Here is a 288,358-nt window from a genome sequence, read left to right as displayed (position 1 = left end):
GAGTGATGAGCAATATAGGGTAGTGCTGAACTAGTCAGCACTAGCCTTATGTTTTGTTTTTATCATTTAAGATTTTGATTGTCTTAATAGAAACATGGTAGTGAGTTGGGATATGGGAACTGCTATGTTTATTTTTGGCTATACAGCTTATTCTCTTTAAAAATACTTTGAGTTACTGAGCCCGAGAATGGTTTAACCCCACTGGCTACATACTTGTTGCAGGTATGCGATTCATAAACTACTGAAGCCATAAGATAGGCATGATAGCCAAGCAACTGGCATCATTAATAAGGGATCGAAGAAGGCACCCTCCATATTTTGTGTAACAGTTTTCCTTTAAATGTTGAAGAGGCACCAAGCTCAGCAACAGAGTGAGCAAGTCAGGAAGCTGTGGTATAGTGACCTCTGCTGGTGCATAGGAGTGTTGCTAATGTTCTCACTTCAGTATTGCGGTCTGATGACTTTGTGTTTACATGTAGCTGATGACTTTGTGTTTACATGTAGCTGATGACTTTGTATTTACATGCAGCTGATGACTTTGTGTTTACATGTAGCTGATGACTTTGTGTTTACATGCAGCTGATGACTTTGTATTTACATGTAGCTGATGACTTTGTGTTTACATGCAGCAGCCGGATGGGAAGATAATGGAAGACAAACATGGGGAGTTCTGGCTGGAATTTCATACTGGATCCCTCTTTACTGTGACGAAGTATGAAGGATTTGAAGACAAACACTACTTGTGCCTGCACACCAGCAGCCTGAGCCTCTATCACCAGGGTATGCCTGCCCTTCCTTTACTATAGGCCTATACTGGGGTCCACCTACCACCCCTATCACCAGGGTATGCCTGCCCTTCCTTTACTATAGGCCTATACTCTGGTCCACCTACCACCTCTATCACCAGGGTATGCCTGCCCTTCCTTTACTATAGGCCTATACTGGGGTCCACCTACCACCCTGTCACCAGGGTATGCCTGCCCTTCCTTTACTGGTGCCCACCTACCACCCCTATCACCAGGGTATGCCTGCCCTTCCTTTTACTATAGGCCTATACTGGGGTCCACCTACCACCCCTGTCACCAGGGTATGCCTGCCCTTCTTTTACTATAGGCCTATACTGGGGTCCACCTACAACTTCTATCACCAGGGTATGCCTGCCCTTCCTTTACTATAGGCCTATACTGGGGTCCACCTACCACCTCTATCACCAGGGTATGCCTGCCCTTCCTTTACTATAGGCCTATCCTGGGGTCCAGAAGTCTAGGTGATGACTGCTTTTTGTGAGTTGCTGAACTATGCTGTTTGTAATCAGGGCCGCCTTCAGAAATTTCTGGGCTCTGTACTGGGAAAACCTACTGGGCCCCCCTCGTGCCAAATTACAATCGGCAGAAAACCACTCTTTAAATGCCTGAACCCACGTGCGCTCTTGTGTCCGCTTTTCATCATTCACCTGTAAGGCCTGGGGCACGCAAGAGAACTTTTTGGAACTATTTTGGAGTTTTCAGAATCACTAGCAAAAAAAGCTTTGCTAATGCCAGGCTACAGTGTTGAGCCCACTAGAGAGATTGCGCAGGACATGCAGCATTTTGTGAGCGTTTGTACACACACACACACACACACATATATATATATAAAATCGGGTGTGTGTGTATGTGTGTATGTGTGTGTATACAGTGTGTGTGTGTGTGTGTGTGTGTGTATGTGTGTATGTGCCACGATCACTCAAACGCCTTGACCGATTTGAACGAAACTCGGTACACAGATCCCTTACTACCTGGAATTGTATGTTCTGGGGGTCTCGCGTCCCCCCTGCACATGTGGGCGGAGCTACAAACGGCAAATCAGATTCTGCCCATTCCTGTCAATGGAAAAAATGTAAAAGGCTGCCATTCTCACAGTAATCAAGCCAGAGTCCCCACACTTGGCACAGTTGGTCACTTGGTGACTGAGGTTACAAATCCAGGAAAAGTGGGCGGAGCATAAAACAGCCAATCACATTTCAGCCATTCATTTTCAATGGGAAAATGTAAACTGCAGCCATTCTTACACTTTTAATGGCAGGGTTCTCAAACTTGCCACACTTGGTCACTGGGTGAATGAGATTAAGATTCAGGAAAGTGGGTGGAGCCTACAACAGTCAATCAAAAGTCACCTATTGATTTTTAAAGGGGAATATTGAAACTGCTGTTATTCTTACACTGTTAATGGCAGAGTGTAACGATTGGTGTCAGCACACAGAGTGTATCTGATTATTGGTGATCTGCAGTATTACCAATAATACAGATGTTATACCTGATTATATGGTGATCTGCAGAATCACCAATAATACAAGTATAGCTTGACACAAGACACCTAATATAATGTGAGTGTTTGGTGCATCAGTAAGAAAGGTTATCTCCCGAGGAGCGGGAGATACAGACACTACTGGAGCCAAGGATTCCCTGAAGAGCAGGGGATTGGACTGCGCTGCAGCCAGTGGACACCTGGGGTGCAGGTGACCTCTGACTGTGTAGACCCCAACCTCCTTAACCTGCTGAGCGGTCTGGACGAGCTCAGCTCGTCCAGTACCGCCGGAGCCTGCCGCTCAGGCCCTGCTGGGCTGATTTGGCTCAAATAAAAAGCAGCACACGCAGCCGGCACTTTGCCAGCCGCGTGTGCTACCTGATCGCCGCTGCAGCGCGGCGAACCGCCGCATGCAGCGGCGAAAGATGGTCCCCCCAGCCGCCTGAGCCCAGCGTAGCCGGAACAAAAAGTTCCGGCCAGCGCTAAGGGCTGGATCGGAGGCGGCTGACGTCAGGACGTCGGCTGACGTCCATGACGTCACTCCGCTCGTCGCCATGGCGACGAGGTAAGCGAAACACGGAAGGCCGCTCATTGCGAGCGGCCTTCCGTGTTACTTCTGGCTGCCGGAGGCGATCAGAAGAACGCATCCGGAGCGCCCTCTAGTGGGCTTTCATGCAGCCAACTTTCAGTTGGCTGCATGAAATAGTTTTTTTTAATTAAAAAAAAACCCTCCCGCAGCCTCCCTGGCGATCTTAATAGAACACCAGGGAGGTTAAGAGGAGGAGATGGATAATGTACTGCAGCCAGGAGTTCCCTGATGGATCGGGAATCAGACTGTACTGCAGCCAAGGATTCCCTGATGGGCTGGGAATGAGACTGTATTACAGCCAGTGGACTTGCAAAGGTAAAGTCCCCTGACTGCACTGTAAGAAGGACTTCCTGAAGAGCAGGAAGTCTTACAGCTAATGGACACCTATAGAGTTGGTGTCTCAAGGATGACAGAGTGACTGTTCACCCAAGGGACGGGTGACAGCCAGAAGGGTCATACAAGCCAGGTCGGCAACACACGAGCAGATAAGGTACAGAGACAGAAGGCTAATTCAGTGTCATTGTACAGGCAAGGTTGGCAACGGGTAGTCAGATATGCGAGTTACCGAATCAGAAAGCAGGAGAGAGGTCAGCAAAGCTAGAGATCATAACAAGTATCAATATAGCACAATCCTAGTCTGAGGTGTGAGGTCCTTAGTCTCGACACCCGGGAACTAGTCTGAAGTATAACACAGTAATATCCTAGACTTAGGTGTGAGGTCCTTGGTCTCAACACCCAGGAACTAGTCTGAAGTATAGCACAGTAATATCCTAGACTTAGGTGTGAGGTCCTTGGTCTCAACACCCGGGAACTAGTCTGAAGTATAGCACAGTAATATCCTAGACTTAGATGTGAGGTCCTTGGTCTCAACACCCGGGAACTAGTCTGAAGTATAGCACAGTAATATCCTAGACTTAGGTGTGAGGTCCTTGGTCTCAACACCCGGGAACTAGTCTGAAGTATAACACAGTAATATCCTAGACTTAGGTGTGAGGTCCTTGGTCTCAACACCCGGGAACTAGTCTGAAGTATAGCACAGTAATATCCTAGACTTAGGTGTGAGGTCCTTGGTCTCAACACCCGGGAACTAGTCTGAAGTATAGCACAGTAATATCCTAGACTTAGGTGTGAGGTCCTTGGTCTCAACACCCGGGAACTAGTCTGAAGTATAACACAGTAATATCCTAGACTTAGGTGTGAGGTCCTTGGTCTCAACACCCGGGAACTAGTCTGAAGTATAACACAGTAATATCCTAGACTTAGGTGTGAGGTCCTTGGTCTCAACACCCGGGAACTAGTCTGAAGTATAGCACAGTAATATCCTAGACTTAGGTGTGAAGTCCTTGGTCTCAACACCCGGGAACTAGTCTGAAGTATAACACAGTAATATCCTAGACTTAGGTGTGAGGTCCTTGGTCTCAACACCCGGGAACTAGTCTGAAGTATAACACAGTAATATCCTAGACTTAGGTGTGAGGTCCTTGGTCTCAACACCCGGGAACTAGTCTGAAGTATAACACAGTAATATCCTAGACTTAGGTGTGAGGTCCTTGGTCTCAACACCCGGGAACTAGTCTGAAGTATAACACAGTAATATCCTAGAGCAGAATCTGGCTAAGTGTGAATTCCCAGTTCCAACTGGTTCTAACACACTGTAGGATCTGACTGAGGTCTGAGTGCTCACACGTAAGTATTCGCAACGGCAGACAACCAGCAACTGACAAGCAAGTTCTATATATACTTACAGCGCTCCGCAGTGCCGCCCCAGCCACTCAGCCAATCAGGAGTCCAGCTGGGATCAGCTGATCGTACTGATCAGCTGATTCCCCTTCTGCTGGCATAAAGGTCCTGTCGCCTGGCGCGCGCGCGTGCGTAGCTCGTCATCTGTGTGCACTAGAAGGACCAGGCAAACCAGAGACATGTTGCTGCGCGGAAACAGCCGCCGGCTTGAACGCGGAGACAGCCGCCCTGCCGCTTGTCCGCGCGGCGGCATCTCCGCTATTCATTACACAGAGGCTTCAAACTTGCTACAGTCGTTCTTTGGGTGACTGGGGTCCAAATTCACTAAAGGGGCGGAGCCACAAACAGACAATCTGATTTCCTTGGTGGATAAACTGCTTCTATTCACACATTTTTGATGCCAGGAACCTGAAAGCTCACAAACTTGGTCATTGAGTGACTGTGTGTCCAGGTTACAAAAAGTGGGCGGAGCCAAAAACAAATTTCACTGGGAAAATATAAACTGCAGCCATTCTTACATTGGTAATGGTAGGGCTCTCAAACTTTGCACAGTTGGTTGTTGGGTGACTGGGATTAATATTCAGGAAATAAGTGGAGCCTACAACAGCCAATCAAAATTATCAAAATTCACCTGTTGATTTTTATGGCGAATATTTAATTTGTTGCCATTCTTACACTGTTAATAGCAGATGCCTCAAACCTGCTACAGATAGTCACAGGGTAACTGGGGTTCAAATTCAGAAAGGGGCGGAGCCACAAACAACCAATCAAATTTGCTTAATTTCAATGGGAATATACAAAGTATTGATACCAAGGACCCCAAAGCTGATAAACTTGATAATTGAGTGACTGTATGTCAAGGTTAGAAAAAGTGGGCGGCGCCAACAACTTCATTTTTTTTTTTTACATGGGAAAATATAAACTGCAACCATTCTTACACTGTTAATGGCAGGGTTCCCAAACTTTGCCCAAATGGTCACTGGGTGACTGAGATTAATATTCAGGGTAGTGGGTGGAGCCTAGAATAGCCAATCCAAATTCACCTGTCATCTGTGCAGTGTGTGTGTCATCTGGGCCGCTACATGCCCCTTTCTGATTGGCTGCTCTGAGTTGTAGTGGTCCTGTCTGATTGGCTGCTCTGAGTTGTAGTGGTCCTGTCTGATTGGCTGCTCTGAGTTGTGGCTTCACTTTCTGATTGGCTGCTCTGAGTTGTGGCTGTCCTTTCTGATTGGCTGCTCTGAGTTGTGGCTTCCCTTTCTGATTGGCTGCTCTGAGTTGTGGCTTCCCTTTCTGATTGGCTGCTCTGAGTTGTGGCTTCCCTTTCTGATTGGCTGCTCTGAGTTGTGGCTTCCCTTTCTGATTGGCTCCTCTGAGTTGTGTGGTCCTCTCTGATTGGCTGCTCTGAGTTGTGTGGTCCTCTCTGATTGGCTGCTCTGAGGTGTGGCCTTCCTTTCTGATTGGCTGCTCTGAGTTGTGGCTGTCCTTTCTGATTGGCTGCTCTGAGGTGTGGCCTTCCTTTCTGATTGGCTGCTCTGAGTTGTGGCTTCCCTTTCTGATTGGCTGCTCTGAGGTGTGGCCTTCCTTTCTGATTGGCTGCTCTGAGTTGTGGCTTCCCTTTCTGATTGGCTGCTCTGAGTTGTGGCACATTGCTCATTGTCTTGGTATATAAACCCTGCTCTCGCTCTGTCTCTGTGCAGGGTGTGTGCAGCTACATGCAGGGGCTTCTACATGCCTCTTCCTGATTGGTTGTTATCAGCTGTGGCATATTTCTCTTTGTAACGCCTGCTCTCTCTCTCACACTCTCTGTGCAGGAATGCTGGACGGTGGTTCCTCTTCTAACCTCGGACTCCCCAGCCTGCCTCGGCCTCACTGGTTAGAGGCCACCATCTACCCTTCTGGAGAGGACGGAGCCAATCACCGGGCTGCCAGCAATGGGGTGGGAGTGGACAGTGTCAGCATGCTGACCATGGCTGTAAAGATTCAGTCTGATAAATGTGACGGCAACACAAAGGTGAGTGCATTGTTCCCCGTTTCCCATAGGAGCGGCGTCCGCAGGCAGATCTGTCACTGGGAGTGGGGGCGGGGTATGATATGCTAATTACTGCAGCTCCAAAACTGACCAAACAAATACCAGCAGCTGCTGCAGCTGATTGGTCAGTGTCCAAGCTGCATAAATTATCAGCATCTCATTGGCTGTCCCTAAAGAAGCGTGTTAAAGAGGAACTCTAGTGAAAATAGCGTAATGCATAAACTTGCTTACTCTTACAATATCCATTTATAAGTGATTTAGTCAGTGTTTGCCCTTTGTGAAATACATTCTGAAACTTATCTCAGGGGGAATTCATCTCCCAGCGCAGGAAGATTGCCTGGCAGTCGCACCATTACTTGATTTCCCCCGCAATTCAGTAAGGGTCCTTTTACACTTAGAGACACTAAAGCGAGAAAAAAAAAATATATGATATAATGATTTGTATGTGTAGTACAGCTAAGAAATAAAACATTAGGAGCAGAGACATAAGTCTAATATTGTTTCCAGTACAGGAAGAGTTAAGAAACTCCAGTGGTTATCTATGCAAAAGAGCCATTGAGCTCCACAACTTTCAAAGTCGCAGAGAGCTCTGTCTTCTGAAGCTTATTAGCTCAACTGTCAGTCATTGTATCTTCTTTTTCTCTCCAGAGGATAGTTCAAAAGTTCACTGGCCTGCTCTGTAAAAACATTTTGAATGCTGAGCAGGGTGTAAACTGCAAATACTAGAGACTGATACAATGTTATAAAAAACACTGTATATTATCCATACTACACAACCAAGTCATTATATTATATTATATTTTTTCACTTCAGTGTCTCTAATGCATTAGTGAGCGTTAGTACCTGTTTGTACTCATTCTTTCCATAGCAGTGCATTGTGAAAAAGCTTTCAGTTACAACACGTATAGTGGGAACTGTGCCATAGGAAAACATGGACATTACTTTGAAAATCAGTTTTCTTTCAGTTTTAACTGAGAGCAACTGATTAAGTGCAAAAGGACCCAAAGTCCCCTCGCTCATTCCTTAGTAATATAAGTTGTGTCCTCAGTAAAGCGCCCCAGGTACTGTGTCACCACCATATAACTTTATCACCATAACTGTGCTTTGTAGAAGTGTTTTATACGGTTAAACTTTTTTTGAATTTCAGGAATTCCTCGTTGCAGTGGGACTCAGAGGGGCCACCTTACAGCACCGAGTTCTCCCATCAGAGCACACTTGGCATGAGCAGGTACGCAGCTCTTCTGCTAACAGGCGATTTCATTTAGCAGTGTTTATTATTAATACAGACCTAGAGGATGTTTATTGTCCGACAGGAATTCCCTGATAGAGATATTTAGCACCCTCTGTTTATGCTGGAATGGTTTCCCAGGATGCATCTCTGTCAGCAGCTTCCTGTAGGCATAATCATGTGACCACACCCCAAGGCTCCAGTTTGCCTGTGTATACGTTATTTACATTCGAAACAAAATAAGTTACGTTTGCAGCGTAGTATGTTTTCTGCTCCAGACAGTGCTGGGCATTCATTCGTGGAAAACGACTCTTCCGCTGGGCTTTTAAAGGATATTATCATGGGGGAATTAATCAAGACAAGTGCACAAAATAGTGGAACAGTTTGGCACCAGTTTTCTTTGCACTGGGTTTGAGAAGTCAGATCAATGGGGGACATTTATCAAGAGTGTCTGAGACAAAATATTAGTCGTTTTTTAGAAATCCGTGCAGGACTGTCTCAGTCAGACATCTTAAGAAATCACTACATAAATAGTGCAGATTCCTTCTTAAACTGCTAGGAATAGGCGGAGTTAGGAAGGTCTCTCAGGCAGTGCAGTGTGTGAGGGGAATTGCTGTTGCTGAGGTAACCAATACATCTGCTGTCAGCAGGCTCTGAGTGAGGGGGAGGAGCCCTTCACAAATCATGCCTAGCCTGCACTGCTGCACTATCTGGAGAATTGCTATGAAGCACTTCTTAATCTGCAGCAGTTTACGGATGGATTTGCACTTTTCTTAACTGTAGTGCAGCTCTAGAAATCCACGCTAAACTGCTGCTATTATGTAGGATTTGAGAAGTTTCTATCATACAGAACAGTTCCTCTGCTAGTTAGTAATGCTTTGATAAATCTGGCCCAGTGTGTTCTGTGCACATCCTTTGCAGGAAATTCAGAATAGCAGCTGTTTTGGAGAGCGATGTCTGATGATGTAAACATTTCTAAGTATAAAAAGGGAACCCGAAGTGAGAGGTATATGGAGGCTGACATGTTTGTTTCCTTTTAAGCAATACCAGTTGCCTGGCAGCCCTGCTGATCCTCTGCCTCTAATACTTTTAGCCAAAGACCCTGAACAAGCAGGTGTGTGATTCAGACACTTCTGCAGCCAAAGAGATCAGCAGTACAGCCAAGAAACTGGTATTGTTTAACAGCAAATACCGTCTTTCCCCGAAAATAAGACCGTGTCTTGTATTAATGGGGATGTCTTATATTTCTATTAGGAAGTGTCTCTCAGCAGAACATTTCCTGTTCCTTTGTACTGTGATGTTCATGGATTTGCAAGTATGCTACTGTACTGACCAGACACCTGCCCTGTCTCCCCTGCACACAGCTGATAACCTTGCTGTGTCCTGGGATGACAGGTTCAGTGCCCGACTGGCACTGCACCACTGTGTCCCCACTTACTGCCTGCCTCTTCCTCCTCTTTACCTTCCGCTAGGGCTTATTTTCGGGGTAGGGCTTATATTTCAAGCAGTCTAAAAATTCCAGCTAGGGCTTATTTTCAGGGTAGGTCTTATTTTCAGGGAAAGAGGGTAAATATGGATACTTCCGTAAGTCTCACACCTCGTGTTTTTATCAATGTTATTATTTCAGCCTTTTCCCCCGCTTATAAATCTGGAAAGTATCGCTTTCTTTTTTGTTTTTTACCCGTCTCATGTACTGTATGTTTCCAAGTGTTCTCGATATTCTCCTGCTCAGGAATCCCTCAGTACATCAGCCCCTAAGGCCTCCTTCACACAAGCAGCTGGTCATGTGACCGGAACGCAGCGCACAATCGCACGTTATCTGCGTTGTGCTGCTGATCCCGTTCAGTACCGTGAATGGGTTGGGGTTGCATTTTGCTGACGATGCGTGCAGCAGTGCGTTATCGTATCACACTGCCGCGCAGCACTTAAAGTGTGCACATCGGACAGCGCAGTCTATGCAGCATTTTGTTGCGCGTCGCACACCTGCTATTTTGTTTGTTTCTACATGGGGCGGCTGTTGACAATTTCAAACATATATTCAAATACAAACGAGCGTGACATCATAAAAAAACGAGCGTGGAAATACATGTACGATTAGAGCACACAAGTGTGAACCTACCTTAAAGGCCTTTTCACACGCAGCCTAACGCTACAGCAATGAAAGTCTATGGGCCATTTCATACTATGTGCGGTGCTCCGGAAGTCCCGAATGTAGCGCGAGTGCGCACCTACGTTAACGGGTGACTTGGGCGACGGACCGGATGCCATGTAAGTCTATGGCGTCAAGTGTATTTTAAATCAACTGGCGCAAGTATTTGCATTGCACATAAGCATATTTTAGCAATATCCTTCCGCACTACAAAACGCTTGTGTACTCGCCCACTGTGACTGGTGACTGGGCCTCAGGCTGCAATCTGTGTACTCGCCCAGCATGACTGGTGACTGGCCCTCAGGCTGCAATCTGTGTACTCGCCCAGCGTGACTGGTGACTGGGCCTCAGGCTGCAATCTGTGTACTCGCCCAGCGTGACTGGTGACTGGACCTCAGGCTGCAATCTGTGTACTCGCCCAGCGTGACTGGTGACTGGCCCTCAGGCTGTCATCTGTGTACTCGCCCAGCGTGACTGGTGACTGGCCCTCAGGCTGTCATCTGTGTACTCGCCCACTGTGACTGGGGACTGGGCCTCAGGCTGCAATCTGTGTACTCGCCCAGCGTGACTGGTGACTGGACCTCAGGCTGCAATCTGTGTACTCGCCCAGCGTGACTGGTGACTGGGCCTCAGGCTGCAATCTGTGTACTCGCCCAGCGTGACTGGTGACTGGGCCTCAGGCTGCAATCTGTGTACTCGCCCACTGTGACTGGTGACTGGGCCTCAGGCTGCAATCTGTGTACTCGCCCAGCATGACTGGTGACTGGCCCTCAGGCTGCAATCTGTGTACTCGCCCAGCGTGACTGGTGACTGGGCCTCAGGCTGCAATCTGTGTACTCGCCCAGCGTGACTGGTGACTGGCCCTCAGGCTGTCATCTGTGTACTCGCCCACTGTGACTGGGGACTGGGCCTCAGGCTGCAATCTGTGTACTCGCCCAGCGTGACTGGTGACTGGACCTCAGGCTGCAATCTGTGTACTCGCCCAGCGTGACTGGTGACTGGACCTCAGGCTGCAATCTGTGTTCTCGCCCAGCGTGACTGGTGACTGGGCCTCAGGCTGCAATCTGTGTACTCGCCCACTGTGACTGGTGACTGGGCCTCAGGCTGCAATCTGTGTACTCGCCCAGCATGACTGGTGACTGGCCCTCAGGCTGCAATCTGTGTACTCGCCCAGCGTGACTGGTGACTGGGCCTCAGGCTGCAATCTGTGTACTCGCCCAGCGTGACTGGTGACTGGACCTCAGGCTGCAATCTGTGTACTCGCCCAGCGTGACTGGTGACTGGCCCTCAGGCTGTCATCTGTGTACTCGCCCAGCGTGACTGGTGACTGGCCCTCAGGCTGTCATCTGTGTACTCGCCCACTGTGACTGGGGACTGGGCCTCAGGCTGCAATCTGTGTACTCGCCCAGCGTGACTGGTGACTGGACCTCAGGCTGCAATCTGTGTACTCGCCCAGCGTGACTGGTGACTGGGCCTCAGGCTGCAATCTGTGTACTCGCCCAGCGTGACTGGTGACTGGGCCTCAGGCTGCAATCTGTGTACTCGCCCAGCGTGACTGGTGACTGGACCTCAGGCTGCAATCTGTGTACTCGCCCAGCGTGACTGGGGACTGGACCTCAGGCTGCAATCTGTGTACTCGCCCACTGTGACTGGTGACTGGGCCTCAGGCTGCAATCTGTGTACTCGCCCACTGTGACTGGTGACTGGCCCTCAGGCTGTCATCTGTGTACTCGCCCAGGGTGACTGGTGACTGGACCTCAGGCTGCAATCTGTGTACTCGCCCACTGTGACTGGTGACTGGGCCTCAGGCTGCAATCTGTGTACTCGCCCAGCGTGACTGGTGACTGGGCCTCAGGCTGCAATCTGTGTACTCGCCCACTGTGACTGGGGACTGGGCCTCAGGCTGCAATCTGTGTACTCGCCCAGCGTGACTGGTGACTGGGCCTCAGGCTGCAATCTGTGTACTCGCCCACTGTGACTGGTGACTGGGCCTCAGGCTGCAATCTGTGTACTCGCCCAGCGTGACTGGTGACTGGGCCTCAGGCTGCAATCTGTGTACTCGCCCACTGTGACTGGTGACTGGCCCTCAGGCTGTCATCTGTGTACTCGCCCAGCGTGACTGGTGACTGGGCCTCAGGCTGCAATCTGTGTACTCGCCCAGCGTGACTGGTGACTGGGCCTCAGGCTGCAATCTGTGTACTCGCCCACTGTGACTGGTGACTGGGCCTCAGGCTGCAATCTGTGTACTCGCCCAGCGTGACTGGTGACTGGGCCTCAGGCTGCAATCTGTGTACTCGCCCAGCGTGACTGGTGACTGGCCCTCAGGCTGCAATCTGTGTACTCGCCCAGCGTGACTGGTGACTGGGCCTCAGGCTGCAATCTGTGTACTCGCCCAGCGTGACTGGTGACTGGGCCTCAGGCTGCAATCTGTGTACTCGCCCACTGTGACTGGGCCTCAGGCTGCAATCTGTGTACTCGCCCAGCGTGACTGGTGACTGGACCTCAGGCTGCAATCTGTGTACTCGCCCAGCGTGACTGGTGACTGGCCCTCAGGCTGCAATCTGTGTACTCGCCCAGCGTGACTGGTGACTGGACCTCAGGCTGCAATCTGTGTACTCGCCCAGCGTGACTGGGGACTGGACCTCAGGCTGCAATCTGTGTACTCGCCCACTGTGACTGGTGACTGGGCCTCAGGCTGCAATCTGTGTACTCGCCCACTGTGACTGGTGACTGGCCCTCAGGCTGTCATCTGTGTACTCGCCCAGGGTGACTGGTGACTGGACCTCAGGCTTCAATCTGTGTACTCGCCCACTGTGACTGGTGACTGGGCCTCAGGCTGCAATCTGTGTACTCGCCCAGCGTGACTGGTGACTGGGCCTCAGGCTGCAATCTGTGTACTCGCCCACTGTGACTGGGGACTGGGCCTCAGGCTGCAATCTGTGTACTCGCCCAGCGTGACTGGTGACTGGGCCTCAGGCTGCAATCTGTGTACTCGCCCACTGTGACTGGTGACTGGGCCTCAGGCTGCAATCTGTGTACTCGCCCAGCGTGACTGGTGACTGGGCCTCAGGCTGCAATCTGTGTACTCGCCCACTGTGACTGGTGACTGGCCCTCAGGCTGTCATCTGTGTACTCGCCCAGCGTGACTGGTGACTGGGCCTCAAGCTGCAATCTGTGTACTCGCCCAGCGTGACTGGTGACTGGGCCTCAGGCTGCAATCTGTGTACTCGCCCACTGTGACTGGTGACTGGGCCTCAGGCTGCAATCTGTGTACTCGCCCAGCGTGACTGGTGACTGGGCCTCAGGCTGCAATCTGTGTACTCGCCCAGCGTGACTGGTGACTGGCCCTCAGGCTGCAATCTGTGTACTCGCCCAGCGTGACTGGTGACTGGGCCTCAGGCTGCAATCTGTGTACTCGCCCAGCGCGACTGGTGACTGGGCCTCAGGCTGCAATCTGTGTACTCGCCCACTGTGACTGGGCCTCAGGCTGCAATCTGTGTACTCGCCCACTGTGACTGGGCCTCAGGCTGCAATCTGTGTACTCGCCCAGCGTGACTGGTGACTGGACCTCAGGCTGCAATCTGTGTTCTCGCCCAGCGTGACTGGTGACTGGGCCTCAGGCTGCAATCTGTGTACTCGCCCACTGTGACTGGTGACTGGGCCTCAGGCTGCAATCTGTGTACTCGCCCAGCGTGACTGGTGACTGGCCCTCAGGCTGTCATCTGTGTACTCACCCAGCGTGACTGGTGACTGGACCTCAGGCTGCAATCTGTGTACTCGCCCAGCGTGACTGGTGACTGGACCTCAGGCTGCAATCTGTGTACTCGCCCAGCGTGACTGGTGACTGGCCCTCAGGCTGCAATCTGTGTACTCGCCCAGCGTGACTGGTGACTGGGCCTCAGGCTGCAATCTGTGTACTCGCCCAGCGTGACTGGTGACTGGGCCTCAGGCTGCCATCTGTGTACTCGCCCAGCGTGACTGGTGACTGGACCTCAGGCTGCAATCTGTGTACTCGCCCAGCGTGACTGGGCCTCAGGCTGCAATCTGTGTACTCGCCCAGCGTGACTGGTGACTGGACCTCAGGCTGCAATCTGTGTACTCGCCCAGCGTGACTGGTGACTGGGCCTCAGGCTGCAATCTGTGTACTCGCCCACTGTGACTGGTGACTGGGCCTCAGGCTGCAATCTGTGTACTCGCCCAGCGTGACTGGTGACTGGCCCTCAGGCTGTCATCTGTGTACTCGCCCAGCGTGACTGGTGACTGGGCCTCAGGCTGCAATCTGTGTACTCGCCCAGCGTGACTGGTGACTGGACCTCAGGCTGCAATCTGTGTACTCGCCCAGCGTGACTGGTGACTGGACCTCAGGCTGCAATCTGTGTACTCGCCCAGCGTGACTGGTGACTGGGCCTCAGGCTTCCATCTGTGTACTCGCCCACTGTGACTGGGGACTAGGCCTCAGGCTGCAATCTGTGTACTCGCCCAGCGTGACTGGTGACTGGACCTCAGGCTGCAATCTGTGTACTCGCCCAGCGTGACTGGTGACTGGGCCTCAGGCTGCAATCTGTGTACTCGCCCAGCGTGACTGGTGACTGGACCTCAGGCTGCAATCTGTGTACTCGCCCAGCGTGACTGGTGACTGGGCCTCAGGCTGCAATCTGTGTACTCGCCCAGCGTGACTGGTGACTGGGCCTCAGGCTGCAATCTGTGTACTCGCCCAGCGTGACTGGTGACTGGACCTCAGGCTGCAATCTGTGTACTCGCCCAGCGTGACTGGTGACTGGGCCTCAGGCTGCAATCTGTGTACTCGCCCAGCGTGACTGGTGACTGGGCCTCAGGCTGCAATCTGTGTACTCGCCCAGCGTGACTGGTGACTGGCCCTCAGGCTGCAATCTGTGTACTCGCCCAGCGTGACTGGTGACTGGCCCTCAGGCTGCAATTTGTGTACTCGCCCAGCGTGACTGGTGACTGGGCCTCAGGCTGCAATCTGTGTACTCGCCCAGCGTGACTGGTGACTGGGCCTCAGGCTGCAATCTGTGTACTCGCCCACTGTGACTGGGCCTCAGGCTGCAATCTGTGTACTCGCCCAGCGTGACTGGTGACTGGACCTCAGGCTGCAATCTGTGTACTCGCCCAGCGTGACTGGTGACTGGGCCTCAGGCTGCAATCTGTGTACTCGCCCACTGTGACTGGTGACTGGGCCTCAGGCTGCAATCTGTGTACTCGCCCAGCGTGACTGGTGACTGGCCCTCAGGCTGTCATCTGTGTACTCGCCCAGCGTGACTGGTGACTGGACCTCAGGCTGCAATCTGTGTACTCGCCCAGCGTGACTGGTGACTGGACCTCAGGCTGCAATCTGTGTACTCGCCCAGCGTGACTGGTGACTGGCCCTCAGGCTGCAATCTGTGTACTCGCCCAGCGTGACTGGTGACTGGGCCTCAGGCTGCCATCTGTGTACTCGCCCAGCGTGACTGGTGACTGGACCTCAGGCTGCAATCTGTGTACTCGCCCAGCGTGACTGGGCCTCAGGCTGCAATCTGTGTACTCGCCCAGCGTGACTGGTGACTGGGCCTCAGGCTGCAATCTGTGTACTCGCCCAGGGTGACTGGTGACTGGACCTCAGGCTGCAATCTTTGTACTCGCCCAGCGTGACTGGCCCTCAGGCTGCAATCTGTGTACTCGCCCAGCGTGACTGGTGACTGGCCCTCAGGCTGCACTCTGTGTACTCGCCCAGCGTGACTGGTGACTGGGCCTCAGGCTGCAATCTGTGTACTCGCCCAGCGTGACTGGTGACTGGGCCTCAGGCTGCAATCTGTGTACTCGCCCACTGTGACTGGACCTCAGGCTGCAATCTGTGTACTCGCCCAGCGTGACTGGTGACTGGGCCTCAGGCTGCAATCTGTGTACTCGCCCACTGTGACTGGTGACTGGGCCTCAGGCTGCAATCTGTGTACTCGCCCAGCGTGACTGGTGACTGGCCCTCAGGCTGTCATCTGTGTACTCGCCCAGCGTGACTGGTGACTGGACCTCAGGCTGCAATCTGTGTACTCGCCCAGCGTGACTGGTGACTGGCCCTCAGGCTGCAATCTGTGTACTCGCCCAGCGTGACTGGTGACTGGGCCTCAGGCTGCCATCTGTGTAGTCGCCCAGCGTGACTGGTGACTGGACCTCAGGCTGCAATCTGTGTACTCGCCCAGCGTGACTGGTGACTGGGCCTCAGGCTGCAATCTGTGTACTCGCCCACTGTGACTGGTGACTGGGCCTCAGGCTGCAATCTGTGTACTCGCCCAGCGTGACTGGTGACTGGCCCTCAGGCTGTCATCTGTGTACTCGCCCAGCGTGACTGGTGACTGGACCTCAGGCTGCAATCTGTGTACTCGCTCAGCGTGACTGGTGACTGGACCTCAGGCTGCAATCTGTGTACTCGCCCAGCGTGACTGGTGACTGGCCCTCAGGCTGCAATCTGTGTACTCGCCCAGCGTGACTGGTGACTGGGCCTCAGGCTGCCATCTGTGTACTCGCCCACTGTGACTGGGGACTGGGCCTCAGGCTGCAATCTGTGTACTCGCCCACTGTGACTGGTGACTGGACCTCAGGCTGCAATCTGTGTACTCGCCCAGCGTGACTGGTGACTGGGCCTCAGGCTGCAATCTGTGTACTCGCCCAGCGTGACTGGTGACTGGACCTCAGGCTGCAATCTGTGTACTCGCCCAGCGTGACTGGTGACTGGGCCTCAGGCTGCAATCTGTGTACTCGCCCAGCGTGACTGGTGACTGGACCTCAGGCTGCAATCTGTGTACTCGCCCAGCGTGACTGGTGACTGGGCCTCAGGCTGCAATCTGTGTACTCGCCCAGCGTGACTGGTGACTGGACCTCAGGCTGCAATCTGTGTGCTCGCCCAGCGTGACTGGTGACTGGCCCTCAGGCTGCAATCTGTGTACTCGCCCAGCGTGACTGGTGACTGGACCTCAGGCTGCAATCTGTGTACTCGCCCAGCGTGACTGGGGACTGGACCTCAGGCTGCAATCTGTGTACTCGCCCACTGTGACTGGTGACTGGCCCTCAGGCTGTCATCTGTGTACTCGCCCAGCATGACTGGTGACTGGGCCTCAGGCTGCAATCTGTGTACTCGCCCAGCGTGACTGGTGACTGGACCTCAGGCTGCAATCTGTGTACTCGCCCAGCGTGACTGGTGACTGGGCCTCAGGCTGCAATCTGTGTACTCGCCCAGCGTGACTGGTGACTGGGCCTCAGGCTGCAATCTGTGTACTCGCCCAGCGTGACTGGTGACTGGACCTCAGGCTGCAATCTGTGTACTCGCCCAGCGTGACTGGTGACTGGGCCTCAGGCTGCAATCTGTGTACTCGCCCAGCGTGACTGGTGACTGGACCTCAGGCTGCAATCTGTGTGCTCGCCCAGCGTGACTGGTGACTGGCCCTCAGGCTGCAATCTGTGTACTCGCCCAGCGTGACTGGTGACTGGACCTCAGGCTGCAATCTGTGTACTCGCCCACTGTGACTGGTGACTGGCCCTCAGGCTGTCATCTGTGTACTCGCCCAGGGTGACTGGTGACTGGACCTCAGGCTGCAATCTGTGTACTCGCCCACTGTGACTGGTGACTGGGCCTCAGGCTGCAATCTGTGTACTCGCCCACTGTGACTGGTGACTGGCCCTCAGGCTGTCATCTGTGTACTCGCCCAGGGTGACTGGTGACTGGACCTCAGGCTGCAATCTGTGTACTCGCCCACTGTGACTGGTGACTGGGCCTCAGGCTGCAATCTGTGTACTCGCCCAGCGTGACTGGTGACTGGGCCTCAGGCTGCAATCTGTGTACTCGCCCACTGTGACTGGGGACTGGGCCTCAGGCTGCAATCTGTGTACTCGCCCAGCGTGACTGGTGACTGGGCCTCAGGCTGCAATCTGTGTACTCGCCCACTGTGACTGGTGACTGGGCCTCAGGCTGCAATCTGTGTACTCGCCCAGCGTGACTGGTGACTGGGCCTCAGGCTGCAATCTGTGTACTCGCCCACTGTGACTGGTGACTGGCCCTCAGGCTGTCATCTGTGTACTCGCCCAGCGTGACTGGTGACTGGGCCTCAGGCTGCAATCTGTGTACTCGCCCAGCGTGACTGGTGACTGGGCCTCAGGCTGCAATCTGTGTACTCGCCCAGCGTGACTGGTGACTGGGCCTCAGGCTGCAATCTGTGTACTCGCCCAGCGTGACTGGTGACTGGGCCTCAGGCTGCAATCTGTGTACTCGCCCACTGTGACTGGTGACTGGCCCTCAGGCTGTCATCTGTGTACTCGCCCAGCGTGACTGGTGACTGGACCTCAGGCTGCAATCTGTGTACTCGCCCAGCGTGACTGGTGACTGGGCCTCAGGCTGCAATCTGTGTACTCGCCCACTGTGACTGGTGACTGGACCTCAGGCTGCAATCTGTGTACTCGCCCACTGTGACTGGTGACTGGCCCTCAGGCTGTCATCTGTCTCTTCCTGACTTTTATCTTTCTCCTGAATAGCATTTTCCTGTTGACATTCCTACATTATTATTATTATTATTATTATTATTATTATTATTATTATTAATAATGTGTTTCCCCTTCCTATCCTGTAGATATTGCAGTTCCTGAACATCAGTGATGAGCCAGTGTTAGGCTACAGCCCTCCGGCCTCCACCACCACGTTCCACGTCCACCTGTGGAGCTGTGCCCTAGATTACAGGTAGGAGCGGCTGCCCTTTTGTGTCTTTTCTCACCCTCCTTCTGTTCTGTATTGTGTCAGGATTGTTATATGTGACTCCCAATACAGCATACAGACAACATCCGCTGCAAACTGTCCAGAAGCAATGAGATCTGTCAGATCTGTACTGCCTGCTGAACAGCCTGAGACACACTGCAGAGCCAGCCTGGCGGTATGGACGAGCTCAGCTCGTCCATCACCGCCGGAGGCTGCCGCTCAGGCCCTGCTGGGCCGATTTTCTTCAAATAAAGAGCAGCACACGCAGCCGGCACTTTGCCAGCCGCGTGTGCTGCCTGATCGAAAGAGGGTCCCCCCAGCCGCCTGAGCCCAGCGTAGCCGGAACAAAAAGTTCCGGCCAGCGCTAAGGGCTGGATCGGAGGCGGCTGACGTCAGGACGTCGGCTGACGTCCATGACGTCACTCCGCTCGTCGCTATGGCGACGATCTAAGCAAAACAAGGAAGGCCGCTCATTGCGGCCTTCCTTGTTTATTCTGGGCGCCGGAGGCGATCGGAAGAACGCCTCCGGAGCGCCCTCTAGTGGGCTTTCATGCAGCCAACTTTCAGTTGGCTGCATGAAATAGTTTTTTTTTTATTAAAAAAAAACCCTCCCGCAGCCTCCCTGGCGATCTTATCAGAACGCCAGGGTGGTTAATTCACTAAAGAAATGTTCGGTAAAACATACAGGGTCAGTAAAATAATGCATTTGGGGTTTTGGACTTTTTTTTTCCAAATCCACTCATTCATACCTAAAACCTGGATGACAATTTACTAAGAGTTATGCCTCATGCAGTATTTCATTCTGTATTTGCTGCATTTATTGCAGTGCAGGGAAATGGATGAAAGATGTGATGCAGGCAGCATTGACTGAAAAGTAAAGAGCAAGTCCAGGCTGCATAAAATTATCCTACAATTTGTATTCGCTCAAAACCATTAGTGTCTTATTCATTATTTTGAATTACTGCATCATAATATTGTGAAATTAGGGAAATCTATTTGTATTAAGGATTTTTATTTTCCTGAATAGCGTGATTAGTTTTCTCTTTTCTCTGCTGTATTTCCCCCCTTTATAACCTCCATTGTTAGTGACAGCTGCAGGCTGGAGGCACCGAAGAGCTCACATTTTGTGAATTTACATTTATTGAGGTATTTACTGCACAAGTTGGTCATTTATCTCACTTGACGGTAATTTTTTTTCTATGCGGGAACAGCCTTGGTGAATTGACATACACTATTGTCCTTCACATCAGTAGCGCAGAATGGCCGTGTGATCAGAACGCAACACGCAGGATCGCACGCTATATGTGCTGCTGATCCCATTCACGGCAGATCGGGTTAGCACTGCGCTTGGCCAAAAAAATGCACACAGCAGGGCGATAACGCATCTCCCTGCTGCGCAGCGCATATGATGGGAACAGCAGAAGGGCTGTCTGTGCACGGCTACCGTTCTTATGTCACACACTATACCTGCAGCCGAAATGTGCATGGAAGCGAGTATGTTATGAATGAGGCCTAAGGCTGAATGTGGTAACACTTAGTGAATTGAAGCTTCTAGGTAAATTACAACATGTAAGCAGTATGCTGGTTGCTAAGAGAACTAGAATCTGTTCTACAGTAACTCTGTCTACTTACCCTGTATTGTTATTGGATATGATATACATGTCTCCTATTGATATGATATATGTGTCTCTTATTGCACAGACCTCTCTTCCTGCCGATAAGGGCTCTGCTGACAGTGGAGACGTTCAGCATTTCCTGCAGTGCTGCGCTAGACAAGTCTTCATCTAGTTTACGGTAATCCCGACCAGCCTGCTTTTCCACTGCTTCGCCAGTAGGTGGCGCCATTATCACATATATCAGACAGCCAATGTTTGTATCACCTTGTGTGTCTGTTGTGTCATTATACAGGATTATATTGGATGAAGCTGCGCTGCATTTATCGGACAAGTGTAATGCGGTATCCGTCAATCTACACCGCGGTAAGAAGAATTTCTACAAGCTCTGCCTTCCTTCCCCTCTGCATGACATAAATGGAGGATATCTGCAGTTACAATATTCTTTAGAGAAATATCTGGTGGAGGATTCACCTGATCAATAATAGGAATAGATTACTGATTTTGCAAGGTGGTATTTCAAGGCAGGGGCAGAGTTATCAGGACAGCCTGTCATCAGTGTTTTACCGCAGCTGAACTCTGGTCCCCTACTGGTCGTGTCCTTACCTCTCCCTCTAGATTGTAAGCCTTTGGGCAGGGTCCTCTTCCTTGTGTTTCCTACCTGATCACGCACCTCCATTACTGTGCACCCATCCTATGCATCTGAGTGAACTTAACTTGCCTAATCTCCATGTCTGTCATATTGCTGTATGTCACCCCTAAATATTGTCTGTAACCTTAAAGGGAACCTGTACTGAGTAAAATTATTTAAAATAAACACATGAGGTAACTTCAAATGAACATTACATAGTTACCTTGCCATCAGTTCCTCTCAGAAGCTCACCATTTTCTTCTGACAATGATCCCTTCCAGTTCTGACAACATTTTGTCAGAACTGAAATATATCAGTTGCTGTCAGTTATATATCAGTTGCTGTCAGTTACAGCTGAGAGGAGAACTGATGTGTCCATGTTTCCCTATGGCTCAAGTGGGCGATATTACAGTTTAACAGTGTGCTGACCAGGAAGCTGTTATGGGGTAATGGCCATTTTCAAAATGGAGGACGGAGAATTCCATGGATCACAGTGGACAAACGGGACACAGGAAAGGAGAAAGAGATTGAGGAGTAGACTACACAGGAGGTAAGTATGACTTGTGTATGCTTATTTTGACTTTTAATTTTCAGTACAGGTTTTCTTTAATGTCCAGCGCTGCGTAATATGTTGGCGCTTTATAAATACAACAAATAAATAAGCTAACATCTGGAAATATGCCTGAAGAAGGGGACTAGATCCCAAAAAGCTTGCATCATTTAACTTTATCAGTTAGCCATTAAAAGGTATTACTTTTACAAGACTTAGTTTTTTTATGTCCACTGATCCTGACAACTGAATGAGCAGAGCTTAATGAAGAGAGAGTCCCGGGAGGTCCAGGGGCCGAGAACATGTAAAGAGAACAAGCAGGAACCAATAGTGCACCAAACAGTTTACTATTCAGAGTAAAGGGGTACTCCCACTGTTTGACTTGCCATTATGTTGCAACCACCATATGTGCATCCTGGAGACTCTGAGAATCTCCTACCCAATCACTACAGCCGCTTGACACTTTGTTTGGCCTGAAGAAGAATTGGGCGTTACCTGCGAAACGCGTAGTCCTATCCTTTGTTTGGAGCAATCAACTTATCAGTCCTATAAGTTCAGTTGATTCATGAGGAGTGGCAGGCCCCCTGTTGCCCCTCCTTTTAAACAGTTTCAAGGCATTTTATTTCCTATTGGGTAACTAAACCCCCCCCCCCCCCCCCCCCAAGTTTGTGCAGCTCCTGAAATGTGGCTCCAGGATGCTGTGTAATCTCAGTGCCTTATTTATTGCGCTGTTTACCGAACACAAGCCATAGGTGCTACTAGGCTTCATTTACTTTTGTAGATTTTGCTGCTCTTGCCTCTTTCCCCTGCTACTTCTCTGCCAACTATAAAGGGTTTTGTTTGTTTCTGTTTGTGTTTTTCTTTTTACCTGTAGTAACACATTCATAGGTTTACTGCTCGTGTGTACAATGTATTGAGTATTGGGTTCTCTGATCTGTTGATCTCATATGCATTATCTGCCCTTTCCAGATTACGTCCGCGTCCTGGATGTGGGCCTGCTAGAGCTGACCATACTGGCTGTGAAGCATGGAGAGGAGGTGAGATTATAAGACAGATATTATAACTCTGTTTATTTTCACTTTTTTGCAAAAAATTTTCTCACAAAACTATTGTATTTATGAAAATAATGCTGATGACTTTCCTGGAGTCCCATTTTCATATTTTTAATTTAAGAGCTAAAGAATTGAAAGCCTAAACATACGGGCGTCTACTCCCACTTCGGGTGTATTCAGCTCCCATACGGAGTAATGATGACTTGTTGGAGTGCTTTCCTCTTCCCTGCTGTCAGGAGTGTCAGAGCCACATACAAGTCTCTCGTGGCCTCTTATTGGGGGTCAGGGAGAAATGCCCACAGTGCACCTCTGCTCAAGGATCAGGGATTGCGAGAGGAAACACTTGCATAAAAAAATGAGAACACTGGCTAATTGTATGTAGGACACACCCATACATGCTTGTTAATCTCATCATGCCACACAGGGACGTAGCTACGGGAGCAGCCGCTGTGACTACACTTTTGTGCCTAATATGAGCCTCCAGGCCATGAGGGTCACCAGGGAAGGCAGAGGAAAGAGTGTAACATTTGAGGGCCCACAAAAGTTTTTCCTGGGGGGGCCCCCATCATTCGTAGTTATGCCACTAATGCTATATGTCACTTCAGAAACTCTTAAATGTGAACCAATCGGAGTCCTCCTTAGGGAGGGACGATTCCCGTTGGTCTATCTATTGCCACCAATGGTAGCCTGATGCGTCTGCTGGGGCCTCGGGATCATTATAGCGGTGTTTCCAGCATGCAGGGACCTGAATGGATGGCGGCAGGTGAGTATCTTGCAAAGCACAGCCTAGTAAGAGTGGACGCCGTCCCTTCTCATAGGCTAGCAGTGATCCAACTGGAGTCTGGTCCATCCTATTACTTTCTATGATCGGTTTGCTTCTGGTCCATTCCGCCATGCTTAGCAGAAGGGTTTTTATTGCAGTGTGAAAGGAGTCTTGACTGTAGTAAGGTTGACACGCCCGGTGTGGTGGGAGGACACATGGGAGGTTAGATAGTCCACGGTTTTCTGTTCTCTTTTTAATTTTTTTACTTTTAATCCTCACATAAGAGACGTAACTTTCTGTTTTTTTACAAAGTTGTATCCTACTTTTGTCTTTTCTATCTGTATTTCAGTCCAAGCCGCGCTTCGAGATGTACTGCTCCAGCGACGTCATCCACATCCGGACGTGTTCAGACTCCTGCGCTGCGCTGATGAACCTCATCCAGTACATCGCCAACTATGGAGACCTGCACCCTCCATCCCGGGCACAGACCTCTCCCGGGCCCAACAAGGCCAAAAAGGTAGCAAAGGGCGAATCGGGCAAAAACGGCGCTGGAAATGTAGGCTCAGCTGGCGCCGCCATAGGTCGTTATGGGAATTACAGCTATAGCGCCCATCAGTCAGTAATTTGTGCGACGTCAAAAGATGCCCAAATTAGGATAAAAACTGCGTAATTCAGCTGCTAGCGATAGCTGGAAGCTGAATTATGTAATTCACCAGAGGGACCTGGAGGGGGAATAGTAATTAAAGCCACATGAAATTTTGCAGGAGCGGGGTGAGCCATTTTTCAGGTTTGCCCTGCACCCAAATTTCCCAGCACCTTAATTACATGTATGCAGCAAAGGCAGAAACACTTTTGAGGTCAATGATGACCTGTCATGTCAGCAAAGCTGCGCACCTCCACTAGGAGAGCCTCTGGCTGCCACTCTGAGGACACTTCTCTAGATCAATGTTCAATCATGCAGTGCTGGTCACCAGAAAGCGGAACTGAAGTCAGTTTATTTACGGTACATTTCCTATCAGAGCACAGGTAATACGTACATCCAAAAAGGGCTCCGGGGATAACAGCTAGTAGAATATCGATAAATTACCAATATTCTACTATTGGGCTCTAGCTAATTCAGATATTTTATGATCATCTAACCTGACCCTCTTCTCTCTAAAACCTTCCCTCTATTGATGCCTAAACCTAACCTCCCCCCTCCCCCCGTGCTGCCCTGTCTTCCGCTGGTTTTTCTTACTTTTCCCATTGTCCTCCATTCAGAATTGAGCGGCGAACCGATAGGGTAGGAGATGGGACGTGTTGGAAATTATCACCTAAATGGCTCAGAATCGAGCCGTGAATTCCCAGCATCAGGGCAGAAGCAGCGCACTTATCTCAAACACTGATCTCTAGCACTGGGAGGCAGGTTAATAAGGGTACTAGTAACTGTTTCTTTAATTTCCTGGCTTATCAATCACACGAGTCTTCCAGCTGGCGAGAGAGCTTTACTGCACCTAGTGACAAATATAAAACATGCGTTATCCCTTCCCAGCGATGCTCCGTGAGTTTTCTTTTTAAATCTGTCTCCCTTGTAAATCCGTGCAGGAATCCTATTGTAAATGCATTTGTTGTGTTGCAGCCTGAACCATGTGCAGCCTCCAGCTCTCGAGGCCCCCTGCTGGCCGAGGCAGAACAGCAGATCCTGCGAGATCTAATGAGTGATGCCATGGAGGATATGGACATCAACCGGGATGCCAAACCAGTAAAACCCCAACTCAATGGTATGTCTGTAACATGTATTCTCTATATAAGGGGTATCGTAAAGTTCTTGTTATCACCCGGAAGTTATTATGGCATATTGATAGAGTAATAGACCGTATAATAGGACTCTCCAGTTTACAGCAGCTCCCAGTGGTGACAACTCCAGCACAGAGCCAAGAATGCAGAAAACAGAATCCCCAGAGCTTGCAATCCAAGAAGTCAACCACTGCTGGGAAAACCTGCAGCCACCCGGTGCTGGAGATAGCAACAGACCAGCCACCATCACTACGGCAACCAAAACACAGACCAGCAACCATCACCATGGCAACCCAAACACAGGATCAGTATCTTTGTCAAGATCCAAACAAACTTTTATTGTCACATTGGTGGAGTAAAATGATGTTCTCACAGTACGGGGCTCTGACGAGGACCCAGCTGCCATAAAACACGTTCCCCAGAAAACAGACTGTGCATACGATTTGCTGACACGTGTTTTATTGCATACTTTTGTTACGCTTGATATTACAGCAGCTGGGTCCTTGTCGTAGCTGCCACTCTGAGTATTGTGTCATTGTACTCAACCTGTGTCACTATAAACGTTTGTTTGGATCTTGCAAAAGATTGCCGTGGTGATGGTTGCCGGTCTGTTGCCATCTCCAGCATTGGTTGGCTACAGGTTTTCCAGCAGTGGTTGACTTATTGGATTGCAAGCTATGGTATTTTGATGACTGTTTGTCATTGTCCTCATTGGTCGCCAAGTGCATGATGTTGAGAAAATCAGCTCTTTGTGTCCTCTAGTCACTTCTGGCATAAAAAGTGTGAGATGGAAAAGATTAAAGCGGGAGTGTCACCATAAAAATCAAATTTCAACAGCAACTGGTCTGAGTGTATTAAGTGATAAAGATGCTAATCCTGCATTCAAAACTTGCAAAACTTTTCCTGCTGTTATGGTTTGTAGTTATCACATACTTTAGGAGCACTGGCCCTAGTGCCAAACAGTTGAATGCTGGGAGGTCTTTTTATCTATAATATATTCCTCCGCTTCCATTTATTTCTCTGCCTAGCTTTCTTATCAGAAACACCCTCTGATCACTTGTGTTTACAAGCAAGGCTGAGGTGACTCAGCGATTGGAGGATAAGACAGTGCAGTTCCTAGTATACATCTCAGTGGTAGTGTCTGCAGACTCTGGGAGGAGGGCAGCTAATGACTACACAATGAGCAAGAGAAGGGAGGGGGGAAAGCAAGAGTCAGGGAGGATATGATGTCAGCATTAGCTTGGCAAGATGGCCACTGCCTAGAATTGGATTTTCTGCTTTTCCTGTATAAAATTCACAGGAATCATTACGTGGATAGCACAATACATCTGTTATGTACGGTAAGTAGAAGTAGTATTTATCTACTTATATATGTGGTTTTTATTTCTAGGTTAGCATGGGTGTCGCTTGTTCTTTAAGGATGGATCTTTAATATTCAAATTAATTGCTGACAACACATTTCATGGGTCTCTGCCCGCTTAGTCAGATCAATAAAACAGCTAAAATCAAGCCTACAATTACTAAGCTAACAATTAGGATGTAACATTGTGCATTGTACATATTCAACAAAAAACACAGTCCTAAGATGAATCTCCTTTTCCATATAATATAACCTAGAGGAAGAAGCATAGAAATAGTGTACACTGAGTTGTTGGTAAGGGGGGGAGGAATGTCCTCATAATCATCAGGATTGCAAATTGCTGAGGCCAAAGAAAGTGCATATTTAAAAGTGCATCCAGTGCATGATATGCGTTTAAAAGAAGTGTATAATGTAAAGATGGGCATAAAGTGTATACAGAGCATAGACCGTGTGACTGAAACATGCATAATATAGTATAAAGTGCTTACAGCGCATGGTATGCATATGTAAATACAGTGCGTGCCGTGCATCGTATGCATATTGATCAGTGCATAATATAAAGTGCCAGAGACCTCAGCAACTGATATTGATATTGTTTAAAGGGAACCAGAGACGAAGCACCCTTGTGTATTTTACCATATATATCAGTAAGAACATTAGAGAAAACACTTACCCTGCTCTCTGTTTCATCCTCACTGCTAAAAGTGTCTGTTATCAGCTGTGATAAGAATCCCGGACTGAGCATTCAGTCTGGCTTTGCAGGGAATAATTATAGCTGAGTCATTATAGCAGAGCCACAAGGGGGCAGGCTTGGGCTTGAAAAGACACCAGAGAAGACAGACTCAGCTATAATCTTTCCGTAGCAAAGCCAGACTGAGTGCTCAGTGGGGGATTCTTATCAGAGGTGATAACAGTCAGATTAAACAGAGAACAATGAAACAAAGAGCAGATTAGGTGTTTACTGTCATGTTCCCACTGATTTATAAGGTAAAATACAAGAGGGTGCTTCATCTCTGGTTCTCTTTAAAAGGAAACATGGCAGCCTCCACGTCCCTCTCCCTTCAGGTTCCTGTAAATAAATGCTCTGTGATTGTTTGGTAACATAGCTTGTCTTTCTCCTGGAAGGCATTGCAGAAGGCCGGTTTGAATCCCAGGATGCTCCTTGCTCTGACCTCTTCCTGTTTCCTGATGAAAGCGGCGCAGCCTCGGAAGAGTCCAGCCCCACCTTCATGATGGCCGCGCCCCATCTCATGAGTGACGCCATTCTGGACGGTCCGCTGGAAAGCGATGACTTCTGTATTCTGTACGCGCCAAAAGCCCCGGCATCGGTAAGAGTCTGATTCTGTTCTTTATAATGCTGCTGTTACATACTGTACACTTTGTCTGTAAGCTTCTTACACTGGGGTCAGTCAATGTTATTTATTTGTAAGTTTTCACATTTAGGAATTATTTGCATTAATGTCGGCAGCACACTACATAGCACTCTGTACAATACACAAGAGGCAGATTACAAATTAGCATAAATAAAAGTACAAACCAAGCCATAGGAAAGCAAATAGACCGGCCCAACTCAGCTTAGCGGCCCCCCATCCCCCCCGGTGCACTTTTGAATGATTCTTCATTTAGCTATAAGGTTTGCACATTAAAGTAAACCTGTAGGGATAAAAACAGCCCCTGTAGGGTACTTGCCTCAGGGCAGCACAGTGGTGTAGTGATTAGCGCTCTCGCCTTGCAGCGCTGGGTCCCCGGTTCGAATCCCAGCCAGGGTCCTATCTGCAAGGCGTTTGTATATTCTCCCCGTGTCTGCATGGGTTTCTTTCGGGCACTCCGGTTTCCTCCCACATCCCAAAAACATACTGATAAGTTAATTGGCTTCCCCCTAAAAATTGGCCCTAGATTACGATACATACACTACACAATACATACATAGACATAGGACTATGGGAGGGACTAGATTGTGAGCTCCTCTGAGGACAGTCAGTGACCAGACAATATATATACTCTGTACAGCGCTGTGGAAGCTGTCAGCGCTATATACATGTTTAAATAAATATATAATAATAAGTGAAGCCTCTGGATCCTGATGAGGCTTCCCACGTCCTCCTAAATATGCCCGATCCAGTGATGGGTAAAAACAACAATCCTAGTCGCCACTCTGCTCACGCGCACTAACAGATTCCCATTGGAAGCTACTAGTTAATTTTCTGCTGTATCCCGAGCTGGAATACACTAGTGTACATGACAAGACAAGACAAATAACATTTATATTGCGCTTTTCTCCTTGCGGACTCAAAGCGCCAGAGCAGAGCAGCAGCCACTAGGGTGCGCTCTATTGGCAGTAGCAGCATTAGGGAGACTTGCCAAAGGTCTCCTACTGAATTAGTGCTGGCTTACTGAACAGGCAGAGCCGAGATTCGAACCCTGGTCTCCTGTGTCAGAGGCAGAGCCCTTAACCATTACACCATCAGCCAACCATCACGCCGACAAGCAGCTGACAAGGAGATCCTTGGGGGGCCCCAGGGCTGGATCCCCTCTATTGTAGAGGATGGGGAAGACTCTTTAGGATCCAGAGGATTGTCCTACCTGAGGTAAGTACCTCCTAGGGGCACTTCTTCATTACAGATTTACCTTAAGCTTTGCCCAAATTTAGCCAGCTGCGTTATGAACGTTTGAGGACACATTGTTTCTTAAATAACTAAAAGGAATGTCTGGATTTTTAACCGATACTGCACCCGCTGTATTGTGTATCTATGCCCCTGCGGACTTTACTACAGCACCAAGGGTGTAGGTGCACTCATCAGGCTGTTTGCAGTGGTGTGTACAGGCGCAAGCCCGCAACCCTCCCCCCCCCCCCCCTCCCCCGTGGCAGGGTACTTATCAGTGTATGGAAGCATATGTTCCCAAAGCCAATCAAAGTGCTTACAGTCAATGAGTGCTGGCATCAGTGAGATGTCTGTGGTCATTCACAAAGTGAAAGTAAAAACATTGGTTTACACTACTTCCTGTGTTCTGTTGAGTACACAGGATAGTGTGGGGCCATCTAGTTGCCAAAAAGTAAAAATACACCTCTATTTATATATAAAATAAAAAAAAATCCCCCATTAATTTAACTCCTTATTTCCCCTGCCCCTATAATTACAGAAATAAAACACTTGTAAAAGAAAAAAAATAAAAGATGGCATTAAAAAAAAAAATAATCCATAAATCGTTATCATAGGGGCTCAGCTTTTTTATAATATGTATGTCATTAGGATATATCAATATTATTTTTGCAAATTAGGGCTTGTAATTATTGATAAAGTATAAAGAAACGTACAACAGAAAATACACCTTTATTTCCAAAGAAAATATTGTCGCCATACATTGTACTGGGGACATAATTTGAATGTTGTACTAACAGGGACAAATGGGCACATAAAGCGTGTGGGTTTTGCACATGAAACATGTGGGTTTTATCTAAAATAGTACATGTTGTTTTAGAACTATAATGGCTGAAATCAGGATTTTTATTTTATTTTATAATGCATATAAAATAAAATCATTTTTAGCAAAAAGTACCACCCAAAGACAGCGTAATTTGTGCCAAAAAAAAAAAAACTATATATAGATCATTTTGGTGTGATAAGTAGCCATACAGTTATTGGCAAATAAATGGGAGGAGCGTGATGTGTGAAAATTACTCTGGTTTTTAAGGGGAAATAACCTGTGGTGCTGAACTGGTTAATCATGTGTTTTTAACCTAATATTATTCTATGTTATCTGGTGTATTTTATTTGATTCTTCAGAATAAGGATGAGGAGCCAGTGGTGAGGAAGCTGGTGGAAGACGCCATCCTGATTAAAGAGGATTACTTCAGCTCTCCGGACAGGAAGGCGGACACCAGCAGGGCTTCGGTGCATTTCCCGGTGCCGGTCATCCGCTATGTGGTGAAGGAGGTGTCGCTGGTCTGGCACCTGTACGGGGGAAAGGACTTTGGTTATTCATCTACCTCCCCTGCTAAGCATTTCATGTGAGCATCTCTTGGGGGTTTATATTATTGGACCACCCAAAACCTGCAGCTACATTCCTGATATCTATCCTGTATAACCTGGCCCTAGCAGTGCCGAGCTGCTCACACTCACAGGTTCCGAGCTGCTCACACTCACAGGTTCCGAGCTGCTCACACTCACAGGTTCCGAGCTGCTCACACTCACAGGTTCCGAGCTGCTCACACTCACAGGTTCACCCATCTTATACTAAATCTGTCATTTAGAAAAGAGGCAAAAGTTAGATACTAGCCTTGTCAGAGGGATGCCTCTGGCTTCGCCCACACCCTCCTCAAGACCTCTGATCCATCGATGGGACACTCTCCGCACTGTGCAGGAAGCAGATTGGCACCATACTACTCCACAGACACGAGGGGTCCTGCACAGGACAGTCGTCCTCGCTCATGGACAGGAGCCCTTGTCAAAAAGTTCAAGGGGTCAGTGGGTGGTCCCAGCGCTGGATCCGTGTCGGCAAGGGGGGCGGGATAACCTATGGATAATCCCTCTTCTCTGGTAAGTACTTTTTTTTTTTCCCCTTCAGGTACCGGTATTTATTTATTTTTTTAGATTGTGAAATTGCTTTTGCCCCCAAATTGCAATGCACAAGTCCTGTGGGCGTGTCTTCATCTAGAGCAGGTCAGAGGAATGACCCTCCAGGTTTTTACACCATACGCTGAAAAACTGATGTGTGTTAACTGATCACTTGTTCCATAGTAGAGCATTGTGAAAAAGCTTCAGTTTTGCAAAGTTCAGTGTGAAAGGAGCCATAGGGAAACATGGACATTTCCTGCACATCAGTTGTCCTGTCCGTTATAACAGAAAGTAATGGACATACCTGACTATGATCGTATACTTCACCTCCTGTGATCCACTTACACACAAGGTATAATAATGCAGCAGCACTGGGAGTGGGAATTCTAGTGCATGAGAAAAGGTGAGTATAGGAGGAGGAGAGAGAAGGCTGGCCTCCTGCAATATCTCCTCGTGTGCCACACCCTCACACATCTCCTACATACGACTGATTGACACTAGCCCTAGTAGAACCAAGACTTTATTATGTAGAGGACAGAATACTTTGTGTGGTTTCTGTGAAAGACTACATACAGTATTACCGCAGTGATTTGTCATTTATGGAAATGCTGTACTGTGTTCCAGAAGTCCGCACAGCTCCCCTTCGAGTACACCCACCAGGAGGGCCGGCAGCCTGGTCCGAGGAGGCCGCGGGAGGAATCAGGACTTGTTAATGGAGATCCAGCTGACCAAGGTAACCCACTGAACAGTAATATCTGAAGGAAGATCTCATTATGCCTAATAAATATTTTTCATGCTGTCTTCTTGACCATTATCGGATGATGATCACACTCAATGTATGGCCAGTGCTTTATTGTTTTTTTGTGAAATGCTGTTCATGTCTGTCACTTGCTTTGCCAATCAAAAATATTGAACTGACATTGACAACTGGCACATGTTTTAAATGTTTTTTTTCTTTTTGGTTGCAATGTGATTTCATGATCTGTCTTCTAAATTCCATATGTCTTGCCTTAAAGTGGTCTGAAACTCTGACGTAACATTCAATAAAAATGTTTTTTTCTACTTTGTATTACTCATACAGTTATCAGATTTGCTTTTGTGCATAAGTAATATTGGCTGTTTACAAATTACACGTTTCCAAAGTGTAGGTTTTCCTACCCTGAAAGCTGCCATTGCATTTTATTATTTTTTATTATATCTGTTTTTTTTTATTATATATTAAAATCTTCTAATGGGTTATTCTGAACACTGTGTGTGCCTGTAGCAGAGACAGTTTCTCAGAGAGTGTTTGTTTACCTTCCAGTGTTGATACATTTGTGTTTAACAAGTAAAAAATATACTGTTATCTCCAGTTTGGATGCAAAAAGATACTGGTGTCTCCAGTCTGGATGCAAAAAGATACTGTTATCTCCAGTTTGGATGTGGATTTGAAGTTGAAGCAGGAGAAAGTGCTTTATTTAACCATTTCAGTGATGTTCTGCTAAAAAAAATTCTGGGATAGTAGCTTTCAAGCTGTGAGGAATCTTTTAGAGCAAAGTAGAAATGCTGGCTTTCAGACCACCTTAAAGTATGTTTAGAAAGGCCTTGACGTCCTTTGTCTCAGGCCTTCATTTCCCCCACTCTCCTCTTGGTCACTCTGGTTGGTATGGGAGATCGCTGATTGCTGCCCTGTTCTACAATATGGTGGTATATAATCTGTGTTGCTTACAACGGTCTCCTATTATCTCTCTATGGCTGGATAGTGTGCTGGTTAAGGCCTCTGCCTCTGACACAGGAGACCTGGGTTCATATCTCAACTGTTCCTGTTCAGTAAGCCAGCACCTATTCAGTGAGGAGACCTTAGGCAACACTCACTGCCTACAGAGCACCTCCTAGTGGCTGCAGCACTCTCCTAACACTGCTACTGCTTATAGAGCGCCCCCTAGTGACTGCAGCTCTGGCCTAACACTGCTACTGCCTATAGAGCACCCCCTAGTGGCTGCAGCTCTGGCCTAACACTACTACTACCTATAGAGCGCCCCCTAGTGGCTGCTGCTCTGGCCTAACACTGCTACTGCCTATAGAGCACCCCCTAGTGGCTGCAGCTCCGGCCTAACACTGCTACTGCCTATAGAGCGCCCCCTAGTGACTGCAGCTCCGGCCTAACACTGCTACTGCCTATAGAGCACCCCCTAGTGGCTGCAGCTCCGGCCTAACACTGCTACTGCCTATAGAGCACCCCCTAGTGGCTGCAGCTCTGGCCTAACACTGCTACTGCCTATAGAGCTCCCTCTAGTGGCTGCAGCACTGGCCTAACACTGCTACTGCCTATAGAGCACCCCCTAGTGGCTGCAGCCTCGGCCTAACACTGCTACTGCCTATAGAGCACCCCCTAGTGGCTGCAGCTCCGGCCTAACACTGCTACTGGCTATAGAGCGCCCCCTAGTGGCTGCAGCTCTGGCCTAACACTGCTCCTGCCTATAGAGCACCCCCTAGTGGCTGCAGCTCCGGCCTAACACTGCTACTGGCTATAGAGCGCCCCCTAGTGGCTGCAGCTCTGGCCTAACACTGCTACTGCCTATAGAGCTCCCCCTAGTGGCTGAGCTCTGGCCTAACACTGCTACTACCTATAGAGCGCCCCTAGTGACTGCAGCTCTGGCCTTACACTGCTACTGCCTATAGAGCGCCTCCTAGTGGCTGCAGCTCTGGCCTTACACTGCTACTGCCTATAGAGCGCCCCCTAGTGGCTGCAGCTCCGGCCTAACACTGCTACTGGCTATAGAGCGCTCCCTAGTGGCTGCAGCTCCGGCCTAACACTACTACTGCCTATAGAGTGCCCCCTAGTGGCTGCAGCTCTGGCCTTACACTGCTACTGCCTATAGAGCGCCCCCTAGTGGCTGCAGCTCCGGCCTAACACTGCTACTGCCTATAGAGCACCCCCTAGTGGCTGCAGCTCCGGCCTAACACTGCTACTGGCTATAGAGCGCCCCCTAGTGGCTGCAGCTCCAGCACTTTGAGTCCACCAGGAGAATAGCGTGATATAAAAGTTATTTGACTTGTACTGTGCCTTGTCTGTACGCAGGTGAAGTTCCAGCATGAAGTGTACCCTGAGGCTGAGCCGGTCTTTGCGCTGCCACTGACGGAACAGCCGGTGTCACGCCAGGTCTTCATTGTCCAGGATTTAGAGATCAGAGACCGTCTGGCTTCATCTCAGATGAATAAATTCCTCCATCTCTACAGCAGCAAAGAGATGCCAAGAAAAGCTCATTCCAACATGGTAAGCCCGCCTCTTACACTCCGTGACTCCAGCGTACCGTGACCTTCTCGGGTGAGCGATGTGAAGTCCGTCATTTCCTTCTAAGCAATGCAGCGCTCTACTTCTCATCTACAAAATATGTCATCAGGCCAAGAGCAGCCAAACCTTCTCCTACAGCAGCAGCATGTATGGAGAATCCAAGAGCTGAGACAGGAAGTAGGGCCCTGAGTTCCTGTGCTGAGGGGCGTGTCCTCATGAAAGCTGCTGCAGGGGGTGGGGCATTATCACTACTGCTCAGCTCAGGAAGCGGCATAGTTTGTGTGTGACCGCAGCTTCTGCTATGAGGCCGATATGTGGAAATGTGTTTGGTTGTTACATAAAGTAAAAGTATTATTACTTCTGCAGCTGCTGGCAGTGCTTTGTGTCTGGCCTGCACATTGTGCAATGCTTCCTGTCACTTCCTCTGTTTGCAGAGTGCTGACCTTCACACCATGTGATGTTAACCCTTCACTTGCTGCTTCTTATTCCCAATGTACAAATCTGTGCTCTTCTCAGCAGAGATGGTCGGTGAGATGCAGATCATTCCGGCTTGCATGTAAACGTCATGCAAATTGTATGCTAAGAAGTAGGGCAAGCAGAATCCCTTCCTTCTGCAGCTCTGTACACAAGTACTCTGAAACGAACAACGGGTTGGCCAATGATTGTTTAAAAATAAAATGCAATTACAGTAAAAGACCGATTATCGACCAAGTACACCGATCCGTCCTGGTGGATCAGTTTGGACGGTAATCACTGTTAATTGTTTGTACCGCACAATGGCAAACTGTCGATCCATTCAAAATACTCACATGAAACTCACAGGAAATTTTGCATTTCCTGGTCTTATTTTTGCGCTTCCGCTAACGATCAGATCGGTAGTCCGTAATTATGCCATCACTGAATTCAAATGTGCGCTGACCTCATTTGCTCATCACTAACTGTCGGGGATTGCTTGCTTTCCGACTATTGTGGTTGCATGTTTATACGGAGCTTAAAGGACAACTGAAGTGAGCGGGATATGGAGGCTGCCATATTTATTTCCTGTTAAACAATACCAGTTGCCTGGCTGTCCTGCTGATCTCTTAGGTTACAGTAGTGTCTGAATCACACACCTGAAACAAGCATGCAGCTAATCTTGTCAGTTCTGACAGTAATGTCAGAAACACTGCAGGGCCAGTTTAAGGGGTCCCAGGGGAAACTTAAGCTGCCCCCCCCCCCCCCCCCCCCCCCCCATGGTCTCCCCACACTGCTCCCTGGGCCCCTGCACATGTAGCTGCAGATGAATCCCTCTCCCGCCCCAGGACTGCTCCATACATGCTGCGCTGTGTTGGTATGTGCGGGTGGGGGGAGTGGCTTGCAGGGGGGAAGCATAAACAATAGGATCGCCTGTCCCTAATCTGCTGGGCGGGTCACTGACAGGTTGGGGTTTAGGGGCCACTGTACACACACCTGACTATTAGTGTTGAGCCGAAATGTGCGTAATGTGGTGTTTCCGGGCGTGAATTTTACCGCTACGTCACAAATTCATAATCACTTGATTGCCATACAAACAGCAATTCGGAATTCCGTAAGCAAAATTTCCATCACATAAATTTTGCGTTTCGCGCAAATTCGTGTTTAACAGGAAATTTCGTAATTTAATGTTTTAATGTATTTTAATTACGAAAAAAATATATGTAATTTCGTTTTATAATAGTAATTATGCAAATTTAAGTAATGACTAAACTCAGGAAAGTCACTCATTGCAATTAATGATAATGGCCCCTGCACGTACTGTCGCTTTAAATGTATCAGGAGGCTCTCTGCAGCCATGGCAGGTGCTCTTTGCCAAGGTGCATGCAGCGGTCATGCTGAGGCACTTGGTTTTGGGCCTTGCAATATCTGATAATGCAAAGGTCCCTGGCTGCACGCGCTGTCACTCTAAATGTATCAGGGGGCTCTGGACACAACTTCGAGAACGGACAAATTTCTGAGCGAAACACGAAATTTCCGATTTAGTTTCCATTACAAAAATGATCGTAATTACGAAATTCTACATAAATGCGGAATTTTCCGTAATTTCACAAAATTACAAATTTTCGATTAAGGCCATAATCGTAATTTCGCAAATTACGTGAAATTTTGCGTAATCGTAATTAGGGCATAACGATCATCGCTACCGGCTGAGGCCGTCCTTCTCGTCCCCCTCAGCTGATTTTAGTCAGGCCCTGTGTAGGAATGAAGCCGCAGTGGCCAGCGGGGTCAGCAGAACAATGTACACAGTCAGAGCTTCCTTATTCTTCTGTGGATATTACTAGTACTGCTATTTATTTTATTTTTTCAGCTGACAATTAAAGCCTTACATGTCCGCCCCGAATCGGCCCAATCACCACAAGAATGTTGTCTTCGAGTGACCCTCATGCCGCTGCGCCTCAACATTGACCAGGTGAGATCAAATCCTGCTGATTAAAATGAGTTAGGGTAGTACCGGTTATTGCCAGCAGAGGGCAGCAGCATTGCCGTATCATTGCTAAATATACAGCACTTATCCCCAGAATGTGAGCGGAGCAGGGAAGGGAAATATTTATTTGAGCGGAACTGAAATAACCTAAAAAAAAATAAGAGATACGCTTACCTGGGGCTTCTGCCAGCCCTCTGCAGCCGAACTGTGCCCTCGCCGTCTCTGAACGATCCTCCGTTTCTTCACCGCCATCAACATCCACTGCGCCCTGGCCACGCGCATCCTTGTACGTGTTCCCATGGCCAGGAGGTCCTGCGCAGGCCCAGTACGAGAAAATCGAAGCGCGAGGCGTGGGCTGCATAGGTGCAGTGCACTTCAACTGCGTAAAGTGAACTGCGGCGGGGGAACAGAGGATCGTATGGTAACTTCATGGGCACCGGGAGGCTGCAGGGGGCTGGCAGAAGCACCAAATAAGTAAAACTCTTATTTTTATTTTATTTTTATTTTTTTTTAGGTTATTTCAGTACTGCTTTAAAGAAAATCTGTAACAAAATAAGTTCCCCTGGGGGTACTCACCTCGCGTGGGGGAAGCCTCCGGATCCTATTGCGGCTTCCCCGATCCTCCTCGGTCCCACGGCAGCGGAGAAAATCCTCCCGGAGCGGCGGCGATTTAAATATTTACCTTCCCGGCTCCAGCGCAGGCGCAGTATCGGCTCTCCGCTCGGAGATAGGCGGAAATAGCAGATCGCTGTCGGGCTGCTCTACTGTGCATGCGCAAGTCTCCTGCAAATCTCCTGCGCAGTAGAGCGGACCCGACAGAGATCAGCTATTTTTGCCTATCTCCGTGGGAAAAGCTACAACAGCGCCCCCCGCTGGAGCCAAAAAAAGGTAAATCTTGCAGAGCCTGACAAATTGTTGGCTGTGCGTTCCGGGGGCTGCAGCGAGACCGCCGTGGGACATAGGAGGAGGGGGGAAGCCTCGATAGGGTCCAGAGGCTTCCCACTACTGAGGTGAGTACCCCCCAGGGGAACTTTTTTGTTACAGAATCTCTATAAGGTGGTATTATACTCCAGAAAACTAATATTTTAGTAACTAGAACATTTGACATCAGTCCCACATATTCTCTCTGTGTACAAACCTTTATTTTCACTGCAGGGAGCAGGAGATGCAAGCCTTATCTGTAGCCATTGGCAAATGCCATCAATGCTGGTGAATAGGAAGAGCCAAGATCTGAACCCAGGTCTCCTGTTTCAGAGCCCTTTACCAGTACACCACCAGCCACTAATGTCTCTCTCCATCTCGCCTCTCTTGCAGGATGCCTTGTTCTTCTTGAAGGATTTTTTCACAAGCCTTTCTGCAGAAGTGGAGATATTGGTGACACCAGATCCTGAAGGTAATTATTTCCTAGAGGAATTAGTGATCCTGATGGGAGTGTTCAGGCTGGCCATAGCATAAACCATCATTACACGGCTGGGAGAATGTTTCTTGCTTGCCCCGTCCAGTAGCAGCTCGTCAGTCTGCCCTGTCTGATTGTTCACTCTATGATGGAGCTTGTGCTGGGAGAAGAACATCTCCATGTCTATATAAGCTGGGCGCTGGGTAAAATGTGTATAGATTCAGAATACAGCGATCTGAGAACTGGTTACACGCTGAATTTAACTGAAAATAGGACAAAGGCAAGATATGAAAAGCTGAAAACTCAAATCTTGTTTTATGATAATGAAATATGCATTTTTGAATTTGGGGCTGGCAACATGTTTGAAAAAATGGGCCAATGCTCCAAAACATCTGGTGGATAATATCTTTAAAATAATTGTAATCGGGTTAGTAACCGATTGGGATTCTATTTGTATTCCCTGTTAAGCAGTATGTGGGCAAATAGTTTGAGTATTTCATCAAATACAGTACAAAAGATTCAGAGAATCTGGAGAAATTCTCTGTGTGCGAGGGACAAGGCTGAACGCCAGTATTGGATGGCTGGGATGAAATATTTGGATGGGTTGTAAGATCTTCCTTTTTTGATGTAGAAGGATTGACACTATAGTGAAAAAGACGGATGATGGGAATACATGTTGTGGTGGCAGTGCTTAAAACGGACGCTGGGTGGCGCCACTAGTAGTAAAATATTGGTAATTTATCTATTATATGTTACAATGCAGTACCCGGCACCCATTTTCAATTGAACCCTCCCTTCTAAGTGCCAAAATTGAAACCAATACCCCCCACCACCACACACACCACCACTTAATGTCTAACATCCCCACCCCCAAATGCTAAAACTGAACCTCCTAACCACAGTGCCGAATCGACCACAATTTATAGCCGATTGGCTATGATCGGCTACAACCATTGACTCCTATGTGGTAACGTCTGGCTAATACCCGTCTTGTACCCCAATACACCATTTGGGCACTTGATTACTGTTTTTTAGCTGATCCCCGCACCCAGATGACCTGATCCGGGATTCCCTTACCTCTTGGTAAAGAGAAAGATGGGGGAGGTACTAAAGGACACCCGAGGTGAAAATAAACTAATGAAATAAACAATTGTATCTATCTTCCTTCTCCTAAAAATGACTTTTTAACATATTCCACAGTTTTATTTTATGTTTAAATTTACTTTTTAAGTTTTAACTATTTTATTGTTTTTGCTCAATGACACATTCATTGAAGTATGCCAGAGCTAAAATCGATGAAATATTAACCCTTTTTATATCTCTTTCCTGCTCTCAGAAGCCATTTTCTGCTAGGAAAGTGTTTTATAGTTGGAATTTCTTATCAGTGAGGGTCACACTGTAGTCACTTCCTGTCTGAGTCAGGACTGAGTCAGCCACTTACGTACCTGATATTTAACTCTTTCAGGCAGAGAATGAAAAAAAGGAACACAGCCTAGTTATTTGTGTGCTTGGCACTGTACATACACATGTCTATCTCATCATGTCACATGTCACCTCGGGTATCCTTTAAAGAGTATAAAAAATAATAGTTATGTTGGCGAATGTATCACCGCTGTCTCTTGCCTGTGTGTTTTCAGTGAGGAGGACGCCGGGGTCAGACGTCACATGCACTTTGCCAAAACATCTGAACGCTAAAGTTCGTATCCCGGTGATTTCGGTTGGCCAGAACCAGCCAGTGAAAAATGGCGAAGTGAATTTAATGGAATTCAGCGATGACCTGGACATAGCAATGGAGGACGCAGCTTTCAGCGACCAGCCTGTGTTTTTCCGGTATGTTTCTCTAGAGGGCGACAAGAATGAAAGCAGATTTCACTCCATGACTTTGAGGTTTTTTGTGATAACAGAGGGATACAGGGTGGTGCATGTAAAACCAGACCCAGCAGATGGGAAACATTAATCTTTTTCAATCATGTAGCTAGCCTAGCGCTAACTACATGATGCCCCCCTCCCTTCCGCATCCTTCCCACCCCTCCAAACGCCGCCGGCGCTGTAAGCAATAAGGAAATCCCGTTCTGAAACGGGATTTCCTTTAGGGCTTCCCCCGTCGCCATGGCGACGCACATCGTGACGTCGGCGACGTCGTGACGTCACAGGGAGACCCGATCCACCCCTCAGCGCTGCCTGGCACTGATTGGCCAGGCAGCGCACGGGGTCTCGCCTGGGGGGGCCCTGCATCGCGGCGGGCGGATCGGCGGCGGGCGGCGGCGATCAGGTGAGACACGCAGCAAGCAAAGTGCTTGCTGCGTGTTTAAAAAAAAATTATTCAAATCGGCCCAGCGGGGCCTGAGCGGCGACCTCTGGCGGTAATGGACATATTAAGTCGTCCATACCGCTAAGGAGGTTAAGCATATGGCAGCAAATACCAGAGACACAGACTGCAATAAAGGCGGACATGACACAGAGCAGGCAGGTAAATAGAGGACAGGCCTGGCCGGCATCTGCTTATATACACTGTAGTCATGGCTGCTGGGGCCGGTTTTACATGCGCCACACTGCTAAATAAGCTGCTGAGGGCCGATTCCACTTTGCTCGCAGTGGTTTTCTTTGCCTTGCGGAAGTGCTTTCACTGCATGCTCTGCTTTAAAGGATACCAGATGTCCAAATACCCCGAATATGCAGTGGGTAGGGGAGTAAGAGCGAATACTTACTTGTCTTCTGGATATACTGCGCCGCACATGTGCAGTATGTCCTTTCTGCTCCCCGGTGCTGCTACATCATTCTGCGTGACCACGGGAAGCAGAAAGGACATACTGCGCATGCTCTACACAGTATGTCCGGATTACAAGCCTGGAGAGTCGTCTGACTTGCAAGAAGACCAGGAAGGATTACAGAAGGGCGGCTGACTGAGCGGAACAGGAGGAGAGGTAAGTATTCGCTCTTACTCCCCTACCCACTGCATATTCGGGGGGTGGGGGGTTGGACATCTGGTATCCTTTAAATGAAACGGTGTAGTTGACCTTTAAAGTAATCTGATCTACATGCTTGTTGGGTGGTTTATGGCTAATGCATTAGAAGCAGAGCGTCAGCAGGGCTGCCAGGCAACAGGTATTGTTTTAAAAGAAAATAAATATGGCAGCCTCCATTACTTCAGGTTACCTTTAAAGTATTAGAGGTGCAGCGGCCAGGCAACTGGCATTGTTTATTAGAGAATGAAGATGGCAGCCTCCATATTCCCGTCACTTCAAATACCCTTTAAGGGCCTATTTCCACTAGCCGCAAATTGTGGCTGTTTGCAGCAAATGATTACAGAAGCGGAATTGCAGCCCATTGAAATCGACAGGCTGCATCCGAATCATGTGCTGTCCCCAAAATAGAGCAAGCTTCAGTTTTCTGGAGACCGCATGTAAATCCCTAGAGCTGTGCTATCGGCTATCGGGATCCGGCGGGGACTTCACAAAAGCATGCGCCTTATCCTGTCACTCTTCAGTCAGTGAGCATGCTTGTTCAGGGGCTATGGCTAATGCTGGGTACACACGTTGAGATTTCCCGCTCGATTCGCTGGATCGAACGAATCGATTCGATCATTTCAAACATGCTCGATTGGATTTTGATCGTTTTTTTATGTTAAGTATGCAAAATCAATGGCAGGAATGATCGAAATCCGATCGATGTTTGAAATAATCGAATTGAACCACAAATCGAGCGGGAAATCTCAACGTGTGTACCCAGCATAACGGTATTGAAGACAGGACAGCCAGGCAATCTGCAAGGGTTTTTCCCTTTATGCACCAGAGCAATTTTCACCTGTCAGCGCTCTTCCCATTCATTCGCCAATAACGTTATCACTACTTATCACACTGAAATGATATCTTGGTTTTTTTTTTCTCCACCAATTAGGCTTTCTTTGGGTGGTTCATTATGCTAAGAATTCTTTTATTTTAACTGCATTTTAAAGGGAATAAAAAGAAAAAAAAGGGAAAAAAATCATTATTTCTCAGTTTTTCCCCATTATAGTTTTAAATTAATACATTCTACTATAATTAAGACCTACACATTTTATTTGTCCCGATTATTGCGACGTTTAAAATATTTCCCTAGTACAATGTATGGCGCCAATATTTTATTTGGACATTAAGGTGTATTGTTTTCAGTTTTGCGTCCATCATTCATTATAATCCTATAATTTAAAAAAAATAATAATAATATAATCTCTTGACATACAATATTAAAAATGTTCAGTCCCAAAGGTAACTATTTACGTATTATTTTTTTACATTGACTATGGGAGAGTGTGGTGGGTAAGGGGTTAATTTTAAATGTATGTGTGGGTCTTTTTATTAAAAAAAAAAAAAAAAAAAAAAAAAAAAATGTAGGTGTAATTTTACCATTTGGCCACAAGATGTCTTCGCTGATTACAGTCCTGTATGTACTATTAGTACACTAACATGATGTAATGCGTGGGTGTGTTAATTTCGTTATTACAATGATCACAGGCATCTCATTGATGTCGGCGAACATTGACACGGGGACTTCGATCAATAAATAGGAACTGCGCTCCCATTCACTGATCTCCTCACTATCGATCATCATCAAGAACGTGCGCAGGAGTGAGCGGGGAGTGCACAGTCGCAACAGACGAGTATCTACGTCCCTGGGAGCTGTAGTGGTGTTTTGCAGGGACATAGATCCTCATCCCAGGGGAGGGTAAGTGCTTTAAAGGAAATAAATGTCAGCCTCCATATCTCTCTCACAGTGCTTTAATCTGTTGTTTTATTCTCATCCGGTGCTGTTGCAGCTAGTAATAGTAGAGGTAACTCTATTCCACAAGCATGTCTAGTAGTCCCCTCTGTGCCCTGACAACCTAAAGCAAGTCATTAGCTCTAGATCTACTCTCTCCAGTGCTCTGTGCCATTAAAAGACAACTGAAGTGAGAGGGATACGGAGGCTGCCATATTTATTTCCTTTAAAGAGTTAAGGGGCCCATACACTCAGCCGATTTTCTGACCGATCGATCCCGATTGATTGTTTGCAAATCGGTTGGCTAATCGACCGATCGATGGCCGATTTCGATCGATTTCGATGGATTTCTGTCGAACTGGCAAGGTGGAAAATTTAGGTCGATCTGATGAGATTGCTTATCAGTTTGCATTGGCCTTAATGGAAATCTGATGGCAAAAAAATGCCATCAGATCGAATTTCAATAGATTTCAAACTGAAATCTATTGGAATTCTATCCTGGTAAAAAATGTTCTAAAAACGCATCAGATAGATCATCAGATGCATTTCTTATCTATCTGCTGCCAATCTGACGAGTGTATGGGCACCTTAACTGTCAGGCTGCAGAAGCTAATTTAAACCTCTATTCTCCTGTGTTAAACAGTTTAGAAGGAAGCCAAAAAGGCAATACTGTAGTTAAAAATCTCTTACATTTGATGTGTGCTTATCAGCAAAGCTGTTAGACCCAAGCTCTTAAGAGGCCGAGAGCCGCATACCATACAGCAAAGCATTCTGGGGCCCTCCCCTTGGCTGCTAATGAGAAGTTACAGGATCAAGTTTCAGCAGCTTGTAACTCAGTCCAGCGCACAGCACTGATAAATCTCCCTGCAGAGTACACTGCAGGAGTCCGCTATTGTTCCTAGCCACATGGCTAATTAATATTCACTGCACACTAGTGTTATTCAGTATGAGCTTTTCTGTGGTCAGGAAGCAGGCAGGACATGACGACACATTTGGCTTCATAGGAGACAGACAAACATGAAACCTGCCATGAGCTGTCAGGAGCATCAATCTCTGCATATACTATATACAAATTCTGTGAAATCCAAACGTGGACAGTGAAATGCATATGTAATGTAAGTACAGCCAGTATTTAGCTACTGATATGTGTTTTTTTTTCTCTGAGACCTTATACCTAACAGCTCCTCTTTAAAAAATACCAGTTGCCTGGCAGCCCTGCTGGTCTATTAGGATGCAGTAGTGTCTGAATAACACCAGAAACAAGCCTGCAGCTAGTCTTGTCAGATCTGACAATAATGTCAGAAACACCTGATCTGCTGCATGCTTGTTCAGGGTCTATAGCTAAAAGTATTAGAGGCAGAGGATCAGCAGGATAGCCAAGTAACTGGTATTGCGTAAAAGAAAATAAATATGGCAGCCTCCACATAACTCTTGCTTCAGTTGTCCTTTAAGGTCTTGTAGTGAGGGTGTCCTGCTGCAGGAGGTTACCTTGTCTCCTACATCTCTATTAGGGTCTTGTACTGAGGGTGTCCTGCTGCAGGAGGTTACATTGTCTCCTACATCTCTATTAGGGCCTTGTACTGAGGGCGTCCTGCTGCAGGAGGTTACCTTGTCTCATACATCTCTATTAGGGCCTTGTACTGAGGGCGTCCTACTGCAGGGGGTTACCTTGTCTCCTACATCTCTATTAGGGTCTTGTACTGAGGGTGTCCTGCTACAGGAGGTTACCTTGTCTCCTACATCTCTATTAGGGCCTTGTACTGAGGGCGTCCTGCTGCAGGAGGTTACCTTGTCTCATACATCTCTATTAGGGCCTTGTACTGAGGGTGTCCTACTGCAGGGGGTTACCTTGTCTCCTACATCTCTATTAGGGTCTTGTACTGAGGGTGTCCTGCTACAGGAGGTTACCTTGTCTCCTACATCTCTATTAGGGTCTTGTACTGAGGGTGTCCTGCTGCAGGCGGTTACCTTGTCTCCTACATCTCTATTAGGGCCTTGTACTGAGGGTGTCCTGCTGCAGGGAGGTTACCTTGTCTCCTACATCTCTATTAGGGCCTTGTACTGAGGGCGTCCTACTGCAGGGGGTTACCTTGTCTCCTACATCTCTATTAGGGTCTTGTACTGAGGGTGTCCTGCTGCAGGAGGTTACCTTGTCTCCTACATCTCTATTAGGGTCTTGTACTGAGGGTGTCCTGCTGCAGGAGGTTACCTTGTCTCATACATCTCTATTAGGGTCTTGTACTGAGGGCGTCCTGCTGCAGGAGGTTACCTTGTCTCCTACATCTCTATTAGGGTCTTGTACTGAGGGTGTCCTGCTGCAGGGAGGTTACCTTGTCTCATACATCTCTTAGGGTCTTGTACTGAGGGCGTCCTACTGCAGGGGGTTACCTTGTCTCCTACATCTCTATTAGGGTCTTGTACTGAGGGTGTCCTGCTGCAGGGGGTTACCTTGTCTCATACATCTCTATTAGGGTCTTGTACTGAGGGCGTCCTGCTGCAGGAGGTTACCTTGTCTCCTACATCTCTATTAGGGTCTTGTACTGAGGGTGTCCTGCTGCAGGGGGTTACCTTGTCTCCTACATCTCTATTAGGTTCTTGTACTGAGGGGGTCCTGCTGCAGGGGGTTACCTTGTCTCCTACATCTCTATTAGGGCCTTGTACTGAGGGCATTAAGCTGCAGGAGGTTGCCTTGTCTCATACATCTCTATTAGGGTCTTGTACTGAGGGTGTCCTGCTGCAGGAGGTTGCCTTGTCTCCTACATCTCTATTAGGGCCTTGTACTGAGGGTGTCCTGCTGCAGGAGGTTACCTTGTCTCCTACATCTCTATTAGGGTCTTGTACTGAGGGCGTCCTGCTGCAGGGGTTACCTTGTCTCCTACATCTCTATTAGGGTCTTGTACTGAGGGCATCCTGCTGCAGGGGGGTTACCTTGTCTCCTACAACTCTATTAGGGTCTTGTACTGAGGGTGTCCTGCTACAGGAGGTTACCTTGTCTCCTACATCTCTATTAGGGCCTTGTACTGAGGGTGTCCTGCTGCAGGAGGTTACCTTGTCTCCTACATCTCTATTAGGGTCTTGTACTGAGGGCATTAAGCTGCAGGGAGGTTACCTTGTCTCATATATCTCTATTAGGGCCTTGTACTGAGGGCATCCTGCTGCAGGAGGTTACCTTGTCTCCTACATCTCTATTAGGGTCTTGTACTGAGGGTGTCCTGCTGCAGGAGGTTGCCTTGTCTCCTACATCTCTATTAGGGCCTTGTACTGAGGGTGTCCTGCTACAGGAGGTTACCTTGTCTCCTACATCTCTATTAGGGTCTTGTACTGAGGGTGTCCTGCTACAGTAGGCTACCTTGTCTCCTACATTTCTATTAGGGTCTTGTACTGAGGGTGTCCTGCTGCAGGAGGTTACCTTGTCTCCTACATCTCTATTAGGGCCTTGTACTGAGGGTGTCCTGCTGCAGGGGGTTACCTTGTCTCCTACATCTCTATTAGGGTCTTGTACTGAGGGTGTCCTGCTGCAGGAGGTTACCTTGTCTCCTACATCTCTATTAGGGCCTTGTACTGAGGGTGTCCTGCTGTAGGAGGTTACCTTGTCTCCTACATCTCTATTAGGGTCTTGTACTGAGGGTGTCCTGCTGCAGGAGGTTACCTTGTCTCCTACATCTCTATTAGGGCCTTGTACTGAGGGTGTCCTGCTGCAGGGGGTTACCTTGTCTCCTACATCTCTATTAGGGTCTTGTACTGAGGGTGTCCTGCTGCAGGAGGTTACCTTGTCTCCTACATCTCTATTAGGGCCTTGTACTGAGGGTATCCTGCTGCAGGAGGTTACCTTGTCTCCTACATCTCTATTAGGGTCTTGTACTGAGGGCATCCTGCTGCAGGGGGGTTACCTTGTCTCCTACATCTCTATTAGGGCCTTGTACTGAGGGTGTCCTGCTGCAGGAGGTTACCTTGTCTCCTACATCTCTATTAGGGTCTTGTACTGAGGGTGTCCTGCTGCAGGAGGGTACCTTGTCTCATACATCTCTATTAGGGCCTTGTACTGAGAGTGTCCTGCTGCAGGGGGTTACCTTGTCTCCTACATCTCTATTAGGGCCTTGTACTGAGGGTATCCTGCTGCAGGAGGTTACCTTGTCTCCTACATCTCTATTAGGGCCTTGTACTGAGGGCATCCTGCTGCAGGAGGTTACCTTGTCTCCTACATCTCTATTAGGGTCTTGTACTGAGGGCATCCTGCTACAGGAGGTTACCTTGTCTCCTACATCTCTATTAGGGTCTTGTACTGAGGGTGTCCTGCTGCATGGGGTTACCTTGTCTCCTACATCTCTATTAGGGTCTTGTACTGAGGGTGTCCTGCTGCAGGGGGTTACCTTGTCTCCTACATCTCTATTAGGGCCTTGTACTGAGGGTGTCCTGCTGCAGGAGGCTACCTTGTCTCCTACATTTCTATTAGGGTCTTGTACTGAGGGCGTCCTGCTGCAGGAGGTTACCTTGTCTCCTACATCTCTATTAGGGTCTTGTACTGAGGGCGTCCTGCTGCAGGAGGTTACCTTGTCTCATACATCTCTATTAGGGTCTTGTACTGAGGGCGTCCTGCTGCAGGGGGTTACCTTGTCTCCTACATCTCTATTAGGGTCTTGTACTGAGGGTGTCCTGCTGCAGGGGGTTACCTTGTCTCATACATCTCTATTAGGGTCTTGTACTGAGGGTGTCCTGCTGCAGGTGGTTACCTTGTCTCCTACATCTCTATTAGGGCCTTGTACTGAGGGTGTCCTGCTGCAGGAGGTTACCTTGTCTCCTACATCTCTATTAGGGTCTTGTACTGAGGGCGTCCTGCTGCAGGAGGTTACCTTGTCTCCTACATCTCTATTAGGGTCTTGTACTGAGGGTGTCCTGCTGCAGGAGGTTACCTTGTCTCCTACATCTCTATTAGGGCCTTGTACTGAGGGTGTCCTGCTACAGGAGGTTACCTTGTCTCCTACATCTCTATTAGGGCCTTGTACTGAGGGTGTCCTGCTGCAGGAGGTTACCTTGTCTCCTACATCTCTATTAGGGTCTTGTACTGAGGGCGTCCTGCTGCAGGAGGTTACCTTGTCTCCTACATCTCTATTAGGGCCTTGTACTGAGGGTGTCCTGCTGCAGGAGGTTACCTTGTCTCCTACATCTCTATTAGGGTCTTGTACTGAGGGCATTAAGCTGCAGGGAGGTTACCTTGTCTCCTACATCTCTATTAGGGCCTTGTTCTGAGGGTGTCCTGCTACAGAAGGTTACCTTGTCTCCTACATCTCTATTAGGGTCTTGTACTGAGGGTGTCCTGCTGCAGGAGGTTACCTTGTCTCCTACATCTCTATTAGGGTCTTGTACTGAGGGTGTCCTGCTGCAGGGGGTTACCTTGTCTCCTACATCTCTATTAGGGCCTTGTACTGAGGGTGTCCTGCTACAGGAGGTTACCTTGTCTCCTACATCTCTATTAGGGTCTTGTACTGAGGGCATTAAGCTGCAGGAGGTTGCCTTGTCTCCTACATCTCTATTAGGGCCTTGTACTGAGGGTGTCCTGCTGCAGGGGGTTACCTTGTCTCCTACATCTCTATTAGGGTCTTGTACTGAGGGTGTCCTGCTGCAGGAGGTTACCTTGTCTCATACATCTCTATTAGGGTCTTGTACTGAGGGCGTCCTGCTGCAGGAGGTTACCTTGTCTCCTACATCTCTATTAGGGTCTTGTACTGAGGGTGTCCTGCTGCAGGGGTTACCTTGTCTCCTACATCTCTATTAGGGTCTTGTACTGAGGGCGTCCTGCTGCAGGAGGTTACCTTGTCCCCTACATCTCTATTAGGGCCTTGTACTGAGGGCATCCTGCTACAGGGGGTTACCTTGTCTCATACATCTCTATTAGGGCCTTGCACTGAGGGCATCCTGCTGCAGGAGGTTACCTTGTCTCCTACATCTCTATTAGGGTCTTGTACTGAGGGTGTCCTGCTACAGGAGGTTACCTTGTCTCCTACATCTCTATTAGGGCCTTGTACTGAGGGCATCCTGCTACAGGGGGTTACCTTGTCTCCTACATCTCTATTAGGGTCTTGTACTGAGGGCGTCCTGCTGCAGGAGGTTACCTTGTCTCCTACATCTCTATTAGGGCCTTGTACTGAGGGTGTCCTACTGCAGGAGGTTACCTTGTCTCATACATCTCTATTAGGGACTTGTACTGAGGGTGTCCTGCTGCAGGAGGTTACCTTGTCTCCTACATCTCTATTAGGGCCTTGTACTGAGGGCGTCCTGCTGCAGGGGGTTACCTTGTCTCATACATCTCTATTAGGGTCTTGTACTGAGGGCGTCCTGCTGCAGGAGGTTACCTTGTCTCCTACATCTCTATTAGGGTCTTGTACTGAGGGCATCCTGCTGCAGGGGGTTACCTTGTCTCATACATCTCTATTAGGGCCTTGTACTGAGGGCATCCTGCTGCAGGAGGTTACCTTGTCTCATACATCTCTATTAGGGTCTTGTACTGAGGGCGTCCTGCTGCAGGAGGTTACCTTGTCTCATACATCTCTATTAGGGCCTTGTACTGAGGGTGTCCTGCTGCAGGAGGTTACCTTGTCTCCTACATCTCTATTAGGGTCTTGTACTGAGGGTGTCCTGCTACAGGAGGCTACCTTGTCTCCTACATCTCTATTAGGGCCTTGTACTGAGGGTGTCCTGCTGCAGGGGGGTTACCTTGTCTCCTACATCTCTATTAGGGTCTTGTACTGAGGGCATCCTGCTGCAGGGGGTTACCTTGTCTCCTACAACTCTATTAGGGTCTTGTACTGAGGGCGTCCTGCTGCAGGGGGTTACCTTGTCTCCTACATCTCTATTAGGGCCTTGTACTGAGGGTGTCCTGCTGCAGGAGGTTACATTGTCTCCTACATCTCTATTAGGGTCTTGTACTGAGGGTGCCCTGCTGCAGGGAGGTTACCTTGTCTCATACATCTCTATTAGGGCCTTGTACTGAGGGTTTCCTGCTGCAGGAGGTTACCTTGTCTCCTACATCTCTATTAGGGTCTTGTACTGAGGGCATTAAGCTGCAGGGAGGTTACCTTGTCTCATACATCTCTATTAGGGCCTTGTACTGAAGGCATCCTGCTGCAGGAGGTTACCTTGTCTCCTACATCTCTATTAGGGCCTTGTACTGAGGGTGTCCTGCTGCAGGAGGTTGCCTTGTCTCCTACATCTCTATTAGGGCCTTGTACTGAGGGTGTCCTGCTGCAGGAGGCTACCTTGTCTCCTACATTTCTATTAGGGTCTTGTACTGAGGGCGTCCTGCTGCAGGAGGTTACCTTGTCTCCTACATCTCTATTAGGGCCTTGTACTGAGGGTGTCCTGCTGCAGGAGGTTACCTTGTCTCCTACATCTCTATTAGGGTCTTGTACTGAGGGCGTCCTGCTGCAGGAGGTTACCTTGTCTCCTACATCTCTATTAGGGTCTTGTACTGAGGGCATTAAGCTGCAGGGAGGTTACCTTGTCTCATACATCTCTATTAGGGTCTTGTACTGAGGGTGTCCTACTGCAGGAGGTTACCTTGTCTCATACATCTCTATTAGGGTCTTGTACTGAGGGTGTCCTGCTGCAGGAGGTTACCTTGTCTCCTACATCTCTATTAGGGCCTTGTACTGAGGGTGTCCTGCTGCAGGAGGTTACCTTGTCTCCTACATCTCTATTAGGGTCTTGTACTGAGGGTGTCCTGCTGCAGGGGGTTACCTTGTCTCCTACATCTCTATTAGGGCCTTGTACTGAGGGTGTCCTGCTGCAGGAGGTTACATTGTCTCCTACATCTCTATTAGGGCCTTGTACTGAGGGTGTCCTGCTGCAGGAGGTTACCTTGTCTCCTACATCTCTATTAGGGCCTTGTACTGAGGGTGTCCTGCTGCAGGGGGTTACCTTGTCTCCTACATCTCTATTAGGGCCTTGTACTGAGGGTGTCCTGCTGCAGGAGGTTACATTGTCTCCTACATCTCTATTAGGGTCTTGTACTGAGGGTGCCCTGCTGCAGGGAGGTTACCTTGTCTCATACATCTCTATTAGGGCCTTGTACTGAGGGTTTCCTGCTGCAGGAGGTTACCTTGTCTCCTACATCTCTATTAGGGTCTTGTACTGAGGGCATTAAGCTGCAGGGAGGTTACCTTGTCTCATACATCTCTATTAGGGCCTTGTACTGAAGGCATCCTGCTGCAGGAGGTTACCTTGTCTCCTACATCTCTATTAGGGCCTTGTACTGAGGGTGTCCTGCTGCAGGAGGTTGCCTTGTCTCCTACATCTCTATTAGGGCCTTGTACTGAGGGTGTCCTGCTGCAGGAGGCTACCTTGTCTCCTACATTTCTATTAGGGTCTTGTACTGAGGGCGTCCTGCTGCAGGAGGTTACCTTGTCTCCTACATCTCTATTAGGGCCTTGTACTGAGGGTGTCCTGCTGCAGGAGGTTACCTTGTCTCCTACATCTCTATTAGGGTCTTGTACTGAGGGCGTCCTGCTGCAGGAGGTTACCTTGTCTCCTACATCTCTATTAGGGTCTTGTACTGAGGGCATTAAGCTGCAGGGAGGTTACCTTGTCTCATACATCTCTATTAGGGTCTTGTACTGAGGGTGTCCTACTGCAGGAGGTTACCTTGTCTCATACATCTCTATTAGGGTCTTGTACTGAGGGTGTCCTGCTGCAGGAGGTTACCTTGTCTCCTACATCTCTATTAGGGCCTTGTACTGAGGGTGTCCTGCTGCAGGAGGTTACCTTGTCTCCTACATCTCTATTAGGGTCTTGTACTGAGGGTGTCCTGCTGCAGGAGGTTACTTTGTCTCCTACATCTCTATTAGGGTCTTGTACTGAGGGTGTCCTGCTGCAGGGGGTTACCTTGTCTCCTACATCTCTATTAGGGTCTTGTACTGAGGGTGTCCTGCTGCAGGGGGTTACCTTGTCTCCTACATCTCTATTAGGGTCTTGTACTGAGGGTGTCCTGCTGCAGGGGGTTACCTTGTCTCCTACATCTCTATTAGGGCCTTGTACTGAGGGTGTCCTGCTGCAGGAGGTTACATTGTCTCCTACATCTCTATTAGGGCCTTGTACTGAGGGTGTCCTGCTGCAGGAGGTTACCTTGTCTCCTACATCTCTATTAGGGCCTTGTACTGAGGGTGCTCAGCTGCAGGAGGTTACCTTGTCTCCTACATCTCTATTAGGGCCTTGTACTGAGGGCGTCCTGCTGCAGGGGGTTACCTTGTCTCCTACATCTCTATTAGGGTCTTGTACTGAGGGTGTCCTGCTGCAGGAGGTTACCTTGTCTCCTACATCTCTATTAGGGTCTTGTACTGAGGGCGTCCTGCTGCAGGAGGTTACCTTGTCTCCTACATCTCTATTAGGGCCTTGTACTGAGGGCGTCCTGCTGCAGGAGGTTACCTTGTCTCATACATCTCTATTAGGGCCTTGTACTGAGGGTGTCCTGCTGCAGGGGGTTACCTTGTCTCCTACATCTCTATTAGGGCCTTGTACTGAGGGTGTCCTGCTGCAGGGGGTTACCTTGTCTCCTACATCTCTATTAGGGTCTTGTACTGAGGGTGTTCTGCTGCAGGGGGTTACCTTGTCTCCTACATCTCTATTAGGGCCTTGTACTGAGGGCGTCCTGCTGCAGGAGGTTACCTTGTCTCATACATCTCTATTAGGGCCTTGTACTGAGGGTGTCCTGCTGCAGGGGGTTACCTTGTCTCCTACATCTCTATTAGGGCCTTGTACTGAGGGTGTCCTGCTGCAGGAGGTTACCTTGTCTCCTACATCTCTATTAGGGTCTTGTACTGAGGGCATTCTGCTGCAGGAGGTTACCTTGTCTCATACATCTCTATTAGGGTCTTGTACTCAGGGCGTCCTGCTGCAGGAGGTTACCTTGTCTCCTACATCTCTATTAGGGTCTTGTACTGAGGGTGTCCTACTGCAGGAGGTTACCTTGTCTCCTACATCTCTATTAGGGTCTTGTACTGAGGGTGTCCTACTGCAGGAGGTTACCTTGTCTCATACATCTCTATTAGGGTCTTGTACTGAGGGTGTCCTACTGCAGGAGTTTACCTTGTCTCCTACATCTCTATTAGGGTCTTGTACTGAGGGTGTCCTGCTGCAGGAGGTTGCCTTGTCTCCTACATCTCTATTAGGGTCTTGTACTGAGGGTGTCCTGCTGCAGGGGGTTACCTTGTCTCCTACATCTCTATTAGGGCCTTGTACTGAGGGCGTCCTGCTACAGGAGGTTACCTTGTCTCCTACATCTCTATTAGGGCCTTGTACTGAGGGCATCCTGCTGCAGGGGGTTTTACTCAGGGGGTGCTCAGCTGCAGGAGGTTACCTTGTTCTTATCTCTACGCTGGTTGTTTTCTCATCACTGTTGTCATTCCTTGTTTGCGCAGAGAGTTCCGCTTCACGTCTGAAGTCCCGATAAGACTGGATTACCATGGAAAGCACGTCTCGATGGACCAGGTATGGGAGATATTCACTGTCAATGTTACCTGTACAAGTCAAGTAAGGAAAAGACAACATGATACTTTTATTTGCACAAATGATAATTTTTATAGGATTAGCTCTTGGTCGCGCCACTCCTTTCATCAGATCAAATGGGAATCTGTACTTTATTACATTGATAATAAATGGTGTTGAAGGCCCCTTCCCCTATTTTAGCAAAAATCAGTAACCCTTCGCACTCTCACATGCAAATATTCAAACAAATGCATTCACAGATTCACTCATCCAGGCACAACTGTTATCCCTACAGCTAAGCCAAAAGCCGGGGTCTTAGTTCACAGAAGAATGCATTCTTATGCTTAGTCACCTATACTGCGCAGAAGTACCCAGGTAAACATAGGTGTCCTAACTCTAGCCCTGTAACATGCATAGTGCAACTCTGGCCCTGTAACATGCATAGTGCAGACATGCAAACATTCATTGCATCCTACCTATCTAGGGATTAGGAGCACACATCCTGACGTCCTCTCCTGGGACAGACAGTGCATCTTACCAATCGCACAAGGGAGCTAACGTTATGTGTCCATGTGCACCATGCACATACACCAGCATAAGCTGTGTGCATGCTGACAAACACATACAGGGGAGGAGGGAGTGCACTGAATTAGACCCTAGCCACAGGGGTCAGTAACAAGAAAAAAATACATATATCCAGGCACATCACATCTAGTTAGGACATTAAATAAGTTAAGGAAAGGGAGGTGCTGAAGGGGGTGTGGCTAGAAAACAGCAAAAATCTATTAACCCCTCGCACTCACGCATGCAAATGTTCAAACAAATGCATTCACAGATTCACTCATCCAGGCACCACTGTTATCCCTACAGCTAAGTTAAAAGCCGGGGTTTCAGTTCACAGAAGAATGCATTCTTATGCTTAGTCACCTATACTGCGCAAAAGTACCCAGGTAAACATAGGTGTGCTAACTCTAGCCCTGTAACATGCATAGTGCAGACATGCAAACACATTAGTTGCATCAAACCTATCAATGGATTAGGAGCACACATCCTGACGTCCTCTCCTGGGACAGACAGTGCATCCCTTTCCTTAATAATTTATTTAATGTCCTAACTAGAGGCGATGTGCCTGGATATATGTGTGATTCTCCCCTATTTTAGGGTGGCTGCTCCCAATAGGCATACTGGGGTTACAGTTAGACACAATTAGACATAGTGGGCTTCTTGTAAACCAGTATTCTTCTTTATCCAATGTGCACCCTTCTGAAAACAGTGTCCCTTCTGTGTAGACTGACCACAGGGCCTTAATGGGCAGAGTTACCCTCCTATGTCGGAGTTTTGTTTACACAGGAGCAGCTCTTCACCCTAAAATCTTTGCACTCCTAAAGGGGCCCATACACCTAACGATTTTCCCGCCGATATACACCCGTTTCGATCACAGTGATCGAAACGGCTGTGAAATCGCCGAGCACACTGCTGACAGAATCGATCGTTCCCGTCGATTCCCATCTACCCATCCGTGCGGAAGATTTTTCTCGGTCCTCGGTGGGTCGGGAGTGCGTCGATAGCGGCGTTCGAATGCCCGGCGACCGACGCAATACAGCGGGTATACATTACCTGTTCCAGCCGGCGCGACTCCCCGCTGTCACCGCTGTCTTCTTCTCCGCTCCGCACCAGACCGTTCCTGCAGCTACACAGAACTTCCTGTCCCGGCCCCTGGACAGGAAGTTCAGTAGCTGCAGGAACGGTCTGGAGTGGAGCAGAGAAGACAGCGGGGACTCGCGCCAGCCGGATCAGGTAATGTATGCGGGGGGGGGGGGGTGGCTGCAGCGATTCACAATCTGTTTGCAGTAAAGGTGGCCATACGATCCCTCTCTGATCAGATTCGATCAGAGAGGGAACTATCTGTTGGTCGAATCTGATGGCAAATCGACCAGTGTATGGCCACCTTTAGTGTACACTGAATAACTAGTGTGGAGTAAAATCAAACTAAAAAATGTTTAAAAAGGGTGGTAATGGTGCACTTATTTCCCCAGAAGACTAAACACCCAGTTTTATCGGTAAAATTCAATTTATTCCAAGCTCCAACTGCAACACATTTCATGGGTCTAAGCCCGCTTCCTCAGGCCATGAAAAGAGCACTAGGAGGATCAAAACAAATCCACTAAACCAATATTCATGTAAAACATTATAAACCCTTATCAGATAAAGATTACACAGCATAAAATAGCAATGAACAATCCCGATGATCACCGTAACCATATAATAGCAAACACAGAGATGGCCGTAGTGATCTTATTCCTTCCACGATATGGTGGTAGGTAACTTCCCGCCTGCTGATACAGTGCTTGCCTATGTGGTAACCCACCTTTGTGAGTACCTGTCTTGTAATCACTCACGTTTATTCCTTGCCATAACCTACCGCACTATTGTGGGCTACCGATTTTTCTCAGTGTGTTTTGCAAACATTCTTAGTGTACACAACTGTCCCCACCATTGTTTCCCAACATTATCAGAGTGTGTGCCCCTTTATTAATGATTGTGTTGGCTAAATACCCCCTGTTGCTGGTAACTCCAGCTCGGGTACCCCTTGGTGCACATAGATTTGTGTTAGGAGTACTCCATAATTGTGTATAAATGCTTTCCAAACATTACTTGAGGCTTTTAATGAAATATAAATGATTATTAATGTGTCTTAAGGGCTGGGGCCAACTAGAGAGCTTTGAGGAATGTGTGTTGATTGCTGGTGATCGTTATGACAGAGGAACCCTATGAGGCTGGAGCCTGGCCATGCTGTGCCCATATACTATTATTATTATTGTATTTACATCGTATACACATCACACGTCGCTCCGTATAGTCCAGTCCCCGCTCACTACTTTGTGTTTGTTTCTCTAGGGCACATTTACTGGAATACTGATTGGCCTGGCCCAGCTGAACAACTCTGAGCTGAAGCTGAAGAGGCTGTGCTACCGTCACGGGTAATATATGGCACCTGGCATTCCCTGGCCTGTATGGGACACTGTAACCTGGATGACTGCAATCATTAGCTACATGAACGAAAGGCAAATTAGAAAGAAAGCATTCAGGCCGGGTTGACATATGGCTTGTGAAAAGTAGCGTTTTTTGGCATGTGTGTTGCGTTTTTTTTTGTGCACTTTTACTGCGTTTTTTGTCTGTTTGTGTTTGCAATTTTAATGCGTTTTGCATGCAATTCTATGCGTTTGCGGTTCACTAAATAAAAACGCATATGCGTTTTTCTATTGCGTTTTATGCAAATCACTAGGAAGGCAACAGGAAATGACAATTCATCACTAAACAATTTTTTAAGCAAAAATGCATATAAAAAGGCATGGAAAACGCATACCATTGCATTCCCGTTGACTTTTATTATGTGTATATTGGCAGCCATCCTGCATTGTATGTAACAGAACCAGCGTTTTGCGAAACGCATACTGTAAAACACGTTTTTTCCTGCAGCCCATAGACTTTCATTAGCGGCACAATCGCAGCGTTTCCCGCTATGCTAGCGTTTCTGCTAAGTGAGCACCCAGCATCAGACTTCGCATGCCTCAGGTGTACATCCCGGCCAGGACACTCTCTGCACAGAGTTTGTATGTTCTCTGTGTGTGGGCGGGATTCTTCCCGTAGTACCTGCGCCCTGTGGGTGGGGCTTCACCTTTGAGAACGATACCGTGCTGTTGGCTAAGGCTGCTTTCACACATGACCAAATTCATCTGCATTTGGCGCTTTCATGAATTCGCATTTGCCGCACATCTAGTGCAGGTCATTGGCATTCACATTTCGCTTGCTTGATTGAATTTCCAAATCTTCAGAAAAAAGATGGCTGACGTATTTTTTTTCTGCAACGGGCATGCAAATCTCATACAACGCAAGTCAATGGAAATGCAAGTGTTTGCATCCCAAACTTAAAAATGTGCATGTGAATGTAAAGTTAATTACAATTTCATGTAAATAAACTTCATTGGTATGCATGGAGAAATTGGAATGTGAAAATTCACATAAAAATGCAATCAAAATAAGATCACAATAAATCAGATGACAAAAAAATGCAAAATCGCAAATGACTAATAACGACCTCCTCAGCCGACAATCAGGTGTGTGCATGGCACCCGGCGCCCAACCCACCAGCGATCCACTCTACGGAACTACTCAACTCCAGCGACGCCCATCCCATTGTTTTGTGCTGCCCCCCTGCCTGCCGCATGACGTCACACATGCTCAGCTTGTCATCGTTAACCTCTCTCACACACGCCCCCTCCCACCCCACCCCGCATAGCAACACAGCCATGCAGTTCTTGATCCTGGACTGGTGACATCAGTTGGCAATGTGCACAAGCCTTTAGATGTATAGAGTCGGAGTTTACACAAGCCTGACATATTACTGCAGACACTGACACCGTACACCCCAGATTCAATGATCGAGCTCATTCTAGCTGCTGGGCTTACATTTTAAATGAGTCCAAAATCAAAGAGGGCAAATTTTGAAAGCAAGCAATATGCATAGTTTAAATGGACATAAATATGTCAGCCGCCATATGTCTTTCACTTTCAGGTTCCTTTTAAGATTTCTCCTGTTTGTCATTTCCTCTTAGTGGAGTTGAGGTCTTACATTTGCTCACATCTACTTCCTGTGAGCTACAAAATCCAACTGGTCATGAAGACACGTGGTATTTTACATTAATGCAAGGATTCTGGGAAACGTAGTCCAGCATTTGTTCCTCCTACCTTGTGTTACATGGTGACCTAATTGACCCGCCCAGCAGCTGAATCCAAAGAGAGAAGGAAACGAGCTGTAGTGGATTGTCAGGCACATGTGGCAGGTACAGCATATTTTCTGGCCCGCACTTTGCTCCTATTCGCTGTTTATATTCTATTTGGCATCCTGATTGGTATTACAGTGTGCCTTGTTCAGTCTCAGGTTTAGCTGGTCTTATGGAAAGTGATGATAAATAATAATGATGTGCAGAGTGCTGTGAGGCATGGAAGCCGGGAGCCTGTTTACCTCTTGTAGAATATACTCTGGCTTATGTTACTTATTTCTATATTAATGACCAGACACCTGAAGTCCTTTCAAAGGGTTATATACACGGGGTTTATTTACATATATACAAGTTACAGCATATAAAATATATGATTACATAATTGCTGGCTCAGTGTACAGTACTACTAGGAGCATTATTAGTATAACCTTACAATCCATACACACCGCATTCGCTAGCTGTGCCCTGAATCCATTATCATCTCACGTCTATCAGCGTAGCAGGAGAGAGAGAGAGCTCTAGCAAAAGTTCCCTTGATATCTCCTCTGAAGACCCCTCCTCCATGGCTTAGATCACTAGTTGGGGTTAAGAGATAGACGTCATCAAATAGGAAAAGAGAGACTACCGGGCACCTTCCGTCCAAATCTGTTTATTGCAGTGCATTCAAGAACAGGTAGCTTGTCGAAGATACATGCATCATTCAACTCATCCGGTGGTGGTGTGATGAAGGTGGGGGGGTGCCGGGCACCAGATGGGGCTTGCGACGGCCGTTTAGATTCTCACAAGACGCTTGGTCACGCTGCACTCCAAGGAGCAGCGTGAGACGCGAAACTGCCGTCGCAAGCCCCATCTGGTGCCCGGCACCCCCCACCTCCATCACACCACCACCGGATGAGTTGAATGATGCATGTATCTTCGACAAGCTACCTGTTCTTGAATGCACTGCAATAAACAGATTTGGATGGAAGATGCCCGGTATTCTCTCTTTTCCTATTTGATGACAACTACTTTACAGTCTTTCTTCATTCAAGACCGTTGTGCACATGTCCCAGCAGGCTATCCAGGAAGCGCCGGTAAACTGGTGAGAGTTGTTTCTTCCTATCACTCACACTGCTCCATTATCAAACCATAGGGAGTGCCACTCAGACTTTACTTTTTCTGGTTCAAAGTAAGAGATAGACGCCAGGACAGCCCTGGGGCAAACCCAGGCAAGCAGGTTTTTTGTGAGCTTGGAGTCCTCTGCTGAATCCTCCATTGCTGCTCCTCGGGGGCTGGGCATTGATGTCATTCCTACACAGCTATTGTGTGGATGTAAACAGTCATTTACAGTATGAAATACAGGCCGTTGTTTACCGCCCAAGGCTTATCAAAAGATTCCCTGTGTATAGCATACAAAGTTCAATCCATGTAGGCACCTCTGAAATAACTTTAAACTCCAACACCTCGTACCAGTTCACATTGCTCCCAGGAATGAGGATGGCTCAACAATGTGTTTCTCTTTCCTCGCAGATTGTTGGGTGTGGATAAACTTTTCTCTTACGCCATTAATGAATGGCTGGCGGACATTAAGAAGAACCAGCTGCCGGGGATTCTGGGAGGAGTGGGGCCCATGCATTCTCTGGTCCAGCTAGGTGAGTGGTTTATATGTGGATCATAGTGAGGAATTCTCAGTGGTTTGGAAATTAGTGGTTTTGTGATGAAATTTGCATAAAGCAACCACAGAAAGGTGCTATTTTAAAAAAAAAAAAAATCTAAGGGCCCGTTTCCACTGGAGCGGAAACGGCTCCGAATCCGCAGTTTCCCCGCAAGCAAATCGCACGGGGAAACTCTGGCATAGGAAACTATGGTGCCGCCAGCCAAATCTCTTACCATACCGACTCGGCCGACACTGGCCACAGATTTCGCACAGGAGGCTGCGAATCCCATAACCGTGCATGGCACGGCTTCTGGGATTCGCCTGCGATCCCGCATACCCGGAAGTGCCGCCGCGCGTCTCACTGACTCATGCGGCAACAAGTGGAAACGGGCCCTCTGACTACATGAGTTTATTGGGTGGAAAAAGGATGGGTGTGTTAGCCTGTGTGTGGTTTAAAGGGAACCAGAGACGAAGCACCCTTGTGTATTTTACCATATATATCAGTAAGAACATTACAGAAAACACTTACGATGCTCTCTGTTTCATCCTCGCTGCTAAAAGTGTCTGTTATCAGCTGTGATAAGAATCCCAGACTGAGCATTCAGTCTGATTTGCAAGGAATAATTATAGCTGAGTCATTATAGCAGAGCCACAAGGGGGCAGGCTTGGGCTTGAAAAGACACCAGAGAAGACAGACTCAGCTATAATCATTCAATAGCAAAGCTAGACTGAGTGCTCAGTCGGGGATTCTTATCAGAGGTGATAACAGTCAGATTAAACAGAGAACAATGAAACAAAGAGCAGATTAGGTGTTTACTGTCATGTCCCCACTGATTTATAAGGTAAAATACAAGAGGGTGCTTCGTCTCTGGTTCTCTTTAACATTTCAGCCCTTGGGTTGTTTTCACCTTATGCACAAGGAATTTTCACATTTCAGCGCTCCTCCCTTTCATTCCCCAATAACGTTATCACTACTTATCACAACAAAATGATCTATACCTAATTTGTTTTTTCGCCACCAATAAGGCTTTCTTTGGGTGGTACATTATGCTAAGTTTTTGTTTTTTTCTAAATGCATTTTAATGGGAATAATAAGAAAAAATGGAAAAAAAAATCATTATTTCTCAGTTTTTAGCAATTATAGTTTTAAAATGAAACATTTTATTTGCCCATTTATCCCGGTTATTGCAACATTTAAATTATATCCCTAGTAAAATGTATGGTGACAATATTTTTTTTTTGTAAATAAAGGAAATAAATAAATAATTTGGAAATACATTTTTTTTCAGGTTTACATCCATCACTAATCACAAGCTTATAATTTAATAATATACCCTCTTGACATACATTTTAAAAAAAAATTATTCCCTAATATTTGTTTATTTGTTTGGTTTAATTTTACTATTTGGCCACAAGATGTCCTCGCGCATTATTTTCTATTGCTTACAATAAGTACACAAACAGGAAGCAATGCGTGGCTGTGTTACTTCGGAAGTGAGGCAGGCATCTCATTGATGTCGGCGATCATGGGGACTTAGAGGGTAGAATAATTCATTAATCTATTATCGGCAGCGGGAACGAGCGAACTGGAGGGAGCACGGCGGCACCATCTGAGAATGATCACTGTTTTTGAACAAAAACAGTGATCATTCCCATTGTACAAGAACAGATTGGCTCAGGGGACTTCTGTCCCCTGCCACTAATCCCCCCTGCCTCCGGGACCATTGCGATGGTGCAGGCGGAAGCCTGTGATCGCGATAGTCCCGGAACCCTGCAAAGTGCTCTGACGTGAATCTTGCGTCCCTGCGGCTGTAGCCGCAGCATCCGCGGATGTGAGACTCCCGTCTGTGCAGCTAAAGTAGTTAAAGGATACATGTGACATGAGATAATTATCTGTGTGCTTGGCACTGTACATACACGTCTATGTGGTGTTCATTTTTTTCTTTCTCAGCCTGAAAAAGTTAAACATCAGGTATGCAAGTGACAGTTTCTGTCCGGGTCAGAACTGGGTCAGACTATAGCATAACCCTCACTGATAAGTAATTACGGCCATAAAACACTTTTCTAACAGAAAATGGCTTCTGTGAGCAGGAAAAAGATAAAAAGGGCTATTAATTCATAGATTATAGCTCTGGCATACTTCAATGAACTTGTCATTGAGCAAAGACCATGAAACAGTAAAAACTTGATAAAATATATTATAGGAGGAGGAAGATAGATAAAAAATGTTATCTCATCAGTTTTTCACCTCGGATGTCCTTTAACTGTTCATTGTTACTACCTTTTCTTATCCCCACTAAATTCCAAAATGACCCAAATATGGGCTGCAGTGTTTTGCCTCCAGGTCAGAGAGAGCTGTGCATGAAAAGAAAAAAGCGGTCTGCTGTTTGTGATCAGTGCTGCTGTAACCTAGTCACTTCCTCTTTTGTTAGCAAACAATGGTCTGCTTGTTAATTGCTGCCTTTATCATATCATCTCTCCTCTTTCAGTTCAAGGTCTTAAGGATTTGGTGTGGCTGCCAATTGAGCAATACTGCAAAGATGGACGTATAGTACGGGGCTTCCAGAAAGGAGCTGCTTCCTTCGGTACCTCCACAGCAATGGCTGCCTTGGAACTCACCAATCGAGTTGTCCAAACTATTCAGGTATTCCCATCCCCACACTGCTATGTACTGTTGTGTTTCCAGCCTCACATAAGCATGTAAGCCTTTCACACTGAGTGGTATATTATTGAGAAAATGTACTATGCTATGTTTCGTAGTTCAGCCGTGTAACTGCTAAGCTGATATCTTGCATTGTGTTACCATACCTCACGACTTCTCTTCCATCTCTCGCTGTGTTGGCCAGGCTGCGGCAGAGACCGCCTATGACATGGTGTCTCCTGGGCCAAGCCCCATAGAGCTGAAGAGGGCTAAAAGATTTTCTCATCACCGATTGGTTCATCAGCCTGTCGATCTCAGAGAAGGCGTGGCCAAAGCCTACACTGTGGTTAAAGAGGTAAGGCAACTAGAGATGGTCTACCAGCATGTCACCTGAGTTATAGCAGGACTTGGTGAAGGTTAGTTATTCAGATATTGGGCGATTGCAACCACATGCAGCTCCCACAGTATTCTTTTGTTTAAGTCCCCTGGATAGCTTGGATTCTTATTAAACTCCTCCCTCCTTCCCTGCCCCTCCCTCTAGCCTCATAAGTTGTGGTTTACTGTCAGGTTACCACTGCTTTTAGTTGTAGGTTAGATGTAAATTGAGTCTGCAGCCTTCTCACATGTGTTTTCTGTTCCCTCAGGGAATAACGGACACCGCCCAAACAATCTACGAGACGGCAGCGCGGGAACACGAGAACAGAGGGGTAACGGGAGCCGTAGGAGGCGTTCTCCGACAAATCCCACCTGCCGTGGTTAAACCTCTCATCGTGGCGACTGAGGCTACCTCAAACGTCCTGGGCGGAATGCGCAACCAAATCCGTCCTGACGTGCGGGAGGAGGAGTCACAGAAATGGCGGTTAGAGGAAGGTTAATGCTTCTAGCGCATGGTGGGAGAGAACTGATCACTGCAGGATGGCATCCGCGGACCTTGGAGACATTGGGTTGGGTATCTTTTTTTTGTTTGTTTTGTTTTCTGGAATTCTTTTTTTTTTTTTTTATTTCTTGGCAAACTTGACTCAGGAATGGGCGATAATCTGGTTGAATGGAAGCCCGACCACACCTGTTTTTCTGCAGTCTCATTATTTATGGATTAATGAAATGCACGATGGAGATGAATGGGCGGAGTGTTACTTTATGAATCGTCTCAGCAGCTCAGTGTCTGTCTCATCCATCCTCCATCTTTTACGCCTGACCCCGGCGGCAAACCCTGAACTTAACAGCGGCTAATTCTGTAACCCGACCTACAGATAAGAACGCTATTCTCTCAATAGATCCCTAAGTAACTGCGGAATACTAAAACCTTTGCTTTGCACTTGGATAAGAACTTCAAGTCCATCCGTTCCTTATCGCAGCCATGTGGCAGAATCAGTCAGCCGCACCTCTGGCTCCGGATACAGAGTCTTGTGTTACATTAGTCTGTACATTTGTCAACTGTTTATAGTGTTAATAAAACTATTTGTGTTATGGTGGAAAAATAAATTCTGGGGGAATGTGTCATTTCAGAATGGTATTACTTTTAATGTAAAGTCATGCATCTTGGTCAATATAGAATAAATGGGATACAGTTGGGGACATCAAACTTGGAGAAGGACTTAGGAGTACTCATCGACAACAAGTTAAATAATCGTACTCAATGCCAAGCCGCTGCAGCTAAAGCTAATAAAATTTTGAGATGCATTAAAAGGGAAATAAAAACTCGAGATGCTAGCATAATATTGCCCCTGTTTAACTCTCTAGTAAGGCCACATCTGGAATATGGAATTCAGTTCTGGGCACCACATTACAAAAAAGATATTGCAGTTTTGGAGCAGGTGCAGAGACGAGCTACAAAATTGATACGTGGGATGGAAGGTCTCGCTTACCAAGAAAGGTTAGATAAACTGGGTTTATTTAGTCTAGAGAAAAGACGCCTTAGAGGGGATCTAATTAACATGTATAAATACATCAGAGGGCAATATAATAGCTTGGCGGATGAGCTTTTTGTCCCTAGGCCTTCTCAAAGGACTAGAGGACGTTATCTGCGAATGGAGGAAAAACGTTTTAGCCATTTATTTAGGAAAGGGTTCTTTACAGTAAGAGTGGTTAAGATGTGGAATGCATTGCCACAGGAAGTCGTTATGGCAAATTTATTATCTGCGATTAGGGGGGCTTAGATGCTTTCCTTGCGTTGAAAGACATCCATGGCTATAATTACTACGCAATTTCCGGTGGTGGTGTTCCAGGGATTTTATCTGATTGCCATCTGGAGTTTGGAATTTTTTCCCTTTTATTGGTCCAAGCCTTCGAAGGTTTTCACCTATCTCTGGATCCACTAAAATTTGTGAGGGTTCAGGCTGGTGTCACTCAATGTTTATAAAGTACATATCAAAGTGCTTGATGTGGCTGGAGCAATTGATGCGTGTAACGCCAGTCTTGCACATGTGGCCGTCTTCAAGAGGTTTGACAAAAAACCTGTTTCAATGGCTGTAATGACACTGGCGTGGTGCTGAGCTGTACGCATGAAACGCCAGAATAAGAAAAGAAGTGTGATCTCATTGAGTTTGACCAGAAGAAAGGGGAGCTATGATTGTCCTGCTCAGGGACTGAGATTATAAAGGGGAAAGCAGGTGCTGAGGGGAGTGGTCAATTTACATACAAACAATCATTAACCCTCTGTGCTTATGACACAGCAAGCCGAAACACCAGCAGCAATAAACACAACTTGGTTACAAATCGTATTAGGTTACAGAAATGGAGGATATTCCCTTCCAAAAAGGATTGCATTCCACAGCATTCTGAAGTAGACCCTTTTACCAGCACTGAGGTTTCCTCTGTAGAAAGGGTCCCTACTCTACCTATACCAGTCAGAGCATGAAAGGTTTGCTTGCTTACTGACTGGCATAGGTAGAGTAGGGACCCTTTCACCAGCACTGAGGTTTCCTCTGTAGAAAGGGTCCCTACTCTACCTATACCAGTCAGAGCATGAAATGTTTGCTTGCTTGCTGACTGGCATAGGTAGAGTATGGACCCTTTCACCAGCACTGAGGTTTCCTCTGTAGAAAGGGTCCCTTCTTTACCTATACCAGTCAGAGCATGAAATGTTTGCTTGCTTGCTGACTGGCATAGGTAGAGTAGGGACCCTTTCACCAGCACTGAGGTTTCCTCTGTAGAAAGGGTCCCTACTCTACCTATACCAGTCAGAGCATGAAAGGTTTGCTTGCTTGCTGACTGGCATAGGTATAGTATGGACCCTTTCACCAGCACTGAGGTTTCATCTGTAGAAAGGGTCCCTACTCTTCCTATACCAGTCAGAGCATGAAAGGTTTGCTTGCTTACTGACTGGCATAGGTAGAGTAGGGACCCTTTCACCAGCACTGAGGTTTCCGCTGTAGAAAGGGTCCCTACTCTTCCTATACCAGTCAGAGCATGAAAGGTTTGCTTGCTTGCTGACTGGCATAGGTAGAGTAGGGACCCTTTCACCAGCACTGAGGTTTCCTCTGTAGAAAGGGTCCCTACTCTTCCTATACCAGTCAGAGCAGGAAAGGTTTGCTTGCTTGCTGACTGGCATAGGTAGAGTAGGGACCCTTTCACCAGCACTGAGGTTTCCTCTGTAGAAAGGGTCCCTACTCTACCTATACCAGTCAGAGCATGAAAGGTTTGCTTGCTTGCTGACTGGCATAGGTATAGTATGGACCCTTTCACCAGCACTGAGGTTTCCTCTGTAGAAAGGGTCCCTACTCTACCTATACCAGTCAGAGCATGAAAGGTTTGCTTGCTTGCTGACTGGCATAGGTAGAGTATGGACCCTTTCACCAGGACTGAGGTTTCCTCTGTAGAAAGGGTCCCTACTCTTCCTATACCAGTCAGAGCATGAAAGGTTTGCTTGCTTGCTGACTGGCATAGGTAGAGTAGGGACCCTTTCACCAGCACTGAGGTTTCCTCTGTAGAAAGGGTCCCTACTCTACCTATACCAGTCAGAGCATGAAAGGTTTGCTTGCTTGCTGACTGGCATAGGTATAGTATGGACCCTTTCACCAGCACTGAGGTTTCCTCTGTAGAAAGGGTCCCTTCTTTGCCTATACCAGTCAGAGCATGAAATGTTTGCTTGCTTGCTGACTGGCATAGGTACAGTATGGACCCTTTCACCAGCACTGAGGTTTCCTCTGTAGAAAGGGTCCCTTCTTTACCTATACCAGTCAGAGCATGAAAGGTTTGCTTGCTTGCTGACTGCTATAAGATAGAGTATGGACCCTTTCTACAGAGGAAACCTAAACATGCACTGCAGCAGCTGGGTCACTCAAAAACCCTTCCAGGACCTCAAACTGCAGCAGCTAAGGAGCACATGAGGGGACATGCAGGGCTACTGGGGGACACAGCCGGGCAGCAGTGGCATTACTGAGCACATCGTGCTGGTTCATGTGACTGAATGGACAGGTTTTTGCCTGCTTACTTTGATAAATGGGTACCTTGTTGCCCCGAAATGTTGGATTAAGCAGCTAAAAGTAAACTGTTTAATACTGCTGCTGTGCTTAGATCTAAATGTATTGAAGGGGCAGCGGGCAGCTCTGATTCGTGCACGACGCTTCAAAGATACTATTTAAGTCGTCGCATCCATGGCTCCGTAGCCCCTGATGAGTTACTATGGTAACGAAACGCGTTGGGCGGAGCTACGGAGCGGCGCTGCGCGTGTGACGTCACCGGACGCTGAGACTGTCTGATACACGCTTCTCCACTTACGAGCGGCGGTTTAGCGGGGGTGTGAGCCGGAGCAGCGTTCTCAGCGTGGCAGGTCACTTCAGAGCTACACGCTTTCCCTTTGCTATTACCACCTGCAAGTGTTTTATGGACTGTGTCCACATCTTTTATGTGATTTTAATTTTTAATAAACGCGGGAATACAACCCTTTACACTTTTACGCTATGTGAGGCGTTTCTTTTTGGAGGTGACATCTTTGAATAACAAGTGCCCAGCTGTGGTTGCCTGAGGTGGCTGGGGGGGTGGCCTATACCCTCATCGTGCTGACGGGCCCGTTTGGCCAGAATATCCGGTGAGTCTCTTCATATAGGGGGGATTTTTGTCTGAGCACACATCCCCTTGCATGCTGTATGGAATATATGCTGTTGCTTGCTGCATTGAAGGGACTGGACTGTGTTGAGCGCTGAACCCATTTATTTACAAACTTCTTCTCTGGCTTTACACAACAAGCAGGGATCGCTCCACCTGATTAACTTTACTGTCATCTTTTTAATTTATTATTTTTGTATTGCAACTGTACTTGTCCTGTGAACCCGATATATATATATATATATATATATATATATATATATTTGTCTAAAAGTAAACCTTCTTGCATGACTTTGGAGGTGCAGACTCTGCTTTGTACAACAAGTAAAGGCGACTCCTGCAGACACACAGTGCGGAGAATGAGGAAGGGGTTCCCAAAGAAGAATATTAAAAACTCCTAATAACTTAAAGAAGCCAGAAAAGTTTATAATCTCTGATTTATCTCAACCTTTACATTAATAAGTGTTCTCCTCCCCAAAAATTTTTCCTGCTGCGTGGCAGGATAAAGTAGCAGGAGGGGGCGTGACGGGGGAATAAAGGCCCGGCGCAACTCTGCTTCCAGCATTGGAAGAGAATGAGGAGGCGAGCCGATGACAGACGGGTGGTTACCAAAATTAGCTGAGTGGAGCTCCAGGCTAAAAAGCCTGTGGAGAACACTGCACTGCTAGTGAATGTGTAAGGAGTCTGGGGAAGACCCCTTTACAGGTGTTTGGATGGGGCGCTTATCTGACTATTTTGTTATCAGATCAAATGACAGCACCATTACTCCTTACCCATCGAGTGCCCCTCCACGCCATGCCAGGCGGTGTTCAGATTGCTGAGGGAGGTACTGTGGGCTCCTGTGGCATTTCTGTAAAATAGACACGGCATGGACTGCAATGTTACGTGCACGGGACAGCCGTTTGGACAGGGAGAGGATGGGGCCAGGAGGCTGGGCGGGTGTGTGCATGCTGGCATGTGGCGCCAGTGACAGACCTACAGCCTGTTTCTAAACTGGCGTAGGTCTACTAGTGTATATATACTAAACTTTCTCTCCCTTAGCCTGGACCCCATTGTCAATGTCTGCACATTTGTGGAATCCCATGTACAAATGTAAACAGGAGTTACAAGTAGATAGTCTCAGTACTGCACTTGGGGAGGGGAGGTGACTAGTGATGAGAAGATACACTCACAGTGGGAGGTGCGGGGTCCGGAAAGGTCTGAGTGAGTGACAGCATTGTCTGTATGCTTTGTGGTGCTACTATTGAATGACCTTCAAAATTTATATTATACCACCAAGCACCCCCTTCAGAACTTGCAGCTCTGGTCAAGTGTCTAAGTGCCTTCATGTGCTTCACTTTGCTTTATGATGGGGCCCAGAATCCCTCGGGCCCCATACGCTTCTCTCCCCTGTGATGCCCTACCGGCGGCCCTGGCTGACGGGCATAGAGTGCTGGTGACTAGAGTTCAGGGGGACCCCCATGCTTTGATTCTCTCTCTGCTTGTTACCAGGCGCTTTGGCAGGGGAAACTTGCATATGATTTGTTGTTTTTCTTTGGAGCTGAGCACACTCATCATTATGAAAAGATTGAGATCTGTGGTTACTGAGTCAGAAGGGTCAGGCAGGTCCATCGAACAACACATGATGTGCCGATTCTGATCTCACCAGCTCACATCGGTAAATTTCTCATTCACGTAATGAACCAAGCCTGAATGCGGGTTATTAATGCACTGCTCATAGCAGCCGTACGGAACATTCGTTGCATCGGATCCCCATCGTGTCATTATTACCTCCTTATATGGGGCAATATGGGTCATTACCTCCTTATATGGGGCAATATGGGTCATTACCTCCTTATATGGGGCAATATGGGTCATTACCTCCTTATATGGGGCAATATGGGTCATTACCTCCTTATATGGGCAATTGATGGCATCTACCAAACACAGGTCACAAGAGGAGCAAGACTTGGCTCTTCCTCATTGTTATCCATGTTATTTGGCAGGGTATCTTAAACACTTAACATCTTATCTGATCCACTTGTTTGTACTTCTGCAACAGTATCTCCCTAATTGGTCTTTGTATATTTATATGCATCTCTGTCATCAAACATTTTATATAACCGCTTAAAGCAGATTAGTATCGCTGCATTCTCTCTCTTACTCTTGTTTTCTCTGTCCAGTCCCTGTACTGTTGTACTGTATTACTCTATTCTGTCCTGTCCTGCCCTACCCTACTGTACTGGGTATTCTATGCCATCCTGACCTGATCTCTACTGTATTATTCTAGTCTGTCCCGCCCTGACCTATCTTCTGCTGTATTATTTTGTTTTCTCCTACCCTGCTCTATCCTCTACTTTACTATTCTATTTCATTCTGTCCTGTTCTATCCCCTCCTGTTCTGTCCCATTACCTCCTGTCCTCATCTTTCCTGTTTTCTCATATCCTCTCTTTTCCTTTCCTTCCTGTCCCACCTCTCCTGTCCTCACCTCTCCTGACCTCGCCTCTCCTTCCTGTCCTCTCATCTCCTGACCTAGCCTCTCCTTCTTGTCCTCTCATCTCCTGACCTTGCATCTCCTTCATGTTTCCTCCTCTCACCTCCTGACCTCGCCTCTCCTTCCTGTCCCCGCCTCTCATCTACTGTCCTCACCTCTCCTTCCTGTCCCCCGCCACTCCTCTCCTTCCTGTCCCCGCCTCTCCTGCCCTCACCTTCCTGTCCCCGCTTCTCCTCTCCTGACCTCGCCTCTCATTCCTGTCCTCACCTCTCCTATCCTCTCATCTCCTGTCCTCGCCTTTCCTTCCTGTCCCCACCTCTCATCTCCTGACTTTGCCTCTTCTTCCTGTCCCCTCCTCTCCTGTCCTCAACTCTCCTTCCTGTCCCTGCCTTTCCTATCCTCTCATCTCCTGTCCTTGCCTCCCCTTCCTGTCCCTTCCTCTCATCTCCTGTCCTTGTCTCTCCTTGTCCCCACCTCTTATCTCCTGACCTCACCTCTCCTTCCAGTCCCCGACTCTCCTCTCCTTCACCTGGTCACCATTATACAAACTTGTACACATGCTACAGTTTATTTATTTATTGTATTTATAAAGCGCCAACATATTACGCAGTTAGGCTCAGTTTCCACTTTTTGTAAGCTCCGCTCAGCGCAGGAAGTGAATCCTATTGTTAAAAAAAGAACCTGCTTCCACTCCTTAAAAGAAACAGATGTTTGCCCCATTGCATCCCGATCTGCTCCATTTTTTTGGATGAAGCGGATGCATTGCCATAGCCCTCAGTGCATGCCGGTGTGACGTGAAAAAGCCAGAACTGTCCTCTCTGCTCTGTGCCAAACGTATACGATACAGGTGGGAACTGAGTCTAAGGACTCGTTTACATCATACACTCTTCCGTGCACATTTGTAAGCGCGTATGGCCGTCTATGCAAGGATGGCATAGACGGCCCTTCTGCTGTTCACATCAAAGGCGCTATGCAGCAATACGATGCTCTATGATGCTCTTGCGTACCGCGGCATGCATTCTATCTGCAAGCGCAGAACTTACCCATCACTATCAATGGATGGGATCAGCAGTGCAGTGGGTAGCGGCGCAGATGGCATGCGATCGTACGCATTGCGTTCTGATTGCACAGCCATCTGCGCTGCATAAATGTGAACAAGGCCGTACTATGCAGTAAAACTGTTTACATTTGTTAATGCTGTTACTTTTTACTTACAAAAATAGAGATCTGTGATTTTGCCAAGACTGCCCAGACTTCCGAACATTTGCTTACAACAGCGTATTCTGTAAAACCATATCTCTGTACAGTGATGTAACATTGCATGCGGCAAATTCCCAGAACCCACCGTATCCAAAATAGTTATTTTGTGTGACCGCAGCTTCTGCTATGAGGCGAGATGTGGAAATGTTTGTTTATCCGGTTGTTACATAAAATAAAGCATTACTTCTGCAGCTGCTGGGGGTGCTCTGTGTCTGCCCTGCACATTGTGCAATGCTTCCTGAGACCTAAAAACAAATTATTTATTCACCACCTTGTATTACAATCAGATTAAAGCTGGATTCACACTGTGCGAATGTGTGCGAGTGTGAACTGCAATGGAGGCTGGAAAGTGAACCCGTCCTGAGGTGAGAGGGATATGGAAGCTGCCATATTTATTTCATTTTAAGCAATACAAGTTGCCTGGCAGTCCTGCTGATCCTCTGCCTCTATTACTTTTAGCCATATCCCCTGAACAAGCATGCAGCAGATCAGGTGTTTCTGACATTATTGTCAGATCTGACAAGACTAGCTGCATGCTTGTTTCTGGTGTTATTCAGATACTACTGCACCCAAATAGACCAGCAGGGCTGCCAGGCAACTAGTATTGCTTAACTGGAAATAAATATGGCAGCCTCCATATCACTCTCACCTCTGGCTCACTCTAACCACTTCAGGACCAAACAATTTTTCACATATCAGCACTGCACCCATTCATTCACCAATCACCAATAACTTTATTGCTACTAATCACAACTAAAATGATCTATATATTGTTTTGTTTTTTTCAGAACAAAATAGGCTTTTAGTGTGTGATAATTTTGTTTAGTAATTACCTTATTTTCAATGCATTTTAAAGGGAAAAAAACGAAAAACACACAATATTGTGTTTGGAAATAAAGGTGTCTTTTTTCTGCTTTTCGTTTTTCCCTCTCTCATTGTACACTATTGATGATTATAAGACCTTATTCGCAAAAATAATAGTAATCTACCCTCATGGCATACATATTTAAAAAGCCAAGTTCCTAAGGTAACAATATATGTTGTTTCTTTCGTATTCTGTAACTTTGTTTTCATTTTAAAAGTCTTTTATTTCGGTACAGAATATGCAAAAATGTAATTGCCTTTGATTCAGTTTGTGACTAAAAAGAATACACGAGACATGGGCCTCAACCCTAAAACTCTCTAAACTCTATTCTACTATTCTATTCACGGTTGAAATGTTACCACGTATGTCTCTTGTAGTTTTCCTAAAACTTTCTCAGATTTTATCATCATTTAGAAAATGACATTTTTTTATGTTGGATTGAGTTTGTCCGTACCTATTTTTTATGTGATGCGTGTCCAAGCTTTAAGAACCACCAAAATGTATTCTACAACTCGTCCCGGATAAAATGATATCACATGGGCCTCATTTAGTAACAAACTGGTGGTGCACTCTCCACAAATACACTGGATGTTTATAAACGTCCAGTTGTCATTAAGTGGTTAATACAAAGCTTGCATACAGTGAGTTAGGACTGCACAATACAGTGAACAGGCCAATAGAATTATATGGGCAACGAGTTGACATGCAGAATTATTCTGCAACGCAACAAACGTGGTGTCAAAGAGCCCTTAACCTCCCTAGCGTTCTGGACGAGCTCAGCTCGTCCAGAGATGCCGGAGGTCACCACTTTGGCCCTGGTGGGCCGATTTTAATAATTCTTTTTAAAACATGCAGCTAGCACTTTGCTAGCTGCGTGTAACTTCTGATCGCCGCCGCTACCCGCTGCGTAGTAGGGCCCCCCCAGACTCCGTGCACAGCCTGGCCAATCAGTGCCAGGCAGCGCTGAGGGGCGGATCGGGACTCCCTATGACGTCACTCCGTTAGTCACCATGGTGACGAGGGAAGCCATGAAGGAAATACCGTTCAGAATGGGATTTTCTGACGGGTATATGCGCCGGCGGCGATCGGAGGGGTGGGAGGGACGCCGCAGGGAGGGGGGCATCATGTAGCTAGCGCTAGGCTAGCTATCTGCTAAATAAATAAAAAAAATACAAAAAAACCTCAGAACGCCAGAGAGGTTAAAGGGTAAAATTACTTAAAGTAAGCACAGAGGTACAGTATGTTCATACTGGAGCAAAATACCTCTGTGCGTTGTCCATTCCTCTCTGTGCTTCCCTCAGCTAGCTTTGCCTTGGCCCAGTCCAGTCCCTGACACAGCAGTTATACAGTGGTCTGATACGGTGCCCCACACTGCCAGATAATGGCCTCAATTCACTAAGCAGTGTAGACTAGTCTACTGATGGTTTTTAGTCTACTCATGGTTTGGTCAGTTGCATCAAAGGGGAATTCACTATTGCCAAATGTTTTAGACCTGTCTTTAGACCTGGTCTAAACTATTTGGTAATTAGGTGGGTAAAGCAGGGGCAATGATCAAAAGATGCAATTCACAAACAAGTAGCTATGAGTCTGACTGACATCCTTCTCCTCTATTGAGCTCTCCTCTGCATACAATACAACTCCTGCATAATTAATTCAAAAGGTTCCATCCTCACATCTAAAATACCTTACAGAATTACTTTACCGACCAGCAGGGGCGCCTCTAGCCTTCTTGTCACTCCAGGCAAGAAATCCTGTGGCGCCCCCCCCCCCCCCCCATAAAAATAAAACAAAAATCATATACATTATAGAACACTTCACACATGATATAAGCCATCAGAGAAGGATAACTATGAAACGGGGCCCTGGGCAAGATAACACTTTGCCCTCCACTGATGGTCACCTGGCTCATTTAGTTAGATTTGGTGGGGGCTAGCAACCACCAGGCCCCTAAACTCTCTCTAGACCCTAGGCAGCTGCCTAAGTTTACCTTGTGGATGATCAGCATTGTATGCCATACAGCACATGCTGCCAGTATGCACCTCAAATAAATACAACACCCACACTACAAGTTCCAATGTCAGTCACATTGCAAGATTGGATTATCAAGCAAGACATTCTTCCTTTCAGAATAATTTTTCACAAACATTATGAGATATGCAGATATGTTACCACCTGTGAGGGTAGGACTGGAGTGGGTATATCATGACATTGAAGGGCTGATATGGTAAGGTGGTTTAAGGCACAGTGCACAGCGAGCGGTTTTAGCAGCGATCTGCCAACCGCATCTGTCTGTGAAAACGCTTGGCTAATGTATTTCAATGGGATGATGCACACCAGCGGTTTGAGGTTTTTAGCAAACTGCAAACGTGCCTCCTGCTGCACATTCTGCAGTTTGCAGAAGCGATTCTGCCTCAATGTAAAGTATAGGAAAAATGCTAACCGCTCTGAAAAAACGCTAGATCAGAGCAGTTTTCCAGGCGTTTTTGCTACAGAAGCTGTTCAGTAACAGCTTTTACTGTAACAAGATTTGTAATCTGCTTCACATAAACGCTCAGCATGTTTAGAAAATGTCTCTAAACATGCCTAGAATCGCTCTGAAATCTGCTCCAAAAACTGCTAGCGTTTTGAGGATCTGCTAGCGGTTTTGGTGTGCACTGGGCCTAATGGTTTGATTCATAATCCATTCTGGAGATAAGCACAGTGTGTTTGTAGTGTAAGTGATACAAGAGAAGAGAAGTAGAATGGAGGGAGGAAGGGTAGTAGAGGGTCAGAATTGATGACATGGATGAGCAGATATCTATGAGTAGAATAGAGGCTCAGTGGGTAGCACTACTGCATTTTAGTGCTGAGTCCTAGGCTTGAACCTTGGCCAGGGCAAAATCTGCATGGAGTTTCTGTCTTCAGACACTTCAGACATTTCCTGCATCCTAAAAAACATACTAATAAGTCAACTGGTTTACCCCAAAACAATCCTATATTGAAAATATTAGACTATAACTGTGGTAGGGATTAGATTGTGAGCTCCTCTGAGGACAGTCAGTGACATGACTCTGTAAAGTGCTGCAGGAGATGTCAGTGCTATATAAATACATAATAATAATATGGTAGGACATTATTCTATAACTACGGTAGGGTTAGATTGTGAGCTACTCTGAGGACAGTCAGTGACATGACTATGTACTCTGTAATGTGCTGCAGAAGATGTCAATGCTATATAAATACATAATAATAATATGGTAGGACATTAGACTATGACTATGGTAGGATTAGATTGTGAGCTCCTCTGAGGACAGTCAGTGACATGACTATGTACTCTGTAATGTGCTGCAGAAGATGTCAATGCTATATAAATACATAATAATAATATGGTAGGACATTAGACTATGACTATGGTAGGATTAGATTGTGAGCTCCTCTGAGGACAGTCAGTGACATGACTATGTACTCTGTAATGTGCTGCAGGAGATGTCAGTGCTATATAAATACATAATAATAATATGGTAGGACATTATTCTATAACTACGGTAGGGTTAGATTGTGAGCTACTCTGAGGACAGTCAGTGACATGACTATGTATTCTGTAAAGTACTGCAGGAGATGTCAGTGCTATATAAATACATAATAATAATATTGGAGGACATTAGTCTATGACTATGGTAGGATTAGAGTGTGAGCTCCTCTGAGGACAGTCAGTGACATGACTATGTACTCTGTAATGTGCTGCAGAAGATGTCAATGCTATATAAATACATAATAATAATATGGTAGGACATTAGACTATGACTGTGGTAGGATTAGACTGTGAGCTCCTCTGAGGACAGTCAGTGACATGACTATGTACTCTGTAAAGTGCTGCAGAAGATGTCAGTGCCATATGAATACATAACAATAATATGGTAGGACATTACAGTTTGACTATAGTAGGGATTAAATTGTAAGCTCCAGTGAGCAGTCAGTGCAGGGCCGGGCCGAGGCAGAGGCTGAAGAGGCTCCAGCCTCAGGGCGCAGTGTAGGAGGGGGCGCACAATTCATTCAGCTGTCATTCCCAATTGTGTTTGAAGCACAAATAAATAAGAAAAGGACATACATAGCAGTGACTGCAAGCCAGATAACTAGAGATTAAGGTGTTGGGGAGGTTGGGGGCCCTGGGGCACCTATTAGTCTAATAGCAATCAGTGTGTGACGGCTGGGGTGGGAGGGATGGAGGGGCGCACTTTGCAGTCTCAGCCTTGGGTGCTGAAGGACCTTGTCCTGGCTCTGAGTCAGTGACATGACTATGTACTCTGTAAAGTGCTGAAGATGTCAGTGCTACATAAATACACAATAATAGTTCCAAATGCTACTGGCTCCTCTGAAGAGTGCTCAGACTAGTGTACATAGTTGTGCACATTGTTCCCCAAGTAGCAGTTGTTTGGTCAGAGAGACAGTGGGAGAGGGAGCATGAGCAGAGGGTGAGGGCGAGCAAAGTTAAGCTCCACACTCACCACAGTGACTGCAACAACACAGGAAGATGGATCCAGCGAGGTGTCCCCTCATGACAAGCGTCCAGCGATTCATCTTCCTGCCAGCGGGTATGCGAGATGTCACGTGACATTACAGGACGGGCGCGAACGAGAAGTCAAGCGACCGCAGTACTTTACGGGGTGTCGTCAAGGATCTTAAAGATCCGGTCCTCAGTGACGGTCACTTTTCACCACACAACGCTAAGGGATGTCACGACATCGTGTAAATGACTACTTGTCGCTCAAAAAAAAAAAATGAATGGACATCGGGAAAATCGTTGGAAAAATCGTGAGGTGGGTACATAGCATTAGAGAGAGGGCAAACAGACAGCATTAATGGAAATACATTATTATGCCATCTTCAATTATAAGTAGTGATGGATGTAATTACACACATTGCTTACATGTCCATTATCATTGTTTGAGCTTTAGATGCTGCCCTCCTATTCACTCTCTCACAATGAAAGACAAAACCTGCAACCCCCACTGTGTCCATTACACACTTCAAACACTGTCCTTGGGAACTCAGGGAGAAGTGCAGGCTGTGTGTGTCCCAGTCAGAGGGAGAGAGCATCAGATGATCCTACCGCTCCATAGCTAGTCATGGCTGGCGATCCTCCTGACATCTAGACATGCAGGACATTCTAGCAGAGCACACAGGCTGTCTGCAGAGTTTACTGTTTGTTTGTTTGTCTTGCTCGCTCTGCAGACTCAGTAACATTTGGGGGTAGGGCGCTGTCACCTCTGTACACTGAATAGTGAGGGACTGTCTCCAATCTTTCTATGAATCCTTATTAGATGCATTCCTAAAAACACTTGTGAGAGTAGAACAGAGTAACCAGGCAGCTCAGGGTGACCCAAACTACTAGGAATGTATAGGGGGATAAAAGGAACCAAAAAGCCCTCCTACTAAAAAAGCAAAGCTAGGTGTAATTGCTTTCTTAAAACAGAGAGTAGAAAACTTTCTCTACATACCCTTAAACAGCAGTCAGTCACTCAGGCTCAGAAAGGTGGGGGCAGAGAACAGTTATAAACCAGACACCTTCTTCTTAGGGAGTATCTATAAATCTGAACTCTGAATGATTCTTTATCCCTGACTTAGCAGAAGGCTATTTGTGAAAAGAGCAGAGTAACCAAGCAGCGCAGGGTGACCCAAGCTTCTAGGAATGTATAGGGAGATAAAAGTTACCAAAATGCCCTCCTACTAAAAAAGCAAAGCTTGGTGTAATTTGCCTTCTTAAAACAGAAGGAAATCTTTATCTCTCCAGTCCCTTACAACAGTCTTTCAGGACAGGAATTTTTATTTCCCCTTGGACTGACAGTAATTTATTGCGTCTTCCCCATCAAAGGTAGGTTAGGGCGCCCCTGCCGACCAGAAATCAGCTGGTCTAATCTCTGTCAGAGAAAGTGGGTGTGGTTACTCCTTTCTTGCCTTTGTGAATTGTGTCATTACTGAATGTTAGACCAGGTCTAAAACATTACACCAACCATCAGTAGACAAAAAAACCATCTGTAGACCATGCTAAACTGCTTAGTGAACTCAGGCCAACGTTTCTGGTGGGCTGTGAGGGGAGGGGGTGTGAAGATGCAAATGAAGCAATGTTTGAACCTCACTGGATCTCACCGGCTGTGCTACTGCCTGTTCCCTCCCTCTTTGAGAGGCAGCAGGGGCTGATATTGGCCTATTAGGGTCAGGATTTTGCAGCCTACCTACATTTCAAGAAGAAAAACAACTCCTGAAGTTGGTGAGATAAACATGTTGGGGTGGAAGAGGCCTCCAGTGTCATCCATCCCTAGACAGAGATGAGGGCTTTCAGCACCGCTGCTCGTCAACATGCACTGTTGTTTTACCTTCGCTGGCTATTTCAGAGAAAACCCACAACTTCAGCCAGTTCAGGGTGAAGAGAGGGGTGAACAGAGGCGCCAACAGGGTAAAAATATAGAAAAAGTGTAAAACATGGAGGTGGCCTCTTACCATCTCCAACGGACACGACAAAGAGCACCTGTTAACGTATAACAAAAAGTTTGTATTCCTACACTCCACAATTATTTGCTTCAACTTCAGCCAAACACTTAATATGAATATTTCCCGCTGATAATAAAAGCCTGAAGCCTGGCACATACATCCAAATTTGATTGGCCAATTTGACCACGCCCATATAGTATAGAGAGCTTACCTACGCGATCTGTCCATATTAGCTCAAAATCTGTTGCCTTTCCCACAGCATGGAGACGGTAACATTGGACAGTGATTGGCCAATTGAATGTGTGTATGCAACCTTACATGTGTGCCCACAATCACCTAATGAATGATGTCTTCTAACCAGGTGAGATCAAATCCAGGAGAATAAAATTAATCAGAGCAGGACCATCCACTAGGCAACCTAGGCAGGTGCCTAGGGCCTAGTAAGTGTCAAAGGCGCCCACCAGCTACCATCTCTGGTGTTTCTCCACTTCACCTTCCCGAAAAAGTCCAAATTTACTACCTTGCCCAGGCCGCATAACATGAATCCATCTCTAAAATGAATTCCTGTAGTACTCTGGTATTGCCAGTAGAGGGCAGCAGCGCTGCAGTATTATTTCGTTCTACTAAATACAGCATCTATATTCAGCACTTGCAGTCAGGATGTGTGTAGGAGAATTGTTTATGGACTTACACTGTATGGATGATTTGTTTACTGAACTGGATTACCCGGATCCTGGAAGATCCCCCATCCTCCTCCTCCTCCCCCCATATTCACTCAGTGACCACAAACTGTATAACTGATAAATCAGTTCTGTGAGCCCCTCAAATAAATCAGACAGTAAACAGGACATGAGTGACCTTCCTAGAGATGAGCCGAAATTTTCGAAATTTCGAACTGCTTTTATTACGAATGCGAAATTTAACATTACGACCCAAATTCGTAATTAATTTTCAAATCGTAATTTAGAATTTCGTAATCGAAATTTCACTCCCGTAATGACGAATTTCGTGTCTCCAACCGAAATTTTACTTTTTCAGGTTTGTAAGGGTTTCTATCCCTCTAGATGACTAAAATGAATAGCCCAGCCAGCCAGCCAGCCAGCCTCCTCCTCCTCCTCCTCCTCTCTCTCTCTCTCTCTCTCTCCCCAGAGATTTCTAGTATTTCAAAACCATACTCACATTCATGACATGTCCAGGGATCAAACCCAGGCCAACCACATGGAAGACAGCTATGCTCACCACCATACCACCAAACACACACTAAATAAACTGCTAACCTAAATCTTACTTGTAGACAGTCATATGAGACACATGCTGGGTGCAGGGCTTTGTGATTGGACCATGCGATAGAGTGAGGTGCAAAAATGAAATCATGCCTAGCAGAGGATGGTTTCACAGTGCTAAATGCTAGGCTGGCTGTGGTGCAATTGGTTAGTGCGTCTGGCTGGTAACAGCAAGGTTACAGGTTCGATTCCATCCAGGCATGTCTTTTCCTTTTGCGTTCAACAGTTGTCCAAACAGAGCCAACAGAGCCCCAGATAGCCATGTAGAGTTAGGTCACAGCTAGCCTGGCTGTGGTGCAATTGGTTAGTGTGTCTGGCTGGTAACAGCAAGGTTACAGGTTCGATTCCATCCAGGCATGTCTTTTCCTTTTGAGTTCAACAGTTGTCCAAACACCGAGCACAAAGTTTTGCATGCGTAAAGTTTTACGCACGCAAAATACCCCATGGGGTTCAATGGCGCAGCGCGCGCACGCAAAAGGAAAAGACATGCCTGGATGGAATCAAACCTGTAACCTTGCTGTTACCAGCCAGACACACTAACCAATTGCACCACAGCCAGGCTAGCTGTGACCTAACTCTACATGGCTATCTGGGGCTCTGTTGGCTCTGTTTGGACAACTGTTGAACGCAAAAGGAAAAGACATGCCTGGATGGAATCGAACCTGTAACCTTGCTGTTACCAGCCAGACACACTAACCAATTGCACCACAGCCAGCCTAGCATTTAGCACTGTGAAACCATCCTCTGCTAGGCATGATTTCATTTTTGCACCTCACTCTATCGCATGGTCCAATCACAAAGCCCTGCACCCAGCATGTGTCTCATATGACTGTCTACAAGTAAGATTTAGGTTAGCAGTCTATTTAGTGTGTGTTTGGTGGTATGGTGGTGAGCATAGCTGTCTTCCATGTGGTTGGCCTGGGTTTGATCCCTGGACATGTCATGAATGTGAGTATGGTTTTGAAATACTAGAAATCTCTGGAGAGAGAGAGAGGGAGAGAGGGAGGGGAGGAGGAGGATATTCATTTTAGGCATCTAGAGGGATAGAAACCTTTGCAAACTTTAAAATACTAAATTTCGTAATTACGAAAATTTGCGTAATTTGCGAAAATTACGAAATTTCGATTACTGCTAAAATCGTAATTGTAGTAATTTCGCGAAATTTCGGAAATTCGTAATTAGGTCATTACGCTCATCTCTAGACCTTCCGCCTTCCATTCAGCTGTGACAGTTGTAAGCAGTGGTGATGTCATTTCCTGTATACCTACCATAAGTAATCTAGCAGGTGGGCAGGTGGGCAGGTGGTGGTTGTATTACAAACGTGCTGCAGTGTTTGCAGGCATTGACTCCGCGTTCTCATGCAAGTTACAGACATTCAATAGTGGCGCTGAGTCACACTCTACCATATGCTAGGTACACACCATACAATTTTCTGGCAGATTTACCTGCCAGATCGATTATTTCCAACATGTCCGATCTGAATTTCGATTGTTTCGACCGTTCACTTTGCGGAAATCGTTCAGAAAATTGATTGGAAAATTGATTGAAATTGGGATTGGACATGTTGGAGATAATCGATCTGGCAGGTGAATCTGTCAGAAAATTGTATGGTGTGTACGTAGCATTAGGCCAGTTCAGCTGCTGACCTCTGGCCAAGTTATGCTTCCTACCAGATAACCTGAAACACACCGCCTCTAGGTATGAATATTATATATTACCCCCCAGTCCCCCCCCCCCCCCCCCCCGCCCTCCCCCTTTAGATTGTAAGCGTGTTTGTTTCTTGCTTTGTACAGCCCCGCGCAATATGCTGTGCTTTATAAATCAATAATAATAATAGTGGGATGCAATGTTTATCTCATTTGAGGAGAAAAGCATTAAACACAGCATAAAACGAATGGGGAAAAAAACACATCCGTTTTCAAGATACTGGAAGGGTTAATACTTCAAACTTCCGCTTCACTTAAAGAGACACTGAAGTGGAAAAAAATGATGATATAACGATTTGTATGTGTAGTACAGCTAAGAAATAAAACATTAGGAGCAGAGAAACAAGTCTAATATTGTTTCCAGTACAGGAAGAGTTAAGAAACTCCAGTTGTTATTTATGCAAAAGAGCCATTGAGCTCCATGAATTTCAAAGTGGCAGAGAGCTCTGTCTTCTGAAGCTTGTTATCTCAACTGTCAGTCATTGTATTTTCTTTTTCTCTGCAGAGGACAGTTCAATAATTCACTAGCCTGCTCTGTGAATGCTGAGTAGTGTGTAAACTGCAAATATGACTGAATGCTGCAATGTTATAAAACACACTATATAACTGAAAATAAAAATATGAGAACATTTTCTTTGCTACTAATGTTCTAGTTATCTGTACTACACAACCAATTCATTATATCATCATTTTTCTCTTCGCTTCAGTGTCTCTTCAAAAGCTAATTATCAGATTGACTTGAGCTAAACTAATGCTAGGTACACACGATACAATTTTCTGACACATCTGCTGTCAGACTGATAATTTTCCAACATGTCCAATCTGATTTACAATTGATTTTTCAAATGATTTTTGAAAAGTGAACAGAAAATCAATAGAAAAATCGATAGAAAATCAGATCGGACATGGAGGAAATCATCGATCTGACAGTAAATCTGTCAGAAAATTGCATCGTGTGTACCTAGCATAAGCTGTGTAAATGCTGCAGAGGAGCTTCTGATTTCACCAGGGGGAGGCAGATAACTTTCTAGTTTGTTTGCTCAGCAATTACTTAATTACAAGACAATCTGACAATTTGTTCTGTTACCTGCAATGTTATCAGTTAGCTTTAAGGTACATACACACGTCGGATTTTCACAAACGACCCGACGTTTGGGAACGTCCGGTCATTTGGACGTCAAATCGGGCATGTGTACAGTCCGTTGTTCAGCTGATAAGACTGGACTTGACTAAACAAAAATGTACCCTATTGGAAAGGTAGAATAAAATTTAACTTTTAATAGAGTTACATTAAAACATTAACATATTTTCCTATTTGCTAGCTAATAGGTAAACTGTGAACGCAGCGGACTGGAGGAAACAAAGTTTTGGGTCACATGACCATCCTCCTAGTTCACGCTAATAAATACTGTGAACCCTACACCAAAAACTCGAGTTTGAGTTTTTGGTGTAGGGTTCACAGTATTTATTAGCGTGAACTAGGAGGATGGTCATGTGACCCAAAACTTTGTTTCCTCCAGTCCGCTGCGTTCACAGTTTACCTATTAGCTAGCAAATAGGAAAATATGTTAATTTTTTAATGTAACTCTATTAAAAGTTAAATTTTATTCTACCTTTCCAATAGGGTACATTTTTGTTTAGTAAATCTAAATCAGGTGTGTTCTCTTTTGTATCAAAGACTGGACTTGAGTCGGATCGGTCAAATCGTTCTTATCAGCTGAACGACAGACCGTACACACGATTGTCGTCCAAACGACAGGACGTTCCCAAACAATGGGTCTTTTCAAAAATACGACATGTGTACGAGCCTTTAGGGATGTGTAACTATACCTTCTAATGGCATAATAGTGTATCTATTGGACTTCCCTTCAGTACCAGGGGCATACACATACTGCGGTTTTCACAGCGACGCAGCATTAAAAAAAATCATAGATAATTACCTTAGGGGCTCAGCTTTTTTAATATGTATGTTATTAGTATATATCTCTATTACTTTTGCAAATGAAGGCTTGTAATTATTGATCTAGAAACGCAAATGGGAACAAAAATACACCTTTATTTCATAATAAAATATTGTCGCGATACATTGTACTAGGGACACATGGTCAAATAAAACATGTTATTTATCTCTCTACATTTTATTTTAAAACTATAATGCCTGAAAACAGAGAAATAAAGTTTTTTTTTTTCATTGTTTTTTATTATTCCCTTTAAAATGCAAAGAAAATGAAATATTTCTTAGCAAAAAGTACCACCCAAAGAAAGCCTAATTTGTGGCAAAAAAACAAAAACAAACAAAAACGATGTATAGATCATTTTGGTGTCATAGGTGGCGATAAAGTTATTGGCAATTGAATGGGAGGAGCGTGATGTGTGCAAAAATGGGAAACGTGTGGTGGGGAAGTGGTTCATGTTTTAGAGCAAGCATTTAATTTAGAGTTTTGTACCACTTCAATGAAGCATTTGAGAACCACAACTGGCTGAGCATCTGTATAACCGCCAGTCCAGCCAGTGATTTGAGCGCTTTTATTGAAATATATGAGATGGATCAGTCGTTGTTCAGCTACTGATGTCCAGGGAACTGCGCTACAGAATGACGCAGAGCCTCCTGTCTGAGCTGCCATAATCTGAGAGCTGGCTGCTGCGTTTGGTGAATCAGCGCAAAAGTATGTTTCTTTGTTGTGTAACTACTAAGGAAATATCAGCTTTTCCTTTCAACATCTGTTCCCAACTAAATACAGCTAGTGTGAAATCAGACACTGGATTTGTTTGGTTCTGTGGATACAAAACATGCAGCCAAAGCAACAAATACACCCCCCCCCCTCTGCCGCTGCTGCCTACAAGCCTGTCATCATTAGGCTCATCCATGTTCAGCAGCACCCCCATTCCATGTGCAGCCCCCTCCCATTCCATGTGCAGCCCCCTCCCATTACATGTGCAGCCCTCTCTTCCATGTATAACATCTATGTACAGCAGCCCCCTTCCATTCCATGTGTATCATCCATGTTCAGCAGCACCCCCATTCCATGTGCAGCCCCCTCCTCCATGTATAACATCTATGTACAGCAGCCCCTCCCATTCCATGTGCAGCCCCCTCCTCCATGTGTAACATCCATGTTCAGCAGCACCCCCATTCCATGTGCAGCCCCCTCCTCCATGTATAACATCTATGTACAGCAGCCCCTCCCATTCCATGTGCAGCCCCCTCTACCATGTGTAACAGCCATGTACAGCAGCCCCTCCCATTCCATGTGCAGCCCCATCCTCCATGTATAACATCTATGTACAGCAGCCCCTCCCATTCCATGTGCAGCCCCCTCTACCATGTGTAACAGCCATGTACAGCAGCCCCTCCCATTCCATGTGCATTACCCATGTACAGCAGCCCCTCCCATTCCATGTGCAGCCCCCTCTACCATGTGTAACAGCCATGTACAGCAGCCCCTCCCATTCCATGTGCAGCCCCTCCTCCATGTGTAACATCCATGTTCAGCAGCCCCTCCCATTCCATGTGCAGCCCCCTCTACCATGTGTAACAGCCATGTACAGCAGCCCCTCCCATTCCATGTGCAGCCCCCTCCTCCATGTGTAACAGCCATGTACAGCAGCCCCTCCCATTCCATGTGCAGCCCCCTCTACCATGTGTAACAGCCATGTACAGCAGCCCCTCCCATTCCATGTGCAGCCCCCTCCTCCATGTGTAACATCCATGTTCAGCAGCCCCTCCCATTCCATGTGCAGCCCCCTCCTCCATGTATAACATCTATGTACAGCAGCCCCTCCCATTCCATGTGCAGCCCCCTCTACCATGTGTAACAGCCATGTTCAGCAGCACCCCCCATTCCATGTACAGCAGCCCCCCCTTCCATGTGTAACAGCCATGTAAAGCAGCCCCCTCTTCCATGTGTAACATCCATGTACAGCAGCCCCCTCCCATTCTATGTACAGCTTCATTGGACAACGGCTTCGCTCTTCCATATGTTGCACCACCTCTGCAGCTTCCTCTTTAATGTCCTGCCAGCAGCCGCCCTAGGCCTGGGCCCCTGTGGCATTTCCAGAACTCTTGCCCTGACTGCACCCCTGCAGATGTACACAGGACTGCTGGTAGACATGAGCAAAGGTTTGTGTCCAAAACAATGAATGGTGGCAACGTGACCTTCTTCATTATAATTTCCCACTGGAGTTCAGTTTCAATTACATAATTACGCAGTGGTACAGGTAGGTACTTCTATGGCTAGAAGGAGCGAGCAGTGAGGCTTGTGTAATGGTGCTGCTCTTTAAGGATCCACCTCAGTGGCCGTGAAATCCAGGATAAACACAAGAAATAGAACGCATGCAGGGAACCAGTGGTAGGAAAGGCAGGTGGGCCTGGAGTAATCTCACCTTAGAAAGTTGCTGCCAATCCTGTACAGGACCAGGGGACCAGGCTTGGCAGTGTCCAGATTCTCCTCCGTAGGAAGGCAGGGCTGGAATCCATGATTGTATCTTTGCAGGTCTCTGCCTGGACTGTGTGCAAGTTCTGCACTATGCGGCCGCACCACAGACTATGGCAGGTCTCTGCCTGGACTGTGTGCAAGTTCTGCACGATGCGGCCGCACCACAGGCTATGGCAGGTCTCTGCCTGGACTGTGTGCAAGTTCTGCACGATGCGGTCGCACCACAGGCTATGACAGGTCTCTGCCTGGACTGTGTGTAAGTTCTGCACGATGCGGCCGCACCACAGGCTATGGCAGGTCTCTGCCTGGACTGTGTGCAAGTTCTGCACGATGCGGCCGCACCACAGACTATGGCAGGTCTCTGCCTAGACTGTGTGCAAGTTCTGCACGATGCGGCCGCACCACAGGCTATGGCAGGTCTCTGCCTGGACTGTGTGCAAGTTCTGCACGATGTGGCCGCACCACAGGCTATGGCAGGTCTCTGCCTGGACTGTGCAAGTTCTGCACTATGCGGCCGCACCACAGGCTATGACAGGTCTCTGACTGGACTGTCTGCAAGTTCTGCATGATGCAGCCGCACCACAGGCTATGGCAGGTCTCTGCCTGGACTGTGTGCAAGTTCTGCACGATGCAGCCGCACCACAGGCTATGGCAGGTCTCTGCCTGGACTGTGTGCAAGTTCTGCACGATGGGGTCGCACCACAGGCTATGGCAGGTCTCTGCCTGGACTGTGTGCAAGTTCTGCACGATGCGGCCGCACCACAGGCTATGGCAGGTCTCTGCCTGGGCTGTGTGCAAGTTCTGCACTATGCGGCCGCACCACAGGCTATGGCAGGTCTCTGCCTGGACTGTGTGCAAGTTCTGCACTATGCGGCCACACCACAGGCTATGGCAGGTCTCTGCCTGGACTGTGTGCAAGTTCTGCACTATGCGGCCGCACCACAGGCTATGGCAGGTCTCTGCCTGGACTGTGTGCAAGTTCTGCACTATGCGGCCACACCACAGGCTATGGCAGGTCTCTGCCTGGACTGTGTGCAAGTTCTGCACTATGCGGCCACACCACAGGCTATGGCAGGTCTCTGCCTGGACTGTGCGCAAGTTCTGCACGATGCGGCCGCACCACAGGCTATGGCAGGTCTCTGCCTGGACTGTGTGCAAGTTCTGCACGATGCAGCCGCACCACAGGCTATGGCAGGTCTCTGCCTGGACTGTGTGCAAGTTCTGCACGATGCAGCCGCACCACAGGCTATGGCAGGTCTCTGCCTGGACTGTGTGCAAGTTCTGCACTATGCAGCCACACCACAGGCTATGGCAGGTCTCTGCCTGGACTGTGTGCAAGTTCCGCACGATGCGGCCGCACCACAGGCTATGGCAGGTCTCTGCCTGGACTGTGTGCAAGTTCTGCACTATGCAGCCACACCACAGGCTATGGCAGGTCTCTGCCTGGACTGTGTGCAAGTTCTGCACGATGCGGCCGCACCACAGGCTATGGTAGGTCTCTGCCTGGACTGTGTGCAAGTTCTGCACGATGTGGCCGCACCACAGGCTATGGCAGGTCTCTGCCTGGACTGTGTGCAAGTTCTGCACGATGTGGCCGCACCACAGGCTATGGCAGGTCTCTGCCTGGACTGTGTGCAAGTTCTGCACGATGCGGCCGCACCACAGGCTATGGCAGGTCTCTGCCTGGACTGTGTGCAAGTTCTGCACGATGCGGCCGCATCACAGGCTATGGCAGGTCTCTGCCTGGACTGTGTGCAAGTTCTGCACGATGCGGCCGCACCGCAGGCTATGGCAGGTCTCTGCCTGGACTGTGTGCAAGTTCTGCACTATGCGGCCGCACCACAGGCTATGGCAGGTCTCTGCCTGTACTGTGTGCAAGTTCTGCACGATGCGGCCGCACCGCAGGCTATGGCAGGTCTCTGCCTGGACTGTGTGCAAGTTCTGCACGATGCGGCCGCACCACAGGCTATGGCAGGTCTCTGCCTGGACTGTGTGCAAGTTCTGCACTATGCGGCCGCACAACAGACTATGGCAGGTCTCTGCCTGGACTGTGTGTAAGTTCTGCACGATGCGGCCGCAGCACAGGCTATGGCAGGTCTCTGCCTGGACTGTGTGCAAGTTCTGCACGATGCGGCCGCACCACAGGCTATGGCAGGTCTCTGCCTGGACTGTGTGCAAGTTCTGCACTATGCGGCCGCACCACAGGCTATGGCAGGTCTCTGCCTGGACTGTGTGTAAGTTTCGCACTATGCAGCCACACCACAGGCTATGGCAGGTCTCTGCCTGGACTGTGTGCAAGTTCTGCACGATGCAGTCGCACCACAGGCTATGGCAGGTCTCTGCCTGTACTGTGTGCAAGTTCTGCACGATGCGGCCGCACCGCAGGCTATGACAGGTCTCTGCCTGGACTGTGTGCAAGTTCTGCACGATGCAGCCGCACCACAGGCTATGGCAGGTCTCTGCCTGGACTGTGTGCAAGTTCTGCACTATGCGGCCGCACAACAGACTATGGCAGGTCTCTGCCTGGACTGTGTGTAAGTTCTGCACGATGCGGCCGCAGCACAGGCTATGGCAGGTCTCTGCCTGGACTGTGTGCAAGTTCTGCACGATGCGGTCGCACCACAGGCTATGGCAGGTCTCTGCCTGGACTGTGTGCAAGTTCTGCACGATGCAGCCGCACCACAGGCTATGGCAGGTCTCTGCCTGGACTGTGTGCAAGTTCTGCACAATGCAGCCGCACCACAGGCTATGGCAGGTCTCTGCCTGGACTGTGTGCAAGTTCTGCACTATGCGGTCGCACCACAGGCTATGGCAGGTCTCTGCCTGGACTGTGTGCAAGTTCTGCACGATGCGGCCGCACCACAGGCTATGGCAGGTCTCTGCCTAGACTGTGTGCAAGTTCTGCACGATGCAGCCGCACCACAGGCTATGGCAGGTCTCTGCCTGGACTGTGTGCAAGTTCTGCACAATGCAGCCGCACCACAGGCTATGGCAGGTCTCTGCCTGGACTGTGTGCAAGTTCTGCACTATGCGGTCGCACCACAGGCTATGGCAGGTCTCTGCCTGGACTGTGTGCAAGTTCTGCACGATGCGGCCGCACCACAGGCTATGACAGGTCTCTGCCTGGACTGTGTGCAAGTTCTGCACAATGCAGCCGCACCACAGGCTATGGCAGGTCTCTGCCTGGACTGTGTGCAAGTTCTGCACAATGCAGCCGCACCACAGGCTATGGCAGGTCTCTGCCTGGACTGTGTGCAAGTTCTGCACAATGCAGCCGCACCACAGGCTATGGCAGGTCTCTGCCTGGACTGTGTGCAAGTTCTGCACAATGCAGCCGCACCACAGGCTATGGCAGGTCTCTGCCTGGACTGTGTGCAAGTTCTGCACAATGCAGCCGCACCACAGGCTATGGCAGGTCTCTGCTCTGCCTGGACTGTATGCAAGTTCTGCACGATGCGGCCGCACCACAGGCTATAGCAGGTCTCTGCCTGGACTGTGTGCAAGTTCTGCACGATGCGGCCGCACCACAGGCTATAGCAGGTCTCTGCCTGGACTGTGTGCAAGTTCTGCACGATGCGGCCGCACCACAGGCTATAGCAGGTCTCTGCCTGGACTGTGTGCAAGTTCTGCACAATGCAGCCGCACCACAGGCTATGGCAGGTCTCTGCTCTGCCTGGACTGTATGCAAGTTCTGCACGATGCGGCCGCACCACAGGCTATAGCAGGTCTCTGCCTGGACTGTGTGCAAGTTCTGCACGATGCGGCCGCACCACAGGCTATAGCAGGTCTCTGCCTGGACTGTGTGCAAGTTCTGCACGATGCGGCCACTCCTCAGGCTATGGCAGGTCTCTGCCTGGACTGTGTGCAAGTTCTGCACGATGTGGCCGCACCACAGGCTATGGCAGGTCTCTGCCTGGACTGTGTGCAAGTTCTGCACGATGCGGCCGCACCACAGGCTATAGCAGGTCTCTGCCTGGACTGTGTGCAAGTTCTGCACGATGCGGCCGCACCACAGGCTATGGCAGGTCTCTGCCTGGACTGTGCAAGTTCTGCACGATGCGGCCACACCACAGGCTATGGCAGGTCTCTGCCTGGACTGTGTGCAAGTTCTGCACGATGCGGCCGCACCACAGGCTATGGCAGGTCTCTGCCTGGACTGTGTGCAAGTTCTGCACGATGCAGTCGCACCACAGGCTATGGCAGGTCTCTGCCTGTACTGTGTGCAAGTTCTGCACGATGCGGCCGCACCGCAGGCTATGACAGGTCTCTGCCTGGACTGTGTGCAAGTTCTGCACGATGCGGCCGCACCACAGGCTATGGCAGGTCTCTGCCTGGACTGTGTGCAAGTTCTGCACTATGCGGCCGCACAACAGACTATGGCAGGTCTCTGCCTGGACTGTGTGTAAGTTCTGCACGATGCGGCCGCAGCACAGGCTATGGCAGGTCTCTGCCTGGACTGTGTGCAAGTTCTGCACGATGCGGTCGCACCACAGGCTATGGCAGGTCTCTGCCTGGACTGTGTGCAAGTTCTGCACTATGCGGCCGCACCACAGGCTATGGCAGGTCTCTGCCTGGACTGTGTGTAAGTTTCGCACTATGCAGCCACACCACAGGCTATGGCAGGTCTCTGCCTGGACTGTGTGCAGGTTCTGCACGATGCGGTCACACCACAGGCTATGGCAGGTTGCACTAGTGGAAAGTGTTATGCAGAAATGAGGACGTCCAAAACTCCCTGTTGCTCTGTGTGACTCAGGGCCGAGCCTGGGCGGGTGCTGCGGGTGCAAGGCACCCAGGCGCCTGCCTCTGAGAGGCGCCGCCCGGCCGCCGCTCTCCCCCTGTGGCCGCCGCTCGCTCGCTCCCTCCCTCCCTCTAGCCGCCGGCGCCGCGTCAGACCTCGATCAGGCGGGCGGGCGCTAGGACCTAGCACGCCGCACTGATATGCGGAAGTGACATCACTTCCGCATATAGAGCGGGTGCGCCTGGCGCCTTCTTACTGGTCGGGTCGCCCGCTGATTGAGGTCTGAAGCTGCTGCAAGGTGAGGAGGGAGCGGCGGCGGCAGAGGCAGCAGCGGCGGGAGGGGAGGATTGGGTGCGCTCCTGTCACTACCTAAACGGGGACCCTATACCCCCTGGCTACCTATCCTGGGCACATATTACCCCCTGGCTACCTATCCTGGGCACATATTACCCTCTGGCTACCTATCCTGGGCACATATTACCCCCTGGCTACCTATCCTGGGCACATATTACCCCCTGGCTACCTATCCTGGGCACATATTACCCCCTGGCTACCTATCCTGGGCACATATTACCCCCTGGCTACCTATCCTGGGCACATATTACCCCCTGGCTACCTATCCTGGGCACATATTACCCTCTGGCTACCTATCCTGGGCACATATTACCCCCTGGCTACCTATCCTGGGCACATATTACCCCCTGGCTACCTATCCTGGGTACATATTACCCCCTGGCTACCTATCCTGGGCACATATTACCCCCTGGCTACCTATCCTGGGCACATATTACCCCCTGGCTACCTATCCTGGGCACATATTACCCTCTGGCTACCTATCCTGGGCACATATTACCCCCTGGCTACCTATCCTGGGCACATATTACCCCCTGGCTACCTATCCTGGGCACATATTACCCCCTGGCTACCTATCCTGGGCACATATTACCCTCTGGCTACCTATCCTGGGCACATATTACCCCCTGGCTACCTATCCTGGGCACATATTACCCTCTGGCTACCTATCCTGGGCACATATTACCCCCTGGCTACCTATCCTGGGCACATATTACCCCCTGGCTACCTATCCTGGGCACATAATACCCCCTGGCTACCTATCCTGGGCACATATTACCCCCTGGCTACCTATCCTGGGCACATAATACCCCCTGGCTACCTATCCTGGGCACATAATACCCCCTGGCTACCTATCCTGGGCACATATACCCCCTGGCTACCTATCCTGGGCACATATACCCCCTGGCTACCTATCCTGGGCACATATACCCCCTGGCTACCTATCCTGGGCACATATACCCCCTGGCTACCTATCCTGGGCACATATACCCCCTGGCTACCTATCCTGGGCACATATACCCCCTGGCTACCTATCCTGGGCACATATACCCCCTGGCTACCTATCCTGGGCACATATACCCCCTGGCTACCTATCCTGGGCACATATACCCCCTGGCTACCTATCCTGGGCACATATACCCCCTGGCTACCTATCCTGGGCACATATACCCCCTGGCTACCTATCCTGGGCACATATACCCCCTGGCTACCTATCCTGGGCACATATTACCCCCTGGCTACCTATCCTGGGCACATATTACCCTCTGGCTACCTATCCTGGGCACATATTACCCCCTGGCTACCTATCCTGGGCACATATTACCCCCTGGCTACCTATCCTGGGCACATATTACCCCCTGGCTACCTATCCTGGGCACATATTACCCCCTGGCTACCTATCCTGGGCACATATTACCCCCTGGCTACCTATCCTGGGCACATATTACCCCCTGGCTACCTATCCTGGGCACATATTACCCCCTGGCTACCTATCCTGGGCACATATTACCCTCTGGCTACCTATCCTGGGCACATATTACCCCCTGGCTACCTATCCTGGGCACATATTACCCCCTGGCTACCTATCCTGGGCACATATTACCCCCTGGCTACCTATCCTGGGCACATATTACCCCCTGGCTACCTATCCTGGGCACATATTACCCCCTGGCTACCTATCCTGGGCACATATTACCCCCTGGCTACCTATCCTGGGCACATATTACCCTCTGGCTACCTATCCTGGGCACATATTACCCCCTGGCTACCTATCCTGGGCACATATTACCCCCTGGCTACCTATCCTGGGCACATAATACCCCCTGGCTACCTATCCTGGGCACATATTACCCCCTGGCTACCTATCCTGGGCACATAATACCCCCTGGCTACCTATCCTGGGCACATAATACCCCCTGGCTACCTATCCTGGGCACATATACCCCCTGGCTACCTATCCTGGGCACATATACCCCCTGGCTACCTATCCTGGGCACATATACCCCCTGGCTACCTATCCTGGGCACATATACCCCCTGGCTACCTATCCTGGGCACATATACCCCCTGGCTACCTATCCTGGGCACATATACCCCCTGGCTACCTATCCTGGGCACATATACCCCCTGGCTACCTATCCTGGGCACATATTACCCCCTGGCTACCTATCCTGGGCACATATTACCCTCTGGCTACCTATCCTGGGCACATATTACCCCCTGGCTACCTATCCTGGGCACATATTACCCCCTGGCTACCTATCCTGGGCACATATTACCCCCTGGCTACCTATCCTGGGCACATATTACCCCCTGGCTACCTATCCTGGGCACATATTACCCCCTGGCTACCTATCCTGGGCACATATTACCCCCTGGCTACCTATCCTGGGCACATATTACCCCCTGGCTACCTATCCTGGGCACATATTACCCCCTGGCTACCTATCCTGGGCACATATTACCCTCTGGCTACCTATCCTGGGCACATATTACCCCCTGGCTACCTATCCTGGGCACATATTACCCCCTGGCTACCTATCCTGGGTACATATTACCCCCTGGCTACCTATCCTGGGCACATATTACCCTCTGGCTACCTATCCTGGGCACATATTACCCCCTGGCTACCTATCCTGGGCACATATTACCCTCTGGCTACCTATCCTGGGCACATATTACCCCCTGGCTACCTATCCTGGGCACATATTACCCCCTGGCTACCTATCCTGGGCACATATTACCCCCTGGCTACCTATCCTGGGCACATATTACCCCCTGGCTACCTATCCTGGGCACATATTACCCCCTGGCTACCTATCCTGGGCACATATTACCCCCTGGCTACCTATCCTGGGCACATATTACCCCCTGGCTACCTATCCTGGGCACATATTACCCCCTGGCTACCTATCCTGGGCACATAATACCCCCTGGCTACCTATCCTGGGCACATATTACCCCCTGGCTACCTATCCTGGGCACATAATACCCCCTGGCTACCTATCCTGGGCACATATACCCCCTGGCTACCTATCCTGGGCACATATACCCCCTGGCTACCTATCCTGGGCACATATACCCCCTGGCTACCTATCCTGGGCACATATACCCCCTGGCTACCTATCCTGGGCACATATACCCCCTGGCTACCTATCCTGGGCACATATACCCCCTGGCTACCTATCCTGGGCACATATACCCCCTGGCTACCTATCCTGGGCACATATACCCCCTGGCTACCTATCCTGGGCACATATACCCCCTGGCTACCTATCCTGGGCACATATACCCCCTGGCTACCTATCCTGGGCACATATACCCCCTGGCTACCTATCCTGGGCACATATACCCCCTGGCTACCTATCCTGGGCACATATTACCCTCTGGCTACCTATCCTGGGCACATATTACCCCCTGGCTACCTATCCTGGGCACATATTACCCCCTGGCTACCTATCCTGGGCACATATTACCCCCTGGCTACCTATCCTGGGCACATATTACCCCCTGGCTACCTATCCTGGGCACATATTACCCCCTGGCTACCTATCCTGGGCACATATTACCCCCTGGCTACCTATCCTGGGCACATATTACCCCCTGGCTACCTATCCTGGGCACATATTACCCTCTGGCTACCTATCCTGGGCACATATTACCCCCTGGCTACCTATCCTGGGCACATATTACCCCCTGGCTACCTATCCTGGGCACATATTACCCCCTGGCTACCTATCCTGGGCACATATTACCCCCTGGCTACCTATCCTGGGTACATATTACCCCCTGGCTACCTATCCTGGGCACATATTACCCCCTGGCTACCTATCCTGGGCACATATTACCCCCTGGCTACCTATCCTGGGCACATATTACCCTCTGGCTACCTATCCTGGGCACATATTACCCCCTGGCTACCTATCCTGGGCACATATTACCCCCTGGCTACCTATCCTGGGCACATAATACCCCCTGGCTACCTATCCTGGGCACATATTACCCCCTGGCTACCTATCCTGGGCACATATTACCCCCTGGCTACCTATCCTGGGCACATAATACCCCCTGGCTACCTATCCTGGGCACATAATACCCCCTGGCTACCTATCCTGGGCACATAATACCCCCTGGCTACCTATCCTGGGCACATAATACCCCCTGGCTACCTATCCTGGGCACATAATACCCCCTGGCTACCTATCCTGGGCACATAATACCCCCTGGCTACCTATCCTGGGCACATAATACCCCCTGGCTACCTATCCTGGGCACATATACCCCCTGGCTACCTATCCTGGGCACATATACCCCCTGGCTACCTATCCTGGGCACATATACCCCCTGGCTACCTATCCTGGGCACATATACCCCCTGGCTACCTATCCTGGGCACATATACCCCCTGGCTACCTATCCTGGGCACATAATACCCCCTGGCTACCTATCCTGGGCACATATTACCCCCTGGCTACCTATCCTGGGCACATATTACCCCCTGGCTACCTATCCTGGGCACATATTACCCCCTGGCTACCTATCCTGGGCACATATTACCCCCTGGCTACCTATCCTGGGCACATAATACCCCCTGGCTACCTATCCTGGGCACATAATACCCCCTGGCTACCTATCCTGGGCACATAATACCCCCTGGCTACCTATCCTGGGCACATAATACCCCCTGGCTACCTATCCTGGGCACATAATACCCCCTGGCTACCTATCCTGGGCACATAATACCCCCTGGCTACCTATCCTGGGCACATATACCCCCTGGCTACCTATCCTGGGCACATATACCCCCTGGCTACCTATCCTGGGCACATATACCCCCTGGCTACCTATCCTGGGCACATATACCCCCTGGCTACCTATCCTGGGCACATATACCCCCTGGCTACCTATCCTGGGCACATATACCCCCTGGCTACCTATCCTGGGCACATATACCCCCTGGCTACCTATCCTGGGCACATATTACCCCCTGGCTACCTATCCTGGGCACATATTACCCCCTGGCTACCTATCCTGGGCACATATTACCCCCTGGCTACCTATCCTGGGCACATATTACCCCCTGGCTACCTATCCTGGGCACATATTACCCCCTGGCTACCTATCCTGGGCACATAATACCCCCTGGCTACCTATCCTGGGCACATAATACCCCCTGGCTACCTATCCTGGGCACATAATACCCCCTGGCTACCTATCCTGGGCACATAATACCCCCTGGCTACCTATCCTGGGCACATAATACCCCCTGGCTACCTATCCTGGGCACATAATACCCCCTGGCTACCTATCCTGGGCACATAATACCCCCTGGCTACCTATCCTGGGCACATAATACCCCCTGGCTACCTATCCTGGGCACATAATACCCCCTGGCTACCTATCCTGGGCACATAATACCCCCTGGCTACCTATCCTGGGCACATAATACCCCCTGGCTACCTATCCTGGGCACATATACCCCCTGGCTACCTATCCTGGGCACATATACCCCCTGGCTACCTATCCTGGGCACATATACCCCCTGGCTACCTATCCTGGGCACATATACCCCCTGGCTACCTATCCTGGGCACATATACCCCCTGGCTACCTATCCTGGGCACATATTACCCCCTGGCTACCTATCCTGGGCACATATTACCCCCTGGCTACCTATCCTGGGCACATATTACCCCCTGGCTACCTATCCTGGGCACATATTACCCCCTGGCTACCTATCCTGGGCACATATTACCCCCTGGCTACCTATCCTGGGCACATATTACCCCCTGGCTACATATCCTGGGGACACTGGCTGTTTGTCATTATGTGCATTTGCTGGTGAAAAGCAGTCTCTTGTTATGTGCATTTGCTGGTGAAAAGCAGTCTCTTGTTATGTGCATTTGCTGGTGAAAAGCAGTCTCTTGTTATGTGCATTTGCTGGTGAAAAGCAGTCTCTTGTTATGTGCATTTCCTGGTGAAAAGCAGTCTCTTGTTATGTGCATTTGCTGGTGAAAAGCAGTCTCTTGTTATGTGCATTTGCTGGTGAAAAACAGTCTCTTGTTATGTGCATTTGCTGGTGAAAAGCAGTCTCTTGTTATGTGCATTTGCTGGTGAAAAGCAGTCTCTTGTTATGTGCATTTGCTGGTGAAAAGCAGTCTCTCGTTATGTGCATTTGCTGGTGAAAAGCAGTCTCTCGTTATGTGCATTTACATGGGGAAAAGCAGTCTCTCGTTATGTGCATTTACATGGGGAAAAGCTGTCTCTCGTTATGTGCATTTACATGGGGAAAAGCTGTCTCTTATGTGCATTTAGTGGGGAATTTTTGTCAGTAAAAATAATCTTTTGTCAGTAAATTTTTAGGTATTTGTCAGTAAAAAATAACGTGAAAGGTTGGCAACACTGGCAGGCTGTGTGGCGCAACGGGAAAGATACAGGCAGCCCACCTTGGGCTTGGCAGGGGGGAGGAGCCGATGTCAGCGAGCGAGAGTAGGGTGGCCGCAGGCAGCCATAAATACGCAGTGTGTGACTGCGTCGCACTCGCAGAGCCTCTCAGCCTGAGTCAGTCCAGAGACTAGCAGACTGTCACTCGCAGGAAGCCAAAGCCAGCCAGGAGCAAGCCCATGGAAGAGGGGTAGGAATGGGGTATCACATGCATGCGTAAAGAGGTGGAAGGTGTGGGTGTGATTAGGAAGGACATGGGTGTGGTTATGTGGTTGGGCGTGGTTAATTTAACCACTCCCATAGGCGCCAGAGAAAATCTTGCACCCAGGTGCCAGGCACCCCAGGCTCACCCCTGGTGTGACTGTATAATCAGCTTGCAGGCAATTGGGAGTAGTGATTAACACTTGTCAATGTAGTGCATGTAAGAAAGGCTATGCCGACTGCCGTGTGGTATAACAAGGTTTATTTGCTACGCACGTTTCAGGAGGCAAGTCCTCCTTTCATCAGGCAAAAGTTACAAAATTTGCCTTTGAGATTATTTGGGTTTTTGGCTACGGTGACCATACGTCCCGCTTTACCCGGGACGCGTCCCGCCTTCGGGGGGCGCTGTCCCAGGCTGCATGAGGTCCCGGGAAACGTCCCGCTTTTAGCAGCGGGACGTCCCGGCCTCGGGACTCTGACCACCGTACAATGAACTAGCCGCAGCGTCTCCTAGACGCTGCGCTAGTTCATTCCCCGCAGCCCCGCTCCAGCCTGCATTGTCCTCCACCGGCAGGCACAGGCAGAGCAGGGCTACGGGAAGATGGCGTCCGGAGGCGGAGCCCTGTACTGGAGACTATTTGTGTCTCCAGTACAGGGCTCCGCCTCCGGACGCCATCTTGCCGTAGCCCTGCTCTGCCTGTGAGAGGCTGAGCGGGAGATTGAAGATCGTCCAGGCCAGGGGGAGCTGCACACACCAGAGGCACCAGAGGCCGGCTGCGTGAGGGGACGTCTTCTGCCAGGTGAGTAAATGCCTTTTCTTGCAGGTGAAGTGTTTGCCCACATTGTGTACATTTTGTACTAACATGTTTGCCCGCATTGCATTTATCTTGTACTGACATGTGTGCCCGCAGTGCGTTTATCTTATACTGACATGTTTGCCCGCAGTGCGTTTATCTTGTGCTGACATGTATGCCCGCAGTGCGTTTATCATGTACTGACATGTTTGCCCGCAGAGCGTTTATCTTGTACTGACATGTGTGCCCGCAGTGCGTTTATCTTATACTGACATGTTTGCCCGCAGAGCGTTTATCTTGTACTGACATGTGTGCCCGCAGTGCGTTTATCTTATACTGACATGTTTGCCCGCAGTGCGTTTATCTTGTACTGACATGTTTGCCCGCAGAGCGTTTATCTTGTACTGACATGTGTGCCCGCAGTGCGTTTATCTTATACTGACATGTTTGCCCGCAGTGCGTTTATCTTGTACTGACATGTTTGCCCGCAGTGCGTTTATCATGTACTGACATGTTTGCCCGCCGTGCGTTCATTTTGTATTGACATGTTTGCCCGCAGTGTGTTTATCTTGTACTGACATGTATGCCCGCAGTGCGTTTATCTTGTACTGACATGTTTGCCCAAATTGTGTTCATTTTGTACTGACATGTTTGCCCGCAGTGCGTTTATCTTGTACTGACATGTTTGCCCGCAGTACGTTTATCTTGTACTGACATGTTTGCCCGCAGTGCGTTTATCGTGTACTGACATGTTTGCCCGCAGTGCGTTTATCTTGTACTGACATGTTTGCCCGCAGAGCGTTTATCTTGTACTGACATGTGTGCCCGCAGTGCGTTTATCTTATACTGACATGTTTGCCCGCAGTGCGTTTATCTTGTACTGACATGTTTGCCCGCAGTGCGTTTATCATGTACTGACATGTTTGCCCGCCGTGCGTTCATTTTGTATTGACATGTTTGCCCGCAGTGTGTTTATCTTGTACTGACATGTATGCCCGCAGTGCGTTTATCTTGTACTGACATGTTTGCCCAAATTGTGTTCATTTTGTACTGACATGTTTGCCCGCAGTGCGTTTATCTTGTACTGACATGTTTGCCCGCAGTACGTTTATCTTGTACTGACATGTTTGCCCGCAGTGCGTTTATCTTGTACTGACATGTTTGCCCACAGTGCGTTTATCTTGTACTGACATGTTTGCCCACAGTGCGTTTATCTTGTACTGACATGTTTGCCCGCAGTGCGTTTATCTTGTACTGACATGTTTGCCCGCAGTGCGTTTATCTTGTACTGACATGTTTGCCCGCAGTGCGTTTATCTTGTACTGACATGTTTGCCCGCAGTACGTTTATCTTGTACTGACATGTTTGCCCGCAGTGCGTTTATCTTGTACTGACATGTTTGCCCGCAGTACGTTTATCTTGTACTGACATGTTTGCCCGCAGTGCGTTTATCTTGTACTGACATGTTTGCCCGCAGTGCGTTTATCTTGTACTGATATGTTTGCTTGCCCGCAGTGCGTTTATTTTGTACTGACATGTTTGCCCGCAGTGCGTTTATCTTGTACTGACATGTTTGCCCGCAGTGCGTTTATCTTGTACTGACATGTTTGCACGCAGTGTGTTTATCTTGTACTGACATGTTTGCCCGCAGTGCGTTTATCTTGTACTGATATGTTTGCTTGCCCGCAGTGCGTTTATTTTGTACTGACATGTTTGCCCGCAGTGCGTTTATCTTGTACTGACATGTTTGCCCGCAGTGCGTTTATCTTGTACTGACATGTTTGCCCGCAGTGCGTTTATTTTGTACTGACATGTTGCCCGCAGTGCGTTTATCTTGTACTGACATGTTTGCCCGCAGTGCGTTCATTTTGTATTGACATGTTTGCCCGCAGTGTGTTTATCTTGTACTGACATGTATGCCCGCAGTGCGTTTATCTTGTACTGACATGTTTGCCCAAATTGTGTTCATTTTGTACTGACATGTTTGCCCGCAGTGCGTTTATCTTGTACTGACATGTTTGCCCGCAGTACGTTTATCTTGTACTGACATGTTTGCCCGCAGTGCGTTTATCTTGTACTGACATGTTTGCCCGCAGTGCGTTTATCTTGTACTGACATGTTTGCCCGCAGTGCGTTTATCTTGTACTGACATGTTTGCCCGCAGTGCGTTTATCTTGTACTGACATGTTTGCCCGCAGTGCGTTTATCTTGTACTGACATGTTTGCCCGCAGTGCGTTTATCTTGTACTGATATGTTTGCCCGCAGTACGTTTATCTTGTACTGACATGTTTGCCCGCAGTGCGTTTATTTTGTACTGACATGTTTGCCCGCAGTGCGTTTATCTTGTACTGACATGTTTGCCCGCAGTGCGTTTATCTTGTACTGACATGTTTGCCCGCAGTGCGTTTATTTTGTACTGACATGTTGCCCGCAGTGCGTTTATTTTGTGCTGAAATGTTGCCTCCATTGCGTTTATTTTGTACTGACATGTTTGCCCGCAATGCGTTTATTTTGTGCTGACATGTTTGCCCCCATTGCGTTTATTTTGGTCTGACATGTTTGCCCGCAATGCGTTTATTTTGTGCTGACATGTTTGCCCCCATTGCGTTTATTTTGTGCTGACATGTTTGCCCACATTGCGTTTATTTTATGCTGAAATGTTGCCCGCATTGCGTTTATTTTGTGCTGAAATGTTGCCCGCAATGCGTTTATTTTGTGCTGACATGTTGCCCATTGCGTTTATTTTGTGGTGTCTGGGGTAACTGTTGCTGCATTTATTATTTAATGGTCATAGTTGGCTGTGTTTGCTGCTTTGGGGTTATAGCATACTATTAAATAGCATCACACAGTTTCTGCACACCTATGATGTGAATCCACGTTTGACCACATCACGGCGTAAACACTGCTTTCTTATACCTCGCTGTTGCATCATTACGTTAGCTCCGCCCATAGAATGTATTCAGACACCACATTTTTCGGCGAGCACGCCGCACACTGTTTTTCGCCCCCCCCCCCCCCCCCATTCCCCCCGTCCCAGGATGAGCCTAAAAAATCTGGTCACTCTAGTTTTGGCACTCCTGAGTCCTGCACAGGATGAGGGGAGAGCTCCAGCCGGGTGTTAGTCCTGCACAGGAGGAGGGGAGAGCTCCAGCCGGGTGTTAGTCCTGCACAGGAGGAGGGGAGAGCTCCAGCCGGGTGTTAGTCCTGCACAGGAGGAGGGGAGAGCTCCAGCCGGGTGTTAGTCCTGCACAGGAGGAGGGGAGAGCTCCAGCCGGGTGTTAGTCCTGCACAGGAGGAGGGGAGAGCTCCAGCCGGGTGTTAGTCCTGCACAGGAGGAGGGGAGAGCTCCAGCTGGGTGTTAGTCCTGCACAGGAGGAGGGGAGAGCTCCAGGCGGGTGTTAGTCCTGCACAGGAGGAGGGGAGAGCTCCAGCCGGGTGTTAGTCCTGCACAGGAGGAGGGGAGAGCTCCAGCCGGGTGTTAGTCCTGCACAGGAGGAGGGGAGAGCTCCAGCCGGGTGTTAGTCCTGCACAGGAGGAGGGGAGAGCTCCAGCCGGGTGTTAGTCCTGCACAGGAGGAGGGGAGAGCTCCAGCCGGGTGTTAGTCCTGCACAGGAGGAGGGGAGAGCTCCAGCCGGGTGTTATTTTTATAACTTCAGAAATAGAGACGTTTACATTTCAGGTGCTTGTTTCTCTTTCACCATCTGGAAAGGAGGTTTTTATCTAAGCAAGTTGTGTCTCTAGAGCCTGACTTCTCGGGCAGAGAGCGAATGTTATGTAGGAATGTTTGACTCCTCCGTAAATAAACAGATATATTTCTAGCAGGTACGTGACTGATCTGCACTATTCCACTTTTCCCAAGCTTAAAAATGGCTCATTAACAAGAACTGGACATGAGGTCTTACACCACCACCAGGGCGGAGAATCACTCACAACTGCCACAGAACTAAATGCCAAACACAAGAATGCTCATTCCAAGACTGCACTCCGCAAAGAACCTGTCAGCCAATAAAAAGTGCAAACACTTGCACCTGTGTGTCTGCAGTACTAACCAGAGCTGAGACAGGCGACCATAGACAGGAGAGAGCGCGCAGTCACACGCAATAGTAGATTATGTGACCAGCAGGGGGCACTGCATGAGGACATCCCTTTCCAAGCCCCACCCTCCCTACCAACTGATGAGCAACTGCTTCTCTTGTGTAGCCGCTGTATTTATATTACATACTAGCCGAAGACCCGGCGCTGCCCGGATATATATTTGGCTGATGGCTCCGCACACTTTTTCTAACCTTGACGCACAATTACTCAATAACCAAGTATGTGAGCTTTGGGTTCCTCTGCATCAACTATTTACATTTTGCCACAGAAATGAAACAAATCTGATTGGCTGTTTGTGGCTCCGCCCCCTTTCTGAGTTTGAACCCCAGTCACCCAATGACCAACTGTACCAGGTTGAGGCCTTTGTCAATTTAAAATAGGAGGTACTTGTAAGAAACAAAAACAAAGGAAGACCAGGAGCCCAGTCTGGGGTATAATCATTGGGTCACCAGAAGGAATGTGCAGATAAAGGTAATATACTCAAAAAGCTGGGGGGCCCCGGAAGCAACCGCCCATCAAGTATGGGGGGAGGTGCCGTCTCCACTCGGCCTTGTCCCTGGCAAATAGGGTGGTCGCAGCTTGAAAGAAAAAGCTAACACACTTGGAGGCCTTCCAGGAATATTAGCCCCTAGATGGGGGTAATTAGGAACTGAATATAAGCTGGAGGCGTTTGGAGAATCAAAAAGTGGAGTATATGCCAACAATAGGTAATCCATGGCTCCCAACTGTCCCTCTGTCCCTCTTTCCTCCTCATTTGTCCCTCTTTCAGGACGCTGTCCCTCTTTCTATGTAAATATATATATATATATATATATATATATATTTCTATTTCTCTAATAAAAAATGTGTTTGATTGACTCTAAACTTTATTTCCATGCTTTAAATTGATATATTACTAATTTTAAAATGTTAATATGAAGGAAAATGAAGCAGGATAGAAAGGACCAGTGTGGTTTGAATTATAGATCAACATATTTTTCTTATGAAATCTTTATGGTATGCGTGACTAGGGGTGTGACGGGGGCGTGATCAGGGGTGTGGCAGGGGCGTGGCTTAAGTGTCCCTCTTTCTCATCTCAAAAAGTTAGCAGGTATTGGTAATCCAAGGTAGAAATGGTACCAAATCCCTGACCTTAGAGAAGTAATGATTACAGTATGTACACTTGACTGATAATGTAATCACTTCCTCAACTTCAGCATCTGATTTATAGTGTACTAGAGATGGTACAGACTGATTATTTATGCTTTCTCCAGGCCCATGAGGTGTATGGGGTCCTTCACTGCCCTCCCCGGCCGCTCCGTTCTCCTATGGCAGACGCCACTATATCTGTCAATTGTGGCCAGTCATCCTCTTCTGCGCATGCGCTGTACAGCCAAGTGTGCACCCCCATCGCAGAACTCTCCTGCATGCGGCAGCTCGACGGAGGGGGGGAGGTGCATGCTTGACCAGCTGTGAGGACACAGAAAAGAACGTCTGTCCCCGATACCACCAGCTACCCCGGGAGAATGGATCAGCTGACTCGCAGCTGATCATGTGACTCTCCTCAGAGCTTCCGCAGTCAGCAGGTCTTCCTGACAACAGAGTTTGCTCTTATGTTGGATCCACACCATACAATTTTTCCGCCGATTTACCTGCCCCATCTAATATTTCAAGCATGTCCGATTCTGAAGATCGATCGATTTTATGAGCGATTTTATGAGTGATTTCCGATCGTTTCTATGGAAATCGGTCATAAAATCGATCGATCCTTAGATCGGACATGCTGGAAATATTAGATCGGCCAAGTAAATCGGCTGAAAAATTGTATGGTGTGAATCCAGCATTAGATTTAAACCAGGTACACACGTACAATTTTGATTGGCCAACAGAAGGGTGGTAGGAAGTAGAAAGAAGTGGAAACAGCGGGCAGAGAAAAGGGGAAAGTTGATTAAACTATTCAGGAAGGTAAGAAAGTTAATGAAAACCTTTTTTCTCTCAAATTTCATTTTGTAAAACACGAATCCTCAAGATTTTTGTATAGGAATCAAAAACAGTTAATAAGCCACTGATCCTACCTAATAAAAACCCCTGTGTCTCTGCGTCCCATGTCCGTGTGTGTCCCTGCGTCTGCTGCAGGGACAGCCGTTGTTGGGATGGGAGCAGGACAGCCAGGGGGCGTGATGAGCAGGTGCATGCATGCGCGGCGAAGGGGCACGTGCGCTGACAGGTAGCGGCGGTGGCGGACCTAGAGCCCGTTATTAAACTGGCTAAGGTCCCTAGTGGTTAATAAGGTACTAATGGTTTTGAGCTGTTATACACAGGCTTGCTCAAATCCGGGAGATAGCCGGATAGTTGCTATCCGGATATCTCCCAGTAAAGCTGTGCGGGGGGGGGGGGGGGGTTCAAGCTTACCTGTCTGACATCTTCTTAGGTATGTCCCTCGCCGCCTCCCATGATGCGGTCCAAGCGGCGGTCACGTGACTACAAACACTTCCTCCTTCCGGGTTGAAGGAGGAAGTGTTTGTAATCACGAGACGTGCGTGAATACCTAAGAAGACGTCAGACAGGTAAGCTTGACCCCCCCCCCGGGCTATCTCCCGGATCGGATTTGAGCAATCCTGGTTATACATTTTATGTGAATTTTATGCAGCTTGGACTTGGCTCTTTGTGAGTACTATAAAGAATGCTGTCACATCTGGCAACCATTTCCCTGCACTGCAATAATCAAATACTGAATTAAATAATGATTCCTTAAAGTGAGCCCGAGGTGAAAATAAACCGATGAGATAAACAATTATATTTATCCTCCTACTCCTAAAAATTACCTTTTTTTAGATACCCTATGGTTTTATTTTGTATTTAAACATTTACAAAGTAGATTGAATGTTTTGTTGCCTCTGCTCAGTGGCAGCCTATTAAGTGTCCCAGAGTTAAAAAAAAAAGGTCAATAGTTCATGTATTTTATCTCTCTCTCTGCTCTCAGAAGTTGTGTTCTGCCAGGAAAACTTTTATGGCTGTAATTTGCTTATCAGTGATGATTACTATATTCCCGATAAGGTACCGACAAGACAGAAGCTGTCACTTCCATGCCTGAAAATTACCTCTTTCAGGCAGAAAAAAAAACAAGTAAAACAGCCTGGTTATTATTAGGTTCAGTACTGTACCCTCACACGTTATCTCATCATGTCGTCTCGGGTACACTTTAATATACAGAATCAAATACCGCATGAGGTGGGAATCTTTGTGAATTGTCATGAAGTGGTTTGAAAATGTACCGAACTACTACTGCATGCAGGGGGCGTAACACTAGGGGCTGCAGCTCCTGAACCCGTGGGGGGCACTCAGGGCCATTTTGGGGGGCAGGAGGGGTTGCAACATGACAGGAAAGAATGGCCGCACATCGGCAGGGAGGGGGGACTGTCCCCTCCCTCACCTCAGGCTCTCTCCTTAGCGCGCTCCCCTCCTGCAATTACAGCAGACGGCGGCATACCTCCATGCGCCGGAGTTTCCGATCTCTAAGTGTCTGATGCTACTTCCTGTTTAAACAGGAAGTAGCATGAAGCACTTAGAGATGGACCTCTGCGGTGGATGGAGGTATGTGTCCTGCCGCCGCCCGCTGCCACTGATAGATGCAGGAGGGGAGCGCGCTGAGGAGAGAGCCTGAGGTGAGGCCACACTTTCCCCTCATGCTACGACCCCTCCTGCCCCCCAAAATGGCCCTCAGCGGGCCGGGGGGGGGGGCAGTGATTTTTTTTTTTGCATGAGTGACAATCTCAGAGAATACTCAAAAAAAAAAAATGACTGCATGAACTAATTTACCGCACATGAGATTTCTACCAAACAGTTCACAGTAAATTGAGCCCTGTTAACCCATATGGGTGCACATATTAGCAGGATGGAAATTGATTACATTTTTTCTCCCCAAACTGGGTGAAACCTGGACGCATTGCAACTTCCCCTGCAGTCCTAGTGGGATTCTTATCCATATATGGTAGTTTTACAAGAAGCCAAAACACTTGTGTTGTCTGTACAGCATTTATGTATAAGGAAGGACAAACTATGGCAGCTTCTATATACAAACATAATTATAAATAAGCAGGATGCATACAAATAAAATATGACTAAGCATGCATGTATAATGACAAAGCGTCGTAGCCTCTATATACAAACATTATAAATACCGTACGCAAGATCTATACAAATAACACATTAGCAATGATATGTACATTTATCTGAGACGGGCCCTTATTCACTTCACCGTTTTCTCCTAAGTGATATATTAACGCCTCACAATAAAATGACTTTAATGCCACCAGCAAGTAAGAAAATACTCAGAATACTTTTGACAGTACCTTTTCACCCATTTTTTGGTACTTTTTAAATTGCAAAGTGCTGAAAAGTTAATGTAAAGAGAAGATAGATCTGTATCTCCTTGGAGAAAACTTTGGGAGAAAAAATGAATTGAATAAAGGTCTTATGCTGGGAATACACAGCTCGATTCTGAGCCATTTAGATGGCTCGATAGATAATTTCCAACACGTCCGATCTCCCGCCCGATCGTTTCGCCGCTCGATTCCGCATTAAGGACAATGCAAAAAGATAAGAAAAACAAGTGGAAGATAGGAGAATCGCCTGCGGAATCGAGCGGGGAATCGATCGAGTGGTAGAATCGAGCGGCAAAATCGAGCGTGTATGCCCAGCATTAGACTATAATGCTGAAATGGATATATTCTAAAATAAAGTGACTTGTGTGTACTCAATAAAAGCAGATCTTGTGAAAGGTGGATTATGTACCTAGGTAGCCAACCAATCTACCTTTTCTCCGGCATTTGCCTGTCTTACCAAAAAGAACCTGAGGAACTATTTATAAAAAACCTGAAACCAATGAGGAGCTGATGCAATGAGCAGAATAGTCTTGAAAACAGGTCAAATTTTTCTCCAGTTTCCATAAAGGAATCTGAGAACGTGGACATCATTTTAAAGCACCATCTGTGAGAAGTTCCAGAAGGTGGAATTATTGATGATGTAACAGAAGTCTTTATGATGTTACGCCTCAGTTGTACTTCTGCAAATCCTCAAAAACTTCATTGTCAAGGTATCTCCTTGTCTCACCAAATATGGCAACTTTCAGTGAGACGTCTGGTACATGCAAACAAGCGAGGAAAGATCTGTATCCCATATCTACACACAAGTAAATAAAACTCAAAATAAATAATGGCAGCTTTTTCCAAAACACGCCAGGCCTATATTTTCCAAAGGTTTCTTGCGCCTGGCTTTGGTTCAGTCTATTCTATATAGCACAAGGACATTTTATTGCTTAAAAATGAAATGTTGATTTGCCATGGAAATTGAAGTCCGTGCGGTGACTCCAGAGTAGTTTATTGGTAAGGAGGCTCTCCGTGGTGGCCTGAACTTGGCCAGAATCTGCCAGAAGACTTCTTTGGCTTTCTTTCGGAAGTGATTGCCAACAATCACGTAGAGCAGTGGGTTGATGAAGCTGTTACTGTAGGCAATGTAGGTAGACAACTGGTTTCCGATCTCAATGGTATTGGCCTGGGAACATTTAGTGAAAATGCCAAAAGCATCCAGCGTATCCAAGAAGGTAAATACATGGAAGGGAAGCCAGCAGATTATGAACACCAGTAGAACAGAAAAGACCAACCACGTGGCCTTTTTTTCATTGTTGATTTCTTTAAACTGCTGCATGGTGTTGTTCCTCAGGACTTTGATAATCTGGTAGGTGCAGAACACAATTACAACAGCTGGGATTAAGAAGCCAAAAATATTCATGACAAAATTTGTAGCAATAACCCAGTCATGGTTTGGATACTCTATGACACAAAGAGTGGTGTTATACTCTGGGATAAATTTCACTGTCCGGAATATGACCTTGGGCAAACTGGCCACTATAGCAACAATCCAGATGATGGCACAGTTGATCTTGGCACAACCAGTTCTTCTCATTCGGCCGAAGGACATGGTCTTCACTAAAGCTAAGTAGCGGTCAATGCTGACCATCATGAGGAAGTAGATAGAGCTGTAGAGGTTGAGTTGGATAAGAGAATTGAGGGTGACACAGAGGAAGGAGCCGAACGGCCAGTAAAACTTGTTAGCGATACAAATAGCCCAGAAAGGAAGTCCCATGACAAGGATGAGATCCGCGGTTGCCATGTTGCTCAGGTAGATCTCGGCCACCGTGCAGTGGTTTCTATGGAGCAAAAAGACCAAGATGACGAAAACATTTTCTATGAAGCCCAAGACAAAGATGAACCACATGTAGGCTGGTTGGTAAGCAAAGATCCAGTCAAGGCTATCGGGTATCACACAGGCCTCATGTCCAGTCGAATTGGAAGAGGGATCCAGGGTTGGGATTGTCACATTGTTCATGATGATTTCCGTAGGATCCTGAGGAAATACGTAAAAATGAAAATTAATGCCAGTTAATTCTATGGATCCATCTATCATTCATCCAATGTTCTCTATACAATCTGTATAGTAAATAACCCTAGCAGGCTCATTGATAGGCCACCATCTTCCTGTTCTGCAAGTTTGGTAGCTTCACCTACCTTTCTGCAGTAACTTCCTGTTCCTCAGTGTCCATTGCCTTACTAGAGGTGTGATGGGAGTACCAGGGTAGTGTTTCCATGGCAGTAAAACAAAACCATTACTACCATGCTAAAGTGCCTGTGATAATTATATGAATTAGGGTAGGTCATACAAGTCAAACTCTGGCCCACAGTGCCATCACGTTTGGCCCACAAGTGACTTCTCCACTTTGCATTATATTTGGCCTGCGAGTATCTGAGCGCTTTGTCTATATGGCTAAGCGCTGAAACTACGAAGCCACACAGTGATGAGAGAGGGGCCACTAGACACCAGGGAACTGAATAAGGGAGGGAGGGAAGACCACTAGACACCAGGCAACTGTTTGGGGCAGAAAAGGAGGCCTCTAGACACCAGGGAACTGAATGGGGAGGGGTGGGTGGGCATTAGACATCAGGGAACTGTAAGGGGAGAGAGGAGGACCACTAGACACCAGGGAACTGTATAGGGGAGGTAGGGGGCAGCCAGACAACAGGGAACTGTATAGGGGAGGAAAGGGGGGCCACTAGACACCAGTAAACTGTATAGAGGAGGGAGGGGGACTACTAGTCCCCAGGGAATAGTATGGGAGAGGGAGAGGGGCACTGGACACCAGTGAAGGGGAAATAAGACACCAGGGAACTGTATAGGGGAAGGACAAAGGCCACGAGACACCAAGGAACTGTGTAGGGGAGGGAGTTGGCCACTAGACATAGAGGTTGGCCTGTAACTTGGTCCTCGTTTTCAATTTTGGCCCACTGTTGTGTATGATACCCCTGGGCCAGGTTCACACTACCGTAGACACCAAATTGAGTAAGGTAAATGGTTTGGAGTGGCACACCTTTCCATTGGTTAGGTGTATAACTAGGGTGCTAAGAAACACCCAACAGAACAAGCAAAGTCCAGAGTCGGTTGGCACACCATATTTTTTAGAACTGAAGTAATGTATTCTTCAATGCATGTGTCAACACAAAGAATTGACAATGTTTTTTATTGGCCACGGAGGGTCCCCTTCATCAGAAAAGTTTTTTATGTCTGCACTTTTCTGAAGAAGGGGACCCACTGTGGCCCCAAAACAATTGTCAATTCTTTGTGAAGAATAAATTGCTGAAGTTCTAAAAGATCGTTGTGCTAACCGACTCTGGACTTTGTTAGACACCAGATTGGACCAGTTTCACAACATAACACAATCAGTATTTATTGTGCTGATACTAGTCCTGAAGCAGGACTACACTGAGGGCTTGATTCACAAAAGAGTGCTAACTGTTAGCACGCCCGTTTTCGCGCGAATTTTCGCATTGCGCGCGATCACGAATTTTCGCGCGAATCGATATCGTTTTCGCGCGCAAACTTGAATTTTTGTGCAAAATCGATATCGTTTTCGCGCGAAAATTCACGTTTCCGCGCGAAAACGATATTGATTCGCGCGAAAATTCGCGATCGCGCGCAATGCGAAAATTCGCACGAAAACGCCCGTGCTAACAGTTAGCACGCTTTTGTGAATCAAGCCCTGAGTCTGTTGATGCAACACAATTAAGAAATCTAAAATAATGGTTGCAAAATTCATATTAATGTATAGATATGAACAAATGGGATTTTATTCTTAATCAACAAAGCTAGAGTACCATTTTTGACTTTATAATTCTGTCCACAGTTTACATTTTGAGCAGCAGGGCTGGGCGGGGTCACAGAACTACACTTCCCATGATCCTTTGCAGTGACTGTTGGCTGCTAATACCCAGCTCACAACACTGAATTCTGATAACTGTTCTCTAGGTTTGCTGGCCCTCAAAAGGACAACAGAAGGAACGGTCAGAATAACACACTCCTCTTTTTTTTTTTCTAACACACTCCAGGATTTTTTTCTACAGGAAAGTAAAACAAAAATATCTTTATTACACTTACATATATATGTGTATCTTTTTCACAACTTGTTGTAAAAAAGGCTAAATTTCGGCAAAGGCCATATAAGCCTCAAGCTACGGCAGCTGCTGGTTTTATACTTTTTCCACCTGTAGACCAACTTTCTTCTGGCTGTCCTTCCATGTGCATCAGCCCCTCCCATTCCAAGTGCAGCTCTCTTTTCCATATGCAGTCATCTTTTTTTCCATGTCCAGCCCTCCCATTAGACTGCCGCCTCCCCAAGCCAGGGCCTATATGGCCTTCCCAGAAATCCGAACCCACCCCAAGGGGACTGCTCTGAACATCAAAGAGGGCGTTGCTGTGTACGGAAGAGGGTGCGGCAAATGAGGAGAAGAAGGATTGCTGCCAGCGAATGAAGCTGTACATGAAACATGGGGACTGCTGTATACAGAAGGGGGGCTGCATGTGGCAGAGGGGGACTACTGTATACAGAAGGGAGGCTGCATGTGGCAGAGGGGGATGCTGTATACAGAAGGGAGGCTGCATGTGGCAGAGGGGGATGCTGTATACAGAAGGGAGGCTGCATGTGGCAGAGGGGGATGCTATATACAGAAGGGGGGCTGCATGTAGCAGAGGGGGGCTGCTATATACAGAAGGGGGGCTGCATGTAGCAGAGGGGGACTGCTATATACAGAAGGGGGGCTGCATATGGCAGATGGGGACTGCTATATACAGAAGGGGGACTGCTATATACAGAAGGGGGGCTGCATGTGGCAGAGGGGGGTATAAATCTATGTTTGATGCCTCCGTGTCTTACACTGGCGTCACACATGATTTATAGATGTCGGCAAATATCAGCAGTGTTCCGAGAGGGTAACATTTCACAATGACGACATCCACTTTCCCAATGCTGCTTTTCTTTTCTCAAGTAATGCTAAATTACAAACATTTTTTTTAACTTTTTGCTCCATAAAACCACAGAGTTTTATGTGCTGTTTATGTAAAAAAGAGACTGACAGGAGCCAGACTATGTGGAATGTGGTTGGTATAATTGTGTTTTTTATGGTAATATTTATGCATAAATAATGCAGAATAGTTTTAGCCCAAAATCACAGCACAAATATCGCCTTTCACACCAAGGATTAATCACATCTTCTGATAATCCTCTGTTTCCCATGACAGCAATGCGCGCTGTTTGACGGACTCTGATGATGCGCCGGGATTGGTGGTGACGGACAGAGCAGGGACAAGGTCCTCCAGCACCCAAGGCTGAGACACCAAAGTGCGCCCCTCCATCCCTCCCACCCCAGCCGTCACACACTGATTGCTATTAGACTAAGAGAGCCACAGGGCCCACAACCTCCCCAACACCTTAATATCTAGTTATAGCAGTCTATGGGCTTGATTCACAAAGCGGTGCTAACCTACTTAGCACGTCTAAAGTCTTTAGACGCGCTAACCAGGGTGCTAAGTAGGTTAGCACCGGATTTCTCAATCAGATCGCGCGCTAACTTTGCGCGCGCAAAGTGTTACGCGCGCAAAGTTTTACGCACGCTAAGTCCCATAGGCTTTAATGGGCACTTCGCGCGGAGCGCCCTGCACTCTGTGCAGTACGCGCGTAAAGTTTTACGCGCATAAAGTTTTGCGCGCGTAAAGTTTTATGCGAGAAAAGCTTGTTTAGACGTGCTAAGGGGGTTTTCACAGGCGTGCTAACAGTTAGCACCGCTTTGTGAATCAAGCCCTATGTATCCCCTTTTCTTATTTCTTTCTGCTTCATACACAATTAGGAATGATAGCTGAATGAATTGCGCGCCCCCTCCTACACTGCGCCCTGAGGCTGGAGCCTCTCCAGCCTATGCCTCGGCCCGGCCCTGGTGACGGAGACGGAGTTAATTCAGGTCAGCAATAAAGCTGTGGTTTTATTCCGCACTGAGTCGGGCTATGCACAGCACAGCACACCCATCGGGATTGATACTTGCTAAAAAATCTGGTTGAAATGTAAAAGTCTAAGGGCCCATTCACACAAGGGCAATTCGCGGGCGTTTACCGTGGATCACCGAATTACCGGCGATTGCTAGCGCTTTTTAAAGCGCTAGTGTAATGTAAAGTATATGGCAGTGATCTCACTGCCGTGATCACTGTTGATTCGCGATTCACAGTAAACACAAACGCGATGCATGCAGCACCTTTTCGCGATTTTTGAGCAATCGCAATTGCAATGTTAAAAAGCAGTAATCGCTACCGCTCAAAAATTTGAAAATTTACAGTAAAAAAAAAATATGTTTTTACCATAAAAAAATCGCTAGTATTTTGCGATCCCCAGTGTGAACGGACCCGAAAGAAGGCACAAAACTAAAATCAGCATTTTAATAAGCATGGGTGCATCTTTTTTTTTTCCAATAACCTTGCCATGGAGGGTAATGAGTTACAATTTTCTTATAAGCTAGTTGATGCCTTTTGGTAGCTGAGCAACAGGTCTGATTACACCAGAGCAGAGAGGGAGATTAACACTGCTCTATTCAGCTGAGCAACAGGTCTAATTACAGCAGAGCAGAGAGGGAGATGAACACTGCTCTTTTCAGCTGAGCAACAGGTCTGTTTACAGGAGAGCAGAGAGGGAGATGAACACTGCTCTATCTGCCGTCAGCTTCACTACTGAGGGACTCGCTGCTCTGACAGGAAATACAATCAGAGCCGGGACAAGGTCCTCCCACATCCAAGGCTAAGACACCAAAGTGCGCCCCTCCATCCCTCCCACCCCAGTCGTCACACACTAATTACTATTTGACTAAGAGGTGCCCCAGGGCCCCCAACACCTTAATCTCTAGTTATCTGGCTTGTAGTCATTGCCATGTATCCCCTTTTCTTATTTCTCTCTGCTTCAAACACAATAGGGGAATGATAGCTGAGAGAGTTGTGCGCCCCATCTACAATGCGCCCTGAGGCTGTAGCCTCTCTCGCCTCTGCCTCGGCCCACCCCTGAATACAATCATTTGTCAGCTGAGAGAAAACATACACATAATACATGAGTTACTAATGCCTACTACACACCATGACATTTCCCATCAGACCTTGGGACTTGGGCACTGGAAAGTACAAATCCAGCCAGATACTTACTGCTCCACAGTTTAGTGTCTCTAGCGTAGTCTAAGGATAGGTTTTCACTTGTGCGTTTTGTTAAAGATTTTTTGCATAGAAAATTTGCATTGATTTGGCAACTAATGGTAGTGAATGGGGCTGTTTCCATTCAATGCAAATTTTCATACGCCTTCGTACGCATGAAAAAATCTGGTCCTGCATCATTTTTTCAGATGTTGCGTACAATTCACGTACAATGCTTTGCATAGGCAACTGCGCGAAAATTGGCAATAAATCCATGGTTACAGGAAGGTGTCAGCAGTCATGACCAACCTGTTACTAGGGAGATTACGTTATATTTGACTAATGCCAAATTTCACATACAAAAATTTGCATAAAGCATGTACAAATTTACAAGCAAATTTTCACCAATCAAAGACATATTATCCGATTTTTTGGAAGTGAAAATGTCACACTAAGTGGAAACGTAGCCTTAAAGAGGAACTGTAACATAAAAATATCCCCTGGGGGGTACTCACCTCGGGTGGGGGAAGCCTCCGGATCCTAATGAGGCTTCCCACGCCGTCCTCCATCCGTCAGGGGTCTCGCTGCAGCCCTCCGTGGAGTCCGGGCAGCGGTGACGTCATTATTTACCTTCCTGGCTCCTGCGCAGGCGCTCTGACGGCTTTCCATTCCGAACTACACGGAAATACCCGATCGCCGTCGGGTCCGCTCTACTGCGCAGGCGCAAGTCTCCTGCGCCTGCGCAGTAGAGCGGACCCGAATGAGATCGGGTATTTCCGTGTAGTTCGGAATGGAAAGCCGCCACAGCGCCCCCGCTGGAGCCAGCAAAGGTAAATATTGAAATGACAGTCGGCACAGTCGCCGGCTGTTCGGAGGGCTGCGGAGAGACCCCCGTGGGACAGAGGACGGCGTGGGAAGCCTCATTAGGATCCGGAGGCTTCCCCCACCCGAGGTGAGTACCCCCCAGGGGATGTTTTTAATGTTACAGAGTCTCTTTAAGCCTGGTGCATACACACAATTTTGATTGGCCAATCTTTGGCCAATTTTACTACTTCCATGTTACCCCTAGGCAACCCCCAAAGCACGTTGCCTAGGGGTAACTCTGGACTCTGAGCTCTCCTTTAAACCACATATTAACACTTTAACTACCTCCTGCTACTTCCATCTCAAAAACATTTCCAGAATCCTTCCCTTCCTTTCACAAGAAGCAACTAAAATGCTTGTGCATGCCCTAATCATCTCCCGCCTTGACTACTGCAACACCCTACTCTGTGGTCTACCAAAAAGCAGACTGGCACCTCTCCAATCCCTACTAAACTCTGCTGCCCGTCTCATCCACCTCTCTTCTAGATCCTCTGAGGCAGCCCCTCTCTGCCGATCCCTCCATTGGTTACCAGTTGCCCAAAGGATCCAGTTTAAACTTCTCACGCTTGCATACAAAGCTCTATACAAGCTATCGCCTCCATACATTTCCTCTTTAATCTCCAGACACCTCCACGCCCGGACCCTCCGTTCCTCACAGGAGACCCTTTTGTCCTCCAGCCTAGTCACCTCCTCTCACTCTCGCATCCAAGACTTCTAACGGGCTGTCCCTCTCCTTTGGAACTTCCTCCCTCAGCCGGTTCGTCATGCCATGAGTCTGGAAACCTTCAAACGTACTCTGAAAACACACCTGTTCAGACAAGCCTATAATTTGCTATAGGCAGCACTGAAGGCACACTGGTTCACCCACTAATCCTTGTGTTTCCTTCCCTTTTGTTTCCTCCCCACTACCCTCTAGATTGTAAGTTCGCAAGGGCAGGGACCTCCTCCTAGCGGTTCTCATACTGCTGTTATTTTAAAGAGAATCTGTAACGTCAAAACGTCCCCTGGGGGGGGTACTCACCTCGAGTGGGGGAAGCCTCAGGATCCTAATGAGGCTTCCCACGCCGTCCTCTGTCCCTCAGCGGTCTTGCTGCAGCCCTCCGAACAGCGGCGACGTCATTATTTACCTTCCCGGCTCCTGCGCTGGCGCTCTGGCGGCTGTCGGCTCCGAAGTAGGCGGAAATACCCGATCGCCGTCGGGTCCGCTCTACTGCGCAGGCGCAAGTTTCCGGCGCCTGCGCAGTAGAGCGGACCCGACTGAGATGTAGTTCGGAGCCGAGAGCAGCCACAGCGCCCCCGCTGGAGCCAGCAAAGGTAAATATTGAATTGACAGTCGGGTCTGTCGGCGGCTGTTCGGAGGGCTGCAGCGAGACCCCCGTAGGACAGAGGACGGCGTAGGAAGCATCATTAGGATCCCGAGGCTTCCCCCACCCGAGGTGAGTACCCCCCAGGGGACGTTTTTGAGGTTACAGAGTCTCTTTATGTATATTTGTTCCCCATTATTTGTTTGTACTATGTACAGCGCTACGGAAGATGTTGGCACTATATGAATAAAAAATAATAATAATGATAATTATGAGAGTTTACCTATACAATATGCTCATGCTATTGAAATTCTGTTATCCCTCATACTACATGGAGGAGGTAAAATGGACCAATCATTGCCAAATCACACCTGGATGTGTTTATATACCCTTAGGTCTTGTACCCGCGTACAAATCATGTTGCCCAGCAGGGATCGTCGTGACTCGAGCCATCAGGCGACTGTGTGGGGCAGAGGCTGTACAGACAAGTCACTAGCCTGCAGGTTAGCAACGTGTTCTGTTGCAATGTGCGGGGGGGCATGGGTGGCTACTGGACTAGTGAGTGAATGATGTCACATGGTGGGCGGGGTTAGTAAGGAGAGCAGTGCTCTTGGCCAGCTGCTTTTGCTAGTCTGATCCCTGAACAAGGCATTGGTGGTCACTGTACACATTGTAGATTCTCATTATTATACGTTTCATCTAGTGTGTGTACGCAGCTGTAGGTTATTTTATCAAGGGGGGTCCAATTAAGCAGTATGTTTTTAACTGGAAACTAGTAGAGTGCCTGAAGTTAACACATGTACCACATGGAAAGAACATACTGTGCAAACTCCATCCAGATATTGTCCCAGACGTGAACCAGGAGGTGCTGCGAGGCAAACATGACACCCACCCCAGCCCTGCGCTGCCCTAAGCGATGGTGATGCCAGCAGAGGCGCCGACAGTGAGGCCTGGCATCCGAGGACGAGTGTGACGCTCACAATCCATTGCCACAGATTCCCGTTACAGCTTATAAAGAAATTCATTCATGTGCCGGGAATTCGGAAAAAACATTCATCTAACTGAGAGTCCCAGAATAACATTGAGAAAGGTCCGCTGTGCTGAACGTCTGAATTACAAGCGTGGATTACGCAGCACACAGGATCTCTGTACTCTGTATGCTTCTTCACTGCCTGTAACGAGGAACACCCTGTCCTGTGTGTGCAGCACAGCGCAACCCACGCTAAGCCACTTCCTGCTCTCCCTGTACCAGCCAATCACACGCGGCCGCTGCCAGGACTCTGCTGCCAATGCTATAATGCTTCACTGCTTGTAACGAGGAACACCCTGTCCTGTGTGTGCAGCACACTGCTCCCCATGCTAAGCCACTTCCTGTTCTCCCTGTACGAGCCAATCACACGCGGGGACTGCCAGGACTCTGCTGCCAATGCCACAATGCTTCACTGCCTGTAACGAGGAACATTCTGTCCTGTGTGCGCAACCCACGCTAAGCCACTTCCTGCTCTCCCTGTACCAGCCAATCACACGCGGCCGCTGCCAGTGCTCTACTGCCAATGCCACAATGCTTTCACTGACTGTAACGAGGAACACCCTGTCCTGTGTGTGCAGAACACTGCTCCCCATGCTAAGCCACTTCCTGTTCTTCCTGTACCGGCCGATTCTTAGTCTGGGCTGTGATATCACAAAGCCTTCTGTCCCAAAGCATTTTGGGTGACCAGGTGTTGTTTCTGCTCACTTTGGTTCACACAACAAACAAACCTTCTGCAGTGATGCACCTGCCGGCAGTAATGATGTCACCACCTGTGATAAATTTAAGAATGCAAATCAGGTTGAGAAACGATTTTGCAATGGGCAAACGTTGACTAAAGAATTTATGAAGTAATATTGTAAAAATAAGCATTTTTATTAATTACCGTTTTTTTTTTGGGACTATAAGACGCTCCTAGGTTTAGAGCAGTGATGGCTAGCCTTGGCACTCCAGCTGTGGTGAAACTACAAGTCCCATGAGGCATTGCAATACTCTGACAGCTCTAAGCATAACTCAGGGAGGCAGAGACATGATGGGATTTGTAGTTTTGTCACAGCTGGAGTGCCAAGGTTAGCCATCACTGGTTTAGTGGATAAAACCAGAGGAAAAATATATACAGTATATCAAACCTGGTGCATCCATGGTGAAGGGGCATCTTGTGAATTATGCCTCCTTGTACCTCTTGTGTCTCCCCTGTGCCTTCCTCTGTCCCCCTGTGTCCCCCATGTGTCCACCTCTGTGCTCCTTGTGTCCCCCTCTATGCCCCTTTGTGTCCCCCTGTGTCTCCCTTTGTTCCCCGGTGTCCTCTGTTTGTTCCCCTGTGTCCGCCTCTGCATGGGCACAGTACAGGGAGTCCCCGACATTGCGGCGGGTGGGAGGATTGCATTGGCAGGTGTTTACAAGTCAGGAACTCCATGCATTTGGACTATAAGACACAGTGATTTTTTACCCACTTTTGAGTCTTGTGCTTCAAAAAATACAGTAAACTATAATCAGTGATGTTCCATGTTAAAGTGAGCCTGCAGTGCACAGGAATCCTGCCTCGTTATGTAAAATTATTATAAGTGAGAAAAAAAATAAGAGTTCCTTTCAACCAACCAGTTCCAACCAACTCAGATCCATTGCTGGGCGAGGGGGAGAGACATGATCAGGGCCATAAGGCATGATAGGCACGTGCCTACAGGCGCCTGAAGGAATGGAAAGGCAGCTCACTCCCCTCCCCAGCGCCTCCCTCCATTCTGCCTTACCAATGCAGAGCCCCGAGTGAAGTGTAAATTAGAGGTGACTCGCCTGGGACTCAGCATTCCTCTAACGAGATCTCCCTTCAGTTGGGGGCACCACTAGCTACCTAATATACTTTGGGGCACCTCTAGCAACTTAATACTGTGGGTACATCTGGCTACCTAATGCTAAGGGGCACCTGCAGCTACCTGTGATGGGCAAGGGAAATAAGGGAGAAGTGACAGCTGGGACAGCCAGCCAGCTGCGGTGCAGTTTGGTGGGTGTTTGTTGGAGCAGGGAGGGCGGAGTCTAGGGTGCCAGAACATCTGTGCCTATAGGCTCCTGTGATGTAAATCTGGGCCTGCATGCATGGAGGGCGGAGTCTAGGGTGCCAGGACATCTGTGCCTATAGGCTCCTGTGATGTAAATCCGGGCCTGCATGCATGGAGGGGGGAGTCTAGGGTGCCAGGACATATGTGCCTATAGGCTCCTGTGATGTAAATCCAGGCCTGCATGCATGAAGGGCGGAGTCTAGGGTGCCAGGACATCTGTGCCTATAGGCTCCTGTGATGTAAATCCGGGCCTGCATGCATGGAGGGCGGAGTCTAGGGTGCCAGGACATCTGTGCCTATAGGCTCCTGTGATGTAAATCCAGGCCTGTATACATGGAGGGCGGAGTCTAGGGTGCCAGGACATCTGTGCCTATAGGCTCCTGTGAGGTAAATCCGGGCCTGCATGCATGGAGGGCAGAGTCTAGGGTGCCAGGACATCTGTGCCTATAGGCTCCTGTGATGTAAATCCGGGCCTGCATGCATGGAGGGCGGAGTCTAGGGTGCCAGGACATCTGTGCCTATAGGCTCCTGTGATGTAAATCCGGGCCTGCATGCATGGAGGGCGGAGTCTAGGGTGCCAGGACATCTGTGCCTATAGGCTCCTGTGATGTAAATCCGGGCCTGCATGCATGGAGGGCGGAGTCTAGGGTGCCAGAACATCTGTGCCTATAGGCTTCTGTGATGTAAATCCGGGCCTGCATGCATGGAGGGCGGAGTCTAGGGTGCCAGGACATCTGTGCCTATAGGCTCCTGTGATGTAAATCCAGGCCTGCATGCATGGAGGGTGGAGTCTAGGGTGCCAGGACATCTGTGCCTATAGGCTCCTGTGATGTAAATCCGGGCCTGCATGCATGGAGGGTGGAGTCTAGGGTGCCAGGACATCTGTGCTTATAGGCTCCTGTGATGTAAATCCGGGCCTGCATGCATGGAGGGCGGAGTCTAGGGTGCCAGGACATCTGTGCCTATAGGCTCCTGTGATGTAAATCCGGGCCTGCATGCATGGAGGGTGGAGTCTAGGGTGCCAGGATATCTGTGCCTATAGGCTCCTGTGATGTAAATCCGGGCCTGCATGCATGGAGGGCAGAGTCTAGGGTGCCAGAACATCTGTGCCTATAGCCTTCTGTGATGTAAATCCGGGCCTGCATGCATGGAGGGCGGAGTCTAGGGTGCCAGGACATCTGTGCCTATAGGCTCCTGTGATGTAAATCCAGGCCTGCATGCATGGAGGGTGGAGTCTAGGGTGCCAGGACATCTGTGCCTATAGGCTCCTGTGATGTAAATCCGGGCCTGCATGCATGGAGGGTGGAGTCTAGGGTGCCAGGACATCTGTGCCTACAGGCTCCTGTGAGGTAAATCCGGGCCTGCATGCATGGAGGGCGGAGTCTAGGGTGCCAGGACATCTGTGCCTATAGGCTCCTGTGATGTAAATCTGGGCCTGCATGCATGGAGGGCGGAGTCTAGGGTGCCAGGACATCTGTGCCTATAGGCTCCTGTGAGGTAAATCCGGGCCTGCATGCATGGAGGGTGGAGTCTAGGGCGCCAGGACATCTGTGCCTATAGGCTCCTGTGATGTAAATCCGGGCCTGCATGCATGGAGAGTGGAGTCTAGGGTGCCAGGACATCTGTGCCTATAGGCTCCTGTGATGTAAATTCGGGTCTGGACATGATGTGTGCCTAAATATGTTTGCACTGAAAGAGGTTCCTCTTGCATACGTACAGTGGAGGAAATAATTATTTCCCTCAATGAAATGCAAATCAGTTGCTATCTTTTATTTAAGGTTATTTTTTCGATTTTCCTTTTGATGTGCTATCTGCCACTGTTAAAATAAACCTACCATTGAAATGAAACTGTTCTGAGACTTTTCATTTCTTTGTCATTGGACAGACTTACAAAATCAGTGAGGGGTCAAATAATTATTTCCTCCACTGTATTAGTACGCTGCCAGTGAGCTAGACGTGGGTTGAGTCCGCTAAACTCCCCGGCGTCAGCAGAGGGAGATGTACTTTGGCATCCAGTGATCACCAGAACCCAGAATTACTCTTACGCCTCCGCCCAGTATAACATTTCCGCTATGGCAGCACCTACTTTCACCACTGAGAGATGTGCGTGGAAAGGACCTGCTTCTTTCCTCTTTCCCACTGTAAAAAGGTTGGGAGGAATTTTATGGAATTTTCAGGCCACTTTTCCATGGACAGTCACTTCATACCCTCGGTTAGCTAGTCTCCTAGGTCACAGCCTATCTTTACAGAAACCTGGCTCTCGGCAGAAGTAGACAGTACTGATGGTCGTGTCTAGGAGAAGTCATGGAGAAGCATGTGATCAGTGTTGTCAGGTGATAGATATGTAAGTCTCTGATTAGTGATGGTCATGTCTAGGAGAAGTCATGGAGAAGCATGTGATCAGTCTGGTCAGGTGATAGATATGTAAGTCTCTGATTAGTGATGGTTGTGTCTAAGAAAAGTCATGGAGAAGCATGTGATCAGTCTGGTCAGGTGATAGATATGTAAGTCTCTGATTAGTGATGGTCGTGTCTAGGAGAAGTCATGGAGAAGCATGTGATCAGTCTGGTCAGGTGATAGATATGTAAGCCTCTGATTAGTGATGGCTGTGTCTAGGAGAAGTCATGGAGAAGCATGTGATCAGTGTGGTCAGGTGATAGATATGTAAGTCTCTGATTAGTGATGGTCCTGTCTAGGAGAAGTCATGGAGAAGCATGTGATCAGTGTGGTCAGGTGATAGATATGTTAGTCTCTGATTAGTGATGGTCATGTCTAGGAGAAGTCAAGAGAAGCATGTGATCAGTCTGGTCAGGTGATAGATTTGTAAGTCTTTGATTAGTGATGGTCGTGTCTAGGAAAAGTCATGGAGAAGCATGTGATCAGTGTGGTCAGGTGATAGATATGCAAGTCTCTGATTAGTGATGGTCATGTCTAGGAGAAGTCATGGAGAAGCATGTGATCAGTGTGGTCAGGTGATAGATATGCAAGTTTCTGATTAGTGATGAGCGTGTCTAGGAAAAGTCATGGAGAAGCATGTGATCAGTGTGGTCAGGTGATAGATATGCAAGTCTCTGATTAGTGATTGCCGTGTCTAGGAGAAGTCATGGAGAAGCATGTGATCAGTCTGATCAGGTGATAGATTTGTAAGTCTTTGATTAGTGATGGTCGTGTCTAGGAGAAGTGTTAGAGAAGCATGTGATCAGTGTGGTCAGGTGATAGATATGTTAGTCTCTGATTAGTGATGGTCATGTCTAGGAGAAGTCATGGAGAAGCATGTGATTAGTGTGGTCAGGTGATAGATATGTAAGTCTCTGATTAGTGCTGGTCATGTCATGTCTAGGAGAAGTCATGGAGAAGCATGTGATCAGTGTGGTCAGGTGATAGATATGTTAGTCTCTGATTAGTGATTGCCGTGTCTAGGAGAAGTCATGGAGAAGCATGTGATCAGTCTGGTCAGGTGATAGATTTGTAAGTCTTTGATTAGTGATGGTCGTGTCTAGGAGAAGTGTTAGAGAAGCATGTGATCAGTGTGGTCAGGTGATAGATATGTTAGTCTCTGTTTAGTGATGGTCATGTCTAGGAGAAGTCATGGAGAAGCATGTGATCAGTCTGGTCAGGTGATAGATTTGTAAGTCTTTGATTAGTGATGGTCGTGTCTAGGAAAAGTCATGGAGAAGCATGTGATCAGTGTGGTCAGGTGATAGATATGCAAGTCTCTGATTAGTGATGGTCATGTCTAGGAGAAGTCATGGAGAAGCATGTGATCAGTGTGGTCAGGTGATAGATATGTGAGTCTCTGATTAGTGATGGCCATGTCTAGGAGAAGTCATGGAGAAGCATGTGATCAGTGTGGTCAGGTGATAGATATGTAAGTCTCTGATTAGTGATGGTCGTGTCTAGGAGAAGTCATGGAGAAGCATGTGATCAGTGTGGTCAGGTGATAGATATGCAAGTTTCTGATTAGTGATGGTCATGTCTAGGAGAAGTCATGGAGAAGCATGTGATCTGTGTGGTCAGGTGATAGATATGCAAGTTTCTGATTAGTGATGAGCGTGTCTAGGAGAAGTCATGGAGAAGCATGTGATCAGTCTAGTCAGGTGATAGATATGCAAGTTTCTGATTAGTGATGCTCGTGTCTAGGAGAAGTCATGGAGAAGCATGTGATCAGTGTGGTCAGGTGATAGATATGCAAGTCTCTGATTAGTGATGGTCATGTCTAGGAGAAGTCATGGAGAAGCATGTGATTAGTGTGGTCAGGTGATATATATGTAAGTCTCTGATTAGTGCTGGTCATGTCATGTCTAGGAGAAGTCATAGAGAAGCATGTGATCAGTGTGGTCAGGTGATAGATATGTAAGTCTCTGATTAGTGATGGTCGTGTCTAGGAGAAGTCATGGAGAAGCATGTGATCAGTGTGGTCAGTTGATAGATATGTAAGTCTCTGATTAGTGATGGTCGTGTCTAGGAGAAGTGTTAGAGAAGCATGTGATCAGTGTGGTCAGGTGATAGATATGTTAGTCTCTGATTAGTGATGGTCATGTCTAGGAGAAGTCATGGAGAAGCATGTGATCAGTCTGGTCAGGTGATAGATTTGTAAGTCTTTGATTAGTGATGGTCGTGTCTAGGAGAAGTCATGGAGAAGCATGTGATCAGTCTAGTCAGGTGATAGATATGCAAGTTTCTGATTAGTGATGCTCGTGTCTAGGAGAAGTCATGGAGAAGCATGTGATCAGTGTGGTCAGGTGATAGATATGTTAGTCTCTGATTAGTGATGGTCATGTCTAGGAGAAGTCATGGAGAAGCATGTGATCAGTGTGGTCAGGTGATAGATATGCAAGTCTCTGATTAGTGATGGTCATGTCTAGGAGAAGTCATGGAGAAGCATGTGATTAGTGTGGTCAGGTGATATATATGTAAGTCTCTGATTAGTGCTGGTCATGTCATGTCTAGGAGAAGTCATAGAGAAGCATGTGATCAGTGTGGTCAGGTGATAGATATGTAAGTCTCTGATTAGTGATGGTCGTGTCTAGGAGAAGTCATGGAGAAGCATGTGATCAGTGTGGTCAGGTGATAGATATGTAAGTCTCTGATTAGTGATGGTCGTGTCTAGGAGAAGTCATGGAGAAGCATGTGATCAGTGTGGTCAGTTGATAGATATGTAAGTCTCTGATTAGTGATGCTCGTGTCTAGGAGAAGTCATGGAGAAGCATGTGATCAGTGTGGTCAGGTGATAGATATGTTAGTCTCTGATTAGTGATGGTCATGTCTAGGAGAAGTCATGGAGAAGCATGTGATCAGTGTGGTCAGGTGATAGATATATAAGTCTCTGATTAGTGATGGTCATGTCTAGGAGAAGTCATGGAGAAGCATGTGATCTGTGTGGTCAGGTGATAGATATGTAAGTCTCTGATTAGTGATGGCCATGTCTAAAAGTCATGAAGAAGCATGTGATCAGTCTGGTCAGGTGATAGATATGTAAGTCTCTGATTTGCTGCAATCACATCCTGCTTTAGCACATGATCATAGCTAGCAAATCAGAAACTGAAATATCTATCACCTGACCTGACTGATCACATGCTTCTCCATGACTTCTCCTAGACATGACATCATTAAAGGGGAACTGAAGAGAGAGGTATATGGAGGCTGCCATGTTTATTTCCTTTTAAGCAATACCAGTTGCCTGGCAGCCCTGCTGATCCTCTGCCTCTAATACTATTAGCCATCACATGCTTCTCCATGACTTCTCGTAGACACGACCATCACTAATCAGAGACTTACATATCTATCACCTGACCACACTGATCACATGCTTTTCCATGACTTCTCCTAGACACGACCATCACTAGTAGACGTTCCCAAGATAAAATCCTTTAGTAAAAGAGATGTGGAGCATCCACTAAGTTGCCGTTCAAACGATGTGCCCAGGCCCGGATCCAGCAGCACTCCGGATCAGTCTTACAGGCGTAGAGAAGAGCATTCTTTAGTCATAGTCTGCCTTATGTTATCTATATTATTCCTTGTGTGTTTATGGGCTCTCCTCATGCCCTCCGTCTTTGCCCCGCCCTCTACCAGATGACAGACAGCGGCTTCGGCCGCTGACGTCATCGCGTCTCCCGTCCGGATGCCTGGCGGCTGCGCGCTTGCGCTGTCGCCATGGCGTCATCCGGCACGGTCCCCTAGCTTGTCCGCATGCATGGCCAGCCGGATAGGACGGGAGAAGGGGGCAGAGACGGCGGACATTGGAGATGTGTGTGTACGGGAGGGACACAAAGGAGGCGTCCACCTCAGCAGGTGAGCATTTCAGTCTCCTATCAGGTCCGCTGGATTGTGGATGTTACTGATTGGTTTATAACAGTTTGAAATGATTGGCTACTGCTGATGGGTGGCACTATATATGAGTAGGTGTATCATTGTATATTGTACATGCAGCAAGCTTGATAAAGAGGCGTATGCCTTGAAACGTCGCATTTAACTGCTGTCATGCTATGACAAAATAAAAGAGCAATTGATTATTCTTGATGGTGCCGGCTCTTCTCTACGCCTGTAAGACTGATCCGGAGTGCTGCTGGATCCGGGCCTGGGCACATCGTTTGAACGGCAACTTAGTGGATGCTCCACATCTCTTTTACTAATTGATGTCACACAGCATAGTGTGAGCATTCACGGTGTAATATGGAGGACGCCGATGTTGGGTCTCTGGTGTTCACGTACACCCCAGAGGAGACTATGAGGATTATGGCACGTCTGTCTAAGGAGGTGACCTTTTTGAACATGGCAGACGACAAGTCGATCCGCAAACAGATTTTGCGAGTCGCCAAAGCACATATCACCTTTGAACTCCATTAAAGAACACTAGCTGAGTATCGCAGAGTCAAGCGCATACCTAGAGGAATGAGATCAAATGTGGCACCAATCATGTTTCCCACAGACAAGGACTTTTGTGTAAAATGGAGCAGCATCTGGAACAAAGCGTCCTTTGACGCAATGGTACTGACTATTGAACGCATACAGGAAGAACTACCCAAATTGGAAACACGTGTAGAATTAAAAGCCAAACTTCAAGAAATCATCTCCCCAGGAGAATATGAGGGATTTCTTATTGAGTTGACTAACACCTTGGAGACTCATGAACGGCAGATACAGATCATCAAACGTCAAAAATTCCAAAGAGATGAGCACGATTATAAGATGGGATATGTCTATAATTGGCAAAGACCGATTTCACGGCCTCGTCCTCAACACCGACCAAGACAAGGAGGTAGACCAGGAGGCCGTCCTGTAGATAGCCAACAAGAATCGTCAGATGCCTTAACTTCATCTTCACAAGAGGGAGGATCGGATTTACCATCAGGCCCAGAAGGAAACGCAGGGGCGGGCGCAGGAGGAGGAGAAATCCGGGAGCGATTGCGACCTCGACGCAACCAACCATATCGGAGAATGTGATTGTGGTTAACATCTCCTCGGTCCAATTGACTCAGGCACAGCTCTCTGCGTTGAATTTGGGATTATCATTTGCTCCCACCCATTATCCAGATCCGCTTGAGGTGGATGTCGAACTCCAACGTTTTTTTCGAACAATTAAATTGAAATATTATTTCTCCATGCCCAGGACACTGGACCTTGCCTCTACACCTGTGGATGAAGGTGACCAATTGCAGCTAGGTCAGACGGGACTGCGATCTAAGAGCAAATTCCAGCCCCCGTCTTGTCAGATCATTGATATCTTCATTAAGAAAGTACAGGGTGAAATAGATCTGATGTTCAGAAGATCCAATTTCCTAGGTGTTTCAATAAGGAACAATATCACTAAAGCACAGCAGGAAGCCTTGAGAGAACTGTCTAACAACCCTCTTGTCACAGTTAAACCAGCTGACAAGGGTGGTGCGGTAGTTGTGATGGATACGTCGATGTACCGGGGAGAGGTCCTGCGGCAGCTCTCCGATACGTTGACGTATCGGCTATTAGATCTAGACCCACTTCCGGGTGTTCAACATATTATCTCTGATATAGTATCCACAGCAGTGAGAGATGAAATTATTGATGATAAGTTAGCTAAATATCTAATACAAGAATATCCAATCACTCCAGTGATGTATGTTTGCCCAAAAATACACAAGAGATTGGATAATCCGCCGGGCCGGCCCATCGTTGCAGGGGTCGACTCGGTGTTTGCTCCAATCGCAAAATATTTAGACCAACTATTGAGACCCTTTGTAGTGGCACTTAAATCATACTTACGGGATACCCAAATGTTTTTGAGTATTATACGGAACATGGACCCGGTGGAGGATCCATGTTTACTGGTTACCTTGGATGTGGAGAGCCTCTATACCTCCATCCCACATGATGGGGGTATAGAGGCGGTTCAGCACATCCTGGAAACTGCCTCTGATTATGATGGTAAACAGATTAAGTTCATTTGTGATTTGTTGACTGTAGTGTTAAAACATAACTACTTTAGATTTGATCAATCATTCTATCTTCAGGTGAGGGGCACGGCTATGGGGTCGAATGTGGCCCCATCCTACGCAAACATCTTCATGGGAATATATGAAGAGATGTATGTATACACTAATGATCTATTTAAAAAATATGCTTTGCAGTGGTACCGTTATATAGATGATGTTTTTTGCGTGTGGGCGGGGCCACATTCGACCCTCCAGATGTTCGTTGAAGAATTATCAGCTCGATGTGGGGATATTAAACTCACAATTCATAGCTCAGAGAAACAGGTAGCCTTTTTGGACACGGTTACCAGAAGTGGGGATCGGTTGGTTACCGGCCTCTGTGTTAAGCCCACGGATGTGAACTCCCTATTGCATTTCGGGAGTTTCCATCCATGGGCTACGAGGAGGTCGGTCCCAACTAGTCAGTTTCATAGGATATCTAATATTGTTGATGATGAGGCAGTGCGTGGACACAGGATGGAGGAGATGGAAGAAAAATTCTTAGCCAGAGGTTATCCCAAAGATATATTACAGAGGTCACGTGCTAGGGTGGCTGGATGTGCAGAGGGACGCAGACCCAGACAGCAGTTGAGTAAATGCATACCTTTTGTTACGAAGTATAACACTAAGAGTGACACAATTGCGAAAATTGTTAGACGGCATTGGCATCTGTTGTCTGACACTTTTCCAGAAATTGAGTATTTTAGAAACCCTCCATTGATTTCATACAAACGTGCCCCAACCCTTCGAGATCGGTTGGTGCATGCAGAAACAGTGAGGGAGGCCCCTCAGAGAACTAATAGGAGAGGCACTTATCCATGTCTCAATTGTGTGCACTGTAGTGCAGTGATTAAGGGGGATGAAATCTGTCACCCCTACCGCGGTACTAAATTTAAGGTCAACGGGTGGCATACATGCGACTCTAAATATGTTGTATATGCATTGAAATGTCCGTGTGGTTTGCTCTACATTGGACAAACCACGCAGAAACTAAAAAAGCGGCTGTCGTCGCACAAGCATGCGATTCGTGAACGGCTAGTTGATCAGGCCGTAGCATCACATTTTGTACAGGCTAAACACAGTGCAAGCCAGCTGAGGTTCATGGTCGTTGAACAAGTGGCTCCGTTGAGACGTGGAGGTGACCGTATTAAAAAATTACTTTGGAGAGAAGCATATTGGATTAAGAGGCTGGATACAATGGAGCCACGGGGTCTGAACAGAGAGTTGGATCTTATTCCATTTATATGATTGCCCGTCTCCATTGTACCCAGCCACTGATATATCTGTAATTAGGATTCATGTTATATTTTATTAATATTAGTTTATTCAGTATTCTAATTTTTTCAGTACTCTAATTTTTGAACAATTTTGAGGTAGTGTGGGACCATCCAATTGATGGCTCTTACTTACTTTTGACAGCACATGCGTAGTAGCCCTATAAATTGTATGTCTGGGTACTGTGTCCTAATGCATGTCTGGCGGCTCTGCACCTTGGCCTCTGTGAATTTACATGCTTCCCCTGTATATAGCCTTATATGCGTATGGCTCATTATATAATTTCAGCAGCATTCTTTAGTCATAGTCTGCCTTATGTTATCTATATTATTCCTTGTGTGTTTATGGGCTCTCCTCATGCCCTCCGTCTTTGCCCCGCCCTCTACCAGATGACAGACAGCGGCTTCGGCTGCTGATGTCATCGCGTCTCCCGTCCGGACGCCTGGCGGCTGCGCGCTTGCGCTGTCGCCATGGCGTCATCCGGCACGGTCCCCTAGCTTGTCCGCATGCGCGGCCGGCGTGGTGGGATAGCCGGATAGGACGGGAGAAGGGGGCAGAGACGGCGGACATTGGAGATGTGTGTGTACGGGAGGGACACAAAGGAGGCGTCCACCTCAGCAGGTGAGCATTTCAGTCTCCTATCAGGTCCGCTGGATTGTGGATGCTACTGATTGGTTTATAACAGTTTGAAATGATTGGCTACTGCTGATGGGTGGTACTATATATGAGTAGGTGTATCATTGTATATTGTACATGCAGCAAGCTTGATAAAGAGGCGTATGCCTTGAAACGTTGCATTTAACTGCTGTCGTGCTATGACAAAATAAAAGAGCAATTGATTATTCAAGATAAAATCCTTTGCAGTGACTTTGGAGGAGCTGTGATTGTGTTTCACGTGTTTGTGGCTTTGGGTTACCACATTTTGCATCACTTGGCTGCCCCGATGAGGCTCTTGCACGCTAACTGACCCAAGTCACGCTTTCTGGCAGATACATTTGGAAAAACTACAAGGAGGAAACTGAATATCATTTTTGGACTCAACATCAGCCAGTGCACAGCAGGAGAAACGAGCCGCCCAACAAGTGTAAATAAATAGCAGAATGTCGGTTTACTTACAAGAAGATGAAATACTCGTCACTGATAAAAGCTTTTACAAACAAGAAATAAACTTTTATTTACAGTGAATCCAGATCTCACAACATGGCCTGTTATGGAAGCAAATTCCCATCACCCTTTTACCCTCCAACGTCCCTCTTTTGCGTGCATGGTGTTTCCCACCCGGTCAGTTTGGTGAACCATGTGGCCACCCTGACGCCGCTGAAATTACTATTTCCCCCCCGAATCGTAGCAACTTGAGGGAGGGAGAAGTAATTTGGTGTCTGGCTATTGCCGGCATCCCAATTACACCGCTGCGCGGTCATAGACATTATAATATGGGGAAAGCATGAGCTAAAATGACTTGAATCGCCTCTTTTTGGACTGATGCTACAAAAAAGAGGTCACATCATTCCAAATGATTGCAGTGCCCATCTCCAAATACTAATAGAACGGAAGATTAGTGGTGGATGAAAGGATCAAGAAGATTTGGAAACAGGGGTATAATTTATTGATGGTGGTGGTTGGGGAGCCCTTGTACTTACCAACGTCTGAGATACAGAGGTCCAGCCTCCAGATTGGGAGATGTTGTGGCCTCCGGTGTTCTGGGTGGGGGGCTTGCAATGGACACTTTTGTAATTTGACCCAGGCGAATGGATCTCCGTGCAGTGGGGTCACCAGTGGGGAAAGTGGGGACCCCTGGCTTATACAAAAAAGGGAGGAAGGTGGATCTTATTTAAGTTAGTTAGTTAGGAGTGGGAGAGGGTTAATATTCTTGCCTTACAGTTCCGGGGTCCCAGGTTTGAATATCGTTATGGGGGTTGCATGGAGTTTGTCTTTTGTATTTTCTCACTTGTGTCGGGTTTCTCCTACAATCCAAAAACAAACTGGTGGGTGGAGTGGCTTCTCTCTAAATGGAACTGTACTGTGGTAGGAATATCAGATTGTAACCATGGGAAGAATATTAGACTGGGGGCTGCTCTGAAGGACAGTTAGTGAAATGAATTATTAAATGTCATATATACAGATGATCAGTAATAGTCAGAGTCGGGAATCTCGACACTTGCAAAATACAGTATCGAGAATTTCAATGTAGGGCCAGATATACTATAGGAACTCTGGTGATGGGAAAGGGGGGGGGGGGGGTTGGGGGCGGTGCCCTCAAGACTAAGAAACCAAAACGGGTAGAAACGGACTAAGAAACCAAAACGGACAGAAACGGCCCTGGACGCTTGCAACATTTACCCGACCTGGTCAATCATCAATACATTGTGTATTGTGAGTTCACCTCCTTCAGCTGCTGGTGGAAGATAGGCCACCCTCTCATGCACAATATATTGCACACATTTTCAGATGTAGGGTGTATGTATGAACAGACTGCCTGTCACTACAACATTGACTGCTAACTAAGGAGCTGTGGGCCCCATTGCAAGTTTTACAATGGGCCCCACCAAGCACTCTATACATAACAATCAATATAGCGCACCAAAACCTGCCGAGGACAACCACAGTGTCAGAGGTGCAAGAGGGGAATGGGAAATAGTTTGTTAATGATTACTACTATTCAAAGCATCTATAGAAGTGATTATTACCAGCACAGGGCCAATAGAGAGCTAATACTGTGGTTGTGGGAGGGCCCCTATTGCCCAAGGGCCCCGGTGCAGTCACAGCCTCTGCAGCCCATATTGCTATACCACTGCTGACTTCATAAAATGGTTTCTACCTACAAGTGCATAATCACACAGTCTGTTGCTTTTGTCAGTCTGTAAATCTATATGAGCCTCTGTGTTTATACACTGACGGAAATCTACAGATACTTCTGTTACCAGATCAGCTGAGATTATGAGAAATGTCTAAATAAATGCACATAACAGCTTTCACCTGGCACTGCGGCTGTCACCGGCTGCCTGGACTTTCCGCTATGATGTAACCAGAGCGTGTGGTTTATGATTCCGGTCTGAGACATCTTCCTATAATGTTTGTAGATTCTGGCGTCTACCCCAGATTCCTGCACAACTTACAGTGGACCTAAAACTCTTGCACAGGACAGAAGGAAAACAGAGAGAAAGGCACCCTGTGTGTATTTATAGATTTTAGCCTGTCTAATCCCCCCTCATGTGTGACTAATTACAACTGTAATTTGATCTCTCATCTGTGTCAGCTGGCTGCCTCGGCAGAGTAGCTTATTTGTAAGCACAGGATGTTAACAATATTATGTCTGCTTCTGTGAAGGCAGGAAGTAGACACACTGCAGATTTATTGCGTGATTTGTATCAGCTGTAACAAGGAAATGTTTTTCTTCATAGGTTATTATGCTGCTGTTTATCTTTTAGCGCAGAGAGGAAGTTCTGAGTTCAGGTCCACTTTAAAGTGGCTCTGCAGTGAGAGGCGGCCATTGCTTAGTTCCTTTTCAAAAAGAAGCTGCTTGCTTGGCTGTTGTACACAGGCCAGAAGTCCTGAATCCAGCCTGGAATATACCAGCTTCCATCAGCAGATATTAGATACGATGTACATGGATATAAAGATATGTACACAGCCAGGCAGGATTGCTGCTGGCTGGCAGGTTCGGCGTTTGACCTCTCGGCCAACAGTTCACGACCTGATGCTGTATAGACCCCTCACTAGCCTGCAGACTAGCGATGCGTCTGTTGCTATGAAGAGGGCGGAGGGACGATGAGAGGCAGATTCACGCAGGTTGGGTGAGTGGGAAAAGCAATGTGGTCACTCAGGCATCGGGGATCACTAAAGATTCAACCAGCTGGATCCTTACAAGACATCGAGTGACCACTTTACACATGCTAGATTCTTGCTACAGTCTCAGCTGAGGCTGTCCTTATCGGCCACCATGGCCAACTTTATTCTAATGTGTGAATATAACTTGTAAAGCAGTCAGTGTGCAGCTTGTATAACAGTGTAAATATTGTATGATATCTTCTCATGGGACAACACTGCAGATGTGACGCTGTGATACAATGTAAAGCAGTCAGTGTACAGCTTGTATAACAGTGTAACATTGTATGATATCTTCTCATGGGACAACACTGCAGATGTGACGCTGTGATACAATGTAAAGCAGTCAGTGTACAGCTTGTATAACAGTGTAATATTGTATGATATCTCCTCATGGGACAGCACTGCAGATGTGACACTGTGATACAATGTAAAGCAGTCAGTGTGCAGCTTGTATAACAGTGTAAATATTGTATGATATCTTCTCATGGGACAACACTGCAGATGTGACGCTGTGATACAATGTAAAGCAGTCAGTGTACAGCTTGTATATAAGTGTAATATTGTATGATATCTTCTCATGGGATAACACTGCTGATGACGCTGTGATACAATGTAAAGCAGTCAGTGTACAGCTTGTATAACAGTGTAAATATTGTATGATATCTTCTCATGGTACAGCACTGCAGATGTGACACTGTGATACAATGTAAAGCAGTCAGTGTGCAGCTTGTATAACAGTGTAAATATTGTATGATATCTTCTCATGGGACAACACTGCAGATGTGACGCTGTGATACAATGTAAAGCAGTCAGTGTACAGCTTGTATAGCAGTGTAAATATTGTATGATATCTTCTCATGGGACAACACTGCAGATGTGACGCTGTGACACAATGTAAAGCAGTCAGTGTACAGCTTGTATAACAGTGTAAATATTGTATGATATCTTCTCATGGGACAACACTGCAGATGTGACACTGTGATACAATGTAAAGCAGTCAGTGTACAGCTTGTATATAAGTGTAATATTGTATGATATCTTCTCATGGGATAACACTGCTGATGACGCTGTGATACAATGTAAAGCAGTCAGTGTACAGCTTGTATAACAGTGTAAATATTGTATGATATCTTCTCATGGGACAGCACTGCAGATGTGACACTGTGATACAATGTAAAGCAGTCAGTGTACAGCTTGTATAACAGTGTAAATATTGTATGATATCTTCTCATGGGACAACACTGCAGATGTGACACTGTGATACAATGTAAAGCAGTCAGTGTACAGCTTGTATATAAGTGTAATATTGTATGATATCTTCTCATGGGATAACACTGCTGATGACGCTGTGATACAATGTAAAGCAGTCAGTGTGCAGCTTCTATAACAGCAGAGGGAAGATAGCGCCTATGGCAGCACTGAAATTGCACCAACTCCCACCCACCTCAGGACTTTTTGTTTTCTGAAATTAAAAAGTGTGAAATAAAGCTGTAATAAGGTAATTGTCACTGAAATCAAAGAAGAACTTCCTGTTTTCAGGCAATTATAGGCTTTTTACTCTTGTCGGCAATGCAATGCATTTTCACTAACAGAGTCATTGCTCGTATAGAATATAAACTCACCGTATAGTGTGGTATACAGTCTCCATCTTCTGTGGATTTGTTGGATCTGTGGATCTGTTTTTGGATCTGTGGATCTGTGGATCTGTTGGATCTGTGGACCTGTTGGCTCTGCGGATCTGTGGATCTGTTGTTGGATCTGTTAATATGTTGTTGGATCTGTGGATCTGTGGACCTGTTGGATCTGCTGATCTGTTGTTGGATCTGTGGATCTGTTGGATCTGTGGACCTGTTGGCTCTGCGGATCTGTTGATCTGTTGTTGGATCTGTGAATATGTTGTTGGATCTGTGGATCTGTGGACCTGTTGGATCTGCTGATCTGTTGTTGGATCTGTGGATCTGTTGTGAGTCTGCTTCAGCTTTCCGTGGGAGGTGAAGGCTGCAATTCTTTCCTTTACTCTCACTATTTGAACATTCTTGTTCAGACTTGCTAGCCTAAGCATCCAGTGTCATTTTACTTCAAAGTGAAGTGAGGCAGATGATTACACTGCAGACACTGCACAGATTATTATCACACTGTATCCAGTGACAGCCTGGGGTTGCCCACGTTTGCAAGGAAGGCAGGGACTTCTGGAGAGCTGGTGAGGCTGTCACTGCAGCAGCTCCACACATGTCCCCCCGCCAATCCTCTCCCACCCCCATCAGCCCCAGCGGCACATAACACATGACTTTGTGCAACCAATCAGGAGGGGGATGTGAGCAGCGCCAATGTTGCCAAGGCAACAAGAGAAGCTAGGAGGGTAACAGTACACCAGTCCTCTCCCCCTGCTGTACGGGCTGGGCCCCGGGAAGCATAGTGGTAATGGCGCTGGCGGCCGTGGCCAGAAGATGATGGGAAGGAGACAGGACTCAGTGAGGAGGTGCTCAGGTATGGAGAGATTTATTTGCTTACAGATGTGCCCCCAGGTGAGTGAAAAGGGGTGCCTATGGCAGGTTCCCTATGTGCACCCCTCCAGATACTGTGGTGACCCACACTTGTGAGTATAATCTCATTTATTTTAATATATTCAGATTCACTAAGAAATACTACACCAGATTGGGCTCTCGGTTTCATATTCTTGTTTTCTAAGCATCATACAATATTTACACTGTTATACAAGCTGTACACTAACTGCTTTACATTGTATCACAGTGTCACATCTGCAGTGCTGTCCCATGAGAAGATATGATACAATATTTACACTGTTATACAAGCTGTACACTGACTGCTTTATATTGTATCAGTGTCACATCTGCAGTGCTGTCCCATGAGACGATATCATACAATATGTACAGTTATACAAGCTGTACACTGACTGCTTTACATTGTATCACAGCGTCACATCTTCAGTGTTGTCCCATGAGAAGGTATCATACAATATTACACTGTTATACAAGCTGTACACTGACTGCTTTACATTGTGTCACAGTGTCACATCTGCAGTGTTGTCCAATGAGAAGATATCATACAATCTTACACTGTTATACAAGCTGTACACTGACTGCTTTACATTGTATCACAGCGTCACATCTGCAGTGTTGTCCCATGAGAATATATCATACAATATTTACACTGTTATACAGGCTGTACACTGACTGCTTTACATTGTATCACAGGGTCACGTCTGCAGTGCTGTCCCATGAGAAGATATCATACAATATTACACTGTTATACAAGCTGTACACTGACTGCTTTACATTGTATCACAGCGTCACATCTGCAGTGCTGTCCCATGAGACGATATCATACAATATGTTCAGTTATACAAGCTGTACACTGACTGCTTTACATTGTATCACAGCGTCACATCTTCAGTGTTGTCCCATGAGAAGGTATCATACAATATTACACTGTTATACAAGCTGTACACTGACTGCTTTACATTGTGTCACAGTGTCACATCTGCAGTGTTGTCCCATGAGAAGATATCATACAATATTACACTGTTATACAAGCTGTACACTGACTGCTTTACATTGTATCACAGCGTCACATCTGCAGTGTTGTCCCATGAGAATATATCATACAATATTTACACTGTTATACAGGCTGTACACTGACTGCTTTACATTGTATCACAGGGTCACGTCTGCAGTGCTGTCCCATGAGAAGATATCATACAATATTACACTGTTATACAAGCTGTACACTGACTGCTTTACATTGTATCACAGCGTCACATCTGCAGTGTAGTCCCATGAGAAGGTATCATACAATATTACACGGTTATACAAGCTGTACACTGACTGCTTTACATTGTATCACAGCGTCACATCTGCAGTGCTGTCCCATGAGAAGATATCATACAATATTTACACTGTTATACAAGCTGTACACTGACTGCTTTACATTGTATCACAGTGTCACATCTGCAGTGCTGTCCCATGAGAAGATATCATACAATATTTACACTGTTATACAAGCTGTACACTGACTGCTTTACATTGTATCACAGCGTCACATCTGCAGTGCTGTCCCATGAGAAGATATCATACAATATTACACTGTTATACAAGCTGTACACTGACTGCTTTACATTGTATCACAGTGTCACATCTGTAGAGCTGTCCCATGAGAAGATATCATACAATATTTACACTGTTATACAAGCTGTACACTGACTACTTTACATTGTGTGACAGTGTCACATCTGTAGTGCTGTCCCATGAGATGATATCATACAATATTACACTGTTATACAAGCTGCACACTGACTGCTTTACATTGTGTCACAGTGTCACATCTGCAGTGCTGTCCCATGAGAAGATATCATACAATATTTGCACTGTTATACAAGCTGTACACTGACTGCTTTACATTGTATCACAGCGTCACATCTGCAGTGCTGCCCCATGAGAAGATGTCATACAATAGTTACACTGTTATACAAGCTGTACACTGACTGCTTTACATTGTATCACAGTGTCACATCTGCAGTGCTGTCCCATGAGAAGATATCATACAATATTTACACTGTTATACAAGCTGTACACTGACTGCTTTACATTGTATCACAGCGTCACTTCTGCAGTGTTGTCCCATGAGAAGATATCATACAATATTTACACTGTTATACAAGCTGTACACTGACTGCTTTACATTGTATCACAGCGTCACATCTGCAGTGCTGTCCCATGAGAAGATATCATACAATATTTACACTGTTATACAAGCTGTACACTGACTGCTTTACATTGTATCACAGCGTCACATCTGCAGTGCTGCCCCATGAGAAGATGTAATACAATAGTTACACTGTTATACAAGCTGTACACTGACTGCTTTACATTGTATCACAGTGTCACATCTGCAGTGCTGTCCCATGAGAAGATATCATACAATATTTACACTGTTATACAAGCTGTACACTGACTGCTTTACATTGTATCACAGCGTCACTTCTGCAGTGTTGTCCCATGAGAAGATATCATACAATATTTACACTGTTATACAAGCTGTACACTGACTGCTTTACATTGTATCACAGCGTCACATCTGCAGTGCTATCCCATGAGAAGATATCATACAATATTTACACTGTTATACAAGCTGTACACTGATTGCTTTACATTGTATCACAGTGTCACATCTACAGTGTTGTCCCATGAGAAGATATCATACAATATTTACACTGTTATACAAGCTGTACACTGACTGCTTTACATTGTATCACAATGTCACATCTGCAGTGTTGTCCCATGAGAAGATATACAATATTACACTGGTATACAAGCTGTACACTGACTGCTTTACATTGTATCACATCGTCACATCTGCAGTGCTGTCCCATGAGAAGATATCATACAATATTACACTGTTATACAAGCTGCACACTGACTGCTTTACATTGTATCACAGTGTCACATCTGCAGTGCTGTCCCATGAGAAGATATCTTACAATATTACACTGTTATACAAGCTGTACACTGACTGCTTTACATTATGTCACAGCATCACATCTGCAGTGTTGTCCCATGAGAAGATATCATACAATATTACACTGTTATACAAGCTGTACACTGACTGCTTTACATTGTATCACAGCGTCACATCTGCAGTGTTGTCCCATGAGAAGATATCATACAATATTACACTGTTATAGAAGCTGCACACTGACTGCTTTACATTGTATCACAGTGTCACATCTGCAGTGCTGTCCCATGAGAAGCTTTCATACAATATTACACTGTTATACAAGCTGTACACTGACTGCTTTACATTGTATCACAGCGCCACATCTGCAGTGCTGTCCCATGAGAGGATATCATACAATATTACACTGTTATACAAGCTGTACACTGACTGCTTTACATTGTGTCACAGCGTCACATCTGCAGTGTTGTCCCATGAGAAGATATCATACAATATTACACTGTTATACAAGCTGTACACTGACTGCTTTACATTGTATCACAGCGTCACATCTGCAGTGTTGTCCCATGAGAAGATATCATACAATATTACACTGTTATACAAGCTGCACACTGACTGCTTTACATTGTATCACAGCGTCACATCTGCAGTGCTGTCCCATGAGAAGATATCATACAATATTTACACTGTAATACAAGCTGTACACTGACTGCTTTACATTGTATCACAGTGTCACATCTGCAGTGTTTTCCCATGAGAAGATATCATACAATATTTACACTGTTATACAAGCTGTACACTGACTGCTTTACATTGTGTCACAGTGTCACATCTGCAGTGCTGTCCCATGAGAAGGTATCATACAATATTTACAGTGTTATACAAGCTGTACACTGACTGCTTTACATTGTATCACAGCGTCACATCTGCAGGGTTGTCCCATGAGAAGATATTATACAATATTCACACTGTTATACAAGCTGTACACTGACTGCTTTACATTGTATCACAGTGTCACATCTGCAGTGTTGTCCCATGAGAAGATATCATACAATATTTACACTGTTATACAAGCTGTACACTGACTGCTTTACATTGTATCACAGCGTCACATCTGCAGTGTTTTCCCATGAGAAGATATCATACAATATTTACACTGTTATACAAGCTGTACACTGACTGCTTTACATTGTATCACAGTGTCACATCTGCAGTGCTGTCCCATGAGAAGATATCATACAATATTTACACTGTTATACAAGCTGTACACTGACTGCTTTACATTGTATCACAGCGTCACATCTGCAGTGTTGTCCCATGAGAAGATATCATACAATATTTACACTGGTATACAAGCTGTACACTGACTGCTTTACATTGTATCACAGTGTCACATCTGCAGTGTAGTCCCATGAGAAGATATACAATATTACACTGTTATACAAGCTGTACACTGACTGCTTTACATTGTATCACAGTGTCACATCTGCAGTGTTGTCCCATGAGAAGATATCATACAATATTTACACTGTTATACAAGCTGTACACTGACTGCTTTACATTGTATCACAGTGTCACATCTGCAGTGTTGTCCCATGAGAAGATATCATACAATATTTACACTGTTATACAAGCTGTACACTGACTGCTTTACATTGTATCACAGTGTCACATCTGCAGTGTAGTCCCATGAGAAGATATACAATATTACACTGTTATACAAGCTGTACACTGACTGCTTTACATTGTATCACAGTGTCACATCTGCAGTGTTGTCCCATGAGAAGATATCATACAATATTTACACTGTTATACAAGCTGTACACTGACTGCTTTACATTGTATCACAGTGTCACATCTGCAGTGTTGTCCCATGAGAAGATATCATACAATATTTACACTGTTATACAAGCTGTACACTGACTGCTTTACATTGTATCACATCGTCACATCTGCAGTGCTGTCCCATGAGAAGATATCATACAATATTTACACTGTTATACAAGCTGTACACTGACTGCTTTACATTGTATCACAGTGTCACATCTGCAGTGTTGTCCCATGAGAAGATATCATACAATATTTACACTGTTATACAAGCTGTACACTGACTGCTTTACATTGTATCACAGTGTCACATCTGCAGTGCTGTCCCATGAGAAGATATCATACCATATTTACACTGTTATACAAGCTGTACACTGACTGCTTTACATTGTGTCAGTGTCACATCTGCAGTGCTGTCCCATGAGAAGATATCATACCATATTTACACTGTTATACAAGCTGTATACTGACTGCTTTACATTGTATCACAGTGTCACATCTGCAGTGTTGTCCCATGAAAATATATAATATAATAACATATTTACACAAATGTGAGAGGTGTGAGATACTGTATATTAATAAAAAATGTCATATATTTACAAAACAAAAACATAACCCTGCGCTTCATGCTTGCTATAGTTAGTAAGTGGGTAAGAGGAGGAAGAGGAAAGGTTGTGGCTGGGGTCAGGTGGAACTTGTCATTGTTCTGTGAATTGCTGCTCTTGACCTGTGAGCCACTTCCTTCCGTACAGCTTTCGTACCGCTATAGAAAGCACCGCGCTAACTGGGGGACTCGAGACTTCACTAACAGGCAACCACTTCCTGCCGCTGCCGGGGGAGTGACTGCTCTGCAATTAACTATTATTATTCAATATATGTTGCCGCCTGTCACTGGTCCTGTGTGTGGGGAGCTCAGGAAAGCCGACAGTGGAATATTTGTAATATTTTAACCTAACCCTACTCTCACAAAGAGCCCTCCATCTACCAATGTCTAACCATAAGACCTCCCTCTACTAATGCCTTGCCTAACCCGAAGACCTCCCTCTACCGATGCCTAACCCGAAGACCTCCCTCTACTAATGCCTTGCCTAACCCGAAGACCTCCCTCTACTAATGCCTAACCCGAAGACCTCCCTCTACCGATGCCTAACCCTAAGACCTCCCTCTACTGATCCCTAACCCTAAGACCTCCCTCTACCAATGTCTAACCATAAGACCTCCCTCTACTGATGCCTAACCCTAAGACCTCCCTCTACCAATGCCTAACCCTAAGACCTCCCTCTACTGATGTCTAACCCTAAGACTTCCCTCTACCGGTGCCTAACCCTAAGACCTCCCTTTACCAATGCTTAACCATAAGACCTCCCTCTACCAATGCCTAACCATAAGACCTCCCTCTACTAATGCCTTGCCTAACCTGAAGACCGCCTCTACTGATGCCTAAAACTAAGACCTCCCTCTACCGATGCCTAACCCTAAGACCTTCCTCTACCAATGTCTAACCATAAGACCTCCCTCTACTGATGCCTAACCCTAAGACCTACCTCTACCAATGCCTAACCCTAAGACCTCCCTCTACCAATGTCTAACCATAAGACCTCCCTCTACCAATGTCTAACCATAAGACCTCCCTCTACTGATGCCTAACCCTAAGACCTCACTCTACCAATGCCTAACCATAAGACCGCCCTCTACTGATGCCTAACCCTAAGACCTCCCTCTACCAATGCCTAACCATAAGACCGCCCTCTACTGATGCCTAACCCTAAGAACTTCCTCTACCAATGCCTAACCCTAAGACCTCCCTCTACCAATGCCTAACCCTAAGACCTCCCTCTACCAATGCCTAACCCTAAGACCTCCCTCTACCAATGCCTAACCCTAAGACCTCCCTCTACCGATGCCTAACCCGAAGACCTCCCTCTACCGATGCCTAACCCTAAGACCTCCCTCTACCAATGTCTAACCATAAGACCGCCCTCTACTGATGCCTAACCCTAAGAACTTCCTCTACCAATGCCTAACCCTAAGACCTCCTTCTACCTATGCCTAACCCTAAGACCTCCCTCTACCAATGTCTAACCATAAGACCTCCCTCTACCGATGCCTAACCCTACGACCTCCCTCTACCAATGTCTAATCATAAGACCTCCCTCTACTGATGCCTAACCCTAAGACCTCCCTCTACCAATGCCTAACCCTAAGATCTCCCTCTACCAATGTCTAACCATAAGACCTCCCTCTACTGATGCTTAACCCTAAGACCTCCCTCTACTGATGCCTAACCCTAAGACCTCCCTCTACCGATGCCTAACCCCAAGATCTCCCTCTACCAATGCCTAACCTTAACACCTCCCTTTACCGATGCCTAACCTTACTCTCACAAAGAGCCCTCCATCTACTGATGCCTAACTCTAAGACCTCTCTCTACCGATGCCTAACCCTAATACCTCCCTATATATTGTGAATATTGGGTTCGGATATCCGATTGTATTCGGATATCAAAAAGTTCGGATTCGGATATCCTATCCGGATCCGAATCAATCCAGATTTTGAAAAGGGATATCCGAGCAGCACTGTGCCTAACGCCAAGATCTCCCTCTACTGATGCCTAACCCTAGGACCTCCCTCTACCGATGCCTAACCCTAAGACCGTTCTCTACTGATGCCTAACCCTAAGACCTCCCTCTACCGATGCCTAACCCTAAGACCTTTCTCTACCGATGCCTAACCCTAAGTCCTCCCTCTACAGATGTCTAACCCTAAGACCGCCCTCTACCGATGCCTAACCCTAAGACCTCCCTCTACCGATGCCTAACCCTAAGACCACCCTCTACTGATGCCTACGCCTAGGACCTCCCTCTACCAATGCCTAACCCTGAGACCTTTCTCTACCGATGCCTAACCCTAAGACCTCCCTGTACCGATGCCTAACCCTAAGACCTCCCTCTACCGATGTCTAACCTTAACACCTTCCTCTACCAATGCCTAACCACAATACCTCCCTCTACTGATGCCTATCCCTAAGACCTCCCTCTACCAATGCCTAACCCGAAGACATCCCTCTACTGATGTCTAACACTAAGACCTTCCACTACCGATGCCTAACCCTAAAGATGGCCACACACGATACAGTAAAATGATCTGATTTTACGGCAATTCGCTAAAAATGATCGGATCTCCCGAAAAAAAAATCTAAAGCTTTTTTCATTCGATCGGATTTCCTGTTTTCCTTAATTTTTATCGATCCGTAATGCCAGATATTTTTCTTCAATCTTTTTAAAGATTGTATGATGTGTGGTAGATTGCCAATTTATTAATATACACACCCTAGCAATTTTCTCAGAGTTTCCAATCATTTTTATCATAATTGGGGAAAACATTGAACACAGGTGTGTGGTACATTGGACATATTTTTGAAATGTTACAATCAGTCAGAAAAATTGATTGCAATTCTTAAATTGAACAGATATTTAAAAAATTGTATGGTGTGTGGCCACCTTTAGACCTCGCTCTACCAATGCCTAACCTTAAGATCTCCCTCTACAGATGCCTAACCCTAAGACCTCCCTCTACCGATGCCTAACCCCAAGACCTCCCTCTACTGATGCCTAACCCTAAGATCTCCCTCTACTGATGCCTAACCCTAAGATCTCCCTCTACTGATGCCTAACCCTAAGACCTCCCTCCACCGATGCCTAACCCTAAGACCTCCCTCTACCGATGCCTAACCCCAAAACCTCCCTCTACCGATGCCTAACCCCAAGACCTCCCTCTACTGATGCCTAACCCTAAGACCTCCCTCTACCGGTGCCTAACCCTAAGACCTCCCTCTACCGATGACTAACCCTACGACCTCCCTCTACCGGTGCCTAACCCTAAGACCTCCCTCTACCGATGCCTAACCATAAGACCTCCCTCTACTGATGCATAACCCTAAGACCTACCTCTACCAATGCCTAACCCTAAGACCTCCCTCTACCAATGCCTAACCCTAAGACCTCCCTCTACCAATGCCTAACCCTAAGACCTCCCTCTACCAATGCCTAACCGTAAGACCTCCCTCTACCAATGTCTAACCATAAGACCTCCATCTACTAATGCCTAACCCGAAGACCTTTCTCTACTGAAGCCTAACACTAAGACCTCCCTCTACCAATGCCTAACCCTAAGACCTCCCTCTACCGATGCCTAACCCGAAGACCTCCCTCTACCGATGCCTAACCCTAAGACCTCCCTCTACCAATGTCTAACCATGGACCTCCCTCTACTGATGCCTAACCCTAAGACTAGTGTTGGGCGAACAGTGTTCGCCACTGTTCGGGTTCTGCAGAACATCACCCTGTTCGGGTGATGTTCGAGTTCGGCCGAACACCTGACGGTGCTCGGCCAAACCGTTCGGAGCGCATGGCCGAACGTTCCCCGAACGTTCGGCTAGCGTTGTGATTGGCCGAACGGGTCACGTGGTTCGGGCCCGAACGCGCTCTGATTGGCCGAACGGTCACGTGGTTCGGGTAAATAAATACCCGAACCACGTCATATCTCCGCCATTTCTCTGTGGGTTTAGCTTTGGGTAGGCAGGCAGGGTAGTTCGCTCTCCAGCCACGCTAGCCAGGGTCCCCCCCAGTCATTGTGTGTCGCTGCTGGGAACAGTAGTACACCGCTCGCTCAGCCACACTATATATATAGCATTGTTTACTGCCACTGTGTACCTCGCTCAGCCACGCTATATATAGCATTGTGTTTTCTGACACTCTGTGTACACGGCTTAGCCTGGCTATATAGCATTGTGTGTACTGCCACTGTGCACCTCGCTCAGCCACGCTATATATAGCATTGTGTTTTCTGACACTCTGTGTACACGGCTTAGCCTGACTATATAGCATTGTGTGTACTGCCACTGTGCACCTCGCTCAGCCACGCTATATATAGCATTGTGTTTTCTGACACTCTGTGTACACGGCTTAGCCTGACTATATAGCATTGTGTGTACTGCCACTGTGCACCTCGCTCAGCCACGCTATATATAGCATTGTGTTTACTGCCACTCTGTGTACACCGCTCAGCCAGACTATATACCATTGTTTACTGACACTCTGTGTACACCGCTCAGCCAGACTATATACCATTGTTTACTGACACTCTGTGTACACGGCTCAGCCTGACTATATAGCATTGTGTGTACTGCCACTGTGCACCTCGCTCAGCCACGCTATATATAGCATTGTGTTTTCTGACACTCTGTGTACACGGCTTAGCCTGACTATATAGCATTGTGTGTACTGCCACTGTGCACCTCGCTCAGCCACGCTATATATAGCATTGTGTTTACTGCCACTCTGTGTACACCGCTCAGCCAGACTATATACCATTGTTTACTGACACTCTGTGTACACCGCTCAGCCAGACTATATACCATTGTTTACTGACACTCTGTGTACACGGCTCAGCCTGACTATATAGCATTGTGTGTACTGCCACTGTGTACCTCGCTCAGCCACGCTATATATAGCATTGTTTACTGACACTCTGTGTACACGGGTCAGCCAGACTATATAGCATTGTGTGTACTGCCACTCTGTGTACACGGCTCAGCCAGACTATATATCATTGTGTGTACTGCCACTCTGTGTACACCGCTCAGCCAGACTAGATAGCATTGTGTGTACTGCCACTCTGTGTACACCGCTCAGCCAGACTATATAGCATTGTGTGTACTGCCACTCTGTGTACACCGCTCAGCCAGACTATATAGCATTGTGTGTACTGCCACTCTGTGTACACCGCTCAGCCAGACTATATAGCATTGTGTGTACTGCCACTCTGTGTACACCGCTCAGCCAGACTATATACCATTGTTTACTGCCACTCTGTGTACACCGCTCAGCCAGACTATATACCATTGTTTACTGACACTCTGTGTACACCGCTCAGCCAGACTATATACCATTGTTTACTGACACTGTGTGTACACCGCTCAGCCTGACTATATAGCATTGTGTGTACTGCCACTGTGTACCTCGCTCAGCCACGCTATATATAGCATTGTTTACTGACACTCTGTGTACACGGCTCAGCCAGACTATATAGCATTGTGTGTACTGCCACTCTGTGTACACGGCTCAGCCAGACTATATATCATTGTGTGTACTGCCACACTGTGTACACCGCTCAGCCAGACTATATAGCATTGTGTGTACTGCCACTGTGTACCTCGCTCAGCCATGCTATATATAGCATTGTTTACTGACACTCTGTGTACACGGATCAGCCAGACTATATAGCATTGTGTGTACTGCCACTCTGTGTACACCGCTCAGCCAGACTATATAGCATTGTGTGTACTGCCACTCTGTGTACACCGCTCAGCCAGACTATATAGCATTGTGTTTACTTCCACTCTGTGTCTGCTGGGCCTGGGAACAGTAGTACACCGCTCACCCGCCACTGTATAGCATTGTGCTCTGTGTCGCTGCTGGGAATAGTGGTACACCGCTCACCCGCCACTGTATAGCATTGTGCTCTGTGTCGCTGCTGGGAATAGTGGTACTGTATAGCATTTCTGTACTGCCACTGTACTGCTGCCAGTCAGCGTGTACTGTAAGGATAAGTGAAATGAGGAAGAAATCCGGTGAAAGAGGAAGGGGCAAGGGAAGAGGTGTTTCCCCTGACGGTTCACGTACAGGCCACAGGGGAGCACCCAAGAAAACCCACTCAATACTGCCCATGTTGTCCAGGACAACAACCCTCACAGATCCAAAAGAACAGGACCAGATAATTACTTGGATGACCTCTCAAGCGTCCAGCAGTGGGTTAAGCAGCACCAGCACATCACGCACGAGGTCCGAGTCCTCAGCCAGTTACAAGGAGCCAGTGGGCACAAAGCTGACACAACCGGCAGCGACACCACGCACACAACTGCCAGATAACCAGTCCGATGAATTACCTCAGGACACAATGGGGTATTCGCAGGAGCTATTCCCAGCCCAACAAACTTCCACCTTTCAAAGGTCAATGGAGGAACAGCCAGAAATGTTGTGCCCGGATTCACAACCATTAACTGTGGGAAATGCACCGCGCACTGAAATACAAGGCGAGTCCGAGGAGGACTCGGAAACCCAAATCCCAGAGCAAGTTGGGCAGGAGGGGTTGCAATTGCAGGAGGTCGGCCGACAAGATCTGGAAGACGACGTTGGAGTGAGCTGCGCAGAGGTTGTTCTGGGGAGCTCTACTCCACGGCGGCGGCCAACCCGAAGCTTGAAGAATGCCGTTGCCTGCAAGGTTCACCTCACCACTGACAGGGTCGATACATCTCCCTTACCGCGCACTGGGTGAACCTTGTGGAGCCTGGCAGCGATTCCTCACCTGCTACGGCGCGGGTGTTGCCCACGCCGCAAACAGCTGCACCGCTGTCCCTCCCACTGGATAACAACAGCAGCACCTACCTCTCTGACTCCTTCTCCTCCAACGCATCTCAAAGCTGTACCTCATCCGGAAACGCTAACCCAGCAGCAGTAGGATCGTGGAAGCAGTGCAGCACAGCTGTTGGCATGCGTCAGCAAGCGTTGCTGAAGCTGATCTGCCTTGGGGATAAGCAGCACACAGGGGAGGAAATTTGGAAGGGAATAAAGGAACAGACGGATTTGTGGCTGGCACCGCTGGACCTGAAACCGGGCATGGTTGTGTGTGATAATGGGAGTAATCTCATTCGCGCTTTAAGGTTGGCGAAGCTGACACACATCCCTTGCCTGGCGCACGTGATGAACCTAGTAGTTCAGCGGTTCCTGAGGACATACCCAGGCGTGGCCGATCTTCTGTTGAAGGTGCGTCGAGTGGCCAAACATTGTAGAAATTCCAGTACTGCTTCGGGGGCACTCGCCAAGATGCAGGAGCGCTTCAATCTCCCCCACCATCGCTTGCTATGTGATGTCCCTACGCGCTGGAATTCTACGCTGCACATGCTAGCACGCTTTTGTGAGCAGAAGAGTGCAGTGGTCCAGTACATGACGGCGCAGTACCGAGGCGCATCCGGACAGCTGCCAAGCTTCTGTGGATCCGATTGGGCCAACATGTTGGACCTCTGCCAAGTCCTCCAAAATTTTGAGCAATCCACGTTGCTTGTGAGCAGTGACAACTCTTCAGTCAGCATTACCATACCACTGCTGTGTTTACTGAAGAGGTCAATGTTGAAAATCAAGGAAACAGCTGTCATGATGCAACTGGGGGAATCTGAAGGAGAAAACGATCAGCGTGATGGTACCAACACCAGGCCATCCGCCTCAGGGAACGCTGGCCCCAGCAGCTATGACGAAGAAGAGGAGGAGGAACAGCTGGAGTTGGAGCAGGAATTTCATGCCACCACTGACGAGGGCCAGAGCGGTGCACGTTGGACTTCCACAATTCAGCGCGAATGGTCAGCAGAAGCAGACCAGGAGGAAGGTGACGACTATGATGCATCACAACAACTATCACAACGCTCACAAGAGGATGATGAGGATTCTGGTAGGACTCTGGCACACATGGCTCAATTCATGCTAGACTGCATTGAACGCGACCCACGCATTGTGCGCATTCTGGACAACACCAATTACTGGGTTTATACCCTTCTGGATCCACGGTACAAACACAATGTTCCAAAACTGCTTGAAGAAAGAGTCAGACAGGTCAAAATGGAAGAATACCAGCAGGCCCTTGTGGAGACTTTAGAGAGGAGATTGACATCCTCCCCCTCCTCTAGCCAGTTGTACGCCGACAGACTGACTTTCGCAAACCCAGGACGACCAGGAGGGCAGCAAACAACGCAAGCCGCAGCTAGTGCCCAAAAGGGAATGGTATCGGCAGTGTCCTTGGAGTGGGAAAATTTTCTGACACCCATGCAGCAGCAGCCCACTGAACAGCAAGAGTGCAGATCCACCTCCAACACCGATCGCCTGGAGAAGATGGTCAAGGACTACATGTCAGATGACGTAGCTGTGTCGAACAATCCATCTGCACCCTTCAACTATTGGGTATCGAAGCTAGACACCTGGCACGAACTGGCAATGTACGCAATAGAGGTGCTGGCTTGCCCGGCAGCCAGCGTTATGTCGGAACGCTGTTTCAGTGCTGCCGGAGGCATCGTCACAGATCGGCGTATCCGCCTCTCCACAGAAAATGCAGACCGTCTGACTCAAATTAAAATGAATCAATCCTGGATTGGAAATGACTACGCAACACTCCAGGACCCCAACCAAGTAACATGACCAATGAACATCTGGGATGGTGTAGCGTTTCCGGTCCCTGTTTATTGAACCTCTCATCTGCATTACATTTATGACTGCATGGCGGCAAAAAGCATTGCTGCTATATCCGCACGCTTTTTGTCCTCATGCAAGGCCTGGGTTGTTGTGTCTCAAAAACAAAAAGCATGGCCTTCTCCTCCTGCGCCTCCTCCTGTTCCATCACGTCTGCTGCTGCTGGGTTAGCGTTGCCGCGTGGTCCCTGTTTATTGAACCACTTATCTTTATTACATTTATGACTGCATGGCGGTACAAAGCATGCTATCCGCACGCTTCTTGTCCTCATGCAAGGCCTGGGTTGTTGTGTCTCACAAAGCGTGGCCTTCTCCTCCTGCGCCACCCTCCTCCTGTTCCATCACGTGTGCTGCTGCTGGGTTAGCGTTACCGGTCCCTTTTCCTGGAACCTCTTATATGTATTACATTTATGACTGCATGCCGACAAAAAGCATGTTACCTGTGCGAAGAAAACAGACATTTCCCGCATTTAAAAGACAGTTTTCCCTTTGAAACTTTAAAATCGATTTTCTCAAAAACTATAAGCTCTTTTTGCTAAATTTTTTCCTCTTGTACCCACTCCCAAGGTGCACATACCCTGTAAATTTGGGGTATGTAGCATGTAAGGAGGCTTTACAAAGCACAAAAGTTCGGGTCCCCATTGACTTCCATTATGTTCGGAGTTCGGGTCGAACACCCGAACATCGCGGCCATGTTCGGCCTGTTCGGCCCGAACCCGAACATCTAGATGTTCGCCCAACACTACCTAAGACCTCCCTCTACCAATGTCTAACCATAAAACCTCCCTCTACTGATGCCTAACCCTAAGACCTCCTTCTACCTATGCCTAACCCTAAGACCTCCCTCTACCAATGTCTAACCATAAGACCTCCCTCTACCGATGCCTAACCCTACGACCTCCCTCTACCAATGTCTAATCATAAGACCTCCCTCTACTGATGCCTAACCCTAAGACCTCCCTCTACCAATGCCTAACCCTAAGATCTCCCTCTACCAATGTCTAACCATAAGACCTCCCGCTACTGATGCTTAACCCTAAGACCTCCCTCTACTGATGCCTAACCCTAAGACCTCCCTCTACCGATGCCTAACCCCAAGATCTCCCTCTACCAATGCCTAACCTTAACACCTCCCTTTACCGATGCCTAACCTTACTCTCACAAAGAGCCCTCCATCTACTGATGCCTAACTCTAAGACCTCTCTCTACCGATGCCTAACCCTAATACCTCCCTATATATTGGGAATATTGGGTTCGGATATCCGATTGTATTCGGATATCAAAAAGTCCGGATTCGGATATCCTATCCGGATCCGAATCAATCCAGATTTTGAAAAGGGATATCCGAGCAGCACTGTGCCTAACGCCAAGATCTCCCTCTACTGATGCCTAACCCTAGGACCTCCCTCTACCGATGCCTAACCCTAAGACCGTTCTCTACTGATGTCTAACCCTAAGACCTCCCTCTACCGATGCCTAACCCTAAGACCTTTCTCTACCGATGCCTAACCCTAAGTCCTCCCTCTACAGATGTCTAACCCTAAGACCGCCCTCTACCGATGCCTAACCCTAAGACCTCCCTCTACCGATGCCTAACCCTAAGACCACCCTCTACTGATGCCTACGCCTAGGACCTCCCTCTACCAATGCCTAACCCTGAGACCTTTCTCTACCGATGCCTAACCCTAAGACCTCCCTCTACCGATGCCTAACCCTAAGACCTCCCTCTACCGATGTCTAACCTTAACACCTTCCTCTACCAATGCCTAACCACAATACCTCCCTCTACTGATGCCTATCCCTAAGACCTCCCTCTACCAATGCCTAACCCGAAGACATCCCTCTACTGATGCCTAACACTAAGACCTTCCACTACCGATGCCTAACCCTAAAGATGGCCACACACGATACAGTAAATGATCTGATTTTACGGCAATTCGCTAAAAATGATCGGATCTCCCGAAAAAAAAATCTAAAGCTTTTTTCATTCGATCGGATTTCCTGTTTTCCTTGATTTTTATCGATCCGTAATGCCAGATATTTTTCTTTAATCTTTCTAAAGATTGTATGATGTGTGGTAGATTGCCAATTTATTAATATACACACCCTAGCAATTTTCTCAGAGTTTCCAATCATTTTTATCATAATTGGGGAAAACATTGAACACAGGTGTGTGGTACATTGGACATATTTTTGAAATGTTACAATCAGTCAGAAAAATTGATTGCAATTCTTAAATTGAACAGATATTTAAAAAATTGTATGGTGTGTGGCCACCTTTAGACCTCGCTCTACCAATGCCTAACCTTAAGATCTCCCTCTACAGATGCCTAACCCTAAGACCTCCCTCTACCGATGCCTAACCCCAAGATCTCTCTTTACCCATGCCTATCCCTAAGACCTCCCTCTACCGGTGCCTAACCCTAATACCTCCCTCTACTGATGCCTAACCCTAATACCTCCCTCTACCGATGCCTAACCCCAAGACCTCCCTCTACTGATGCCTAACCCTAAGACCTCCCTCTACCGGTGCCTAACCCTAATATCTCCCTCTACTGATGCCTAACCCTAATACCTCCCTCTACCGATGCCTAACCTTAAGATCTCCCTCTACAGATGCCTAACCCTAAGACCTCCCTCTACCGATGCCTAACCCCAAGACCTCCCTCTACTGATGCCTAACCCTAAGATCTCCCTCTACTGATGCCTAACCCTAAGACCTCCCTCCACCGATGCCTAACCCTAAGACCTCCCTCTACCGATGCCTAACCCCAAGACCTCCCTCTACCGATGCCTAACCCCAAGACCTCCCTCTACTGATGCCTAACCCTAAGACCTCCCTCTACCGGTGCCTAACCCTAAGACCTCCCTCTACCGATGACTAACCCTACGACCTCCCTCTACCGGTGCCTAACCCTAAGACCTCCCTCTACAGATGCCTAACCCCAAGACCTCCCTCTACCGATGCCTAACCCCAAGATCTCCCTCTACTGATGCCTAACCCCAAGATCTCCCTCTACCGGTACCTAACCCTAAGATCTCCCTCCACCGATGCCTAAGCCTTAACCTCTAAAGTGGTGCCTAATACTTAACTCCCTTCTTTGCTGCTAATTGTAGTTTTTTTAATGGGTGCCAGAGGCGGCCCCCTTTTTCACGCAGGTGCTCCTGCACCCTTTTTTCCTGTTCCGCCCTGAGGTTTCTGCAGAAATCTGAGATTGCGTCGAGGCGGAGGTAGAATCAATGAATATCAGCAGATACTTTGCTTGCCATATTGGGCCATTGTGACTCATACGTGCGTGGGCTTGCACAATACCGTACTTCCTGGGATTCAGAGTAATATCTGATAAAATGATTTCAGTGGATCTGGAGATGATTTTCTCAGCCATAGAATTTCATGAAGTTTCCTTTCTGAACACATCCTGCTTCTTCTGCTCAAGTATTTCAGAAAGCCTCTTTGTCGTTCTAAAATGAGAAAACAGCCCGATTACTGGAATGAGTGTGGAATGAGGTGTGTGGGTGAGATTGCTCCGAACTCACAAAGCTCCATCTGTGACTCTAATGATGTTTCCCTGGACCGGAACCCCAGGAATGCCGTGATGGAGAGATGTGAGGCTGACGTGTGCTGGAGAGGACAACATGGTGCTCAAGTCCTGCCCTCTCACTAATGTATAGGATACAGGAGGAAACAGTGCTGACATATGGTGACCTCTTCCTTCCTGCAATAGTGCAGAAGCCCTGGATGATGCGTTTGTGGAATGATCCTGCACACATTCTGCATAACAAAATAACTCTGTACATTAAAGAGGCCCTGTAGTGACATATACACCTAATACAGTGTTTGACCCCCTTTCGCCTTCAGAACTGCCTTCCTTCTATGTGGCGTTGATTCAACAAGGTGCTGAAAGCATTCTTTAGAAATGTTGGCCCATATTGATAGTATAGCATCTTGCAGTTGATGGAGATTTGTGGGATGCACATCCAGGGCACGAAGCTCCCGTTCCATCACATCCCAAAAATTGAGATCTGGTGACTGTGGGGGGCATTTTCATACAGTGAACTCATTGTCATGTTCAATAAACCAATATGAAATGATTGGAGCTTTGTGACATGGTGCATTATCCTGCTGGAAGCAGCCATCAGAGGATGGGCACATGGTGGTCATGAAGGGATGGACATGGTCAGAAACAATGCTCAGGTAGCCCGTGGCATTTAAACGATGCACAATTGGCACTAAGGGGCCTAAAGTGTGCCAAGAAATCATCCCCCACACCATTACACCACCACCACCACCAGCCTGCACAGTGGTAACAAGGCATGATGGATCCCTGTTCTCATTCGGTTTACGCCAAATTCCGACTGTCGAGACTCATCAGATCAGGCAACATTTTTCCAGTCTTTAACTGTCCAATTTTGGTGAGCTCACGCAAATTGTAGCCTCTTTTTCCTGTTTGTAGTGGAGATGAGTGGTACCCAGTGTGGTCTTCAGCTTTTGTAGCCCATCCGCCTCCAGGTTGTGTGTGTTGCAGCTTCACAAATGCTTTGCTGCATACCTTGGTTGTAACGAGTGGTTATTTCAGTCAACGTTGCTCCTCTATCAGCTTGGATCAATCGGCCCATTCTCCTCTGACCTCTAGCATCAACAAGGCATTTTCGACCACAGGACTGCCGCATACTGGATGTTTTTCCCTTTTCACAGCATTCTTTGTAAACCCTAGAAATGGTTGTGTGTGAAAATCCCAGTAACTGAGCAGATTGTGAAATGCTCAGACCGGCCCGTCTGGCACCAACCACCATGCCACACTCAGAATTGCTGAAATCACCTTTCTTTCCCAGTCTGACATTAAGTTTGGAGTTCAGGAGATTGTCTTGACCAGGACCACACCCCTAAATGCATTGAAGCAACTGCCATGTGATGATAACTGCAATAATGAGAAATTGAACAGGTGTTCCTAATAATCCTTTAGGTGAGTGTAGCAGAATGCAGTAAAGAGGCTCTGTAGTGACATATAGCAGAATGCAGTAAAGAGGCCCTGTAGTGACATATAGCAGAATGCAGTAAAGAGGTCCTGTAGTAACATATAGCAGAATGCAGTAAAGAGTCCCTGTAGTGACATATAGCATAATGCAGTAAAGAGGCCCTGTAGTGACATATAGCAGAATGCAGTAAAGAGGTCCTGTAGTAACATATAGCAGAATGCAGTAAAGAGGCCCTGTAGTGACATATAGCAGAATGCAGTAAAGAGGCCCTGTAGTGACATATAGCAGAATGCTGTAAAGAGGCCTGTAGTGACATATAGCAGAATGCAGCAAAGAGTCCCTGTAGTGACATATAGCAGAATGCAGTAAAGAGGCCCTGTAGTGACATACAGTAGAATGCAGTAAAGAGGCCCTGTAGTGACATATAGCAGAATGCAGTAAAGAGGCCTGTAGTGACATATAGCAGAATGCAGTAAAGAGGTCCTGTAGTGACATATAGCAGAATGCAGTAAAGAGGCCCTGTAGTGACATATAGCAGAATGCAGTAAAGAGGTCCTGTAGTGACATATAGCAGAATGCAGTACAAAGGCCCTGTAGTGACATATAGCAGAATGCAGTAAAGAGGCCCTGTAGTGACATATAGCAGAATGCAGTAAAGAGGCCCTGTAGTGACATATAGCAGAATGCAGTAAAGAGGCCCTGTAGTGACATATAGCAGCATGCAGTAAAGAGGCCCTGTAGTGACATATAGCAGAATGCAGTAAAGAGGCCCTGTAGTGACATATAGCAGAATGCAGTAAAGAGGCCCTGTAGTGACATATAGCAGAATGCAGTAAAGAGGCCTGTAGTGACATATAGCAGAATGCAGCAAAGAGTCCCTGTAGTGACATATAGCAGAATGCAGTAAAGAGGCCCTGTAGTGACATACAGTAGAATGCAGTAAAGAGGCCCTGTAGTGACATATAGCAGAATGCAGTAAAGAGGCCCTGTAGTGACATATAGCAGAATGCAGTAAAGAGGCCCTGTAGTGACATATAGTAGAATGTAGTAAAGAGGCCCTGTAGTGACATATAGTAGAATGCAGTAAAAAGTCCCTGTAGTGACATATAGCAGAATGTAGTAAAGAGACCCTGTACTGACATATAGCAGAATGCAGTAAAGAGGCCCTGTAGTGACATATAGCAGAATGCAGTAAAGAGGCCCTGTAGTGACATATAGCAGAATGCAGTAAAGAGGCCCTGTACTGACATACTTTGGAATGCTCAGTAAACGAACATTCTGCAGAGATCCCCTGACAGGACTAAAGATGCAGCCACCAGTGATACATTTCAGAATGTAAGGTGGGGAGGTGAGGAAAACATTTACAAGGGGGCAGACACTGACTAAATCATTTATAAAGTAATATTGTAAAAAATAAGCAATGTTATTCATTACATTATTTTTCCCATGGACATTGTCGCTGGCTCATCTCAGCCATATTAATTACAAGACGTCAGTCTTCGTAGCAGAGGTTCATTATATCCATATATCCATACTTCCCTAATCCACTAATGTATCTTATGAAATCAGAAGAATGAATGATTAAACCACCATTTGTCATCACAACCATTAGTGATAAAATTTACATGACATCATCAGGGGAGTTCTTTGCAATAATTTTAAGGGTAAATTAGAGTATTCCTGGCAGAGCCTGTTTCATGATGAAGTTGCTCATATGGGGATATAGAGACCTCCAATAACAAAATGTGACACTTATTCAAAATAGGAACAGTACATATTATCCACAAATTACATGAGAGAGACTTATTGTCCTGAATTAGATCGGGCAAAAAGAAGGTCTGACTTGATTTAACAATTCATGTAGATAGTTGTTACTCGTCTAGTTACGGATATGATAGTCACATGACAAAAACAAAATAAACCCTTTTTTTTCTCTCTCTCTCTAACACCCCCCCCCCCCCCCCCCCCCCAGGGCTGGGCCGAGGCATAGGCTGTAGAGGCTCCAGCCTCAGGGCGCAGTGTAGGAGGGAGCGCAGAATTCATTCAGCTGTCATTCCTAATTGTGTATGAAGCAGAAAGAAATAAGAAAAGGGGATACATAGCAGTGACTGCAAGCCAGAGAACTAGATATTAAGGTGTTGGGGAGGTTGTGGGCCCTGTGGCCCTCTTAGTCTAATAGCAATCAGTGTGTGACGGCTGGGGTGGGAGGGATGGAGCGGCGCACTTTGGTGTCTCAGCCTTGGGTGCTGGAGGGCCTTGTCCCTGCTCTGCCTCCCCCCCCTCTTTTTTTTACCCCCCCCCCCCCCACCCCTTCCCTTTTTTTCCCTATTTTTCTTTTTGGATCTCACATATACTCCAAAATTCTCTTGCATAAAAATTAATGGTGCATATCTCTTCCTGTTACTGTTTGCATGGTTTACATGCAACTTGGATCTGCGCCAGTCCCAGTAAAAGCTGCCTGGAACCCACTAGAGCGATTTCTTCTCTGAACTATCTAGTGCCCAAAATATCCATGCATGTCTCTATAAAATAATTTCTCTCTCTGAGCTCCTCTGTGCTGCTCAGGTGTGCTGATTACCTGCAGCTCTGGGATTAGTAGCTCTCCTGGCACCTGTGTTGGTGCTGGAAAGATACTCTCTGGCCTTCTAGAGAAGGGATGTCTCAGAAGCTTAGCATTTAGAATGAGCTCTCAGTCACACAAACTACAATAACTGTGTATGAGAGCCCTGTGTTCCTGTCCAGTTATGCAGAGGCGAGAGCTACCAGCCAGGAAGATAGAAGCTTTCTGTTGTTGTTCACACACCTCCTGCAGGGGAGACTTACAATTTACAAGGGACTGTATAATAGCAGAGTAAAAATCCCTGAGATGGACATTTTGCAATAATATAGCATCTTCCGAATGCAGAGATCCACACGCCAGTTACAGCATGGAGCAGGTCTGGGAGACACCAAAAGGCACCTCCAGGGTGAGTAGCACAAATATAAGAGAACAATGCTGTGTAAAGTGACAGTTTCCTCGGATGTGATTGTCATTGGCAAATGAGTAACTGTATGACTGATCTGGTGAATGTATCGGATAGACTGTTTCCTGCACTTTCAGGTAAACCTGTTGCAGAAGATGTGAAATGATCAACAATTGTTAATTGTTAAGGTGGCCATATAGCTATCAATTTTGCGGCCCGATCGACCATCCGATTTGATTATTTTATTGAATCTAATGAAGATTGGTGCCACATCATGTCTGTCCAATCGATGGCTCGATCGCTTCCGGGCCAGAATCAGTCGAAACATTTTAATCGGACATGTTGGAGAATCTCGGCCGCACGCAGGTGCAGGGCGATAATGGTAAGTGATTTGTTTTTAAAGTGATCTTACAGTTTTCTTGTGCATTATATTGAGGCTTAATTGCCTCCAAAAGGCAGCAAGACCCGTGTTTGGGAAAAAAATCGTCTTGCTGTGAACTAGCTCATGGATAGACCTTAGCCAAGCGCTTTTTGAAACTCTAGCGCTTTTGAAAGAAAATCTGGAGATGTCAACATGGAACTGAGAGGGGCTGTTTGTTTTTCTCATCTGTTCATCGTTCTTATTCCCGCATTTATCTTGCAATAACAGATAAATTCTTATTACAAGAAACGGTACTATTCTGATAGCCGGGCGCAACCACTAGGTGGCGATAAAACTTCAGCGTTGAACAGTGCTTGGGGAGGTTGGGGCACAACTGAGATAAGTAATGTAGAATGTAATCTCCCTCTGCCTGCAATATCCCAGCGACATTAAAGAGAATCTGTATTGTTAAAATCGCACAAAAGTAAACATACCAGTGCGTTAGGGGACATCTCCTATTACTCTCTGACACAATTTCGCCGCTCCTCGCCGCATTAAAAGTGGTTAAAAACAGTTTTCAAAAGTTTGTTTATAAACAAACAAAATGGCCACCAAAACAGGAAGTAGGTTGATGTACAGTATGTCCACACATAGAAAATACATCCATACACAAGCAGGCTGTATACAGCCTTCCTTTTGAATCTCAAGAGATCATTTGTGTGTTTCTTTCCCTCTGCAGCTATCTTCCACTGAAGTGTCAGGCTGTTTCTTCCTGCAGAGTGCAGACAGCTCTGCCCGTATGTAATTCCTCAGTATGTGAAAGCGGCAGCCCAGCCAGCTCAGAGGACAATTTATCCAGCTTGTAAAAGATAAGACAGCAGAGAGAAGCTGCCCTAATCTAAATAACACACAGGCAGTGTGCATAGAGGGGCCAGGAGGGGGGAGATGCATCACAGAACCACAACACTGAAGAACTTGGCAGCCTTCCAGACACAGGGTGACAAGTCCGACAGGGAAAAGATAAGCTGATTTATTACAGAGATGGTGATAGTAGAAAGTGCTGCAGTAAGCCAGAGCACATTAGGATAGGTTTTGGAACTTGTAGAATGGTAGGAAACAGGATGACATTTTTGTTATGGAGTCTCTTTAATTACTATTCCCCCTCCAGGCCGCCATGGATAGTAGGAAAAGATGTAACTCTGCTGCCAGCGATCACTGGCGAGGGAGATTACGTTCTACATTACTTAGCTCAGTTGCGCCCGGCTAACGGAGTTTTATCGCCACCTAGTGGTTGCGCCCGGCTAACGGAATAGAACCCAAGAAACTCTAGCGCTTTTGAAAGCGCTGAGAATCGCTCTTGGTGTGCACCAGCCCTGAATTGCACTTCCTATTACTACTTATAAAGCTACGCAGTGTTGCGGTGTAACGGCCGCATGGTAACACAGCTTTCAGCACTGCAATGCAAGGCCTATGCCATGTACAATGTGCAATGCATGCAACGCACTACCGCAACACCTGCGCATTAACATTGAAGCATACTTTTCATTGTCTGCAACGCACAGAAAACGCCTGGCGCCACTTTCCCACTCCATTGCGTGCATACAAGGGAATACAATGACCACTGTGACAGCAGCCTAAACCCTTCATTCCTGGATCTGATTATTCCCGTACAAAGTTCTGGTTCTTCCCCTTTTCATCCTGGTCCCTGTAGACTGAAACACTGAAGACAAAACAGAAATCATCTGCTCACCTCTTGGGCTATTTCTAATAAATCCTTCTCTCCTCTGGTAACTGCTGCGGGGTGAGGATTCTGCACAACTGGCCAATCAGTACTTCTGCCTGGAAAACAAAAAGAAATCCCCATTAATAGAGATAACAGATGAGATAATTTTCTGGGCTTGTTGCAAATCGCAAGTCATGTGAGACTGAGCCAAAGTCAGCTGCAGTTACTGATATTTCCAGGGTGGGGGGGAAGGGTTTGGGGTGGGGCTAGGCACTGATAGAGGGAGGGTTCAAAGGGAACCTGAACCGCGTGAAATTATTTAAAATAAACACATGTGTAGCTGCAAATAAATACAGTATTACATTCTTACCTCCCCGGCAGTTCCACTCAGAAGCTCAACATTTTCCTCTAACAGGGCCGGCGCTACCATTAAGGCAAAGGAGGCAGCTGCCCCAGGGCCCCAGAGCTTGTAGGGGCCACCAGTGGCTACAAGAGGAAAAAAAAATTCAAATCGGCCTTATAGTTTTTGAGAAAATCGATTTTAAAGTTTCAAAGGAAAAAAAAACACATTTAAAAACCTGCCGACTTTAATGGTTAATAGCAAATCCACCTTAAATGCTAGAAACCCTAAATTTGCAGGATATGTTAAGGAGATCATTAGGAATAAGAGGAAAAAACAATTTTTCAAAAAGACCTTATAGTTTTTGAGAAAATCGATTTTAAAGTTTAGAAGGAAAAAAGTATAGTTTTAAATGCGGTAAATGTAACTTTTAGTAGCAAACCTAACGGTAGTGTAATTTTACATGCATCAAAAGAAAGAGCAATAAATTTCCTGACGTGGTTTCAAGGGGGTCTATACGCAGCCGCAGCGCTTTGGCCAGGGATCGCTATACAGCCGCAATATGGCTGTATGAAGATCCCTGGCATTTTTTCCTATTTTCCCAATTTTTTTATGTTTAGAGTGTGGGAATTTTTTTTTTTTTAAATGATGTGGGGTCCCCCCTCCTGAAACTTTTTAACCCCTTGTCCCCCATGCAGGCTGGAATAGCCAGAATGTGGAGCTCCGACCGATTGGGACTTCCCACTCTGACTATACCAGCTGCAAAAAAGGTCCCCTAATGCCAATTTTTGTTCCGGGGTATATGTTGGGGGGGCCCCCCAGGTTTATTTTGCCCTGGGGCCCCATTGTTGCTTAAACCGGCCCTGTCCTCTAACAACGATTCCTTCCAGTTCTGACAATATTTTGTACCATTAATGAGCACCTAAAGGACAACTGAAGCAAGAGGTATAAGGAGGCTGCCATATTTATTTCCTCTTAATCAATACCAGTTGCCTGGCTGCCGTGCTGGTCCTCTGCCTCTAATACTATTAGCCATAATCCCTGAACAAGCATGCAGCAGATCAGGTGTTTCTGACATTATTGTCAGATCTGACAAGATTGGCTGCATGCTTGTTTCTGATGTGAATCAGACACTACTGCATCCAAATAGACCAGCAGGGCTGCCAGGCAACTGGTATTGTTTAAAAGCAAATAAATATGGCAGCCTCCATATCCTGTCACCTCAGTTGTCCTTTAAGAAAACAGCTTTTACAACAAACAAACAAGTGTTTTGAAATTAATTAGTAGGTTCAGTCAGCCAGGTTGCACTTCATATACTCCGATCCCAGCATGGCCACACCTTGCCACAGTAGCAGACCGCTAACCTGTCTGATCTATAGGCAATATCACTTGTCTGGTTTGCTGCCACAAGACACAGTCGCCAACATAATGCAATCTCTTTGAGATTTTACATTTCCCTTTTGGTTTTTTTTTACTAGATGCTAGGAGTAACGCAGTGTGCAGGCAAAAAATCGGTTCACAATCGGATCACAAACCTTCACATGGAATATAAAACAGCTCTCATAGTGATTAGCTAGAGGTGCCCCCCCCCCTTCCCCCCCCCAAAAAAAATGTGTTGTGTCAATGGGTCACATGTTGAGACACCGCTGGACTGGAGACTGGTGAGGTGAGGAAGATGCGCCACTGGACTGCGGAGAGGTGAGTTATCCTTTCTTATCACTCGCCAGTTCATGGTGCTTCCATGGGTCATGAGTCCCGCACATGGCCCAGGGGCTGCCAAACTTCCCAACAAGGCCAGACGCAGTTGCCTTAGTTTGGGTAATCCAACGCTGTTGACTGTGTGGCACATGCTGTTCTTTGATAGCTGAGTGCAGAAGATGAGACTAGGTTTGCTACAGTGTGTGTTGTCTGCTACATTGATTGTATGTAGCAGGCTGCTATATTCCTGACTGCAAAACTCTCTGTTTAAGTGCTGGTCCACACGGGTGTTAAATATGGCATCCGTTCGTTCAAGTGCTGTCTGTTCAAATGAATGGAAGCCCTTTTAAACGTTGGTATCGGATTTTCCCATCGTTCAGTAGAAAAGCATTTGAAATCTAAACCAACCACTTATTCAGATGTCTTAATCATCCCTGAACTGGATATGACATTATCAGGTAAGATGGCTGCATTCTGTACTAGTTGGCTAGTTGAGAGACATACACCAATCCCATTACTTTGGGTCCGAAGCTAAGGCAGTCAGGCTAGCTATATAGGCAATAAGGAGTGGGGAGGCAGATGTTATGCTGGGAGTACAGCAATGTGTACGTACGTATGTATAGAATGTTCAGTAAATACCGTGATAGTCTCCAGATGTTACAGTTGAAAGATGAGCTAAATATTCGCGTTGACAGTGAGCGTGTCGAAGAATGCTACTGAAGGACCCTATATAGAGCGGGAAGATCAGAAGACTGTATAGGTCCTTCATCTCTCTATTGATTGAGAATACGCAGCTATGACACTCTACATGCTGAGACCTTATCTTGGATTGGCTCGCACTCAATGAAAGGACAGCTTGAAAGAGACCAGCAGCCATCAGCCAGATGAATCCGAGAAGTGGCTGTTTACATTAGATATACAGCGGAGGTGGCAATGGAAGATGTCACGCTTCATCTCTATAGGTCAGTAAACTGGGACAGATTGAACGGTCTAGCCAAGAAATCTATTAAGCCAATTTCCTGTTGGCTTTATCTGTTACAGGGAGGTCTTTGCTTAATGGAGACGAGACATTTTAATACACAGATTCAGGAAATGTTCCTGAGGACTCTCTTTCTCCTCAGCATTTACTGAGCAGGTGTCCTCTGCCAATGACTGCTGCTGCCTCAGCTGGCGGAGTGGGAGGAGCCATGACGGGCAGTAGAGGACCTGGACGCCATGTTTCAAGTGGTACGCGGCCAGGGCCGGGCCGAGGCATAGGCTGGAGAGGCTCCAGCCTCAGGGCGCAGTGTAGGAGGGGGCGCACAATTCATTCAGCTGTCATTCCTAATTGTGTTTGAAGCAGAAAGAAATAAGAAAAGGGGATACATAGCAGTGACTGCAAGCCAGATAACTAGATATTAAGGTGTTGGGGAGGTTGGGGCCCTGTGGCGCCTCTTAGTCTAATAGCAATCAGTGTGTGATGGCTGGGGTGGGAGGGATGGAGGGACGCACTTTGGTGTCTCAGCCTTGGCTGCTGGAGGACCTTGTCCCTGCTCTGGGTACGCCTTCCCATTCTGGGCTAGGTATGGGCATAGGCCAGGCATGTCCAAAGCCCGGCCCGGAGGCAAAATGCGGCCCACTGAGACATTTCTGGTGGCCTCCAAAGCTCTCTACAGTTATTCATTCCATAGGGCCCACAGGCTGCGGTGCCGGATGCAGGGGCCACCTTATGTCACTGCTCTGCCTCCTCCTTTGTTCGCCTGTCGGTTATCAGCCACCACTGTAGCAGCCACTGACTAGCAGCCGCCACTGTGCCAGCAGCACTATCCCTGCATAGTGAAAGGGACGACATGCTAGCTGCACACAGTATACGTGTCATTTCCTGTGCAAATGTTTTATTTGACAAAAATGTCAGAGGCATAGTGTACATAAAAAATAGTTTAAAGTACAGTGACCAGATTTTTCTCGGCTCAACCTGGGAGGGGACGGGGGGTGCTTAGCCAAAAAATGGGCGTGTCCATGACCGCAGTGGGAAAATGGGCGTTTCCATGACATGGTGTGGGTAGAGTGAACTGATGTAATTCCGAGGCAGTGGGCCAGAGTTTCCTCCCAAAACACAGATAGGAAAAGTGACCCTAAAGGTAATTAGGCAATGTTCCCCAAACACACAAGAAAGCAGCGTTCCCACAATGATGTAGTGAAATGGGAGATTTGCATCATGGATGTCAGTCCATGACATGACTGTGTACTATGTAAAATGCTGCAGAAGATGCAAGTGCTACATAAATTAAATACATAATAATAATAATATGGCGGGACATTAGACTTTGACAATGGTCAAGATTAGATTGTGAGCTCCACCAAGGACATGACTGCATTCTCTGTAAAGTGCTGCCTTAGATACCAGTACTATATAAATATATAATAATGTCGTAGGACATTAGACTATGACTATGAGGGGGATTAGATTGTGCGTGAAATTTGCAGAAGCTGCTGATGCTACAGTATTAGCATACCATTTAACAATCATGAGCTCCTAAAATGCCAAATGCTGCAACAATAACCCCAAAGTAGCAGGGGCATAGCAATAGGGGGTGCAGAGGTAGCGACCGCACCGGGGCCCTTGGGCCAGAGGGGCGCCGAAGGGTCCACCCTCTATCACAGTATTAGCTCTCTATTGGTCCTGTGCTGGTAATAATCACTTCTATATATACTTTGAATAGTAGTAATCCTTAACACACTGTTCCCAATCCCCTTCTTGCACCTCTGACACTGTGGTTGTCCTTGGCAAGTTTTGGTGCGCTGTATCAATTGCTATGTATAAAGTTCTTGGGGGGGCCCCATGTAAAACCTGCACCAGGACCCACAGCTCCTTAGCTACGCCACTGCAAAGTAGCAAATGCAGTCTCTATGACCATCAAATAATAACTGCAGCAACAGTTACCTCCGACACATGAATTGCAATAACTGTCACCTCCAACAAATAAAATGCAACTACCGTTACCTCTGACACATGAAATGCAGCAGAAAACAATTACTCCAACTCCGCAAACTGTAAATGAGGCAAACATTACCTCAGCGGCCACAGAGTCCCACAGCTGGGACATCCCGTGGCCAAAAGTGGGACATAACCTGGGACACATTGCAGGCTGGGACAGGGGACCCTTAACCTGGGACGTGTCCCAGGTAAAATGGGACGTCTGGTCAGTAGAGATGGGCCGAACCTCCGATTTAAGGTTCGCGAACCCTGTTTGCGAACTTCCGCGAAAGGTTCGGTTCGCGAAAAAGTTTGCGAACCGCAATAGACTTCAATGGGGAGGCGAACTTTGAAAGTTTAAAAAAATTCTATCAACTGGAAAAATGATAGAAAACATGTTTCAAAAGCTCTAATACCTGGAGCCACACCTAATTGAGTGAAATACACATCACTGCTGGAGGACCTGCCCACCCTCCCTCCTGCAAGCAAGGTCCTTTATACCATTTGCCTACCTACACTAATTAGTTATGGGACAGCTGCTATACACACTCTGCTAGGGAGATTTTAATTGCCCTCCTCCCACCTCCCTCCTCCCTCCTCCCACCTCCCATTAGGTTGCTTAAAGGAGAACTGTAGTGAGAGGTATATGGAGGCTGCCATATTGATTTCCTTTTAAGCTATACCAGTTTCCTGGCAGCCCTGCTTATCTATTTGCCTGCAGTAGTGTGAATCACACCAGAAACAAGCATGCAGCTAATCTTGTCAGATCTTACAAAAATGTCAAACACCAGATCTGCTGCATGCTTGTTCAGGGTCTAGGGCTAAAAGTATTGGAGGCAGAGGATCTGCAGGATAGCCAGGTAACTGGTATTGCTTAAAGGAAATCAATATGGTAGCCTCCATATACCTTTCACTACAGTTCTCCTCAGCCCCGTTTCTTGCCCCGTGCGGAGCGTGCCGCGGCCCGGGGCGCTGTTGGGAGGGGGGCGCTATAATGGAGGGGGGAGCCGGAGCCGCGGGGAGGGCAGCCCGACCTCTCCCTCCCTCTCCTCTCCCGGGCGCCCTCCGTGCTCCCCCCTCAGATGCAGAGTTCGTGAGCAGCAGGGAAGCGCTGTTTACAACTCACCGGCTGCCTGGCTCCAAGCGCTGCTCTCTCGCCGCTGGTCTCCTCTCTCTGTCTGTATACATACTGATACACGCTGCTTCCGGCTACAGGAAGCAGCGTGTATCAGTACGTATACAGAGAGAGAGAGGAGACCAGCGGCGAGAGAGCAGCGCTTGGAGCCAGGCAGCCGGTGAGTTGTAAACAGCGCTTCCCTGCTGCTCACGAACTCTGCATCTGAGGGGGGAGCACGGAGGGCGCCCGGGAGAGGAGCGGGAGAGAGAGGTCGGGCTGCCCTCCCTGCGGCTCCCCCCTCCATTATTGGGGGCATCTACCTATCTAACCTATTCTGGGGGCACCTACCTAATCTAACCTACGCTGGGGGGCACCTACCTATCTAACCTACACTGGGAGGCAGCTACCTATCTAACCTATACTGGGGGCAGCTACCTAATATAACCTACGCTGGGGGGCAGCTACCTATCTAACCTATACTGGGGGCAGCTACCTAATCTAACCTACGCTGGGGGGCAGCTACCTATCTAACCTACACTGGGGGGCACCTACCTAATCTAACCTACGCTGGGGGGCAGCTACCTATCTAACCTACACTGGGGGGCAGCTACCTATCTAACCTACACTGGGGGGCAGCTACCTAATATAACCAACACTGGGGGGGGCAGCTACCTATCTAACCTACACTGGGGGGCAGCTACCTAATCTAACCTATACTGGGGGGCAGCTACCTATCTAACCTATACTGGGGGGCACCTACCTAACCTATACTGGGGGGCACCTACCTAACCTATACTGGGGGGGCAGCTACCTTATCTAACCTATACTGGGGGGCAGCTACCTAATCTAACCTATTCTGGGGGGCACCTGTCTAATCTAGCCTATACTAGGGGGCACCTACCTAATCTAACCTATACTGAGAGGCACCTACCTATCTAACCTAGGGGGGGGGGGGGGCGCGCAATTTTTACACCCTCGCCCTGGGTGCATTTTAGCCTAGAAACTGCACTGGTTCTCCTTTAAAGGGAACCTTAACTGAGAGTGATATGGATGTTTCCTGTAAACAATACCAGTTGCCTGGCAGTCCAGCTGATCTTTGTGACTGCAATAGTGGCTGAATGACACCCTGAAACAAGCATGCAGCTAATCCAGTCTGACTTCAGTCAGAGCACCTGATCTGCATGCTTGTTCAGGGGATGTGGCTAAAAGTATTAGAGACACAGGATCAGCAGGCGATTCAGGCAACTGGTATTATTTTAAAAGGAAAAATCCATATCCTTCTCCGTTTAGGTTCCCTTTAAGGATTTGTAGCATAAAAGCCAACTCACATTGGCTGGGATTTGAACCTGGGTCTCACTGTACGGTGGACAAGCACACTAACCACTATACCAACTGAAGCTGGCCTGAAATTGCTGGCCTAAAATTTACTATTTATGCTCAATACAAGAGAAAAAGTAGACAAGACAAATAACATTTATATCACACTTTTCTCCTGGCGGACTCAAAGGACCAGAGCTGCAGCCACTAGGGCATGCTCTATAGGCAGTAGCAGTGTTAGGAAGACTTGCCTAAGGTCTCCTACTGAATAGGTGCTGGCTTACTGAACAGACAGAGCTGAGATTTGAACTCTGGTCTCCTTTGTCAGAGCCGAGGCAGCGCCCTTATCCATTACACCATGCAGCCACTGCTTACAGATATTTAGCCAGACATGGCCTTCTCTTTTGTGTTATTTGTCTTGTCTACTTTTTCTCTTGTATTGAGCATAAATAGTAAATTTTAGGCCAGCAATTTCAGGCCAGCTTCAGTTGGTATAGTGGTTAGTGTGCTTGTCCACCATACAATGAGACCCAGGTTCAAATCCCAGCCAATGTGAGTTGGAATGGGTAGAAGGGTAGGAGGGAGGTGGGAGGTGGGAGGAGGGAGGTGGGAGGAGGCAGGAGGCCAATTAAAATCTCCCTAGCAGAGTGTGTAGCAGCTGTCCCATAACTAATTAGTGTAGGCAGACAACTGAGTCAAATGGTATAAAGGACCTAGCTTGAAGGGAGGGTGTTTGACAATAACATGTCTGCTGACAGTGAAATGGAGGGTAAAGATTTTGCTCAATACAGCATTATGGGGCGAATCGAACTTCCGCAAAAGTTCGCCTGGTGCAGGCGAATGCGAACCCCCAAAGTTCGCCTGGAACCGTTCGGCCCATCTCTACTGGTCAGTGTATTTAAAGGGAACCGTAATTGAAAAAAAAAAGGAGTTTAACTTACTTGGGGCTTCTACCGCCCCCTACAGACATCCCGTGTCAGGAGAAACGCATCCTCCAGTCCCCTGCCGTGGCTAAGCTTCATTTTCACCGACTGATCAGTCAGCGGGCTACTGCTCCCTAAATGAGCATGAGCAAGGACGCACGCAGCCAGGACCGTGCATGCAATAAATTAACAAAAGGAACCTCGGCCACGGTGGGGGATTGGAGGATTTTTTTGTCCCGGCATGGGACAGGACGTCTGCAGGTGTCGGTAGAAGCCCCAGGTAAGTTAAACTCCCTTTTTTTTTGTTTTCCTATTAACAGTGACATGAGACAGACATGTATAGATACAGTGTCAAGCATACAAATAACTATGCTTTGTTCATTTTTCTGCCTAAAAGAGAGTTAACATTCAGGCATCTAAGTGACAGTTTCTCTCTTTAGTCGGGACTCAGTCGGTCTATAGAGGAACCACTCACTGATAAGGAATTACAGCCATAAAAGTCTTCCCTGTCAGAGAACAGCTTCTGAGGGCAGAGGAGAGAAGTTGATAGTTGGCTCTGGGATGCTCAGGGCCGGGTCACTGTTGAGCAGACGCAGAATGGAAATGGTAAGCACATCCGCAAGGCCGTTTTGCATCCGTATGCAACAAAACGCCCATCCGTTCTGCACCCACACCCCGTCCGTTTCGCAGCTGCATGTACGCTCCTGAGTCGGTCACGTCAGCCCGTACGCATCACCGCTCACCTGTCCCACCGACACTTCCTGGTCTCTTCTAAACAGCCCGGAGGCCGTCAGATGCATGCAGCTCTCCATAGGCTGCAATAGGCCAATGCTCCCCAGCAACAGGGAGAATTTTCATTGGTCCGCCATGAACCAGTGAGAATTCCCACTTTATACTGAGTATTCCCACTGTTTTTTTGCAGCCCAGTAGAGATCCCCCAGGCACCGGGCTGTTTAGAAGGGACCGAGTGGCAGGACACGTTAGAATCACGTCACGGGGGCGATCTAAACGGCCAACGCAGATGAGAACGGGCAGTGTTCATTCTCAGAGGCTTTCATTGGATACATTTTTCTGTTCGGTTCCAGGAAAATGTTCCAAGTTGGCTCTCTGCATTCTGTCTCGCGATCCGCAACACATAGATCTGAGTAGGATCTGCGTTTTTTATCAAGTGGAAGCCGATTCTATTTTTAACAAAATGGGTACTTTTTTTTAACCACTTCAGGACCAAACGAAATTTTACATATCAAAGCCAATAACTTTATTACTACTCACCACACCTAAATGATCTATATATTATTTTATCAGGACATATTAGGTTTTTTAGTGTGTGATAATTCTGTTAAGTAATTACCTTATTTTAATGCATTTTAAAGGGAAAAGAAGGGGAAATAAACACAAAAACACGATTTCTCCATTTACATTCATTATAGCTTTACAATAAACAGTGCTAACTAGAAGTTAAACCACACATTTTATTTGCTCATCCATCCTGGTTATTACAACAGTTAGATTATGTTCCTAGCACAATGTATGGTGACAATATTGTATTTGGAAATAAAGGTGTCTTTTTTTTCTGTTTGTTGTTTTTCCCTCTCTCATTGTACACTATTGATGATTAGAAGACCTTATTTGCAAATATAATAGTAAAGTATACCCTCATGGCATACATATTTAAAAAGCCAGGTTCCTAAGGTAACAATATATGTTGTTTTTTCATATCCTGTCACGTTGTTTTATTTTGGTACAGAATATGCAAAAATGTAATTGCGTTTGATTCAGTTTGTGACTAAAAAGAATACACAAGACATGGGCCTCAACCCTAAAACTTTCTAAACTCTATTATACAACTTATCACGGTTAAAATGTTACTACATATGTCTCTTGTAAATTTGCTAAAACTTTTCCAAATTTGATCATAATTTTGAAAATGACATTTTTTTATGTTGGATTGAGTTTGTATGTACCTATTTTTTATGTGATGTGTGTCCAAGCTTTAACCTGCTGAGCGGTCTGGACGAGCTCAGCTCGTCCAACACCGCCAGAGGCTGCCGCTCAGGCCCTGCTGGGCCGATTTTTGTCAAATAAAAAGCAGCACACGCAGCCGGCACTTTGCCAGCCGCGTGTGCTGCCTGATCGCCGCCGCTCTGCGGCGATCCGCCGCGAGCAGCGGCGAAAGAGGGTCCCCCCAGCCGCCTGAGCCCAGCGTAGCCGGAACAAAAAGTTCCGGCCAGCGCTAAGGGCTGGATCGGAGGCGGCTGACGTCAGGACGTCGGCTGACGTCGATGACGTCACTCCGCTCGTCGCTATGGCGACGATATAAGCAAAACAAGGAAGGCCGCTCATTGCGGCCTTCCTTGTTTATTCTGGGCGCCGGAGGCGATCGGAAGATCGCCTCCGGAGCGCCCTCTAGTGGGCTTTCATGCAGCCAACTTTCAGTTGGCTGCATGAAATAGTTTTTTTTTTATTTAAAAAAAACCCTCCCGCAGCCACCCTGGCGATTTAATCAGAACGCCAGGGTGGTTAAGAACCGCCAAAATGTATTCTACAACTCGTCCCGGATAAAATTATATCACATGTGCCTTATTTAGTAACACACTGGTGGTGCACTCTCCACAAATACACTGGATGTTTATAAACGTCCAGTGGTCAATTGGTCAATTGGTTAAGCAAGTGTGAATCATCTAAGACTGTGTGGAACACTGAATTATTCATATTATTCATATGAGACAATATAACAGGAAGCTATATATATATATATATATATATATATATATATATATATTTATATATATATATTTATATATATATATATATATATAGTACTGTGGTGTTGTAAAACAAAACAGTCATTTTTGAGAGTAGGAGGATAGATACAATTGCTTATCACATCAGTTTAGTTTCACATCAAGTTTCCTTTTCCTCCTCTTCTTTTTTTAGTGGCTTAAACAAAGATCTATCGTCATTCCAAAAACAAATTCTAGTGGAGATGATAAATGACCAGCAGGCATGTCCCCGGTGACTGTATGCTGAGGCATTTCCACCTTCTCTGGTGTAAGAGTGCGAGGGCGGGAATGTTATGTGTGACACAATGGCGTATAGTATTTGTGTATAATCAGTGGAAGTTGTGTATTGTGTGTCTGGCTCTACCGGCGATAGTGAAAGTGTCGGCTGTGATTCGCCTCCAGGTCACCAGACTCTTCTGTGTGTGGACCCCGTACAGAGGAGGGAATCTGGGGGGGGGGGGGGGGGCAATGTTTGGGAATATCTATTGAAAGAGGGCTGCTAACACTGAACAGGCAGCACTGTGACTGCCCTGATTCTGGAAGACAATTTACTTATTCAGTTTCAGGGCAAAGTAGCTAAAAGTAGCGCAAGTAAATTTGGGCGTGGCTATACTGTCAATGTACACGTACTGGTTACACAATATTGTAGGTGCAACAATATAATTTAACAGTTATATATAACGTTACCATATTGCCGGCCATAATATTCACGGTTTCAGGCAGGTTACTGGAAGGTATAGATGAGGGGGGGATGATATTAGAGTTACAATTTAACTGTTATATAACATAACGGTCATATCTACCATTATGATATTGGCAGCAGCAACAATTCAATAGTTTCAGCGAATTAGTGTCAGGCACAGGTAGAGGGTAGGTTAGTGTTTGGCACAGGTAGGGGGTAGGTTAGTGTTAGGCACAGGTAGGGGGTAGGTTAGTGTTAGGCACAGGTAGGGGGTAGGTTAGTGTTAGGCACAGGTAGAGGGTAGGTTAGTGTTTGGCACAGGTAGGGGGTAGGTTAGTGTTAGGCACAGGTAGGGGGTAGGTTAGTGTTAGGCACAGGTAGGGGGTAGGTTAGTGTTAGGCACAGGTAGGGGGTAGGTTAGTGTTTGGCATAGCTAGCGGTAGGTTAGTGTTAGGCATAGGTAGGGGGTAGGTTAGTGCTAAGCATAGGTAGGGGGTAGTTTAGTGTTAGGCATAGGTAGGGGGTAGGTTAGTGTTAGGCATAGGTAGGGGGTAGGTTAGTGTTAGGCATAGGTAGGGGGTAGGTTAGTGTCAGGCATAGGTAGGGGTAGGTTAGTGTTAGGCATAGGTAGGGGGTAGTGTCAGGCATAGGTAGGGGTAGGTTAGTGTTAGGCATAGGTAGGGGGTAGTGTCAATTGGTAGGGGTAGGTTAGTGTTAGGCATAGGTAGGGGTAGGTTAGTGTTAGGCATAGGTAGGGGTAGGTTAGTGTTAGGCATAGGTAGGGGTAGGTTAGTGTTAGGCATAGGTAGGGGGTAGGTTAGTGTCAGGCATAGGTAGGGGTAGGTTAGTGTTAGGCATAGGTAGGGGGTAGTGTCAACTGGTAGGGGTAGGTTAGTGTTAGGCATAGGTAGGGGGTAGTGTCAATTGGTAGGGGTAGGTTAGTGTTAGGCATAGGTAGGGGGTACGTTAGTGCAAGGTAAAGGTAGGGGGTAGTGTCAGGTATAGGTTGGGTAATGAGATTTCCATGTAGTCCTCCACAAAAGGCCTTCATACAAGTCCTAAGTGGTAAGTTCTACTTATGTAATTTTTTTTTTTTAAAGGTGACATGTAATGCACTAAGTCAGGAATGTGGAACTCCAGTCCTCCAGGGCCGAGGTCCTCACACATTTTTGGCCCAGCTCAAACTAATTGATGGGACTGAATCAGGAAGGCTGCATGGATCATCAAATAGAACAAATTTCTCAGGTCATCCTAAACACTGGCATGGATGTGGCCCTCTAGGACTGGAGTTCCACGCCTGTTCATTAAGGTACAGAGGTTGAGGTGACCCTATTGGAGGAGTCCTTCACCACCGGTAAGAGTCATGCTGACCTTGTATCGTATGACGGGTGGTGAGATATGGACTGTTTGAGGTGTTTGAAGCTGAGCTGTGAGGAGTCTGGGGAGTAATGCAGCCAGTCAGTGAAGGGCTCAGATTGCGCCTCCATTACTGCACATTTGTCAGCCTGGCTCAGTTCCACCATATGGTTCCATTTCCAGCTTATGGCATCCCTCATTAAAGCCATTATCACAATTTGCTGTGAATTATGGATGAGATAATGTATTCACCGGTGCCAATTATAAGCATGTCACAGGTCACCAAATGCATCTTTTCCAGGAAATCAGGACACGGCTAATGTATTCGGGTTCTCTTATTGAATTATGGAGCAATCTGCAAATTGTCCAATCAGAAGTCAGCTGTTACCGTCCTATACTGAGAAAAGGCGTTTTATTCCCATGGTATGGCTGAACGCTGATTCTTAATTATTCTTCTTGTATTAAAGGGGGAAAAGCAAAGTTATCAAAAAAGGGGTCATAGAAAATATAAGGATGTACTGTATATATTTGCATATCCTTATTGCTATTATGTCCTCAAGTATAGAGCACGGAGATAAAGGAGGTGTAAGGTCTGGCAACCTATTCACCCATGAATCAGCTCCAATGCCCCAATCTATCTCCGCCATCTTCGCCTTATGTGGCGCCTCCGCACTTGAATGGGAGGTGAGAGGCAACACCTACCCGACTTTGGTTACACCCAGACCTTTAGGGCGCAAGGTACTGGAGCTGAATGCAAGGTGGGTATAAATAGATCACCAACACCAAACAAATACTTAGGCAAGTCCAGAAACAGTCCAAGGTCATACACAGGTATCAGAGAATCGCAGTACAGTAGGGTCAGACAGAGGCAAGATCAAAGGATATCAGAGGTCAGTCCAGGCGGCAAACAGGCAGAACGGTAATCAGGCAGTAGGTCAGTCCAGGCAGCAAACAGGATAGGTTGATAAACAGGCAAGGAGCATAATCCAGGAATCCAACAGAAGAATAGTATCCAGCAAAGAAACACCACACCCAGCAGCTAGACTAGCTAACGCTATCAAGGGCAATGTGCAACTGACATAGCAGACTTTGAATACAGACACTCAACCTTTCAGCGGCCGGCCACTCACACAGTGAACCAGTCATACTGCAGCATCTCTCCTGCCTAAGCATCAGCTGACCTAGACTATCAGCTGATGCTAAGTTATGAGGAACTGTGGGAGCGAGACGAGCGCGTAACCACATGCGACCGTCTCCTAGCGACATAGGATGGACGCTTAACCAGCCGCCCACGTCCTTTGTATTTGACTGTACGCCTGCGCCCGCCCCCTGTTACTATGGCTACGGGGAAGCGGTGCGGACACGAGAGCTGCGCCAACCCGGAAGAGCCAGGATGGGAGATCTGCCGGCGAGGACAGACGCATCGCTCGATCCCGGAGGTAAAGTTGTTACAGGAGGCCTAAGCAGAACATGGGAATACCAAGAATTGGGGCCAGGCAGAGGCTCCAGAGGTGCCACCTTCGGGCACAGAGTCATAAAGGGGGACAGTGAGGGGTTTTATTCCCCTGTGGCATAGAAGTTGGGATTTGACAAGTGGTTGAAACTGACTGCTGACAAAACTGAGGTCCTTGTTGTCCAAAGCCAGCACTTGGCATCAAAACAGCTCTATCCTATAGCAACACCAATCAGGATTGGGAATACAGATATAAACAGCTCCAACCTTGTACGCAGCCTTGGTGTGCTAATCGATGGGGAATTGAGCTTCAGAAACCAAATCTAGGCTTGTGGTCAAAACTTTCATCTGAAGAACATTGCAAAGATTAAACATCTGATTCCCCCAGAGGATCTTCCAACCCTAGTTCACGCCTTCATCACATCACGGCTGGACTGCTGCAATGCCCTTTATGCTGGCCTCCCCAAAAAGGACCTGCGTCGCCTGCAATTAGTGCAGAATGCTGCTGCCAGATTGCTAACAAACCAGCCTCGCCACTGTCACATTACACCGATCCTTCGCTCACTGCACTGGCTCCCAGTAAAATGGAGAATACTCTTCAAGATTGGACTGCTGACATTCAAATCCCTGCACAATCTGGGCCCTGGACACATGAAGGACTTGCTGAAGCTGCACCACATCTCTCACAACCTCAGATCAGCAGGAGCCATAAACTTGTCACTCCCAGAGTGCAGCTCAAACCCTTTGGAGACAGAGCTTTCTGTCCTGCTGCCCCTATCCTTTGGAACTCCCTACCACACCCAGTAAAGACAGCCCATCCCTGGAGTTATTCAAATAAACTGAAAATCTACCTGTTTAGCCTGGCATTTGTGGACTTGTAGAATTTTGTACAACAATTTACCATTCAGCCAAATACTGGTCTGAGCCATGCTTATGCGCTTTGAGTCCTACGGGAGATAAGCACCTTATAAATGTTGTTTGTGGTCGTCTGTCTGACATTGAATGCACACAGCAGTGGGGAGGGGAGAGTCAGACCCCCCCCCCTTCCTTCACCTGGGTCCCCCGATCTGCACTTCTCCTCCAGCTATTAAGCGCAACAGCGTAGTATGATCAGGCAGCGGGCTGGAATGACTCACCTCACTCTCGTCACTTCCTACAATACCGTCCACTTACAGTACAGTGGGCGGCATCGCAGGAAGTGTCCAACCCTGTACCTGCTGCCCCCTACTGTCTGCTACCCCCTCCAGCTCGGCTACCTATTCTGGGGGGTTATTATGGGGGGGGGGGGGGGGGAGGCGGCGGCATCTCACAAGTTTGCCTCAGGCGGCAAAAAGTCTAGAACCGGCCCTGAAAGGGCCCCGAAGCCTCCAGGCCCCCCTGCCATGGCAGGAGTTGCAGGGCTGATTGTTACGCCCATACTTGTAGATGAGCAAGATAACCACAAATGATATGGCTGGGATATTGCATTAATGTTCTGCTAAGCCAGTGGAGGTTTAAGTTAGACAATATTATGTAGTGTTAAGTTTTTATAGAGTTGAGTTTTGCTTGATCTGGTGTGACATTTAATAGAAGCATGGTAAACACAGGATACCTGCACATAGCAGATGACTTCTCATGCCTGCTTCTCCTCCGGAGAGATCTTCTCCTGACTTCTCATGCCTGCTTCTCCTCTCATCCCGGCTTTTTAAGAGGATGTTACAGAAACCTTCAGCTTGTTCTGCTGATATTATCCAGCCACGCTCCTGTCATGTAATTATGTGACCTATTATCCTAACTCTGAGTTATCTAAGAGATGTTATTTCTAGGGCTTTAAGAGGGTAATGCAGCCAATTTGTGCAGTTTTGATTGTGTGTATTCGAGTAAAAACTTTTTAGAGCACACTTTTATAAGGAACCCGAGGTGCGAGACATGTGGAGGCTGCCATATTTATTTTCATTTAACCACTTCACCACTAAGGGGTTTTTCCGATTATGGACCCAAGCAAGTTTCACATTTCAGCACTCATTCCTTTTATTTGCCAATAACTTTATTACTGCTTATCACACCCAAATGATCTATTTCTTGTATATCTTGATTTTTTTTCCCACCACATCCTACGTTTTTTGTGGGTGACATTTGTTTTTGTTTTTTTTAGAAATTCATTTACTTTATCTTGCATAACACTGAAACACCCTAGGTGGATAATTCTTGGAGACTTTAACGCACGGGTCGATACACACTCTTCCCAATTTGGAACTAAGCTACTTCTCTCCATGAATGAACTGGGCTTCTCTCAAGCCGTCAACCTCCCTACCCACAAAAAAGGACACACTTTGGACCTCATTTTCCATTCAGAACTCCTAATATCCAATGTGGAAATTGATTCAGTAGTTTGGTCAGACCACCACACTGTCCACTTCTCCTTTACAGCACCGGCTACAAAACACCAAGTGAAAGAACTAATAAAATATCGTTCCTTGAAAGGTTTGACACCCCAACACCTTCAGAACAGCCTCAATCTAGGTGGACTGACAGATCACAACTTAGGCCCTGAATCCATGGTCCTTAAATATAACCACGATGTCTCAGCAGCTTTTGACGCCATAGCTCCCTTAAAGATTAAACGTTCCGCACCATTACATCACGCTCGCTGGTTTGACAACTCTATAAAGGAACTAAAGAAACAGGGACGCAGACTGGAACGAAGGTGGCGCAAACATCAGTCTCCTGATGACAAACTTTCCCTAATTGCTCACCTGAAAAAATATCAAACGATGATTAACAAAAAGAAGTCCTTATTCCTGTCTCACGAAATTGCAAATGCAGCCAACAGACCTGCCCAACTCTTCCGCACGGTTGACAGTCTCTGCAATCCATCTTGCAGGAAATCCAGCATCAGACCTTCACAGGAACTGTGCGAGAAATTTGCCCACTTCTTCTCAGACAAAGTCTCCTCCATACGATCTGCCATTCAATTCACAGCCCCAGAAACCCATGCAGGGCCATATAACAGGTGCAAAAATAGCCTACCACCATGGTCTGATTTTAAGGTAATAACTGAAAAAGACATCTTGGATATCCTCTCAAACCTTCGGCAGACTACCTGCGATCTGGCCCCTGGCCCCACTAAGTTCATGTTGAAATGCCCTGAACTATTTACACCGGCATTCCACAAAATAGTCAACAGTTCCTTACAAGAAGGGTGGTTTCCCTCTACTCTGAAAGAAGCAATCGTCAGGCCTCTACTCAAGAAACCATCCTTAGACCCAGATGCTCTAAACAGCTACAGACCTGTCTCAAACCTCCCCTTTCTGGGAAAAGTTATTGAAAAGGCTGTCTACCTCCAACTTGAAGCCAGGCTCTCCAGAAACAACATCCTTGACCCTCTTCAATCTGGTTTCAGGAAATATCACAGCTGTGAAACAGCCCTCACCCAGATTTGCAATGATCTGCTCATTGCAAGAGACAAGGGTCAATGTTCCATCCTGATTTTGCTCGACTTCTCAGCGGCTTTTGACACAGTCGATCATGAAATCTTACTCAACAGGCTACAAGAGTACTGTGGCATAGATGGCATTGTTCTCCGGTGGTTCAACTCCTTCCTGGCTGGCAGAACACAAAGGGTAGCCTTAGGGCCCTTCCTCTCCAACCCTGTACCACTAAAATACGGTGTACCTCAGGGCGCAATATTATCCCCTTTACTGTTCACTATATACATGCTGCCACTTGGTGAAATCATACAAAAACATGGCCTGACATATCATTGCTATGCTGATGACACCCAGCTATATTTGTCATTCAAACCTGATGTCACAGACCCTACTCCACAAATAAACGCATGCTTAGCTGAGCTTAAGGAGTGGATGAATAATAATTGGCTAAAACTTAATGCTGACAAAACTGAGGTTCTTGTTATCGAGGGCCAGGGCTCAACAGCAAAGCAGCTCCAGTCTCAACCAACACCGCTAAGGATAGGGAGCTCAGACCTGAACAACTCAGACTGTGTGCGCAGTCTGGGAGTACTGATTGATGGGAAATTAAGCTTCAGGAATCAAATCTCAGCTGTTGTGAAACATTCCTTCTTTCACCTAAGGAATATTGCAAGGATTAAACACCTAATTCCTTCAGAGGATCTTCCAACCCTAGTTCATGCCTTCGTCACATCAAGGTTAGACTACTGCAATGTCCTCTACACAGGCCTGCATAAGAAAGACTTACGCCGCCTGCAATTAGTACAGAATGCCGCCGCAAGGCTGTTAACGAGCCAACCCCGCCATTGCCACATAACACCAACCCTGAGCTCACTCCACTGGCTACCGATAAAATGGAGAATTCTGTTTAAGATTGGCTTACTGACATTCAAATCCCTGCACAATCTGGGCCCTGGATACCTGAAGGACTTGTTGCAACTACAGCACACCCCCCACAATCTTAGATCAAAAGGACATAACACCTTGGTCACCCCCAGAGTCCACCTCAAAACCTTTGGAGACAGAGCCTTTTGTCATGCTGCCCCTACACTTTGGAACTCCCTGCCACACCCAATCAGGACAGCCCCATCCCGGGAAGCATTTAAGTCTAAACTGAAAACCTACCTTTTCAGTCTGGCATTCATGAACATCTGACTATCTCCTCTGTAACACAACCCAGCCTGAAACCCTGTATTAATCTGAGACACAGCTATGCGCTTTGAGTCCTATGGGAGAAAAGCGCTTTACAAATGTTATTGTATTTTATTGTATTGTATTTTGAAGGGGGGGGGGGGGGGGTGGGGAGAGAAGGAAAAATGAAAAGAAAAATACACTACTACAATTCTATCCTCTATAGTTTTAAAATAATAATGCTACTGTAAATAAAACCCATACATTTTATTTGCCCATTTGTCCCAGTTATTACAACCTTTAACCCCCTTCCAACCGCCTAATACTCATTGGCAGTGGGAGGGTGGCAGCTACAGGCGTCGGGTCCTGTAGGCGGAGATTAGCAGGGATGCACCATAAACAGCCTGCAATTGAAGCTGGCTGTTTATACAGCGCTACGATCTAGCACAGCGCTGCAATCTAGCGCAGGTCTAGAGCCCTGTCTTCCCCGCAGCATCGCTCCCAGCCTCCCAGCAGTCTCGTAGACCTCATGTGGGCACTACATTTACACCAGCGATTCCTATCTATATTAGATAAGGCAACCCAGGGGAGGGTCGGGGTCTGCTCCGGAGCTTGCAGCAAGATAATAATGCTATGGAAAGGGAGGGTGTGGGCTGCCTACCAGGAGGACTGCAGTGTGAAAGAGGTACCTAGCTTTTTTTCATGACTCGCATCGTAAGTCCTTTTAAAGCCATGATCCTTCCCTAACAAACACTTTAATTTGCTTAGGGAACACATGTTCCCTTACACCAATCACAGATTGTTGAGTCCTGGTGGGTGCGTGTGCACAGCAGCGGAGGTGGCGACCGACACATTAAAATGTCCTGTTGCTGTTAAGAGGGGAAAACAGATGTTTTAATGCATCCACTGCATGCTTAGTGCAGGTGTGACTTAAAAACAACTAAAGCCTAAAGCTCAGCGTGACAGCCAGGCAACTGGCATTGTTTATAAGGGAATGAAGATGGCACCCTCTGTGTTCCTCTTACTCTAGGTTCCCCGGTGTTGACAGATGAGCATTGCGTGTCGTATGTTTGGTGTCTGGACTTTAGCAGTAAACACGCGACTGTAATGACTTTATGAAGCAGGTGTCCTCCGGGCTTCCTGTCACATCTGCGGTAGCCACGGTAGCGATAGCTTCTGTGAAATCCTCACATTCTCCCTCAGAATCGGGTCTGTGGGACGTCTCGTGTTTATTCCTCAAGATAAACCAAATGTTCCTCGTTTCTTCCAACATCTAAGAAGACGTTTTTGGCTCAGCTGCGGGCAGATTTCTCTAAACTCAGATTTGGCTCATAATATAAAATCATGCAATTTATTTACTAATATTTAAACACAACTGTCTTGTTTGCTGGCCGGGAATATAAACCACCTCTATGATAATGTTTATGCATACGGTGGGGCTCAGTTACTGATTTATGTTTATGGGGGGTAGAATTAGTTATTAGCCAATTATTCACCCAGATGTTTGAGTACATCTGTGCGGGTTTAAATATTAGGAAACTTTTTTCATGCTGCTTGGAGAGTTGGCTTTCTGCAGTTCTTTCTGGCACTCTGGTTGGTATGGCGATCGCCATGGCAGCCAGCAGAGGCGTCAGTGTCAGCGGGGCCCAGGAGAAGGGAGAATCTAGCAGGCCTCTGTCCTGAGATCTGCAGACACTTCAAGCCCATAAACATCTTCCTTAATTTTTCCTGCTTTGACTTTTTGAGTCAGAAGCTGAACAGAGGCAGCATACATGCAGCAACGGTGACAAAACTATTCGCTTTAAAGAGACTCTGTAACAAAATGTTCAGCCTTATTTCTCCTATCCTATAAGTTCCCATACCTGTTCTAATGTGGTCTGGATTACTGCAGCCTTTTCTAGTTGCACTGTCTCTGTAATATAGCTAATCTTCTTTCCTTTGTCAAGCTTTGTCGACCCAGAGAGGAATGGACTGCCTCTGCTGTGATAGGGAGAAGTTATGCACGCCCCCTGCAGGCTCTGTGTGTGTGCTTTGTTTATCCCTCACAGACAGGTCTCTGCTCTCTGTTTCAGCTTGTCTGAGGTGGGAGGGAGCTGCCTGTCACATGCTGAGAAACTGTGAGAATCCCTGACTGGAGTGCAGGAAATTCACTATGTAATAAAAACTTGTAGTATACTGTAACATGATTCCCAGTCCTCTCGGTATCCTGGTTCCAGCACCAGCCCCGTTTCTTGGCGTGGGTGAGGCGGGTGTCCGCCTGGGGGCAGTGAGGGAGGGGGAGCTGTGATCATACTGGGACTCGGCCGCAGGGAGGGGGCATAACTTAGCCCTCCCTCTCCCAGCCCCCCCCCCTCTGCACTCCCCCCTCCACTGCAGCAGAGTAAGTGCAGCAAGAAGCCTCATTTAAAAACAAATCGGCTACTTCTGGGCTTCATGCGAAGATCACTTGATGCTGGGCTCCTCTGTCTGCAGCATCTCTGACTCTCACTACTTCCTGGGGAGAGCACTCATCATTTAGGATCTTTTCACACTGACGCATCATCCGATCAGCCAAAAGAATCATTGACTGTAGCTTGCCTTCCCTGCAGGACCTCTACATTAGCAGGTGCTGAAAAAGCGGTGACCAAGAATCTGACCCTTCTCAGTCTGCTCACTCAATCTTCCAGTTTATGCCTTACAGGGTGAGATACCGGTCAGTCGCAACAAAAACTTAAAGGGACAGGAACAGCTTCTTCCCTCAGCTAGTATCCATGCTTAATGCAGAATCACACTAATCCATCCAGCACAAACAGCAATGCTGAATCTGCTAGAACATGAAAGTATTACATCACAGAGCTGGTACTGGAAAATCGGTGTTTCTCATCTTAGTTTCCATTATTTTAACTCTTATATTGTCCTTGAAATTTAGATCTATACCGTCTGTCTAGGAATCGTATTGTCTGTCAAAATGTGTAGAAAACAGCGGCAGGGCACCTCTAGATAAAACGCCAATTTATTGAAATTCCATTACAAGCCAATACAGCAATACCAGCATGGAGCGAGAGTCAAGCATGCACGGAGGACGGCTGTTTCGCACTCACGCAAATGGAGTGCTTCATCAGGACTTGCAGTAAATTGATGTTTCCTCTGGAAGTGCCCAGCTGCTCTTTTCCACACACTTCGACTTGATGAACTGTTCCTGGGCTTTGAGCACTCTGGTGTTGCTGGATAGTTGGCCCTGAACACCATTCTCTTCTACCGATTGGACAACCGTATTGTCTGTGTCAGTTAAGTAACTGCCCAAACCGACTCCTTGTTGGTTCCTCTGGGAGAAAAGCACTTTACAAATGTTTTGTTGTTGTAAGTTGGGACTTATTTGGCCAAATCAAATGATTCTGCTTCATATATTTCATATTGTAGTGTGTATGCTTTGAACACTCCACTCCTTTATATATTGCAATTATCTCCAGTGACTTTGGTTTGAACCGGTGCGTAGTTTGCAGTAATTTCCGGCTCATCCGCAGACTGTCGGTTGCTGTCTGTTAATAATGGCTTTCTCATGATCTCGTGTCTCCCTGACAAATGTGTTTTGGCCCCAGGTGGGAAAAAATAGGACAGAGAAAGTATTTCAGAGCCAACTTAGCTGCAGACACTTCCGGAAGGAATTGTCCTAATGACACCGTGCTAATGACAAGAGCAGGGAAACCTCCATCACTACAGCTCTGCTGCTAATGAGAAAGTCCAGGTGTTCCACCAAGTGAAGTATGACTTGCAGACACGTCACTAAGTACCGCTCATCACAGCAGAGGCGCCGGCGATGTTAATGGGACACAAATCACTGAAGGAGAATTGTTGTGTTTGAAATTTCTGGCTGCTCAACTGTAAATGTTCTCCAAACGCTGTCTGCTCAGCATTGTGAGTAACGGGCTGTACACACACTAGGATCGCAACTGCCCATAATCCGGCATGTTTACATCAGCCGCCAAGCCAGCGATACGCCAGGCAGATCAACTCGGCCGAACAATGGCTACCTCGCCCACTGCGTGATGTCATATCTACCCCTCTCTGTTGGCCCTTCGCCCCCCCCCCCCCACATTTAAGTGCATTTAAGTATGCTATCATCACATCTGTACAGTCTCAGCCCAGCTATGTCATCCTTCTAAAGGGTGCCATACACTAGCCGACCAACCAACCAATCGACCATCCAATTCGATTATTATAATTAAATTGGATGAAAATTGGTGCTGCCAAGTGCATGCCCGACCGACAAAGCGAGCTATTGCAGTACAGAAATTGGCCGCACAGTCGATCGCGTATGTTGGAAAATGTCGGGCTGAGGTTGGTTGGTCGGGGTGCGCGGCGGTACAGCGGCCGAATTGCGAACGAGCGACGAAACGATGAGACCCCCCACAGCTGCCGCCGCAATGTATAAATGTATGCAGTGTGTAGTGCATTTAAACATTACCTGTCTGGATTTGGCCTCCACACGGTTTCCGCTCATCTCAGGGTTCCGCATACATGCCAGTGGCGATATGTCTGACGTCACGAAGGCACATAGCGCCTGACGTCAGAAGCTATGCGCCGCTAGTGTGTATGCGGCTTACCCGGCAAGATGGACGGACACCGTGCGGAAGCTGCTACAGGACAGGTGATGTATAAATGCACTACACTACATACATTTATACATTTTGGGGGCAGCAGCGGGGCGGACGTGGCAGCTCAGCCGATTCCATGATGATTTCATGCTGAAATCGGACGGGAATCGGCCTGTAGTGTATGGGCAGATTCGATTGTCTCTTGGTCGAATCTGCCCATATTCGAATCTGCCCATATTCGTTCTAATGTATGGCCACCTTAACGTGTGTACAGGCCTTAAAGTAAACCAAGCACCATTTTTGGCACCCAGGCCATCTCTATAGCACATTTAAAACAAGTCTGAAGTAAAAAAATACTCGCCTAAGGACAGGGAAGGCTCTGTGTCTTATAAAGTGTTCCAGCACTGGATCCCCGGTTCAAATCTCCCACTGCGGGAGCGTACATCAAAAAAGGACGTTGGGGGAAAAAAGGGTGCGGGGTGTAAACGATAAGCGGTAATACTGTTTATAAAAATATTGTGTTGTATTTTATTTACAAATAATGTTTTACAAATTTAGAAATCATTAAATAATGTGTATGATATCGCCAATTGTGAAAATGTTAATCTTCCCTGTTTCAAAATTGAAACTTATAATTACGTTTGTTAAAAAAAAGATATCTTTAATCGTAATTGTATATTATTGTGATTAACCTTCATTTATCGTTTCTTCTTATAATAAAATCTGAAAATATTGTTTATAACAATGATATACTGTAAATATTGTGTTGTAAAACATTAGTAAGTATTACTCAAATTTTACTAAACCTAATCCTACTTTCACACAGAACCCTCCCTGTACCTACCCCTAACCCTAAGACCCCTCTGGTGGTGCCTGACCCTAACACCCCCCTGGTGGTGCCTAATCCTAACCACCTCCTGGTGGTGCCTAACCCTAAGACCCCTCTGGTGGTGCCTGACCCTAACACCCCCCTGGTGGTGCCTAATCCTAACCACCTCCTGGTGGTGCCTAACCATAAGACCCCTCTGGTGGTGCCTGACCCTAACACCCCCCTGGTGGTATATATTGTACTGTAACTAAACCTAACCCTACTCTCACACAGAACCCTCCCTGTACCTATCCCTAACCCTAAGACCCCTCTGGTGGTGCCTGACCCTAACACCCCCCTGGTGGTATATATTGTACTGTAACTAAACCTAATCCTACTCTCACACAGAACCTTCCCTGTACCTACCCCTAACCCAAAGACCCCCCTGGTGGTGCCTGACCCTAACACCCCCCTGGTGGTGCCTAATCCTAACCACCTCCTGGTGGTGCCTGACCCTAACACCCCCCTGGTGGTATATATTGTACTGTAACTAAACCTAATCCTACTCTCACACAGAACCTTCCCTGTACCTACCCCTAACCCTAAGACCCCTCTGGTGGTGCCTGACCCTAACACCCCCCTGGTGGTGCCTAATCCTAACCACCTCCTGGTGGTGCCTAACCATAAGACCCCTCTGGTGGTGCCTGACCCTAACACCCCCCTGGTGGTATATATTGTACTGTAACTAAACCTAACCCTACTCTCACACAGAACCCTCCCTGTACCTATCCCTAACCCTAAGACCCCTCTGGTGGTGCCTGACCCTAACACCCCCCTGGTGGTATATATTGTACTGTAACTAAACCTAATCCTACTCTCACACAGAACCTTCCCTGTACCTACCCCTAACCCAAAGACCCCCCTGGTGGTGCCTGACCCTAACACCCCCCTGGTGGTGCCTAATCCTAACCACCTCCTGGTGGTGCCTAACCATAAGACCCCTCTGGTGGTGCCTGACCCTAACACCCCCCTGGTGGTATATATTGTACTGTAACTAAACCTAACCCTACTCTCACACAGAACCCTCCCTGTACCTATCCCTAACCCTAAGACCCCTCTGGTGGTGCCTAACCCTAACCACCCCCCTGGTGGTATATATTGTACTGTAACTAAACCTAATCCTACTCTCACACAGAACCTTCCCTGTACCTACCCCTAACCCAAAGACCCCCCTGGTGGTGCCTGACCCTAACACCCCCCTGGTGGTGCCTAATCCTAACCACCTCCTGGTGGTGCCTAACCATAAGACCCCTCTGGTGGTGCCTGACCCTAACCACCCCCCTGGTGGTATATATTGTACTGTAACTAAACCTAATCCTACTCTCACACAGAACCTTCCCTGTACCTACCCCTAACCCTAAGACCCCCCTGGTGGTGCCTTACCCTAACCACCCCCCCTGGTGGTGCCTGACCCTAACACCCCCCTGGTGGTATATATTGTACTGTAACTAAACCTAACCCTACTCTCACACAGAACCCTCCCTGTACCTATCCCTAACCCTAAGACCCCTCTGGTGGTGCCTGACCCTAACACCCCCCTGGTGGTGCCTGACCCTAACACCCCCCTGGTGGTATATATTGTACTGTAACTAAACCTAACCCTACTCTCACACAGAACCCTCCCTGTACCTATCCCTAACCCTAAGACCCCTCTGGTGGTGCCTGACCCTAACACCCCCCTGGTGGTGCCTAACCCTAACCACCCCCCTGGTGGTATATATTGTACTGTAACTAAACCTAACCCTACTCTTACACCAGGGTTGCCAAGCGTCCGTAAAAAGACGGACTGCCCGTACAAAAGCACTTAAAATACAGCTGTCCGTACTGCCCGTATTTCAAGTGTAGTCGTCCGTCCAAAACGCATTAAATGTGCAAATGTATTCTGCGCATGCGCCATGCGCTATGCACACTCTATTTTCCCCCTCCCTCAGCCTCCCCTCTCCTCGCTGGGTCCCTCCCTTCCAATCAGATAACTTTTTTTGGCGCAGGCGCCACTCGCTGCCCAATAATAGAGATGCAGGCAGCCAGCCCAGCCCACCCAGCCCAGCGAGCGAAGAGGAGGACTGTGAGTGTCACGGCTGGTCGGAGCTGAGGTCGCAGCACCACAAGCAGCCGAGCAGGCAGCCAGCCCAGCGAGCGAGCGAGCGAGGAGGAGGAGGAGGAGGAGGACAGTCAGTGTCATGGCTGGTCGGAGCTGAGGTCGTAGCACCACAAGCAGCCGAGCAGGCAGCCAGCCCAGCGAGCGAGCGAGCGAGGAGGAGGAGGAGGAGGACAGTCAGTGTCATGGCTGGTCGGAGCTGAGGTCGCAGCACCACAAGCAGCCGAGCAGGCAGCCAGCCCAGCGAGCGAGCGAGCGAGGAGGAGGAGGAGGAGGACAGTCAGTGTCATGGCTGGTCGGAGCTGAGGTCGTAGCACCACAAGCAGCCGAGCAGGCAGCCAGCCCAGCGAGCGAGCGAGCGAGGAGGAGGAGGAGGAGGACAGTCAGTGTCATGGCTGGTCGGAGCTGAGGTCGCAGCGCCACAGCCAGCCACCAGCTGAGCTAGCAAGCAGCCGAGCAGGAGCAGGCAGCCTGAGTCCACAGACTGATTGGAGCCCAGCAGCCGCCGCCAGGAGGGACCACCAGGGAGACAAACAGCCGACCAGCACACTGACTGTGAGTCACTTTGTATCTGTGTGTGAGAGAGGGGGGCCGCGGCTCTACCTGAACTACAAAGCATTCCAAGCTAGCCTGCCTTCTGTCACTTATGTGTCCCCACCCCCGATTCTTCAGCCTGAGTCCCCTACCTCAATCACTGTCAGCCCAGCAGCTGCCATAGATCCTCCATAGTCTCCTGCACACAGCCCACCTCCTCTCTACAGTCACAGTGACCAAGTTAAGGGTCAACACATAAAGGCAGGTCATATCTTAATATATTGTGCAAATGTAAATGCTGCTGTTATCCCTGACTGTAATGGATGCCATAAAAGTGAGTGTTTTGAGCTGTGAACAAAGAGGGAAATAGAGGTTCCTAAATTTAAATCCTTTTAAACAATGCAGGTTGCCAGGCTGTTCTGCTGATCCTCTGCCCCTAATACTTCTAGCCATAGACCCTGAACAAGCAATCAGATCAGATGTTTTAATCACACAGCTGAAACAAGCATGCAGCAAAAGCAGTCAGACACTACTGCAGCCAACGAGCTTGCCAGGGCAGCCAGGCAACTGGTATTGTTTAAAAGGAAATAAATATGGCAGCCTTCATTTACCTTACTAGGGCAGTTGTAATTTAAAGGAAACCTAAAGTGAGGGAATTATGTTTTACTTACTTGGGGCTTCTTCCAGCCTCTCCACAGTCAATGACAGCCCTCGGTGTCCCCTCAGCCCACTCGGTTGTGCTGCTTTCACTCCTGGCTGTGTGCGCCTCCTTTATCGTGCTCTTGTGGCTAACGACACTGAGAGGAGCTCACAATTTAATTCCCACCATAGTCATAGTCTAATGTCCTACCATATTATTATTCTGTATTTAGATAGCACTGACATCTTCTGCAGCACTGTACAGTACCTTAGCCATAGTCTAATGTCCTATCATATTATTATTATTATGTATTTATATAGCTCTGACATCTTCTGCAGCACATTACAGGGTACATAGTCATGTCACTGACTGTCCTCAGAGGAGCTCACAATCTAATCCTGCCATAGTCATAGCCTAATGTCCCACCATATTATTATGTATTTATATAGCAGTGACATCTTCTGCAGCACATTACAGAGTACATAGTCGTTCACTGACTGTCCTCAGAGGAGCTCACAATCTAATCCTACCATAGTCATAGTCTAATGTCCTACCATATTTATGGGAAAAAATTCTTCTCCGTTCAAGAGGGCTGCTTCACATGAGCCCTACGCAGCAATCTCCTGCTTCAGCTATGTTTCTTTCCTCCCGAAATTCACAAAAAGTTCCCTAAAAAGCCCGCTACTGACTCCGCCCATGACTCCGCCCCCTGTCCGTCCAAAATTTGGGGTGTCCAGATTTTTTGACCATTTTGTCCAGGAAAAATGCGAAATTGGGTTGGCAACCCTGCACAGAACCCTCCCTGTGTGTCATTATGTACAATAACAAGGGAAGGAGATCAGGTCCGCATGGAAGAAATGTTGCACATTAATGTTGTGGCTGCGGTGGGACAGTTACAGACGTATAAGTTACAATCTCCCGCTGTGCTCTCTTACTGCTGTAACTGTAGCAATACATATTATATGGACTGAGTAATAATTCTTTGACCTCATTCAGGAAATGAGAGGATTCTGGAATCTTTTCTGCATCTACAATCCTACGGCTTTAACAGAAAATAGCTGTAACATAGATCAGTGCTGCAGAAGTTTCTTCTGCTTAGACTAAGTTCACACAAACTGTTTTCAAAGTGCCAGGAAAATGTATGTAGTGGTTTTCCAGCTGTTTGTAAATTGCTAGGCAAGTGTCATAGAGAGATTTTTTTGCAAATATAAATGTTATCCAGTTACATTACCGTAATTACAAGGGATCTTGCAAGGACTGTGAGGTATTTATGTCAAATAGATAAGACCCTGGGTTTACTTATGCCTACATAGACTCAGGCCGACATGGAACAGTGTCATCCTCTGTCTGCAGTGTTGTGCTGAGCTGTGTGCTTGTCAGGCAGTGCAGTCGTCTAGCTGCCGGCCACTGAGCAGTGTGAGCACCGTTCTGCTGCAATTACATGAGTTGGTGTGTCTGTAACCCAGCAGCAAATAAAAGCATAATGTCTTGTCTGAACGCACTCAGATGTTACGGGGGAGGAGCCTCCGCACCACTCATTCCAAGCACTAGCATAGCACCCATGTGACAGAGATCTAATACAGGTCTCAATACATGAGCAGCGCAAGCAATAGCAATCTTATTGAATCAAGTGTACAGATACTGTGCTGTAGGGCGACTCTGCTTCAACACTTCTGTATGTATTACACCCCCCCAACAAAAAAATAAGATATTGTCAATAATCCATGGGCTGGAAAGTGGGAGGGTTCATTGATCCATGGGCTGGACTGTGGGAGGGTTCATTGATCCATGGGCTGAACTGTGGGAGGGTTCAATAAACCATGGGCCGGACTGTGGGAGGGTTCAATAATCCATGGGCCGGACTGTGGGAGGGTTCATTAATCCATAGGCTGGACTGTGGGAGGGTTCATTAACCCATGGGCTGGACTGTGGGAGGGTTCAATAATCCATGGGCTGGACTGTGGGAGGGTTCATTAATCCATAGGCCGGACTGTGGGAGAGTTCAATAACCCATGGGCTGGACTGTGGGAGGGTTCATTAACCCATGGGCTGGACTGTGGGAGGGTTCAATAATCCATGGGCCGGACTGTGGGAGGGTTCATTAATCCATGGTTGAAGAGACTGTGGGCCGGACTGTGGGAGGGTTCATTAATCCATAGGCTGGACTGTGGGAGGGTTCATTAACCCATGGGCTGGACTGTGGGAGGGTTCATTAACCCATGGGCTGGACTGTGGGAGGGTTCAATAATCCATGGGCTGGACTGTGGGAGGGTTCATTAACCCATGGGCTGGACTGTGGGAGGGTTCAATAATCCATGGGCCGGACTGTGGGAGGGTTCATTAATCCATGGTTGAAGAGACTGTGGGCCGGACTGTGGGAGGGTTCATTAATCCATAGGCTGGACTGTGGGAGGGTTCATTAACCCATGGGCCAGACTGTGGGAGGGTTCATTAACCCATGGGCTGGACTGTGGGAGGGTTCAATAATCCATGGGCTGGACTGTGGGAGGGTTCATTAACCCATGGGCTGGATTGTGGGAGGGTTCATTAACCCATGGGCTGGACTGTGGGAGGGTTCATTAACTTATGGGCCGGACTGCGGGAAGGTTCATTAACCCATGGGCCGGACTGTGGGAGGGTTCATTAACCAATGGGCCGGACTGTGGGGAGAGTTCATTAACCAATGGCCGGACTGTGGGAGGGTTTATTAACACATGGGCCGGACTGTGGGAGGGTTCATTAACCCATGGGCCGGACTGTGGGAGGGTTCATTAACCAATGGGCCTGACTGTGGGAGGGTTCATTAACCAACGTCTGGACTGTGGGAGGGTTTATTAACCCATGGGCTGGACTGTGGGAGGGTTCATACTTCCATCTGCAGAGAATCGAGCGGCTTTCTCATATGCATGTTTGTGTATTTTTATGTGCGTTTTTGCTTTTTTGTTTTGTTTTGTTTTTGTCTTTCAAGTGTCTGTTTTTTCTCATTCATATTCATGAGCCAGGATACAGGAACAACATTGGGCAGGATTTATATAAAGCCTCATACACAAAAACGCAGTACATTTGTTCCTATACAGTATATTGAGCGCAATTCATATGCGATAAAGCAGTGTTTTTAAGCGCAGAAAAATCACGGAACGCCCATAGGGATACATTATTTGTTTTTGTGGGGGCGGGTTTAGTTTGCTTTCACACTGCATGAAAACACATGCGGACTTGCCAAGTATGACCTTTGTGCCTCAACAACACATTGCATGTTTGTTTTTGTTTCAGGTCTCATCCGGTTCCTGACCACGCTGATTGAAATCGATTCCCTATTTAGCAGCTATCATTGCCAGTGCATAGCTTTCAGTCACGCCGCGGACCCTCGCTATTCACGCCAATATGACAACGCTGTAGCCCACTCCCTCTGTTGTCATTATGAGGGCACAGCTCTGTCCACCAGTCAAGAGCCAATTTTATTGGCTCCTGGCCCCGTAATTGCTGAGCCAATCACAATGGTCACTGTTAACAACAGGGAAACGATGGCTCTGGTCCGGCCAGAAAATACAAAAATTGGGAGTGGCTCAAGTACACTATCGTTAGATATGTTCCACCACACCTTCCACAAGCTTCTTTGCAACCAAAGGATATTTGTGCAGTGAAGAAACCGAGCTGAAGAATTCTTCTCCAATCTCTTTATTCATGCAAAAAGTTTTCAGTACAAATTGATACAAGTTAATGAATAATCTTCTACAGGAGCCAGAATCTACATTAAAAAAACGTAATATATTGTGGCCGACAACGCCAGCTTGTTTCAAGTCAACGACTCTACCTTAGACCCACAAGATCATCAATGATGTCTAACCTAACAGTACTTTGTATTTTGTATCTATAGGTAAAACTGCTCCATCATTCAAACATTCAACTAGACAGGTAAATTTGTACTTATATAAAGGACAACCATTCAGGCAGCCAACCAGAAACAGCAGGACATATTAAACTTAGGGAAATGTGTCCACCCCTACAGAACCAGAGCCGTTCAGTTCCGAATGGGCTAACAAAGGTGGAATCTCACTTTGAAATCTAATGCAAGAAACCAGGCACATGTGTTAAAAGTATATATCTGGGAAGCTAAAAATACATAAGGCAGCAACAGTGTGTCCTTGGCACTCATTCCAGAATTCTTCCTTACATTTCCCAGAATCCCAGGGAAATCATGGGCATGTTGTGTGCCTCATCTAAGGAAGTTCCTGCTGGACAACACATTGACTGATCAAAGCATTGCAACAGCAACAGCAAGCCTGCGAGATAAACAGACACCGCGTATAACACTATAACTAAAGACGCAGGGAAGTAATCGTGTACGGAAAGCATTGAGGAAGCGATAAGGGGAAGAACTCATGTAAATACTAGAAGCTGTACAGGAAGATGGGGCAGAAGATATCACAGATGTAAAACATGAAGATGAAGTCTCAGTTTTGCTTTGTCGATTCATTTTTTGCTTGCGCTTAGGAAAATTTCAAGTTGGGGACTGCCTGGTTTCTGAAAAGTTTTGGAGCAGCAAAATAATTTTGCACATATAGCAACGGAAGATTTGTGGCATCTTAAGGTTGCCATACACTTTTATATATCCGGCCAATTTGATTGAATCTGTTAAATTTCAATGCCTCAATGATCCATGATCGATTTTCTTTCAAAGTCCATTGATTTGGTCAATCATGCCTGATGCAAGATTTCACTCGATTGGCGTTGGGTCAGGAGTGCGTCGCTAGCGGCATTTCACGATGTATGTAAAGAAAGCTTACGCTAGTTTAGTTGTAAACTTTAGAGGACTTGGGTTAGGCATCATTAAGGGGGTTACACTTGAGGGGTGGTTGGGGGTTAGGAGTTGAAAAGGAGTTATATAGTATAGCTGCTGCAACACTACTGTAGATAGTGTCACAAAGTGGAAATCGCAGACTATCTGTAATAGTTTTACAGCTGATAACACTCGCTAAACCAAAAGGTGCCAATGCATCTACCGTTTTGGAGGCCAATTAACCATCTGATCGAATCAGTTAAAAATTGATACTGGCAAAAGCTAACCCAATCGATGATTCAGCCAATTCCAGACCGAAATTGGTTGAATGTATCGATCTGACATGTGGCATGCGATAATCGCGAATGAAGAACCCAATGGAACACCCCCCGCCGGCAGTATGTATCAATAAATAGGCGTTCAGAAAAAAACTTCTGAAAAAGGGAATACTCACAAAGGTGGGTTGCACACGGGGAAACCGACTGCTTCAGGCAAGTGGAGTGTTTAAACCTGACTCCACTCAGGTGTGCCAGCAGTCCTGGACTCGGTCACTCTCTTAGCAAAAAGATCCTGCGTACCTTGATTACCACAGGTGGTGGATTCCACCTTGGTTCAGGTGCGTAAGGTTCCCCACCCAGGCAAGTGGGGGGGATATGGCACAGAAGTGGTAAAGAGGCGCCCAATTTCTATAAAATACTCTAAAATCAATAAAATGACAAAAATTAGGTGGCTTACCTCACAGACGACAACTCACTTTGATAAGGAAGTTTAATTGGAGATTTAGCACAGGCAACGCGTTTCGTGGGACCAAGCCCACTTCTTCAGGCCAAATAAATTGCCGTTGTGGTCTAACAACCGCATTGGGGGCGCCTCTGTGCTAAATCTCCAATTAAACTTGCTTATCAAAGTGAGTTGTCGTCTGTGAGGTAAGCCACCTCATTTTTGTTATTTTATTGATTTTAGAGTATTTTATAGAAATTGGGCGCCTAGTTAGGAGGGGGGCAGATGAGTGGGAGTTTCCTGCAAGCTGGTGCCCCCTGCTGGACATATAGCCTTTGTCTATATGCAACTGAAGCCCTCTCCAACGATTGGCTGAATTGCTCAGTCTCTGCTTAATTAAGTACTGCAGACTAGGTGTAATGTATGTGCACGTCTTATTGGTTGACTGGCAGTCTGTGGACTACATATAAGTGGCAGAGTGCTGCCTGGGAGTGAGCATTACTTTTGTGTTCATTCTGTAATCTGTCGGAAATTGGTCTGCAGTATATGGCAGCCAACAGATATCTCTCCGATCAGAGAGAGATATGTCTATTGGTCGATCGGTCGCCCAAATCGCTAGATGTATGAAATCCGTATGTAGGGGCTTTCTTTTGTAGCCGTCTCTTCGTGGCTTAATAAAAAATGAATTCTTGTTCTTGTGGAGTTCCGGATTCCGCGCTTTTCTTTCAGACCGTGAAATCCATTTGTGTCTGAAGATGGAGATTGGAGAAGATGTACGGAAGCCATAAGGAAGAGATTAGGGAGAAGGTGTCATGTATGGAAGCCATTAGGGGCGGACAGGGACACCTCTACTGCAGCCACAGGGAGGGAGGGATAAATGTATACAGTTTACAGCATGGATCTGTTTTCCTCAGCATATGGTTACAGTTACTAATGCTAGAAGCACACAGTATGCTGGGGTGACGGCCGCTCACATTCCTGCAGCTCCCATCCCGCTCCAGACTCTTCTCTTTTTACATGAAAACGGTTTATACTACTTTCCTGGTGATGCAATATTACAGTGTCACAGAGACACCGAGCCCAGGGCCGGTCCGCCCATGAGGTGGGGTGAAACAAATTCCTAAGGTGGCACTTCTGGGGGACAGCACCCGCCTGCCCGTGGGTGTGGGGGGCCGCGAAGCTGGAGCGGGTAGCGGGCAGGAAGGGGGTATTGAGCACAGGGGAGGGGGGGTCGGACCCTCGCCTGGGTACTCCGATCTGCACTCCCCCTCCAGCTTTTAGTCACTACTGGTAAGAGGCAGCGGGCGGGGATGACTCACCTCTTCCACGTTCCAGCGTGCGCTCCACTGTTGTCACTTCCTGCAATGCCGCCCACTGTATTGTAAGTGGGTGGCATTGCAGGTAGTGACGACAATGGAATGCACGCTGGAACGTGGAAGAGGTGAGTCATCCCCGCCCGCTGCCTCTTACCAGTAGTGACTAAAAGCTGGAGGGGGAGAGCAGATAGGGGGACCCAGGGGAGAGAGGGGGGGTCCGATACCCCTTTCCTGCCCGCTACCCCCTCCAGCTCGGCGGCCCCCCACCCACGGCTTGGGGGTGGGGGCGGCGATTTTTCCGAAGTTTGCCTCAGGCGGCAAAAAGTCTAGGGCCAGCCCTGACCGAGCCCAAGTACAGAACATGGAGACGGCCATTGCTGTCCCCCTGAAAACAAACACTAGCTTCCTGCTGGGCTGCCCACTCTACAAAGAATAATGCTTTTACTGTAGAGACCTTTCCATCGAGGTTCTCCATGACAACTGCCACTGTTACCAGAAACTAGGAAAGATCCTTCCAATGAGAATGCAAAGAGCAATAGAAGTCTACACTCCACACTCTGCCTTAAAGGAGAACTGAAGTGAGAGGAATATGGTGGATGCCATATTTATTTCCTGTTAAACAATACCAGTTGCCTGGCAGCCCTGCTAATCTCTTTGGCCTCAGTAGTGTCTGAATCACACACCTGAAACAAGAATGCAGCTAAGCCACTCTCACTTCAGTCAGAGCACCTGATCTACTGCATGCTTGTTCAGGGGCTATGGCTAAAAGTATTAGAGGCAGAGAATCAGCAGGATAGCCAGGCAACTGTATTGCTAAAAAGGGAAAAAAATATGTCAGTCCCCTTATTTATCTCACTTAAAGTGGGATTGTCACCATACAAATCTAATTTCAACAGCAACTGGTCCTAGTGTATTAAGTGATAAAGACGCTAATCCTGCATTCAAAACTTTCAAAACTTTTTCTGCTGTTATGATTTGGAGTTATCACATACTTTAGGAGCACTGGCCCTTTAGTAGTCAGTGCCAAACAGTTGCATGCTGGGGATTCTTTTTATCTATAATATATTCCTCCTCTTCCCTTTATTTCCCTGCCTAGCTGCTTATCTGAAACATGATCCTCTGCTCACTTGGCTGAGGTGACTCAGGATTGGAGGAGAAAAGAAAAAAAGTGAAGGGCATAAAATTACATCAGGATTTAGAAGGGGGGGGGGGGGGGGGGACATGTCTTTTGCACACAGCTGAGGCTAAATGAACAGAATTCTGTTCATTTACTATACAACATTCACTGAAATCAAAATGTGGACAGTACTATACGTGTGTTATGTAAGTAGATCAAGTAGTTATCTACTTATCTATGTTTTTTCCCTGGCATAGTATGGCTGATCCTACTGCTTTAAAGTGTACCAGAGATGATTGGAACTAAAAGTTCTATACATATACCTGGGGCCAGTCTGTGTAAGAAAAATGAGCAGCCACTGGAGAGATACGTAGAGGGTGCACTTCTCTTGCGCAGACTGGCCGCAACTGACAGAAGTTACGGGCCTCGATACCGAAGAGGGAGAAGATTAAGGATGGCGGCGTGGGAGCAATCTGAGCTTATGAGGCTGGAGGAAGCCCCAGATATGTATCAAACTTTAAGTTCCAATCGTCTCTGGTTTCCTTTAAGTTGTCCTTTAAAGTAAGTCAGTAACCACAGCCTCCATATTTCTTGTGATATTCCCTTATCGCCGAGTCATGCAGCTTGTGTACAGAATTCAGAGATCTGCTGGAAATGAGAGATAATGGAAAGTTTTCACACGTCTTATCAAACAGCCCAGTGGTGTCACCCCCAGCTCATCGCTCAGCACACTCCATCTATTTCACCTCCTATAACTTTCCACAAGCGAGGAAGTATTCTGTGCATTCTGTGACTTCATAAGTAACATACATGGTACAAGAAGTCATTGGGCAACTGTGAAGATGTTTCTTTAACGTGAACCCGAGTTGAGAGTGATAATGGAGGCTGCCATATTTACAGTATTTCCCGTTAAAAAATGCCAGTTGCCTGGCAGCCCTGCTGATCTATTTGGCTCCAGTAATGTCTGAATCACACCAGAAACAAGCATGCAGCTAATCTTGCCAGATCTGACAATAATGTCAGAAACATCTGAACTGCTGCTGCTGCATGCTTGTTCAGGGGCTATGGCTAATAGTATTAGGATCAGCAGAGGATCAGCAGGATAGCCAGGCAACTGGTATTGCTTAACCTCCTTGCCGTTTATCCCGAACTCAGTTCGGGGTAACCTGCGCAGGGGGATTTCTCAGGCCCCGCTGGGCCCATTTGCATAATTTTTTTTCCTCGCACTTTGCTAGCTGCGTGTAGTACGCGATCGCCGCCGTTCGCCGCCGATTCGCTGCTACCCGCCGAGCCGTCACATCCCCCCCCCCCGCCCCAGACCCCTGCGCAGCCTAGCCAATCAGTGCCAGGCACCGCTAAGGGGCGGATCGGGATTCCCTCTGACGTCCATGACGTCTGTGACGTCATCCCGCCCGGTCGCCATGGCAACCGGGGAAGCCCTGCAGGAAATCCCGTTCTGAAGTGGGTGGGGGGATGCCGGCACTCAGCGGCTATCATGTAGCGAGCCCTGGGCTCGCTACATGATTTAAAAAAAAAATAAAAAAAAAGTGCTGCGCTGCCTCCTTGCCGGACTACTTAGACCGGCAAGGAGGTTAAGAAGAAATGAATATTGCAGCCTCCATACCCCTCTCACCTTGAGTTCACTTTAAAGTTCGTCTTTCACCAGAAAAAAACCATAAAAAAATAGGTGATTTGCAAATAGAGCCACTTCCTTTTAATGCTAATTTCACCCTCCTGGTTATAAAAAGAACAAAATAAAATAAACAAAAATAAAAAAATCTGCACTTTTTATTTGCCTCCTTCCTGCCAACACTAAACTGAATGAAAACTTTAAATGATAGAATGAGATCACTAGGCTGAGATAATTAGAATGTATTGTACAGGGTTTTGCCAAGCTGCTGTGCATAGCGCGGACGTGAAAAGCAAGATGGCGGTGACCATGTCTGCCAAAAACTGCGTAAATGAGCCGTAGGAAGTGGCTTTTGGTTGAAACATGGCTTCCACACTTTACACTGAAAACACTTTTAACAGATCGTTTGTTCTATAGCAGTGCATTGTGCAACCGCTTTCAGTTAAAATGCATATAATGTGAACTGACCCATAGGGAAACATGGGCATTACCCTCACCTGGGCTGCACATCAGTTGTCTGCTCAGTTGACACTTGACCCTCTTAGAGGCGTTGACACTAGAGGCGTTTTTGACCTTTTTTCAAGCGCAATCGATTTTTAAAATCGCCCCTAAAACGCTTGTGCAATGAATGTCTATGAGAAGGTTCATCGGCGCGGTTAGTGAACTGTTCATTCAGCAAAGCGGTGCCTAGACCATTTTTGAGGCAATTTGCCCTGAATGGAAGGTTTCAAAATAAATACATTGTATTTATTCTTTTCTGGGTCAAAGAGTCCACTTCCTGACTTGCCTCAGGGAGTGAAAAAATGCAATCGCTCTGAAAAAGCGTTTACTGAAGCGCTTTACAAATACCGCACCACCCACCGGAACGCCGGGAGGAGTAAAAAAAAACAGACAGTAAAATACACTGACCGTGTTTTGTAGCATAATTTCTCTTTATGGGACTAAAAAGTGGAAGCAGGTAATTGGGGCGCACAAGGCAAGTGGACAAAAAGGGCGCGGCCATTCACTCCCATATTAAATATCATTTGATGGGCGCCGAACAGAAAAAAAGGGCGCCGGAGATTAATAACGTTTTAGAACTGCGCTTGCGATGATTTCAGTTTACAAAATGCGCCTGTGATGACCCACGTTAACAAATATACTAAACATATCTATCGTATTTAACTAAAACTTTATTGAAAATGTTATCAATTACTGTTTGCAAAACATTATTATCCACATAATTAAACGATCAGTAAATAAATTGTAATATATTTTTTACAGTCACTATTTGTAAAACATTATTATCCACACAAAAAAGCGGTCACTAAGGGGGGTCTTAGGGTTAGGCACCAACAGGGGAGATTTAGCGTTAGGCACCACTGTAGTGGGGGGGGGGGGGGGGGGGGGCTGGTTAGGGTTAGGCACCACCAGGGGGGTGGTTAGGGTTAGGCACCACCAGGGGAGTCTAGGGGTTAGGGATAGGTACAGGGAGGGTTCTGGGTGAGAGTAGGGCTAGGTATAGGTACAGTACCATATACACCACCAAGGAGGTGGTTAGGGTTAGGCGCCACCAGGGGAGATTTAGCGTTAGGCACCACTGGGGGGGGGGGGTTAGGGTTAGGCACCAAGGCACCACCAGGGGGGTATAGGGGTTAGGGATAGGTACAGGGAGGGTTTTGGGTGAGAGTAGGGTTAGGTATGGGTACAGTACAATATACACAACCAGGGAGGTGGTTAGGGTTAGGCACCACCAAGGGGGGTCTAGGGGTTAGGCACCTCCAGGGGGGTGGTTAGGGTTAGGCACCACCAGGGGGGGTCTAGGGGTTAGGCACCACCAGGGGGGTGGTTAGGGTTAGGCACCACCAGGGGGGTGGTTAGGGTTAGGCACCACCAGGGGGGTGGTTAGGATTAGGCACCACCAGGGGGTGGTTAGGATTAGGCACCACCAGGGGGGTGGTTAGGATTAGGCACCACCAGGGGGGTGGTTAGGGTTAGGCACCACCAGGGGGGGTCTAGGGGTTAGGCACCACCAGGGGGGTGGTTAGGGTTAGGCACCACCAGGGGGGTGGTTAGGGTTAGGCACCACCAGGGGGGTGGTTAGGGTTAGGCACCACCAGGGGGGTGGTTAGGATTAGGCACCACCAGGGGGGTGGTTAGGATTAGGCACCACCAGGGGGGTGGTTAGGGTTAGGCACCACCAGGGGGGTTGTAGGGATAGGTACAGGGAGGGTTCTGTGTGAGAGTAGGGTTCGGTTTAGTTGTAGTAAAATGTTAGTAATATTTACTAATGTTTTACTACAGTTATTACGAACATATTTATTTATTGTTTTTCATTGTTATAAACAATATTTTCAGATTTTATTACATGAAGAAACGACAACTGTAGATTATACAATTTAACTATCGTTTTTTAAACGTAATTATAAGTTTCACTTTCAAACCAGGGAAGATTATCGTATTCACTATTTGCGATTTTCATAGACTTATTAAATGTTTTTTAATTTGTAAAACATTATTGTAAATGAAATACAACACAATATTTGGTACTTTTCCGTTAGCCGGGCGCATCAGATAGGTGGCGCTAATTACATTAATAGTCACATAACAAAAGTGTATCTTGGAACAAATGTACATTTAGTAGGCACGTAGCATAATTACATTAAATGAAGCCGGCGGCAATGTAACAGATGAAGCCGCCGGCTTCGGCTCTCGCTCTCCTCCCCCTTGCCTCTCTCCTGTAGAACACTGGCGGCCGGCGGGGACATGCGTGTCTCCTCCCCCCCCCCCCCCCAGAGTCGTTAGTCGCGGCGTAATCCTGCCGTTCTTGCAGAGCGGGTGCTGGCAAAAGCAATGTCTGCAGCCTCCCCGCTATGCTTGTTTCTTGCGACAAACGACTCTCGGGGACACGCGTGTCCCCCGGCTGCCAGTGTTCTATAGGAGAGAGGCAAGGGGGCGGAGAGCGAGAGCTGAAGCCGGCAGCTTCATCTGTTACATTGCCGCTGGCATAATTTAATTCAATTAACTCACTTATTATACATTTTGGCGGCAGCGAGGCGGCCAGTTGCGGCTAACGGTGACTATTAAATGACATTTGTTACGTGCCTATTACATTACATTAAATTTGTTCCAAGTTGAAGTTGCACTTTTGTTACGTGACTATTAATATAATTAGCGCCCCCTATTGGATGCGTCCGGCTAATGGAAAAGTACCCAATATTTTTATAAATGCTATTAGCGTTTATCCTTTACACCACGGGTCCTTTTTTCCTGATGCCCTTTTTGCATGTATGCCTAAAAAGCTAGTCCCATAAAGTATAATTATAGTCAGTATTAGAGCTCACCTACGCATAGCAGTTCATAGTATTCACAATCTGTTGGCCATTACGCTACAAGGAGGAGGTCAAATTGGCCAATCAAAATTGGATAAGCGTACCAGGCTAATGATACAAACTCACCAAATCTATGCAGTAGAAGAGTAAACTGAGTGAATATACTTTGAGGCCTAGTGCACACCGGAGCGTTTCCGCTGCGGTTTGCGATCTGCTTGCGGGTGCGGATCCGCTAGGGTAATGTATTTCAATGGGCTGGTGCACACCAGAGCGGGAGGCGTTTTGCAGAAACGCATACTCCCGGGCTGCTGCAGATTTTGGATTGCGGAGGCGTTTCTGCCTCAATGTTAAGTATAGGAAAAGCGCAAACCGCTCTGAAAAACGGCACATCAGAGCGGTTTGCCAGGCGGTTTTTGTTACAGTAGCTGTTCAGTAACAGCTTTACTGTAACAATACATGAAATCTACTACACCAAAAACGCTTCACAAAACCGCAAAATGCTAGCTGAAACGCTACAGAAAAAGAAGAAAAAGCGTTTCAAAATCTGCTAGCATTTTGCGGATCTGCTAGCGTTTTTTGGTGTGCACCAGGCCTAAATGGATAGGCAGTCCCCCATATTACATAGAGTGGTGGTGACTGAGATTGTACAATCAAGATTGTATCATTATGCACCTTCAGAAATTCTTAGTTGGCTCCAAATTAGAAATGGAAGAATCATTTTCAATAAGACTGAATTGCAAAAAGACTGGAACAGCACCAATCTAGTTTTATGGCAATTTTATGACAAAACGGGAACCTGATGGGAATTGGGGGCTGTAAATATTAAAGTAATTGCTGCAGCATAGGATAGTCTGAATACTGTGTGCTCTTCCCAGTTCAGCAGCGTCGCGTCTCTGGAGATCGCTTCTGGTCTCCTGGATGTTCTCTGACACGACTTTACCACATATAACCGTGGCGGGCGAGCGGCTAACCACTGACCTTTCCAAAGCGTTTGCTCGTAGTGTTTGTACAGCGATTGCCACAAGTTTGTTAATGCCTTCCAGCTGCCGGTGTTATTTGTGAGTGAGGCCCAGCGCACACCAAAACCACTAGCAGATCTGCAAAACGCTGGAGGTGTTTGGAGCAGATTTCAGGGCCCGTTTCCACTATCGCGAATCCACATGCGGGCAACGCATGCGGATTCGCACAGTCAGTACAAGTGGATGGGACTGTTTCCACTTGTGCGTTTCCCCGCACGTTTTTCTGTGCAGAAAAAATCTGCAGTGTAGGGGCCTCAGAATTCGCCTGCGTGTGGAATGCAGGCGAATCGCACGCAATGTATTTAATAGGGAAATCGCATGCGTTTTCCCCATGCGTTTTTTGCCGCGATTTCGCATGCGATTTCGCATAGGTACCCATGTTAATTCACACAGGCAGTGACATGGTTAAAATCGCATACAGCCTTACCTATGCGAAATCGCATGCGAAATCGCGGCAAAAAACGCATGCGGAATCGCACCCGCATGCGATTTGCCTGCGGTGATTCACCGGCGATTTCGTAACGCTATAGTGGAAACGGGCCCTCAGAGCGATTCTAGGCATGTGCAGAGACGTTTTCTAAACATGCCTAGCAGTTTTTGAAACGTTTTTGTGTAGCAGATTTCATATCTTGTTACAGTAAAGCTGTTACTGAGCAGCTTCTGTAACAAAAATGATTGGAAAACTGCTCTGAGCTAGCGTTTTTCACAGCGGTTTTCCACTTTCCTATACTTTACATTGAGGCAGAAACGCTTCTGCAAACCGCACAAATGCAGCAGGAGGCACGTTTGCGGTTTGCTAAAAACCTCAAACTGCTGGTGTGCACCATCCCATGGAGAAACATTAGCCAAGCGTGTTTGGGGCAAGTGAGGTTGCTTTTTGTTATAATGTACTAATGCCGGTCTGATCGATTTCCATTCACTTCTATGAGAAATCGATCAGAAAACGATCGAAAATCCGATCGGACCTGTCGGAAATTATCTATCGAACCATCTATCTGCCACAAAATCTCATGGTATATTCCCAGCATAACCAGCATTTTGTACGTATTTTAGAAGCCTTCCGGAGGAGGCCACCACCAGGTACTTTTTATCCCGTCGCTGGGCAGTCGGGCGCAGGGCGAGCACAATGACAGCTCTCCCTGATGCCGCTAAACCCCCGGCGGTGTAAAATACTATACCCCCTCTGAATTGTAGCAACTGGAGATGTAATCTGCGGTCTGGCAGCCGCCGCACGCAGAAAATGAACGGCTTCGCCCACCACCTGTCAGACACTGCATGAGATGCACTCACAGCCTGACTGACCTGATGCCAAACAACTGCCACAAATTATCTCCAGTGTGGCTGGAGAGTGTAATGGTTAAAGGCTCTGCCTCGGACACAGGGGAACAGGGTTTCGAATATCACCTCTTTCTGTTCAGTAGGCCAGCACCTATTCAGTAAGGAGACATCGGGCAAGACTCCCTAACACTCCTACTGCCTATTGAGCTCCCCCTAGTGGCTGCAGCTCTGGACTTACACTGCTCCTGCCTATAGAGCTCCCCCTAGTGGCTGCAGCTCTGGCCAAACACTGTTACTGCCAATAGAGCGCCCCTAGTGGCTGCAGCTCTGGCCTAACACTGCTAATGCCTATAGATCTCCCCCTAGTGGCTGCAGCACTGGCCTAACACTGCTACTGCCTATAGAGCACCCCCTAGTGGCTGCAGCTCTGGCCTAACACTGCTACTGCCTATAGAGCACACCCTAGTGGCTGCAGCTCTGGCATAACACTGCTACTGCCTATAGAGCGCCCCTAGTGGCTGCAGCTCTGGCCTAACACTGCTACTGCCTATAGAGCTCCCCCTAGTCACACTGGCTGCAGCTCTGGCCTAACACTGCTACTGCCTATAGAGCTCCCCCTAGTGGCTGCACCTCTGGCCTAACACTGCTACTGCCTATAGAGCGCCCCCTAGTGGCTGCAGCTCCTGCCTAACACTGCTACTGCCTATAGAGCGCGTCCTAGTGGCTGCAGCTCTGGCCTAACACTGCTACTGCCTATAGAGCGCCTCCTAGTGGCTGCAGCTCTGGCATAACACTGCTACTGCCTATAGAGCGCCCCTAGTGGCTGCAGCTCTGGCCTAACACTGCTACTGCCTATAGAGCTCCCCCTAGTCACACTGGCTGCAGCTCTGGCCTAACACTGCTACTGCCTATAGAGCTCCCCCTAGTGGCTGCACCTCTGGCCTAACACTGCTACTGCCTATAGAGCGCCCCCTAGTGGCTGCAGCTCTGGCATAACACTGCTACTGCCTATAGAGCGCCCCCTAGTGGCTGCAGCTCTGGCCTAACACTGCTACTGCCTATAGAGCGCTCCCTAGTGGCTGTAGCTCTGGCCTAACACTGCTACTGCCTATAGAGAGCCCCCTTGTGGCTGCAGCTCTGGCGTAACACTGCAACTGCCTATAGAGCACCCCCTAGTGGCTGCAGCTCTAGCCTAACACTGCTACTGCCTATTGTGCACCCTAGTGGCTGCAGCTCTGGCCTAACACTGCTACTGCCTATATAGGCCCCCTAGTGGCTGCAGCTCTGGCCAAACACTGCTACTGCCTATAGAGCACCCCCTAGTGACTGCAGCTCTGGCCTAACACTGCTACTGCCTATATAGGCCCCCTAGTGGCTGCAGCTGTGGCCAAACACTGCTACTGCCTATAGAGCACCCCCTAGTGGCTGCAGCTCTGGCCTAACACTGGTACTGCTTATAGAGCGTCCCCTAGTGGCTGCAGCTCTGGCCTAACACTGCTACTGCCTATATAGCGCCCCCTAGTGACTGCAGCTCTGGCCAAACACTGCTACTGCCTATATAGGCCCCCTAGTGGCTGCAGCGGTGGCCAAACACTGCTACTGCCTATAGAGCATCCCCTAGTGGCTGCAGCTCTGGCCTAACACTGCTACTGCTTATAGAGCGTCCCCTAGTGGCTGCAGCTCTGGCCTAACACTGCTACTGCCTATATAGCGCCCCCTAGTGACTGCAGCTCTGGCCAAACACTGCTACTGCCTATATAGGCCCCCTAGTGGCTGCAGCGGTGGCCAAACACTGCTACTGCCTATAGAGCATCCCCTAGTGGCTGCAGCTCTGGCCTAACACTGCTACTGCTTATAGAGCGTCCCCTAGTGGCTGCAGCTCTGGCCTAACACTGCTACTGCCTATATAGCGCCCCCTAGTGGCTGCAGCTCTGGCCTAACACTGCTACTGCCTATATAGCGTCCCCTAGTGGCTGCAGCTCTGGCCTAACACTGCTACTGCCTATATAGCGCCCCCTAGTGGCTGCAGCTCTGGCCTAACACTGCTACTGCCTATATAGCGCCCCCTAGTGGCTGCAGCTCTGGCCAAACACTGCTACTGCCTATAGAGCGCACCCTAGTGGCTGCAGCTCTGGCCTAACACTGCTACTGCCTATAGAGCACCCCCTAGTGGCTGCAGCTCTGGCCTAACACTGCTACTGCCTATAGAGCGCCCCCTAGTGGCTGCAGCTCTGGCCTAACACTGCTACTGCCTTCAGAGCACCCCCTAGTGGCTGCAGTTCTGGCCTAACACCGCTACTGCCTCTAGAGCGCCCCCTAGTGGCTGCAGCTCTGGCCTAACACTGCTACTGCCTATAGAGCCCCCCCTAGTGGCTGCAGCTCTGGTGTAACACTGCTACTGCCTATAGAGCGCGTCCTAGTGGCTGCAGCTCTGGCCTAACACTGCTACTGCCTATAGAGCACATCCTAGTGGCTGCGGCTCTGGCCTAACACTGCTACTGCCTATAGAGCGCCCCCTAGTGGCTGCAGCTCTGGCCTAACACTGCTACTGCCTATAGAGTGCCCCCTAGTGGCTGCAGCTCTGGCCTAACACTACTACTGCCTATAGAGCGTCCCCTAGTGGCTGCAGCTCTGGCCTAACACTGCTACTGCCTATAGAGCGCCCCCTAGTGGCTGTAGCTCTGGCCTAACACTGCTACTGCCTATAGAGCGCGTCCTAGTGGCTGCAGCTCTGGCCTAACACTGCTACTGCCTATAGAGCACCCCCTAGTGGCTGCGGCTCTGGCCTAACACTGCTACTGCCTATAGAGTGCCCCCTAGTGGCTGCAGCTCTGGCCTAACACTGCTACTGCCTATAGAGTGCCCCCTAGTGGCTGCAGCTCTGGCCTAACACTACTACTGCCTATAGAGCGTCCCCTAGTGGCTGCAGCTCTGGCCTAACACTGCTACTGCCTATAGAGCACCCCCTAGTGGCTGCAGCTCCGGCCTTACACTGCTACTGCCTATAGAGCGCTCCCTAGAGGCTGCAGCTCTGGCCTAACACTACTACTGCCTATAGAGCGCTCCCTAGTGGCTGCAGCTCTGGCCTAACACTGCTACTGCCTATAGAGTGCCCCCTAGTGGCTGCAGCTCTGGCCTAACACTGCTATTGCCTATAGAGCACCCCCTAGTGGCTGCAGCTCTGGCCTAACACTACTACTGCCTATAGAGCGCCTCCTAGTGGCTGCAGCTCCGGCCTAACACTGCTACCGCCTATAGAACGCCCCCTAGTGGCTGCAGCTCTGGCCTGACACTGCTCCTGCCTATAGAGCACCCCTAGTGGCTGCAGCTCTGGACTAACACTGCTACTGCCTATAGAGTGCCCCCTAGTGGCTGCAGCTCTGGCCTAACACTGCTATTGCCTACATGTTCTAGTGGCTGCAGTTCTGGTGCGTTGAGTCCTCCAGGTGAAAAGCGCAATATAAACGTTATTGGTCTTGTCTTGCGTGTACTATCAGCAATGCTCCTATATGGGGTATTTTGTCCAGCAAGCAAGTGAAGAAAATGAGTGTCTGGAGTGAATTGTTTGTTAGAAGTCAACAGTGGAAAAACGAGCATAATGGTTGTTATTGTGCAGCCGGTTATTTGCGAACGCCAAAACCACTTGAGATTCTTCCTGTGAAAAGTGACTGTATCCGGCATTGTCCCTGGAAATCGGGGACATTAGGCAAATATTGTGCACACAGGGAATTACAGGTGTCAGGCAGGGATGAGCAGAAACTACGCCAGTGCGAATTTACGCAACGTAGTTCGCATCTACGCATCGTAGTTCATAGGCGAAGTTTCAAACCTACGCTTACGAATTTACGCATAGCGAAGTACCGCAATGCGTAGCTTACGCCCACTATGCGTAGTTACCATGTGTATTGCGTAGTGAACTACGAATGCGTTACTCGCGTCTAATTTTCCGCATGCGATATACAAATTTACGCATTGGAAAGGGGAATGTACGCATAGAAGGGCTCCCAGTACATGCATTTATAAGGAATTTAATGCGTACAATTTTCTGCATACGGGCATAGGTATCTGCATACACTACGCTTCGCACTACGCGTAATTGCGTATTTTAATGCGTATTCTACGAAATGCATACGAAGCGAATATATTTGGTTTCGAAGCCGTAGTTTGGTGAAGCGTAATTGCGTAAAACTACGCGTATTTCCAGCGTAGCGAAGTTGGCTGACTACGACCATCCCTGATGTCAGGGCCTCAGAACATTCCTCTAGTGCACTAATGCTATCCATAGACTATATTACTACTCGAGGGGAGGGGGGTGTTAGCGCAAGGAGTAAAGGGGGGGGGGGGGTGTTAGTGTCAGGAGTGGAGTGGAGAGGGAGAGGTTAGTGTTAGGAGTGGAGGGGGGGGGGGGGTTAGTGTCAGGAGTGGAAAAGGCGATGGTTAGTGTTAGTGTTAGGAGTGGAGAGGGGGTGTTAGTGTTAGGAGTGGAGAGGGGGTGTTAGTGTTAGGAGTGGAGAGGGGATGTTAGTGTTAGGAGTAGGGAGCGGGGTGTTAGTGTTAGTAGTGGAGTGGAGAGGGGGAGGTTAGTGTTAGCAGTGGAGAGGGAGAATTTTAGTGTCAGGAGTGGAGAGGGAGAATGTTAGTGTTAGCAGTGGAGAGGGGGTGTTAGTGTTAGGAGTGGAAAAGGGGTGTTAGTGTTAGGAGTGGAAAGGGGGAGGTTAGTGTTAGGAGTGGAGAGGGGGTGTTAGTGTTAGGAGTGGAGACTGGGGATGTTAGTGTTAGTAGTGGAGTGGAGAGGAGGAGGTTAGTGTTAGCAGTGGAGTGGGGGATGCTAGTGTTAGGAGTGGAGAGGGGGAGGTTAGTGTTAGGACTAGGAGTGGAGAGAGGGGTGTTAGTGTTAGGATTGGTGAGGATGTTAATGTTAGGAATGGAGACTGGGGATGTTAGTGTTAGGAGAGGAGAGGGAGAATGTTAGTGTTTCAGGAGTGGAGTGGAGAGGGGGAGGTTAGTGTTAGCAGTGGAGTGGAGAGGGGGAGGTTAGTGTTAGGACTAGGAGTGGAGAGAGGGGTGTTAGTGTTAGGATTGGTGAGGATGTTAATGTTAGGAGTGGAGACAGGAGGTTAGTGTTAGGCAGAGGTCAAACTTAAAAAAACACATTGTTTTGCGGCATACCAAAAACGCATGCGGAAACACATGTAATGATAGTCTATGGTGCTGCTGCGTTTTATGGAGGCGTATGCGACACCAAATAGCGTTCAAACAAAGATACAACCTGCAGTACTTTACTGCGCAATGCATGCGCTTTCTCATTGAAATCAATGGCTACATATTAAAATGCACCACAAAACACACAATTATGCAGTAAACCACTTGCTGGGAATCGTCTGCGATTCCCGCAGATGGAAGCGTGATACAAACCCACTATGGAATTTTTTTTTTGAGAATTTTTCTAAAGTTTGGCATTTTTCTGAGTGACGATTAATCGTTTCTGCAATCTCACAACTTGGGTACAGACACGCGATTATGCAAACGCGCGGTGACAAGGACTGTCACGGTGGATCGGATCCTTAAGATTCCTGATGACTCCTCAGTAAAATACTGCAATTGCTTGAAATCTCGTTCGCACCTGTCGCGTGCCTTTGTGTGATGTCGCATATACCCGCCTGCAGGAAGACGGATCCAGGAACGCTCATTCTCGTGGGACATCGCTAGGATCCATCTTCCTGCCTTGTGAGGTGAGTATTCAGAGAGGGGAGGTCACTGTTAGATTAGGAAAGGAAATGAGAAAGACCTACTCCTGAAAAACAGTTTTGCACAATATTATGAACCAAAAGCAAGCGGCGAGAAAGAATGTACTCACTGCTGTTACCATGACAGCAACACTTCCTCCAGTGCCAAACAGATAGGAACTGCCACCGTTCCAATTAAGCTTTTAATTCGGTTTCAATCAAAAAAAAGTATCAATCGAGATTCTAACCCTAACCAATTTTTGTTCAACTTGATGAATTTATTGAATGGGGCTAATATCTAATCTTGTAAAATTGCATAGAGTATGGCTGGCTTAAAGGACAGCTGAAGTGAGAGGGATATGGAGGCTGCCATATTTATTTCCTTTTAAACAATGCAGATTGCCTGGCTCTCCTGCTCGCTGCCATCAGAATTTTCTGGGCCCCATACTTGGCAAACCTACAGGGCTTCCCTCACGCCAAATAACAATCTGATAGGTAGATAATAGTTGCAGGAGGTAAGTGATAGGCAGATTGTGCAGGGCGGAGCCACAGTATGTGGGGTGGAGTCAAAGCAGCTTGCCTGATGCCCATAACAACCTCCCCCCTGCATTGATGTATGTTCACCAATCATGCAGCGGCGGAGAGGGAGATGACCACACAACTTCTTTTATGCCATGTTAGAATAATGGCCAGCAGACGCTCGAGTGGCACTGCCACTATTCGAGCCCCATACCCTTACTGGGCCCCATACTACTGTCCCTCTTGTCCCCCCCTGATGGCGGCCCTGCTCCTGCTGACCCTCTGCCTCTAATACTTTTAGCCATATACCCTGAACAAGCATGTAGTTCAGATGTTTCTGACTTTAGTATGAGTGCATTTGCTGCATGCTTGTTTCAGGTGTGTGATTCAGATATAACGGATGCATGAACAATCAGGACAGCCAGGCAACTGGTATTGTTTAAAAGGAAGTAAGTATGGCAGCCTCCATATCTCTCTCACTTAAGTTGTACTTTAAGCTGAAATAAAGTCAGAAATCTGAAATCTGAAGATCTTTCCCAAATGTTTTAAATAAAACTTGTAATTGCAATAAAAGCTGGCTTATATAAGTTGTAGAATAGTTTGGTGAGAAGTGAATTCCTCTACGTACCTGGAGGTCAGGGGGTTCCTCTGGAGATATCTGGCAGATGGAGTTCTCCTCTGTGGTTTGAAGCTCTTGATGGAGGAGTACGTGTGAGATATATCTGGAGGTGAGGGCTCAGGGGGTTCCTCTGGAGATGTCTGGCAGGCAGGGTCCTCACCTGGAGGTCAGGGGGTTCCTCTGGAGATATCTGGCAGATGGAGTTCTCCTCTGTGGTTTGGAACTCTTGATGGAGGGGTACGTGTGAGATATATCTGGAGGTCAGGGGGTTCCTCTGGAGATGTCTGGCAGGCAGGGTCCTCCTCAGTGTTTTGTAGCTCTTGGTGGAGGTATTTGAGATGTACTTGGAGGTCAGGGGGTTCCTCTGGGGATGCTTGGCAGACAGTGTCCTCCTTTGTGGTTTGTAGCTCTGGGTGGAGGTATTTGTGAGATGTACTTGGAGGTCAGGGGGTTCCTCTGGAGATGCCTGCAGACAGGGTCTTCACCTGGAGGTCAGGGGGTTCCTCTGGAGCTATCTGGCAGACAGTGTCCTCCTCTGTAGTTTGCTGCTCTTGGTGGAGGTATGTGTGAGATATATCTGGAGGTCAGGGGTTTTCCTCTGGAGATGCCTGCAGACAGGATCTTCACCTGGAGGTCAGGGGGTTCCTCTGGAGCTATCTGGCAGACAGTGTCCTCCTCTGTAGTTTGCTGCTCTTGGTGGAGGTATGTGTGAGATATATCTGGAGGTCAGGGGGTTTCCTCTGGAGATATCTGGCAGACAGGGTCCTCACCTGGAGATCAGGGGATTCCTCTGGAGATGCCTGCAGACAGGATCTTCACCTGGAGGTCAGGGGGTTCCTCTGGAGCTATCTGGCAGACAGTGTCCTCCTCTGTAGTTTGCTGCTCTTGGTGGAGGTATGTGTGAGATATATCTGGAGGTCAGGGGGTTTCCTCTGGAGATATCTGGCAGACAGGGTCCTCACCTGGAGATCAGGGGATTCCTCTGGAGATCTCTGGCAGCCTCAGTGTCCTCCTCTGGTTTGTAGCTCTTTGCAGAGGTACGTGTGAGATGTTGTACTGGGAGCTGTTAGTATCACCAGCTCTGCTCTGGCTGTTGCAGGAGAGAGGAGGGGTCACACAGCTGGGTTCTGCCAAAAACTGGAATCCCCTCTAAGGATCATTAGCACGTCATCTCTTCCGGCTAGCGGGTCCTAATCCTCGTGTCCTGTGCTGCAGGTCCAGGTGCATCAGCCCAATGTTTATTTTCTGCAGTTTGTAACTAATAAAACCAGAGGAATTCCTGTGTGCAGATGGGAAGTGTGCCTGGAACTGTAAAAGTAAATTGCTCTCATGTTTATAGTGAGGGTGTAGGAACCTTCAGGACTCTTTTCCACTTAGCGGAATTCGATTCGAATCACAAAACGCTAGCCATTTTTAAATCGCCAGGGTTCCTAGTTTGAAATATGAATCGCAGAAAGTATTTTCCATTTCCTCGATTCGGTTTCATGTGAAGCGCAATCGCTTCTTGGGGGGATTTTTACCTGCGACTGTGCTTTAACCAATGCATTATCCCAATCGCATATACAAAATTGATGAAAAATCGCAATAGTTTGCATTAGGCAATTGCTAGTGGAAAAGAGCCCTTAGGGGTTCACACTTAAGCTGGAATCGCGCAATTCCCGCTAATCACAAAATGCTAGCGTTTTTAAAAATGCTTGTGCTATTGTAGCCTATGCCTGTGTTCTCACTGCCGCAATTGCGGGCGTTTTGCGATTATCGCTAATCGCAAACGCGTTACCTGCAGCGTTATGCCGGCGATTCTGGAGCGATTGTAGTTGCCATGTATAGAACCGCTAATTGCGATCGCTCCAAAAACGCAAATTTGTCCAGTGATTTTTTTTCTGCGTTTAAATCATGGAAAAATCACCCGCAGAAACCGCTAAAGCAAATCTCTAGCGTTTATTATTATTATTATCGATTTTAGGTGTGAATGGGCCCTTATACTGCAAATCGCAAACTGTGTAATTTTGTTACATTTTTTTCCAATGCGACTTTTCTGAATTGCGTTTGCGATTTTTATCTGGATACTAGAAACTTAGAAGAAATACAGCATGCAGGATGTTTGCTATTGGACAAAATCGCATTGTAATCCTTTTGAAGTAGTATTTGGGCTTTCCACTAGGTGCGAATTTGTGCGGTTTTTTTTCCAGACAAATTTACACAGCAATGATTTCTGACGTCCTGTTTCCATAAGATGTGAAACTTGCATCCAGAAAAAAACCTGACATCAGTGTTAATATTTTTTGGATGTTGCATGCTGTGTTCGTATTCGCGTCTTTTGCATGTTTTTTTTCGCATGCGCAGTCGATAATGTCAGTGTGACTTCCAATCAGGATCTCCTTGTTAAAAAATGGAAATTAAAAAACAAAAACAAAACACTATACAAATGTGTATATGAATTTGCATTAAAAAACGCATACATGCATTAATTCATGCATCCAAAAAATGACATGTGAATTGCGTGCGTCTAGTGGAAACGCACCCTAAAGACTTCACACAATCTTTATAGCTTTAAAGATGGCTTTGTGTTTTGCATGCAATCAGAAACATCTGCTCATTGGAGGCCTCAGTGAGTCCCCTCCGCTAATGACCCCCCGCATAGCAACGCAGCGCGTCGTCAGCGACATACCTGACATGCATCTGTGCAGCCCGGCCCAGTGATGTCACCAAAGGGGATCGCGTCCTGATCACTGACAGGCGACATTCATCAAAGGTGTGTGTGCATCTTTAGCCATGTAAGCCTTTTGGACGTAGCTGCTACGTCCTAAAGGCTGCTTCCCCGCTGCCGCGTGCTCCCACGGCCGATCACGCGCGCTCCCGAGCCAACGCCCGTTAGCCCGGAGATCAATGAATGGGAACGCATTGATTGATCTAAGTCCCTGTTAGAAAGACTTCTATGAAAAAAAAGTTTCACGTCCTCCCTTCATTTCCTGTAAGCGTGATCGCACACTTACAGGACAGAAAAAAAAAAGACTGAGGTGATCTTGAGGCCAAATACAGCAGTGCAAATTACATCTAAATACACTTCATTTAATAAAAATACACACACTTGCATGTAAAATTAATTGCTTCCCTTCCACACTCTCCCATAGTATCATTATTTATTTTTTTATTTTTTTATTTTTTTTCATTAAAAAAAAAAAAGATATATAAAAATACATAAATAGTTACCTTAGGGACTGAAAGTTTTTTTTTTTTAATATGTATGTCAAAAGGGTGTATTGTTATTTTTTTTTTTTTAAATTATGGACTTGTGAATAGTGATGGATGTAAAACTGAAAAAAATGCACCAAATAAAATATTGATGCCATACATTGTGATAGGGACATAATTGAAATGGTGTAATAACCGGGACAAATGGGCAAACAAAATACGTGGATTTTAATTATGGTAGCATGTATTATTTTATCCTAAATGCATTTTAACTGGAAAATTAAGAAAAAAAATAAATCATTATTTCTCAGTTTTTGGCCATTATAGTTTTAAAATAATTCTTAGCAAAATGTACCACCCAAAGAAAGCCTCAATGGTGGTGGAAAAAAAACAAAATATAGATCATTTCATTGTGATAAGTAGTGATAAAGTTATTGGTGATGAATGAGAGGTGAAAGTTGCTCGGATGCCTAAGGTGAAAAACACTGAAGGCTGAAGTGGTTAAGTTAACTCGAGGTGAGAGTTATATGGAGGCTGCCATATTTGTTTCCTTTTAAACAGTACCAGTTGCCTGGCAGTTCTGCTGGTCTATTTTCAGTAGCGTCTGAATCGCACACCTGAAACCAGGATGCAGCTAATCCAGTTACACTTCAGTCAGAGCACCTGATCTGCTGCATGCTTGTTCAGGGTATATGGCTAAAAGTATTAGAGGCAGATGATCAGCAGGACAGCCAGGCAACTGGTATTACTTAAAAGGAAATAAATATGGCAGCCTCCCTATAACTGTTACCTCTGGTCCACTTTAAAGGCAGAGGAAGATAACATATTTTCAGATGAAACCTCATAATCCAAAGACTGCCATCAGATGTATACTATATATAGACCAGTATGGCCATTTGTACAGGCCTTTTTACATGGGATCATTTATTTTCAAAATATGGAACACTATCCACTCATTAAAGAAAACACATGGAACATCGTACTGTGTGTACAGTGGGATGCGAATGTTTGGGCAACCTTGTTAATCGTCATGATTTTCCTGTATAAATCGTTGGTTGTTATGATAAAAAATGTCAGTTAAGTGTATCATATAGGAGACACACACCGTGATATTTGAGAAGTGAAATGAAGTTTATTGGATGTACAGAACGTGCGCAATAATTGTTTAACCCCCCTGGCGGACTATTAAAAACCGCCAGGGGGCAACAGAGCAGTTTTTTTTTTTTTTTTTAATCATGTAGTTTTTTAATCATGTAGCGAGCCCAGGGCTCGCTACATGATAGCCGCTGTGCAGCGGCATCCCCCCACCCTTTTCGATAGCCTTCGGCGATCTCCGATCAGGAAATATCGTTCAAAGAACGGGATTTCCTGGAGGCCTTCCCCCGTCGCTGTGGTGACGGGCGGCATGACGTCACCGACATCATTGGGAGTCCTGATCTACCCCTCAACGCTGCCTGGCAGTGATTGGCCAGGCAGCGCACGGGGTCCGGGGGGGGGGCGTCGGCGGCTAATCGGTGATCAGTGTGCACACGCAGCTAGCAAAGTGCTAGCTGCGTGTTGCAAAAAAAAAAAGTATGTAAATCGGCCCAGCAGGGCCTGAGAAATCCTCCTGCGCGGCATAGCCCGAGCTCAGCTTACCGCCAGGGAGGTTAGACACTGCTCAAAATCCACCAAGGCATTCATACAGAGGGACAAGTCTGGAATGGAATGGCCATCTCAGTCCCCAGACCTGAATATAATTGAAAATCTGTGGTGTGAGTTAAAGAGAGCTGTCCATGCTCGGAAGCCATCAAACCTGAATGAACTAGAGATGTTTTGTAAAGAAGAATGGTCCAAAATACCTTCAAGCAGAATCCAGACTCTCATTGGAACCCACAGGAAGCGTTTAGAGGCTGTAATTTCTGCAAAAGGAGGATCTACTAAATACTGATTTAATTTCTTTTTTTATGCACCTGCCTAATTTTTATCTAAACAATTAGTGCACACTTTCTGTAAATCCAATAAACTTCATTTCACTTCTCAGATATCACCGTGTGTGTCTCCTATACGATATATTTAACTGACATTTTTTATCGTAACAACCAACGATTTATACCGAAAAATCATGACGATTAACAAGGTTGCCCAAACTTTCGCATCCCCACTGTAGATATGATTTCCTTCAGACCTCAGCCAGACACCCTGGCTGCCAGATGTCTCACCACTCACATAATGACTTTTTCCATACATCCATACATCGTTTCCCTTAAATAATTCATTGTCAGTCACCTCTGCGTACAGATATGTCATTTGTATGTTCCTTTAGCAGTTGTGCCTTTGCAGGTCTTTAACTGCCACTTAGTTTTACCAACATGTAGCAACGGACACTGGATCGTATCTATGACACGTTCGGTTGCACAGCTGATAGATGACTGAATATTAAAGGACCACTATTGCGAAAAAAGTAAGCAGTTAAAATCTGAACCGGCAAGTTTTTGGGCCAGTTCATCTCCTCATGGGGGTTTCTCAGGGTTTCCTTTGTTTTCAACAGCATTTCCTGAGCAGCCACAGTTCGAACAGCCTTATTTATTTTGAATATAGCTATGAACCAAATTTGAACAGCAACACTACTCTATAGTATAGAGCCTCATCAAGTAGATCATTACTGCGAACAGCTGAAAGAAAGGAATCATAACTCAACAGGGGCGTAGCAATAGGGGGCGTAGAGGTTGCGACCGCATTGGTGCCCTTGGGCCAGAGGGGCCCTGAAGGGCCCTCCCTCAACTACAGTATTAGCTCTCTATTGGTCCTGTGCTGGTAAAAATCACTTCCATAGGTACTATGAATAGTGGTAATCATTAACAAACTGTTCGCCATTCCCTTCTTGCACCTCTGACACTTAGGGCTGCCATCATAAAATTCGGGGCCCCTCACACATCATCAGGCCTGGGCCCCCCCCACTCCCTGGGCCCACCCACTGGTTGCTGTGGCCTGCCACTAGCCACCCCACCCCCTTTTCCGTGCCCAAACTGCGCTGCTGTGAAAAATTGCCCCCAGTATAGGTAGCCTCGTATACCTGGTGCTCCAGTATAGGCCAGCAAGATAGATGTGCCCCAGTATAGTTACTCAACTATAGGTGGTGCCTGGTATAGGTAGCCTGGTATAGTTGTCCCCAGTATAGGTAGCCTGGTATGGGTGGTGCACCAGTATAGGTTAGCCAGGTACAGGTGGTGCCCCCAGTATAGGTAGCAAGCTATAGGTGCCCCAGTATAAGTAGCCAAGTATAGGTGGTGCCCCAGTATAGGTAGCCAGGTACAGGTGGTGCCCTCAGTAAAGGTAGCCAGATATAGGTGGTGCCTTCAGTATAAGTAGCCAGGTATAGGTGGTGCCCCGGTATAGGTAGCCAGGTATAGGTGGTGCCCCAGTATAGGTAGCCAGGTATAGGTGGTGCCCTCAGTAAAGGTAGCCAGGTATAGGTGGTGCCCCAGTATAAGTAGCCAGGTATAGGTGGTGCCCTCAGTAAAGGTAGCCAGATATAGGTGGTGCCTTCAGTATAAGTAGCCAGGTATAGGTGGTGCCCCGGTATAGGTAGCCAGGTATAGGTGGTGCCCCAGTATAGGTAGCCAGGTACAGGTGGTGCCCTCAGTAAAGGTAGCCAGATATAGGTGGTGCCTTCAGTATAAGTAGCCAGGTATAGGTGGTGCCCCGGTATAGGTAGCCAGGTATAGGTGGTGCCCCAGTATAGGTAGCCAGGTATAGGTGGTGCCCTCAGTAAAGGTAGCCAGGTATAGGTGGTGCCCCAGTATAAGTAGCCAGGTATAGGTGGTGCCCCAGTATAAGTAGCCAGATATAGGTGGTGCCCTCAGTAAAGGTAGCCAGGTATAGGTGGTGCCCCAGTATAAGTAGCCAGGTATAGGGGTGCCCCAGTAATAGGTAGCCAGGTATAGGTGGTGCCCCAGTATAAGTAGCCAGGTATAGGTGGTGCCCTAGTATAAGTAGCCAGGTATAGGTGGTGCCTTCAGTATAAGTAGCCAGGTATAGATGGTGCCCCAGTATAGGTAGCCAGGTTTAGGTGGTGCCCCATTATAGGTAGCCAGGTATAGGTGGTGCCCTCAGTAAAGGTAGCCAGGTATAGGTGGTGCCCCAGTATAAGTAGCCAGGTATAGGTGGTGCCCTAGTATAAGTAGCCAGGTATAGGTGGTGCCTTCAGTATAAGTAGCCAGGTATAGGTGGTGCCCCAGTATAGGTAGCCAGATATAGGTGGTGCCCCAGTATAGGTAGCCAGGTATACGTGGTGCCCTCAGTAAAGGTAGCCAGGTATAGGTGGTGCCCCAGTATAAGTAGCCAGGTATAGGTGGTGCCCCAGTATAGGTAGCCAAGTATAGGTGGTGCCCCAGTATAGGTAGCCAGGTACAGGTGGTGCCCTCAGTAAAGGTAGCCAGGTATAGGTGGTGCCCCAGTATAAGTAGCCAGGTATAGGTGGTGCCCCAGTATAAGTAGCCAGGTATAGGTGGTGCCCCAGTATAGGTAGCCAGGTATAGGTGGTGCCCCAGTATAAGTAGCCAGGTATAGGTGGTGCCCTCAGTAAAGGTAGCCAAGTATAGGTGGTGCCCCAGTATAGGTAGCCAGGTATAGGTGGTGCCCCAGTATAAGTAGCCAGGTACAGGTGGTGCCCTCAGTAAAGGTAGCCAGGTATAGGTGGTGCCCCAGTATAAGTAGCCAGGTATAGGTGGTGCCCCAGTATAAGTAGCCAGGTATAGGTGGTGCCCCAGTATAGGTAGCCAGGTATAGGTGGTGCCCCAGTATAAGTAGCCAGGTATAGGTGGTGCCCTCAGTAAAGGTAGCCAAGTATAGGTGGTGCCCCAGTATAGGTATCTAGGTATAGGTGGTGCCCTCAGTAAAGGTAGCCATGTATAGGTGGTGCCCCAGCATAGGTAGCCAGGTATAGGTGGTGCCCCAGTATAGGTAGCCAGGTATAGGTGGTGCCCCAGTATAAGTAGCCAGGTACAGGTGGTGCCCTCAGTAAAGGTAGCCAGGTATAGGTGGTGCCCCAGTATAAGTAGCCAGGTATAGGTGGTGCCCCAGTTTAAGTAGCCAGGTATAGGTGGTGCCCCAGTATAGGTAGCCAGGTATAGGTGGTGCCCCAGTATAAGTAGCCAGGTATAGGTGGTGCCCTCAGTAAAGGTAGCCAAGTATAGGTGGTGCCCCAGCATAGGTAGCCAGGTACAGGTGGTTCCCCAGTATAGGCCAGCAAGATACAGGTGCCCGCAGTATAGGTAGCCAGGTATAGGTGGTGCCCCAGTATAAGTAGCCAGGTATAGGTGGTGCCCTCAGTAAAGGTAGCCAAGTATAGGTGGTGCCCCAGTATAGGTATCTAGGTATAGGTGGTGCCCTCAGTAAAGGTAGCCATGTATAGGTGGTGCCCCAGCATAGGTAGCCAGGTATAGGTGGTGCCCCAGTATAGGTAGCCAGGTATAGGTGGTGCCCCAGTATAGGTAGCCAGGGATAGGTGGTGGCCCAGTATAGGTAGCCATGTATAGGTGGTGCCCCAGCATAGGTAGCCAGGTATAGGTGGTGCCCCAGTATAGGTAGCCAGGTATAGGTGGTGCCCCAGTATAGGCAGCCAGGTATAGGTGGGGCCCCAGTATAGGTAGCTAGGTATAGGCGGTTCCAGCCCCAGTATAGGTAGCCAGGTATAGGTGGTGCCCCAGTATAGGTAGCCAGGTATAGGTGGTGCCCCAGTATTGGTATCTAGGTATAGGTGGTGCCCCAGTATAGGTAGCCAGGTATAGGTGGTGCCCCAGTATAGGTAGCCAGGTATAGGTGGTGCCCCAGTATAGGTAGCCAGGGATAGGTGGTGGCCCAGTATAGGTAGCCATGTATAGGTGGTGCCCCAGCATAGGTAGCCAGGTATAGGTGGTGCCCCAGTATAGGTAGCCAGGTATAGGTGGTGCCCCAGTATAGGTAGCCAGGTATAGGTGGTAGCCCAGTATACTGTAGGTAGGCTGTAGCCAGATATAGGTGGTGCCCCAGTATAGAAAGTCCGCTGTAGTGGGCTCACTCATCTGCTCCCCACGTTCAGGCGCTGATGTCACTCTTCTCTCAGTGCTGGAACGCGGTGTGCTGGCTAGTGAGCCACAGGCCTGCACATGGGGCTCTTCCAGCGCTTTGGGTGGCCCCAGGGCCCCAAGAAGCCCTGGGCCCCTCACTGCAGTGTCAATTGTCCCCCTCTGATGGCTGCCCTGCTGACACTGTAGTTGCCATTGGCAGGTTCGGGTGCGCCGTATCAATTGTTATGTATAGAGTGCTTGGGGGGCCCCAATGTAAAACTTGCATCAGGGCCCACAGCTCCTTGGCTACGCCACTGTAACTCAACCTTTTATATGTACTTGAATCAATGAATTGCCTTTGAGGTTTTTGTTATGTAGCCTCTCTCCTTTAGACGAGTGAAGTTACCAGCCTTGTCGCTTGGGCTTTAGAGCAATTCCTGGTGAGGGCTCTATGTTCCTCTGGGGCCCGGCAGCTGCATAACACAGATTCAGGTACCTCTATTACCTGTGCGGGGAGGCTGCAGCTGTTTGTAATGAATACATAACTGGAATACAGTACATTTCAGCCTAAAGAAGCATCCTATGCTCAGCTCACAGCAGAGCAGCATCATACTCATATCTCTCTCTCTCTCTCCACATGGTCCCTACGCTAACCAGTTCCAGCATCCACACTGGAATGTGCTAGATAAGCCTGTGTACACTTATCTGTAGGACGCCCAGTGCCTCCCGGGGTGTGGTGTGCACTGCAGGCCAACGCCAGCCATAATAAACATCAATATAGACTGTGTCCACATAATGCATACTTCATGGACACCTGAAAGGGGAACAGAAGAGAGAGGTATATGAAGGCTGCCATGTTTATTTCCTTTTAAGCAATACCAGTTGCCTGGCAGCCCTGCTAATCCTCTGCCTCTAATACTATTAGCCATAGCCCCTGAACAAGCATGCAGCAGATCAGGTGTTTCAGACTTTAAAGTCAGATCTGACAAGCAGGGCCGGGCCGAGGCATAGGCTGGAGAGGCTCCAGCCTCAGGGCGCAGTGTAGGAGGGGCGCACAATTCATTCAGCTGTCATTCCTAATTGTGTATGAAGCAGAAAGAAATAAGAAAAGGGGATACATAGCAGTGACTGCAAGCCATATAACTAGATATTAAGGTGTTGGGGAGGTTGTGGGCCCTGTAGCCCTCTTAGTCTAATAGCAATCAGTGTGTGACGGCTGGGGTGGGAGGGATGGAGGGGCGCACTTTGGTGTCTCAGCCTTGGGTGCTGGAGGACCTTGTCCCTCCTCTGCTGACAAGACTAGCTGCATGCTTGTTTCTGGTGTTATTCAGATACTACTGCAGAGAAATAGACCAGCAGGGCTGCCAGGCAACTGGTATTGATTAAAAGGAAATAAATATGGCAGCTTCCGTATACTTCTTACTTCAGTTCCCCTTGAAGTGAGAGGGATATGAAGGCTATCACATGCCCCCTAGTGGCCGGACCGCTCAATGCCTTCCAATCTATTTCAACCCACAGACCGTCCAACCGTGTGGATGCAATCGATGGGCTGAAACCATTGGAATTTTGGCAGCAGACAGGCTAGGAGGAAGCTTGTGAGCTACAGTAACACAAACTACACACTATTTCAGGGTACAAAGCTGCCACCCACTCTGTAGAGGACAGAGGTCCTACTCTAACAGATTCTAAGACCTGCAAATAAAACGGTTAGAACACACTAACACACTGGCTATAATGAACAATACTGAGTAGCGTCTCTCCAGAAATCTAGGATTCTTTCTGATTGGCTGAATAGCGGGGTGCAGCTGAGACAAATAATTGACTTAGTCATTTTATTATAAATGCAATATAAATAATACATACAGAAAATCATTAAAAGTAACGATTGTAGAGAAGAGTAACCCAGTGTAAAATAAAAGGGAAAGAAAATAAACGGATACTTAAGTTCAGCAGAAATATGTCCCTTTGTGGAAGTCCGAGAACATGGAAAATTCGTTCTTTCCGGATCAGAGTTATTATTATTATTATTATTACAGAATGGCAGCTAGCTCTGTCCTCATGTTAGCTGCATGCAATCCTTACGATGGTAAAATGGAGGACTGGGGTGGAGTCTCAGACTGGTCCTTTTGAATCATCCATCTTTTAGGGCGGGATCTCAGAGTCCGCCCCTGGACTGTACTGGGCGTTATTGTATTTCGGGCGGGAGGCTCAAGTCCGACAAACCTGACATTTTCCTTATTTCAGCCCACGCTTCTCGCACACAGATAATAATCACAAATTCATAATGCTCAGAAGATGACAATTCTTATGACACTAGACAGGCATATGTTGTAATGTTCTGCCACTGAGAAGTTTAATAACTTGGTCGTGGCGTACCGCCGCTCCTTAATATTGGTATCAAAATGTTCACCACAAATCAAATGATATAACTCCCAAACTATCCTAGGTACGGTATCTCTTAAGCAAAAAAAAAAACATATAATACCATACCTCCCAACTTTTTGAGATGAAAAAGAGGGACACTTAAGCCATGCCCCTGCCACACCCCTGATCACGCCCCCGTCACACCCCTAGTCACGCAATCCATAAAGATTTCATAAGAAAAATATGTTGTTTTACAATTCAAACCACACTGGTCCTTTCTATCCTGGCTCATTTTCCTTCATAGTAACATTTTAAAATGAGTAATATATCAATTTAAAGGCTAGGAATAAAGTTTAGAGTCAATTAAACACATTTTATAGTAGAAGAATATATATATTTACATAGAAAGGGGGACAAAGTCCTGAAAGAGGGACAAATGAGGAGGAAAGAGGGACAGAGGGACAGGGCTCCTAAAGAGGGACAATTGGGAGCTATGTAATACATTCATGTTATATCTGCTTACAGTGGGGCCAGCCTGTCTCAATCAAGCTGAGGGGAGAGCTTGCTTCAGCCCTGTACCAAGTGGCTTTCCTTGTCAGCCCAGCAATTTCACACCTAACTTAGATCTGCCTGTGAAGGGAAACCCTTTGTTCTTGTGAATTAAAGAAAACATTGGGATCCCCAGCAACAGTTGCATCCAGATGAATAGAATCTGCTAGAGTGGCCAGACCCCAAGTTATCTGCATTCTGCTATAACTATGTAACGATTGCGGAATAATCTCCGTGATCAGCCGACAAGGCGTGCGCTGACACGGCGGAAATCCTCCACAAGCGTATGAAGGGGGGAACCCAGCTTTGGAGCAAGCACCAGTAGAGGGCAATTCCCACCAGCAGATGGCGCTGTGGAGTGCAGACGAGTACAACCGCTGCACGGCCACAGATGCCAGATGGGGATTGTACAGATCAAGACAATGTGGGGCTGAACAGCCCTAAAAGAGAAAGAGCACAGGTACAGGATGAATGTGTGTTCACCAATCTAGTCGCGACCCAGCGACGGTGAACACGAATCAACAGAAACAGAGCGGGAACGCAATCGTGAAAGAGGCGATTGCCAGAGGTGACACAAGGCTTAAGCAAGACAGGGGATGAGAGTAGCTAAGGCACAGCAAATCATACAATGAGAAGATAAGGAAAATAACAAACGCTAACTAAACGCGAACACCACACTCATTCGCAACAGCAAACGCGTTTACAGCGCGGTCTCCGCGTGTTAAGCACAACAGAGACAAGCACGCCTAACTAACCACCGACAGACAAACACGAAACAAAGAACGCGAGCGCTTGCTTAACGGTTACCCCACCGAGCCTACAGCAAGCGTTCGTATCAGACAAGACAGACAAACGGAAAACAGGAATACGAGAGGAAAGATCCACAGCCGCTACCGCTAGGGGCTAGTGCGATCCAAGCAAGACAGGCAGATGAGATAGCTGGTAGCAACCGCTGCTCCAGCTAAACTCCAGGAAAACAGAAGGATCCACAGCACTAGCGCAAGGCTAGTGCGATCCAGGCAAGAAAGATCAGAAGGATCCACAGCACTACCGCTAGAGGCTAGTGCAATCCAGGAAAACAGAACAGAAGGATCTACAGCGCTAGCGCAAGACTAGTGCGATCCAAGCAAGACAGATCAGAAGGAGCTACCGGTAGCAACCGCTGCCCCGGTTCGCACCCAGACAAACAGAACAATTTCCTGTCGACCACCGCTGGGACAGAACAATCGCAACAGACAAACAAAACAGATATGCGATCTAACTGCACTAGGAAACTGCCTAGTACAGTTCCAAGAATTACCCTAAGGTAAACTTTAACAGATCAACAATGGCTGACACTCTAGGAGTGTTACAACAAACCCTGGAGGAATGAACAGCAAAGGACTCTGGGAAACATAGCTTCTTATACTGCCAGCCCTCAAAGGGGACAGCTGGGCAATTTGCATGTATGCAAATCCCTCAGCAAAGCAACTCTGAAAGTTGCAAGATGAAGCCAGGTCTCCTTTCCAGAGACCTGCAACCCTCAGACATAAGGAATGGTCAAACAACTGTCTGCCTGTGCAGCCAGCTGAGCGGATCCTTACAAACTACACATACAATTGGAATTGTGCCATTAATCACAATCGGTGCAGAAAACCGAATGCGATTGCCGTTTTTCACGGTTTATCCGTGACAGAGGCTGCCATGTTTATTTCCTGTTAAATGATACCAGTTGCCTTGCTGGTATGTAGATCTCTTTGGCATCTGAATCACACCAGTAATAAAATCATGTGGCTAATTCAGTCACATTTCAGTCAGAAACACCTGATCTGCTGCATGCTTGTTCAGGGGCTGTGGGAAATATATCAGAGGCAGAGGATCATCAGGACAGCCAGGCAACTGATTGGCCTAGTGCACACCAGAGCGGTTCTTTTGCGGTTTGCGATCCACTTGCGGGTGCGGATCCGCTTGGGTAATGTATGTCAATGGGCTGGTGCACACCAGAGCGGGAGGAGTTTTGCAGAAACGCATACTCCCGGGCTGCTGCAGATTTTGGATTGCGGAGGCGTTTCTGCCTCAATGTTAAGTATAGGAAAAACGCAAACCGCTCTGAAAAACGGCAGTTTGCCAGGCGGTTTTTGTTACAGAAGCTGTTCAGTAACAGCTTTACTGTAACAATACATGAAATCTACTACACCAAAACCGCTTCCCAAAAACGCAAAATGCTAGGTGAAACGCTGCAGAAAAAGAAGAAAACGCGTTTTTAAAATCTGCTAGCATTTTGCGGATCTGCTAGCGGGTTTTGGTGTGCACCAGGCCGTATTGTTGAAAAGGAAATAAATATGGCAGCCTCCATATTCCTCTCACTTCAGTTATCCTTCCACCGGAGTTGCCATAAGGGCTAATTTACACTGTAAATTTACACCTGTAGTTTGAAAATGCTTTGTTAATGTAGCCAGTGGCAGTTTTAGCTTCAGAATTTTTTGCAGATGGGCACAAAGGGGGCACAAGGGACAAGGGTTAGCTGGTGGGGCCCATTGGCCCACATGACAGGAAAAAAAATGCAAATAGGAGGTACGATGCAGGCTTGTTAAAGAACAAGTGACACCCATGCTAACCTAGAAATAAAAAACACATATATAAGTAGATAAATACTACTTCTACTTGCATAACAGATGTATTGTGCTATCCACGTACTGATTCCTGTGAATTTTATAAAGGAAAAGCAGAGAATCCTATTCTAGGCAGTGGCCATCTTGCCAAGCTAATGCTGACATCGTATCCTCCCTGACTCTTGTTTCCCCTCCTCCCTTCTCTTGCTCATTGTGTATTCATTAGCTGCCCTCCTCCCAGAGTCTTCAGACACTCCCACTGAGGTGTATACTAACAACTGCACTGTCTATTTTCATTTACACATCCAATCACTGCGTCACCTCAGCCTTGCTTGTAAACACAAGTAATCAGAGGGTGTTTCTGATAAGCAGCTAGGCAGGGAAATAAATGGAAGAGGAGGAATATATTATAGATAAAAATAACCCCCAGCATTCAACTGTTTGGCACTGGCTATTAAAGGGCCAGTGCTCCTAAGGTATGTGATAACTCCAAACCATAACAGCAGAACATTTTTTGCAAGTTTTGAATGCAGGATTAGCATCTTTATCACTTAATATACTCAGACCAGTTGCTGTTGAAATTTGATTTTTATGGTGACAATACCGCTTTAAGTATCTCTCGGGAGGCACCGGACAGACAACAAGACGTCCACCACTCCCCAACGGATCGAAGAAATGAAAAGAACCAGGGATAGACCAGCGGTGAAATGCTCACCATTTGAGGCTGAATACATAAAGTGACACCAGCACGGCGCGAGCTCTTTCGTCCTTTATAGAGTGCCCAAAACATTTTGCCGGTGTTGCTTTATGTATTCAGCCTGAAATAAATAAAACTATTTTGTTAAAATGTCCCCACTGGTCAAGCCCTGGTTCCTTGCATTCCTTAGAAAAGAAATGTACCCAGTAATAATCTATTATAGTAAGGGTCCTTTTACACATAATGCGTTGGTATTAGTTAGGGTGCGTTGGTATGCGTTAGTACCCATTGGTATTTGTATTTCCATAGCAGTGCATTGTGAAAAAGATTTTAGTTAAAACACGGAACTGTGCCGTAGGAAAATATGGACGTTGCTTTGAAAATCAGTTTTCTTTTAGTTATAACTGAGAGCAACTGATTATTGATTAAGTGTAAAAGGGCCCTCAGTAAAGTGAATTAAACAGATATTACATGCACTCCAATTAACCTCCTTGCCGGTTATCCCGAGCTCAGCTCGGGGTAACCTGCACAGGAGGATTTCTCAGGCCACGCTGGGCCGATTTTTCACAATTTTTTTTGTTATTGCACGCAGCTAGCACCCTTGCGCAGCCTGGCCAATCAGTGCCAGGCAGCGCTGAGGGGTGGATCGGGATTCCCTCTGACGTCCCGACGTCCATGACGTCATCCCGCCCTGTCGCCATGGCGACGGGGGAAGCTCAGCAGGAAATCCCGTTCTGAACGGGATTTCCTGCTTTCAGAGAGCGTTGGCGGCGATCGATTTAGGTAGGGGGATGCCGCTTGTCAGCGGCTATCATGTAGCGAGCCCTGGGCTCGCTACAGGATTTAAAAAAAAAAAAAAGAGTGCTGCGCCGCCCCCTTGCCGACACAATTGGAACAGCAAGGGGGTTAAACATCTTTTTTTTATTTTAGTACAGTCAGCAAAGACGATTTAAAGAGGAGCTGTCGCAAAAATCTTAAAATTTAAAATACATACAAATAAGAAGAACATTTATTCCAGAGTAAATTGAGTCATAAATTACTTCTCTCCTATGTTGCTGTCACTTACACTAGGTAGTAGAAATCTGACATTACCGGCAGGTTTTGGATTAGCCCATCTCTTCATGGGGAGTTCTCAGCATGGCCTTTATTCTTTATAAAGACACTCTCTGAAAAAGATTTATACAAAGATGCCGGCCAGCCTCCCTGCTCGCTGCACGCTATTTTGGCGGTTGGACAAAGCAACTGCCATTCACTAAGTGCTTTTAAAAATAAAGAAAACCCTGAGAACCTCCCATGAGAAGATGGGCTAGTCTAAAACCTGTCGGTAATGTCAGATTTCTACTACTTACTGTAAGTGACAGCGACATAGGAAAAACGTAATTTATGGCTCATTTTAACTATGGAAGAAATGCACATCTTATTTGTATGTGTTTACATGTATTTTAAATTTGAAGATTTTTGCGACAGAGGTCCTTTAACCATTTCAGCCTGCAGGTATTTTTCACCTTATGGATGAGAGGAATTTTCACATTTCAGCGCTCCTCCCTTTCATTCCCTAATAACTTTATCACTGCTTATCACAACAAAATGATTTATACCTTGTTTTTTCCACCACCAATTAGGCTTTCTTTGGTTGGTACATGAAGCTAAGAATTTTATTCTAAATACATTATAATGGCAATAATAAGAAAAAAATGGGGAAAATGTCGTTATTTTTCAGTTTTCAGCCATTACAGTTTTAAAATAATACATGTTACCATAATTAAAATCCACACATTTTATTTGGCCATTTGTCCCGTTATTGCAACGTTGAAATTATACCCTTAGGGCCTGTTCAGACTATGCGCGTTCCTGGACGTTTTCAGGGAACGTGTCTGGGTACCAAAAACGCATAGAAACGGCTCCTAATGATTTTGAATGGGCTAGTTCACATGTATGTGTATGAGACGCATACGTTTCTCATCCGCATTGCTGCACGCAGTTCTGTGCGTTACGCATAGAAACGGACGCAATGAAAGTCTATGGACGCGTATCAAAAACGCGTACTATTGCGTTTTTAGCGTCCGTTTTCCTCTGCGGTTCCCATAATTATTTTTTTTCCCATGGGTCACGTGTGTGTGCAAAACGCAATAGAATACGCATTAGAACGCAAGAAAAACGCATGCTTTGATTTTAAACGCATTCTTCATACGCAGATAGTCTGAACAGGCCCTTAGTGTAATGTATGGTGACGGTATTTTATTTGGGGGAAAAAAGGTGCATTTTTTCAATTTTACATCCATCACTAATTTTTAGCACTGTAAGGGATTACTCTGCGCATACTTGTGGGCAGATGTCTCGCTCCTCTTGGCCGCAGTATGGTCTGAGGCGGCGACAAAGGTAGTGTCAGCTGACACTTAGGCAAGGGTTTATTTTATTAATATAAAATATGGATGTTGACCCTGGTCTCTCACGTCACTGGCGATGCTCTTAACCAGTATGCTATAGCTGACACACAGGTAGAATGTTTTGCTGGTCAGTACTGGTTGGTCAGTTTATATGTATTGCCACCTGTGTCAGCTGATCTCTCTGTCAGCTGACACTTAAACAGGATTAATGCCTGCATGTGATTGGCTGTTGTGTGCATGTGGCCAGCCACTGATTAGATGCTGTCAGTATTTAAGCCTTGCTGTGACAGTTGCATGTTGCCCGTGATAGCTCTAGCTTGCTGGTTGCCAGGGCCGGATTTAGGCCAAGGCTTCCTAGGCCATGGCCTAGGGCACCACAGGAGCAGGGGCTCCAAAGCAGCAGGCTAAACTGTTGCAGAATTTCAAGCTTGCAAATGCTGCAATGCAGGTAGATCAGGCTAGTGGTACTCTGTTGCTAGCTGCCTGTGCAGCAGCCACCTTGCTTTCTGTGCAAGTTGTGGCCGACGGATCTGGACTTGAGCAGCATTGGAGAAGGAGAGGAAGCTTCTGCACTGGAGACGAGCGGAGAAACGAGTGACACTGATGGCTGCTGCGGTGTGAAAGTAAGCTGGCTACCTATACTGAGAGGTGCGGGGGTGGGAAAAGGAGGGATTATGGGAGTCATCTGGCTACCTATACTAGATGGAAAGGAGGAGGGGTCATCTGGCTACCTATACTGGAGGGAAAGGGAGCGGAGTCATCTGGCTACCTATACTAGAGGGAAGGGGTCATTTTGCTACCTATACTGAAGGGGGGCGGCTGGTGGCAGTGGCCTAGGGCTGTAAACAGTACAAATCCGGCCTTGCTGGTTGCAGGGTGCTCTGTAAACCTGCTCTTGTTATTAGGGTGCTCTCTGTAAACCTGCTCTTGTTATATTGGATTATCTGGACTTTGACCTCTGCTCGTATACTGGACCTCCCTTGTTTGCTGCCTGAACTGATCTATTGCCCGGATTATCGCTACAACTGTTTGCTGCCTGGTTTGACCTTGGATACGTTCTTTGACCTCTCTTCTGCCTAGCCCTCCTGTACTGCGATATATCTGATCACCCGTGTCAGACCCTGCACTGTTACTGGACTCTGCTACTCTGAAACCTTGTTTGGCCTGGAAGTTTATTCGCTCACCCTGCATTCAGCTCCAATGCCTTGCACACTAAAGGCCTGGGTGTAACCGAAGTCGGACAGGTGTTGTCTCTTCACCTCCTGTTCAAGCGGGGTGGCGCTACATGGGGTGAAGTATGTGGAGTTAGATTGGGGCATTGATGCTGATTCGTGGGTGGATACTCCTACAGGCCTGACAAGCCCATTATTTAATAATTATATGCCCTCTTAACATAGATATATATATTCCCCCCCCCCCCCCCCCCCCAAAGTCAGTAGGTGTATTTTACTATTTGGCCACAAGATGTCCCCGTTGAGCAAAATTCTATGTTGCATACAAGTACAAGTACAAGTACGCAACATAGGAGACAATGTATTGCTACATTGTAACTAGGGAAGTGACATAAGGCTTCCATTGGAAGCCTGCGATCACAGTGCTGGTGGGGAGATTATGAATGGGAACATTGTTCCCATTCATAAATGTAATTATCGGGCAGCGGAAACCGGTGGAAATCACGGCGGGAGACAGCGCTGCGGCTCTATGTAAGAATAAACACAGTGTTTATTCTCGGCGGTAATGTACGGATTGGCACAGGGGACTTTTGTCCCCTTTTCCAGAGCGATTCAGCTTGAGGGCCCTTTCATATTGGTGTGTTGCAGCAAAATTGCCACACTGCTACCGCAGCCTAATGTATCCCTACGGGGGGGGGGGGGGGGGCGGTACACTGTGCCGGAAGTGTCCGAACTAACACTAGTGCGAACCTACGTTACCGCGCATCTTCTGCGGCGGCCTGCGTCTGCCCAAAGGTCATGTTAGTCTATGGCGATGCGGGTTTTCTAAACAGATGACGTCGCGGCATGCATGAGCGGAAGCGTATTTTTACATTACACCTCTGTGCACTTCCAAATACCCTGAAGCAGGAAACAGAGAGAAATGAACCCTGTGTGTGTTTAGAGATAAGAGCCTGTCTAATTCCTTTCTCAATCACAAGTGTAGTCTGAGCTCTCAGCTGTGTCAGCACAGAAATTTGGCAGTCTTGGCAGACACAGCTAACATGTAAACACAGGATGTTAACCCTTTGTCTGCTTCCATGAAAGCAGGATGTAGACACACTACAGATTGATTGCAGGAGTTCTGTAAGCTGTAACAAAGAAATGTTTTTCTATAAAGAATATGCTGGTGCTTATCTTTTAGAGGCAAGAGCAAGTCTTGAGTTCAGGTCCGCTTTAAATAACATTAATTGATGACTTGCAGAGGAATTTTTAAGGAGAGTTGAATTTTGCTCTGAGGCAACTATCGTTTCGCTTCTGTAATAAGGGGAGGATGAGAGTCTTATCGGTCATGTGCAGCAGGTGAACGTCTCCCCCAGTGTAAGCCTGACAGAGGATAAGCCTTATGCTGCAAATATTCGGAATATTTGGGATGTGAATCATGCGGACCTTGGAGGGCCCCACGGACTGGCACTCTGCAGATCAGCACCCTGGAGGGCCCCACAGACTGGCACTCTGCGGATCAGCACCCTGGAGGGCCCCACGGACTGGCACTCTGCGGATCAGCACCCTGGAGGGCCCCACAGACTGGCGCTCTGCAGATCAGCACCCTGAAGGGCCCCACAGACTGGCACTCTGCGGATCAGCACCCTATAGGGGCCCCACAGACTGGCACTCTGCAGATCAGCACCCTGGAGGGCCCCACAGACTGGCACTCTGCGGATCAGCACCCTATAGGGGCCCCACAGACTGGCACTCTGCAGATCAGCACCCTGGAGGGCCCCACAGACTGGCACTCTGCAGATCAGCACCCTGAAGGGCCCCACAGACTGGCATTCTGCGGATCAGCACCCTGGAGGGCCCCACAGACTGGCACTCTGCGGATCAGCACCCTGGAGGGCCCCACAGACTGGCATTCTGCGGATCAGCACCCTGGAGGGCCCCACAGACTGGCACTCTGCAGATCAGCACCCTGGAGGGCCCCACAGACTGGCATTCTGCGGATCAGCACCCTGGAGGGCCCCACAGACTGGCACTCTGCGGATCAGCACCCTGGAGGGCCCCACAGACTGGCACTCTGCAGATCAGCACCCTGGAGGGCCCCACAGACTGGCACTCTGCAGATCGGCACCCTGGAGGGCCCCACAGACTGGCATTCTGCGGATCAGCACCCTGGAGGGCCCCACAGACTGGCACTCTGCAGATCAGCACCCTGGAGGGCCCCACAGACTGGCATTCTGCGGATCAGCACCCTGGAGGGCCCCACAGACTGGCACTCTGCAGATCGGCACCCTGGAGGGCCCCACAGACTGGCACTCTGCAGATCGGCACCCTGGAGGGCCCCACAGACTGGCACTCTGCGGATCAGCACCCTGGAGGGCCCCACAGACTGGCACTCTGCGGATCAGCACCCTGGAGGGCCCCACAGACTGGCACTCTGCGGATCAGCACCCTGGAGGGCCCCACAGACTGGCACTCTGCGGATCAGTACCCTGGAGGGCCCCACAGACTGGCACTCTGCGGATCAGCACCCTGGAGGGCCCCACAGACTGGCACTCTGCGGATCAGCACCCTGGAGGGCCCCACAGACTGGCACTCTGCAGATCAGCACCCTGGAGGCCCCCACAGACTGCCACTCTGCGGATCAGCACCCTGGAGGGCCCCACAGACTGACACTCTGCGGATCAGCACCCTGGAGGGCCCCACAGACTGGCACTCTGTGGATCAGCACCCTGGAGGGCCCCACAGACTGGCACTCTGCAGATCAGCACCCTGGAGGGCCCCACAGACTGGCACTCTGCGGATCAGCACCCTGGAGGGCCCCACAGACTGGCACTCTGCGGATCAGCACCCTGGAGGGCCCCACAGACTGGCACTCTGCGGATCAGCACCCTATAGGGGCCCCACAGACTGGCACTCTGCGGATCAGCACCCTGGAGGGCCCCACAGACTGGCACTCTGCGGATCAGCACCCTGGAGGGCCCCACAGACTGGCACTCTGCAGATCAGCACCCTGGAGGGCCCCTCAGACTGGCACTCTGCGGATCAGCACCCTGGAGGGCCCCACAGACTGGCACTCTGCGGATCAGCACCCTGGAGGGCCCTAGAGAGTGGCACTCTGCGGATCAGCACCCTATAGGGGCCCCACAGACTGGCACTCTGCGGATCAGCACCCTGGAGGGCCCTACAGACTGGCACTCTGCGGATCAGCACCCTGGAGGGCCCCACAGACTGGCACTCTGCGGATCAGCACCCTGGAGGGCCCCACAGACTGGCACTCTGCGGATCAGCACCCTGGAGGGCCCCACAGACTGGCACTCTGCGGATCAGCACCCTGGAGGGCCCCACAGACTGGCACTCTGCAGATCAGCACCCTGGAGGGCCCCACAGACTGGCACTCTGCGGATCAGCACCATGGAGGGTTCCACAGACTGGCACTCTGCAGATCAGCACCCTGGAGGGCCCCACAGACTGGCACTCTGCGGATCAGCACCCTGGAGGGCCCCACAGACTGGCACTCTGCGGATCAGCACCCTGGAGGGTTCCACAGACTGGCACTCTGCAGATCAGCACCCTGGAGGGCCCCACAGACTGGCACTCTGCGGATCAGCACCCTGGAGGGCCCCACAGACTGGCACTCTGCAGATCAGCACCATGAAGGGCCCCACAGACTGTCACTCTGCAGATCAGCACCCTGGAAGGCCCCACAGACTGGCACTCTGCGGATCAGCACCATGGAGGGCCCCACAGACTGGCACTCTGCAGATCAGCACCCTGGAGGGCCCCACAGACTGGCACTCTGCAGATCAGCACCCTAAAGGGCCCCACAGACTGTCACTCTGCAGATCAGTACCCTGGAGGGCCCCACAGACTGGCACTCTGCAGATCAGCACCCTGGAGGGCCCCACAGACTGGCACTCTGCAGATCAGCACCCTGGAAGGCCCCACAGACTGGCACTCTGCGGATCAGCACCCTATAGGGGCCCCACAGACTGGCACTCTGCGGATCAGCACCCTTGAGGGCCCCACAGACTGGCACTCTGCGGATCAGCACCCTGGAGGGCCCCACAGACTGGCACTCTGCAGATCAGCACCCTGGAGGGCCCCACAGACTGTCACTCTGCAGATCAGCACCATGGAGGGCCCCACAGACTGGCACTCTGCGGATCAGCACCCTGGAAGGCCCCACAGACTGGCACTCTGCGGATCAGCACCATGGAGGGCCCCACAGACTGGCACTCTGCAGATCAGCACCCTGGAGGGCCCCACAGACTGGCACTCTGCAGATCAGCACCCTAAAGGGCCCCACAGACTGTCACTCTGCAGATCAGTACCCTGGAGGGCCCCACAGACTACCACTCTGCGGATCAGCTCCCTGGAGGGCCCCACAGACTGGCACTCTGCGGATCAGCACCCTGAAGGGCCCCACAGACTGGCACTCTGCGGATCAGCACCCTGAAGGGCCCCACAGACTGGCATTCTGCGGATCAGCACCCTGGAGGGCCCCACAGACTACCACTCTGCGGATCAGCACCCTGGAGGGCCCCACAGACTGGCACTCTGCGGATCAGCACCCTGAAGGGCCCCGCAGACTGGCACTCTGCAGATCAGCACCCTGGAGGGCCCCACAGACTGGCACTCTGCGGATCAGCACCCTGGAGGGCCCCACAGACTGGCACTCTGCAGATCAGCACCCTGGAGGGCCCCACAGACTGGCACTCTGCGGATCAGCACCCTTGAGGGCCCCACAGACTGGCACTCTGCGGATCAGCACCCTGGAGGGCCCCACAGACTGGCACTCTGCAGATCAGCACCCTGAAGGGCCCCACAGACTGGCACTCTGCGGATCAGCACCCTGGAGAGCCCCACAGACTGTCACTCTGCAGATCAGCACCCTGGAGGGCCCCACAGACTGTCACTCTGCAGATCAGCACCCTGGAGGGCCCCACAGACTGGCACTCTGCGGATCAGCACCCTGGAGGGCCCCACAGACCGTCACTCTGCCAGCCAGCACCCTGGAGGGCCCCACAGACTGGCACTCTGCGGATCAGCACCCTGGAGGGCCCCACAGACTGTCACTCTGCAGATCAGCACCATGAAGGGCCCCACAGACTGGCACTCTGCAGATCAGCACCCTGGAGGGCCCCACAGACTGGCACTCTGCAGATCAGCACCCTGGAGGGCCCCACAGACTGGCACTCTGCAGATCAGCACCCTGGAGGGCCCCACAGGCTGGCACTCTGCGGATCAGCACCATGAAGGGCCCCACAGACTGGCACTCTGCAGATCAGCACCCTGGAGGGCCCCACAGACTGGCACTCTGCAGATCAGCACCATGAAGGGCCCCACAGACTGGCACTCTGCAGATCAGCACCATGGAGGGTTCCACAGACTGTCACTCTGCAGATCAGCACCATGGAGGGCCCCACAGACTGGCACTCTGCGGATCAGCACCCTGGAGGGCCCCACAGACTGGCACTCTGCAGATCAGCATCCTGGAGGGCCCCACAGACTGACACTCTACGGATCAGCACCCTATAGGGGCCCCACAGACTGGCACTCTGCGGATCAGTACCCTGGAGGGCCCCACAGACTGGCACTCTGCAGATCAGCACCCTGGAGGGCCCCACAGACTGGCACTCTACGGATCAGCACCCTATAGGGGCCCCACAGACTGGCACTCTGCAGATCAGCACCCTGGAGGGTTCCACAGACTGGCACTCTGCAGATCAGCACCCTGGAGGGCCCCACAGACTGACACTCTGCAGATCAGCACACTGGAGGGCCCACAGACTGGCACTCTGCCAGTCAGCACCCTGGAGGGCCCCACAGACTGGCACTCTGCGGATCAGCACCCTGGAGGGCCCCACAGACTGGCACTCTGCGGATCAGCACCCTGGAGGGCCCCACAGACTGGCACTCTGCGGATCAGCACCCTGGAGGGCCCCACAGACTGGCACTCTGCGGATCAGCATCCTGGAGGGCCCCACAGACTGACACTCTGCGGATCAGCACCCTGGAGGGCCCCACAGACTGGCACTCTGCGGATCAGCACCATGGAGGGCCCCACAGACTGGCACTCTGCAGATCAGCACCCTGGAGGGCCCCACAGACTGGCACTCTGCAGATCAGCACCCTGGAGGGCCCCACAAACTGGCACTCTGCAGATCAGCACCCTGGAGGGCCCCACAGACTACCACTCTGCAGATCAGCACCCTGGAGGGCCCCACAGACTGGCACTCTGCAGATCAGCACCCTGGAGGGCCCCACAGACTGGCACTCTGCAGATCAGCACCCTGGAGGGCCCCACAGACTACCACTCTGCGGAACAACTGCTCAGCAATGCTTCAACAGGAGATTGTGGAACATCAGTGCTGAATAACAATTACAATAGCGATTAATAAACAACCACCCTGCCATGCATGCTGTAAAACTTAATAACTAGACCTGAACCTAATATAGGAGGTCACTGTGCTTACCTAACGTTCTGCAGTATGGCAAAGCTATGGGCACATTTACAGGAAAACAGAGAAGTGACATGACCATGTACTCTGTACAGTGCTGCAGAAGATGTCAGTGCTATATAAATACATAATAATAATATGGTGGGACATTAGACTATGACTATAGTGGGATTAGATTGTGAGCTCCTCTGAGGACAGTCAGTGACATGACTATGTACTCTGTAATGTGCTGCAGGAGATGTCAGTGCTATATACATACATAATAATAATATGGTAGGACATTACACTATGACTATGGTAGGATTAGAGTGTGAACTCCTCTGAGGACAGTCAGTGACATGACAATGTACTCTGTACAGTGCTGCAGAAGATGTCAGTGCTATATAAATACATAATAATAATATGGTAGGACATTAGACTATGACTATGGGAGGATTAGATTGTGAGCTCCTCTGCAGACAGTCAGTGACATGACTATGTACTCTGTAATGTGCTGCAGGAGATGCCACTGCTATATAAATACATAATAATAATATGGTAGGACATTAGGCTATGACTATGGTAGGGATAGAGTGTGAGCTCCTCTGAGGACAGTCAGTGACATGACTATGTACTCTGTACAGTGCTGCAGAAGATGTCAGTGCTATATAAATACATAATAATAATATGGTAGGACATTACACTATGACTATGGTAGGATTAGAGTGTGAGCTCCTCTGAGGACAGTCAGTGACATGACTATGTACTCTGTAATGTGCTGCAGAAGATGTCAGTGCTATATAAATACATAATAATAATATGGTAGGACATTAGGCTATGACTATGGTAGGGATAGAGTGTGAGCTCCTCTGAGGGCAGTCAGTGACATGACTATGTACTCTGTAATGTGCTGCAGGAGATGCCACTGCTATATAAATACATAATAATAATATGGTAGGACATTAGGCTATGACTATGGTAGGGATAGAGTGTGAGCTCCTCTGAGGACAGTCAGTGACATGACTATGTACTCTGTACAGTGCTGCAGAAGATGTCAGTGCTATATAAATACATAATAATAATATGGTAGGATATTACACTATGACTATGGTAGGATTAGAGTGTGAGCTCCTCTGAGGACAGTCAGTGACATGACTATGTACTCTGTAATGTGCTGCAGAAGATGTCAGTGCTATATAAATACAGAATAATAATATGGTAGGACATTAGGCTATGACTATGGTAGGATTAGAGTGTGAGCTCCTCTGAGGACAGTCAGTGACATGACTATGTACTCTGTAATGTGCTGCAGCAGATGCCAGTGCTATATAAATACATAATAATAATAATATGGTAGGACATTAGACTATGACTATGGTAGGATTAGAGTGTGAGCTCCTCTGAGAACAGTCAGTGACATGACTATGTACTCTGTAATGTGCTGCAGAAGATGTCTGTGCTATATACATACATAATAATAATATGGTAGGACATTAGACTATGACTATGGTAGGATTAGAGTGTGAGCTCCTCTGAGGACAGTCAGTGACATGACTATGTACTCTGTAATGTGCTGCAGAAGATGTCAGTGCTATATAAGTACATAATAATAATATGGCAGGACATTAGACTATGACTATGGTAGGATTAGAGTGTGAGCTCCTCTGAGGACAGTCAGTGACATGACTATGTACTCTGTAATGTGCTGCAGAAGATGCCAGTGCTATATAAACACATAATAATAATAATATGGTAGCACATTAGACTATGACTATGGTAGGATTAGAGTGTGAGCTCCTCTGAGAACAGTCAGTGACATGACTATGTACTCTGTAATGTGCTGCAGAAGATGTCTGTGCTATATACATACATAATAATAATATGGTAGGACATTAGACTATGACTATGGTAGGATTAGAGTGTGAGCTCCTCTGAGGACAGTCAGTGACATGACTATGTACTCTGTAATGTGCTGCAGAAGATGTCAGTGCTATATAAATACAGAATAATAATATGGTAGGACATTAGACTGACTATGGTAGGATTAGATTGTGAGCTCCTCTGAGGACAGTCAGTGACATGACTATGTACTCTGTAATGTGCTGCAGAAGATGTCAGTGCTATATAAATACATAATAATAATATTATGGTAGGACATTAGACTATGACTATGGTAGGATTAGAGTGTGAGCTCCTCTGAGGAGAGTCAGTGACATGACTATGTACTCTGTAATGTGCTGCAGAAGGTGTCAGTGCTATATAAATACATAATAATAATATTGGTAGGACATTAGACTATGACTATGGTAGGATTAGAGTGTGAGCTCCTCTGAGGACAGTCAGTGACATGACTATGTACTCTGTAATGTGCTGCAGAAGATGCCAGTGCTATATAAACACATAATAATAATATTGGTAGGACATTAGACTATGACTATGGTAGGATTAGAGTGTGAGCTCCTCTGAGGACAGTCATTGACATGACTATGTACTCTGTAATGTGCTGCAGAAGATGCCAGTGCTATATAAACACATAATAATAATATTGGTAGGACATTAGACTATGAGTATGGTAGGATTAGAGTGTGAGCTCCTCTGAGGACAGTCAGTGACATGACTATGTACTCTGTAATGTGCTGCAGAAGATGTCAGTGCTATATAAATATAATAATAATAATAATATGGTAGGACATTAGACTATGACTATGGTAGGATTAGAGTGTGTGCTCCTCTGAGGACAGTCAGTGACATGACTATGTACTCTGTAATGTGCTGCAGAAGATGTCAGTGCTATATACATACATAATAATAATATGGTAGGACATTAGACTATGACTATGGTAGGATTAGAGTGTGAGCTCCTCTGAGGACAGTCAGTGACATGACTATGTACTCTGTAATGTACTGCAGGAGATGTCAGTGCTATATAAATACATAATAATAATAATATGGTAGGACATTAGACTATGACTATGGTAGGATTAGAGTGTGAGCTCCTCTGAGGACAGTCAGTGACATTACTATGTACTCTGTAATGTGCTGCAGAAGATGTCAGTGCTATATAAATACATAATAATAATATGGTAGGACATTAGACTATGACTATGGTAGGATTAGAGTGTGAGATCCTCTGAGGACAGTCAGTGACATGACTATGTACTCTGTAATGTGCTGCAGAAGCTGTCAGTGCTATATATATACATAATAATAATATGGTAGGACATTAGACTATGACTATGGTAGGATTAGATTGTGAGCTCCTCTCAGGACAGTCAGTGACATGGCTATGTACTCTGTAATGTGCTGCAGGAGATGTCAGTGCTATATAAATACATAATAATAATATGGTAGGATATTATACTATGACTATGGTAGGATTACAGTGTGAGCTCCTCTGAGGACAGTCAGTGACATGACTATGTACTCTGTAATGTGCTGCAGAAGATGTCAGTGCTATATAAATACATAATAATAATATGGTAGGACATTACACTATGACTATGGTAGGATAAGATTGTGAGCTCCTCCGAGGACAGTCAGTGACATGACTATGTACTCTGTAATGTGCTGCAGAAGATGTCAGTGCTATATAAATACATAATAATAATATGGTGGGACATTAGACTATGACTATGGTAGGATTAGAGTGTGAGCTCCTCTGAGGACAGTCAGTGACATCACTGTGTACTCTGTAAAGTGCTGCAGGAGAGGTCAGTGCTATATAAATACATAATAATAATATGGTAGGACATTACACTATGACTATGGTAGGATTAGAGTGTGAGCTCCTCTGAGGGCAGTCAGTGACATGACTATGTAATCTGTAATGTGCTGCAGAAGATATCAGTGCTATATAAGTACATAATAATAATATGGCAGGACATTAGACTATGACTATGGTAGGATTAGAGTGTGAGCTCCTCTGAGGACAGTCAGTGACATGACTATGTACTCTGTAATGTGCTGCAGAAGATGTCAGTGCTATATAAATACAGAATAATAATATGGTAGGACATTAGGCTATGACTATGGTAGGATTAGAGTGTGAGCTCCTCTGAGGACAGTCAGTGACATGACTATGTACTCTGTAATGTGCTGCAGCAGATGCCAGTGCTATATAAATACATAATAATAATAATATGGTAGGACATTAGACTATGACTATGGTAGGATTAGAGTGTGAGCTCCTCTGAGAACAGTCAGTGACATGACTATGTACTCTGTAATGTGCTGCAGAAGATGTCAGTGCTATATACATACATAATAATAATATGGTAGGACATTAGACTATGACTATGGTAGGATTAGAGTGTGAGCTCCTCTGAGGACAGTCAGTGACATGACTATGTACTCTGTAATGTGCTGCAGAAGATGTCAGTGCTATATAAATACAGAATAATAATATGGTAGGACATTAGACTATGACTATGGTAGGATTAGATTGTGAGCTCCTCTGAGGACAATCAGTGACATGACTATGTACTCTGTAATGTGCTGCAGAAGATGTCAGTGCTATATAAATACATAATAATAATAATATGGTAGGACATTAGACTATGACTATGGTAGGATTAGAGTGTGAGCTCCTCTGAGGAGAGTCAGTGACATGACTATGTACTCTGTAATGTGCTGCAGAAGGTGTCAGTGCTATATAAATACATAATAATAATATTGGTAGGACATTAGACTATGACTATGGTAGGATTAGAGTGTGAGCTCCTCTGAGGACAGTCAGTGACATGACTATGTACTCTGTAATGTGCTGCAGAAGATGCCAGTGCTATATAAACACATAATAATAATATTGGTAGGACATTAGACTATGACTATGGTAGGATTAGAGTGTGAGCTCCTCTGAGGACAGTCAGTGACATGACTATGTACTCTGTAATGTGCTGCAGAAGATGCCAGTGCTATATAAACACATAATAATAATATTGGTAGGACATTAGACTATGAGTATGGTAGGATTAGAGTGTGAGCTCCTCTGAGGACAGTCAGTGACATGACTATGTACTCTGTAATGTGCTGCAGAAGATGTCAGTGCTATATAAATATAATAATAATAATAATATGGTAGGACATTAGACTATGACTATGGTAGGATTAGAGTGTGTGCTCCTCTGAGGACAGTCAGTGACATGACTATGTACTCTGTAATGTGCTGCAGAAGATGTCAGTGCTATATACATACATAATAATATGGTAGGACATTAGACTATGACTATGGTAGGATTAGAGTGTGAGCTCCTCTGAGGACAGTCAGTGACATGACTATGTACTCTGTAATGTACTGCAAGAGATGTCAGTGCTATATAAATACATAATAATAATAATATGGTAGGACATTAGACTATGACTATGGTAGGATTAGAGTGTGAGCTCCTCTGAGGACAGTCAGTGACATGACTATGTACTCTGCAATGTGCTGCAGAAGATGTCAGTGCTATATAAATACATAATAATAATATGGTAGGACATTAGACTATGACTATGGTAGGATTAGAGTGTGAGCTCCTCTGAGGACAGTCAGTGACATGACTATGTACTCTGTAATGTGCTGCAGAAGCTGTCAGTGCTATATAAATACATAATAATAATATGGTAGGACATTAGACTATGACTATGGTAGGATTAGATTGTGAGCTCCTCTCAGGACAGTCAGTGACATGGCTATGTACTCTGTAATGTGCTGCAGGAGATGTCAGTGCTATATAAATACATAATAATAATATGGTAGGATATTATACTATGACTATGGTAGGATTACAGTGTGAGCTCCTCTGAGGACAGTCAGTGACATGACTATGTACTCTGTAATGTGCTGTAGAAGATGTCAGTGCTATATAAATACATAATAATAATATGGTAGGACATTACACTATGACTATGGTAGGATAAGATTGTGAGCTCCTCCGAGGACAGTCAGTGACATGACTATGTACTCTGTAATGTGCTGCAGAAGATGTCAGTGCTATATAAATACATAATAATAATATGGTGGGACATTACATTATGACTATGGTAGAATTAGAGTGTGAGCTCCTCTGAGGACAGTCAGTGACATGAGTATGTACTCTGTAATGTGCTGCAGGAGATGTCAGTGCTATATAAATACATAATAATAATATGGTAGGACATTAGACTATGACTATGGTAGGATTACAGTGTGAGCTCATCTCAGGACAGTCAGTGACATGACTATGTACTCTGTAATGTGCTGCAGAAGATGTCAGTGCTATATAAATACATAATAATAATATGGTAGGACATTAGACTATGACTATGGTAGGATTAGAGTGTGAGCTCCTCTGAGGACAGTCAGTGACATCACTGTGTACTCTGTAAAGTGCTGCAGGAGAGGTCAGTGCTATATAAATACATAATAATAATATGGTAGGACATTACACTATGACTATGGTAGGATTAGAGTGTGAGCTCCTCTGAGGGCAGTCAGTGACATGACTATGTAATCTGTAATGTGCTGCAGAAGATATCAGTGCTATATAAGTACATAATAATAATATGGCAGGACATTAGACTATGACTATGGTAGGATTGGAGTGTGAGCTCCTCTGAGGACAGTCAGTGACATGACTATGTACTCTGTAATGTGCTGCAGAAGATGTCAGTGCTATATAAGTACATAATAATAATATGGTAGGACATTACACTATGACTATGGTAGGATTAGAGTGTGAGCTCCTCTGAGGACAGTCAGTGACATGACTATGTACTCTGTACAGTGCTGCAGAAGATGTCAGTGCTATATAAATACATAATAATAATATGGTAGGCCATTAGACTATGGCTATGGTAGGATTAGAGTGTGAGCTCCTCTGAGGACAGTCAGTGACATGACTATGTACTCTGTACAGTGCTGCAGAAGATGTCAGTGCTATATAAATACATAATAATAATATGGTAGGCCATTACACTATGGCTATGGTAGGATTAGAGTGTGAGCTCCTCTGAGGACAGTCAGTAACATGACTATGTACTCTGTAATGTGCTGCAGGAGATGTCGGTGCTATATAAATACATAATAATAATATGGTAGGACATTAGACTATGACTATGGTGGGATTAGATTGTGAGCTCCTCTGAGGACAGTAAGTGACATAACTATGTACTCTGTAATGTGCTGCAGGAGATGTCGGTGCTATATAAATACATAATAATAATATGGTAGGACATTAGACTATGACTATGGTAGGATTAGAGTGTGAGCTCCTCTGAGGACAGTAAGTGACATGACTATGTACTCTGTAATGTGCTGCAGGAGATGTCGGTGCTATATAAATACATAATAATAATATGGTAGGACATTAGACTATGACTATGGTGGGATTAGATTGTGAGCTCCTCTGAGGACAGTCAGTGACATGACTATGTACTCTGTAATGTGCTGCAGAAGATGTCAGTGCTATATAAATACATAATAATAATATGGTAGGACATTAGACTATGACTATGGTAGGATTAGAGTGTGAGCTCCTCTGAGGACAGTAAGTGACATGACTATGTACTCTGTAATGTGCTGCAGGAGATGTCGGTGCTATATAAATACATAATAATAATATGGTAGGACATTAGACTATGACTATGGTGGGATTAGATTGTGAGCTCCTCTGAGGACAGTCAGTGACATGACTATGTACTCTGTAATGTGCTGCAGAAGATGTCAGTGCTATATAAATACATAATAATAATATGGTAGGACATTAGACTATGACTATGGTAGGATTAGAGTTTGAGCTCTTCTGAGGACAGTCAGTGACCTGATTAGCCACTAAATTCCTTGCTCAGATACTGATAATCGGTATGATAATTACTTGAATGCCAATTTGGATAGCTGCCCAGATGTCTGAATTATATATTATTTACAGCATTTATAGTGCTTCAGGGGTCGAGTCCTGCGTGGACGCGGGTGAACGGCGTCCAGCCATTTTTTCTTCAGAGTGAACGCCGTCCACCCTGGCTTGTGTGGAGGGGAGCAGAGAAGGAGAGCTATGGTGACAGCGGGGATGGGCGGACATCTCTCCCCCCCCCCCCCCCCATCCCTCACCTTCGTGCTCCCCTTCCTGCCTCTCCCCTCCAGTGTTTTGAAGTGTCGGGCCCGGCGGCGAAAGTGGGCAGAGACTTACCGCGTTCTTCCAGCCGCAAGGGACGCTCCGCTCTGTGTGCGGCTAGAAGACCAGACTAGCCGCACACAGAGCGGAGCGTCCCTTGCGACTGGAACGCGGTAAGTCTCCGCCCACTTTCGCCGCCGGGCACGACACTTCAAAACACTGGAGGGGAGAGGCCGGAAGGGGAGCACGAAGGTGAGGGATGGGGGGGGGAGATGTCCGCCCATCCCCGCTGTCCCCATAGCTCACCTTCTCTGCGCTGCTCCCCTCCTGCTGGGGGCACACCTGGCTACCTGGGAACATATATCCCTGCCTACATATACTGGGCACATATACCCCCTGCCTACATATGCTGGGCATATATACCCCTAGCTACATATACTGGGCACATATACTCCTGGCTACATATACTGGGCACATATACCCCTGGCTACATATACTGGGCACATATACCCCTGGCTACATATACTGGGCACATATACCCCCTGCCTACATATGCTGGGCATAAATACCCCTAGCTACATATACTGGGCACATATACTTCCTGCCTACATATACTGGGCACATATACCCCTGGCTACATATACTGGGCACATATACCCCTGCCTACATATACTGGGCACATATACCCCTGGCTACATATACTGGGCACATATACCCCTGGCTACATATACTGGGCACATATACCCCTGACTACCTATTCTGGGCACATATACCCCTGGCTACATATACTGGGCACATATACCCCTGACTACATATACTGGGCACATATACCCCTGGCTACATATACTGGGCACATATACCCCTGGCTACATATACTGGCACATATACCCCTGGCTGCATATACTGGGCACATATACCCCTGGCTACATATACTGGGCACATATACCCCTGGCTACATATACTGGGCATATATACTCCTAGCTACATATACTGGGCACATATACCCCTGGCTACATATACTGGGCACATATACCCCCTGCCTACATATACTGGGCACATATACCCCTGGCTACATATACTGGGCACATATACCCCTGGCTACATATACTGGGCACATATACCCCTGCCTACATATACTGGGCATATATACCCCTGGCTACATATATTGGGCACATATACCCCTGGCTACATATACTGGGCACATATACCCCTGGTTACATATACTGGGCACATATACCCCTGGCTACATATACTGGGCACATATACCCCTGCCTACATATACTGGGCACATATACCCCTTGCTACATATACTGGGCATATATACCCCTGGCTACATATACTGGGCACATATACCCCTGGCTACATATACTGGGCACATATACCCCTGGCACATATTACTGGGCACATATACCCCTGCCTATATATACTGGGCACATATACCCCTGGCTATATATACTGGGCACATATACCCCTGACTACATATACTGGGGACATATCCCACTGGCTACATATACTGGGGACATATACCCCTGCCTACATATACTGGGCACATATATACCCCTGGCAACATATACTGGGCATATATACCCCTGGCTACATATACTGGGCATATATACCCCTGGCGACATATACTGGGCACATATACCCCGGGCTACATATACTGGGCATATATACCCCTGGCGACATATACTGGGCACATATACCCCGGGCTACATATACTAGGCAACTATACCTCTGGCTACATATACTGGGCACATATACCCCTGGCTACATATACTGGGCATATATACCCCTGGCTACATATACTGGGCATATATACCCCTGGCGACATATACTGGGCACATATACCCCGGGCTACATATACTAGGCAACTATACCTCTGGCTACATATACTGGGCACATATACCCCTGGCTACATATACTGGGCATATATACCCCTGCCGACATATACTGGGCACATATACCCCGGGCTACATATACTAGGCAACTATACCTCTGGCTACTTATACTGGGGACACCTATAGACCTGGCTACCTGGGGGTACCTATTTTGGGGGAACTGCTGTGAGATTATCTGTATTTTTGTGGAACCGCTGTTATGTATTTTGGGGAACAGCTGCCAGATTGTGTATGTTTGGGGGACCACTACTGCCAGATTATATGTATTTTGGGTGTTACGTGTATTTTGGGTGATCCGCTGCCAGGTTTCGCGTATTTTGGGGAACTGCTTCCGAATTATGTGTATGTTGGTGGAACTGCTGCTGCCACATTGTCTATTTTGGGGGAACCACTTCCATATTATCTGTATTTTGGAGGAACTTCTACCAGATTATGTGTCTTTTTGGTGAAATGCTGCCAGATTACATGTATTTTGGGGGATACACTACGGCAGAGCTCAAACTTCCTCGGCAGACCTTTTACATCACTGCTAAGGTCATGTATATTTGGCCCCACCCATGACTACGCCCACGGTGTGCTTGACCACGCCCTTTTTTTGGCGCGCCGCGCAGGAGTTCTCCAAGTGAGTCCACTCACTTCTTTTCCCAGGACTAGACCCCTGGGTTGCAAAAGTATTCGCCCCCTTTGAAGTTTTACACATTTTGTCATATTACTGCCACAAACATGAATTAATTTTATTGGAATTTTCTTCCACGTAAAAGACCAATACAAAGTGGTGTACACGTGAGAAGTGGAACGAAAATCATACGATTCCAAACATTTAAAAAAACAAAAAAAAACTGCAAAGTGAGGTGTGCGTAATTATTCAGCCCCCTTTGGTCTGAGTGCAGTAAGTTGCCCATAGACATTGCCTGAAAAGTGCTAATGACTAAATAGAGTGCACCTGTGTGTAATCTAATGTCAGTACAAATACAGCTGCTCTGTGACGGCCTCAGAGGTTGTCTAATGGCCCATACTCACGGGCGGCAAAAGTGGCCTGTCGCCAGCACACGTGAGCGTGTGGGCGACAGGACGGCGACAGCTCCTCGCCAGGTCCCTCCGCGTACACACGCGGAAGAGGGACCAGCGGCGCGACGGAAGCTGTCGCCGATGTTCCTCCTCCCCCCGCCGGAAGCTCTGCATACCTCAATGGAGGTTGCTGTCGCTAGTCCGCGTACTCACGCGGACTAGCGACAGCTGCGGCGGAGTTGCGGCGGCGACTGTCACCAGGCGAACATTTCAATCGCCTGGCGACATCAGCGACGGGCGACAGTTCGGGGTGCGCGCCCGTTCAACGGCCCATACTCACGGGCGACCTGTCGCCGCAACACGCGCGCGCCGCGTGTTGCGGTGACAATTGTAGCCCGTGAGTATGGGCCATAAGAGAATATTGGGAGCAACAACACCATGAAGTCCAAAGAACACACCAGACAGGTCAGGGATAAAGTTATTGAGAAATTTAAAACAGGCTTAGGCTACAAAAAGATTACCAAAGCCTTGAACATCCCACGGAGCACTGTTCAAGCGATCATTCAGAGTATGGCAGTGGCACAACTGTAAACCTACCAAGACAAGGCCGTCCACCTAAACTCACAGGCCGAACAAGGAGAGCGCTGATCAGAAATGCAGTCAAGAGGCCAATGGTGACTCTGGACGAGCTGCAGAGATCTACAGCTCAGGTGGGAGAGTCTGTCCATAAGACAACTTTTAGTCATGCACTGTACAAAGTTGGCCTTTATGGAAGAGTGGCAAGAAGAAAGGCATTGTTAACAGAAAAGCATAAGAAGTCCCGTTTGCAGTTTGCCACAAGTCATGTGGAGGACACAACAAACGTGAAAGAAGGTGCTCTGGTCAGATGAGACCAAAATTGAACTTTTTGGCCAAAATGCAAAACACTATGTGTGGCGGAAAACTAACACTGCACATCACTCTGAACACACCATCCCCACTGTCAAATATGGTGGTGGCAGCATCATGCTCGGGGGGTGCATCTCTTCAGCAGGGACAGGGAAGCTGGTCAGAGTTGATGGGAAGATGGATGGAGCCAAATACAGGGCAATCTTGGAAGAAAACCTCTTGGAGATTGCAAAAGACTTGAGACTGGGGTGGAGGTTCACCTTCCAGCAGGACAATGACCCTAAACATAAAGCCAGGGCAACAATGGAATGGTTTAAAACAAAACATATCCATGTGTTAGAATGTCCCAGTCAATGTCCAGATCTAAATCCAATCGAGAATCTGTGACAAGATCTGAAAACTGCTGTTCACAAACGCTGTCCATCTAATCTGACTGAGCTGGAGCTGTTTTGCAAAGAAGAATGGGCAAGGATTTCAGTCTCTAGATGTGCAAAGCTGGTAGAGACATACCCTAAAAGACTGGCAGCTGTAATTGCAGCAAAAGGTGGTTCTACAAAGTATTGACTAAGGGGGTTGAATAATTACACACACCCCACTTTGCAGTTATTTGTTTTTTAAATGTTTGGAATGATGTATGATTTTCGTTCCACTTCTCACGTGTACACCACTTTGTATTGGTCTTTCACGTGGAATTCCAATAAAATTTATTCATGTTTGTTGCAGTAATGTGACAAAATGTGGAAAACTTCAAGAGGGCCGAATACTTTTGCAAACCACGGTATCTCAGCAGTCCTTTCACTTCTTTTGTAGCTTCTTTTCTTGCGTGATAATAAATATAATACATTTTCCGCTGCTGCCATAAGATCAGTCTTTCCAGGAATAGGTGTCCTGTACTGTATAACGCTTTGTTATGCTGTCAGTATTTTTCATCCATTGGTCTGTTATTGGTCAGTCATTGGTCTGTTATCGTCCTGGTGACAGGACTTTGGCTCGCAGTCTGAATATTGTCATCTCCCAAGAATCGCTCGTCTGATCGGAATGCCGAGAGGCCGGATAGTTGTAATTTTTGACCGTTTGACTTTCCTGTGATGATAAATCCCGGGGATTGTTTATAAAACTGAAATGTTTCATCTCACAGACTCTCATCATCCCACAGTGGCCCCGCTGCTATTTCTGCAGATATTTTCATTCTGAGCAATCCTCGTCTAATATAAGTGCATAACTGTGAACCTTTGGAACGTGGCATTAATTCCAAATTGTGTTTTTTTTTTCTTTTTATCTTTAGTTTTGGACAGTAGTGTGGAGTAGTAGGCTGACCACCACTGACGTGGATCTTCCTGTTGTTGGTCAGCGTGGATCTGATACTACACAGTGCTGCTTGATTACACATTCAGCCTCCACGTTATCACGGTGGTCGACATTAATGCATGATTACTTCACCTTACTTGCGGTTATCTCTAATCATGCTCATGGCTGGCACTATACGCTTGATTGGACTTCCCTTGGATCGTTTTAGTTTGATGATTTAACACCCAGTGTCCCTCCTGATTAAGTGGGTTGTTGACCACAAAAGACAGCAGGAAGCCCGAAATGCCTTTCACATATTTTTCCGGCAGTTATACTAGCATTACTGTGTGGCCTTTTGAGCGTATAGCTACAGTATAGCTTTGTATTCACATTAGTAGCTGCCTTGTGCCCACAGAGGAGTTTTATGTGTTATTTCTTTCAGGGTTTAGGGTTTTACTTTAGCCCTTTGAATTTTTATCTGTTGATTTTTTTATAATCTTAATAAATTAATGTATCTCAGCAAGTCAGCATTTTTACAAGTACAGGTAGTCCCCGGTTAACGAACGAGATAGGGACTGTAGGTTCGTTCTTAACCTGTATCTATTTTTAAGTCGGAACTCTGTGCCGCCTCTGTCCCCTGTATCTCCTCTGTGCCCTCCTGTGCCTCCAGTGTCCCCCTCTGTGTCACCTCTGCCCTCTGTACCTCCTCTGTCCCCCCTGTGCCTCCAGTGCCCCCCTCTGTGTCACCTCTGCCCTCTGTGCCTGCTTATATAAGTTTAATAGCCATTTTTTCTTTGAGCAGGTTCATCCACAAGAAAACCTAGGCAGGTGGGGCCCCACTGCCACCTTCTCTGACCTCTCTCCTCCCCACTTACCAAGAGGACCGTAAGATGATGCCAAAGCTACTAACTTGGCGAGGGCCTCATTTCATCTTAAAGGGACACTACAGTGAAATATTGTATTAAAATTGTATTATTGTATTAAAATATGTGCAAACATAGACAAATAAGTACGTTTTTTCCAGAGTAAAATGAGCCATACATGACTTTTCTCCTATGTTGCTGTCACTTACAGTAGGTAGTAGAAATCCGACATTACCGACAGGTTTTGGACTAGTCCATCTCTTCATAGGGGAATCTCAGGGATTTATTTACTTTCAAAAGCACTTAGTGAATGGCAGTTACTCTGTCCAACTGCCAAAAAAACTGTGTATCGAGCAGGTAAGCTGGCCAGCATCATTGTTTAAATCCTTTTTAGGGAATATCTTTATAAAGGATAAAAGCCTTGCTGAGAATCCCCTATGAAGAGATGGACTAGTCCAAAACCTGTCACTTCTGTCACATTTCTACTACCTACTGTGACAGCAGCACAGGAGAAAAGTAATTTATGGCTCATTTTACTCTGGAAAAAATGTATTTTTTATTTTGCACATATTTTAAATTTTTGAATTTTTCGCCATAGTGCCCCTTTAACCACTTCAGCCCACAGTGTTGTTCACCTTATGCATTCGAGCAACTTTCAACTCCCATTCATTTGCCAAAAACTTTATCACTACTTATCACAATAAAATGATATATATCTTGTTTTTTCTGCCGCTAATTAGGCTTTCTTTGGGTGGCACATTTTGCTAAGAATTATTTTATTCTAAATGCATTTTAACAGGAAGATTAAGAAAGAAATGGAAAAAAATCATTATTTCTCAGTTTTTGGACATTTATAGTTTGAAATTAATACATGCTACCGTGATTAAAACCCATGTATTTTATTTGCCCATTTGTCCCGGTTATTACACCGTTTAAATTATGTTCCTATCACAATGTATGGCGCCGATATTTTATTTGGAAATAAAGGTGCATTTTTTCAATTTGCGTCCATCACGATTTACAAGCTTATAATTTAAAAAATTATATTAATATACTCTCTTGACATGCATATTCAAAAAGTTCAGACCCTTAGGTAACTGTTTTTTTTTTTAATTAATTAAAAATTTTATTTGGGTAATTTTTGGTGTGGGAGGTAAACATCACTTTTAAATGTCATTTAATGTATTTAATAAAAAAATGTATGCGGGGGTAGTTTTACTATCTGGCCACAAGATGGCCACAGTCAAAAAGTCCTGGAAGCTAACGATCTCACTTTCAGGAAACATTAGGAGGACGGGAAACTTTTTTTTTCTACAGAAAGACCGTGGCCTCTGATAAAAGGCCGTCGGTTTTTCTGCGGGGGACTTAGATCAATGAATGGGAATTTTATTCCCATTAATTGATCTCAGTGTTAACGGCAGATGGCGGGAGCGGGAGCGTGCGCGATCGCATACACCGCACACTGGCAGCAGCACAGACAGATATATTTGTCCAGATAGACTTAAGTGGTTAATCCATTTCTGGGGTGGATCCCAACTACTCACCTTCTCAACCCCTACAGAGGGCTTCTCCTCTATAGCAGATGTTGCTGTAGCTACACTTTTTTGTAGGTGGAGGAAGTTATGGCAGCCGAACTGTTATGGGAGAGGATCATAGTGGCCACACCCTTATGAGTCTTCGGAGATAGACGTGCTTTGCAATGGAGGTGTGAACAGTGGGAGGGGCATGAGATTCTCTGAGGAGGCCCCAATATGTGTAGTTAAACCCTTGCCCCTGAATTGCTCAGTTTCTGGTCTGTAGTGGTGTGAAGGATTGCGGAATAGCCGCCGCGTGCTCTGACGGCGTGGCGGCTACTTCCGCGTCTAGTCCGGCGGTTTACGCGTGGCGACATGTGTCTGATGTGGTACAGCCTTCCTGTGCACATAGGCTGAGGAATACACGTGCGCGCTCGGAAAGACAGAAGCTTTATGGGAAGCAGAGAGGGATCAGCTGACTCCTTTAGTCAGCTGATCCCAGGATGTATGCGGATTGGCTGGAAGGGACTGGGCGGCGCTGATCAGCGCTGCACTATATAACCACTCGTCCCTCAGTCTCACGTTGTCTGCTGTTGCGAATGCTTTATGTGTTAGCACACAGACCTCAGTCAGATCCTACAGTGTGTTAGAACCGGGAGGACCTGGGAATTCACACTGAGCTAGATTACTCTCATATGTTATGCTATAGACTAGTTCCAGGGTGTTGTGACTACGGACCTCACACCCAAGCCTAGGATACTGTGTCAATGCTATGTTATGCTTTAGACTAGTTCCAGGGTGTTGTGACTACGGACCTCACACCCAAGCCTAGGATCAGGGGCGTAGCTAGAAATGACTGGGCCCCATAGCAAAAAAAAAATTATGCCCCCCCCCCCCCCTCGACCTTCCAACCCCACAGACCTCGGACCTCCCACCCAAACATTTTGTGGGGCAATCTGATTTCCCCACAAAATGCAACCAGATTGTCGGCAGATTTCCCTACAATATGCAACCAGATTGTCGGCAGATTTCCCTACAATATGCAACCAGATTGTCGGCAGATTTCCACACAATATGCAACCAGATTGTCGGCAGATTTCCACACAATATGCAACCAGATTGTAGGCAGATTTCCACACAATATGCAACCAGATTGTCGGCAGATTTCCACACAATATGCAACCAGATTGTCGGCAGATTTCCACACAATATGCAACCAGATTGGCGGCAGATTTCCCCACAAAATGCAACCAGATTGTTGGCAGATTTCCCCACAAATTGCAATCAGATTGTCGCCAGATTTCCCCACAAAATGCAATCAGATTGTCGCCAGATTTCCCCACAAAATGCAGTATATGTAGTTAGGTCTATAGTGGGCTAACATTAATTACCTGGAGGGAGGGTGGTTGGGCAGGCTGGCACAATATTTGCGGTGCAGGCAATGCACTGGGTAGGCAGTTAGGTAGCTGGGTGGGAGGGTAGGGAGATAGGTAGACGAGTGGGAGGGTAGGCAGATAGGTAGACGGGTGGGCAGTTAGGTAGCCGGGTGGGAAGTTAGGTAGAAAGGTGGGCAGTTAGGTAGCCGGTGGGAAGTTAGGTAGCCAGGTGGCAGGGTGGGCAGTTAGGTAGCCGGGTGGGCAGTTAGGTAGCTGGGTGGCAGGGTAGGCAGATAGGTAGCTGGGTGGCAGGGTAGGCAGTTAGACAGCTGGGTGGGCAGTTAGGTAGCTGGGTGGCAGGGTAGGCAGATAGGTAGCCAGGTGGGCAGCTAGGTAGCTGGGTGGGCAGTTAGGTAGCCGGGTGGGCAGTTAGATATCCAGGTGGGAGGGTGGGCAGTTAGGTAGCCAGGTGGGCAGTTAGGTAGCCGGGTGGGCAGTTAGGTAGCTGGGTGGCAGGGTAGGCAGTTAGGTGGCAGGGTGGGCAGTTAGGTAGCCAGGTGGGAGGGTGAGCAGTTAGGTAGCCTGGTGGGAGGGTGGATAGTTAGGTAGTGGGCAGTTAGGTAGCCGGGTGGGCAGCTAGGTAGCTGGGTGGGCAGTTAGGTAGCCGGGTGGGCAGTTAGGTAGCCAGGTGGGAGGGTGGGCAGTTAGGTAGCCAGGTGGGCAGTTAGGTAGCCGGGTGGGTGGGCAGTTAGGTAGCAGGGTGGGTGGGCAGTTAGGTAGCCCTCAGTTAGGTAGCCGGGTGGGCAGTTAGGTAGTGGGCAGTTAGGTAGCCGGGTGGGCAGTTAGGTAGCCGGGTGGGAGGGTGGGCAGTTAGGTAGCCGGGTGGGTGGGTGGGCAGTTAGGTAGCCCTCAGTTAGGTAGCCGGGTGGGCAGTTAGGTGGTGGGCAGTTAGGTAGCCGGGTGGGAGGGTGGGCAGTTAGGTAGCAGCCGGGTGGGAGGGTGGGCAGTTAGGTAGCCGTGCGGGAGGGGAGGTAGCTGCCTCACCTGGGGTCCTTCCTCCTTTTATCAGCGGCGGGAGGTGTGTCATATACAGAAGGCTCCGTCGGAGTAATCAGCCACTAGAGGTTCAGCTGCCTCCGGGCTACGGTGTCCCCACTGTATTGCTGCTCACAATAGACCAGGAAGTGGTGCGAGCAGCAATACAGTGGGGACACCGTAGCCCGGAAGCAGCTGAACCTCTAGTGGCTGCTTACCCCCGCCGGAGCCTTCTGTATATGACTCACCTCCCGCCGCTGATAAAAGGAGGGGGGGGGGCAGGTGAGGAGGGGGGGGCACTGAGGTGAGGGAGGGGGCCCGGCGAAACAAAAAAAAAAAATAAACAAAACAAAAAAAAAAGTCCTCTCGGGCAGCTGCGGGCCCCCTGTGACGTAGCGCTGCCGCGGGGCCCCGTAGCAACGCTATGGCGGCTATCCCCATTGCTACGCCACTGCCTAGGATACTGTCTCAATGCTATGTTATGCTATAGACTAGTTCCAGGGTGTTGTGACTACGGACCTCACACCCAAGACTAGCACTGAGTACTTGTATTACCTTAGCCCGTCTCCAGGGTGTAGAGAGCTAGGATCTCACATCCAGTTAGGGCAAGTCTAAAGTTAAAGAGAAATAGAGAGCCCAATATGGTGTAGTACGTCAAAATTGATTGGATAAATGAAACAGTGAGATGGTAATACTCACAAACACGGGTTACCACCTAGGTAACCACTCATTAGGCAGGTGAGGAGATTAGACCTGTCCTCACTCAGGATTAAGAAGTCGCTCTCTGTAGATAGGAAGAAAGGGGGTAGATCACCCCTCCACCTGGGGTGGACTCAAATATATTGGTAGGGGAACAGAGGCGCCAGAAGGATAAAAGTACATAAACATTTTTTAATTAACAATTAATTAACATTAACACATTTAAAGCAGCACGCGACCTCACAACAGTACAGAGGTGCTCTGCTTGCTATAACTGAATCGCTGTTGTTTATCCCATGCTTATTGCCTGAAGAAGTGGGCTGTGCCCGCGAAACGCGTTGCATCTTTGGGGTATTTTCAATAAATGTGTATATCTATATATTTACAGTTCTTTGTGTCTGCTTTAACGGAGGCGAGTCCACCACTTCCTCCCAGCAATTTTAAAAAACATTTTAGGGCAAGTCTGTTCATCTTAGCAGCAGGGCATCCTGCAACCTAGCCTAGGCCCCTCTCCTAGGGAGCCTTTAGCCTATAGGGATTCCCCCACAGTCTGGGGTGAATTCCCTTCTTCTTCTAACCTCCAGCTCCTCTGGTGGTTCTCACTCAAAGTGCTACTGTTACACCAAACACTCATATCTCAGGTGTCCAGAGGTTAGACATACCTGGATTATTGGTGATTCTGCAGATCATTCATAATCTGGTGTATATCTGTATTACTGGTGATTCTGCAGATCACCAATAATCAGATTCTCTCTGCGTGTTGACACCGATCGTTACAAGTGGGCAGTGGCTTAATCATAGATACGCCCCTTCCTTGCAGTGTGCGCTATCTCCATGTTATCAGCAGAGGCAGCAACCAGTGGTAAGTAACCATGCGGCCGGTGCTGGGCTATTATCTTGCTGATCCCACTTCGACTGTAGGTTAGTGTTAGATCGGTAGGGTGGAGGTTATTATTAGGAGTAGGTGGGGGAGGTTAGTTAAAGTGATAGTAGAAAACTGATAATGTTACCCATATTCATTGCCGTAGCTAACAAGCTGTGGGCCCCAGTGCAATTTTTTTACATTGGAGCAACCCAAGCATTCTATACATAACAGCTGAACACCAAGGACAACCACAGTATGAGAGATGCAGGAAGGGGATTAAAAAAAGTATAATGATCCCTACTATTCAAAGCATCTATAGACGTAAATATTTTTAGGACAGGACCAATAAAGAGCTAATACAGTGGTTGAGGGATGGAGGTCCCCTCTAGCCCAAGGGCCCCGATGCGGTCGCTACCTCTGCACCGCTATTGCTATGCCTCTGACCATATTCGACTATTGGCTTTATCTAGCACCTAAATTATCAGACACTCTTTCTTCCATATCCGCAGGACGCGTAGGTCGGCACATATGGGAAGCTTAGCCTGATAATTGCTCCAGGCTGCCTTTTCCCTGGGAAGATTTGGAATGTTTCTTATCAACTTTGAAGTATTTTAGCATTCAATACACGATTCTCACAGTCAGTGTCGGACTGGGAGGTGGAAAAACTGAGGAAATCCACCGGCTGGCCAAGCAGCAGTAACCCTGTGTTATCACTCCTAATAAAGACCTGCTGCAAGTCCTCACTGTGAGGAAATCCACCTGCTGGCCAAGCAGCAGTAACCCTGTGTTATCACTCCCAATAGAGACCTGCTGCAAGTCCTCACTGTGAGGAAATCCACCTGCTGGCCAAGCAGCAGTAACCCTGTGTTATCACTCCCAATAGAGACCTGCTGCAAGTCCTCACTGTGAGGAAATCCACCGGCTGGCCAAGCAGCAGTAACCCTGTGTTATCACTCCCAATAGAGACCTGCTGCAAGTCCTCACTGTGAGGAAATCCACCTGCTGGCCAAGCAGCAGTAACCCTGTGTTATCACTTCTAATAAAGACCTGCAGCAAGTCCTCACTGTGAGGAAATCCACCTGCTGGCCAAGCAGCAGTAACCCTGTGTTATCACTTCTAATAAAGACCTGCAGCAAGTCCTCACTATGAGGAAATCCACCTGCTGGCCAAGCAGCAGTAACCCTGTGTTATCACTCCCAATAGGAACCTGCAGCGAGTCTTCACTGTGAGCAGCAACACCTGATTACTGCTGTTTGGTCAGCCTGTGTCTCTCTCCTCAGCTCTCCCACCTTCCAGTCCTACACTGCTCACAGTATGGCGACAGATATGAAGATCTCGGCGTGAATGTCAGAACATATATACCGTATGTGGTAAAGCATAAAGAGATCCGGACACTTTCAGCACAGCTTTGTCATTGATTTATGATATCTCACAGTTTTTATGATATCACTGCCAAGGGACCAGCTCTCTGCTGTAAAGCTCACATCTAATCCTATTTAACCAATTTGTAGTCCCCGGAGACCTTATTAGAAAGTGTCTAAGTGTTCCCGGTCCCAGAATCCCAGGGGAACCACAGTACTGAAATACTGGAAAAGGATGGAAAAGTAAGCGATAGAAATCAAAGTATGGAAGAACTTTCCAGAGAAGAAATGGCGAGGATAAAGGAAGTTTTGCATCAATGCCAAAATTATTAACATCTCTTTATTGCTATGAAACAGGAGGGAGAGGAAATGGGCGGGGGGGGTGGGGGGTGTAGATGACAAAGGAGTTAAAGGGGAGCGCAACAAGGCAGAAGTGGTTTTGGGTGGGATGTAGAGATTGTGGGGGAGCGGTTTTGGGTAGGAGGTAGGGATAGAGGGGAAGTGGTTTAGGGTGGAAGGTAGGGATGGTGGGGGAGTTGTCCTGGGTGAGAGGTAGGGATAGAGGGGGAGTGGTTTGGGGTGGGAGGTAAGGATAGAGGGGGAGTGGTTTGGGGTGGGAGGTAGGGATAGAGGGGGAGTGGTTTGGGGTAGGAGGTAGGGATGGAGGGGGAGTGGTTTTGGGTGGGAGGTAGGGATGGTGGGGGAGTTGTCCTGGGTGAGAGGTAGGGATGGTGGGGGAGTTGTCCTGGGTGAGAGGTAGGGATAGAGGGGGAGTGGTTTGGGGTGGGAGGTAAGGATAGAGGGGGAGTGGTTTGGGGTAGGAGGTAGGGATGGAGGGGGAGTGGTTTTGGGTGGGAGGTAGGGATGGTGGGGGAGTTGTCCTGGGTGAGAGGTAGGGATGGTGGGGGAGTTGTCCTGGGTGAGAGGTAGGGATAGAGGGGGAGTGGTTTGGGGTGGGAGGTAAGGATAGAGGGGGAGTGGTTTGGGGTAGGAGGTAGGGATGGAGGGGGAGTGGTTTTGGGTGGGAGGTAGGGATGGTGGGGGAGTTGTCCTGGGTGAGAGGTAGGGATAGAGGGGGAGTGGTTTGGGTGGGAGGTAGGGATAGAGGGGAGTGGTTTTGGGTGGGAGGTAGGGATAGAGGGGGAGTTGGGATAGAGGGGGAGTGGTTTTGGGTAGGAGGTGGGAGGTTTGGGTGGGAGGTAGGGGTAGAGGTGGAGCGGTTTTGGGTGGGAGGTAGGGATAGATGGGGAGTGGTTTTGGGTGGGAGGTAGGGATAGAGGGGGAGTGGTTTTGGGTGGGAGGTAGGGATAGAGGGGGAGTGGTTTGGGGTTGGAGGTAGGAATAGAGGGGGAGTTGGAATAGAGGGGGAGTGGTTCTGGGTGGGAGGTTTGGGTGGTTGTATTTATGCACTGCTGTTTTTTATTATCATGAGGGGGTACCTCGATTTTAGGGTCTCTGATTTATCAGGCACGAAAATAATAAACAACCTGAAGCAGCTGCCTGTATGGCTCTGTAATATTGGTAAGCTTCAGCAGGCTATCTGGATTTACTCCAGGCTTATAAGGGAATAAAGAAACCGCTTCAAGTGAACCCGAGGTGAGAGTAATATGGAAGCCAGAGATGTCACGTACATAGTATTTTCCGTCGCGAACACGAACTTCAGCAAAATGTTGATGAACAGGCGAATCTGGCAAACCACCATAGACTTCAATGGGCTGGCCAATTTTAAAACCTACAAAACTGTTTCTGGCCACAAAAGTGATGGAAAAGTTGTTTCAAGGGGTCTAACACCGGCGGTTCGCAATTATCGCTAATCACAAACGTGTTGCACGCAGCATTTTTCTGGGGATTTAGGAGCAATCGCCATTAGCATATATAGAAACGCTAATCGCGATCGCTCCAAAACCGCACATTTGTACAGTGATTTTTCTGTGTTAAATCGCGGAAAATCACCCACAGAAAACGCTACCGCAAATCGCTAGTAGTTAGCAAGTTTAGGTGTGACTGGGCCCTTAGGACTGTTTCTTGCAGCTCACATGGAAATGAAATGTGCAGATACTTTAGTTGTGAGACAGAAGGCAAGTAACTGTATACGTTACACGTTCTGTGAAATAAAACACAACTGTCTTTTTAGCGCCATACTTCAGTGTCCGCCTACAGAAGTGCTGAAAAATCCCATGTTTGGTCTCCGGCACGCAAAGATCACGTTCTCATTTGAAGCTAAATCCCACTGTGTATATTATGGTTTTTTTCCACCGCTTAGAAGTAGTGAAGATCTGGGAGGATTCTGCCAAACCTGCAGCTGTTTCCTGACAGTGTCAGGGCCAGTGCACACCAAAAGCGCTAGCGAAATTGCAAACACTCAGCGCTTTTTGAAGTGATTTTTTCCGAGTGATTCTAGGCATGTGCCTAGCGATTTTCTACTCATGCCTAGTGATTTTTGGAGAGTTTTGGTGTAGCGTTTTTTATATTTTGTTACAGTAGAGCTGGAACTGAACAGCTTCTGTAACAAAAACGCTCGGAAAACCGCTCTGATCTCGATTTTCCACTTTCCTATACTTAACATTGAGGCTGAATCGCCTCAGAAATCAACCGAAATGCTGCAGGACCCGCGTTTGTGTTTGGGAAAAATCACATGGCTCTGCTGCGCTCCATCCCATCCAAGTACATTAGCCAAGCGCTTTTCAAAGCTCTAGCGTTTTTAAAAACGCTCAGAAGCGTTCTTGATGTGCACCAGCCCTGAATACTACAGCCTGTTGAGCTAAAAGTCAGGTGAATTCATTGTGATTTCAAACATTTACACAAAACCATTAATCAAAAACTACAGACTGATTACAGGATAAAAAATAGGAAAAATCGTGTTTTTTGCTTATCGATACTGAAAGAAAAAGGTGTGAATTTCAGTTTTTATTTGTTTTCTAAAGCTTTTAGTACAATATATTATTTTTAATTATTATTTTGAAAGACACAGGAGCGTGGCAATAGGGGTTGCAGAGGTTGAGACCGCATTGGGGCCCAAAAGGGCCCTCCCTCAACTGCAGTATTAGCTCTCTATTGGTCCTGTGCTCATAATAATCACTTCTATAGATACTTTGAATAGTGGTAATCCTTAAAGGGAACCTTAACTGTGGGGGGAAAAAAATTCACTTACCTGGGGCTTTCCCAAGCCTCTTGCAGCCGTCCTGTCCCCGCGCCGGTCCTTCGGTGCCCTCCGGTCTCCCTCCGCGGCTAAGTTTTGTTTTCGGCCGACTGCCAGTCGTCCTCCGGCATGCGTCCTCTTCTTCCGCATTCCCCGTCGTAAAGAGCCGTAAAGCGCGTTTGCATGCAGTGGCCAATTTTACTAAAAATGGCCTGGTCACTAGGGGGGTTTAGCCCTGCAGTCCTCAAGAGGTTAACTGTTGCTCCCCTGGGACTCTGCAGTCTGTTAAGTTGGGAGATGATAGGGGGAGGATCAGTAGCCAGCTCAGGGCCCAGGAGGGAAATTTAGCTGCAACAAAGGGTCTCTAATGACGCTTTTAAATCCGGGGGTATCTGTTGGGGGGCCTCCAGGCTAATTTTGCTATAGGGCCCAATTGTTGCGTCTATCAAAAAAGGACGCCTGTAAAAAAGGGCGCGGGGTATAGCCGAAATGTTAAGTTTTAATGCAAAACCATATTTATCTTTTAAGGGGTTGTAAACGAAAATGTAGTGCTAAATAGGTTAAATAAACGGAAATGAAACGGCAAAATACCGTCTATAACAACAAACGAATTCTGAAAAGAAACGTCAAATATCGTCTATAACAAAAACGATATTTACACTTGTATTAAGCATAGCAATGCAATGGTAGGTTTTACAGATATTTTACTGTAATTATACGTAACTGTAGGCTCACACAGATCTCTCCCTATCCCTATCCCTAACCCCTAGACCCCTCTTTGTTTAAATATATATAATTTAATAAATTGTATATATTACATATATTGTGCTGTAACTATACCTAACCTTACTCTCACAGAGTGCCCTCCCTGTACCTATCCCTAACCCCTAGACCCCCCTGGTTGTGCCTAACCCTAAGAACCCCCTGGTGGTGCCTAACCCTAAGACCCCCCTGGTGGTGCCTAACCCTAAGAACCCCCTGGTGGTGCCTAACCCTAAGACCCCCCTGGTGGTGCCTAATCCTAAGACCCCCCTGGTGGTGCCTAACCCTAAGACCCCCCTGATTGCGTATATTATACTGTAACTATACATAACCCTCCCTGTACCTATCTCTAACCCCTAGACCCCCCTGGTAATGCCTAAACCTAACCATCCCCACCGCACAAACACCCTAAACACATATAAACAATAATATATTTAATCCTTAAAATACTTCTCTACAAATACCATGAATAAAATAATTTATATATTTGTAATAGAATAAATAGCCTTAAAATAGCCTTAAAATCACGTATACATTAATATTATAAATAGAGAAAAGTATATATAAATATATACAATACAATAGATAGCCTTACAAGCATTAGAAATCTTAAAATAACAGTAATATTAAAAGCGATATTTTAGTAACTATAATCGACGCATTATAAGTGTAAAAACAAAGTTAATACCAAAAGCGGTGTATTTCTAATACAATAAGGCTGAAAACGGTATTTACGCATTATACATATGAAAACAAATTTTTAAATGATCAAAGAAGTGTAAACGAAAATTTAGTTGTTATACTTTTGTAAGCGAAATTTTTAAACTAACTAATAAGTAAAAACTGATATAAGCGAAATTTAAAAACGAAAAAATAAGTATAACACAAACTCAAAACGAACTTGTAAACGATATTTGTTATAAACCTTATTCTGTAAACGAAAACTTTTGTTAACACCATCCCTGTAACCGCTATTTCTCGGGCGCCCTTTTTTCCTGTCGGACGCCGAATAGCCGATATTTTGCATTGCAGTCTATGTCGGCGCCCTTTTTGTCCACTATCCCTGTGCGCCCTTTTTTACTAGCCCGCCAATTGTTACTTGAACCGGCCTTAACACGACTGATGATTGCTGGCGAAGGCATCAGAGTCTGCTGTGCACATGAATTGCAGGTGCCAGATGATGCAACTTGTTTCTACCATTGAGTGTGAAAGGGGCCTTAGATATAATTCGCTAAAAAGCTTCTGTTCATCCTGAAGGTCCTGGGAGACCAAAACAATGTACAGTGATGATCTGACCTGAGGAATGTCCCTAATCCTTGCAACATACAGAGCTGAGCTGAAAGGATGGATTCTCTGCAGCAAGACTGGCATTTCCTTCAAATAACAACCTCAGGATGTATAAAAATGTATCTTCCCGATGACATCAGTTGTTCCAATCCACCAATGAATAATCTGTGCCCTCTGGCTCAAAACTTTCCTGAATTATTACTGAAACGTTTTTCTCCCTTATATTTATTGCTTTGTTCTTGTGGCTCCTGTGACAGCGAAGCAATGGCAAACTCTGTAAATATCAGCTAGATTGGGAATGTCTACCTGTTTAAAGTGGACCTGAACTCAGAACTCCTCTCTGCTCTAAAAGATACACGAGTCGACAGCATAATAACATTTAAACAAAAAACATGTATTTGTTACAGCTGATACAAATCCTAAAATAAATCGGCACAGTTTCTACTTCCTGATTCATGGAAGCCGACATATTGTTATCGTCCTGTGCTTTCAAATGAGCTTACCTGCCATCTCTGCCATAGGCAGTCATGTGACACAGGGGGAGATCAGATTACAACTTGTGATTAGACACAGATGAGGGGAGATTAGACAGGCTAATATCTTTAAATACATACAGGGTGCATTTCTCTCTGTTTTCCTTCTGCCCTGTGCAAGAGTTCAGCTCCACTTTAAAGCGGGATTGTCACCATAAAAATGAAATTTCAACAGCAGCTGGTCTGAGTGTATTACGTGATAAAAACGCTAATCCTGCATTCAAAACTTTCAAAACGTTTTCTGCTGTTATGATTTGGAGTTATCACATACTTACAGAGCACTGGCCCTTTAATGCATTCAGTTGCATGCTGGGGGTTCTTTTTATCTATAGTATATTCCTCCTTTTCCCTTTATTTCCTTGCCTAGCTGCCTATCTGAAACACGATCCCCTGCTCACTTGTGTTTACAAGCAAGGCTGAGGTGACTCAGTGATTGGAGGAGAAAAGAAAAAAGTAAAAAAGCCTCAAACTGTGGGCAAAAGACATGGCCCCCACCAGGAACAGAATTCTCTTGATTTCCTATATAACATTCACTGAAATCAAAACGTGGACAGTACAATACATGTGTTATGTAAGTAGATCAAGTATTTATCTACATATGTGTTTTTTTCCCAGGCATAGTATGGCTGATCCTACTGCCGGGGGCAGAAACCATATGGTGGAGGTCAGCAGGTGTGGAACTAGAGGGGAGCAGCACCTGCAACACCAGAGGGGCCCAAAGCTGTGGGGGGCGGTTCCAACTACTAATCTTCCCTTCCCCCGATATAGGGCAGTGTTTGTGGCTACACTTGTTATGGGAATGGAGATCCTGATGTCCACACTTGTCTTATGACCCTTGTGAGATGGGCTCCAGGCTGTGAAGGGGGCCCCAAGGGGAAGCAAGGGAAGGGGTGTGACCATTGGGGGCCCATTAAAGTTTCACTAGGGCCCATGAATTGTAGTTACCTCACTTGTGGTCAGAATATGGGCTCTTGAGGAATCCATATGCAAACCAGGAAGCTGCAGTTAGAGCGGCGTGGGGAATAACTGACTGGTTCGCCAATGGCAAAAGGAGTGCGACAAGGTTGTTTTTTGTCTCTTCATTGAACTTATATGCTTAATATGTAATGCTGAAAGCTGGTTTGTATGAGTCGCATGCTGGAATATAAAACAGCTGCCAGTAATAATAACACTCTAAAATTCGCTGTTGACACAACTCTGCTGGCTGACACAACTCTGCTGGCTGACACTGAGGAAGAACTGAAGAGCCTCGTCATGAATGTCAAACAAGAAAGTGCCAAAGCTGGTCTACTGCTTCATATCAAGAAACCTAAAGTCCTGTAATCTGCTCCCTACACAATCTGGGCCCTGGATACATGAAGGACTTGTTGAAGCTGCATCACACCTCTCACAACCTCAGATCAGCAGGTTCTTTAAACTTGGTCACTCCCAGAGTGCACCTGAAACCCTTTGGAGCCAGAGCTTTCTGTCATGCTGCCCCTACCCTTTGGAACTCCCTACCACACACAGTAAAGACAGCCCCATCCCTGGAGTTATTCAAATACAGACCGAAAAGCTGCTTGTTTAGACTGGCATTTCCAGAGTATAATTATAGAGTTCTTCCTCTTTACCACAATCTGCCAATCAACCAAGTATTGGTCAGAGACAAGCTTATGCGCTTTGAGTCCTACGGGAGAAAAGCACTTTACAAATATAATGAACCGTCTGCAAATAGATGGAGGAAAAGTAGAAGTTGTAACAGATGTCATCTTCCTGGGATTGAAGATCTCTGCAGACTATGCGCGCTGCCGTGCGCATTTTGGCAGCGCGTATAGTGTGCGACACGCAAGAACGGTAGAAGGGCATAGACAGCCCTTCTACCGTTCCCATCATATGCGCTGCGTGGCAGCGCGATTGCTCTGCACGCATTTTTGTGAATCGCAGCGCAGATCCCATTCATTGTAATGAATGAGATCTGCAGCGCAGCGCATAGGAGCGCAGATGGCGTGCGATTGGACGCGTTGCGTTTCGATCGCACAGCAATCTGCGCTAAATGATGTGAACGAGGCCTAAGATTAGAGGAACATCATATTCAGCCTGTGGAAGTTGGCACAGATCCACAATCGTGTTGCCAGTGCAAATTGCAGTTCCTTGCTTATTATATGGAGAAGCGCCTTTTGCTTGGGCTTATTACTATTTCTGCACTGTATTTCGCCTGAGGAAGTGGCGACAGACACACGAAACGCGTTGCCAGTGCAAACTGAAGTTCGTTTTTTATCATACGAATTTGTCTTCATTGAGGAAAGCCACCTCACTTTTTTCATATTAGTTGTTTTTAATGCAGTTTTATCTTCTCTGGGCGCCTCTTTTCCCCTTTGTGTTACCCACCCTCCTTCTAGAGGGGTGTTTTATTTGGCCAAGAGTGTTTTCACCCCCCCCCCCCCTTTAACCGCCTACAGTTCTTTACAAAGAGAGGGGCCGCAGCCAGCCCAGCTGGACACCCGAGAAGTGTTTGTGCATCTCCACCTGCCGGCAGTGCTCGGTTGCCTGTCTGCAACCTTCCTTTGTGAGTACCACAATGTACATCTTCACCATTTCACCCCTATTGTGACATACTGCACCATTTGGCCTCCCGTTGTGCTTTTTTCTTTTCAGGGTGTTTTTTGATCACCTGACACACCTGCACTTGGCCATAGTGCCAGTACTGATCTTACTCTGTGTCATGGCCATCTCTTTCCTTCTGTTCCCATGCAAAGTTCACCAGCTCACCACCAGTTGCTCCACGCTCTCACCTGCATACTCCCAGAGGATCTAGCAACCAACGGTGAGCTTGAGGCAATTCATGAAGGTACACTGCAATACTGGTCTGAACAGCCATTTTTGCAATATGAAAAATGGTTTCCTAAATGCTGTTCATAACGGAATAATCACCTGTAGATGGAACTATCCCTTAAAGTGAACCTCCAGACTAAAAATCTACTCCGCAGCACTGAAAAGGCTTTGTGTTTCTTTAACAGTTTCACAGCATCAGAACTTTGTTTTTCTTATCTAAGCCTCATTTTTTGTCTGCACAGAAGCTAAGCTCCGCCCATCAAAGAAAACTGCCCGGGCATTATTCCCCTGATACTGTACAAAGCATGATGGGAACTCTGATGTTGTTGTTCTCGTTGCCTAGCAACTGGGAGGGGTAATCAGCACACAGGACAGTTGGAACTGTGTCTCATGCTCCCTGTCACCTCCTTTCAACCAAAAAGATGGCTGCCCCCATGAAATCACAAACATTTGCCTGTTCTTTTAAAACAGGGTGGGTAAGACATTATATTACCTATCTATTTTAACATAACTAATGTAACTTAATGACAGTATGTTTGTTTAGGCTGAAGTTCCTCTTTAACTATGTTATATTACAGGAATATCCTGGCAGAATTGGTGTAACTTGGTTGTTTTCCTTCTGTAGCTCCCACGTTTCTGGCAGTGAAGGCTACACAACTTCCTGGTTTATATCGGGGAATTGTGTGACTTGTCTGTCTGTCACCTCGGCGGCCAACCCGTCTGATGGTCTGCGCTGTCATTTCCTGCCTTGCTGGAAAGTGTGTTCAATGCTCCCAAAATATCTAAACACAGGGGATTCTTCAGTGTGAAAAATAACTTCTCTTTCATTTATTAAGTCACTTCCGAAACAAACAAAAGTATTTTGCAACAATTTTTTTCTGTCTTGAGAAGTGAACAAAACTACCTTGTAGCTTATGGCTCGTACACAACCAACTGCCTGATTGTCTGACTTTAGTTGGGCGATGATCAGGCATGTGCACGCACACAAATGACTGATAACTGACGGTTTACTTACATGACTGTGTGGCTGATATCGTGCAGTTGGTCGCGGGTGTACAAGTCATTTATACAACTTGTATTTGTTTTGAATGTGGCCATGTTGTGCAGCCCGTCATTCTGCTTGCGTGCACAGTATGTAAATGAGTTGGTCATTTAGTCGGTTTGGTTGTGTAGATGTACAGCTCGTGCCGCCAACGTCTTGTTTTTCGGTTGGTCATGTCGTCGTGTTGGTTAGTGTGCTTGTTGGACGTGTGTATGAGGCTATAGAGCAGGGGTCCCCAAACATTTTGGGTTGAGGGCCGGGACAACATACTTCAAACTGCTGTTGGGCCGGAGTATACATAAAGTGATGTAGAAGTCTTTGCGGGCCAGACATTGAAGCATACCCAGGTGACAACCTGCACTCCAATTGGACAGCAGTGTCACCTGATGTGGAATGTGATTGGAAACTAGTGAATTACTGCTTTCTGGCTTCCATGTGGATGGGTGGTGCCAGCACTGCTATTCTATATGCAGACCACCAATATTTAAAGCTGTAGCTGACCGCATCTATAACAAATACATTTTGTGTGTGGGGGGCCGGTAAAAAAGCCTCAGGGGGCCGCATTCGGCCCGCGGGCCTTAGTTTGAGGACCACTGCTATAGAGGGCAAATCCAACAGCCTGTGCCACAGGAGGTACCCCAACACACAAGCTCCACAGCCTTGGAAAGAACAAAGGACAGATTGTTACATTGGGGTAGATTTAGTAAGATAAGAGAACATAAACACTGGAGGCAAGGAGAGTACAGGACTGATTCACTTCTCATCTTTTCCTCACCTTATCTTTATTAAACCTTGTACTGTAAGCATTCAAGTATTAAAATAAGGCAATCAAAATAAGTTAACCTTCCTGGCGGTTTATTTTTTCTGCCAAATAGGCAGAAATCAATTTTTTTTTGTTTTTGTTTTTTTCATGTAAAGCTACCAGAGTGGTAGCTACATGAAACACCACTAGAGGGCGCATGTGTCCCTCTAGTGCGATCGTCGCCGGCATCAATAGCAAACAGGGGAACGCGTACCTAATGCGTTCCCCTGTTTGGCTTCTCCTGTCCTCGTCAGCTGACGTCAGACGCCTCCGATCCAGCCCATAGCGCTGCCCGGAATTCATTGGTCCGGGCAATGCAGGGCTCTGGCGGGGGGGCCCTGTTCCGCCGATGCGTGCGGACAATCGCCGCAGAGCGGCGGCGATAAAGCTGTGCGCGCGGCTAGAAAAGTGCTAGCTGCGCTCACAGCACTTTAAATGGGCAAAATCGCCCCACCAGGGGCTGAGATATCTTCCTGCGCGGCATAGCCCGAGCTCAGCTCGGGCTTACCGCCAGGAAGGTTAAAGTATGATTAAACTCTGACATAACAATTAATAAAAATGTGCTTTCCTACTTTTTATAAGTCACACAGTTATTATCTTTGCTTTTGTGCACAAGTAATATTGTCTATTTGCAAATTACAAATTCCCAAAGTGCAGTTTATCTACTCACAGCTGCCATTGCATTTTATTGCATAGCTGCTGGATTTATGTATTCAAATCTATCCAGCGATCACTTCTCAGCTGCACACATATTGGAAGCAGAGAGAGCTCAGTTTCAGCACTTTGCTAATGTTTACATTCCTTTGTCAGATACATTTAGTAAAAGAAAGATAATGTTATCACCACCTCAGATGCAGCCAGAAGCTTTCCACTGAAGCAAAGAGCTCTCCACTGAAGAACAAAGTGCTGTGTTTAACCGTTTGAATGCTGTTCTGCTACAATTTTTTGGGGTTGTAGTAGGTTTAGGGCTGTAAATAATATTTTAGAGCAAAAAAGAGAAATGCTGAGTTGCGTACCACTTTAATCTATGATGGAAGGACCACTAATAGAAGGTACGTAGAGGAACGGATCACAAACAGGTGGCAACGGATCAGTTCATTTTTAGCCCGTGGCTCTGAGAGCCGACCGCCGTCATAGCATAAAAAAAAAACAGGCAGAGGAGGAGGCTAGGTTATGTGGTGCAAGAGGAAAGGGGCAGGGTTATGTGGTGCAAGAGGAAAGGGGCAGGGTTATGTGGTGCAAGAGGAAAGGGGCAGGGTTATGTGGTGCAAGAGGAAAGGGACAGGGTTATGTGGTGCAAGAGGAAAGGGGCAGGGTTATGTGGTGCAAGAGGAAAGGGGCAGGGTTATGTGGTGCAAAAGGGAAAGGGCTGGGTTAAGTGATGCAGGAGGAAAGGGGCAGGGTTATGTGGTGCAAGAGGAAAGGGGCAGGGTTATGTGGTGCAAGAGGAAAGGGGCAGGGTTATGTGGTGCAAGAGGAAAGGGGCAGGGTTATGTGGTGCAAGAGGAAAGGGGCAGGGTTATGTGGTGCAAGAGGAAAGGGGCAGGGTTATGTGGTGCAAGAGGAAAGGGGCAGGGTTATGTGGTGCAAGAGGAAAGGGGCAGGGTTATGTGGTGCAAGAGGAAAGGGGCAGGGTTATGTGGTGCAAGAGGAAAGGGCTGGGTTAAGTGATGCAGGAGGAAAGGGGCAGGGTTATGTGGTGCAAGAGGAAAGGGGCAGGGTTATGTGGTGCAAGAGGAAAGGGGCAGGGTTATGTGGTGCAAGAGGAAAGGGGCAGGGTTATGTGGTGCAAGAGGAAAGGGGCAGGGTTATGTGGTGCAAGAGGAAAGGGGCAGGGTTATGTGGTGCAAGAGGAAAGGGGCAGGGTTATGTGGTGCAAGAGGAAAGGGGCAGGGTTATGTGTTGCAAGAGGAAAGGGGCAGGGGTACGTGGCGCAAGAGGAAAGGGGCATGGTTAGGTGGTGCAAGAGGGAAGAGGCAGGGTCAGGTGGTGCAAGAGGAAAGGGGCAGGGTTATGTGGTGCAAGAGGAAAGGGGCAGGGTTATGTGGTGCAAGAGGAAAGGGGCAGGGTTATGTGGTGCAAGAGGAAAGGGCTGGGTTAAGTGATGCAGGAGGAAAGGGGCAGGGTTATGTGGTGCAAGAGGAAAGGGGCAGGGTTATGTGGTGCAAGAGGAAAGGGGCAGGGTTATGTGGTGCAAGAGGAAAGGGGCAGGGTTATGTGGTGCAAGAGGAAAGGGGCAGGGTTATGTGGTGCAAGAGGAAAGGGGCAGGGTTATGTGGTGCAAGAGGAAAGGGGCAGGGTTATGTGGTGCAAGAGGAAAGGGGCAGGGTTATGTGTTGCAAGAGGAAAGAGGCAGGGTCAGGTGGTGCAAGAGGAAAGGGGCATGGTTAGGTGGTGCAAGAGGGAAGAGGCAGGGTCAGGTGGTGCAAGAGTGTCGAGATTTCCATATGGCGGAATATCGTTTTTCCGATAAACTGAACTGTACATGATCAAATAGGAATAAAATCTAATATTTCCTTCCCCTAAGGTACAGAAGACAAAGACTTTTAATGTATGGGGATTATAGGTTAATATAGGTGCATTGATTATATAGAAATGTATAGCCTATTTTAATGTAGCGATGCTGAATTGTCCAGTCTGTGTGTCTCAAGGAAGATCAGATGTTAGTTAGCAAGTGGTTAGCCATTCAAGAGTGTTTGTGAATAGAAAGGAGACCACAGTATAACTAATAGTTAACATAGTTACCTTGCTTGGCCAAACAATTGCCAAACAAGAGAAGTTGAGTAACAATGGAAGAGACCTCTCAAGAGGCAAATATATTTGCTGAAAAGATGAACCTCTGAATACAATCTCTAAGGCTTGTATATTTTAGAAATTAACCATTGTTGCAGACCAAGAAACTTGGTGACATAGCAAACACAGGCTGAGTTAAACAATTCCCCATCTAAGGACACGACTCAGAGAATAACACATGACTCACTCATATGTATACCTTATGAGTAGAAATGTATCATACAAAGAGTAATACAGATATTATATGATTAAGTCTTATACATTAGTTACAATCAATTCAATAATAATATGGATATGCTATATGTTTACCAGTGTTGCATGTTAAACAATAATGTTAATGGTATAAAACTCTGCTAACAAGCACAATATGTTATAAAGGAGAGATCCATGGTGGTTTTAAGCATGCCAATGATTTTTGGATCAAATCCAATCTATCTTAAATATGGTAGAAAAGGTCACTGTATAATAAATAATAACCAGTGATTCCAGCAAGGTCAGCTATCCATAGAGGAATTATAACATTGATTTATTCACTGTTGGGTTATAATAAAACATGATTTTTGTTTTTAGTTTGCCAAATATCCCAGTAAGTCTGTGATTAGTTAGCCAACAGCACCTACAAAGGGTGAAAGCCAGTATTACACTTGGGTTAAAGATTAGTCACAGAAAGCTCCCATTGGTCACTCCCACTGCCCAGTGATAGGCTAGAAGATTTAATCTCCTGGGCAGGACCATAGGTAGTGAGGGGAATAAGATGAGAAGGATCAGACCATCAAGAGATCTGAGCAGACCAGGACATAGAGGATTCATGCCATCTGAACACAGCCACGCCTAAGAGGAACACGCCCAGAGGCCATCTTGGTGACTATACTTGAACCCAGTTCTGATTTTTCTTTTTAGTCATATGGCTTATCACAGCACGAATATCTGAACTTTTGGTTTATTGACGATTGTCTTTCTTAAGTTTATAGTCATTTATAGCCAAAGGGAGTGCGTTCTTCCAGTGCACAGGAATTACTCATTCCATATATTTGATAAAACCCATTCAGTGGGTATATTTTTCTGTCGTTTAACACAACCAATAGTTCGAGAATCGCTGACTGTGAATGCCATAACTTGTTTTGGATAAAAGCGCTAGATACTTTAAGCTACCTCCTCTAGATATTTTGATACTTTGCCGCAGCATGTGCAAGCCACACCTAGCCAAATTTAGGACGACTCAATAGATATCTTATTCCAAAATTATATGTATTTTACCCGCTTGCTCTGTGTAGTATCACAGGCCAGCGGAGGTTAAAGTATAGACAGTGGGAAAATTCCTGTCATTTATAGTTGATTGCATAGAAATTGTGGGGCAACGCCCAGTCGTCAGATCCACTGAGTCATCCTAAATTTGTTATATTGAATGGTATAGCTGACATCAGCCAGTTTATTTTGGGATAGCGCATTTTTTATTTTGGACTGCGCAATTTCGATTTTTGATAGCCACCATTTTGTTTTTGATAGCCACCATTTTGTTTTTGATAGCCACCATTTTGTTTTTGATAGCAGCCATTTTGATTTTGATAACAGCCATTTTGTCGTCGTTCAATTCATCCATTTTGTCTCCAGAGACCCTGTGGTAAATTGAGTAACAGGGCCGACGGCCATATTTGATGAGTCATAACTCTGCACTGTATTTGAGTTGACTGCTAATTGGTTTAAGCCTTTTGTATTGGTGAATAAGTATAATAACATTTTGATGTTTTACTGAAATTATTATCCAGCTCATTGCTTATTATAAGAATGACCTTATGAGTTTTGTTTTATATCAAAAGTGCAATATTATATTGTTTTGATATTGTAATATTTATTCGATATTAAATTGATATTTTTATAAATTGGTCCACATTTATTTGCATGTTTAAACCAGTACTGTAAAACCTCGGAAAACAAGCTCACACAGTTAGGCGTATGTTTGTATTTTAGCTCCTCCTATTTTCCCAGGAGCGTTACATTTACATTTTTGATTTTATATTTATTTTTAAACAAGTTATACAAACATTGACAAAACGCCCGACATAAGATTGGAGGCCCTAGTGAGATCCGTTTACTTTCCATTACTGGTTTAAACAGTGTAAAAACGTTTTATTGAGCTGGTTTTATTGCATTGGCTATTGAATCATGAGTGCTACAGGTAGTGATTCAGAACTGCATTTGGAACAGACGTTCCGAAAAATTGTGGAATTTATATTTATACAACTAAAACATAATGAGGAAGTAGATGAATGGATAGGCAGAATGAGGAAAAGTGTAAAACAGGAAGCTGATTGTATATTTCAATCTAAAGGTATGGTTGATCATTATCTTTCATGTATGACCACAATAACCTCGGATTCCGAACTGAAGAAGAGGTTGTTAGGCGCCCTACCCTCTGTGTTATATGGGTTATTAGAGGTAGATATTCTTGCACAATCTAGGAAAAAAGAGATTGTACAGTTGAGATCCCAATTGCAAGGAACAGAGGGAAACGTCCAATCATTGAACTCCCAGTTACGGGATGTGGAATCAGATCTTCAAATTATAAGGGCTGATAGAGACCAATTAATGATTAATATTTCAGACAGGGAGGTAGCGATCAAAAGTCTGGAAAGAGACGCCGAACGGAATCGTGAAGCGCATCGCAGACTTAAACAGGATTTTGAAGAACTACAACAGCAGTACTTCAAAATCCAACAGGCAGGTAGACTCGATAGATCATCCAGCCCTTGCCCGCCAATACTCACTCCATATGACCTAAAATGGCAAGGCATGTTGGATCGTATGGAGACGGTATGTAAGACTATGAATACCATAATCGATGACAGTACAAGGGTCCCTAAAGATCAACATTTGGATTCCTCTCCAGAGAGAGATATGCAAATGAGGGCCCCTGGGTATGATGATTCCCATAAAGGTCACGACTCCCTTGCTGATATCGATTCAGATGAATTGGAGGCTGATGAGAGAAAGCGAGAATCCAGCCCTATCCCAAGAAGGGGGAAAGGTACGTATAGGGGGGAGTCAAATAGGGGAAATAATCAGTACCCCCAAGAAAAACAGAGCTCGGCCAGCATCATAAAATTCTTAAACACCGCTGTGCCAAAGTTCACTAAAAAGGGTTCAGCGCAAATAGCATCCCACATGGAGTTGTATGAATCCACTATGGACTCTTTAAATCTGTCTGAAGCAGACAAAATCAGATTTCTCCCATGGGTTTTTGATGACAGATACCGCCACTATTTCACCTCATTTAAGGAGCGAGGTATCATTAGATGGCAAGCAGTTTCACACGAAGTGAAGCTGGAGTTTGGGCCGTATCGCACTATCTCAGAAGCAAAACGAGATGTGTATCGACTTACTTGTCGACCCGATCAGAGCCCCCGAGAATTCCTTTCTGTGCTAAAAAACTCTTACAGTTTGGCATATCGGAATCCTAACTGGGAGTCTCTCGATTTTAAACAGGCATATTACGATGCATTGCCTACCCAAATAAAGTTAAGCATGGCCAATGAGTTAGACTTCGGAAACTCCCTAGAGAAAATGGTTACCTCAGCAACCCTGCTGTTCAACATCAGTGGGAGTTCCAATGTAAGTGGGAGAAACAACAAAAAGTACCCAGAGCGCAGAGTAGAAGAAACCAAAGTGAAAGCGGACCTAAACCTTGAATCCCAGCAGAAGAAAATACCTCCTGCAAAAGTACCTATCCAGCAGGGCCAAAGACAGCAACAAAACCCTAATCAAAACAGACCACAAAATCCTAAAGGGTCAGATAGGGATAGCTCAGGTTCTGAGAACCAGGTCTACCGTCCTCGGTTCAATCGCAGGTATCAAGGATACCAGGGTTACCAAGGAAACCAGGGTAGTCAAAGGTATAGAGGTTACCAGGGATATAGAGAACCCCAGGGGTACAGACGTCCCCAAAGATATAGACAATGGGATAACCGACCCAGGCAGCAGTGGGAAAGGAGACAGCACCCACCTAATTCACCTAGGGGTAGATAACCACCTAACTCACCTAGGAGTGGATCACCCGCAGGGAACAGATATGATCCCAGGAACCAGAACCCTCGCCGACCTAATAGGTTTGATCAGCTTGTTGATCAAGTGAACAAATTGAGTGACATGATGGGTAAGTTGGCTCAGGGATCTGCAGGAAGACAGCATGAGGATTTTTTAGCTGGGGAGGCAGGGCCCAGCTCTGCCAACTAAAGGAAACCGAGACAAATCACTATACGGAAATGGATATGGCAATACTAAATACCGTTAATGAAAATGACTTGCAATGTACCGACCTATCCCAGGTCGAGGAAGGGAAGTCTAATGTTCTCGATATTTCAACACAAATATGTGATATTGTGTCATTTGAGCCAGAGCATGAAGTACCCTCTGTTCAGATTGTCCCAGTGGTAGAATCCATGGGAACCCAAATGCCTTGCAGGCGGAATCAGGAGGAACAAGTTCCTAATACCCTGACGCTACAGAGAGATCATTCTCTGAAGCAACAAATGGAAAAACATTCCAATTTTCTTTGCAATCTTGAACAGGTAGATGGCCGGTATTTTATCGATACCCATCTACAAGATGGATGTATCGGACCGATCCCAGGTTTACTGGATACCGGTTCCCAGGTCACTATTCTGTCTTTTAACTATTACCAGCAGATCTTGGATTCATCACAAAGGAAGCCAAGATTAAAAGCCTTTGAGGGTGCGCTGATAAGCGTTGGTGGTAATAGTTTACAAGTGAAAGGCACATCCTGGCTGACATATAAGATTGGTAAAAAGGTCATTAAACATCCAACTTTGATTGTTGATCTTCCATATGATAGATTGATCATTGGAATCGATTTGCTCAAACGACTAAATTCCATAATTGACTTCATAAATGAAGCAATATGGGCTCAAGTCAATACTCCAATTGATTTTGAGCGCTCCAGCAATGCACAATCGCAACGCAGCTGCCATACGATTGAGGAAAGGCCTAACTCTGTTGAAATCCATTTCCGGAACAGTCAGATACCAGAAGTCACGATCCTGAAAAACGGTAAACCCGAGGAAAATGCTAACACTGCTTTTCACATCATAAATATCCGAAAGGATAAGATTGAAAAGATAGTCCTTGAAGAGGATGTGTTAACTATTTCCTTTAAAGGGGGAAACCAGGAAGTGGCAGGCATAACCAAGCATACACAGGCATTGGTTGAAATCGAGAAAATCAATGATAATGTGCTGGTTCCCGTGCAGGTAAATAATATTGCTCGGATAAAATATGCCAAGTTGGACCTCAAATCTGAGGCCAGCTACATAAGCCTAGGACTGCTGAAGCAGGTTACAGACCCTCAGATAATCAAATTCATCTCCACACAGGAATGGATCCACGATCTGGATAACGATAACCAGAGTCATAATGTAATTGCAAAATGCATCTTATCTGTGTCTCTAGGAAACAAATCTGCAAAACATGTCTTCAGTGTGTTAAAGGAACCACAGTACCAGATGTACTTAGGAAACGACATCATTCATCGATTCACCATACAGGTTGATCTGGTCAATGATGTTCTGTGGTCCAAATTATCCGGAAACCCAGAGGAATTCCAGGATAGAGAACAAGCCCTGAGATGGGGACAGCGAATACCATATGCAGTGGATATCACTGTCGCTGAAAAAGTAAAAATCCCTGAAGGTTGTAAATCATTTCTCTTACCCATTCGAGTAAGGAAGGGGCAAAAGATGAGAAATGCAGATGCATTGATTTGTTTATCCAATCGGATGCAACGATTGGGATTGAAGGTAAAACCAATTCCCCTAATAAATATTCATCAGGAACCATTATACATGGTCATGCAAAACATGAGCCCTCATAGTATCACGCTACAGGAGGATACAATGATTGGCTTAGCCATTGACTCAGAATATTACACTTTTGGATTCCAAAATGAAGTCATTGGATTAATACCTGATGAATATTTGACAGAAGAACAAATAGTGGGCCAACAATATTTCTCAACACCTGAAGGATTGTTCAGCATACACTCTGTTTATCCTTTCAGTCCTGAGGAAGGTACATGTCATGTCGAGGGAACATCATTGATTTTTAACCATGAGATCAATGAAAGTGAGTATCAAACACTCCAGCAGGGTAAGGATCAAGCATGTTACACCCCAAATGACTTAACTAATAGGCTTGAAGAAGCTTATGAGGTAGGTCAACCTGAGATTTTCCCAGAATTTCAGGAACGGGTGGAAGAACAGCTCTCTATAGCTGATGGATGTTCTAATGAATCAGAACGACAGCAGCTAAGGCAACTATTCTGGGATTTCCAGGACATGTTTGCCAAGGACTCTTATGACTGTGGGGAAACTAACCTGCATGTTACGAGAATCCTGACTGATCCAGATGCACCCCCTGTGTTTATCAAACAATATCGACTTCCGCTAGCAGCCTATGAGTCATTATCGGAAATTGTTAAGAACCTGGAAAAGAAAGGTATTATCCGCCCAGTACACAGTTCCTTCAATCATCCAGTACTCGGAGTTCTTAAACCGAATGGTCAGTTCCGTCTATGCTCAGACTTGAGACAGTTAAACAAACGTGTCTACATGTCGGGTTGGCCTGTACCATACATTGACCAATGCTTGGCGCAAATCCAGGGATCTAAAATATTCACAGCCCTTGACTGCGCACAAGGATATTGGACAATTAAAGTGGATGAAAGGGATCAATACAAACTGGCGTTCACATTCGGTAATAGACAATTTGCGTGGACCCGTACGCCTTTCGGATACATCAACGCAGGCCACGAATTTGCTGTGTTTATGCACAAAGCAATGCCTGATGCAGCAGAACGAGGTACACTAACTTATGTCGATGATATCCTTATCAAAAGTACAGTCTTTGAGGAACATATTTCAGAGTTGAGATATGTATTGAATCAACTAAGAGAAGCAGGTGTTAAACTTTCCCTACAGAAAGCTCAATGGTGCCGATCTAAAGTAAATTTCCTAGGACATGAAATTACTGCAGAAGGAATTAATCCACAGAAAAAGAAAGTGGAAGCAATCAAAAATACGAAGTCCCCCACAAATCTCAAGGAACTGAGATCATTCCTGGGGATGATGAATTATTCTCGCAAGTTCATAGATAACTATGCTGAGATTACAAAGCCGCTATTGCGGCTGCTAAAGAAAGGAGTACAATGGGAATGGAATGAGTGCCATGAACAAGCTGTATCTGAGCTTAAAACAAAACTCATACAGGCCCCATGCCTTGCTTATCCAGAAGGTGGTAAACCCTTCTATGTTGAAACAGGTTTTACCGACAAGAGTGTAAGTGCAGTTCTTTTCCAAAAGCAAGAAAGACTGAATAAAATAATTGCTTATGCCAGTAAATCACTATCACCAGTTGAAATCAAATTTAATAATTGTGAGAAGGCATTATTAGCAACTGTGTGGGCTTTGCAATATTTCAGAAGTTTTATTCAAGGGGAAAAGATCATTGTAGAAACTGCACACCAATCACTACAATATTTGCAAAGTAACCAAATAAAAGAAGGTAACCTGTCAAACAGTAGGATAACGGCATGGACAATGTCCCTAATGGGATGGCCACTGGAAATCAAATATAAACAGGATACTAAAAATCCAGTTGCTCAAGGATTAGCTGAACTCCATGATTGTACTCATGTGGAACATAAAGATGAGCCACCAGAAAACGATTTTCTGGAAGAGCAATCTTTATCTCCATATAAATCCTATGAAGAAGAGTACTGCAAATCACTACCATGTGCATATGTTGATGGCTGTTCTTTTCACACAGAAGGAGATGAAAAGATGCTGGTTGCAGGTATCGGTATCGTATGGAATAACATATTTCCAGAGATATCTGCGGGATACAAAATTGGTCCCAAAAGTAGCCAGGTCGCAGAACTCGCTGCCGTGTATAAAGCTATACAAATGGCTATCGAACATGACCTTAAGGAATTTGTTTTGATAACAGATTCTGAGTATGTTCGGAACAGTTTTGTGGAATATTTTCCCAGTTGGAAAAGGACTAGCATGACAAGGAGTAACAAAAAGCCAGTCAAACACGGTAAATTGTTTTGTAAAATTGATGAACTGGTTAATACCCACGGTCTTACCATTTACTGGAAAAAGGTAAGGGGTCATTCGAAACATCCTGGCGCTGATAAAGATGGGAACGATTTAGCAGATTCCCTCGCTAAGAAAGCAGCCATTGATGGTGAAATCTTCGATATCAATGACCTCATGGGAACTATCGAAGTAAATGTCACCACTAGGGGGCAGGCCCAAAAGGAGTCTCAACCCAGTGTGGCAATGTGGTGTCAAGATTCTCCTAATGAGGATCTCATTGCAAGCCAAAAGGGGGATCCCATAATTGGTTTGTTTTATAAACATATTGAAAGTCCACAGGATTATCCCATCACCGTGGAAGACTGCAGTGACAACGAAGAATTACGTATTCTGATGAAAGGTGTGTCACAATTTTCATTACAGGATGGATTGCTAATACGAACCTCGAAAAATGGTATTACACAATGGGTAGTACCCGCAGCATATCGGGGTCTAATGTTGCAACATGCCCACGATGCCCCGACAGCTGGTCAGCGAGGAGAGAAAATAACGTATGAGTTATTAAGAGACTACGCTTACTGGCCACACATGTTACAGGATGTCAGGACATATTGTCAAGGGTGCTTGGTATGCCCTCAATTCCAGCCACAAGGTCCCACTCACAGGGCACCGCTGATGAAAAGAGGCATAGCTATGCCATGGTCAGACATCCAGATCGATTTTATTGGTCCAGTAACAACGTCCTCAAAAGGAAACCGGTATATGTTAACCGTAACATGCCTGTTCACTAAATGGGTAGAATGTCTACCAAGTAAAACATGCAGTTCCAGTGTGTGCGCATCACTGCTCATTAACCACATATTTTCCCGATTTGGTCTTCCACAGCGCATCGAATCCGATCGCGGAAGTCACTTCACCAGTGAAGTAATGACCAAAATGTGGGAAATCCTAGGGGTAAAACGGAAGCTACACATAGCTTACCGACCAGCCTCTAGTGGTGGAGTGGAGCGTTACAATCAATCTATTGTAAATATCCTGAAAAAATTTGTTAGCGAATCAGGTAAAGACTGGGATGTCAAGCTGCCACTAGTTCTTATGGCTATTAGAGCTACTCCAAGCGCAGCAACCAAACTTTCCCCATTTGAGATGCTCACTGGTAGAAAGATGGTGTTACCCCAGCATTTGCTTTACAAAACCTCAGATCATAACTTGATGAATGCAACTACTGCACATCAATATGTGGAGAACTTACGAAAGCACCTCCAGCATGCCTTTGCATTTGCTCAAAGAAACATCGAAAAAGCCGCAGTCAGTACGAAAACGTACTATGACCTCAAAACTACACAAAAGGAGTATCAGGTTGACGACAAAGTTTATCTATATAACTTTGCCAGGGATCAGGTAAAGGAAAGGAAGTTCCTCCCTTCATGGAAGGGCCCATATCCAATCACTGATAAGTTGTCTCCTGTAGTGTATAAGGTTAAAATCCCAAAGGGGGATGACTTTGTTGAAAAATGGGTGCATATTAATCAGTTGCGTATATGTCACCCTAGCTCACAGCTACGGAGAATTGAACAATCTGGAAATGTGTGCTAACAAATTATTTTTCTCCTGACAGGTATACCTAATGATATATTTAATATCTACTAGACACAAAGATATCATACCGGCGCAAAGATGTCCCACCTGATGATTGCCATCCTTTACGCAGTCCTAATCTTGGGGAAGAGTGCCGAGCCACGAGTGATGCCAGATCCAGCATCCGTGATGTTACCGGATACAGCGGAGTTCATCATGACCAGATAGATGTTCCTATCCTAGAGGGTCCAGATGAGCCTAAACCCGCGATGTGTCGTTGAATGACGAGCTGATGTATCCGGGGTCCATTTGATGGAGATGCAAGTTGGATATCTGTTGCACACCAGATACTCACAGGAGTGAGTTGTTCAAATCTTGAAGCAGATCCGGAAAATCCTTTTGTTTGAACCAAAGGCCAAAGCAGTTCATCGCTGTTACAATTGCTGTTTGCTACCTTTGCAGCAAGAGGAAACCTGTTTGTTTACATCCGGAGTATCATTTGCCAGGTTTATTTTTCTTGAAGCGTGAAACATGAACTTCAATGTGATGAAGACGATGTTTTAAAGTCCATTTTTCCCTTTCATATTTGGATTACCAATACAAAACATAAAGATTTGTTCACAACGTGTTCCCACGGGAATGAAGCAGACGAAAAACGATTATTAATCCTTGTTGTTCTTTTGAAATGATCACACACTGGAACATTCCAAAATAAAAGGGGGATGTGTCGAGATTTCCATATGGCGGAATATCGTTTTTCCGATAAACTGAACTGTACATGATCAAATAGGAATAAAATCTAATATTTCCTTCCCCTAAGGTACAGAAGACAAAGACTTTTAATGTATGGGGATTATAGGTTAATATAGGTGCATTGATTATATAGAAATGTATAGCCTATTTTAATGTAGCGATGCTGAATTGTCCAGTCTGTGTGTCTCAAGGAAGATCAGATGTTAGTTAGCAAGTGGTTAGCCATTCAAGAGTGTTTGTGAATAGAAAGGAGACCACAGTATAACTAATAGTTAACATAGTTACCTTGCTTGGCCAAACAATTGCCAAACAAGAGAAGTTGAGTAACAATGGAAGAGACCTCTCAAGAGGCAAATATATTTGCTGAAAAGATGAACCTCTGAATACAATCTCTAAGGCTTGTATATTTTAGAAATTAACCATTGTTGCAGACCAAGAAACTTGGTGACATAGCAAACACAGGCTGAGTTAAACAATTCCCCATCTAAGGACACGACTCAGAGAATAACACATGACTCACTCATATGTATACCTTATGAGTAGAAATGTATCATACAAAGAGTAATACAGATATTATATGATTAAGTCTTATACATTAGTTACAATCAATTCAATAATAATATGGATATGCTATATGTTTACCAGTGTTGCATGTTAAACAATAATGTTAATGGTATAAAACTCTGCTAACAAGCACAATATGTTATAAAGGAGAGATCCATGGTGGTTTTAAGCATGCCAATGATTTTTGGATCAAATCCAATCTATCTTAAATATGGTAGAAAAGGTCACTGTATAATAAATAATAACCAGTGATTCCAGCAAGGTCAGCTATCCATAGAGGAATTATAACATTGATTTATTCACTGTTGGGTTATAATAAAACATGATTTTTGTTTTTAGTTTGCCAAATATCCCAGTAAGTCTGTGATTAGTTAGCCAACAGCACCTACAAAGGGTGAAAGCCAGTATTACACTTGGGTTAAAGATTAGTCACAGAAAGCTCCCATTGGTCACTCCCACTGCCCAGTGATAGGCTAGAAGATTTAATCTCCTGGGCAGGACCATAGGTAGTGAGGGGAATAAGATGAGAAGGATCAGACCATCAAGAGATCTGAGCAGACCAGGACATAGAGGATTCATGCCATCTGAACACAGCCACGCCTAAGAGGAACACGCCCAGAGGCCATCTTGGTGACTATACTTGAACCCAGTTCTGATTTTTCTTTTTAGTCATATGGCTTATCACAGCACGAATATCTGAACTTTTGGTTTATTGACGATTGTCTTTCTTAAGTTTATAGTCATTTATAGCCAAAAGGAGTGCGTTCTTCCAGTGCACAGGAATTACTCATTCCATATATTTGATAAAACCCATTCAGTGGGTATATTTTTCTGTCGTTTAACACAACCAATAGTTCGAGAATCGCTGACTGTGAATGCCATAACTTGTTTTGGATAAAAGCGCTAGATACTTTAAGCTACCTCCTCTAGATATTTTGATACTTTGCCGCAGCATGTGCAAGCCACACCTAGCCAAATTTAGGACGACTCAATAGATATCTTATTCCAAAATTATATGTATTTTACCCGCTTGCTCTGTGTAGTATCACAGGCCAGCGGAGGTTAAAGTATAGACAGTGGGAAAATTCCTGTCATTTATAGTTGATTGCATAGAAATTGTGGGGCAACGCCCAGTCGTCAGATCCACTGAGTCATCCTAAATTTGTTATATTGAATGGTATAGCTGACATCAGCCAGTTTATTTTGGGATAGCGCATTTTTTATTTTGGACTGCGCAATTTTGATTTTTGATAGCCACCATTTTGTTTTTGATAGCCACCATTTTGTTTTTGATAGCCACCATTTTGTTTTTGATAGCAGCCATTTTGATTTTGATAACAGCCATTTTGTTGTCGTTCAATTCATCCATTTTGTCTCCAGAGACCCTGTGGTAAATTGAGTAACAGGGCCGACGGCCATATTTGATGAGTCATAACTCTGCACTGTATTTGAGTTGACTGCTAATTGGTTTAAGCCTTTTGTATTGGTGAATAAGTATAATAACATTTTGATGTTTTACTGAAATTATTATCCAGCTCATTGCTTATTATAAGAATGACCTTATGAGTTTTGTTTTATATCAAAAGTGCAATATTATATTGTTTTGATATTGTAATATTTATTCGATATTAAATTGATATTTTTATAAATTGGTCCACATTTATTTGCATGTTTAAACCAGTACTGTAAAACCTCGGAAAACAAGCTCACACAGTTAGGCGTATGTTTGTATTTTAGCTCCTCCTATTTTCCCAGGAGCATTACATTTACATTTTTGATTTTATATTTATTTTTAAACAAGTTATACAAACATTGACAAAACGCCCGACATAAGATAAGAGGCAGGGTCAGGTGGTGCAAGAGGGAATAGGGAGGGTCAGGTGCTGCAAGAGGGAATAGGCAGTAGGTGCTGCAAGAGGAAAGGGTCAGGGTCAGGTGGTGAAAGAGGCGGGGTCAGGTGGTGTAGGAGGAAAGAGGCAGGGTCAGGTGGTGCAAGAGGGAAGGGGCAGGGGCAGGTGGTGCAAGAGGGAAGAGGCAGAGTCAGGGGGTGCAAGAGGGAATAGGGAGGGTCAGGTGGTGCAAGAGGAAAGAGGCAGTAGATGCTGCAAGAGGAAAGGGGCAGGGTCAGGTGGTGAAAGAGGCAGGGTCAGGTGGTGCAAGAGGCGGGGTCAGGTGGTGTAGGAGGAAAGAGGCAGGGTCAGGTGGTGCAAGAGGAAAGAGGCAGGGTCAGGTGGTGCAAGAGGTAAGGGACAGAGTCAGGTGGTGCAAGAGGGAAGAGGCAGAGTCAGGTGGTGCAAGAGGGAATAGGGAGGGTCAGGTGGTGCAAGAGGAAAGAGGCAGTAGGTGCTGCAAGAGGAAAGGGGCAGGGTCAGGTGGTGAAAGAGGCAGGGTCAGGTGGTGCAAGAGGAAAGAGGCAGGGTCAGGTGGTGAAAGAGGCAGGGTCAGGTGGTGCAAGAGGAAAGAGGCAGGGTCAGGTGGTGAAAGAGGCGGGGTCATGTGGTGTAGGAGGAAAGAGGCAGGGTCAGGTGGTGCAAGAGGGAAGGGGCAGGGTCAGGTGGTGCAAGAGGGAAGGGGCAGGGTCAGGTGGTGCAAGAGGGAAGGGGCAGGGTCAGGTGGTGCAAGAGGGAAGAGGCAGAGTCAGGTGGTGCAAGAGGGAATAGGGAGGGTCAGGTGGTGCAAGAGGAAAGAGGCAGTAGGTGCTGCAAGAGGAAAGGGGCAGGGTCAGGTGGTGAAAGAGGCAGGGTCAGGTGGTGCAAGAGGAAAGAGGCAGGGTCAGGTGGTGAAAGAGGCGGGGTCAGGTGGTGCAAGAGGAAAGAGGCAGGGTCAGGTGGTGCAAGAGGGAAGAGGGAGGGTCAGGTGGTGCAAGAGGCAGGGTCAGGTGGTGCAAGAGGAAAGAGGCAGGGTCAGGTGGTGCAAGAGGAAAGGGGCAGGGCCAGGTGGTGAAAGAGGCAGGGTCAGGTGGTGCAAGAGGAAAGAGGCAGGGTCAGGTGGTGCAAGAGGCGGGGTCAGGTGGTGCAAGAGGAAAGAGGCAGGGTCAGGTGGTGCAAGAGGGAAGAGGGAGGGTCAGGTGGTGCAAGAGGAAAGGGGCAGGGTCAGGTGGTGAAAGAGGCAGGGTCAGGTGGTGCAAGAGGAAAGAGGCAGGGTCAGGTGGTGCAAGAGGAAATAGGGAGGGTCAGGTGCTGCAAGAGGAAAGGGGCAGACAGTTAAAGGACACCAGAAGTGAGAGGGATATGGAGGCTGTCATATTTATTTTCTTTTAAGCAATACCAGTTGTCTGGCTGTCCTGCTGATCCTCTGCTCTGCATCTAATACTTTTAGCCATAGACCCTGAACAAGCACAACAAGGGCAAAGGGCGATGTCTGCTGTCCTACACGTTTATCCAGGCTGGTCATATTTAAGTTCTGCTGCTCCAGTTCTGTGACTGGAGTTACTGTATATCAATACAACTCTGTGTCTTAAATTCATAATTCCTTGTGTTTGTCCCTTCTGCTGGGTGATCCACAGATGGAAGCATTCATTGGCTGGCTCTGGCTCCGCCCTCTGGACTTTGTGTTGTCTCAGTTGGGTTGGATGGTTCTCCCGGTTGGCACGTAGATTCTCAACAATTCCTCTGAGGAAAATGAATGCCGCATATGAGGCAACCAGATGGATGTGATGATGTCATGCATTATAATGACAGGAGCTAAACAACCGGAGAACAATGCAGCGAGGAAATTCTGTCATGTCTACAAACACAATGCCGTAATCACCAGTTCCCGAAATACACAGCACTCACTTTATCATATAGATCAGCCAGACGCTCGTCCAGATACCTCCAGTCAACAAATCCACTGATGGGAATATCCTTCCAACTTAAAGAGAACCAGACAAAAATATACGATCTTGACATAGGCGACTCCACTCCTCTAGATGGTTCTCAGCTAAAGCGAAAATCTAGAGTGTGTATCGCGTCTCCAATGTGTCAAGTGAGATCAGGGCTGCAAGATTGCCTACGCTGGGCCAACTGTTCTCCTCCTTGCCCCTCCCACTCCACCATGTGCTACAGGTTGTCCCTCCCCTTCCCTCCCATGCGTCTGTAACAGCAATCTACCCGGAGCTGTTGCCCGAAGTTTCAACAGTTAAAGGAGTTGAGAAAGTATATTCAGGGATCACCTGTCACCCTGATGCTGACTGCGTCCTTAGTGTGTCCCCCACTCCCCATGTTCTTTTTAGCTGCGATATGGCTTGTACTAGGCCCCCCCTCCCCCCTCCAATCGGGTCAGGAATACTGCTTATAGTCCTGTATCTTAAAGAGAACCCGAGGTGTGTTTAAAGAATGTTATCTGCATACAGAGGCTGGATCTGCCTATACAGCCCAGCCTCTGTTGCTATCCCAAACCCCACTAAGGTCCCCCTGCACTCTGCAATCCCTCATAAATCACAGCCGTGCTGTGAGGCTGTGTTTACATCTGTAGTGTCAGTCTCAGCTGCTCCCCCGCCTCCTGCATAGCTCCGGTCCCTGCCCCTGTCCCTTCCCTCCAATCAGCAGGGAGGGAAGGGATGCAGGCGGGCACTGGAGTCCTGCAGGAGGTGGGGAGAGCAGCAGACTGACACTATAGAGATAAACACAGCCAGCTCTGACAAGCTGTTTGTCAGCAGCGTGGCTGTGATTTATGAGGGATTGCAGAGTGCAGGGGGACCTTAGGGGGGTTTGGGATAGCAAGAGAGGCTGCGCTGTATAGGCAGATCCAGCCTCTGTATGCAGATAATATTCTTCAAACCCACCTCGGGTTCTCTTTAACCATTTCAGGACCATGCTATTGAACATCTGTCTGTAGACGTTTGTTCTGAAATGAAGCGGATCTTCATAGCAGCGGCCCTGCTGTCCCTGCGCTCCCAGCACTCAAGCTAGCGACGGGTTCTGCTGCTATGGAGGGGAAGAGCGCCGATGGAGCGGCACGGCTGAGGAGTACCGGTACATGAAACCGGCTCGATATGCACTTGGCAAAGATGATCCACTAGTGCAGATCTCTCATTGACTCATCAGGGGGCGCTGTACACAGGTGAGTTTCTTAGCACAGGTAGACTTGGCTGAGAACCATCTAGCCCAGGCCTGGGCAAACTTGGCCCTCCAGCTGTTAAGGAACTAAAAGTCCCACAATACATTGCAGGAGTCTGACAGCCACAGTCATGACTCATAAAGGCAAATGCATTGTGGGACTTGTAGTTCCTTAACAGCTGGAGGGCCAAGTTTGCCCATGCCTGCTCTAGCATGTGTACACAGTAAACCTGAAGTGAAAATAAACTTGTGCGATAATGAATTGTATGTGTAGTGCAGCTAAGAACTAGAACATTAGCAGCAAAGAAAAGAGCCTCATATTAACTTTCCAGTACAGGAAGAGTTAATAAACTTCAGTTGTTATCTATGCAAAAGAGCGTCTCTGAGCTCTCTGACCCACTGGGCGGAATACAGTCCTGTTTTCTAAAGCTCTTAAACAGGCAAGAAACAGTGAGAGACAGCTTGAGATGAGGTTACTGTCGAGATGTTGAATAAAGATACTGTACAGTGTATAACAATCTTTCTGTATATATAGCTTGTATACATACAGTTACCTCTTCCTGTTCCAATGTCGTGTAGATGTTTCTTTTGCTGAGTCAAAAAACTTGTAATACTGAGCAGCCTAGATTAACTTTACATTTTACTGAATGGGTTGGTCATTTGGATCTTGTATCACATTTATGCAATTATTCTGTCTAAGCTGCTACTCACTGCATTTGATGCGACTGAAGTGATGTGCATTTTTTCTTGTAACTTGTTATATTTTTTCTTTTTCTCCTCACCGGCGTGTGTTGGAACTGGGTTTATTTCTGTTTGTACATTTTGTACTGCTTTAAGAAAATGTCAAGAAAAAGAATTTACAAAAAAAAGGGGGGTCATTATTTCTGCTTTGTTTTATAGCTTAAAAGACAGAGTGTGGTTTTAAAACTGCAACTGTGACAGTATGATGCAATGTTATAAAAGCTATACAACTAAAAATAAAAATATGAGACTCATTTCTTTGCTACTAATGCTCTATTCATTATCCGCACTACACATATAATTCATTATATCATACATTTTGGGGGGGGGGGGGGGTTTCCACTTCAGGTTTGCTGTAAAAGTGATCATGAAGAAGTGAGAGGTATATGGAGGCTGCCATGTTTATTTCCTGTTAAACAATACCAGTTGCCTGGCTGTCCTGCTGATCTATTTGGCTGCAGTAGTGTCTGAATCACACACCAGAAACAAGCACGCAGCTAATCCAGTTACACTTCAGTCACCTGATCTGCTGCATGCTTGTTCAGGGGTTATGGCTAAAAGTATTTGCATTAATTGAAATAAGCAGTATACCACAGAGATAACCATCGCCACTGTTCAGCGTTGTTCTGTCAGTTACGTGTCAGTGTGTAAGTACAAGCGCGTGCAGTGACTTCCTGGCTGAGCGATGCGTCCCCCGACCTTCGCTTTATTTATATCTGCCAGGATATCCTCCGTTCCTAGAAGGAAGTATTGTGCTGTTTGTCTGGTTCCCCCACTGGGAAGATCCACCTGTTCCAACTCCAGAGGAACTCCGAGTCCCAGCATGCCCTGCCAGCAACAGGACAACTTCCTGAGCAGAGTCCAAGGCAGGAGACCTTCAGAGGAACACATGGCACAAGTGGAGAGACAGTGCAGCATTGTGGGTAAGAATGGCAAGGATCAACTTCAGGTTAAAGTGGATCCGAGACAAACTTCTACTCATGGCATAATTGTGTTCCTGAGGGCCCATTCACGATTTTTGCCTGCGTTTTGCAGGAGGGATTTTTCCGCAATTTCACGCGGAAAAATCACTGAACACTGCTGCGATTTTGCAACTATCACGTTTAGCGCTTCTATAGCACTGAAACGCCATCGCCAGGAAATCGCCTGAAAATGGTGCAGGCGACACGTTTGCATTTCACGTTTTTGGGCGCTTTTGGACGATTTCTGGATTAGCGCAAATCGCCCAAGTAAGAACGGGCCCATAGGGTTTCATTACACTAGTGCTTTTAAAAAGCGCTAGCGTTTGAGGGTTTTGCCGAAATCGCGGCAAAACGCTCTAATGTGAATGGGGCCTAACATGTAGTTTATCGGGCATTCCTCAAGCCAAATACTTTTTTTTGTGTTGTTTTAATACCCTAATTCCCTATAAACTAAACAAGCCTCGCCCACAGCTTCTCCGGTGCCTTGGCACTCTCATACTCATCTATAAACTAAACAAGCCTCGCCCACAGCTTCTCCGGTGCCTTGGCACTCTCATACTCATCTATAAACTAAACAAGCCTCGCCCACAGCTTCTCCGGTGCCTTGGCACTCTCATACTCATCTATAAACTAAACAAGCCTCGCCCACAGCTTCTCCGGTGCCTTGGCACTCTCATACTCATGTAGCAAGGGCTTATGGGAGCTCAGTCTGGGCAGGAGGAGGGGGAGGTGTTACTAGCCAGAGATTTCAGAGAATCTTGTCCCTTACATTATCCAGGAAACCTGTGCACAGATAGGGGAGCACAGATATGAACAGTGATATTACACACAGAGCAGGAGGCACAGGAGGGCAAGGTATGGAATGGCCACTACACTGACCTCTGAACTTGGATACACATTAAACGATAAGCAGCCAGGACGTCGTGATGAGCATAAATTTTGCATAATTGTAATTTGCAATTACGATGCAAAATCTTAATGCTATCATCAAAACTGCTAGGTTTGTTAAGGGGAATAGTGGGACACTAGTCAAACTTTTTTTTTTTCAAAAATACCTTATCATTTTTGAGAAACTCTATTTTAAAACTGCAAAAATGCTTCTTAGCGGCAAGCCGCCACATTAAAACTTCATGCTGGAGCCTCTTAACGAACGCCCGCTGCTCGTACCTGTCAGGACTCTGAGATCCGTGATTGGTGAAGGGAACAAGCGTTCCTCTAACCAATCACAATGCCTGGAATGAGTGGACATGACCCTGATCAGGGGCTAAATGTCCATTCATAATAACGAAAGTAGGAAAAGTAGGAAATTGTAAAAGAAAAAAAAAGTGAACACTTCCTAGTAAACCAGGACAGTAAAATTACACACAGACACACGCCATATATTTATAATTAAATATTAATTAAATGAACCCCTTCCACTTCCAAAAGTCCTCCCCGTAAAAACGGGGAAAAAAGCAGTTTAAAAATACATAAATAGTTGCCTTAGGGACTTTTTTTAATATGTATATCATGAAGGTATATTACTGTTATTTTACTATGTAAGGGCTTGTAATTATGGACTGGACACACAAAACAAAAACAGAAAAAATTACACCTATATTTCCAAATAATACATTGTCACCATTTATTGTGCTAGGAACATAATTTAAATCTTGTGATAGTCGGGGCTAACGGGC

At 47.1% G+C, this 288,358-nt stretch overlaps 2 protein-coding genes across 5 annotated transcripts in view; one reads left to right on the top strand and one right to left on the bottom strand.

Annotated features, from left to right (window-relative positions):
• Positions 1 to 63,922, top strand: part of ATG2B (autophagy related 2B) — a 131,727-nt gene extending 67,805 nt beyond the window's left edge. For 2 of the 3 annotated variants that reach the window (XM_068254783.1, XM_068254785.1), the window contains exons 21-42: positions 630 to 780; positions 6,427 to 6,626; positions 7,792 to 7,872; positions 18,634 to 18,740; positions 20,457 to 20,549; positions 20,664 to 20,734; positions 22,519 to 22,586; positions 23,714 to 23,881; positions 24,983 to 25,124; positions 27,626 to 27,828; positions 30,286 to 30,509; positions 31,681 to 31,789; positions 34,118 to 34,312; positions 36,654 to 36,755; positions 38,085 to 38,163; positions 39,804 to 39,996; positions 53,313 to 53,382; positions 56,278 to 56,360; positions 59,673 to 59,794; positions 62,289 to 62,443; positions 62,646 to 62,795; positions 63,085 to 63,922. In XM_068254783.1, the coding sequence (XP_068110884.1) occupies positions 630 to 780; positions 6,427 to 6,626; positions 7,792 to 7,872; positions 18,634 to 18,740; positions 20,457 to 20,549; positions 20,664 to 20,734; positions 22,519 to 22,586; positions 23,714 to 23,881; positions 24,983 to 25,124; positions 27,626 to 27,828; positions 30,286 to 30,509; positions 31,681 to 31,789; positions 34,118 to 34,312; positions 36,654 to 36,755; positions 38,085 to 38,163; positions 39,804 to 39,996; positions 53,313 to 53,382; positions 56,278 to 56,360; positions 59,673 to 59,794; positions 62,289 to 62,443; positions 62,646 to 62,795; positions 63,085 to 63,315 (2,997 nt within the window). In that variant the 3' untranslated portion in view covers positions 63,316 to 63,922. The remainder of the gene's footprint in view (positions 1 to 629; positions 781 to 6,426; positions 6,627 to 7,791; positions 7,873 to 18,633; positions 18,741 to 20,456; positions 20,550 to 20,663; positions 20,735 to 22,518; positions 22,587 to 23,713; positions 23,882 to 24,982; positions 25,125 to 27,625; positions 27,829 to 30,285; positions 30,510 to 31,680; positions 31,790 to 34,117; positions 34,313 to 36,653; positions 36,756 to 38,084; positions 38,164 to 39,803; positions 39,997 to 53,312; positions 53,383 to 56,277; positions 56,361 to 59,672; positions 59,795 to 62,288; positions 62,444 to 62,645; positions 62,796 to 63,084) is intronic. The other variant, XM_068254784.1, reaches the window with a different exon arrangement.
• Positions 63,923 to 106,652: 42,730 nt separating this feature from the next.
• On the bottom strand, positions 106,653 to 210,565 carry LOC137532211 (B2 bradykinin receptor-like). Of its 2 annotated transcripts, XM_068252459.1 has the most exons (3): positions 209,506 to 210,565; positions 159,570 to 159,658; positions 106,653 to 108,986 (listed from the first exon to the last, which is right to left on the bottom strand). In XM_068252459.1, exon 3 carries the CDS (start codon positions 108,966 to 108,968, stop codon positions 107,892 to 107,894), a length of 1,077 nt encoding a protein of 358 aa, XP_068108560.1. In that variant the 5' UTR covers positions 108,969 to 108,986; positions 159,570 to 159,658; positions 209,506 to 210,565; the 3' UTR covers positions 106,653 to 107,891. The 2 variants fall into 2 exon arrangements, with proteins under 2 accessions (XP_068108560.1, XP_068108561.1); XM_068252460.1 differs by lacking the exons at positions 159,570 to 159,658; positions 209,506 to 210,565 and adding an exon at positions 134,550 to 135,017.
• Between the last annotated feature and the right edge of the window lie 77,793 nt (positions 210,566 to 288,358).

Source organism: Hyperolius riggenbachi, chromosome 9 (genome assembly GCF_040937935.1).
Source record: "Hyperolius riggenbachi isolate aHypRig1 chromosome 9, aHypRig1.pri, whole genome shotgun sequence".
In the NCBI taxonomy this organism is placed as follows: Eukaryota; Metazoa; Chordata; class Amphibia; order Anura; family Hyperoliidae; genus Hyperolius; species Hyperolius riggenbachi.
The sequence above is the reverse complement of the archived record's forward strand: the minus strand, read 5'-3'. Positions and strand labels throughout refer to the sequence as shown.

What these genes read in the sequence shown, in the direction of transcription:
- LOC137532211 (XM_068252459.1), bottom strand. Translation starts at nt 108,968, where the DNA reads ATGAACAATGTGACAATCCCAACCCTGGATCCCTCTTCCAATTCGACT.